General features: G+C 43.4%; 2 protein-coding genes across 2 annotated transcripts; both read right to left on the bottom strand.

The window, feature by feature from the left end:
- Positions 1-652: 652 nt before the first annotated feature.
- On the bottom strand, positions 653-78,416 carry RSBN1L (round spermatid basic protein 1 like). Its single transcript, XM_054988324.1, has 8 exons — positions 77,816-78,416; positions 60,147-60,266; positions 46,872-47,515; positions 10,416-10,553; positions 9,845-9,987; positions 6,277-6,444; positions 4,568-4,676; positions 653-4,483 (listed from the first exon to the last, which is right to left on the bottom strand). Exons 1-8 carry the CDS (start codon positions 78,414-78,416, stop codon positions 3,854-3,856), a joined length of 2,553 nt encoding a protein of 850 aa, XP_054844299.1. The 3' UTR covers positions 653-3,853.
- A 36,611-nt stretch (positions 78,417-115,027) lies between these two features.
- Positions 115,028-214,268, bottom strand: PTPN12 (protein tyrosine phosphatase non-receptor type 12). Its single transcript, XM_054988644.1, has 18 exons — positions 214,093-214,268; positions 166,325-166,433; positions 163,808-163,884; positions 162,479-162,574; positions 161,227-161,265; positions 160,676-160,747; positions 159,099-159,158; positions 155,500-155,642; positions 153,482-153,548; positions 153,087-153,164; positions 152,859-152,957; positions 140,348-140,436; positions 134,902-135,881; positions 133,313-133,396; positions 127,155-127,228; positions 119,008-119,038; positions 116,983-117,099; positions 115,028-115,906 (listed from the first exon to the last, which is right to left on the bottom strand). Exons 1-18 carry the CDS (start codon positions 214,189-214,191, stop codon positions 115,845-115,847), a joined length of 2,376 nt encoding a protein of 791 aa, XP_054844619.1. The 5' UTR covers positions 214,192-214,268; the 3' UTR covers positions 115,028-115,844.
- Between the last annotated feature and the right edge of the window lie 44,600 nt (positions 214,269-258,868).

Below are 258,868 nucleotides of genomic sequence, written 5' to 3'. Positions count from 1 at the left end.
ACAATTCATCCAAGAGGGAACCACTGGCATTTCTGGGAAATCCATAAATACAGATTTTTAAAATGTTATGGGGGCAGGGGGGACTAAGTGTCATAAGCAAATAATGAAATATGTCTTCTTACACCTTAAGGACAAATTTATTTTTTGGCATGAGTTTTATGAGCCAGAGCCTATTTCAGTAGATATATGGACTATCACATAAAAATTGGCAGAGACATATGTATCCAAATATTATGAACAGAAGAGCAGCAGGGGAATTAAAAAGAGCCCAGAAAATCCAGTTTACCAGGATAAAGCTGTGATAAGATTCAGCCAGAAGACTCACCAAATCCTACTCCCAACACATACTTCTGCTTTTGTAATTTAGGGTATAAATCTGCCAATTGAATATAACACTTTATACATCTGATGAAGAGGTCTCTGGCACACAAAAGCTTATGCCACAGTAAACTGGTAAAGGTTTTAGAATGTCACAAGATTTCACTATTTTGGCTGCAGCAGGATGACATGGCTACCCACTAGAATGTGTCTTTAAGAAAGAAAATAGAAGGTAGAAGAACAAGAAGCAAGAATCTGATTATAAGCAACTTGTACAGAAGTAAACAAAGCAAGCTGAGTTAGAGCATTTGCTATTTATTTTTATTTGCTCGGATGTACCAACTAGATTTACTAAATGTCCCTTGCTACAGCAGGCACTAAAGAAATATAAATGGGGAAAGTGAGTTAAATAATAATGCTCATATTAATAAGTACCCTCCCATGAAATGTACTGCTAGCTACTCATGTTTCTATCCTATCCTCGAACACAAGTAGCGTTTTCATTTTATGAAAAGCTTCCCATGTACAGAAACTTGTTTGAGTACAAGACCAGTGACCAACTTTCTTGAGATATACCCTGAATTACAGAGGCCTATGTTGATAAATTATTTGTTTAGAAAATTTTCTAGGGCCAGATGCAGAGGAATGACAACTATATACAGCTATCAAATATTCAGGTTTCAAGTGGAGGCAATACAAATGCTTACTGAAGGGTCACAGGCTTTGTTCAAGGCTGAGGTTAAACTGGATGCTGTAGATTTTTGCTGTTTAGAAGAACAAACAGGTTGCTTACCTGTAACTGGCATTCTTCAAGGGGTCATCTGTGCAGTCACACTGGTGGGATCTCACTCAGAATGAGCTTTTATAGGCTCTGAAGGTAGACTCTGGACACACTTGAGGTCCCATTAGTGTGATGCACCAAAATCATGAAGAAGAACCACTATGACAATTATAGCTTCACTACAGTGAAGTATGTGCAAGTTCTAGAAATACTCACTTGAATTTGGAATTTTAAAGTGTGGCAGAAACCACATGGTAGAGAATGCAGATGGCTAAGTGTAGTACTTGCTCTTCATTAAGCTGAGCAGATCAGAACTGGTTTCAACCGGAGGCATGGTGATTTGGCAGGGGTAAGTGGGAGTGTGTAGGAGCTCAAGCATCGGTCAGTGAAAAGCATTTTATACTCAACCACATGGTGATTACTTCTGCAGTACAGCTAACTGGAGAAGAACAGCCAACAGGGAACAATGGCAGAAGGTCAACTGAAGCTGGAAATGGCAGTATCCAGTGGCAGCACAGTTGGTGAAGATGACCTTAGAGGCCTGGAAAGCAGGGGATGTCCAGGCTTCAGGATGCCAACTCTTCAGCTAATTGTTTGGGGTTATCCTTTCAAACCCTGTAAGATTTTCGCACTCACTCTCCTCAGAATTTGAAATACGTACAAAGAAGCTGCTCAGGATACATTTATAAATCCTTACATAAACAACTCACAGCTACTGGTGTTGTGCAAGCTCTAGCACCTTTTACACAATGATTATCCCTTTTTGTCATTTCTCCCTCCCCACAATCATTTCTCCCTCCCCACAATCTTGTTGTATAGTAATAATAACAACAACTTTCTATTTATATACCACCCTTCAGGACAACTTAACACCCACTCAGAGCAGTTTAAAAAGTATGTTATTATTATCCTCACAACAATCACCCTGTGAGGTGGGTGGAGCTGAGAGAGCTCCTAGCACTTTAGGGCTATACCATTTCAAAATGTAAATAACAAGCTGCATGATTTAATGCTGCCCTTATGTCAAGAACTCCTTGCATATAGAAAACTAGCACTTCAAGGAAAATGTCAAAGCCAGACCTGATGATACAGAGTTTCTGATGTGGAGGCCCACTTCCCCAACAGATTCTGATGTGATTTCTTACATGGTTCCCCTGAATGAACACATCACCGTAAATTCTAGTTCATCTTGTTAAAGGGGCAATTTGTTGGAGTTTCTTCTTTTAGTCTTAGCAAACTAAATGACATAATGCCAGTATTCATTATGTGAAAGGACAGTCAACAACGCATTGTATGAGGTGGTGCCTATTTATATTTGGTTATGGACTAAGATGGGAGTATAAGCAAGAAGAGGCTGGATGAATAATTGTCAGAGATGCTTTAGGCTGATCCTGCACTGGGCAGGGGGTTGGACTAGATGGTCTGTATGGCCCTTTCCAACTCTGATTCTATGATTCTAAGCAGATTGTACCTTAAAAAAACCTATTCAGACTGCCACCAGTGCTGCCACATTATAATTTAACTGACTGTTCAATGTATGTTAACTCCTCCTCAAACTGCGACCCAGCTTAGCCAAAGTGGACATTATCTTCTCATAGGATAGGCAAACTAGACAAACATGCAACCACTTAAAAAACCCACACAAGCTATTCATGATTGAAAACAACATGCTAAACTCTCCAACATAGCCCCAACTCCCAATTGCACTTCAGTTCATAAGTAATGTTATGAAATTTTTGCATTCCATCTGTTTAGTTTTCGAGTTGTAAAACAAGGTGTCCCAGAACTACACCCACCCAGTGTTCAGAAGGAGTCCTGTACAGTATTCCAAAACATTCCAATTGTTGTAATTTTTTTCAGGTTTCCTTTGACCACCTACCAATGTTTCCTGCATGCAGAGGAGTAAGAACAAAGGAAGTTGGAAGCAAGGCAGTGTGCACTTTTAAGGATTAGCAGAACACCTAGGCTGATAGGTTTTCAAAAAGCTATTGTAATTAATTATTGTTTGGCTCAAAAACGTATCATGATTAAAATATTCTGCGTGTCAATGGAAGAGATGACAGAAGAATAGTTTCTCACATGCTTAACCACTACATGAACTATTCATCCAAATTACTATTCTGTGAAAATTCAACAGCAGGATTACTTGTGTGTAAAGAGTAACTTTATCCTTGCATCTAAGCACTTTGTTACTTCAAATAAGAACATTCACATTTGTGCAAGAATGGGCATTAAGCAAAAAGGAAAACCTGAGCTGATTTTTTTTTAGGGACCCCAAAATAAAACCATTATTGTTATTATGAACCTTTATTAAGTGGCTCACATTTCAATATAAATCACACTAAAAAGATTTTTTTAAAAAAAAAGCTATTTACACTACAGTGCTGACACATTAAAAAGAAAAAAAAATTGGTATAAATAAGCTCTATGGAAAAGCCTGGAATTGTCAAAAAGAATTCTGGCTCATCATACAAAAAATATATGTTAAATGTCAGCTCTACTCTAAAACCTACAACTCATTTTTAAAGTCTTCTTTCTGTTACACCTGCAGTGTTTACAGTGCATCTGGCCCTAAGTGCTTGGATATTTTCACAGTTATGGACAGGCACTGAGGAATGTTACAAAGCTACATAAACTATTTTCTGTAACAGATGTGAAGGCAAGTAACAAACTTACCTCACAGAATTTAAGTATCTTTACATTATTATGTCATTAGGGTTTCAAAGAAATTTAAAAATGTATATACAAACAACTTCAACACAAAAAGTCCTCTTCCTGCTTGCCATGCAGACTTGAGTACGCTGGACTGCTCTGCCTCGTGTCCTCCAGGCACAAACTGTCCTGCAGGTCTTTGTCATCAGGTTCAAATTCTGAGTCCGTTTCAAACTTAGATCCCACCCACTGAACATGATCCGGCTTTGCATTAACATTCTGAAATTCCGACGCACTTGATGCCACTGTCTTTTCAGGAAGATGGATGTTAACTGGATCCTCTTTAATCCGGTGAGATGCAGCAGGTTCGTGCTGTGTGCGTGAAAATTCCTGTTTTACATATTTAGTGTGCAGATTGCCTACAAATTTGGTTTCTTCGGAGGAGTCTCTGTTTGCTGGAAGGATTACATTGTCAGTCTGAAGTCCTATCATTGCAGATGTGGGCTCTGTCGGTGGGCCCTTTTCATGGATGGTTTTATGTTCTCCCTCCAAGTGGTATAACTTGAGCCGAACATGCCAAGCCAAACTGCACACAGCTGAAACTGTCTTAAACTGATGCACAACATTCCTTGGAATAAAATAAATATCATTATCATACAACTGAATTCGGGCATACCTAATGCCTTCCCTTCGTAACTGGTTAAGTTTTGCATCATCCACCCACTGGACGCACTAGGGAAAAAAGAAAAAGAAAATTAAGAACTATCGAAAATTAGAAAATAATTATAGTCACAGACAGTCTATCAGCAAAGATACCTGTGAGAGTGGAGGTTCGTGCAAGTCTAACTGCATTCGTTGAACTACCTCTAAGAAATCTTCCGCATGGAAACAAATTACATCTTTGGTTATTCGAGGTTGTTCTAGCCTGCTCAAGGGAAAAAACAGAGCCATCAGGGTTATGGTAAAAAATTCAGATTATTTGCAAATATTTTTAAACACAAATACTTTGAAAACAGAAGAAAGATGCTCTTCGGTTCACAGGAAGCCTCAAGCAGAGGCAGGGCTGAGACCAACTGCTCAAACAACTGTTCTTTCTATTCATGCAGTAGCAGCAGCAATGACCAACACGTATCAGTTTACCTCAGCCACGTCTGCCTGAGGAAGCGTAATAGTGCAACACCCCTCCCCCAATGAAGAACACCTGCCCTTTTTAAGTGTGCCTGAAAAAACAAGTGGTACAGTAAGGTGTCACTCTGATTCAACTCACAGCCAACTCAGATTTTAAAAATAGTCTACCTAAATAAATACACAATTTTTAAAAACTAAAGAGAAATCTTCATCTTTTTCTCAGGGCCGGATCGACGGGGGGGGGGGGGAGTGAGGGTAGTCTGCCCTTGGCGCTGTCAAAGAGGGGGCGCCGGGCACAGCTGCCAGTCCCCTGGAGCGCGCGGGTGGCTGAGCAGAGGGCAGTGGGAGCCCACCTGTGCCATTCGCCTGCCGCAAGAGCAGGGGGCGTGCGGTAAGCCTGCCGCCCCGTCAGTGTGCCACCTGCGCGGCAAGCTGGCTGCCCCCTTAGCAGGGCAGGCAAACCGCAAGGGCAGACTCCCAGCCACCCGTGCTGCTGCCACCAGCTCCGCGGTGCACCAGGGCAGCCGGCTTGCCGCACAGGGCGGCGCGTTCCGCAATGCGTGTTGACGTCACAGAAGTGCCGTCATCACACAGCGCCGGGAGCACACGCGCACACTGCGTGCGCATGCGAAGCCAGACTTGGGTTGCCCTGGGCGCCGGCAACCCTAGATCCGGCCCTGCTTTTTCTACACAATAGCTCATGATCCATTATAACTCCAAAGTAGCTTACACAACTGCTTTTTTAAAACAAAATAAAGAAAAATCAATATTAAAAGGCAGCATACATTATTGTATACACGTTTTAGTGAAAAATGCATAGCCTGAAAAGGTCTGAGTAAGACATTAATCAGGGAAAACTGGGTAACTGATTCCTGTCTGAGATGCTTCTGATCCTCAGGAACTGTGATCCTGAACTGTTACTGTGGTCTAGTGATTTTAACATAACACAGCACCTTAAACAAAATTCTGACAACAGAAGAAAAACTATGAAGGAGTTAAGTATGTATTTTTAGTATACAACACATGTACTAGCTTCTCAGCCATCACTGAAATGCTTCCATTCCATTATCCCAGCCTGATTACAAATCACATGAAACACCAATGTAAACCATTTATTTCCAAAAAATGGAGACATAATTGGAACTCACTTCACCACTACCAAAGATAGTACAGATAGGCTGCTGTCACATCAAGCATGTAAACATATATACTGAAATATATTTAAGACAGCAACATGGAGTCCACAGGTCAAATCTGATCTCTCCACTTGCCAATCTAGAAGCCGTACTCTACTACGTTCCACCCTGTCCCTGAAGTGGCCCTCTACCTCTAGTACAACTATTAGGAAATTCATGCAGGTTATGTCATATTTATCCTGAATGAGCTGGCAAACATACCATTCTCCACAATGCACTGCTTTTAGTACTCCTACAGCAGCTGTCGTCTGTCGTTCAAACCCTTGTCCTATGTGATCTGCATGGGCTCGTGTCCTGTCTTCAAAGAGCATTTCACGAGGCTCACTAGTCCGAGGTAGGTACTGCAGGTTTTTTATTTCATTGGTAGTTCTATTTTAAAAAAAGTACACACTTCAGTCCAGTTTCTCCTTACTGTTCAGTGTCCTTCATGAGCAATTCTGTTAAGTAAGCAATTACACTACATAAAAAAGCAACGTTATAAAAAGAAACACCAGTCTGAAGTTCTATGTAGTGATAAAAGGATATCATTATACAGCCTCATCTTTCAATTACTTTTGTTTAGATTTCTTCTAATATTTCTTGTTTTAGAGTTATACATTGGTGTGCGACAAAAAATATTAGAAGAACAAAGAAAGGTGTTCATTCCAAAAGAGAACCACCACATACATGAGAGAGAAAAATACATTGTTGTAGGTTTTATAAGTTAGATCTCTATCTTATGGTTATTATATAAACAAGGCAACAGGTTTCAAATTCTGTGATAACAAGTCTACCCCATCTTTAAAGAGAGAACAAAGATATACTGATAGCTTTATCATTCCAAATTCTGCTTGTGGATGATGTTTTAGATATGAAAAATGATAAAAGCTCAGATGTGCCCTAACAAACTTTTCCAAATATATCACAGGAATTTAAAAAGATACACAAAATACAAGGTAATCTTTGAGATCTCCCTAATAATTGGCTGAGCTGCCACCATATAATTAAATGTTCATAAACATTTTAATTATGTAGCTGTTCCCATCAATACAGAAGAACTATGGACAGGAAGGACTGCGTGCTGTTGATGAAAAAGGCTGAAGAATCTAAATTGCTAGACTGGAGAAAGGAAGAGAACAAACCTCTCCTTTCATCTGTTGGTAGGAAGAGAAGGAAAAAGATACCACCCAGATTCATCCCAGAGACATCTTTCAGGAAAGGCCAAAGGGGAATAACGCTAAACTTCCATGTTGCACAGGCTCTAACAGGATGAAAAATAGATGCTCCTCATCCCCTTTCAATAATGAAAGTAAGACTGCCTTTCACAAATCAGTTTGATGGAATATAAGCTGCGCTGTATTACAATCCTATTGTCTGTGACCTCTCTAGCTTTTTTGAATATCTAATTTCTTTTTAGATGTATGGCGCTTAAAATTCTCTTACTTTCTGGCATATAAACAAAGCCATTTTGTTTTCCACATCACATTTCTTCTCCACTTACTTTATTCACTGCATGCTAAGTTAGCCCCCCCATCCCTCCCCCCACAACTCATATGACTTGGCCTTTCCTCCAACCATTTATGGTGGACTAGCTGAAGGTATCTAAGCTTACTACTTCATTTTTCTTTCTGCGTAGTTATTTAGTGCATACAATCAGGCTATACAATTTCTTCTTCCCACCAGTGTTTAGATCCATGACTGCAGACATTAGCATTGGCTAAGCATACAGAAAAGTGCTCTGAAGAAGAGCAGGGAAGGTATTGCAGTTCAACCAGAAGGAAAACATGGCATGCCTGGTCAAAAAAGTATGCACTTAAGCTACATTCTTTTTTAAAAAGGCTTAAAAACAAAGATGTTTGAGTAATGTTCACTGCGAAAGAGAAAACAAAACACATAGCATAATTTTTTCTAAAGACAGTAGGGAAAAAAGAAACAAAGATTAGGACAGAGACAACAGCCAGACTTTTAACAAGCCAGACATTTCAATATAACTTTCCAGACTTTAAAGTCTTATCAAACTGTTCAAGCTACTCAAATTTCATTCTGAGAAAGGGCTGGCCATTTAAGATCTGTAATAGTTCAAATTCAGTATGGTGTTGAAATTCAATGCAGCTTATTTAAATGCTTTGAAAATTATTCAAAACTATTTTCTACACATTTTTACGCCTTTGTAGGGACACCCCCCTGCTTCATGCCAAAGCTGGTCTTCCCTCTATTAAGGCCCATATACCTACGGGACTGCCTCTCCCCCTCTGTTCCACCATGGCAGCTTCGTTCCTCTGAAGAGGGCCTTCCGCAAGTGTCACCTTGCCAAGGGCAAAATCAACAGCTGCCCATGCCAGTGCATCCTCTGTGGTGGCCCTCACTTTCTAGAACGGCCTACCTGAAGAAGTCAGGAAAGCTCCCACTCTCCCGGCTTTCCACAAACTATACAAAACTGAATTATTCAGGAGGGCTTTTTTACTCAGATAGGAAGGCTGTAATATAAGGACGCTGTCCCAAAAAGATGCATCAGTAAAGGGACAGGGAGTGACTATGGATTTTACAACTATTGCTGGAAGTATGATCCTACTGAGTAGATCCGATGTTGTCTAATATGTTAGAATTACTTATGCTCTGTTTCAGCATTCCTTCAGTTCTGTATTGGATTTCTGCTGGTTTTAAATTCCTGAAAATTTGCGTGTACACAGCCATTATATGTGTATTGAAATGTCTTTGAAACTGACAAAACTGACCCACCCTGTGTAATCCACCTTGAGTTTCAGTGAGAAAGGCAGACTAAATAACATAAATATATAAAATATAAACAGCGATCTACTTAATTAGCTAGATTATGTCTGATAGAGGCGCTGGCATTTTGTAATTATGATAACAAACGTGAATATGTTCTCATATTATGGTTTTCCTTGGATGTTCCCAGCATACCATCACTCAGGAGGAGTTGATTAAAAATTTCTCTCAAACAAGACTTTCACATTGATACAGGAATCATCTGTCACTCTCCTTCTTCATGGAATCCCTTTAGGGCTGACAGCGCCCGTCATCACATGCCTACTTTAAACCACTCTCTCTACTCAGGATGTCTTTTTTGGAGGAAACTTTTCTAGACTACGGAAACCACCTTTTCATATGACAAGTTTTTAAAAATCCCACTTGAATATCTTGTATGCATACACAGTCAGGCGAGGAGGGGAAAGGCTCTTCTACATTATTTACTATACTGCCCATTATGTGAGGGCCCAAGGATTGGATTCTTACCCAAGTTATCCGCCCTGAGCCTGCTTGCGGGGAGGGCGGAATATAAATACGATAAAATAAATAAATAAAATAAAGTTGTTAGAGCTCTTTTCCACCTTCCCAGATTTTCTCAAGGTTTGTTTTCTCATAGGTGACCATGAAAAGAAATGGCAGCATACTTGACAAATTCCAGGCACCAGGTTGCTGAGCAATTTCATTGTGGTATCAAGTATTTTTTGTGCTAGCAGTAATGAATAAATATAGTCATATGTAACCTTGATGGCTGAAGTATGAGTCTGGCTTCTAACATTTTGGGCTGGCTTCTAGTGGCAAAAAAAAATTATCAAAGCCTGGTTTACAAACCATCTTTATTTACTGCTACTGCTAATAAAATTCAATGTAAGTTCATCCAGATACTTCTTTAAGTGGGGATCATCTGATATTCCTGTGCAGTGACATGTAGAAATTTAATTTTTTCATCTGAATACCTTATCTGTATTTTGAAATCTATTCTAATAGATTGTTACAAACAATGAACTTGAATTGAACTTACCTTTTCCTTTTGAAAGGTGACTTTGGCATGTCTGCCACAGGTATCATCTGTTCTCCTGGGCGCACCCACATAATGGGACCATCATCACTATCTTTACGGCTCTCTAGTTTCAGACTAGAAAGTGTCCCCCATGGCAAAGTACACTAAAAATTTTTTTTAAAAAAAGCCTGAAGTTATTTTCAAGCACGATTTCCTTCCACATTTTAATTATCTACAAGCAAATTCCTAAGCCTAATAATGCCAATGTTTTTGTGCACTAGACTGCAATGTCATTCTGAAATTAGCAGCCTACAATAGGGAAGAATTTGATTCAATTCTTGAACAAGAAAATCAAAGGAAAAAATGAATGGGTGGGTGCTTCAATGATTCTGACTATTTGTTCACTGTCCAATTTTTGCTATGACAATATAAAATTGATATCTACAACCTTGAACATTAGAAATGTGTTTCTGTTTAAAATAAAACTCCGGCACCGCAATTTAATAACAGGCCATGGACCATGCAGAAGCAAATCAGGGCTTCTTGCCCACATGCCGACTTCAGAATAGCTTCTTTGCCCATTCTTTCTTACTTTTAAGAAAGGTGAATTTTCCAGCTTATCAAGGAACTCTGGAAAGTAGTCCCCTACTTCTTCATCCACTGCTCCAACTAAACTGATTTGTCTCATTGGGCCAGCTCTATAGGTACCGTGGGAATATGTCCTTTTTACCTGAAATAAAGCCATTGAAGTAAAATAAAAGTCAATTACTTTGTACTCAGAATTATTATCAAAACCATTTTCATTCAAATACTAGCATTTTCTGAAACAGCAACACAGGTCTGTCAACAAAGCAAATTCTTCTCATATTACATAAATATTTCTGGGAAATTATGGCCACTTGTGTAAGCAATGGTGAGTACAATCCTAACTTAGCATTAAAAAATATTCGAAATTATGTGCAAAACTGGCAGCAAGAATACAGAAGAAGGAAATTCAGTGAAAGGTAAAGGGAGGAGCAGGTTGCTTACCTGTAATTGGTTTTAAAGCAATGAAGTGTGCAGTCATATTAATGGGATTTTGCACCTCTGCAGAGCAACATCTAGAACCTTCCAGAACTAAACTAAACACTTTTTGAGACCAGAACTCCTCAGTTCTGTGTAGAGATTGCTAATGCAAATGCCTATCAGTCCTTGGCAGGTAGAATTCCTGAGTTCTCCACAGCAAACACGCAGGTGTATTTGGTTGAAGTAACTTTATTAGAGATCTATCAAGTAAAAGGTGCTCAGACAGCTGAATTGGCAGAAGTGACGTAAATGAGGTTGGTGATGTTAGTTATAGGGAAAGTTCCCACCATCAGGATAAGGACCGTTAAAGTTTTGGGCGTGAAAGAGCTGGGGGGTGGGGGATGCAAGGGAGAAGCTAGGCTTAAGCTAGACAGAACAAAGAATGAAATCATCTCAGTTCCTAACAAGGATACATTTCAAGCTGGCCGCAGCCAGGTTTCAAGGACACTTGCTGGAGGCACCGGGAAAGAGAAAGTAAATACTTGTGAGATAACCTACTGCCTTAACATCAATAAGAAACTTCTCATGCCCCCAGAGGACCAGTACATAACACAGAATACATTCATGGCAGATATGCAGACAGGCATATATGACATACTGCCCTCCCCAAGAAGGTGTCCCCCCTCAAATTGGCCCCGGTTTGTTAGGGTAAGCTTTGTGAAATTTGATTGCAAGTTTTGGGGCATTTACATCTGAAACTTTTACCCATTCCCTTTGACTTCCATCAAAATGCACCCAATGGATTAAATAGAATAGTTCTCCCAGTTTCCATTTTGAGTCTAGGATTTCTTTCACTTCATGATGTGGCTGTCCGTCCACTATGTGGGTGGGGGGGACTCCACAGTCCAGATGCCACTTATCAGGTTGGAAAGCTTTCTTCAGGAGGCTGAAATTAAATACTGGGTGGACATTTTTTAAGTTCTTGGGTAGATTTTCCTCTACAGTCACCTCATGGATTATTTTTTTGACCTGAAATGGACCTAAGAATTTCCACCGGTTTATTACTGGGTTGCTCCCCTCTGAGATGTTTAGTGGAGATGTACACAATCTCCCACTAGTAGTTTCCATGGGATAGACCATTTTTTGTCTGTTTTTTTGTAATCCTCTTTGGCTTTTTCCAGACTCTTTTTAATTATCCCCCATTGAGTTGTTAAGTTAGACCACCATTCTCTCAGATCCCCTGGTTTGTGGGTACCTAGGGTTTTCAGAAATGGCATTGCTGTGCCCTCATATCTATGGGCTATCATGAAGGGGGAGGCTCCAGTGGAACTATGTACCGAGTTATTGTAACAATACTCTGCAAAAATTAGGATATCAGCCCAGTTGTCTTGCTGGTAATTTATGTAGCATCGTAAGAACTATTCTAGCACTTGATTAACCCTTTCAGTTTGTTCGTTGGTCTCGGGATGATGAGCGGAGCTAAGGCCTTGTTCAATCCCTGCTACTTGCAGTAGCTCCCGCCAGAAGTTGGCAACGAACTGGACTCCTCGATCGGATATTACTTTATCCGGAAATGAGTGCAGTCTGACCACATGTTGCATAAAGAGGGTGGCTAGTTTCTTTGTGGTAGGAATTTTGGAGAATGGAATGAAATGAGCTTGCTTAGAAAACAAATCAACCAATGCTAAGATTACAGTTTTCTCCTTCGAGGTGGGGAGGTCAGTAATAAAGTCCATTGAGACCACAGCCCATGGGTGGGGGGGGGGAGTCTCTAAAGGTTGCAGAAGACCCGGCGGTTTACCCAGTCTGCTCTTCTCCATCAAACACACTTGGCAAGTAGATACATACTGAGAGATGTCTTTTCTAATGTTTGCCCACCAGAATTGTCTCTATGCCAGATGCAACATTTTTAAATACCCAAAGTGGCCAGCCAACTTGGAATCATGACATTATTTCAACGCCTCTCCCCTTAAAGTGGCTGGAACATACAATTTCCCCGGTTGATACCAGCCACCCCCTTCTCCCTGCTGTAGTTCATCTTTGGGTAGGGCGTCTCCTTCTTTCTCTGCTTCCTCTTTGACTCTGTTCTCCCAGTTTCTGGATGGAGCATTCTGCTTTAATTATTTAGCTTGGCTCTGGGTGGTCACTGCCCCCCAATTGGGCTGGTGAAAACAATGTGTCTATTACTTCCTCTCTCTGACTGTCATGTCGGGGCATGTGTGAGAGAGCATCTGCCAGGAAATTAGATTTTCCAGGGAGGTGTTTCAGTGTAAAATTAAATTTGGAGAAGAACTCTGCCCACCGTAGATGTTTGGCACCTAGTTTATGAGGGGTGCGCAGTGCCTCCAAATTTTTATGATCAGTCCAAACCTCGAATGGCACTTCAGTCCCCCCTCCAGCCAATGTCTCCATGTGCATAGCTAATTTAATGGCCAAAGTCTCTTTATCCCATACCGCCCAATGGTGTTCAGGTTCAGAGAATTTTTTTGATACATAAGCACAGGGGTGCAATTTCCCATCATCATCTGCTTGCAAAATAACCCTTTCCCCCATTGCCACATCGCTCACATCCACCTGCACAATAAATTTCCAGTTCTCATCTGGGTGCTGCAGGACCGGCTCGGAGGTGAATAGGGTTTTTAGGTGTTCAAAAGCCTCTTAGCATTCTTTAGTCCAACCCAATTTAGCCCTGGGCTTCACCCCTTGCAGCTCCTTCCCTTTGTTTAGTCAGTCAGTTAGTGGTAAAGAGATCTAGGCAAAGTTCTTTATGAATGGTTTGTAGAAGTTAGCAAAGCCGAGGTGATGTTAGTTATAGGGAAAGTTCCGGCCATCAGGATAAGACCGTTAAAGTTTTGGGTGTGAAAGAGCCAGGGAGGTGAAAGGGAGAAGCTAGGTTTAGGCTAGACAGAATAAAGAATGAAATCGTCTCAGTTACATTTCGAGCTGGCTGCAGCCAGCTTTCAAGGACACTTGCTGGAGGCACCAGGAAAGAGAAAGTAAATACTTGTGAGATAAAACAGGGTTAACATACCTGTAACTTATGTTCATCGAGTTCTTCTGTGCCGACACACATGGGTACTGCGCACGCGCAGGCCAGCCGCCGGAAGATTTTTTTATCGCTTTCCCAGCTCCGAAGGGGCCGTTTGGCGCGCGCCTCAGCGACCGTTTCCCGCCCAAACGGTCACATGCTCCTCAGCGGCCAACGGCCCCTTCCCTCAGTTCTCCCTTGCCGCCGCTCAACCAACACACAGAGCCATAGCCCCGATAAGACTACAGCCATAGCCCAGCCATAGTACAGCGATCTGTGTTGGAGTTCACAGCGGGGTAGGAGGGAGGGTTGTGTGTCGGCACAGAAGAACTCGATGAACATAAGTTACAGGTATGTTAACCCTGTTTTCATCTTCGTTCTTCTGTGCCTCCACACATGGGAGAGTACCAAGCTTCACACAATAAGGAAGGTGGGGTGAAATCCAACTCAATTTTATTATACAACAAGAAAAACACAAAAAAACAACATATATACACATAACAGAAAATATATCAACCCCACAACATCCAGCAAGTATAAATACATATCAATATATATATATATACACCATATACAGCGACTTCACCTCCCCATTGGAGTATATTAACCATAGCATACTCCTAGGGAAACAAGGAATGGAGGACAGCCCTTGCAACAGCTACATCCTCATTGGCATTTACATCCACAGCGTAATGCCGTACAAAGGTATCGGCGGACGACCAAGTTGCAGCCCTGCAAATATTAGCTAAAGGTATACCCTTGAGCAGTGCCGAAGATGTCGACTGGGACCGTGTGGAGTGAGCCCTGACACCCAAAGGACAGTCCACCTTAGCCGTGGCATAGGCCTTCACAATGGCTGTCACAATCCAACGTGACACCGTCTGTGCAGACGCCCTGCGGCCTTTGTCCTTCGCCCCGAAACACACAAAAAGGTAAGGACTGTTCCTGAACACCTTTGTCCTCTCCAAATAAAAAGCCAAAGCCCTCCGCAGATCCAAACTGTGGAGGGCCTTTTCCCCTTTAGTTGAAGCTTCAGGGAAAAATACAGGCAGAGAAATCTCTTGTGAAAGGTGGAAGGTTGACACCACCTTGGGCAGGAACGACAGACACGGTCGCAAGACCACCTTATTCGCATGAAAGCGAAGGAACGGGGGGTCTGCCCTAAGAGCAGCCAGCTCGCTAACCCGTCTGGCAGAAGTGATCGCCACGAGGAATGCCACCTTGTAGGAGAGCAAGTCCAGAGGGCACGTAGCCAAAGGCTCAAAAGGGGGCAACATCAACCTGGCCAGGACTAGGGAGAGAGACCACTGGGGCACAGGGGGTGACACAGGCGGGTAAAGATTAAGCATCCCCTTCAAAAACTGGCGAGACTTATGGTGAGAGAAAACCGTGCAGCCATCCACCCGATCATGGAACGCAGAGATGGCCGCAAGGTGCACCTTCAGAGATGCTACACTAAGGCCCTGGTCTTTCAGCTCGCAGAGATAGTCCAAGACCATCCCCAAGGGGCTATCCATAGGCGCCACCTTCCTAGAGGCAGCCCAAGCCTCAAACCTACTCCACTTTGCCTTGTAGGCACGCCGTGTGGAGGGCTTCCTAGCGTTCAGTAGGACCTTCCTGACGGGCTCAGAGAAACCTAGGGACGGGGCCGAATCCGCCAAGCGGTCAGGTGTAGTTTCCTGGGCTCGTGGTGAAAGAGCTCCCCGTGTAGGAGGAGATCCCTCCGGGGCGGAAGGGCCACGTAAGTTCGGCCGGACATCTCCAGCAGCTTTGGGAACCAGAGCTGCCGTGGCCAGAACGGAGCCACTAAGATGCAGTCCGTGTTGTCCCTCTCCACCTTGCACAGCACCCTGGGTATGAGAGGGACGGGCGGAAACATGTAATGTAGTCCCCGGGCCCAAGTAAATTGGAAGGCATCCCCAATAGAGAGGGGATCGCTCCCTGCCCGAGAACAAAAGACCTCGGCCTTGGTGTTTGACGACGTCGCAAACACGTCTATGCTCGGGCGACCCCACTTCCGAAAGATCGGCCCAGCGTACTTTGCGTTGAGCCCCCATTCGTGATTCAGCATGTGCACCCTGCTGAGAGTGTCCGCCTGCACATTGTCCGACCCAGCTACATGAATGGCGCGAAGCGTCACCCCATTCCTGATTGCCCATTCCCAAATGAGCGTGGCCTCCCTGCAGAGGATCATGGACACCGTGCCGCCCTGTTGGTTCAGGTAATACATAGCGGTAGTGTTGTCCGTCTGCACCAGCACCTGATGGTTCTGCAAGATTGCTGTGAACGACATAAGTGCAAAACGAACAGCCCTCAGTTCAAGCACATTAATATGGAGACCCCTTTCTCTCTCAGACCAAACATCCTGAACACACAGCTCCCCACAGAAAGCCCCCCACCCTTGCAGAGAGGCGTCCGTGGTTACGGAGAACTCGGGATGATGGAAACCAAATGGGGTCCCTTTAAACAAATTAACATCCGACAACCACCAGTTCAGAGAGGATATAACGGCTCTGGGAACAGAGAATTTAGCAGTCGGAGGATGCTGTAAAGCATTGTATCTCCTCACAAACCAATTCTGAAGCGGGCGCATCCGCAGCCTCGCAAAAGGGACCACCGGAGTCGCAGCAGCCATATGCCCTAACAAGCATTGAATCATGCGCACTGGCTGATAGCGATTCCGTCTAAACAGGGTTACCAGTCTCTTCAAAGAACGTGCCCGCTCTGGAGGCAATAAAGCCTTGGCCTCCCCTGAGTCGAACACTGCCCCAATATAAGGCACAACACGGCTAGGTGTCAGCTTAGATTTTTCAAAGTTAACCAGGAGGCCTAAGCGTTCGCAAGTGTCTAGCACCAATGCCACATCTTGCAGAAGCTTAGCCTCCGAGCTCGCCGTTATGAGCCAATCGTCGAGATAGGGATAGATGGTACAGCCCTGCTCTCGAAGAAAGGAAACCACAGGAGCCACGCACTTAGTAAACACACGTGGGGCTGTGGAAAGGCCGAAGGGGAGAACCTTGTAACGGAATACCCGCTGCTTGTAAACGAAGCACAGAAATTTCCTGTGCTCCTCCAAGATCCCCACGTGGAAATACGCGTCCTTTAAATCCAGGACAGCGAACCAATCCCCCTTCCTCAAAAGGGCAATTATAGCAGGCAGTGTGATCATTTTAAACTTGGTGACCCTTAGAAAGGCATTTAGGCCCCTAAGATCCAAAATTGGACGTAGACCCCCATCCTTCTTAGGGACTAGGAAGAACCGGGAAAAGAAACCCCTCACAGACTCCACAAAGGGCACCTCTTCCACAGCACCCTTAGCCAAGAGGGACCGAATTTCATCCTCCAGCTCAACCAAGGTATTATTCACCGCACTCAGCGGTGAAGTACACATCGGCAGTTCAGTGAATTCCAGCCCGTACCCCTTATCAACAATTGTTAAGACCCATGAGTCAGATGTTATTGACTCCCATTCAGACAAAAAAGGACTGAGTCTGTCCGAAAAGTTCAGGGCTGCCGCAGGGCCGGGTCTTCAGAACTGCCTTCCAGCCCCTTGCGGATCTTTCTGCTGGGGTGGAGGTTGAGACGAGCGGGGCTTGAACGGCCTACGCCTCCTGCCTTGGTGTTGAGCTGGGGTATACTGGCGCTGCGAAGTAGGATACTGCGGATAGTACGGACGGGGTTGGTATCTGCTGCGGTACTGGTAGGGATTATACCTCGACGAGTACCGAGACTTGAACGTGGACCTGTCCGCCGGAGTGACCCCCAGGGAGCGAGCTGTTTGCCGGTCCTCCTTCTTCTTCTTAAGCGCCTCGTCGGTGGTGGTAGAGAAGAGGGAGTCACCCTCGAAGGGCAGACGTTCAATCTTGGCCCTCACCTCCTGCGGGAGGGCAGTTGACCGCAACCACGAGTGTCTCCTCAGAAGCACTGCTGATGCCATACCCCGAGCCGCCGTGTCAGCTGCATGACTTCCAGCATTCATCTGTTGTTTTGATAATCGTACTGCCTCCGTCTGCAGCAACGACACCACCGCCTTCTTGTCAGCAGGGAGGTCAGTGACATAGTTGGCTAGCTTCTCCCATAGGTAGAGCTGATAGCCCGCCATAATTGTTTGATAGTTGGCTATCCGGAGGGCTAAAGCAGCGACTGAGTACTGACGCCTACCCAGTGCGTCCATTTTCTTTCCCTCCTTATCCGGTGGTACGGAGGAGGACCCCGACCTCTTGTGTTGAATCTCCTCGGCTATCAAGGATGATGGTGGAGGGTGCTTGATGAGAGACTGCCACGTCCCTTGTTTGATCTTATACATCTGTTCGATGCGTTTGGACGTGGCAGGCAGGTCAGATGGTGACTTCCAGACCTTGTCGATGATCTCCTCCAAGCCCTCCAACATAGGAAAACCTACTGTAGCCGGGTTCTCTCCATAGATTCTGCACAGCAACTTGTCTTTCGTCTTCGGGACCACGGAAGATACGTCAATCTCCAAGGCCTTGGACATGCGGGCCATTTGGTCTGCATAAATCCGCAGGTCCTCGAAGGGAGAGCTGGTGGATGGACCAACATTGTCGTCTGGGGATGGTTCAGAGAACGACTCAGAGCGGTAGCCGGACCCCACATCCTCGTCATCCTCATCAGACGGAAGAGCTGATACTTCGTCTCCTGGGAAGGGTGGGGGCAACCACTCACGACGGCTAGACGACGACGGCCCCGGATCCGACGATCTGAAGCCAGGCGGAGCCCCTTTCCACTGGCACCGAAAAGCCTCAGGTAGATCTGTAGCCTGTCGATGACGCGCAGCCACAGACCGTTCGGATCCAACTCGCTCGGATCCGACACTCCCCTCCGACCAGTACCGCTGACTACGGGCAGACTGTGCAGGCGAAGGATCCCTGGTCGCCTCTCGGATCCGACGACGCGGAGCCGGGCTCGATTCCGGTGTTGGCGAACGCCGCCCACTCGACAGGACCACATAGGCCCCGGGATCCGGCACCTCTTCTTCAAGGAGGGGACGGTCAGGGGAGTCTAGGTGAGGCGACGGCGTAGGTGGAGACACCAGGACCACCTCCTCTGCAGGCCGGCGCCGAGGGGACCGAGAACGATGTTTGGTCTTCTTAGCCTTCTTCTTCGGCACCGATTCGGAGGAAGCTTTCGGAACCGATGTCCTCTTGGTCGACGCCTTTCGCGCAGCCTCCGGTCCCGGGACTGACGCAGGCCTTTCGATCGACGCCGGGGCTGATCGTATCGGTTCCGACTCTCCCGGTTCCGGCCTCGGAGTCGACCTCCCCGGTTCCGACCTCACCGACGCCGACTTGTGCGGGGACTTCGCAGACCTCGCCACCGAGCTTGCCCTCGATGCAGGCTTGTCCGCCGGGCGGGATGTAGCCACCGATTTTGAAGAGGCTACAGAGCCCGCTCGCGACCGGCTCCCGACATGGGTGGAGGTTCGGCCAGCCTTCTCCGCGGCCCCAGGTTTCTCCGCCTCGGAGGGCCCAGGGGCGTCCAAGACCCGCTGCCACAGTGAAGCCTTGAGGCGGGCGGACCGCTCCTGCCTGGCTTTATGCGTAAAGCCCTGGCAGATCTTACAAGTGGGGACTACATGTTCCTCCCCCAGACAAAGCAGGCAAAGGCTATGCCCATCCGTTTGGGCCATTTTAGCACGGCACTGGGCACAGTGCTTAAACAGGGCTGTAGAAGCCATTCCGAGGGGCAAGCCAAAACGCGAAGTCAAATACAGTCCGGATCGATACACTACCAAGTCAGTCAGTCCAAATCACGAAGCAGAAGAAAGGTCAAGTTCAGAATCCAAGTCAAGCACGAGAAAGCAATCCAAAGGCACAGGAAAAAACACGGAGCTACAAGCGAACGTTCTCCTCAAGCGGCGGCAAGAAGAGAACTGAGGGAAGGGGCCGTTGGCCGCTGAGGAGCATGTGACCGTTTGGGCGGGAAACGGTCGCTGAGGCGCGCGCCAAACGGCCCCTTCGGAGCTGGGAAAGCGATAAAAAAATCTTCCGGCGGCTGGCCTGCGCGTGCGCAGTACCCATGTGTGGAGGCACAGAAGAACGAAGATGAACCTGTGTTAACATCAATAAGAAACTTCTCATGCCCTCAGAGGGCCAGTACATAACACAGAATACCACCGCTTGTATTTTAGCGGGATCCATTTTTAATCCATGTTCCGATATTCTTTATCCCCAAAAGTCCAACTCCTCTTTGTGAAACTCACACTTGGACAGTTTCACTGGCAGGTGGTTGTCCTTCAGGGTTTTTAATACCCGCCATACTAGTTTCACATGGGACTCATAATCTTGTAAATAAATCAACACGTCATCAAGGTAAACAACCCTGCTGTTGTACAGGTATTCATGTAATACCTCGTTAATTAAATTCATAAAAACCCCGGCACCCCCTGTAATCCAAATGGCATGACTCTGTATCCAAATTGTCCCAAAGGAGTGTTAAAAGTGGTTTTCCATTCATCTCCTTCCCTTATTCTTATTCAGAAGTACGCATCTCTTAAATCCAGTTTAAAGATTTTTCCTTGGAACACCACTCCCAGCAAATCTCAGATCACAGGGAGGGGGTAAACATTAGAATGGAAAAGGCATTAATCCCCTTATAATCAGTACACAGTCTCAAACCCCTGTCCTTTTCCCCCCGAAACAACACAAGCGCTGCATGAGGGGAACTAGCCGGGCGGATGAATCCTCGTGCCAAATTTTTATCAATGAACTTACGCAATTCCTCTCGTTCCCCTGGGCTCATTGAGTATAATTTTCCTTTTGGAAGCTTTTGCCCTGGGATCAGTTCTATAGCACAGTCAGTAGCCCTATTGGGGGTGGGGGGGAGTTCATCAGCTGATGTCACAAAGAAAAGCCTTATCCCAATCAAGGAAAGATTCAGGGTTCAGGCAAAGCTTGTGGAAATTATTGCAAAAAAGAACATCCATCTTTAAAGACAGAGCTATGATAACTGGCGTGATCCCATGAGGAAATCAAGAAGCAATATGAGTTTTTCTGAACAATCTTTTTGAGAACCTGCATGATGAAGGATAAAGAGGAAACACACAGAGAAACTCTTCTGACCAAGTGCTAAAAAGACATCCTTGATGGATTGTCAACGTCATCCTGCATTGCTGTAGTACCCAGGGCATCAGATTCTGGTGACCAAGGCAAAAGCATCTGTAGATGGCCAGTCCCATGCAATGAGGACCAAGTATGTGGTTGAAAGAGACCACCTGCATGCTACTCCTCCCTGCTTGCTGAGATTCTGCAAGGATGCTGCCTCATTCACATACCTGAATGGCTATTGGGGTGACATGATGTTTTGCACATATGGGTGGCCAGAGGAACAGCAGCCTCCCATTTATCTAGAATCTTGATAGTACTGTGGTGTAATATTGACAGAAAGTATCAAAAGGCCTTGTGGATTGTTGAAAGCTCCAGAAGGTTGGTGCAGATACCTGACCCATGACGAAATGACATCTTGTTGATTGTGTGACTCTTGCAATAGGCCCCCAGAGGGAGGCAACACTGTGAGTTAAGGACAAGAGTGCCTGAATAAACCCAAGCTGAACCTCATCTGGAACTTCATGAAAGATATTATGAAGGTGCTGCCAGCCACGAACATGAAGAACAGTGGGATGTGAATAATAAAAACAACAACATTTGATTTATATACCGCCCTTCAGGACAACTTAATGCCCACTCAGAGCAGTTTACAAGATATGTTATTATTATCCCCTGTGAGGTGGGTGGGGCTGACAGAGCTCCAGAGCTGTGACTAGCCCAAGGTCATCCACCTGGCTTCAAGAGGAGGAGTGGAGAATCAAGCCCAGCTCTCCAGATTAGAGTCCCACACTCTTAACCACTACACCAAACTGGCGGCACCAAACTAGATAGTGAAGAAATATTTATTGGGGTAATAAGATAAACATAACAGTCAAATGGTCCAAAGTGTCCACCCTTTAAAGAGGCAGGTATGTCTGGGCACAAGTTGATTTGAGGATAGCTCCTATTAATTGGATGTGCCTACGGAATAAAGGAGACCCTTTGTAGCACTGACCTAGAGATGCAAATAGACTAGCAGATATGGTGGTATGTACATCATGGAGAATAATTTATTGGGACTGTATCTGTAAACTAATCAACTATGTGGGGGGGTCCTTCAATGCAATGGAGCTGAAGATGTGCAGCATTATCAAAAAGCATTTGTCACCAGGGAATTTGTTGCCACATTGAAGAAACTGAGGAAAAAAGGAAAACTGGAGACCAAATAGATCCAAGAATAAACCTGGCTCAAAATGATCAAAAATAAAGTAGAGAACTCCCAAAGATGTAACTGCTGCAGCAGTTGAGAAGAAATGGAACAGAAAGAGGCAGTTCTGTCCTCTGAGGCACGCACATTAGTGTTCTCTCCTTTGAGTTTGGCAAGGCAAGCCTCCAAAATTCTTTCTAGCTTAGCTCTGGAAGGTACACAATTTTTCTTTGTGTAGGTACAAAATCTCATCTGCACAGAGACCACTTTAAAGAAAACTTTAGAAGCAACTTGTGTGCAGGAGGCAGCTATATTTTAACAATGCTACAACCCAGCTGGAAGATCATATCTTTAACCATCTCTTCAGGAAGATACATAAAAAGTAAAGCAAGAAGATAGAGTGCCCCTTCTATATTAGAAAAAGTTATTTATGAAAAAGTCACCATTTATTCAATACAATGTTTTAGTTGAGAAGCAAATCTGTTCAATAAATGCAGCAAGTAATTAAGAGAAACTGAACGATTTATATGCAACTAAAGCTTAATTTTCTTATTGGAGGGGAAAGCAGTGGATAATATTTACATGAGCTCTGTGTATATCATAGACTCTTTGATTTTTCAACCCAATCACTCAATGATAGTATCAGCTTCATACTACATGAACACACCCTAGTGGACATCTATTCAATGGTTCTTTCAATTTAATTTACCTATCAATACATGCACCACTTGTGCAAATAAAATCACAATGGAAACCGCAGCAACCATCTTTAAACTCATACACGACCAAAAATGATCACTTTGATGCATCACCCCTGCTTCCCTTTTAAAAAATGAACATCAAATGTCTAAGCAAAACTATTCAGTTGTCTAGAAGGTAGCATCATAATCTAGATGCCTGGAAGTTTTCCCTCATTACAGTTTTGATTACCTTATATTGCATGCACACATTCACTGCCCCCTCCCAAGTATCTATCACAGCCAGATAAAAGAGTGATTCTTAACCAGTAGCTGTACAAACACTGGCATCCCAACACAACATTGTCTCTCAGACACACAGCTACCAAAATTATGAACAGGAATCTAGACTTTAATTTTTTTTTCTGATGATCTAAATTGAGTATTCCCTGATTTAGGTTTTTATTTTGACTTACTAAACCAATCAGAAGTACACCATGATAATTTTAGGTCCCATCAAGAATATGAATGAATAGAAATCTTTGATCAGGAAAAAAAAGTTATAGTTGAAATGTTGTGTTTAAAAAAACTAAAGCTTTATGTGGAAACTATTTCTTGGAATACTACTTCTAATTGAAAGACAATATAGTATTTGCTTCCTTTACTTTGCTTAAACTTACAAAAATCTCAAAGGTACTGAAAACTGATGACACACTTATTTTAGCACACTGAAAGAACTGTGTATGATATGCTGGAGGTGTGATCATCTACTCATCTATTTCAACGGAAGTGAGCTCTCTTCCACAGAGACCACTGGGGCACCTCAGTTTCACTGTCATTCTCTGTAACATCTCTAGCATGACTTGTTAGTTCCACATTGGACTGGTGATTGCAGGATCCTTTCCACCATGTGAGAGGAGACATTTTAAACAGAACATTTAGTTTTGTTTTGATTTGACCATACAAGACATTAGGTGAATTCATAACTTGATTTTTTAAAAAAATTAGGATTATTACAGATCAATATGTATTCTCTCACACAATTTCTAGAAAGAATGGAAATCTGAAGAACATTATTGGCACATTGAAACTGTCCATTTTATTTGTTTCATGAAACTATAAATCTTTAGAAATGAACATTTTTCCTCAGAAAAGCAAAGCACTAAATTTTTTCAGGAAGTTCTCTTAAATCTTTTCTTGCAAAAATATGTTTTTATACGAATACTACCATTATCTATTTTCCTGTGCCAGGCCAAAACTTCATTTTCCAGGGATTTTAGAATTATGGTTTTATTCCTCCAAAGCCTTTTATTCTTTGTTGTTGGTGAGGCCTTTATATCACTGTCATTTTGGCCCAAGTTTTATCGAGTTACTATTTTAGTCTGTGCTTGAAGATATTTACGGCAGTTATGGCACTTCCTACTTTTGCTTTGTTTAATTGTATTTATTGTTCATGTTGGAAACTGCCTTAAGCAAACTGAAGGTCTTCCAGCACTTTATTTCCTTGGATGCAATAACTTTAAATTGGGAGTACTTTCTTGAATTATCCTTTTTAAATACTGAAGGACACCAGTTAGACTTGTGGCCGTTGTGCTGTCACCACTTTTATATTGTGGTGCAACAGGTATAGGATGGGGGAGGCGAAAAGAGACACAAGGGAGACTTCTGAGATAACTGCCCTCTGGACTTATGGTTGGCTTCTTTTATTTGTTTAAACCGCCTCAGCCACCCCCAATCAGTAAAAAGGGAAACATAAGCTTTATCTAACTAGCTGGTAGCATGTAAGCTTTGTGTTCCCTAAACAGTTCTTATTTGTGACACTAAAAGAATAGTATGGTACTTAACGGTAAGGTAAGTTTTAAAAAAACCTTTTATCAGCTATTTGATTTCACAGACCAGAGGCATATAGAACTGAATAACAAATATATATGTACAGAAAATACGGAGATAGTAAGTTACAGATGGAATAATCAGTATGGAACGTACAAACTCTCTCAACTAGGGTTGTACATTTAGAAAGTTTGCGTTTAAGTTTAGGTTCAGGAGGTTATGGAACAATCACAGCTCATTACCAGTTTGTTCCAGCTCAGAACTGATCCATCTGGGTTTTTTGTTTCATGAGTTTCGCCCGAGCCAGTGTATTAGCTGCACACGCGCAAATACGTGCTCTTCTTTTTAAGAGGGCAAGGCTCTGGGGCAGCTGTTTTTGCATGCAACACCATCAAAATTGCTCTGAAAACTAACAGACTCCAAAGGAGGCAAGTGTTGGCTGTGGCCAGGTGCACACAATGGCAGAGAAACGAGTGGCTGCCAACTGGTCCGACACAGCACAACCAATACATTTTACCTTTGAGTCTTGCTGTTATGTTAAGTTTCCCTGTACCTTCTACTTTTATTTCCACAATGAGAGGCCATTCAGGCAAATCCTCCTCACTAATCTGCTGCAAGAGCCTGGGCCGGGACTCCCAGCCACTGGCCTGTCCTTGCACTGTCCACAAAAACATACAGAAATGGAGGGCTAGGGTTTTTCCTAGTATTTTTTTACTAGGAAAAAGTGGGAGACTGGACAGGTTGACAGACTCCCTTTCCAATTAAAACTGTTAACTCAGAATTAAATGAAAAGGAAATATAAGAAAACGGGGACACAGAAGAAACTAAACGAGAGAGTTCTGTTGTTATGCCCAAAAATACGAAATCTGGCCAAACTGGTCCTTCCACATGGAATACTGATCTGAAAAGAGTGTGCTACAGACGCTTGCTAGTGCTACCTATAGACAGATAGACAATTTATTGTATATGGCCATAGGCCTTAACAATCCAAAAGCTTTCATTAAAAAGACAAAAAAAATACATGAATACAAATATAATTACATGCATATAAAAGTTAAAGGCAAAATCTAATGGATAGAAAGAAAGGGAGTTGTAACACTACCTCTCTATCATGCTCTATTATTCTCTATTATCACATATGCGTGCGCAAAGTGTGTGCACACTCCCTGAAATGCGTGATGACGTCACTTCCCGGAACCCAGCACAATGCATTAAGACAAATGTTAGTAAGCTTGGGAAATTATAATAGTATGAGAAAGGGTTTTTTTCGTTTCTGTATCCTCTACAAAAAATGAAATCTTCCATTCCCTTTCCCAAACATTTCATTTCTTTGGAATCATATTTTAAAATATGCAAGAAGGAGGGGGCCTCTAAAAATCCAAAATCCATCTCACAAATCTGAATTCTAACAGATCCCCTCTGCCAGTATAGAAAAAAAAATCCAAAATTCTTTCTCAAAATTCCACAGAGTCTGAAATTCTTAATCTAATGAATATAGAATTTTCAGGGAGGGTTTTGCTTTACTGGAGCAAATCAAAATTAGATACTCAACTTTAGTTTAAAATGTCTTTTGTTGCCTGCCAACTCTACCTTACCAATGGCTAAGGTGTTGTGACATCGTGAAATGCTCATAAACATTCCAATGTCCCAGACAAACAATATTCATAAAAACTTCCTTAATACCCATATGCCTACTGCAATTTCAGTGATGTTAATCAGCGGAGGGTGGGGAGAACGATTTGAGTTACAGCTATTAAGACATAATCTATTGATGAAAGCCTTCTGTGACTTGGACACAGCTATCCATTCCTAGCATAAAACTGGAATAACCATAACTGATATTTTAACTAATACAAATAACCATAACTGATATATTTATCTAACACAGAACCAATCAGCATTCAAAAGCTGTGGGAACCATAACAATGTCAACTTCAGTCAACAAAAGAATGAAAGCAACACACATACATGCACAGCCCCACCCACCCCTGAAAAGAAAGCAGAATGAACTCAAAGCAGCACACACATACACAGAAACCCCTGAATGAAATGAAAGCAGAATGAACTCAAAGCAGCACACACATACACAGAAACCCCTGAATGAAATGAAAGCAGAATGAACTCAAAGCAGCACACGTACACATACAGCCCCACCCACCCACTCCCCTAATGAAAATAAAACAAAATGAACTCAAAGCAGCACACACACAGAAACCTCTGAATAAAAAGAGAGCAGAATGAACTCAAAGCAGCTTAACCTCCTCTGGAGGGCTGGCCCCAGCAGCTCTGCTTGCACTCTCTCTCTCTCTCTCTCTCTCATAGAGGAATGAAAAGAAAGCAGAATGAACTCAAAGCAGCACACATACACACACAGCTCCACCCACCCACTCCCCCAATGAAAAAAACGCAGAATGAACTCAAAGCAGCTAAACCTCCTCTGCAGAGCCCGTGCTGGGCCCCAGCTCACTTACTCTCTCTCACTCACTCACAGAGGAATGAAAAGAAAGCAGAATGAACTCAAAGTAGCTTAACCTCCTCTGCAGAGCCTGCAAGGCCGAAGGAGGAAGGAATCACGTGGTCAGATTCTAGAACTGCCGGAACACTGTTCCGGAGCATTCCCCCTCAAAAAAAAGCCCTGCCTGGACCTAAAATAAGCTTTTCTATCTCTTCTCCTTAACAAACAAGGAGAACTCAAAAATAACACCCTTTTTCAGTCTCAGGGAAATACTGAACTGAATAGTTCAATTAATGGGCGGACAGACGACCTCCCCTGAGCCGAGAGATGGGGAAGACCTTGGGTCTTTTGAGTCCATAAAGCAACACAGATGTGAAAAAGAATTGTAGGAAAACTGAAAGTGGTGGACAATGCAGCAGACCACTGAATTTTTACTTTCTCTTCTAGAGTAAATCATCAATAAGGATAGAAAAATGAATTTAAAGGATTTGACAGCAAGCCTGTTCCTCCTTACAGAGTGTTGCCTATCTGGACTGAAGAATTCAGAATCTCTATGTGAAGCCACAGTAACAGCTACTGCTTTTTTTTAAGTCCTAGCATTTAGGCCAGTCCAGTTCCAGATTAAAGGAACAGACTCATCACATGCAACATACACCAGTTATAGGCTGTGAAACACAGATATCTGAAGGAGTAAGATAAATTCACAAAAGCTCATAGCAAATAAAAGACTTTAAGGAGTCACTGGACTTTAATCTTATTCTATAAAGATGCAATCTGCTATTGGAGATGTTCAACAGCTTCAATTTCTAACACTTTGGCCAATACTCTTGTCAGGTTCTACTGCAGGCGCCACAGTGCTGTATGCCAGCGCACCTGACTTCGACTCCCAGCAGCCACCACGGATATTGCAGGGCCTTGCTCTGTGGCAGGAGGGGGGGTGTATCTTACTCTCGCTCCCTCTCAACCCCCTTGCAGGCCTGCTCAACCTGGCCGACTCTTGGCTGCCTCCTCCTGCTTCCAGCTCGTTGAACTTTCCTTTCTTCAGCCCCTCTGCTCTTCCTCCTTCCATCTCTCTCCCTCTCCCTCTCCCTCTCTCTCCTCCTCTGCTCTTACACAACATGCCATCCTCCTTCTCTCACATCCTGCTCCTAACTCACCACACTCCTATACAACCCACCACACCCTGGGGGTGGATTCTCCTTATATCCTTTCCCCTATTCCCAGCTCCACCTGCCAGCCACGCCCCCCTCTGTACTCTAGCCATGGCCCTCGATGTCTCAGGCAGTCACACATGAGTTTTCTCTCCTGGCTGCCCTGATCAGCCACAGCTGTGCTTTCCTGGCTGCCTGCCAAGCTTCCCCTGCTGAGTGCTCCCAGCTGCTCCCAGCTTTTCCTGGTCCTGGCTAATCTCCTCTAGCTTGCCTGGAGGCTGGGGTGTGGTCCTGAGCTGTCTTTGCTGCTGCTTTTCCTCCCCTGCCAGTAAGGTTGCTGGCTGGCTTGTTGGCTGGCTGCCCCTGCTCCCTGTACCTTCTCCCTCAGGTCTATTTCCCTCCTGACGGTCCTCCTATCTCCCTGCCTGGGCTCCTAGCCTCCCACTGTAAGGTGGGGCTAGCTGGCTTCCACCTGCCCCTTCTAACCCTCTGAGGCTTGGGTGCTTCTTTCCCTCCCTCGGGTGCTGGCAGGTTCTGGCTCTGGGAGTCTGTTGGGGTGGCTGGGCAGCTGCCTCCCAGCTGTCTCCTGTCCCCTTCTCCCAGCAAGTTCGGGGGCTGAGCATCAGACCCCAGACAATTCTTCATGCCCCCTCCAAAGAATATGGTACAAGGATCATAATAACCTGTTGATTAGCAATTTAAAGGGAAATTCTACTTCCTGTTTAGGCTAACAGTTTACAGCATTCACACTCTATAGTGACTAAATTAGAGATGAAGTGCTATTTAACACGAAGGTCATCAACAACAATAAAGATGACCACTGGAATGAAGTATAAATTTGCTAAAGGACAGCAGCCAATTCAATGGAAGTTTGTGTGTTAAGGACATCCTGTCCTGAAGCACCATTTCTGAGTAGAAACATAAGACAACGTTTTAAAAAATGGGTGTGGAGTTTTACCTAAACTCCACCTTTCACCCCCAGTGTACTTACAGCTCAAAGTGGCTATAAGATTTTATATTTTTCCATTCCATCTGAGAGAATGTGATGGGCCCAAGACCACAGACAAGCCTTTCAGGCAGAATGGCATTCCCAGATCCTAGCTCAATTAACTGCTATACCAAATGAAACAGTGTCATACAGGAACAACCCCAGAAACAGGATAAACACAACTGCAACAAGAACTCTCTCCTAGCAGTAGCAAATTGTAAAACTGTGGAGTCTGCTTCATGTTTTATGTTAGCCCCAGGATACTAAAATCCCATCCAGGTTTTACTCATGTCTGTGTAAACTGGCTGAAGGACTGCTAGGGAAGGACTGTGTTTGGGTTTATGTTCTTTTCTGTTTCTGCTGGATAAAGTTACTCTGGGTTGACTAGAAGAGACCCTGTGCACAATCCCCAAATGACTGCTGAATCTTACAGCAATGAGATTGAGAACCATGGGAAAAGCCAGCACCATCTCCTAGTAGGAAAAAAGGAGTGTGGGTATGCATGGAACAAACAGGAACAAAACTGCCTTCAAAAAGCATTGGGCTTAGAGGTGCAGGTTTATCATCTCTATTAAAACAGAAGCAGCTGAGGAGTGCCAATCATTACATTGATGGTTACAGGCTGCAATTTCATTGTGTTAGCTGCATTAACCTCCAAGGAACAGCACCTTGAAATCAAGGACAGCCTAGGAGGAAGAGAGATGCCTTGGGTCAGGCAGGCACATTTCCAAAGGCCTTGGGGAAAAGTCTCTCAGCCTCAGATCCCAGGCCCCTGTTAAGTTACACCTCCAGGTGTCTCCCCTCAGAGCCAACACAGCCAAGGGAGTAGAGGGAGCATTTTTCAGGCTGGCAGACAGACAAAGCCTGCAAAAAAAATCTTCTCAGTCTCAAAACAGAGAGCTCTGCTAAGCTACCCATCCAGGTGTCTCCCTTTAGAGATGACATAGCCAAGGAAGGGAGGAGCCTTTATCCAGGCAGACATGGAGGCAAAATCTTTGGGAAAGAGCCTTGAAGGAAGAGCCATTGTAAGGAGCCTCTGAAGGGCCAGACTTCTAGATTTACCTTTAATCTGGACTTACCTTTAATCAGGCTGGCATAAAGCCACAGCCTTGGAGAAGAGCCACTGTGAGGAGGCTCTGACAGGCCACACTCTGGACTTAGCCCTTGGTTCTCAAGGGGGCCAGGGAGGGAGCAGTTGCCTTTATTCAGGCCAGCGTTTCCCAGCATCTTGAACAGGCCTCTCTTGAGCCATAACAATGAAGGGAAATCTATATCTATATCTATATCTATCTATATATCAAGATATTAATTTGGACTGGTGGTCAAGGGCACAGATTGAGTCCAGATACAATAAAGATAAAATGGGAGGCTTCTATCTAGAACAAAAATACTTTGAAAAACTGCTATGTGACTCAGATGAAAAACTGATTAAGAAAATGTTATGTTCCTCATGAAAATAAAAGAAAATGAAGGAGTGGAGAAATGTAAAACTTTATGGGTACGGAATTTAGGGAATAATATTGACCCAGAACAGTGAAATAAGATATGGAAAGTGAATATTAAAATAACTAAATCTGCTACATTTAAAGAGAACCTATATAAAATGTTCCATAGATCGTATCTTAACACCAGATAGATTGGCTAAAATGTTTAAAAATATGTCAAACAAGTGTTGGAAATGTAAAAAATGTACACGGACGTTTTTTTCATATGTGGTGGTCTTGTAAAGCGGAGCATAGATTCTGGATAATGGTGCACAAACTAATACAAACTATTTTGCAGATGGTTGTTGTGGGTTTTCCGGGCTGTATTGCCATGGTCTTGGCATTGTAGTTCCTGACGTTTCGCCAGCAGCTGTGGCTGGCATCTTCAGAGGTGTAGCACCAAAAGACAGAGATCTCTCAGTGTCACAGTGTGGAAAAGATGTTGGCAGGTCATTTATATCTACTCAGGAGGGGTGGGGTTGAGCTGAGTCATCCTGTAAGAGTTTCCCAGGGTGTGGAATGCTAATGGCGAGAGGCTTCACTGTATCCTGAGGAGGTTCTTTTGCATATGGATTGGTGCTTGATGTGCTAATCTTCTCTGCGGGGCTATTGTCGGGTATACAGTGTTTTGTTAGCCTGGTGTTTTTCAGAACTGGAAACCATGCTCTGTTCATTCTTTAAATATTTGAAAGGCTGTCATTTGGAGGAGGGCAGGGAGCTGTTCCAGTTGGCAGCAGAGGGTAGGACGCGAAACAATGGGCTAAAACTACATGCACAAAGGTACCGACTGGATATTAGGAAAAACTTTTTCACCGTCAGAGTAGTTCAAAAGTGGAATCAGCTGCCTAGGGAGGTGGTGAGCTCCCCCTCACTGGCAGTTTTCAAGAAGAGGCTGGATGAATACTTGTCAGAGATGCTTTAGGCTGATCCTGCACTGGGCAGGGGGTTGGACTAGATGGTCTGTATGGCCCCTTCCAACTCTATGATTCTATGATTCTATGATTCTAAGGTTTCTTCTTTCCTGTTGAAGTTTTGCTTATGCTTGTGAATTTCAATGGCTTCCCTGTGCAGTCTGACAACGTAGTTGGAAGTGTTGTCCAGTATTTTGGTGTCCTGGAATAAGATACTGTGCCCTGTTTGAGTTAGGCTATGTTCAGCCACTGCTGATTTTTCAGGTTGTCCAAGTCTGCAGTGTCTTTCGTGTTCTTTTATTCTTGTCTGGATGCTACGCTTTGTGGTCCCGATGTAAACTTGTCCACAGCTGCAGGGTATACGGTATACTCCTGCAGAGGTGAGGGGGTCTCTACTGTCTTTTGCTGATCGTAGCATCTGTTGTATTTTTCGGGTGGGTCAGAATACTGCTTGAAGGTTATGCTTTTTCATAAACTTTCCCATCTGATCAGTAATTCCTTTGATATATGGCAAAAACACTTTTCCTGTAGGAGACTGTTTTTCCTTGGTTGTTTGATTCATCCTGGGTTTGATTGCTCTTCGGATTTCATTTCTGGAGTAGCCATTTGCCTGAAGTACATGGTTTAGATGATTAATTTCCTCAATGAGAAAGTGCGGCTCACATATGCGTCTTGCACGTGCGGCTCACATATCCGTCAGGAACTACAATGCCAAGACCACGGCAATACAGCCCGGAAAACCCACAACAACCATCGTTCTCCGGCCGTGAAAGCCTTCGACAATACATATTTTGCAGATATCAATTCCTCTCAAACCAGAAACTTTTTTATTAAATTGTATGCTGGATATGAGCAAAGAACAGAAACATTTGATAATTCATATAGTAACAGCGGCCAGAATTTTATTAACGACATACTGGAAACAACAACAAAATCCACAGCAAGAAGAGTTAATAGTGAAAGTAATGGAAACCGCGGAAATGGACAAATTAACTTCGTTAATGAAAGGACAAATGGAAGAAGACTTTTCCGCACCATGGGATCCCTTCTACAAATGGATGAATAATAAGTATAATGATCAAATGTAATATTAATGGTAATAGTATATGATACAACAGAATCCACAGTTAAAGATGTATTAGGATGAAATATAGAAGGTGGAGAACTAGATAACGGATATAGGCAAGCATAATGTTCTTTTGATTTATATGTGAAAAACAAAAATATTTTTAAAAAAAATTAAGGAAAAGACAAACTTTTATTCTTTTTTTTAAAAAAAATTATTGGTGAGTACATACATTTTACATAAATTCTCCATATTACCTAAATTATAACAACCCCCCTTCCCCCCTCCTTATTGACTTCCAACAGCTTTCCGACCCTTAACCCATCTTATCGCTTAAATTATTTTTAACTATGTTCTTCTAGATCTTATATATATTGTATCCCTTATTCTAAGCATGTTCAAATTATTCTATATCTCAGATTCTCTAATATATGCATTCTATTCCTAACTGTTTAACCTATCTATTCTTAATACAATCTTCTTAATAATAGTGTTAGCTTAGATTAATTAATGACTAAATTTCCCCATTAATGGTAAAGTTACTTCTCTCTCCCCTTTATAAAATCACAAATTAATAATTCTCAAACTGCCACAGTCCTCCTTTCACATCCCATTTTTTTTCTAAATATTGTTTCAGTTTCCCCCAGTCTGCAAAATATTCTCCTAGATCCAGATCTTTCAGTTTTCTTGTCATTTTGTCCATTTCTGCCATGTACAACAATTTGTAAATCCAATCTTCTATAGTTGGTATTTCTTGCACTTTCCATTTCTGCGCATACAAAAGTCTTGCTGCTGTAGTCATGTAAAATAGCAATGTTCTATACTGCATTGGAACATCTTCCATTCCCAAGTTCAGTAGCAGCAATTCTGGGTTCTTATTTATATGGGTTTGCAAAACCTCATTAATTATTTCTATTATATCTCCCCAGTATTGCTTAGCTACCTCACAAGTCCACCACATATGATACAATGATCCTTCATGCTTTTTACATTTCCAGCATTTGTCTGACATATTTGTATTTCCAAGCGCAATCTTCTTAGGCGTTAAATACCACCTATACATCATTTTATATACATTCTCTTTAATATTGGTACAAGTTGAAAGCTTCAAAGTGTTTTTCCACAAGTGTTCCCATGATTCCATTGTTATTTCTTTATGAAAGTTTATTGCCCATTTCACCATCTGGACTTTGACTGTCTCGTCTTCCGTATAACATTTTTAAAGTATTTTGTATATTTTCGAAATGTCTTTTTTACCTTCTTGTCAAATCACTTCTTCTAACTCCGAGTTTTTCAGTCTTATTCCTCCCTTTAAACAGTCCAAGTTGTAAAGATCCCTGATTTGCCCGTATTGAAACCATCCATAGTGAGGAGATAACTCTTCTTGTGTCTTTATTTTTAGTATTCTATGTTCCATCGACATTATCTCTTTATAAGTTAAACACTGTTGTTCATTATAGACAGCTCTCGGATCTATTACTTCATATGGTAACACCCATGAGGGGATGCCACTTTCCATGTAATTCTTGTATTTCTTCCTGATTGTGAAAAGGCTTCTTCTAATATAGTGATGTAAAAACATAGAGTCCGCTTTAACTTTATCATACCACATGTAGGCATGCCATCCAATTTTTTGTGTCCCTCCAAGGCCAGCAGTTTACGGTCTTTTAGCGTTATCCAGTCTTTTAACCAAGTCAGACAAATTGCTTCGTAATATAATCTTATGTTTGGCAGTTGCAGTCCACCTCTTTCTTTCGAATCTTGTAATACTTTCATTTTCACCCGGGGTTTCCTGCCTGCCCACACGAAGTCTGAAATTTTTCTTTGCCATTTGTCAAATTGCTTGAAGTCTCGGATAATTGGAATAGTTTGCAGCAAAAACATCACACGTGGTAACACATTCATCTTCACTGCTGCTATTCTTCCCAACCATGACAAATTTAATTTATTCCATTTTATCAAATCTTTCTATTTGTTGCCACAGTTTCTCGTAATTATTTTTAAATAAACCTATGTTTTTCGCAGTCAGCTCAATTCCTAAATATTTCACTGTTAGTTACCTCGCAGTCTGTTATCTCCATTAATTCTTGCTGTTTTTGCTTCGTCATATTCTTACACAATATCTTCAACTTCTTTTTGTTCACATAAAATCCAGCCAAGTCTCTACATTCCTTTATTTTATCTATTATTTTTGGCATGTTATATATTGGATCTTCCACTATCAACATTACATCATCCGCAAATGCTCTGACTTTGTAGGAAAATTCCTTTATTTTTATGCCACGAATTGTATCATCCTCTCGTATTTGGGTCAACAAAATTTCCAAGATCAAAATAAACAACAATGGAGACAACGGGCAACCTTGTCTTGTACCTTTGCTTATTTTCAATTTTTTAGTCAAATCATCATTAACTACAATCGCTGCACACTGGTCTTTATAAATTCCTTTATCTGCTTGTATGAACTTTTCTCCCATTTGCAGCTTTTCCATAGTGGCAAACATAAAGTCCCAGTTCAAATTGTCAAATGCTGTTTCCACGTCCACAAAAAAGAAACCAACTTCCCTATCACAGTGCTTGTCGTAGTATTCAATAGCGTTTATTACTGTCCTTAAATGGTCCTTACTTTGTCTATTAGGTCCAGCCTGTTCTTCTGCAATAAATTCCAACATCCATCCCTTTAACCTTTCCGCCATAATTTTCGCATATATTTTATAATCATTATTCAGCAGCGAAATTGGCCAATAATTCTTAACATTAGTCAAATCTTGTCCATCTTTTGGAATCAGTGATATATTAGCTTCATTCCATGAGTCAGGAATCTTTTGGCCTTGCAAAATTCCATTCATTACCTCTCTTAGAAACGGTGTCAGGTCATTGGCCATCATTCTATAAAACTTTGCTGTTATTTCATCCGGTCCAGGCGCTTTCCCTAATTTTGTTGATTGTATGGCTTCTTTTATTTCTTCCTCTGTCACTTCCCTATTTAACTTCTCTTTCAATTTCTCTGAAATTGTTGGAAGCTTCATTTTCTCCAAATATTCCGCTATTGAATCTATTCCAGTTTGGGATTCATGAAGGTCTAACGCAGCTCAGGGAGCTGAGCTGTCTGTGCCGCTGTTTGTAGGGGCTGGAGGGGCGCAAACTGCCCATAGCCCCCTGTTCTCAGGTGGAGAACAGGCAAGTACGCTCAAGACCTCAAGGGTGCGTTGATCTCGGGTGTGAGGGGGGTTCTACGCAACGAGCCCCCATCCACCCTTGAGGTCCCACCCGAAGAAAGGTAGCCAAGAGCTCTGCAGCGGCTCTGGAGTCAATTTTTGGCATAAGACCTGCATGCCCAAGCTTCAGCAAACCAAGAAGGGAACCTGAATCGATTGGCTAATCGAAGTAGTGACTACAACCCAAGAGAAACATCTAAGAAGGTAAAGATTGCTATCTCTCAATACGGGACAGATTACAATAAGAAATAAAGTGACAAAGAGAATTAGGAAACTGTGAGAGACTTGATATATAATTGAGAAAACTCCGGCAAATAAATTAATAAAAAGTGACATTTTAAAGAGAAGTTTGCGCGGAACGGCCCCTTGGATACTCACCGAGAAGGGTCCTTCTCCTCTGAGGACAGGAGGACATCTTGGGTGTTTCCCACCATCCAATCGGGGAGGCAGGAAGTAGAATCTTTCTTCCTCTTCCTTTGGTGTGTGGGACCACCCTCTCTCTCCTCAGTTCGGGTGACTCCCCTCAGCAGTATCTTGTACTCTCTATTGTTATATAACTATCTCAAACTGTAATCTATAGAAAGAACACAGGAACACAGAACAAAGTGCAACACTGTTCAACACATGCACATAACAAGGACCGGCAGTAAAGGTCATCTCATAGCCAGAACATATAAAGAACAATCCAGGACTCAGACAAAAAGGGAAAAAACACAGACGAAGCTCACGGGAGGGCAAGATGTCCTCCTGTCCTCAGAGGAGAAGGACCCTTCTCGGTGAGTATCCAAGGGGCCGTTCTCCCTCTGAGGCGGAGGACATCTTGGGTGCTCCCAAAGCAGTGTACTAAGCCCTGGGTGGGACGGAGCCTTCGTCCTCTATCACATGCTGAAGAACTCTGCGTCCGAAGGCAGCGTCTGCAGAAGCGTAAGTGTGCATATTATAGTGTCTAATAAACGTAGACGACGAAGACCAGGTAGCCGCTTTACAAATGTCCTCTATGGAGGCATTCCTTCTGAGAGCAGCGTTCGTAGCTGCGCTCCTCGCCGAATGCGCTGTGATCCCTGATGGAACCTCCATCTTCATCGTTTTATAAGCTTCTTGTATACACGACTTGATGCTGTAAGCTATGGCAGTGGACGACATTCGCTGTCCCAGTTTAGGGCGAGAAACATTGACAAAAAGTGAATCTGAAAGGCGCATCGATTCAGTTCTTACCAAGTACGCCTTAAGAGCTCTCCTTACGTCGAGGTTATGCCATTCGCGTTCCTTTGGGTGGCTCGGCCTTGGACAGAATGAAGGAAGACATATTTCCTGCGATCTATGAAACATAGAGTATGCCTTAGGCATGAAGGATGGATCGGTCCTAAGGACAACCTTGTCTCTATGGAATATACATAGGTCTGGCCGAACGGACAGGGCACTCAACTCTGAAATACGACGAGCCGAAGTAATAGCCACGAGGAATATGGTTTTTAGCTTCAGCCATTTCAGTTGTATCTCCTTGATTGGTTCAAAAGGAGGTCGAGTGAGTGCCGAGAGAACCACGCTTAATCGCCAAGTTGGAAACCTATGCACCGTCGAAGGTTTTAGAAGGGTAGCCCCCCTCAGGAATCGCTTTATGTGATAATGGGACGCTAAAGGAACTCCCTCTATCGTTGGCAGCACCGTGCCTATAGCAGCTACCTGCTTTCTCAGCGTAGCTGGGCGTAACCCTCTATCTAATCCCTCTTGTAGGAATGAAAGTATAGAAGACTTAGTGGGTTTTGTAGGATCAAGTTGTTTTCGTCTACACCAGCGGTGGAATGCCTTCCAGGCTGCGTTGTAAATCCGGATTGTGGACTCCTTTCTTGACGCTAGAAGAGTAGCTATGATATTCGGAGGAAAACCCTCTAGTCGGAGATGGTCCCGCTCAATTTCCAGCCGGTCAGAGCCCACCACTCTGGACGGGGGGTGCCATATTGGACCCTGCTGTAGTAGGTCCGGGTGGTTCGGGAGCCTGAGAGGTGGAGCTACCGACATCCGCTGCAGTGTCGCAAACCACGGTCTTCTTGGCCACCAAGGGGCAACCAGGATCACTGTCGCAAGTTGCTCCTGTATTTTCCTTAGGAACCTGGGAATAGTCGGCAGGGGGGGGAACGCGTACAGAAGGCCCCGAGGCCACTGTGCATGAAGAGCGTCTGTCCCCTCTGCTCGTGGATGGAAATACCGCGACAGGAATCTTGGAAGTTGATTGTTCTTGTGAGATGCGAACAGATCTACCTCCGGATGCCCGAAGTGTTCCGACAGCATCTGGAAGATCTCTCTCTTCAGAGTCCACTCTCCGGGATGTAGGGATTCTCTGCTCAGCCAATCTGCCTGGATATTGAGAACTCCTCGAATGTGCTCTGCCTGTAGAGACTTGAGGTTGCGTTCTGCCCAGCTGATGATCTTGTTGGCTTCTCGCTGCAAGCGGGACGACTTGGTTCCCCCTTGTTTGTTGAGATAAGCTTTGGCTGCGATGTTGTCCGTCCTGATCAGCACGTGGTCGAGTGTCCCCTGACTGCCGAAGAACTTCAAGGCTAGCAGAATCGCCCTCATTTCCAAAACGTTGATTGGAAGTTCGCGTTCTCTCGGGGACCACTCTCCCTGTGTCGGCGAGCCCTCTAGAGTTGCTCCCCAACCTTTTAAGCTGGCATCGGTGAATATCTGAGTGAATCGAGGAGTGAGAAAACTCTTGCCCTGGAGCAGGTTGGACTCGACCGTCCACCAACGCAGGCTTTCCTTGACCGACAGAGGGACTTGGACTTTGAGGATCGCTTTGCGGGCTATCTGAAGCTGGAACGGACGTAACAAGCCCTGCAGCGGTCGGAGATGGAATTTTCCCCAGTAAATTGCCTCTGAGTGTGCCACCATCAGGCCCAGTAATTTTGATAGTTCCATTAGTAAGGATGACGATTGTTTGATGACCTCCGAAGTCAAACGAATGAGTTTTATCCTCTTTTCTCTGGGAAGGAACATGCAGCCCTCCCTGGTGTCTATGGTGAGGCCCAGGTGTTCCAGGCGCTGAGTCGGTTGAAGAGAACATTTGGATCTGTTGATAAGAAAACCATGGTCCTCCAGGACCCGAATGACCTCCGTTGTTTCTCTGATTGACGTTTCCCGGGAGGCGGATCTTATCAGGACATCGTCCAAGTACGGATGTAATTGGAATCCCCTCTCCCTGAGTCTGACCACTGGTATCACTAGCAGTTTGGTAAATACCCTGGGTGCCGTTGCCAGCCCGAAGGGCATTGCTCTGAATTGCAGGTGTGTGTCTTGTACGCAAAATCTCAGGAACTTCCAGTGAGCTGGGGCGATAGGTACATGGAGGTACGCTTCGGTAAGATCTATTGATGTCAAGAACTCGCCGTGTTGCAAGGCCTCCGCTATGGATCGGAGAGTCTCCATCCTGAACCGCTTCAGCTTGATGAATTTGTTTACATACTTTAGGTCCAGGATGGATCTCCAGTCCCCGTTCCTTTTGGGGACTATGAAGAATATCGAGTACACCCCTTGCCCCTTTTCGTCTGCAGGGACGTGTTCGACTGCTCCTATCCGTAGAAGATGTTGCATTGCTTGAAGAGTGATGTGACGCTTGTGTGGGTCTTTCTTGAGGGGTGAGATTATGAATCGCTCCGGTGGAAAGGAATGAAATTCTATCAGATAACCTTTTGATACAATCTCCAATGCCCAGGCATCCGCCTTGGACTCCGCCCACGTGGGATGGAACATGAGCAGTCTTCCCCCCACCGGAGCATCTTGAGAGTCAGGGCTTCTGGCTTTTGTCCTCCGAGTCGTGCCTGTTGCCGCGAAGACCTTGTTGTCTGTTGAATTTTGCCTGGAAAGTTCCCCTCCGAGACTGCGGTCTGGCCCCTGACCAATTGCGTTTGTGGTCCTGGCGATGTCTGGGTAAGGTGTGGTGTGATCTGAATGGTTGAAATCCGAAAGATCGTCTCTCCTGTTTTCTCAAGGATCGTGGAAGAGCCTTTTTCTTATCCTTGGTTTCCACTAGAATCTTCTCCAGTTGATCACCAAAGAGCTTGTCTCCCTGGAAAGGGTATGCCATCAAGATGAGTTTGGCCTGAAGGTCCGCTTGCCAGGCGCGAAGCCACAAGAGTCGTCTGGCCGATGAGGAGGATGCCAGTGCTCTGGAGGACATAGTCATTGCGTCTAAGGTGGCATCCGCGGTGAAGGTGCAAGCTTTCAGTATCCTGTTGGCTCCTTCCAGCAATCTCCTGTTGTTTTCTGGAAGAAGCTGGATTAACCTCCTGGTCCACACCACTGCGGCCCTGGACACCATGGAGGCTATGGAAGATGCCTTGATGGACGTAGCCAGTGCCTCGTGAGCCCTCTTTAGCACCGCTTCGCCTTTTTTGTCTAGGCCATCTTTTATCATCCCTTGCCCGTCTTCAGACAGGAGTCCCTGGGACTGGAGAGCGGCCACTGGTGCGTCAATCACGGGAACCTGTAGGAACTGAGCAGTATAGTTAGGCAACACATACAGCTTTTTCATCACATTGGGAATCTGCTTATTGGCAGCTGGATTGGACCATTCTGCTTTGAGTTGTCGCTCAAAGTATTCTGGAAAAGGAAATACTCTGGGATTGCTCTCTGATCTAGGGAAGAACTCCTTATTCCCTTTGGGTCTCCCCTTTGAACCCTGGGAGGGGATCTCTTCCTCCTCCCCCTTTTCAGACTCCTTCAGATCCAGGGCTGAAAGGGTTTTTGACAATAAATATGTATAGTCTTCCATTTGAAACAGCCTGTTGGACTGTTCTGGAGTGGCTAGGATCGCTTCCTGTTCCTCCTCTGAGAGGAACTCCCCCTCATCAGAAACCTCGCTAAGAGAGTGGTCCTCCTCCTCCCATCTTGGGGTCTTTCCGTGCTGCTTTCTAGCTGCTTTAGTTGGCCAGGAGGCAGGCACACCACTCTGAGTTTGGGACGTTCCTGGGAGCTCAGCTGAGAAGGAGGAACTGTTCCCTGGGCCTTCTGTTTGGCAGAGGGCTCTTAGTTCTTCTCTAAGAGACCTTCTAATAGCTGCAAGCATTTGGGGGGATACACTGGAAGCACTTACATTATCATCAGGAGCGCCGTGGAGAGAGCCCTGTGCCGGATCTGAGTAAATTTGCCTTGACTCCCCCGCCGGGAGGTTGGCAACCTCGGCGATGCGTTTTGGCGGGAGATCGGCCGCAGCGTCTTTTCCCGCCGAAAAAGGGTCTCTCGCAGCCGCGCTTTCTTCTGCGGCCCGTTGGCTGCATGCGGCTGTCCCCGGCTCCGTCTGCAACAGACGGGGCCGTTTCTTGTTGGGCTGCTCTGCGCCGGCGTGCGCTCTTCTGCCGGGGGGCCGATCAAGCCTCCTAGGCGAGTCGGACCCGGCCGGGCCTGTCCCCACCGTCGGGAGGACGGTTCCCGGGGAGCAGCCCTCAGCCCTCTCCAAAAAGGACTCGTCTGAGTCCGATGACTCCTCCGCTCTCCTTCGTTGCTCCATTGTTTTCTCTCTTCTTCTCGAGAGAAAAAACTCTCTCCTCTCACCCTCCTTTCCTCTCTCTCCCTCTTCTTTTTTTTTTTTTTTTTTTTTAAGGAGAAGTTATAAGAAAAGGAAGGAGACCAGTCAGGTAACAATAGGGTTGGGGAGAGAATGGGGCAGAAGAGGGATGTATAGGAATAAACAAACAAACAAGTAGAAAAGAAGACTGAAGATATAGTCCAAAAAAGGGTAGCCTAGCTAGCCTATTGAGAACTGCTCTCCCCTGAGGCAGGAAAAGAACTGAGGAGAGAGAGGGTGGTCCCACACACCAAAGGAAGAGGAAGAAAGATTCTACTTCCTGCCTCCCCGATTGGATGGTGGGAAACACCCAAGATGTCCTCCGCCTCAGAGGGAGAAAAACAATTATTGTTTACATACCTGCGGCTAGGAAGAGATAGCGGACTGTGAGAAAGTTTTAACATCGCGAGAACTGCTGTGAAATGGAGAGGAACAGGAAGTGCGTCAGAACCATAAAGAGACTGGTGAGAAGCGGCTTGTAAACAACGGAAGTGGAATGTCGCCATTTTGAAGGTCAAAGCTGCGACTTCAAGGAAAACGGAAGTAGGCCATCTTTGACAAGGGTAAGGGCGGTTGCCTCAAAATAAAACCATAGAGAAAAGACGCCCGACATTTTGGATTGCGTAAATACTAGCTTTTAGAAAAACAACCTAAATTTGGACTTTTAAAAATAAAAGAAAATAATAAAGTAGTGCCACGGAGTTAAGGAAAAGAGCAGACTCGTGGGAGTGAAGTAAAGCTAGCCCCACGATGTTGAAAAAGGAATGGCAAGCGGTGCTGGAAAATTTAGATAAAAAAGTTTCGGAAGGAAATAAAGAGCTTAAAGATATGATGCAAGAGATGGCGAAAAATTTGAAAGATTTTAAAGAGGCACTTAAATCAGAGATGGCAGAACTAGTTAAGAACATGGATCAAGTTCAAAAAGACTTGCAAGTCACACAGCAGAGAGTTAACGCAGTAGAAAATGCGGCTGACACCTTGGCAGATGTGCAGAGAATGGAGATGAGAGGAGTGAAGGGAAGAATGGCTGTAGCTGAATGTAAACAAATGGAAAAACAACTTAGATTTCGTGCAATTCCGGAAATTTTGGAAAAATCAGCCTAAGAGCAGATTACAGAAATCTTGGCGGGTTACCTGGGTAAAGAAGAAGGGGAAATAGCAGCGCTTCTGGACGTGGCATACAGAATTAATTCAAAATTTGCAGCTCAAAATAAGTTACCAAGAGATATGATTGTGCAATTTACAACTAGGAATACAAGAGAGTCAATCGTGAGTAAACAATTCCAGGATCCATTAGAAGTCGATGGGAAAGTGGTGAGAATCATGAAAGAACTGCCCAGATCGGTGTTGTTGGAGAGGAAAAAGTATAGAGAGTTGGTCCAGATGTTAAAAGATTTGAAAATCAGATACAGATGGGAAATACCTGAAGGACTGGCTTTCGAATTTGGTGGAGCTAGGAGAAACATCAGATCTGGCCAGGAGATGGAAACGTTTATTAAAGACAATGAAAAAGACTTACCAAAAGGAGCTAAAATTTGATCATGGAGTGTAAAATTGTATCTTGGAATGTAAACGGACTAAATTCACCTTTTAAACGTAAGGCTATTTTCCACTGGCTTTTAAAACAAAAATGTAATATAGTGTGTTTGCAAGAGACACATATCAAAAAGCAGGATTTAAAATATTTGAAACTTGCAAAACTCCCGATCCCAGCAGGCTGAAAGGGGGGCAAGCATTGCCTCCTATTCCATGCATGATTCCAGCCAGGTGAATAGGGGTGGGCACTGCTGCCTGCTTTGCGCCTGATCCCAGCCGTGTGAAGGGGGGCGGGCATTGCCACCTTCTCCACTCCTGATCCCAGCAGGGTGAAGCTGGAGCAGGCATTGCCACCTGCTCCACTCCCGATCCCAGATGGCTGAAGGGGGGGGGGGTAGGCATTGCCTCCTATTCCATGCATGATTCCGGCCAGGTGAATAGGGGTGGGCACTGCTGCCTGCTTTGCACCTGATCCCAGCTGGGTGAAGGGGGGAGCGGGCATTGCCACCTGCTACACTCCTGATCCCAGCTGGGTGAAGGCAGGGGGTGGGCATTGCCACCTGCTCTGCTCCTGATCCCAGCTGGGGGGAAAGCGGGGGGAAGGCATTGCCACCTGCTTTGCTCCTCATCCCAGCTGGGTAAAGGCAGGGGGCGGGTACTGCCACGTGCTCCACTCCTGATCCTATCTGGATGAAAGCAGGTGATGCACACATTACCACCTGCTCTGCTCCTGATCTCAGCTGGGTGAAGGGGGAGTGAGCATTGCCACCTGCTCTACTCTTGATCCCAGCTGGGTGATGGTGGGGGGCGGGCACTGCCTCCTACTCCACTCCTGATCCGAGCTGGGTGAAGGCAGAGGCTGAGTATTACCCCCTGCTTCGTGCCTGATCCCAGCTGGGTGAAGGCAGCAGGCAAGCATTGCCACCTGCTCCACTACTGATCCCAACTGAGTGAAGATCAGGCAGGCATTGCCACCTGCTCCACTCTGCTCCAGCTGGATGAAAGCGGGGGGCAGGCATTGCCGCCTGATCCGTGTCTGATTTCAGCCTGGGCTTCCTGCCATAGCATGCTCTCTGGATGTTTGGCTGCCTCATCTGTGCTTCCCTCCACAGCAGCGCCCTCTGGAGCACCAGGGTAGGAAGTGAGTTGTCTTGAATACGCTTAGGCTTTTATATAGTAAGATATTGCTGTTTCTAAATGACGTGATAGTATTTTTCTCTGTTATCTCTCTTTCTCTCTTAAATAAACACATTTATTCTGTTCCAGGGAGGTCTGCTTTTCCTGCTGGATGACCAATGGTCAACATTTTGCTTCCTACAGTAGCCCACCAGCTCCCCAGCTGCTGCTCCCCAGCAAAGGTATAGTATCTCCAAACACTCAAGTCCTATTCAGCCATCATGGCCAACAGTCTCCAAGGGATTTATGAGTCTATCTAATCCCCTTTAAAAGCCATCTAAGACAGCAGCCATCACTGCATCATACAGCAATGAGTACCACAAATTAACTTCAAATTGTATAAATTAGTACTTTCTTTTCTCTGACATGAATCAAGTGCTCACCAATTTCACAGAGTCCTTTTGAAAACTGGTATTAGACTTGCTGATTTCCAGTTCTGCTGTAGGGTGGGTGATTTTAGTGATAAGTTGTACATTATGGTTCAGAGAATAATAATTTCACATTTGAATTCCTTCCAGAATTCCCTTCCAAAATATGCCATCTACACCCAGTAACTTGTTATTCTTAAATTTGTCAATTGGCTCTAGAACTTCTTCTCTTATCTTCTCTATTTGGCTCAGTTCTTCAGACATTCTCCATGAAAAAAGCAGTTCTAATATGAGAAACCAGCCCACAGTGAGGACAGATGCAAAAATTCACTTGCCATCTTTGTAATCTCTGTGCCTTCTATTAGCAATCCCTTTACAAAAATCTAAGAGCCCAATCACCTCCCCAGCTGGTTACCTGCTTCTGTTATATCTGAAGAAATATTCTTGTTGTAATGATTTTTAGCAAAATGCTCTTCACAGTCTCATTTGGCTGTCAGCTTACATTTGGTTGCTGCAGCTTGCGCTGCCTTCTTGCTTTCCTTGTTTATACAAGATGGGTGTTTTGTAAAATTATCTATCCTTTTATGTTTTCCTTTACCCTGCTGGTTAACTAAAATCTGTGACCTCTTGGTTCGATTTACTTTGTCTAATCTGTGACATACCTTCAAATCTAAGCATTAAGAATTGTAGATTTAAACAGCTTCCTGAGCAGCTTGAAATAGTGATTAGAAAAGCAGAGCCCTGGCAAGAAGATGCTACTGCAGAGGAGCTAGTGCATATACTGGGGGATCTTCCTACCACCAAAAATTGAAGGAAGCTCCCAGCTCAAGCCCTGCCTTGAGAAGCAAGCAGAAAGACTAGCCTGCACAAGGATACCCTCCTCTGCTGATAGAAAACTGACCTTCTTTCCTTTCAGTTTTGACTAACCCTCTTATTTTTGAGATGTTGTTTCTTCAGAAATGTAGGGCCCAAGTGGAGTTCTTCTGTTTACATAATGTTTAAGTTTAATTGAACTGTAGTCCCACTTATTTCAACAATTAGCTCACTACCCGGTTCCAATGATCACCTGCCTTCTAGCCAGCTAGATAAAAGTTGCAATGCAAGAGAAATTCACTCTATTTTGTTATGACCAGAACTACTCAGTCAGTATGAAGGTAGCTGAAGCCTCTCATTATTTAATCCTTTTGCTTACTACAGTGTTGATGGCTTCCATTTTCAACTTATTTTTTCCCGTTTTACCCAACATACAGAAATTAGTTTATACTCAGTAACTTGCAGATCCATCTCTAAGATGGCATAATTTGCAATTTTAGTAATAAAATAAAACCAGTTTAAAATTTCAGAGAATAGTGCAATTTTCTATGCAGACAGCTTTACATAACATATTCTATGCATCTAAAGAAGTACCATTTAGGTTTGCCTGCCTCCCTGCATGGCTTCAAGATTTCCAAAAATGTTACACTCTACTGGGATATATACAAAAAAAATTCCTACAGTTTTGAAAACCAAGACAAGTCTCTTTTTCTGAATTAAAAATGGAAGCATATTTCACTCTTACTTTTAATTTACCTTTAGTGTGTGTAAAAACAAGTACTGCCCACCTAGTTTCTCTGAGAATTATTTTTCTCAGCGAGCCCTCAAGAGTAGATAATTCGGTTTCTTCTTTGAATGGCTAGAATGCTCAGTCACGGCCAAAGTATATCCTTGACCAAAGAACGGTACACTCCGTCTATCTGGAATGGTTATCCTCTTCCACCGAGCATTCAGCTTCAAAAGGGATGCACATGGAGCATGAGGGAGGAATCAGACACTTGCCTAGCCAGCTAGATTACCCGAGTCAACCCTGGCGATCAAGGGGGTAACAGATGTTGCAGCCAGATTGTCCTCATATCTGCCATGGCCAATGTAATAACCCAAAAAGAATTTCACAAAAACAGTGGAGGCTGACTGAGCTTTCGGGCCAACTCTTATGCAGTGTTTCTCCTGCTTAGACTGGAGTGACTCTGCATGGGACTGCCGTGCTTGTTTCCCTCTAGTCCCGAATCTTTCCAAACACTAAATCAGGCAGAGATTCTTCACACAACCCATGGGTGGCTTACAGGACCCTGCACTTACACACAAGTTGGGAATTATTACCACAAAACTATAAATCACTAAAGATACCTTCTGTTCCTCAACAGCATTACATGCAAATGCACAGAAACATTTGATATTTAAAAAAGCTGGTGTTCTTCTGTTTAAGAGACATCATTTATATATAAGAAATTTATGACAGCTGCACATTCTTTTTAGAGAGTAAAAATACTAAATACTTTGAGAGTAAAAGACGTAAAACTTCTTACCTGAGCATGAAAATTTGACATAGTTGTCGTCTCTATATCTTTCTTTCCCAAAATCTCCATTTTCACTGGTGAATTGGGAAAATTAAGTGAAAAGTAGTCTAAAAAGTCAGGTAAGTAAGTAGCTGCCCCGTGAACAATACCCATTACATAGTAAGCTGCGCAGTTTTCATTTTCGCTAAAAACCACACCCACAAACTCTTCTGCAAATCTCTCCATCTCCACAGGAGACAAGTGGGAGAGTTCATTACTGTAGGCATGGATAACAGAAGCACCTCCATTAGGCTGGTGCTCAACATGAATGAACTGTTTGAACTCCAACGTGTCCAACCTTTTGAGTGTATTCTGAACCCGTGGCTCCTTTAACGAGACAAATGGAAACTCACTGTTCTCTGGTATCTTGTACTCAGAGTCCTTCTTGGGATCCATATTCTTTCCACTGAAATCCTTAAGATCACTATCAACAATGCCTTTGGAATCTTGATCTTCGGCATCAGAAAGCAATCCTGAGCAGATAGTCTGAATAGATTTACTGTACATTTTTGGACGCTTCCTTTTCTCACACTCTTTGTGTTTCTTTTTCTTTTTCTTCTTCACTTTTTTAATCTGTAGATCTTCTGCATTACTTTTTGGTTTCTCCTTTAAACCTGTTAAAAAGGAAGAAAGTGGGTTTTTAATTTTTTCCCCCAAATCTACAAAGGCACTCCAAGAAAAAGGATACACCACTGATCTTCATACTCCTGGTGTGACAAGACCAACCAAGTACTGTAACACACTATACCCAAATTCCTAGTAGCAGCACCAAGCAACAATGCCAGCTGTTTTATATTTGATCATTTAGTAAGACTAACCATTTTCAGAGATATGTCTGTTATGAGCAAGAATGCAATTTGTTCTTGTGTACACGAAACCTCTTTACTACTCCCCTCCCATGCGTGGGGCATGATTGAAGGCCTTCCATGGTTTGGAAAGCCTTGATCAAGCTCCAATTTGTCGTGACATCCACATGCATGTCTAATCTCAGTTAAAAGTTCCAATTTCTGGGGGGAAAATAAGCTCCAATTTCTCCAGGGAACCATATTTTGGAAAGCATGATTCAAGGATTCCCAAACTGAGAAATGCACCATGCATGAGAGGAGGAGGGCACACTAACAGAAGCCTTGTCAGTCACCATCATAAACAGAGGTTAGCCATGATGTGTGAATGCAGAAAATGAAGCACAGCTAGAATTCAAATTCAGCTATAGTATTAGTCAATGAATTGTATATTTAATCATTACAACCTAATTGTCATATGATAGATACGACGTAAAAGCAAAGCAAAATTCATCTTGCACTTAATATTTAATTATCTTGGCAGTGATGGGTTAAAAAAGTGCACAGAAAAAATGAATATCCACCTTTCATTATATGCAACCAGCACAAATGAATTAAGTGAGAATAAGACACTTCTACTGGGACAAAGGAGAGTCTGCAATTTCCACTAAATCCCACCCCACTTCCTGCTCCAGTGGTCAGTGCCTCATTCCATACCATCCCGAAGGAGCACCTGACTTCTTAACCAAGTATACATAAAAGTTAACACAACTGGAGATTAAACATAAAACATTCTACATAATAGTCCAGGATTTTAAACTGAACAAATTAAAATGTAACTGAATTTGCAAAATATATCATCCTGGGCTGTTTTATATATTGTCCTTAATGGCAAACCAGGCTTTGCTGATATAGATGACACCTGCACATTTATATTTTTAGTTCTTAATTTATATTGTACTTGTATTATGTTTTCACTGCTATTGATGGTGTGCATTGCTATAGGTGCCATTATCTCAAAGAATCAAGGAATAAAATAAAATAAGTAAGCATGTTCAAGTTATATTTTTAAGCACATGTTGGGATATAATATGCAAAGTAGCCCTTTGAGGGACCTATTTCAAGAGGGAAATTATGCCACTGCACAATCTCTGCCTGTTCCATAAGAAATCCATTACCAAAACATACGTCTACAGCTAACTGTTTGAGAAGGGGTCTGTGAGATTTGTGAAACAATAAAAGAGTCAAAATGTCTCTTAAAAGACTAGCTTATCTTTAGCTATGCTTGTACATTGTTCAAAAGATGGGGAAATTAATGACAGAAGGAAACGCCTTTCAAGAAGGTAGATTCCTGTTCCAAGTTCTGATGTAAGGAAAGATAACCAATGCATGCATGAGTGGCTCCCACTCTTCTGAGAAGAGGAGACGGGATCAAATCCAACCCATCTGTACAGATTCTTATGAAAACATAGTAGCTGTTGAACACTCACATACAGCCAAGGGGGGAAGCCTAAGAAAGCAAGAAGCTTCAGAGAGGAATATTTCTTCCCAAATCTCAGGGAAACATCTAACAATATTTCAATGAAGGCTATGTCTAATGGTCAATCAGCTATGGTCTACTTTTTAACTAATTAACTATGAAGTGACCGATTAGCTATTTCTGGGAAACAAAAATCACTCAGAAGAATGATCTGATATTGACTAACCTTGTTAATATCAGGCTACACACCCCAAAGTAATCTTTTAGATTTCCTCAGCTGAAAAACCTCCAAGAGGTACACACACCAGTAACCCAAGTTCACAGAACTACTGAAAGAATTTTAAGCCCCTTAAGTTAACACTGACAAACCCACAAGAGAAACCAGGTCCTGCTCAACCAATCCAAGATCACTGAAATACACCCTTGAGCAAGTATTTTTATTGTATATCACTTTGAAAACCAAAGTTTATTAACAGCAGAAATGGTAATAAAGATCCAGGAGTATTTAAATAAAATACTCATTAAACTTCAGACTATGGAAGAACTTGCTAAAGCAACACATGAGAGTCAACACAGCAACTTGCTTCTGAAGGCCCCCCCTCCCAGTCACATGCCAGCCAGTGTGTGCTCAACCTGATAATAATCATCCAATAAGCTGAGTAGGAAGCAGGAGAGTGCTAATGACAAATAAGGTAGTTCTGAAAATAGCTAAAATCCCAATTAACTTTGCTAAATGGGAGACTTGGGCCACTATTAAATGATCCCTCGGCCTACTAATGAGATTGGATGTAGGTAGAGAGACGGAAACATGGTAAGGGCTCCAAGAAACTGATGTGGATGAACAGAGAGCTCCAGAATAAGCTAAGGGAGAAAAAGGAAATGTTCAGGAAATAGAGAGAAGGACAGACCTCTAAAGAGGGTTACTAGGTACTGCAGATCAGCCATCAGAGAAGCCAAAGCTCAGTATGAGCTGGGTCTGGCCAGGGGGGCTCGCTACAATAAGAAAAACTTTTACAGATATGTGAGAAGCAAATGCAAGGTGAAAGAGACAACTGGACTGCTGTTGAGAATGGAAGGAGAAACTCTGATGGACAGAGAAAAAGCAGATAGGCTTAATTACTTTTTTGCCTCTGTTTTCTCCCTGAAGAACTTGAGCCCATCTAGAGATGGTAGTAGACATGACAGGACACCGGGGGGGGGTGTAGTTGACATTGACAGAGAGGTTGTGGAGAGGCACCAGGCTGCACTAGATGAATACAAATCCCCTGGACCGGATGGTGTGCACCCAAGAGTGCTCAAAGAACTTCCTAGAGAACTTGCAGAGCCTCTGTCCATCATCTTCAAGGCCTCCTGGAGGACTAGGGGAGGACTGGGGATGTGCCACAGGATTGGAGAAGAGCCAAAATTATCCCAATCTTTAAGAAAGCGAAGAAGGATGACCCAGGAAACTACAGGCCGGTCAGACTGACTTCTGTTGTCGGGAAGATATTAGAGCAGATTTTAAAGGGATTGATCTGTAAGCATCTGAAGGACCGCTTAGTGATCTGAGGAAGTCAACATGGTTTTATCCCCAACAGATCTTGTCAGACCAACCTGGTTTCCTTCTTTGATCGAGTGATGATCTTACTGGATTGTGGGAACTCTGCCGATGTGATTTACCTGGATTTCAGTAAAGCTTTTGATAAGGCTCCCCATGACATTCTATTGGGTAAACTGGAAGACTGTGGACTGGACTATTGGACAGTTCGCTGGATAGGGAACTGGTTAGAGGATCGCACCCAAAGAGTGGTGGTCAATGGCGTTTCGTCAGATTGGAGGGAGGAGTTCAGTGGGGTGCCGCAGGGCTCGGTTTGTCAATGTTTTTATCAATGATCTGGAGGAAGGGGTAAATGGACTACTCATTAAATTTGCTGATGATACCAAATTGGGACGAACGCCAAACACCCAAGAAGATAAGAGTTAAAATTCAACAAGACCTGAATACTCTAGAGAAGTGGGTGGTTGTAAACAGGATGTAATTCAACATAGATAAGTGCACAGTATTGCATCTGGGCCACAAAAATGTGAAGCACAAATACAGGATGGGGGATACACTTCTGGGTAGTAGTGTATGCGAAAGAGATCTTGGCGTAAGAGTGGACTGTAAACTAAATATGAGCAGTAAGAGTGATGCGGTGGAAAAAAAGGCAAACCTGGGCTGCATCAAAAGGGCTGTTGCATCGAAATTGCGGGAGGTCACAGTCCCTCTCTATACTGCCTCGGTCAGACTGCTCCTGGAGTACTGTGTACAGAACGATCAGGTGTCCGGTGAGCCCTACAAGGAAAGGCTGAGGGCCTTGGGAATGTTTAGTTTGGAGAAAAGGAGATTGAGGGGGGACATGATTGCTCTCTTTAAATATTTGAAAGGCTGTCGTTTGGAGGAGGGCAAGGAGCTGTTCCAGTTGGAAGCAGAGGATAGGACTTGAAGCAACGGGCTTAAATTACATGCAGAAAGGTACCGGCTGGATATTAGGAAAAACTATTTCACAGTCTACTCAACTCTACTACTCTAAGGTGGAATCAGCTGCCTAGGGAGGTGGTGAGCTCCCCTTCACCGGCAGTTTTCAAGAAGAGGCTGGATGAATATTTGTCAGGGATGCTTTAGGCTCATCCTGCATTGGGCAGGGGGTTGGACTAGAAGGTCTGTATGGCCCCTTCGAACTCTGTGATTCTGGACAGTATTAACCTAATGCAATTTGAACCCCTTCTAGCTTCCACTAAGAATAGATTATTCTTAACATTTGAGAAGATGTTCATTCCACGCATGCTCCTCAGAATGAGAAAGTTTCTTTTCAAATTCTGCCAATTAGAGTTTTCTCTGATCCAATTCTAAGATTTTTCCTGTTCACTAAGAGAATTTCTCCTCACTAGGAAGCCAGTGTGAATGTTAACACGGAGGCTAACATGGAACTGACTCCCTTCTCCAGATGCTCTCTCTCAACATTTCAACCAGAGGCACAATATAATGTCCCAGTGCCAATGACAGAACCTCCTAGGACACTAGGACTGAGCCAACCTGCCCTTGACAAATCCCCTCCCAAGTAAAACATCAGCAACTCTCATCACTTTAAGAAATGAAGAGATGGGCCAGGAGCTGCCATCTTCCTCAGCACACAACGTGGCAAAGAACCAACCAATCTTATCCATTGCATCTAATCCTTTGCAACCCATCTGCAGTTGAGTTTCAGACTTTAATGAGCACATCAGCAATACCAGTGTTAAATCCACAGTGCTACAAGCGGATTAGGGTGTGCACCCAAAAAATATTCGGGTTTTGTCACAACCTAGCCAGAGGCAGCAGTCCCACTGAGGAACAGGCAGGCAAGTAGTCACAGCAAGCCGAGGGTCAGAGTCAATGTGTCAGTTCAGCAGAGGAGCAGACAGGCAGGAGTCCAACAAACAAGCCAGGGATCAGAGTCAAGGAGTACATCAGATGGAGGAGCAGGCAGCAGGGAGAGTCTAGGAGGCAGGCCAAGGTCAGAGTCCAGTAAGTCATTCAGCAGGGCAAGGTACAAGGAGCTTCCAGGCACAGGGCTCTGGTTGCAGGGAGTGGTGAGTGAACTTGCTTCCACTCTTGGCTTCTTCAGCTTCTCTCTCTTATACTGTCCTAACGAGGAGCAGGTGTTGTCTCTTTGCCTGATAGCTCCAGCCAGTGTTGAGCCTGCAAACAAGCACTCCTTCTCCGCTTCCACAGAGCTGCCTTCGCTTTATTCTTCCTCTTCTCTGCTGGCCCAGGGAGCTCAGGCCTCTCTTTTGCTCTGGGGGGGTCTTTGTTTCCACCAGCCTGTGCAGAGGTTTCTGGCTGCTCCTGTTGAGTTTCCTCTGGAGCAGCAGCTGGCTCTGGCTCCAGAGTAGACCCTGCTGTCTCTTCCATGGCTAGCTCTGGCTCTAGAGTAGCCTCTGCTGGCTCTTCCTGCTCGTCTTCTGAGGAGGACTCTGGGGCAAGAGGTCGAGGCTGAGGCTGACTCACGACAGGTTTCCTGCTTCGAGTAAACCCGAAGCGGGAAAACAATTCAGGGTAACCCAAATCCCGAAGTGGCAAGCCACTTCAGGATTTGTATGTTTAAATGCTTCAGTGTGTTCTGTAAAGATTCAGGAATCTCTACAGAGCACACTGAAGCTCAAAGCAGCACTTTTCTTGCCGTCTTCAAATGGCAATAAAAGTGTTGCTTTCAAATGCCGGCCACTTTACAGCTGATGAGAGAGGAATCACCGCCTATCAGCTGTAAAGCAGCCAGCATTTAAAAGGCATTTTTCAGCTGAGGGGAGGCTGACAGGAGGGGGATTCCCCTCTCCTCAGCTGAAAAAAGCCTTTTAAATGCCTGCAGCTTTACAGCTGATCGGAGGGGATTCCCCGCTTATCAGCTGTAAAGCAGCCTGCATTTGAAAACAATACTTTTCTTGTCACTTGCAAGCTGCAAGAAAAATATTTCTCTTTGCCCAAAACTTCCAGAATTGATACAAATCGCTTTGGGAAGCTTTGCTTCGGGATTCTTGAATCAGCTCAGCAATGCTGGGGCCAATTCAGGAACCCTGAATTTTTCCAAATCGAGTCCGATTTGGGTTAAAAACTCAAATCGGAAACCCAAAGCACACATCCCTAGATTTGATATCATTTGAAGCTGAAAGCCCTAGTGACTGCACTCTCTGCGGCAAGCGCACCCAAAATTGACTATCCCTGGGAGTCCCGCCAGACAGAAGAAATGATACTCTGCAAATCCTCTCCTGGAACATCGCGGGTTGGTTTTGCTGTTTATCCTCTGCTCCCGATATCCCATTCTACCACCAGAAGTTCAAAATCACAAGGTCTACAAGAGTCTTGGACTGATAAAGAGATTGTTTTACAAGGTTTCAATACCTTTCTGATGAAAGCAGTTCCAGGGAAAGGCTAGGGGAGGATGAAAGGGGGGTTAGCAATCCTAGTTTCTCATTACTTCAGAGCCTAGAAAAACTGCCCCTTGGCGAATTAGCAATGTCAGTGATGCTCCAAAGCAAAGAATACTCTTTAATTGTAATTAACGCTTATATTGCACCTGTAGCTAAAAAGCCTCTTATTGCTAACGCCTGGGGCTCCTTTGAAAGTTATCTTATAAATCTTATGGTGAATCACCCCAAGGCTAGAATCCTGCTGGTGGGTGATTTCAATGCTCGCCTTGGCCCTGACGACCCTAGTCTGGAGTCCAAATATAAGGAAACACTGAGTGACCCGGATTTTCCCCCTCCCCAGGATTTCCAAGGATCCATCCTCAAATTTGGTTTTCCCCCCCAAACTATTTTGACTATGATTTGGGACCAGGCCAAGTCTGTCCTGAAACAAAGATTATTCGATATAGAGTGACAGGCTGATCTGGCTAGATACGCGGTCTTTGTATCTCCTGAGCAAACTAGATTTCGCATGGCTCCCCTCGCCTATTTAACCCGTATTGAGGACCATAAGCTCAGAAGAGCTTTCACACTAGCTAAGTGCTCAACATTTCCCTCAGCAGTGCTAGAGGGTCGGTATAAGGGGATCCCATTGGCCCATTGTGATGCAGGGGAAGTCAAAACCATAGAATGCATGTTTTTGGGTGCCCCTGGTACCAGTTTGCTCGTGTCAAGTATATATCACCCCTAACAAAGACATGTTCAGAATCAAATCGTATTAATTACTTGTTATCTGATGAATCTCAGACTATTACCATTAATGTAACCAAATTCTGTGCTGCTTATTACATAACCCGAAAGGATCATGTAAATTCCCTCATGTCTGCTAATGGATGAGGCCTTGCTGCAAGTCTCTTCTGGATATTTTAACACATCTACATGTATGAACCTAGTCTTTTATCTGTATATAGTTCACCAAATAATTTTAATCTATGTTTATCTATTTTATTAATATTATTGTCTTTCAACTTTAAGATGTATGTTATACTGGCACAGACGTAATAATAAACTTATGATTTATAATAACTAGAAATTTAATAAGGAGCAATGAACATACTTGAAATAAAATAAATAAAAGTTCAGCTCTAGAACACAGGGATAGAAGTGGACCTTTCTTTTGATTAATCTTGGCTGGCTCCCAAGTATTAACCTCTATGCTTCTGCTGGGAGTAATTTAAGCTGTATCTAAACCTAGCAATGTCCGTAAAGATGTGAGTATGGATTTAACGCCAGACATTAACACCTTCATGTCTTTTGGCTCTACAAAATACTGCTGGACTGTCCTGGCTATAACTTTGTAAATTGAGAACATATGTTTCCAGGATCTTGGTCTGCAGCTCTAAATCACTGGGAACTGATTAATGATAGAAAGATCCACTCAATTTTTTAAAGAAACCTCCAGCATTTTCCACAGAGGTCCACATATTTATGTGCCACCCTGAGCCTTTTTTCCCCTCTACAAGTATGATAAGACACACCCTTCTCCCAAACTTGAGAGAGAGCATCACCCCTGTAGTCACTCAGCTCTTTGCAGGGATTTCAAGCACCTCTGAAGCACAGCACAAAACAAACCTCTTGTCCTCCCATGCTAAGACTGATTACAGAGACATTGCACTGTTCTTCAGAAGCCTAGAGTACTTCTAAACCCCAGTATGAACAATACAAGAGCTACTGTTAGCAGTCAGATCCTTCTTCACTGCTAAGAGGGCAGTTTATGAATAGAATATCATAAAAACCCCGTCCTCATGTATCGTAAGTCCAAGGCACTGCCTGGCCCAGAGTGGATGCCAATGAGGCAGGAGCCTGAACAATTACGAGTGTGAGTCAGAGCAGCTGACTGACGCTCCTCTTCCTGAAAAGGGATGCATAACTTAGGACAATTAGGACAAGAAACTCCTGACTTATCTCATAGGGTAGCAGGTGGCTTTTCCCATTCAGTTTTCAAAGGGTTATCAAGCATGTTTTCACCTATAGTCCACCTCAGATAGGACCCATCAAACCTCTCCCAACTTATTGTCCAACCTCTGGACAACCCATTAAACTATTGTTTTTGGAAAAGACATCACCTTGCCTTGAGGAGCATTTTGCCCTGTAACTGCCTTCGTAGTCGAGTGAGTGAGTGAGTGAGTGAGTGAGTGAGTGAGTGAGTGAGTGAGTGAGTGAGTGAGTGAGTGAGTGAGGCTGTCTGTTCTGGATCTGTTCCCACACACCCAAATCCATTGGGCTTCTCTTCTTCTCGTGAAATGCTGGTCATTTTGCTGCCACCTCTGTGAACCTGTATCTTTGAAACTGATAACTATCACCCTCCCAAAACTGCTTTCTCTCCCTTCTTAGTTAGACTTGTATGTGTGCTGTGTGTGATTTCTGTACACGTGCCCTTTTATTTCTCTTTAATAAAAAAAAACCTTTCCAGTTGAACATCCACCTAACTTATTTAAGAGTTCTCTAAGGGACAAAGCCCCGTGGCGCAGAGTGGTAAGCTGAAGTCCTGCAGTCCAAGCTCTGCTCACGACGTGAGTTCAATCCTGGCAGAAGCCAGGTTCAGGTAGCCAGCTCAAGGTTGACTCAGCCTTCCATCCTTCTGAGGTCGGTAAAATTAGTACCAGTTTCCTGGGGGTAAAGTGTAGATGACTGGGGAAGGCAATGGCAAACCACCCCATTAAAAGTCTGCCAAGAAAACATCGTGATGCGACATCCCCATGGGTCAGTAATGACTCGGTGCTTGCACAGGGGGACTACCTTTACCTTTTACCTAAAAAGACTAATCCCCTTAAACGTAGGTGGAGAATCCTAGTTACCCCCATCACCTGTCTCTTTTAAGCTAATTCCCCCAACTAATTAGGAGACTGTGTATTTGGGTAACACTACCCCCTTCACCCAAGAAGAGTTATGGCCATGGCAACCACAGTTTCTGATAAATGAAAAATTGTGAACACTAGTTCTCTGAAGTGGAAAATTTAGGAGGAAGAAAAAACTGGTGGATAATCAGTGAATTCATACTGCGAATCTTGAAGTAAAAACAGATGAAGGGGAGAGCGGAGCAAAACAAAAAAAAATCTCTGTTGTACCTATATAAACAAAATGGGAATTTTCTTAACTCTGCTAGAGTTTACAATTAAAAATACAAAAGCAATCTTTTACTATAGCCATCTCAGCCTCAGGAAAAATGACAAGATCTGGTTTTTGAGCTAGCTAGGTGAGAACTTGGGTACTAACTGCTCAGTTCCTACTCTTAAACACCCCTCCAGTCTCTCAATCCTTTGGTCCAACCACTGCACTTAAAAGAGACACTAACATAGTAATGTTAACTAATGATCATTAGTAACATGAGCAGCATTCCAATATCATGAACAAACAAAGGTTTGTTAATTAAAAGAACAGACCAGCAAGTCCTTGGGTTTACATTAGAGATGGGCATGACCTGAATTACGATTTGAAAAAAACCCCAATAATGGCGTTTGCGCCATCGGGACCGGGCTGATCGGTTCCATCCACGACAACCGATCCAGCAGTCGGGTGGGGCGCTTGATCAGGTCTTGATCGGATCGATCAGTTTCTGTTTGGGATTGCAGACACTCTTGCGCCAGCCATCTATTCCCAGGGAAACAGAGCCCTGGGGAAATGGAGCCAGGGGAATGCCTGAGCTGTTTCCCCTCCTTCTGTCACCCTGGAAACACGAATGGAAGGCCAACTTTCCTTGATCAGCAGGGCTTTCTTCCTACCATGGAACAGCCAGCAACGTGCCCGTCTCGTCACCATTTGGGAGAAGAGAGGGGAGGGCGGGGGAAGGGGGAAGGGGTCTTCTTCTGTAGCCATGGGCACTCGAATCTCATCCCTGCAAAGCCTGAGAGGCAGCTCTTACAGCCCTCCTGCGTTGCAGACCCAGGCTTAAATTGTGAGTGAAAAGGTGGCTTCCTGAGAAAAATATAAGCAAAGTGATTGGGAGAGGAATGGGTTAAGAGAGAGAGAAGCAGAAGCTGTTTTGCGCTCCTTCTGAGTTAATTCAGTGCCGTTGAAAGAGTTAAGAAGAGATCTCTTCTCAGTGTTAACTCTTTCAAAAAACCCTTGCTTTGAGAGCAGCTATCAAGATGTTTTGTGCTCCTCTCCTAGTTCGTTCAGTGCTGAAAGAGTTAACTGAAAAGAGATATCTCTCTCCTCCTCCTCCTGGCTTCTCAGCCCAGTGCCTGCTTTTTGCAAGAAGTTGGTATGAGATTTGATGTTTCATTTGTGTTTTTCCTATTTAAAAAACCATAGGATCCACGAGGATCTGTGTGGATCCTGGTTTTACTTTCTTCCTATTTAAAATATGCTTTTGGAACACTGGCTGCTTGCTTTTAAAATCGGGTGGGGAGGAATGTATTCTATCCCTGTTTTTTTTTAAAAGCTGGCTGAAACTTGTTGACGGGGTGTCTCTCTCTCTCTCTCTCTATTTGGAGAGGCAGGGATGGGTTAAAAACGTTTTCCCCCTCTGCTCTAAGTGTGTGTGTGTGTGAGAGAGAGAGAGAACGTTCCCTCCCTGAGGGGAGGCAGCTCGTCACTGGGTTAAAAACTTTTCCCCCCCTCTGCTCTAAGTGCGTGGATGTGTGTGTGTGAGAAAACATCCCCTCTCTGAGGGGACACGGCTCGTCACTGGGTTAAAACCTTTTCCCCCCATCTGCTCTAAGTGTGTGGGGGGGGGCGCCCCTCCGATCCTAGATCAGAAACGGGACTTGATCGGACTGAATCGGAGATCTGGGGTCGTCACCAGCGTGGATCCACAAACAGCTTGATCGGTATTTTTTTTGGGATCGTGCCCATGTCTAGTTTACATGCTCTTTCCCCGTCATGCAAAGGTAAGAAAATTGCAGTTAATTCTAAATGCTGAACTCTTCCATTTGTTCTGATATTCAAATCAAGCAAGATGACACACTGTGGTTTGTTCCCTAGCCTGCAAACAAGGATTCTGAGCCACATTCTGGTTTAGAATCCATCCCAGTAAGCAAAGGAACAAACCACAGTATGGACATCACAATGCAGCAGGTTTTACTTACAGAGTTCCATTTCCATAAGTATTCACACAGAAATAAAGTCTGTTCAACACAAGCCAGAATTTAACTAACGGATTCAAGATTGCAACTAGAATGAGACAGAATATTTTTTAAAAGGTGTTCCATGATCAAATGGTAACATGAAGATTTCAAGGTCAGCTTTGGTTCTCTAGGGTATTATTGATTTGACATTCATGAACTTTGCTGCTGATCTAGATTTATATCCCAAAATAGAGATTACTCAAGCATAGTGGTTAGACTAGGATCTGAAAGAACATTTCTGGATGTCCCTGGGTCAGTCACAAAGCCTCTGGCTAACTTACCTAGCAGGACTGTTGTGAAGACTAAATGGAGGACAGAATGATGTAAGCCAGTCTGGGTCCCCATTGGGGAGAAAGGTGGAATATAAAAGAAGTAAAACAGTAAAACAAACTTTTTTTAAAAAAAAAGACAGACTTTGTTTTTAAGAAATCAGGCATCATTTTTGTTGAGTAATGTAATCAAATGCCCTACATTCTGGCATATGGAAACAGGTGGAATAAGATGAGACATGGAAGCAAGGAGAAGTATAGAAGGGATAAAAGAAGAGGCATTTAAGAGAGTGCTGCAGTGGCAGCTGAAAGGAGGATGGAATGGAGAGTTGAAAGGATGCAAGACAGAATGTGGGTAAAGTAGTCAAGCAGGCTGAAAGAGAATGGACAGTTCTGAAGTAAAGGGAATAAGGAAAGCATCAGAAAAGATGCTGTGGAAGGGGATGTGGCAGTATGAGTAGTGAAATCACCATCAGGAGGCAGAATTAAGGATGGGGAAGGTGAAGGAAGTTAAGGGGATTCAATCGGAGTAGAAATCTAAAACAAGGACAAATGATTATTTTTAACTTGCTTCCCTGTCAGCTCCATTCCACAATTTACCGATAGGGCTGGATTTAAAGGATACATAAAGAACAACCTAAAAACAATCCACAACATTTTATTGTGGGTTCATGAAACATTACCTTTCTGAAATAATTTCATCTCTCCATTCTCTTTCTTGATTTCAGACATCAATCTGTGTTTCTTCTTTTCTTTCTGTTTTTCCTTGTCCCGGTCTGTAATTTTATCTCTGGCAATTTGATCTAAAAAGGAAACATTTTCATACTGAACTAGAACAGGAAAATTAAAGTAGTTATGTTTTATATATTATTTAAATACAGGTTCTACATAGTTCTTAGGCCAAAATAGTAAGATGTCAAGAGAACAAATTTTACTGACAATTACTTGATGTATTGTTTACCCAGCAAATACATACTACCACACTAGATCTACGGAGCAATCCTAAGCAGGTCCAGTTTTATTCAGTCGGGCTTACATCCAGGAAAGAATTCTTACGACTGCAGTTCAAATACACGATCAAAAATCATACTGATTGGTTCAACCTGAGCTTGAACATGCATGACAAAGCTTGCTTTCCTTCTGAAAACAGGAAATGATCTACAAGTTGTTTACCATATAACTGGATGCTGGCTCACAGTAATCTAGTGTATTCAGGTTACTTACATTAACCATATAACATATCAGTTTTTAGCAAATGTTCAAAAATGTCTGAATGGCTTTATCTTTGTATGAAAATGCCAGTCACAGTATGAAGTGGGGAGGAGTCAACTGATCAGATCAATTTACTTCAGAAACTGACTTGATGAATCATGATTAAACTTAGTTTTTCTTATGGCACTGGAATATAAGCAAAAAGGGATTTTAAAGTTTGCTGTGCTTGAATATCATTGCTAGTTTTACAAACTCATTTATCTCCCCCACATCTCAGGGCAGATAAAAAAATAAGACAAATACTCTATATAATACTATTTTAACTCCACACGATGCAGTTTATTACAACTACTTACTAACTACTAATAATTTAGTTAAGTTGAAGTTAATTAAGTTAGTTTATTTAAAAGCTAAGCTAAATTAAGCTATTAGACCACTATCATTTCCTCTTTATAGCTTACTAACTAAATCTATGAGCAACTTGCCAAGAATAAAGAACAAGTCCATGCTACAGACTGGACTCTGATCTTGGAAATATGTACCAGGAGTAGTGGTCTAGTGGTTAGTGTTGAACTATGATCTGGAAGAACTAGGTTCGAATCTCTCCTCTGCCATGGAAGCTTGCTGGGTGACCTTAGGCCCAACCTATTTCAAAGGGCTTTGTGAGAACAAACTAGAGGAGAGGAGACTGATGTAGACTTCTTTGAATCCTTGCTAGGAAGAAAGGTGGAGTATAAATAAACAATCCAAAGAAAAACTGCAGGCATGCCCCAAGCACTTGGATTTACGTAAAGGGACTTTTGATTTTTTTTCTCTCTGAACAAGTGCATACATTATTGTAAAATTACAAATGTGTTCACGGCCGTTAGAAAATCTATTCCTAACTAAGCCTTTATATCTATCAGTTTTAATGGCTTTCTAAAGCATACTGTCAGAAAACAAAAAACTTATTGAGGAAGTCAATCAACAAACAGCTCCAAGTTACAAAGAGAACTGACCAAGTGTATAGCATTTCATATCCTACAAGAGTGTTAGCGTTTCTGTTTGTAACAGAAGCTACAAACTTCAGAAGGATGCTGGATGCCAAAATCCACAGCTGCTTTGCATCAGCTTCCAGAGGGCAGCTCACATCAGCAGTCAATCACAGCTTATGCAAGAAACACATGGAGATCGAAAGGCAGCTAAGGCAAAAATTCACACTATAAGCACTGACATCTCAGAGAGAGGATGCAATTACAGCATTACTGCAGTAGTTCCTACTCTGTCTAATAACGAACCATGATACTAGGAGCTCTGAAAATAATCCCCACAATTCCAAAATGCAAAACACTCAGAATACAAAAACATAAGTATAAGACAGCAACAATACTAAGAAACAGGAAAATTAATCACTTTACTAAATTCACCAGAGATAACATTGTGTTTTCTACACAGGGCTTTTTTGTAGGTTCTGGCCCTGTACTACATTCTACACGCACAGTCAAAATACCGCGATTCAGTCTCCAGACTACTTCCCAGACTTTTTTGCATTCTGCACAGAGAAAGGCTGCGTACAATGCAGAAATGGCCTTTCTCCTGCTTTTCTCCCTGCACACACACACACACACACTTCAATGAAGTCAAACCATAGTTTTTTAAAGTGCAGAAAGTTTTCTTTGGCGTAAGGCCCTGCCTTTTGCCCTGTCCTTTATTCCCCCGCATCCTGATTGGCTGAACAGTAACCAATCAAAATTTAAACAACACTGTCATAATGTTTATAAAATTGTTGTTTACAAAACTGATGGGGGGGAGGGGACGCTGTAATATGGCTAATATAAAAACTCTGCAGAGAGACCTGAATCCCTAATATTTTAAAGTTTCCCTCCAGGACACCTCAGCCAACCAACACACAAAAATGTTGTCAGTTTGTTGTGTGTGCAACACTAACCTCAGCAGTAAGAAGTAAATTGTTTTCTGACCAGCACAAGATATGTAGGATGACATCTTGTACAAGAATCTCTTGTGCTTCCTGTACTTTTTAGTCCATTCTTTTTTGCCTTTTAAAAAAAAAAACCCTTGCAATGCTGATGCTTTAAAAAAAAAAACACCAAAAATCCCCTTACAAGTTTCCTTACCCGATCAACTGACAAAACTGATGAGTTCTTTCCTCAGAAAACCCACAGCAGAAACAGGGTATTTTTCTAGCACAGAAAAAATAAAGAAAACCGTTCCATTTGATTCCCTCGAATGTGGAATTACAGAGGGCAAAAGCAGATCCAATCCTCATGGATCAAATGCCTAGTAAACCCGGTCTAAGTGTGCATGTGGAAAACACCCATGACAAGGTAAGGCCTGAAAGCCAGTAAGCAACAAAACACATTTGGAATAAAACTTTGTCTTTTGTTTCAGTCTTTCCCAAGGGGGGAAAAATTGTAGGAGTTTCCCCCATGTTGCCCCACATTTCCCATTGGAAAAGTCCTTAGACTTCTTCCAAAGTCCTCATACTTTTCATATTATACGTTCTGAATGGAAAAAAACCTTGGCTTAAGCAGCATTTCACTCATACAAAAAAAGAAAAGATTTCATAAGAATTTTTTTCAGTGCTTCCCAATTTTTCTCTCAGAACAATAATGCAAAGGCATATACGCATATAAACTGCATATATAGTTCTAGGTTTTTCTCCAGGTGTTCACATCTCCACAAAAGGAGTGCAAAAGTCTTTCATTCAGTTATTGCCCTTGTTTCTTTCCCTTGTTGTTTTGTGAATAGGGCAAGACATGATGATATCATGGAGGTACATGCCTCAGTATGCATTGGCTGGCTCCTGTCATAGATAAACACACATAGGTGTCATCAACCATGCTGCTTCATGACTGGTGGCTGTCTGGGATACTACTATGAACTCCAATGCTATCAACATGCTCTCAGCCCTTATAAGTTCAGATTTTTTATTCTATCATTTCCCTAACGAGAAAACAGAGAACATCATCAAGCTACATCAGCACTCTGCTGGTGTCAACGTCACACTGGCATCATCAACCTCAAGACTGGGCTGCTGGAGATGCGGCAACAAACCATTTTTGTACCTCCTTTCTGCGCTCACAGGGCCACCAAAACAGCTAACAAATTAAAACAAACATACAAATTAAAATCTCATCTTAAAAGCCATTAAAAACAACACATAAATACATTAGTAAAACAATATAAAAATATATACAAAAAACAGTTGGGAAAAGGAGGAAGGATCACAGAGGGAATGAGCAAAACAAAAAAAGTATTCACTGGCTAGCAAAAGATGGCAACAGAACAGTACAGGTGAATCTCTCTGGGGAGAGAGATCCAGAGTTTTGGTGCTTCTACTGAGAAGGCCTTCCTCCAGGTTGCTACCTGCCTAATCTTGGAAAGTACAATATTTCATGCAAAACAAAACAAACGTGAAAATTTCTAGAGGTTTTAATCTTTACTCTTGAAACGTGTATATTTTGAGCACATGGATGCCTTCAAAATGTAAAGGTAAACAGCTTTTCAACTTTTTAGTTCATCATCAGGCATAAGTAATACAGCACATGCATTGGTGCAATCTTGGCCTTTTACATTCTCTATTCCTTAGCTACAAAGTATGACATGTGGGAGAATTCTGCAAGCAAAAACGTAGAAGAACATTTGCTTTAAAATTAGTTTCCTTCTAACTCTACATTAACACAGCATAACCACAGCAGTCACCTCATTATTTTCCTGAACTGCACAGCTGATATGATCATAGAAATATGCAACCATTTGTTTTCCATTCAGAAAAAGAATGCTAAAAAAAATCATGGCAGATTTCTAAGGGAATACTTTCTAAAATAATTTCAAACACTGCAGACATTCATAGAGCTGATTAACTGATGCATATTCCTCAGGACATCCAGAAATTGCATTGTGGCACCTAGTATTTTCAACAAACGCAACCCTCTCCCCCGCCCCCTGTTTTTTCAGCCTAATTGCTGCTGCTTCCAAGAGCTTGAGTTTACTCTTTCCCCTGCCCAGCCATAATCTGATAGGAACTTGACAACAGAAAGGAAGAACCACTAATTTACTGACAAGAAAAGTGACTGGCCAATGGCCAAAGAAAAAAAACGGACATTTTTTACAAAATTAAAAATGCAATTATATAGTGTTTTTAAAGACAGCCTGGCTTCAAATGAAATCAAAATAATATGTGTAATTCTCAACATTGCCAAATCTGTGGATTCTGAAGTCTAGATTTTGGACCCATGAACAGAGATCCTTCTATAAACCTGAAAAAACCCGTTTTTGCAACAACAACAAAATACATGGAGGTGTTAGAAAACCTCAAAACAGAACCAGCACCTGTAGCTTTAGGAAGCAAATGCTCCCTGTGGCAGTTGCTAGGCAACTATAACAGCAAGCCTCGGTTTCTGTCAGTAAACAGCAGGGAGAGAGCCAGGGCCCATTCCAGGGGTGTTTGGCCTTTGAGGATGAACTCGGTCAGGACCAGGACCAGCAGCCACCATGAGACTTGACACCACATGATTTGTATGACTCACCCAGTCCCAGCTGCTCTCTTCAACAGTAGCCACTCCATGAAAACAAGGATAATGCAGTGGTTAGGGTTTCAGACTAGCATCTGGGAGTCCCAGGTTCAAATCCCCACTCCGCTATGGAAGCTCACTAAGGGACCTTGTGCCAACCATATGCTCTCAGCTTAACCTACCTTACAGGGTTGTTGTGGGGTAAAATGGAACAGAGGAGAATGATGTAAGGTGCTTTGGACAGAAGGAGGTAGGGAAGGAGGAGAGGCTATGAGGCTTTCAGGGAAGGAAAAAGTGAGGGAGGAAAAAATGAGATGCCCCCTGCAAGTCCCCTGCCTGTGTAGCATTACTATGATAAAGCCTAGCAGAGTCAAAAACAGACTTGATGCAAAAGATTGTTAGTATATCTTCCATGATTTTTAAAAAGCTAATTAGCAGCCCTACACAGATGCTATAAAAATCACAGGAAGTTCACTGGGGAAGATGGTGTGCAACCCATGCCTGTCCTTTGATTTAAATTGCTTTTCCAAAGCAGCACAGTGTGTGTGGGGCGGGGGGGGGGGGGAGAACAGGTATTAAATAAATGACATGGAAGATTTTTTTTTTTTTTTGTAAAATTTTTATTGGGTTAGAACATTAATATTTTTACATTACATTGCATTCAATTATCCCCTAATTTTTCGTTTCTAACCCCCTCCCTTTCCCCCCCTTTTGTTGACTTCCAACAGCTTTCCCACCCTCTGTCCCTTTTCCCTTACTTCTATTAATTTCCTCTATCTAAAACAAATATATATTCTCCATTATATTAAGCAGTACATCTTTAACTCTTTTACTTACTAAACATCCAAACTATACTTCTTTAGATAAACAATTTATCCCATTTTCCAGTTTTGAATATTTCTGTATGTCATAAACCATAAAAATTTCCCACATTTAAATCAAACAATTTGATTTGTTCTCTCTATATTAATCATTTCTTCTTTTTATAGTATTTCTATATAACTCATCACATAGTCAGTCATTTTAACTCTTCTATACATTCAGTTTGGTGCATATAAGTCTTATCAAGTAAAAAAAAAATATTGTTAATTACTCAATCCTCATGTTTAAACCGTTAATTATTCTCTATCAATATTCTATCAATTAACCTTTACATATCTATATATATCTCAATCAATTAATTAATCTAACTGCTTATAAATTCACATTTCTCTTCCTCCCCCGGTAAAGTCACCCCTCTCTTTTATACTTTTATTGTACTTCAGTAGTTCTCAAACTGCCACAGTTTTCCTCCCACCTCCCACTTCTTCTCCAGATATTGTTTCAGCTTCTCCCAGTCTGTGTTAAACTGCCCTGAGTCCAGATCTCTCAGTTTTCTTGTCATCTTGTCCATTTCAGCCATATACAGCAATTTGTAGATCCAATCTTCAATAGTTGGCACTTCTTGTACTTTCCATTTCTGCGCATACAAAAGTCTAGCTGCTGCAGTCATATAAAATATCAACGTCCTATGGTGGGCTGGGATTCCCTCCATTCCCAAGTTTAGCAGCAGGAGTTCTGGGTTCTTATTTATTTGAAACTGTAAAATTTCACTCATTTCTCTTATTATTTCCCCCCAGAACTGCCTAGCTACCTCACACGACCACCACATATGATAGAGGGAGCCCTCATGCTTTCTACATTTCCAGCATTTATTAGAAGTGTTCAAGTTTCCTAGCGCAATCTTCTTTGGTGTCATGTACCAACGATAGATCATTTTGAAAATGTTCTCTTTAATATTAATACATGTCGTTGTCTTCATTGTAGTTTTCCACAAGTATTCCCATGCCTCCATTGTTATTTCTTTATTAAAATTTATAGCCCATTTCACCATTTGTGTTTTAACTGTCTCATCCTCGGTATACCATTTCAACAGTACTTGGTATACCTTGGATATTCTTTTCTTGTCCTCTTTAAAAAGGGTCTGCTCTAGTTCCGAATTCTCTGTTCGTATACCTCCCTTTACAGAGTCCGAGTTATACAAATCTCTGATCTGTCTATACTGGAACCAATCGTAGTTCGGTGACATGGAAGATTTTAATCATCAATACTTTGGCCTCAATCTCAAATCTGAGTAATTAACATTGAGCACAACAAGTTGCTTTTATATGTGGAGAGCGCATCCCTCTGGTTCTAAGAGCATCCATGCATGCAAGACCAACACCATTCAATAACCTGAAAAACAGCATCACCAGAGGAAAGCAATGCATTTTGAAGGATCATCTCAGCAACAGATAAAGGGGGTCACTATCCGGTAATCTTGTACTATTTTATGGCACCCAGCAATCAAAGCTTACCAAATACAGTTATGCAGTACACAAGATTGTGGCCTAAATGACCACAGATATTGGACTCTGCTAACAGGCTGTCGATGTGGCTGCAAATTAATATATTTGCAATGTTGTAGTAAACAGTATGCATGTTTATTTCAGAAATATATGGATTTCAAAATGGGAAATCATTTAAAAATCAATCCAAGTTGCTCAAATCTACCAACACAATACCAATGTTCTGAATCTCACATCCAGTATCTAGGAACTCTTGTTCCTAGTAACCTAGACAAAATAATTAAAATCAATCATCTACAAAAAATTAAAGAGCTGAAATTAGATATCAATAAACGGAACAAACTAAATTTCATGTTGATTGAGAAGTATAATTCAATTAAATCATTTATATTACTTAAATTCATCTTTTCAGAACTCTCCCTATCCAAATTCCAGTAAACCTACCAAGGCAACGGCAAAGCATTTTAAACAGCTTTTCATGGCAATATAAACAGCCGCAAATTGCGTTTCCCAAGATCAAAAGGAAGAAACAGCACGGAGGGTGTAATTACCCTGATCCTGAATTATACAATGCAGCAATAAGGATCTTTAATCTGGCCCAGGTATTACAGGCCACAACGAACTCAGACTGCATAAATATATCGCAATCTCTCAGTAATTCACTGACACTACAAGAAGCAATTTGGTCTAAAAATAAAGACCGGCCTATATTTTGTAGAAATGACATCATTATTAGGAGCATTATCAAGATCTGGGATAGATACAGAACGAAACTAACCCCGCGCCTATCTTGTTGCTCTCCACTGACAGGGCATGATAAATAAATTGCCGGTAAACCTAAAATTAAGTTTTAGGTTTCCTATTAAATGGTTTAACAGGAAAAAAAAAGAATTAGAAAACAAAATAGGAAAAATAATCCCATGGTACACTTACCTTCAGTTAGCGAACTTTACCAATAAAATTAAATTGAAAGATATAATGAAGCATTCCAAAACGAATTTTGAATACTCAATACAATTAACTTAGTACATAAAGGCCTTACAGCCAAAATATATAATATACTTTTACTACTCAATAAAACAAATAATTTATCATTATATCAAAATTGGCAACAAGAATTCAATATCAATATTAATTTATTAGCAACAGATTGGGAAAAAATCTGGGTGTCAAGGCTAAATAAATCTCAAGTCCTAAATACTAGTTTACAAACATTCAAAATTACATCATTGTTATCTCACATCATTAAAGCCGTCTAGAATATCAGCAAATAGCTCTCCACTTTGCTGGAAGAACTGTGGAGAAATAGGTTCCTATGCCCACTGCTGGTGGCAATGTTCACAAATCAAGGAATTTTGGGGAAAGGTGTTACAACAAATCACAATTATAACAAATTATGATATTCCATTACAACCTGAATTTATATTTTTGGATATGTGGCAAAACATTACAATACCGCAAATAAGACTCGATTACATCACTTGTAGTTGCAGCTAAAACTACCACAGCATCTTGCTGGAAATCAGTACACCTTCCTAACTTATCCATGTGGTTCAACAAAGTATGGCAACATATGGCAATGGAGAAAGTTACAGCCAGGATTCAGCAATCATCATCATATTATTCAAAAGCAACATACTTTGCAGGAAAATGGCAACCTTTTATGGATTACCTCGCTAACAAGGATCCACAATTTGTCACGTCACCTTACCAAAAGTGTCTAATCCTGTACTCCTAAAATTGGAATGATGAAATCTGCATTAAACTAAAAGCGAAATTATTTTATAGATTATTTTTTGCTCTTGGCTTGCAGCAATAACTAAAAAGCAAGAATGTTAGCACATAATAGCACATATATGTTTATATTATGTTATGGTTTTGGAAATAATCGTAATTACAATCTCATATCGGATTTACACACAGATGTATATTACTGTATATAGTTGGAACTTTATTTTTTTTAAAAAACCTGCCAACACTACTACTTGACTCTTCCACTTTTTCCTTCAGCCTTGGACTTGAATCTCGATCTCAAGCAACAATAAACAAAAGAAATAATCTCTACTTGAGTATTCATCTACAGAACTAAAATAAATGAACTCCAGTTTTTGTAAAATTTATACAAGCCCTATCATAGCCCTGAAATACAGATTCAACTTACTTGTTCAACCAAATTTGAAGAGGCTGCTATGCAAGACTATCACCTGCTCTGTGGCAAGTAGCAATTCTTTCTGTCCAATAAGTAGGTCTCCTTCCTCGTTTGCACCTTCTTTGAGTCTCAGCAGTGAGAATTTTGCTCATCAAACTCTATCTTGCTTTGCGTTATCTTGTATCTACTCTGTCTCCTTTTCATAATCATAACCAATCATTACAACATACAATGTGCATTCTTGAGCAAAGTATGTATAAAACATAGCAAAGAAATGCACTACTTTACCAGTTCATGTTTTTTTTCCCTGATGTGCTAGATTACCACATAAAGAAATATTTTTATGCTGGAGATCATTCTAACATGTAATTCGCTTACAACTACACTACTCCTTGTTCAATGACGTGCAAAGACTCTTGTTCATTCTTAATGAGCCTAAATAATTCAAAACATGGTAGAAATTAAGATGATGCCATCTGTTGGTATAGACAATGTGAGCAGTTCTGAGTAGCTAGAAGGCAGAATCAACATTTTCAACCTTTTAAAGAGTTTATTACAAAAACTAGTAATGACTAGACTGCCTAAATAAAAGACAGACAGCAATGCAATTTTGTCTCTATCTCTGCAGACAATTAATCACCAACTTGCTACCCAGAACTACGGGTGTGCATAGAAAAAAAAATCCAGGTCCAGGATTCAGAGATTTTAAAAAATCTGGTATCCTTGAAATCCAGGTCATATTCTGGGATTTAACCAGCCGTTATTCCCTATGGAGGAAACTGACAAGAGGCCTGGGGAGGAGGCATTTTTAAAGCATGCTCCACCAAATTTGCAGAGTGCCTACTCCTGACAGTCCACTGAAGTCCCCCTAAATTTCAGAAGGATTGGACCCTGGGACCCAATTCTATGGGCCCCTGAACAAGCTGCCCCCAGCCACTCTCCATTGTTTCCTATGGAGGAAACATTTCCAAGGCTTTTAAACTTGCCCCCACCCCCGCCCACTGCTTGGGATTCTCTGGTTAGACATTAACTCCCTTGCAAGCTTAACCAACAAAGCCCAACAGACCCAAACTGTGGCAAGGGAACCAATATCAAAGCTGAGAATCCCAATATCAAATCAGAGAATCCCGAGACTCTCTTTACTGAAGCGGGGGGGGGGGGGAGACTTGTCAAACCACAGAGTTTAAAAGGCAGGCAAGGGCAGCTGGACTCATTTGGAACTGGGGGGGGGCAGAGTGCCACTAGAATCCACTTTGCCTGCTGCCTCCCCCCCCCATTCCACTAGTCTCACGCTGCTTTCCTGCAACAACTTGTAGCTTGGCTCCACTGAAAGGAGCTTAGCTTCATGTACACCACTGCCTTCTTGCTCCAAGCTGTTCAGCTCTGCTATGACAACAACAACAACAACATTCAATTTATATACTGCCCTTCAGGACAACTTAGAGTCCACTCAGAGCAGTTTACAAAGAATGTTATTATTATCCCCACAACAAAACACCCTGTGAAGTGGGAGGGACTGAGAGAGCTCCTACAAACTGTGACTGACCCAAGGTCACCCAGCTGGCTTTTTTTAGGAAAAAAAGCACTGCATCTAACTAATACTAATCAAATCAATATGAAAAATATGTCTGAGAATGCTGCATTAGTCATAAATTTTAATCTTGCTTAGGGCACCACATTTCCTAATCAGCACAACTTGTAATTTTATTTACTTAAAATATTCATGTCCCACCTTTCAACAGAAATATCTAGACAGCTTGTAACAATTCTAAAAATAGTGAAACAACAGAGTAAGGATGAAAACAAGCAAAACAGAGAAAAATAAGAGAGATTTAGATTTAGGAAGCTCTTAAGATTCTAAAACAGCCAATGTAAAACCAGAAAAAGCCTATTAAGGAGAGCCATGATTCCAAGGCAGTGCAGTCGGATAAAATTCCACAAGTGAAGAGGATCTAAAAAATCTGGGAGAATAAAAACATCTTTATCTGGCAATTAACAGCCTACAAATTTGGCATTAGATTAACTTCCTTGAGGACAGGAAGGAGTTCCAGAACTTGGGTGCCATTATGGGTAAGACTGGTGCGCACCAAGCCGGTGAAAGTCGGGCACAGAGAGCAGAGCCTGTGCAAGATCTTACTTTTTGGGAAGGTTCATTCTTTTCTTCTGGTCCCAGAATCTATGCACTTTATCCAGAACGACCAGTGCCGTGAGCTATGTTTAGAACTGAACCAGCTACTAAAGTAGAACTTCTAAAACTGACACAATATGGTCCTGTAAGTTATGCCAAGTAGCAACCTAGTCGGCCTGCATTTTGAGTCAAATGAATCTTCCAAACATTTGTCAAATTAATCTTTTACTAGACTGAATAACCACATGAGTAATATTTGCACTCTGACACTCTTGGAGGGAGAGGGAGAACGTAATATAAAACCAAGCTGCTTCAGTACAAAAATTTTCCTTTGAATAGAGATTAAGGGAGTAGGTGCGTGGTTACAATAATAGAAGATTCAGGTTTGAATGTGTACTCTGCAGCAAAAGCTTGCAGCATGATATTAAGCCACTCACTTTTCCTCAGACCTACCTACCTAACAGGGTTGTTATTCTGAGGATGAAATGGAGGTGGGAGAAACAATGCTATAGGTTGCCTTGGGTTCCATGCTGGAGAGTAAAGCAGGTTATAAATATTTAAATAAATATTTAACACACAATTCTTCAAGCCTATAGCAAACACCTTAAATGCCCTAATTCAGGTGTTATGTAAAGAGGAGAAATTCTGTTTCATGTTCTCGGTTCTTTTAATATTTTAATCATCTTTAAGTTTATATAAAGCCAATACTACTGAAAGATTTCTGAACACTAGCAAGAGAAACACCACAGACTCAGAGGCAACAATTTATGCAAGATTCACATGTGGCATATGGTATTTTACAGACACCCAAATATAAATACACAAGCATTTCAGATAGCTTGGGGGATGATGCATTTGCTGCATTTGTATGCTGTGTGTGCATAAACAAAATGTGAAGTCAATAAATATTAAATCAAGTAGTAGTAGAAAAACAACAAGTACTACCATTCCTTCTAACAGTGAATTTGGACCTGTGCTCATCAGGTGAGCTACTGTCATGTCTGCACCTCATCCATGACATTATTTTAAGCTGAGCTGTTACAATGACTCATTGCTGTTACTGCGAACCATTATGGATGCTGTACTTTGATGTCACATTGCCAATGCTATAAATTGCCTTGCTTTCACAGGCCTACTAAAGCCACAGGTGCCTTATCTAACTGCTTTGAGGCTCCCAGGGCTTCTGACCTTGTAAACTGTTCGTTCTCATGAATCACTGTGTTTCAACTTTAATCTTATGCCTTCCTAGAGTCTAGACTTGATATGTAAACTATGCGAGGAGTACTCAAGACTGCTTCGCACCAAAAGTTACGTTTTACTGTTGGGAGGGGGATGAGTAACTGTGCTCTATAAGAGGAATGATTTTCACACATTTAAGTATTCCTGTCAACTTGCTTGTTTGCTTACTTTCCTTCTGAACAATCCTATGGACGTATCTGTGGATTTGATGTGCTTCCTGAATTAAGCCTTTCAACCAAGACCGTGGATTTCTTGCTGTGAGGGTACAGGGGTCTCTCTGCCACAGCCTGTCATCCATAGACTGACAGCTACAAAATAAGACCATCATCAGACAAAGTCAAAGCTCTTCTAAAACCAGGAGATATTCCACATATGCATTAAAAATTATCTTGTAAATTAAAAAGAAACTCCAAACTATTCTGGAGATGGGAACCTGGGTTGGAGGATATATAATATAGTAAGGCATGCTAAATATATAATTCCAAAGATGTTCTATGCTTTTAAGGGCTCTGATCAAAACAAAGACAGGAAATCATCCTGAAGCGATTGAAGGATTTGTACTAATTTGTTGCCATCAGCTCAGGGCTCTTTCTGATGCGATGGGGGAAGAACCACCAGCAGTATTGGAAAATTTCCTTTGGCTCCATGAGCAAGCCCCAAAATTTAGAAGCCAGACTCATTTTTCAGTCTTCAGATTCTGTATTTTAATGACCATATTTTCTAGTTCTTGCTACAACAAATCCCAATACTAAACTCTTCGCAGTTTCTCATAATTTTATTAAAAGCTTGGACAAAAGTGTTGTAGCATATCCAATATTTATATATTGGATAATCCTGGTATTCATCACCGCAGTAAAAAGCTAACTTCTAACCCTAACAACTTCTTCCCTATTTATCATAATTTGGTTACTGCTTTGAAAAGCTCCTTTTAATTGAATATTGGAGCAACTAGTTAAGAAACCCATCTACTACCATGGAATGGTATAAAGTGAGTATATAAATATGCAATAACAAGGATTTCATGCATTTTTATGAAAATTGATAAATAAACTTTGTACTTCTACTGAGGATCACCAACATACTGGACTAAATTCATTACTGAAAATACTAGGCACTACAATGAAATTTCTGGGTGCCATGGCTACCTAGCACCTGGGACTCGTCAAGCCCTGCCTTAATGTATCTTGGAATGGGTGTGTGTGTGTGCATGTAAGTAGGTTTGAGAATGATCATCATGAAATGTGTGTTGCTCAGTCCCCTCTCCCAAATTCTGCCATACCTCCACTCCATACTGTATTGCTGAGGTCCTGCTCACAGCTTCAGCTGTCAACACTAGAGGTCAAGTGCATTAAACCACTAAGTTTCAGGAGTATTCACCCAGCTCCAGACACCATCAGTACTGCATTATGTGTGTATTTCCCTACTGCTCCCTCACTGCAGCCAATTCCTCATAAACGCTCATCTCATCTATGTGATTTTACAGCTGAAGACACCATTGCTCCATTGGTGAAGTGGAATCACTTATTCATATGTTCTTTCGTTGTCCTTTCCATCAAGTCTATAGGGACAAGTTTATTTCCCCACTCTTAGACACACCAATCGCAGAGGCAAATAAGGCATGCCTGGAGAAACTCCTAATTGATGAAAATCCAACTATCTTAGCCAAATTCTGTCTCTATTTGGTTAAATTCCATAATAAAGAGAATAGCCATACATAGTCTCCTGCTCTTTTTATGATTTTAACTATTGTAACGTCAATGTTTTAAATATTAGAATTCCTGCGGTTCCCAGAGAACTACATACATTTTAAGATAAGATTTTAAATGCTAAATGTATTTTTATGTCCTTTACATTTTTACACTGGATTTAATTAATTATTTTATTGATTGATAAGGATGTATTGTCATCGTTATGGTCTCTGACCGCAAATAAACTCATTCACCCCAGCTGAAGATACAAACTCCAGTCTTTATCTGTGATGAAGGGTTTTTCCTCCCAAAGAACAGGGTCCGCTGTTAAGGAGCTAACAAAAAGATAAAAGGATATTTAAAGTAAGACCTAAGTATAGAAGCGTCTCACTTGGTATTACTTTCCTCGGAGTCTTATCTAAAGGCGTATACAAACATCAGAAATTTGAAAGTAGGTATCACTTCATCATTAATTTTCAGTGAAGTATCTGTCTCCTTTCAACAAAGTTCACAGCCCAATGTGGTTCCTCTGAACCACTGGGCTGCACTGGTTTGAATCCAACACTGAAACATTAAGGACTACAACTTATTCAGCTCTGAAACTATCCCATATTAACTAACACTGTTCTCGAACAACATTCACAGATTCCTTAAAATACCCTCATAAAGACTAACATGTTGAGGCATCTGCTGCTTGTACTTTTGAAACAGGAAGCCTAAGCCCATTGTGCTACGGTTTACACCAATGTAAATCTGTCAGTACTGAAGAACCAACCTACCATCCTGTTCAACTACAACTGTGTATGCCTTCTCTGCATCCAATGCTGAACTAGTGTTCTGTTTGTGCTTCCCTCAAGGAGTGAGTTTGTGGTACCTAAAACCATGATCTGGATAGTAAAGGTTTCTGGAAGGCAATGTGGGAGGCTCTATCTGTACGTCTGAGAGGAATGGCCTGCGAGATGCATTTGGCTTTCTTGGGGACGCTGCCACCCATGTGCACGGACAGGAGTGTGCCAGCTTCCCTACCACCACGACTGGACTCTGCATTAGCAATCCTGTCCGAGTAATTCTTCTCATTTTTAAATGCTTCCAAATAAACTCTACTCCCACCAATTTCACACTGCCACTACCATGTCCCATCAATGATCACTTAAGATCAATGCACTGGTAAAGACGGGGGGGCCAAAACTGCTAGCGCTAGCGTAAAGAGGAAAGAAATCCTGGCAGCACTACTGCCAAATGAAGGCTAGCGCTATCTTTCCATAGCAAGGATACTTAGGTTGCAATCTTGGACACAATTTCTTGGAAATAAGATTTTCTGTGTTCAATGGGACTTAATTTATAAAACTGGGCCACTGTTAATTATCCCGTCCAGTTCATACGATGTTAGAAAGAACTGTATCCTAATGCTTATATTAAATCACTTTCAGATAATTGTCCTATTATGATTTTGAGCACACTTTTGATAGCAGTCATGTATACAAAGCACTTTCATAAACCATTTCCATAACCATTATGCAACTACAAGCAGGTTTGAAGTGAATAAAATAGGAAGTACAGGTCTGTTATCTTCGGTGTAGTGGTTAAGAGTGTCAGAGTAGAATCTGGGAAACCCAGGTTCAAATCCCCACTCTGCTATGGAAACTTGCTGGGTGACCTTGGGACAGTCACACACTCTACCTCACAAGGTTATTGTGAGGATAATTTGGAGAAGAGGAGAATGATATATGCTTCCCACTGGGGAGAAAGACAGGGGGTATAAATGAAGTAGATCAATGGTTCACAAGGCCAATGTATGGAATTTAAATACATCCTTTACTGTTCAACTAGTTTATATTACTGTACGTGTGTTTAGATCAAGATGGTGTTTGTCTGTAGCAGTAGAAAAGAGCAAGAGTCCAGTAGCACCTATAAGACTAACAAAATTAGTGGTAGGGTATGAGCTTTTGTGGTATCTGAAGAAGTGAGCTGTGGCTGACGAAAGCTCATACCCTACCACTAATTTTGTTAGTCTTATAAGTGCTACTGGACTCTTGTACATGTGCTTGGAATGCCCACTTATACAAGCATGTTCTCTTCCACCATGACCTATAAAACACATCACCTCCCTTCTCTCTTCCCCCACCCCCTCCCCAACGTTTATAATTTGTGCCTTCCCGAAGTTTCCTTTCCACTCTAAGAGAAGGACTGGTTCCCTCCAGATCCTCTCCCGTTTACCCAAGTCAGCTCTATTCCCCTAATAGGTCCGAAAGCCTCTGCCCAGCGGCTGCTTCCCCCTAAGGCAATCCAGGACCGTTTCCACACCCCCTTCTTTTGACAGCAACCACCAGGGTCTGCGCTGCCGCTGCTGCCTCCCCTGTCCTAAATCGTGTCATGCTCGCAGGAACACCCATCCTCACCAGGTGTTCCCTTTTCCAGATTAGTGGTAGGGAAGGCAGATATTCTTCAGATATCTGAAGAAGGGAGCTGTGGCTCACAAAAGCTCATCCCCTACCACAAATTTTGTCAGTCTTCTAGGTGCTGCTGGACTCTTGCTCTTTTCTACTGGTAAGTGAAGAACTGAGCTGTGGTTCGCGAAAGCTCATACTCTAGCACAAATTTTGTTAGTCTTCTAGGTGCTACTGGACTCTGGTTCTTTTCTACTGGTATCTGAAGAACAGTGGCTCAGGAAAGCTCATCCCCTACTACTAATTTTGTTAGTCTTTTAGGTGCTACTGGACTCGTGCTCTTTTCCACTGCTACAGACAGACGAACACGGCTGCCCATCTTGACCCTTTTCCAGATGACAGCCAGCAGCCGGGTGCGTGCAGGGGGAGCGGAGAGCCGGGCGATCTCCAGCCCCGACAGAGCAGCTGCCGCACAGGCCAACGTGTCTCTCCCATGTGCGGGCACGGGCAGAGGCAGAGAGGCAGAGGCAGCCATTCCAGGCCGGCGCGAGAGGGGCCGCTTCCTGCTGGCTGCTCCCTTGCCCGCGGAGCCCCCGCCCGGGGCCCACCCCCTTCCCTGCCTCAGCCTCTCGTGATCTCCCCCCACCGCGCGGCCCTTCCACCCGCGGCGAGCCCCCCGCGGCCCCCGGCCCGGCCCAAGAGGCTCACCTTCCTGGTGCTGGTGATGGTGGTGCTGAAGCAGCCGCTTCACCTCGCCGTTCTCCTCCCGCCCGGCCGCGCTCAGGCCGCTGCCTCCTGCCGCCGCCGCCCCCGAGCCGGGCAGCCCCGCCGGCTTCCTCTTCTCCCTTTTCTCCTTGGGCCGCCTGCTCTTGCCGCCTCCCCCGTCCCCGCCCGCGGCCAAGCAGCGGTGGGAGTGGGCAGAGGGCGGCGGCAAGAGCAACTTGTGGGGCAGCTGAGGCGGGAAAACGAAGGAGCCGCCGCCGCCGCCGGAGCCACCGGCGGCGGCCGCCGCTGAGGAGAACGCCGCGAAGCTCCAGACGGCCGGGCTGCCGTGCGCGGCGGCGGTTGGCGCCACCGGGATGTGAGGCGGCGGCGGCGGCGGCGGCGGCAACTGCCGCCGAGCGCCGCCTTCGCCGTTGACGCGTTTCGGGCCCTTGAGGCCCCGCTCCTCTGCTCCCTTCAGGCGCTTGGCGGCCGGCTGGAAGCCGCGCGAGGAGGCCCGCGCCTCGGCCGCCAGGTTGGACGCGAAGGGCTCGGGCGGCGGCGGCGCCACCAGCGCGCCTCGCAAGGGGCTCGGCGGCTCCGCCATTTTGAGATCCTGCTTGTATTTACCTCGCAGCGCGAGTCGCCGGAGAGAGCCGGGATGGGCGAGGGGGTGGGACCAGCGCCGCTTTCTTTCCCCTCCTTCCCTCCCAATAGGAACGGCGACAGGGACGGAGTGACAGCCCCAGCCGCCAATGGCTGAAGGAAGGCCGGGGAAGGGCACTGGCTCGCCACCGCCTGCTCGCGAGTGGCGCAGCCGAGAGGGGAGGTGGCCGCGGCCGCCTGTCACGAACGCCTCTGAGGCGCTCCGGGGCCCGCGAGGGAAGGAGAGCCCCGCGAGGGGGTGGCTGGAGGCCGGAGGAGAAAGGACGGAGCGGCCGGCGGAGGGGAGGGGGAGGCGAAGAGGCGGCTCGTCTCTGCGGCCTTCCCAGTGAGAGGACCGTGCCTCAGGATCGGGTCCGGGCGACGCGTTGGCCGGCGGAGAGAGAGCTGGAGCACAGAGCAGCGCTCTTCCCAGCAAAAGTTTTAAATGTGCTAAGTTCATCAAGTACTTTTTAATTTACTCTTTTAAAAGAAGGTGGTAGCAGACTGGTTAAAAAGTAGTTGTTTTTAATTACAAGGAGTCAAGTGGTTGGCAGCCATCTTACTAGAGGCATTCCTTCAAACATGCAGATGTTGAGGGGAAACATCCTTTTTAAAACAGTGTCTTAAAAGAGGCCTTTTGATTTACTTTTTAAAAAGGCATCACAGTACTTAAAAGGTACGTGTGTTTTATATAGAAACCTGGGTGGTAGCCATCTTAAAAAGTCCTCCACACAGATGGGAATGCCTCTTCTAATTCCTTTTCTAAGACAGTGTCATAAAAGAGGCCTTTTGATTTACTCAAAAAAGGCACCACAGTGGTTAAAAGTTACGTGTATTTTATATTTCAAATAAAAACCTGGGTGGCAGCCATCTTAAAAGTCATCCCGCCACACAGATGGGAATGCCTCTTCTAAGATACTCTCTTGATTTTAGAAAAAAAATTAAAGCCTTTTGCTTTGCTAAAAAAGGATGGCTGCAGACTCTTAAAAACTAGTTATGTTAAATACAACTATTTACAAACCTGGGCGACAGCCATCTTAAAGGAAGCATTACTCCCTTCTCCCCCCCCCCCACGCAAATAGGAATGCCACTTCTGATATAATGTCTGCTCAGATACATGTACTCAGGCATCATCTGACAACAAAGTATTCCTAGGGAAATGTAACAAGGTTTAATCCATGATAGTAATAGAGCAAGACTTTTAAAAATCTGGTATGATTCAAACTCGGGTCACACACTCGAGTCACTGAAAATGAATTACGTATTGCCTTTTATGTTTCCAGTTACGATTCCTCCCCTTTGAAGCAGAAAATCTAATTCTAAATTTGTTCTTCCGTACATTCTCATATATGGTAAAAGTTGTGATCTTTGGCATTATTGTGACTGGATGAACATCTGTATTGGCCCCCTGTGAGGGAAGGTATTCTGGGCTGTAGAGTTTCAAGGCTGCAGTTTTTCTATCTTCCCATAGTACTTTATACAGTTCCCAATGCAGTGTTTATGTACTTTGAAATATTTAAAGAACATTTTTGTTAGGTGGTGTTAATATTTTTATTCATACATTGATGTTGTAGAGTATCTTACTTTCTTAAGAGATCATAGCTGTTTACATGTGGGGTTTTCTGCATGTAGTGTATGTGTATGCATTAAAGACAAAATAGTGTACAATGTAAACCCTTTAGGAGAATATTTTTATTATATTTAATTCACAGATGGTGCACAGTGGATGCAGTGTTTAAATATCTGTCTGCATAAACAGTACATGTAGAGACTATAGGAGGATGACTTTAATTACACATACTGTGGCCTTGTTTAAAACCTCCCATCTACATCTGGAAGTAAGGAACCAAGAATTACTGACAAAAACGTAGCAGTGAGTAAAGGGATAGAGAGAACTGTCTTCATTCTATAGCAGAAGAGTCTGTTTATAGCCTGAAGAGGATGTGGTAGAGAGAGGACCCAAGCACTTCCTATGTAAAATTCACCCAAACACAGGCTTGGTACATCAAGTTAGATTGTGCAAAACCTCCGTTCCTGTGATGATATGGCTTTCTGAATGTTCTCAGAGGACTGGAACCTGTGTGCATAGAGTTCATAGATACATAGGCACGGTACTTGCATACAGTGAATTTGCTTAGGTGGAGTTGTGTGTGGTCACATGGTGTGGTAGGGCACCATGCTGTATTCATACCACCCCATCATACATTGGCCATGTACACAGAAATGCCATGTGTATTGAGCTAATAATTTTAGAACAGCAGCAACCGTGGAATATTGCAGTCTTTCATGGGCATCTGCCTTGCAGCATCTCAGCAAGTAAACTTCTCTACATCAGCCATCTGGTTAACTGGGTGCCTTAATTTTCCTGAATGCAGAATAGGGGGGCTATAATTATTTTGGATTTTTTAACATGGAAAGTTTGCAGCTCAATAGTGGAGCCTCTGGTTTGCATGCTGCAGCGCGGCTTTTGGTTTAATCCCTGTACTCTCCAGTTAAAGGATCTTCAGCAGGTGGTGTTCTTGCCTGAATTACAGTTACACAGTATCAAGCTAGCTGAACCAATCATCAGACTTAAGACAGGACAACCTCCTTCCATATGGTCTTTCTCAGCAGTTGAGATCCTCTTTCTGAAGCCATGCCCCATCTGCAGAAGGCTGGTGGTGAACAGACACAGCTTTTTCAGTGGCGGTTCCTTGTCTTTGGAATGCCCCTTGAGACTCATCTGGCTTTACAGCTCGTTTAGGTGCCAGGCAATGGCAAACCACCTCTTTTAGTCTCTTGCCTTGAAAACCCCATAAGTCAGCTATGACTTGACAGTACTCTCTACCAGGTGCGAGACCAAAATATTCTTTACCAATACTTTCAACGAAGTTGTTTTTTGGTCGGCTCCTAGCCTGAGAATTGTTTTTATCAGTATCTTTAAGACTGCTCTATTTCATGTTATGCTGTTATGCCCTGGATGGCTTTTATTGGATGTTCTTACTGGCATTTTTTATTGATTTGGATTGTTTTATGTATGTTTTATTGCCATGTTTGGGTTTAATTGTTGTGAGTTGCCTTAAGCAGGGTTGAAGAGGCAGCATACAAATTCTCTAAAGGAAAATGCATGATGTATAACAATATTGACAGTAGGATGCCTCCGTCCCTTGAAGAGAATTCCAGGAGCCTGTTCACAAAGCAGGAGTATGAGTAGTAGAGTGGGTGTGGATCTGCCAGAGTATGTTGTAGTAAAGAAACACTTTTGTCCTTCTTTTCTTTCTCTTGGTAAGAGGAAGAAACATCTACTGGAGAGGCAATCATTGCTAAGCTTGGTAACAGTAAAATAGGATTTAGGATTTAAGATTTTTTTATAGCCATAGGCAGTAGGTAACAAGGACTAAATGGAATAGAGAGATTGAAGTCCATTTGCACCTTCCAGGGTATGAGTTTTTGAGAGTCAAAACTCCCTTCATCAGATACAAGGAGTGGGAAAAGGAGGCTTTATAATCCAGGCAGAGGGTAGGAGGGGTATTGTGAATTAGACTGTCCAGAAGCTAACTGTAATACATGTTGTAATGTCCTTGATGGAGGAGGGGTGCAAAGTGCAGAAAATTAGCACCTGTAGTCCAAGAAGCATCCTATGTCCCAGTTCACCCTGGGGGAGAGGGGGTCCATTGTTCCAAACTTGCAAATAAAACTCAATTTCAACAATCTCATGCGGTATGAAAATGTTGGCATGTTGTGGTGCCATGTGGGTTCCCATGGCTGTGGCATTGATCTGAAGGAATAAATCTTTACCAAATCTGAAGTAATTGCAAGTGAGGGCAAACTGGTAGAGCTTGGTAGCACAGTCAGCTGTGGCATTGTCGGAGATGGTATTCCTGAGGGCTTGTAGTCCATCTTTGTGGAAGATTTTGGTGTATAGAGATTCCTGGTGTACAGTAAGATTGGACATAACACAACATTTAAAAACCAGCCGGATAGCATTCCATTGCTGACCTAAAAATTGCAGTTCTCAAACAGAGAAACTTCAAAGGGAAATTACTGTGCAAGATTGCTGAAATCAAGTTTATTCACACATTCAGAACAATAGACCCCACCACCACCACCATCACCATTCAGGGTTGAAGCAAGATAAAGGATTTTTTTTGTTCCATCAAGTTAATTACAATATATATTATAGTTAGCTTAGCTTCCTGACAGTCTAATTTACAATACCCCTCTGCCTGGATTATAAAGACCCCTTTTACACTCCTTGTATCTGACAAAAGGAACTTTGACTCTCAAAAGCTCATACCATGAAAATGTAGGTGGTCTCTAAGGTGCACCTGAACTTGAATCTTGCTCTTCTACTGCAGACCAACACAGCCACCTACCCAAAACTATCTTCAAGGACTAAATAATATTTAAATTCTTGAAATAGTGTTGCATGGTATGTAGTTTGCTCTTGTGTATGCAGTCAGCCTGGCCTCCGCCATCTTTAATGGCTATTTAACATAGCTACCTGTGATATAATATCACGACCCTGGATTAATATGGCAGTTTGGATTGCAGCCAGGGGGATTCCAGCTAACAGTTGCTGAGTTCAGCCTAGGAGACCCAGGCATGAATGGAATGCCACATGTAAATGCGGAGAGACTAGCGGTGATTAGTTTTGCAGTCTCCCCAGCTCCTAAAGGAATCCAAAGCAACAAAGGTCTCGCAGAATCATCCAACTTAACGCATTCCTCTCTCTCTGTCCGTGATTGAGGAGAAAATCAACTGTTATTCATAAGTATTTATAATTCATTCCTGGGAAGGTACATTCCCCAACTAAATTCATCATCTTAGCTCCAGTGGACTCCATTAACAAAGTGCCCCTTTTGTGCAGACGCAAAAGAGACTGTATTTTCTTTCACACACCCCAGCAGCTAGCAACCAAGGTAATCAACCCTTTTGTTACTCCCAGGAACTGACTGTTGGGAGTCTTTGTTCTAACAACTAGGTGGGCTATCCCACCTCAGGGCACGTTTTATCCTATAAGAGTAGTGCCCTGGCCCCATTCAAATTGTGCACACTTATGATTCGGTTTCGTTTTCGCGGCCATGTCGGACGCTCCTCTTCACAGGTCCGAGAGGAAACGTCCGAGCAGCCTGACCGGGCGGCTGATCTGCAAAGATTAGCCCCCAGGACTCCCAGGGAGGGAGTCAGGGTCCGGGACGCTGCGGGAAGAGCCCTCTGGCAAATCGAGGCAGGGGGTAAATTGCCCGTTTGTCCCCATGGAGGCCGGCAGACGTGCGTGGCACCTTGCGTGCTGCCGGGCCACGGAAAACGGCAAAGAACAGGACTAGGCGGAAGCCTGTAAGTAAGCGAATCCCTTCTGTTATTACAAGCGTATGCGAAGGAGTGGTGGGATCTGAAGTTAAGAAGACTTGGATTTCTTCCCCCTCGCTGAGTTTCAGAAGGTTGGCGGTCCCCCCCCCCCCAAATGGCAGCGAGAAAGCAGAGTCCTGCTTTGGGCAAGTCAATTTCGGCTGCCCTGCAGGGAAAAGCGGAGTCGCTCGAGGAATTGGTGAAAAGATCGGTCATCGAAGCCATAAAACCCTTTGTTGACAAGCTGAATGAAACAGATCAAAGGGTGGGCTTAATTGAGAGCGATGTGAAAGCCATTAAGGAAGCAGTGGGGGGGGGCAGAGAAGTCTGCTCGGGAAAATGCGTCACTCATGAGAGCAACGAACAAGGAGCTAAAGCTGGTCGAAAACCAGCTGATCGGGCTGCAAGTGGAACGAACACAGACTGTTTTGTGTCTCCAGAATGTTAAAGAGGAGGAAAACGAGGATCTAAGGGAGCTTGCCTCGGAATTATTGGCGTCACCCGCGAGGGCAACTAAGGAAGAGGTGAAAAGCACCATTTTGGAAGTCCGCCGGGCTTCTTCAAAATATGCAATGAAGCGGCAGCTGCCTCGCGAGATTTTTATTGAGTTTTCATCCAGGAAGGTCCGAGACACTATCCTATTTAACTCATATAATGCGGACTTGGACTTTCTGGGAAATACAGTCAAGATACTGAAGGACGTTCCATTTCTAGTTCGGAAGAGAAGATTTAAGTACAAAAAGCTCGCAGCTCTCCTGAGGGAACGAGGAATAAAGTATAAATGGCTATTTCCGGAAGGAATTTGGTTTAATTATAAAGATCAAGCCTACAAGATAAACTCAGAGGATCAGCTAAGGGATTTTGTGGACAAAAATCAAGAATTCGGGCAAGATACCATGCAAAATGAAGAAGACTCGAAGCCTGAAGGGAGGGGGGAGGCAGTGAGCGCAGTGGCTGTAGCTGCTCAGAGAGAACTGCGTCGGAGGCCCGGGGGGGGGGGGGAGAAAATCTAATATGGGTTGTATTTTGTATTTTGCAAGGTCAACCACTCCATCATTACTTTATGAAGGCTTAAATTTTTAACCATGGCAGTATGAAGGGAAAACATTGTAGTGTAGTGTTTATTGTTTGTATGTAACCCCCCCTTTTTTCCAGCCCTCCTTCCCTTTTTCTTTCTTCTTTCCCTTTTCCCCTTTCCTAGTACTTTTGTAGTTTTTTTGTAGTAAAAAAAAAAATTGTGCACACTTATTGGATCTGAAGTGCTGCTCCCTTGAGGTTATTTGAAGCCTATTGCTCTCCTGGATGAGAACGCTGGCTTTTGAAGTTACTCTCTTCCCCCATGGACTGGACTACTCTTCAGGATAGGTAGATATACTTTGCCCTCTCTCACTCTATTCCAACTTCTTCCTAGCTTTCTAGGACTCTATGCATGTGTAACCAGTTTTACTATTTACTCGGTGTGTATGTGCATGCATTTTCCTCTTTCAACAAAATATTGCCCTTTGAATTTAAAGCACCAGTCTCGTTTGCTATAATTGGAAGGGACCCCATAGACATTGATGAAAAGATCCCGTAGTTACCGGCCTCTTGCATAGCCATCTTCCTTGCTTGCTAATCCCCCCCCCCCCACAATTCTCTTACTCGCAAGGAGACCAATTCAGGTAACACTTGGTATTAAATATTTTTCCAGGGCTGGACCTAAATAACTAGTACCTTCTAAAAGAAGGAGGCCCTGTCCCTTACCCGTAACTTATTTTTCATCTGCCTCCCCAGTTCCAGATGACTGAGGAATCAGCTTGGCTGAGCAACTTTTCCTGTGTTACATCCAAAGCATATTTCCAGAAATTTAAGCATGTTATCATAAACGAGAAGAAGCACATACTTTGGATGTGCCCTACATACAAGAAAACTCTTGCGATACTGACTGCACAGAAAAGCTGCTTTGGGTTTGTGCACAAATCAGATTGGCTCCACTGTATCTGTAACAGAAATGAAGGACTGCAGACATACTGTGTTGTATCACCTGCAAAGCTGGTGATTCCTATGGCATGGAATCAGGTAAGCATCTTCCTTCATCTATAAACTACCAAAATGGAAATGCTGGTCATCTCTGAACAGGGTTCTCATCTCAGTTATTGCTGAGATGAGAAACCTGGATTTTCTAAAATGTAAAGATTGACTAAAAAGCCAAATAACTCAGTGGCACGTTAACACTACTGTGCCTGTTACGCTGATATGCTACCATTATTTATCTTGATTTACAATGCAATTGTATTTATTAAAGCTGCCATTAAACTTTCTCATAGAACTGAAAAATCAGCATCATAACTAGATTTAGAGTATAATTACTAAAACAGTAAAACAATTACAATGTTTACAATGATGAATGATGTACAACTGATATAAGTTTGTGTTTAACAATTAGAATAGTTAGAAGCCCTTACTGAAACAGCCGTAAAAGAATGAAGGTGAGCTGAATTTGACTATCAGTTTTCCCGCTTGGCAGACAGACTTCCATATGGGCAAAACAATTTTTAGTAGGTTTCACACTGACATGCCAAAGCTAAGCTGATGGATAGGTGAGTTCTCCCAGCTAGCTATTGCACCTATATCAGGAAGGATTGAACAGGGTGGAATTAAAACTGCATTTTCAGTTCTGATCAAAATAACCAGAGAAGCAAACTGATACAGATGTATAGCCAAGGACACAGCAGCTTTCAGCTGCAAGCTGTCTATTGTTAGCTGCCTTAGGCAGGGTCTCTGAAGAAGCAATATAAAAATTTACTAAATGAAGTTTTTGAGAACTTCTGCTATTCTTGTATAAAATGGAGACTTCAATAAGCATTCTTAGTTGATCTTTGATTCTGATTGAATCTGTTCTTACATGTTCTGTTGATTCTGTTCTTACATTATTTGATTCTGTTCTTACATGTGTATTGACGATTGTAGCATATATTAATAAATCTTCAGTCTTAATTTCTGTATTGCCTGATAAATCAAATACTATACTATTCAGTGAAAACTGTCCACGCATTTAGCTGAGAATAATAAAAACATACCAGCCCTATATAATCAAGGTGTTGATACTCTGGTTGGAATGTACCATGTATCTTTAAAGATAACTCTGGGTTATTTTACCCTTACCTTACCCTTACCTGGGTAAGGGAGGGCGAAACAGTCGCCTTGAAAGAACTGATCCCTCCTGGGTTTTCGGTCCTCCATCAGTCCCAAATGGGTGGCCAGGAGGGGAGGGGTGGTGATCCTTGTCCAAGAGTCTTTCTCCTTAGGACCATTCCCCACCCCGGAGATCTCCGGCATTGATTGTGTGGGACTAGTGTAGGGTGCCAAGGAGAGATTGGCTATAGTTGTGAGTGTACCGACCGCCTAGCGCACCAGCAGATACCCTGTTGTGCCTTTTGGAGGCGGTAGTGGGGTGGGCCTTGGAGTATCCAAGTGCTGGGGGACTTCCAACGTCCACACCGATGGTGCCGCCTCTACTCGGGCTGCGGACCTGGTATCCTCCATGGCTGCACTGGGACTCTCCCAGATTGTTTCAACCCCCACGCATCAAGCAGGCCACACGCTGGATCTGATCTTCGGGATGGGGATACATGTGGATTTGGAAGCAGTTGAACTGGTGCCATGGTCAGACCACTTGGTTCTGAAGGCTCGGCTGGATATGCCACCCCTCCCCTTTGCAAGGACGGTGAGCTTATTTATGCTCGCACACGGAAACTTATGGATCCAGTTGGTTTCCAGAATGCTCTGCGGGATCCGATACTCCCTGGCGGTTCATTGGATGAGCTGGTGGAAGACTGGCAAGTCCATCTTTCCGAAGCCATTGACAAAATCACCCCCCCCCCCTCGCCCTCTTCTCTCCCGCACCAGATTGGCTCCCTGGTATACAGAGGAGCTACAATGGATGAAGCAGGAGCTGAGATGGCTTGAGCAAGTGTGGTGGTGATCTCACGACGAAGCAGCAAAATCATCTTACAGGATGTTTATAAAAGCCTATGAGATGGTGGTGAAGGCTGCAAAGAGGTTTCTACTCAGCTTCCATTGAATCAGCTAGATCACTCCAAGCAAAATTGTTTAATGTGGTTCGGTTGCTGGTCTCCCTATTGGGGAGACCGCCAAATTCTGAATTCGGGTATCAGTTGTGAGTTTTTGGGGAGCTTTTTTTGCTGACAAAATCTTGTCTCTCCACCATGACTTGCCGGCCACAAATGACACAGTACGTGAACTAGAGGCCCCTTGGCCGTCTACTGGGGATGATATTAGATCATTTCAACCCACTCTCCGGGGATGAGATTGACAGGACCGTGCAAGCAGTGTGCTCCTTGGACACACTGCGTAGATGGGCTACGGACTGCCTTAGAGGCCATTGTCAACACGTCCTTGAGCTCCGGAAGTTTTCCCGAAGCCTTGAAGGGAGCCATGGTTAGGTCTCTCCTGAAAAAGCCATCTTTGGACCCCACTGACCCGGTCAGTTACTGCCCAATTTCGAACCTCCCGTTTCTGGGTAAGGTAATCACCTTACCCAGAAATGGGAGATTCGAAATTGAGCAGTAACTGACCAGGTCAGTGATGGGCGGTGATGGAACAGCTTCAGGGTTTCCTGAATGATTCCTCATCCCTAGATCCCTTTCAGTCTGGCTTCCACCCAGAACATGGGGCAGAGATGTTGCTGGTCGCCCACATGGACAATCTCCACAGGCAGCTGGATCGCAGTGGATCGGCACTGCTGATACTACTGGATTTGTCAGCAGCATTCGATATGGTCGACTGCGATCTATTGACCCACTGCCTCGCCAATGTGGGGATACGAGGGACTGCCTTACAGTGGCTTGTCTCTTATCTCAACGGTCGGGGACAGAGGGTGGCGCTTGGGGAGAAATTGTCATCCCACCACCCATTGGTGTGTGGTGTCCCTCAGGGGGCAATACTCTCCCCATTAATGTTTATATGCGCCCCCTTGCCCAGCTAGTGTGGAGTTTCAGTCTTGGGTGTCATCAATATGCTGATGACACCCAACTATATCTGATGATGGACGGACGGCCTGATGTCTTGGAGCATGCCTTCGAAGCTGTGACTGGGTGGTTGAGTCGGTTGAAATTAAATCCCTGCATGTGGGTCTAGGAGCCATGGGCACAGGACTCCGGCTCCCCGCTCTTGATGGAGCACCACTTGCACCAGTTTCAAGAGTTAGGAGCCTGGAGGTGATCCTGGATGCCTCCCTGACTATGGAGGCACAGGTCGCAGTGGTTGCCTGGTCTTCATTTTTCTTTCTAAGACAGGCCGAGCAGCTTGTCCCCTACCTATCGACCCATGACTTAACTGCAGTGATCCAAGCAACGGTCACCTCTAGACTAGACTGTTGCAACTCGCTCTACGCAGGGCTTCCTCTGAGCCTGATCCGGAGGCTAATGCTGGTTCAAAATGTAGCTGCGTCATTGCAAGGGTCCCGGTTAGGGAACATAAAACACCTATACGACGCCAGCTGCATTGGTTGCCAGTTGAGTACTGGGTCCATTTTAAGGTTTTGGTGTTGACCTATAAAGCCCTATGCAGACTGGGCCCAGCATATCTGCAGGACCGCCTCTCCCCATATGTACCCCAGAGGATGCTTTGTTCAACTGTTGGTGGTCCCTGGTGCAAGGTCTTGGGTTAGGGAGAAAAGGTGGAAACTGCCTTGTGCCATTTGAAACAGAGTGACAAACCAGACCTGCCTTGGCCAGTAAGGGGCTATTCTGATTGTGAAGGAACTTTCCATGTGCATTTCATTTCCTGTGAATGTAAGAATTTATTTTGTTAAATGGCAGTTTGTGGAATGTGACTCTGATGAAGTGGTTGAAACACATGGAATACTGCATGTGCATAAGTTGTACTTCCCTCCACACAAGGATTGAAAATTAGGCTCTATAACGATGTGGAAAGAATATCTTTTGTAATACAACAATTTTGTCATCACATATCTGCCTGTATATGTATATTGATGTATATACAAGTGTTGGTATAAGTAAACCTCATGTTTTCACTTTAAATATCCATTACACTGTGTTTTTTGTTGTATTCTTCAACGGTTACACCATGGTCCAGCTGTATTGTATTGGTTAAAATACTGTCCTTGCCTGCTATGTCTGTGGTGGAGAGACTGACTCGATGTTGGATAGCCCACTCCCATATTAGTGAGGATTCCCTGGAATGAGTTTGGGAAGCTGTACTTCCTCTCTATGCAATGCAATGCATGGAAGTTGTATAGTTCATGCGTATCTGAATATTTTTGCCTTCTACTAGGTGTACAAAAGCTTTCAGAACATACTTTATTGCTCTGAGTTTGCGGGGGTTGATTCCTGAGGGGACCATGCTCCCTTTACTCAGTTGGTCCCAGAACAAGCCCCTCCAACCAATTCAATTCAGATGCCTTTAATGGCATGCAAAGATCTTTAAATCTTTGTATGCCCCTCCAACCCAACAGAGAGGCGTCTGTGTTGATCCAGATTTATATTGGGGAAAAACCAAAGGGGAATCCCCCTAAGAGTTTCCAGCCGTTGCTTCACCGTTTCAGGGACTTACGGATGAGCCTTGGGATAGACGCTTGCATGGGTTCTGGCTCTGTCAGTGGAACACTCTGGAGAAGTCGAAGTCTGGAAAATGAAACTAGAAGGGGGCCATAAAACCTAATAGTCTTTGTATTTGCTTTGTGCTTTGGTGCCTGTATGAAAGGACCTTGTTCAAGGTGAAAGAATTTTATCTTTCCTGGAGTGGGGAAGGCAAGGGCTTGGGAAGAGTCTAGGACTGCCCCCATGGAAACCAACTTCTATTTAAATGTTTGATGAAATGTTATGTTGAAAGGACATAGATAAGTAGAATTGTAACTCGAGCAGACTCTATGATATATATTTGATATTCCCTCCCTACTTTTTCCCTTGTCCTCCCCTATTCTTATATGAGAAAACTAATAAAAAGCTATTATAAAAAAAAGAAAAAAGAAACCCAACTTCTGTTGGGGGACCAGGGAAGATTTTTCCAGATTGACCCTGAGGCCCAATTGGTCCAGCATGTTCATAACCAGAGATATATGTTGACACAGTGATTCCCTGGTTTGGTCCACTAGAAGCCATTCATCGAGATAGGGGGAAGTGGTACAACCCTTTTCTCCCTCTGAGGCGGAGGACATCTTGAAGAGTGATTCCCACCCTCTAGTCAGGGAGGCAGGAACAAGTTTTCTACTTCCTGTCTTCCTAGGGGGAGTCACCTTTTCAGTTTCATTCCTGCCTCAACAGGGAGAGCAGCTTCATCCGTGCGCTGCCTTGCCTTTCAACTGTTTTTTCTCCTTTCCTTAGCTTCTACTTTCCAGAACCTGATTCTTGCCTTGTTTACTCCTTTCTACTCTACCTCCTTGCTATTCTCTTTCTCCCTGCGCGCCTGCTAGAAGGCTTGCGGGGGAAGCTTTCTCCTTCCTTCCTTCAGCTGTGGCGGTCATTTTATGGCAAGACAGAATCATGGACCAGCAGAACATGCTCTTCCATCACAATAAGATTCCTCTCCGAAGGAGAGTTGGAAGCCCCCCTCACCGCTGCTTCCTGGCAACAACCCCAGAGACTGTGGGGCAAACCGCAAAGAAGCCGCAGCTGCGGCCACTAAGATTGTGAAGAGACCAGAAATGCAAAAGGCGCTATTCTTCCTGGGCAAAGGAAACACAGCAGCCATTTCTTGCCTTGCAAATGAGCGCAACATTGCCAACCAGCTGGGAGGCGGCTATGGAGTGGATTTCTCCACATCCTTAAGCCAGTCTAATGGCGTAAGACCCAGTGCGGGGCAGCCAAGCCGGTCTGAGATTCAACAATTATTCGTGCCTCCAGAGCCCATGGCGAACATAGAGCTACTTGTGAGTAATGCGATGGGATCAGGACCCGTGGTAGTACCTCAGGAATTCCTAAATGTCATTAGATTATTTTTTAAAAAAAAGATAGCTTATCTTACCTCAGAAAGCCACGGCAGCCATTTCTGGCCTTGCCAATGCTGGCAACCTTGCCAACACACCAGGAGGTGGCTGCAGTTGTTTTCCACACCCAAAGCAATCAATAGGCACAGGACCCAGCAAGAGCACCAAATAGCAATGGCCCTAGTGCTGCTGATGGTCTACTTGTGACTAAAGCAATTGAGTCAGGCAATGCTATTCCCAGATTTCCTAAACTTGATTACATAAACTGAGACTGCCAATTTTTGTCATAGTGCTGACGGAAGAGACAGGCCTTCCTCTGGTCCTTCATCCAGGCCTCCCACCCCCCAAGCAGGGAACTGTGGAAGAGACCATTTCTTACAAAGGGAATCCTAGCAGGCCCTCTGAGGCAGCTAGAAAGGAAACCTATACTAGAAAAAGAAAGGGAAACTGAAATTTATGCAGATAGTGAAGTTTCTCTCCCTGTTGGTTCCAGATATACCTACACGCCCTTTTTTTCCTCCAGGGAATGGGGCCTGCTCTCCCCAGGGTTCTCAAATCTCAATCTCTTTTAATCAGCACAGAGTAACTTTATTCTGTAGAAACAAAAGAGCACAAGGCCTAGCAGGCCTTCAGCCAGCTCATGCAGACATGAGTAAACCCTGGACTGGAGTGGAACTGCTCCAGTTTTTAGTGTCCTGGGACCAACATAAAACATGAAACAGATTCCACAGCCATGTATTGTCGAAGGCTTTCACGGCCGGAGAACGATGGTTGTTGTGGGTTTTCCAGGCTGTATTGCCGTGGTCTTGGCATTGGATTCCACAGCATTACAATTTCCTGTGCTGAGAGAGTTCTTGCTGCAATTGTGTTCATCCTACCTCTGGAATCTTTAATGTATGACACCATTTTTAACAAGAGACAGTTTGGTGTTGTGGCTGGAGTGTTGGGCTGGGATCTAAGAGATCCAGATTCTCATGCCATTCTCCTTTGGAGACCTGGTTGTGGCCTTGGGCCTGTTGTATTCTCTAGGACTGGCTTACCTTTGGGTTTGTTGTATGACTAGAATGGAAAGATATGAAATGTTGTATACACCTTGGAGCCTCCACTGGGGCTGAAAGCTGGAGTTTAGATAAACACAGCCATCTTTATACGTAGAAAAGTGCTCTAGGACAAGAAGTCCTTGATGAACAAACTTTCATTGAATTGGCTACTGGCAGGGCCTGTGCTATGTAACCCTTAACAAATATATTCTTAGTTCCAGTGGTCGTTATTGTTGTTGTTGAGGATCTACAGATTAAATCACACTTCATCTCTATTTCACTCTCTGTAGACAGCAAATACTATAAACCATTAGTCTATGGGAGAACCAGAATTCTCTGTTGCAATTTTTTCCTTAAAGCTACTGATGAACAGGTCATTATGATCTCTCTGCCATCACCTTGAAGGGAGCATGAAACGTGTTTAACCCTATCCTAGGGCATAAAGGGTATGGGCCAAAGTGCTATGAATTGAGGCCTTTGATCATCTCTAATAGCAGATTGCATCCTTGTAGGAAAAGATAAAAGCACAGTGGCTCCCTAAGAACTAACGTTTATTTGCTATGTGTTTTTGTGAGTTCACTTTATTTTTTCAGGTAAGTGACTGTTGCTGTGACTTTACAGAGACTCTGAATTCTTCAGTCCAAATAGACAGCGCTCTTGTTACAGGTAAGTGCATCCCTCCTTTCTCATGCCTCTATACCTCCAGGACAAGAGGAAAAGGAATGTACACCATATTCTTCACAGTGTCAAAAGAACGGAGATTGGAGGGTGATACTAGACTTAAAATATTCAATAAGTTCATAAAACTTAGGCATCTCAGATGGGAGATATCACAGAATCCCTACTAATGGAGGGCCCATAGCACAGTAGCAGATCACCTGCCTTGCATACAGAAGGGGACAGGTTCAGACCCTGGCATCAGTAGTTCATGGATCTCAGGGCTGACCTACACCAAAGGAGTACCTTACTGTACTAGATCTAATGGAAGCATATCTCCACATTCTGATCTTGTCTAGGCACCGAAGACTCCTCCATTTCTGCACAATAGAGCTCCATCTACACTTCAGAGTACTTCCATTTGGCCTCTCTAGGGCACCGAGGGCTTTCACAAAGAATTTTATCAATGCAGTGTAAAGCTAAGGGAGGAAAAGCATTAATCTACACACTTACCTGGATGACTTGCTGATCAGATTAAGCTCTGCATGCCTACAAGTTTACAGTTCCTGATCAAATTACAGAGAAGTTCATTATAATCCAAACAGTGACTAGAACATTGGAAGCCCTATTAGAACAATACACAATTGTTCGTTCCTAATTGAAGCAGTGGCAAAGAAGAGAAAGGAGATGTCACAAGGGATCATCAAGGCCAGGTATTTATTGATATAACATTGGCGAAACTGATGGGTCTACTGATTCTGAGTATCGACGCCATCCAGTGAAGCTGACTACATACAAGACCTTTACAGACTTCTGAGACCCTTCCAACTACAAATTATGAACAAGTAAGGTCTTTCCGTTCGGTTCCCCCTCACAGTAAAAATAAATAAATAAAATAATATTTTTTTTAAAAGCCTCATATGGTGGACAACTATGACCAGCCTTCTGCAAGGAAAGCAACACTGCATTCAAGTAATGGAACAGGTTCCACGGACACCGGTCTCTCCGGATGGAGAGCTGCACTAGAAGATCCACCAGTGCAAGGTCAATAGGCCAGCAGTGAAATGAGACCCCCTGTCAACCTGCTGGAGCTTTGGGCAGTTTATCAAGCCCAACTACACTTCAGCCCACAAATACTAGATGAACATGTTCTAATCAGAACAGACAGCATGTCGACCAATTTCACCAGGTGCTTCCATCCCGAGGACAAAGTAACCGATGCGTTGACATCACAGTGGCCAAGCATTCTGCTGTTTGCCTTCCAACCACTCTGATTCTCCTGAAGCGAATCAGGAAGACAAGAGAACAAAAACAAACAAAGCAGAAATCATATTGGTAGCACCCTACTGCCCTTAGCTCCCACAGCTCTCTGATCTTCAACAGCTGTTAACACTTCCACCACTGACTTCTCCAATATCTCTGGATATGCTCCAGTGATGCCAAGTTCCGCATCTACACCTGGAATAGCTACATTTAACTGCATGAAGAGTGAGCGAGACTCTCTTGGCTAGGTTATTCTCAAGTAGTAACCAACATGCGACTGGCCTCTAGGAGACAGTCCACTAACAGGATATAGAATTCATCATAAAAAGCCTTCACAAGAGATGCAAAAGAAAAAGGGGTTAATGTCATGAAACCCCAAACCAGATCCATTCTATACTTCCTAGAGGTCCGTCATGCAAGCAGTCTCAGAGCCTCAATCTTAAAATGTTAGGCCACAGTCTTAACACTACTGCCATGGTACTAGGGTCTGAGTCTGTCCAGACACCTCACGTGTGTAGCTCTCCCTAGTGTGATACTCCGGATCCGCTACAGGTTCACGAATTTCTGACTTGGAAAATGCATACAGTTGTGTATGCTGTTACCTTCGAGAGCCTGTCAAGGAAATTCCTCTGATGTGCAAGAAGGGTATCGGAACCGGAAACCCTGTTAATTAGCTTGAGCTACGTATCTAACACAAGGACAAAGTGGTCCTCAGAACAGATCCTACCTTCATACCAAAAGTGATCTCTCCCACAGATCACTGGAATTATGTCTACTATCAGTTGACCAAATACTTTTCATCCCAAAGAAGAAATGTGGCATGCTCTGAACATAAGACTTATTCTAAAAGCATTTCTTTATAGAACAGAGCCAATGTGGAAAACAGCTTCCTTATTTATCTCTATATCCTCACTGAATAAAGGGGTGAGGATGTCTAAATCTGCCATTAGCAGTGACTTTCAAGGCATGCATTATCAAAGCACACAAAATTAAAAAACTAGACATACCAGCTAGGATTACTACTCACTCAATATGAAGTGCTGCACCAGTGCAGCATTTGCCAGACATGCTACAGTTAAGAGATTTGCAAGGCAGCTACTTGGTCGTCTGTATCTACCTTTATTAAACACTATAAGCTGAACACTTACGACTCAGCTGATGCAGCGTTTGGCAGAAGAGTATTACAACATATTTTATGACCAGATGACAATGACCCACCCAGAAAATAGGGACACTGCTCTGGGAGGTCCCATCAAGATGTCCTCCGCCTCAGAGGGAGAATGGACCATTGAATACTCACCATGAAGGGTCCTTCTCCTCTGAGGAAAGGAGGACATCTTGCCCCTCACGAAGTCATTGTCTTTTCACTCTCTTCTGCCTGACAAATTTACTTCCGGTCCTCATGTTTATCACCTTTTTTCCTTATTCAATTCTAGAATGTCGTATTCATAATTATGACCCTACAACTGCTTTTGAAGTTGCCAAAACTGAAAGAAAGGGTGACTCCCACTAGGAAGGCAGGAAGTAGAAAATTTGTTCCTGCCTCCCTGACTAGAGGGTGGGAATCACCCATCAAGATGTCCTCCTTCAGAGAAGGACCCTTCACAGTGAGTATCCAATGGTCCATTCTCTGCAGTGGCTTACTACTACTGCCTTGACCTTTGTAAAGATACGAGGGGCAGAGGAGATACTGAAAGGGGAGAACCTTGTATTGGTATTTTTTAGAGCCACATTGGAAGCGAAGGAACTTTCTGCACTGAACATTTATTGGAATGTGAAAATATGCATGTTTTATATCCACAGTAGTGAACCAAACTTGAACTTTCAACAGAGGTAAAACTCATGTAACAACATTCAAAATTTCTTGAACTCTATGAACTTGTTTAGAGAACGGGATCTAAAATGGGATGGGGGATCTAAAATGTTTAGGAATCTAAAATAGGGTGGGAGTCCCCTGACTTTTTGTCCACAGTGAAATATCAGGAACACACTCCATCCATGCAAATAGAGTCCCGGGCCTGCAGAGGAAAAGATGGGTTGTTTGACAGAGTGAGAGGGGAGTCTGGCATCAAAAGCTCTGCTTATTTGAACCAGATTGATCTTTTGGGGAATGGGAACCATCTTTTGACTTGTTTCTAAAGTACTTCCTATGGGGTTGAATAAAGGCAGCGGAGGAAGGCTTTTTAGAGTCTCTGAACATTAGGTGCATCAGCTTGGAATTGAACCAGTGGGACTTGTTACAAGGAAGATAAGGTCAAGGGTGATATCTTGGTCTGAACACATTTAGATAGAGAGGTGTGATACTGAGGGATCTAGCTGTGACCTTGTCATCTTTTATATTCAGTGCATTGCCTGTAGTAGAGGAGCTCAGGTATGAGTTTTCAAAGGGAAGATCTTCTACCCTCATCCTATGGTGAGGGGGCTAGCGCTGTGGTTCTAAGCCACACATGTCTACAGATGACTATAGCTCTGGATAAGTAATCATCAACGTTCCTGGCTGTGTTGATTTGTTGTTTTGAAAGCTTTATTGGCTTCTCCCAGTAATATCTTAGCTAGCCTTTGTTTGTCATTAAGGATTAGATTTAAGTATGAGCCTATTTTCCCCCATAAAAATAACCAGTAGTGGGCCATAATTCATAATTTCCAGTCTGAAAGACTAGTTCTGCAGAGGCATACATTTCCTGCCTGGTATGTCAAGCTTCTTCCCCTCTTTATCAGTCGGAGCTGAGTGGCCTATACTTTTCTGGAGGCCTTTCTGTTGGAGGCACTCTGCAACAATAGAATTAGCCAGGGGTGAGTAAAAAGGAAACCTGACCATTCTTGCTTGGTTTTATACATATCATCCAGCTTTTTAGTTGTTGCTGGAGTTGAAGCTGGTTTGGCCCAAACATTTTTTGTCACATCAAGCATTCCCTTGCATGATAGGAAACACTACAGGACCAGTTGCCTCCGAGTGCAGCACCTTGAAAACCGGATCCTAGTAAATTGGAGCGGAACAGCTCACTTCAGTTTCCAAGGACCTCGCCATGTGAACCAACTGTTCATTGTATAATCAAACATCTTCACTCAGGAAAACTGTGTCTTCAGTAAGGAATTCTGGTTGGGATGGATCCAACACAAAATCAGAACCAACATCAGAGCTGTCATCTGATTGGGTGGAAGGGTTCAATGTCAGTTCCAGTGCTGCATTACTTTCTGGAACCATATTGGGAACTGATGAGGATTATGATTTTCACTTCACTACCAAGTGAACATGGATATATGGATCTTCCTTGTGGAAGAAAAAGTGGGGCAGGTACCTTCCCAGTCAACCTTCAGACCCATAAAAATAATGATGATGATAGGGTGAACTGTACGGTAAGTAATGGAACTGATGGGGACTTCGGTAGTGAGCCAGTTCCAGTTGTTTATTATTGTCAGAGAGGACTGAGGAATCTACGGATCTCAGCTGGACGTGCAGGAGATGGAGGTAGCAGGAAAATTGCTGTGGATTGGGCCTTTGAGAATGTCGCAGAGTGGTGTCTCTGTGTCAGGGGAGGTTTTCTTGGAACCCTGGATGGACTTAGGGTGTCAAAGTGTCAGTTTTCTAGTCAGTTCTCAAGCCAAAGCTACGCCATGTTCTTATGTTATAATCTGTAGTTGTTTCGTTCTCTCCCTCCAGGCCCAGGTGCTGCCCAAGCTGCATATATCCATGGGAGCGAAGAATTCTTATCAAACCGTTCCGGCCAACCTTGACGTTCTCGCCTTCCCAGGCCTTCTAGACAGGACTAAGGGGGGAGGCTGGGAATGGGTGTTTGAAGTATTGCTACTTTCATTTTGTATGTCATTCTCAACAAAGCTTTCGTTCAGCCAAGGCTTTCCTAGTCCTTGGAATATGGCTACTTGTATCCTGAGCATTGTCTTTCAATAAACCTTTTGGAATCAAGAAACCTTGGGCTTCTTGCAGAAGGGGGGAGACGAACTCTAGATAACTGGGATTCCATAGTCTGACACGGGATCTAACATAGCTGGGTTCAATGACAACAATTTCTTCTTGTGGCCCTTTAAAGTTAAAGGCTTGTCCACGTGTTTGGCCTTCAGTTTCGCATTCTTAGCAAGCGGCTCCAACTGGCATCAAGGTGGAACCCATGCAGCTGCATCAGGGACCAACAAGACCTTAGCTGTCAAGCCAGGACCCAAAGAGGCAGGAGGAACTGAGGAGGCTCATTCTGAGCACTGCAGTTTTTTATCTGCAGCAGTGGGATTGGAGTCCATGGAGCCCTTCAGAGCCGACTTTCAGCTGCAATGCCTTTTCATGATCACTTTGAGTGTAAATTGTTTACAGACGGCCCATTGCAAGATGTCAAATCCTTCTACAAGACAGAATAACCATTAGTTGTGCCCATCCAATTGAGCCATCTTCTTCTCACAATAGGAACATTTCTTGAAGAGGGCCTTCGACACCGTGGCACCAGTGTCACATTCAGCACAATGGATGGATCCGATGAGCAGAGAAAGAAGACATCCTTCAGTGATGGCAAAAATAGAACTGACGGAGATTGCCACTCGCTTCACCTTTTATAGCCATGCTGGGGTGGAAAAGTGCACAAATACGCTAAGCGAGCATCTCACACCTCTAGGAGCTTCAGAATGCCTGCACAGATTCCATGAGGGAGTGCACAGAAGACATGACAGTGAATAAGCGGCTGTATATATTTAACAATGTATCACAGTTGTAAATATATACAGCTGCTTATTCGCTGTCACATACAATTATGCTGAACACTGTTTTTGTAGGTAATACTTTCCCCTTGTGAATAAATACTGATTTTCAAAGATCCTAAAACTTAGCTGCAATTTGAAAGTGCATCCACTTAAAAAAAAATAGCTATATACAAGAGAATTCTGTTGCCCAGCTACTGTAATTCTCCCAATGAATAGAATCTAATTCCATAAGCCTAGTGTCTAACATCTTCCAGCATATGCACTCAAATTGCCTGTTGTTCCTTTCTCAGCTGTATAAAATTTTTGGAGCTGCAATGTGTTTAGCAGAAATAATTTGCCACAAGTTCTTTGTAAAAAAAAAGAGATAACAAAATTAACATACCTAAAATGCAACTCATACAAGTTAATGGCCTCCTTGCAATAGTTATCTTTGAAATTGCTGGGCGGGGGAGGGGTGCATTTCAATTCCTTTCAGAAGTAGACATGTTTCACTGCAAGGCAGTCGATACAGAAGTTTGGCATCCAAGGACATTCAGTTTTGAAAATGGATTCTAAATTACGAAAGAATATCTGGGAATGTTATTGATCTCATATACTTTTTACTTCTTGTTGTTGCTTGTGTGAATTAAAAGCACATACTACAGTTGGTATCAAAATGATACTATTAGCTATGGTATCAAGATGATACTGTTAGCAATAGTATCAGTCCATTTCTGCACCTTCAGCAAGTCCTTGCAATATATTACATCTTATATAATAGAGTAGCCTTCTAGTAGAAACATAGAGGAAGGATTGCCAAATTGGATGAGTTGGCACCAATCTAAATTAATTTATTTTTATTTTATTTATGTCATTTATAGTCTGCCTTTCTCACTGAGACTCGAGGCAGATTACATAGTGTGCGATCAGTACAATCAGTACCAAGGACAAGGGTAGCATGGATCCAGGTGGCCAGGTTGGCTATGTCAAGATAAGAAGCCATCTTCCAGGCTAGAGTGAGATTATAGAAAGCATTTTTTGCAGCTGCCTTAACTTGTTTTTCTAGTAGTAGTGCTGGATCCAGTATAACCCCTAGGCTCTTAATTGAGTCAGTGAGGGTCAAATAAACTCTATCAAAAGTGGGGAGTACAATATCTTTCAGAATATCTGACTTCCCAACAAGTATCACTTCGGTCTTGTCTAGGTGTAATTTCAGTTTGTTATTTTTCAGCCATTTCACCACAGCTGTCAGGCAGCGATCTAAGATTTCTACTGCATCCTGCCGGGACCTAGATAGCAAGATATAGAGTTGGGTGACATCCGCATATTGATGATACTCAACTCCATAGCTGCGAATGAGTTCTCCTAAAGGTTTTATGTAGAGGTTGAATAACATGCAAGATAGGAGTGCGCCCTGTGGAACCCCACAAGATAGTTCCCATTCTGGAGATAGCTGATCTCCAACAGCAACCCTTTGAGTCCGTTCCATGAGAAATTATTTAAACCAGTCCAGGGCACATCCTTTGATGCCCACTTCTGTTTCTCGACGCCTCAACAGGATGACATGGTCTACTGTGTCAAAGGCTGCAGACAGCTCCAGGAGGAGCCATAAGGAGGCATGGCCTTTGTCTATATTCAGACGGAGATCATCCACTAATGCTACTAGTGCTGTCTCTGTCCCATACCCTGGTCTGAAACCTGACTGGAAAGGATCCAGAGTGCTAGAGTTATCCAAGTACTAAAGAAACAATAAGGGAGGGATTAGAGGTCCCAACTTTTTTTTAAAAGGCTAAGCTAAACCCTTAATGTCTTATTTTCCATTTGGCTAACTGAAATGGTCTGCATTTCCACAAGCAAAGTACTATATTTTTATGTGGACACAGCTGGCAAATTTCCTATGTATCTTCCCATACAGGTTAAATATAATGTGATAAACATTTATCCTGTTCTTTTAAACCAAATGCTGCAAGGCCAAGAAATGCAAAACAAGCTGGCAAAATTTCTCCGTGATCAATCATAAGAGCCAAATTAAAGGAGAGGTATCCCAGTGGCTACTATAGATGCCAACATGCAGATTTTAACTTTCTCCCTATATACAAGTGAAGCCAAACCACCCCTCCTGGGATCAGACATATGCTGCACACAAAGCTTTGTAGGCAGTTTAGAAATGGAAACACAGAGAGGAAACAGTCATTAGAAATGATGGCTGGCAGAATGAAGTTTCTGACCAAGCTCAGTGACCAACATATGCCCGTTGCATGGTGCTGGAAGAAAACTCAAAGGACTGGCTTCCACCTTCATAGCTGAGGAGAGGGATGAAACCACTTCCAAGCCTCTGGAAAGTTCTTGTAGATGACCAACCTGATGCAACATCTCTGATTCTGTATTCTAACCCCACTGCTCAAGTCCGCTATGTGTTAAACGATCAACTTTCCAATGTAATCTCCCTCTAGCAGGGAGTGTGGGGGGAGGGGGTATAGGCCCCTTTATTGTTTAATTTGGATATGACTTCTGCTGTCATATACCCAGGATTGCTATTCTCCATCTATTGCTGATGTGAACGTTCCTATTTTACTTTTTTGCGAATGATGCAGTTCTTCTATCAAGAACAACTTCAGGATTATCCTCTCTGATAAAGGCTTCTGTCTCTTATTGTCTAGAATAAAGCCTGGTGGTCAACTATCAAAAATCCAAGGTGGTTGTCTTCAGTAAAAAAAAATCTAAGGTGCACTATTAAGTGGCAATTTCATGGTAATCACATCTAAGAGGTTTGATCAAAGAGTTCAAGATCCTCATGTTAAAAGATCGGCTATTGCAGTGAGAAATATCATCTGTCACTTCTTTTATTCATCTGAGGCTCAAAATATTCCACCTGCCATTAAACTCTTCAATGCAAAGTGGCTGCGCAAAGTTTATATGGGGTGGGTATTTGGATTAATAAAATAGGGGAGTCCTTTAATTCCTATATTCCATTTCCGGAATTCCAAATTGTGTAGTGGAGATGGCCCCCCGAGCAGAATTGGGGCAATTATCTCTTGAAGTTTAGGCTTGGATGAAAGGTTTTTCTCTTAAAGTTAAAATTATACACTCAGACATCCAAGAGGGCTACCTTGATTTGATTAGAGAGGACTCTCTTGTTTCCCATTGGGGTAAACTTGTAGAGCAGTGACTTCAGCTCCTTAATCTTCCCTTAGACACCATTCAGTCACCAGACAGGAAGCTATGAGCATGATTAAATGTTTATTTAAGTATGATTACAACAGCATGATTTGCAGAGCATGACATGTTTGCTCTACTCAGTTGGTATTCTTCCATGTGGCTGACTTCTGGGCTACTGTTCGTATTTTACTGTTCTCTGTATAGGCGTGCCTTTATGTTGGTGTGCCTAAATGCCTTACCATCTAGAGTCCTGCAAGGGAGATATTGTAGGGTACCATATTCTGAGAGAGTCTGTGATTGGTATAGGTAGCGTGGACACTCTATATCATGCAACTTTTGAATGCAGCTATTTTTCTGAGGCTATTACCATGACTGATGAATGGCAATTGCAACATTTGTACTCCAGCAGTCTGAGCAGTTATTCTGTTCACATTCCACTGTGCAATAGGAAGCACCAAGACTCAAGTCTGAGGCTGGTCACCTACGGAGATGCTTGTGCACTATAGTACATGGAATGAAAGAATAGGTCTTTCTGGAATGAGCTTTTTTTCAGGTTCATTATTAAAAATGGTAAGAGAGACCAGGTTTTGGATCAAATACTTCATAGCAATTGCAGATTTACCATACTTAGATTTTCTGATTTACCATACTAAATGACTTGCAGACTCAAGTGTATGTGTGTGATAAACTGTGTGGAGACTTCCCACAGCTAAGACATTTGGGGGATGGACAGTCCCATATCATCTCCCCCAACACTGGCATAATTGTAGTGCCTAAGCCACTCATCTGAGAGGCCTGTTGACTCCCATCTGATCTTAAACCCTCAGGAGGGAGATCTGCTCAGTAAGAAATGGCTTGAGACTCATGCATTGCATCAAGCCTGGTGTAGACTAGCTATAACCCACAAAATGCCATTGCTAAAGTAGTCATATCTACTCTCCTTTCTTAAAATGTCAAAGTATTCCAAGGTACTCTCTCCAGGAATAGGCACACATTCTAGTCTGCTCTAGTATGGTTCTTGCCTTAAACAGAGAAAACAGTGTTTCACTTGCCTGTAACTGTTGTTCGTCTAGGTCTTCATGCAGGCACACACTGGGGACTGCGCAGCCGCAGGCCAGCCACCGGAAAGGTTTTTCAAGCTCTCAGACACTAGAGGGAGCTCTCGCCCCGCAACACGCATGCGCGTAGCTTTCCGCCTCGTGCCGTGTTGCTGGGCGGAGCCATCCCTCTTCCCTCAGTTCCTTTTTCGCCGCCGCCGTGAAAGGTTCTTCGCTTATCACTCTCCATCTACAACTTCGTCGTAGCTCAAAAAACCCTCTTCAAAAAGTGCTCGCAGTGCGATACTAAGATGACACACTGATGGCCACAAGCTATGCTTACTGTGCTTAGGTGAGGGGCATAACGTGGGAGCTTGTCAAATATGTAAGAGCTTTACCCCTAAGGCCAGAAGCGATCGTGCCGCGCGCCTAAAAGCCGCTCTCTGGGAACAGGCCCTCATAGGTTCCACTAAGCCGGCTGCTAAACTGTCCGCCGAGCAGGAGCCCAAACCACTTTCCGACAAGACCCCCTCCATTCCAAGGGTGAGTACGCCGGAACCGACTCGGAACCCGATACCAGTACCCACAAACACTCTTACCGAGGCTGCGGTTCCGCCCACACCATCGGTATCAGGCTCGGAACCTAGGAAGGCAGATTCCGAGAAGCGTCATTCTACTGATAAGGGGGATAAAGGTGACTCCCCAGTTAAAAAGTCCTAAGACTAAGCATTCTAAACAATCTTCTAATAATCATCATAAGCCGTCTCCACCGGCCACTCCGACCTTGCAACAGGACTGGGAGGACTGTAGCCCCTCGGGGGACTTCCAACACTTCTCTCCGGAACCGATGCAGGACCTGCTCCCAGTCCCAGTTCCCATCTTTTCCACACTGTGACACTGAGAGATCTCTGTCTTTTGGTGCTACACCTCTGAAGATGCCAGCCACAGCTGCTGGCGAAACGTCAGGAACTACAATGCCAAGACCACAGCAATACAGCTCGGAAAACCCACAACAACCATCGTTCTCCGGCCGTGAAAGCCTTCGACAATACAGAGGACTGTTTGTTTGGAGTTTATTCAAGATACTCTGGTGTTTTACAATACCTGGAATCAAACAGCTGGTTCGCTGTTCTTGATTTAAAGGATGCTTATTTCCACATAGCAATCCATCCTGACCACAGGAAGCATCTCAGGTTCTCCTTCAAGGGGGAGGTTTTCCAATACGCTGTCCTTCCTTTTGGGTTACGTTCCACACCCCATACTTCCACGAAGCGCATGGCCGTAGTGGTAGCACACCTACGGACCCAGGGCTGTAACATATACCCTTATTTAGATGATTGGCTCCTGGTAGCACGATCTCGAGAGGTCCTTGGTAACCACATCACACTTAGAGTTCAGACACTGTCCACCTTGGGTCTTATAATAAATTGGAAAAAATCCTCCCTTATTCCTACACAAGTAATCCCATTTATCGGGGTCACTTTAGATGTGATTAGAGGCAAAGCCTTTTTACCCCTATCTCGGGTTAAGTTGCTTCAATCCTTGCTATCCACAGTTCGCAACAACAGGTTTCAGTCTGCTCATTCGATTCAGGGGCTTTTAGGGTATATGGCATCCACCACAAGTGTAACTCCCTTCGCTCGTCTGTTTATGAGGCCCCTACAAAACTGGTTCCTCAGAGTCTTTAACCCAACCAAGGATCCTCAATACAAGAAATTTTCTATTCCAAGGACCATTCTTAGATCCCTCACGTGGTGGCAGTCTGAGGCGAATCTGCTCCAGGGCGTACAATTTGGGGTACAGACCCCTGATGTTACTGTGACCACCGATGCCTCCCTGTCTGGCTGGGGCGCACACTGTGGTGATTTCTTTGCACAGGGAGAATGGTCCCCCGTTGAGGAAAGAATGCATATCAATGTTTTAGAGCTAAGAGTGATTCGTTTTTCCCTTATCTCTTTCGCAGATCTCCTCCGAAACAAGATGGTCCAGGTCCAAACGGACAACACTACCGCCCTCTGTTATCTAAACAGACAGGGAGGAACGGCTTCTTTGACGCTCTGTTCAGAGGCATCACTGCTATGGCATTGGGCTATAGAGCACAATGTCTCGCTACAAGCAGTCCACATACAGGGAGTCAAGAACAACAGGGCAGACTACCTAAGCAGGACATTTCAGCCTCATCACAAATCCTCTCTATCTACACAGGATATTCCAGTGTTGGGGAACCCCATCTATAGACCTCTTCGCAACCTCGCACAATGCCAAGGCCAGAGCCTTCTGTTCCATAGCGGGTTCAGACCCCCTTTCCCTAGGGGACGCTTTCCAAATTCCGTGGGAGGGGGCGCTGTTCTATGCTTTCCCACCGATTCCTCTGATTCCCAGGGTATTGGGAAAAATCAAACGGTATCCTGATCGCCCCCTTCTGGCCAAGCAGGGATTGGTTCCCAACCCCATGGGACATGTCCAGGGGCAAGTACATATACCTGCCAGTGGTACCGGACCTCCTCCACAGGGAGTCGGTACTTCATCACAACGTTGCTTCCTTACGGCTTACAGCATGGCTCCTGTTTCCCTAGGCTACCCTCTCTCTCAGGAGGTACAGGATATCATCTTAAATGCCCGCAAACCGTCCACCCGCTTGTCCTACTCGCAGAAGTGGTCTAGATTTTCTGCCTGGGCAACAGACAAGGGATGTTCCCCCTTCTCATGCCCACTGCCGTTAGTACTTGATTATTTAGTGTCCCTCCTGAAGACAGGGTTATCCGCCTCATCCATTAAAGTTCATCTTGCGGCCATCTCTGCTTTTCACGAACCTGTAGATGGTGGAACTCTATTCTCCCACCAGGCTTCTAAACAATTTTTGAAAGGTGTTAAAAACACCTTCCCTCCGAGGACTCTCCTGGTACCTAAATGGAGTCTTTCCCTTATTTTGAGTCGCCTTACGTTGCCGCCCTTTGAACCTCTGGCTAGTTGTGACCTTAGCTTCCTGTCGTGGAAGGTAGCACTTTTGGTGGCCGTCACCTCTTTAAGACGGGTGGGCGAACTTACTGCACTTCGAATGGATCCCCCCTTCCTACAGTTTTTTGAGGAGAAGGTTCTCCTTTACCCAAGTATTGAATTCCTTCCTAAGGTGGTCTCTAAATTCCATTTTTGCAACAGAAGGTCACTCTCCCTGTCTTGTTTCCTAAACCGACCTGTGAATCAGAACGCACTCTACATAAGTTAGATGTCAAGAGAGCATTATTATACTACTTAGACAGGACAAAATCCTTTAGAAAGACCAAAGCTTTATTTGTCTGCTATTCAGGTCCTCGTAAGGGTCAGGGGGTTTCCAGCCAGTCCATTTCCAGGTGGATTGTGGCAGCTATCAGACGCAGTTACGTAGCAGCTAAGATCCCGTGTCCTGTATCCATCAGGGCACACTCTACCAGGGCACAGTTTTCCTCTACAGCTTTCGTCAGAGGAACTCCCCTTCAGGACATTTGTCAGGCCGCGATGTGGTCGTCCGCAGACACTTTCATCCGCCATTGTTCAATGGATGTAAACGCTAGAAGAGAGACAGCTGTGGGGACCACTGTTCTGCATTAATTGTTCTCCTAGGAGACTCACACCCTCCCCCATTGGTGAGTAGCTTGTTATACTCCCAATGTGGGACTGCATTGAAGACCGAAGACAAAAACAGTGTTTCACTTGCCTGTAACTGTTGTTCGTCTAGGTCTTCATGCAGGCACACATTCCCTCCCTCCTACCCCACTGTGAGTCTTGGCAATTAGTTAAATTATGGCAGCCTTGGAGGAACTGAGGGATGGCTCCGCCCAGCAACACGGCACAAGGCGGGAAGCTACGCACGTGCGTGTTGCAGGGCGAGAGCTCCCTCTAGTGACTGAGAGCTTGAAAAATCTTTCCTGACTGCGGCTGCGCAGTCCCCAGTGTGGGACTGCATTGAAGACCGAAGACGAACAATAAAACAGGGTTAACATACCTGTAACTTATGTTCATCGAGTTCTTCTGTGCTGACACACATGGGGACTGCGCAGGCGCAGGCCAGCCGCCGGAGAATTTTCTAGAGCTTCCATGGCTCCGAAGGGGCCGTTTGTCGCGCGCCTCAGCGACCGTTTTCCCGCCCAAACGGTCACGTGATCCTCCAGCGACCAACGGCCCCTTCCCTCAGTTCTCCCTTGCCGCCGCTTGACCAACACACTTCAGCCGTAACACCTTAAAAACACCAATTTCCGTTACAGCCATCACATTATTGTGCATTGGAGTTCACAGCGGGGTAGGAGGGAGGGTTGTGTGTCAGCACAGAAGAACTCGATGAACATAAGTTACAGGTATGTTAACCCTGTTTTCATCTTCGTTCTTCTGTGCCTCCACACATGGGAGTGTACCAAGCTTCACACAATAAGGAAGGCGGGGGTGAAGTCCAACACAATTTTATTAAGCAAACAAGATCAACAATAAATAGATATGCATATATACATCTATGTAAAAATACTGTGTAAGGACACATAAATATTCAATATTTACATATATACACACCCCCAGGTACATATATACACACTTTCTCTCAAGGGTACCCAACAGGTACGTCAAGGAAGTGAAACCAAAACTCCCTCAGGAAAAAAGGGAGTGTAAGACAGCCTTGGCCACAGATACATCCTGCTCCGCATTGACATCAACGGCGTAATGCCTGACAAAGGTGTCTGCAGAGGACCATGTGGCTGCTTTACAAATGTTAACCAGGGGCACCCCCCTGAGGAGTGCCGAAGAGGATGCTTGGGACCGCGTGGAGTGGGCTCTGACATGAAGCGGGCAAGCCACCCCTGCCAGGGAATAGGCCTTGCTAATGGCCGACACAATCCACCTAGACAGGGTCTGCGAGGAAGCCCTGTTACCCTTGTCCTTGGCCCCAAAACATACAAACAGGTGAGGACTGGAGCGGAATCCCTTCGTCCTATCCAGGTAATAGGCTAGGGCCCTCTTCAAGTCTAGGGTATGGAGGGCCTTTTCCCCCTTAGAGGAGGGTTGAGGAAAGAAAGCAGGCAGTGAGATATCCTGCGAGAGGTGGAAGGCGGACACCACCTTGGGCAGGAACTCAAGGCAGGGACGCAGGACCACCTTGTTGGGATGAAACACAAGAAAGGGAGGGTCAGACCGCAGTGCAGACAGTTCACTGACCCTTCTGGCCGATGTGACGGCCACCAAGAATGCTACCTTGTAGGATAGCATATCCAAGGGGCATGTAGCCATCGGTTCAAATGGAGGCAACATGAGACGTGAGAGCACCAAGGACAGCGACCACTGAGGCACTGGCGCTGACACAGGTGGGTAAAGATTGTACATGCCCTTAAGGAATTGGCGGGATTGTGGGTGAGAAAACACTGTAGCACCCTCAACTCGGGTGTGAGCAGCTGATATCGCTGCCAGGTGGACCTTGAGGGAGGAAGCCTTCAAGCCCAGGCCACGCAAGTGGCACAAATACTCGAACACAACCCCCAAGGGACTGTTGTCAGGCACCACCCCTCTGGCAAGTGCCCAGAGCTCAAACCTGCGCCACTTGGCCGCATAAGCGCGCCTAGTGGATGGCCGACGAGCATTCAGGAGGACCCTCTGCACCTCGTCAGTAAAGCCTATCGGGGAGGAACGATCCGCCAAGCCGTTAGATGCAGCTTCCTGGGATCGTGGTGGACTAGGCTCCCGTTCAGGAGAAGGTCTTGCCGAGGGGGCAGACTCACATACGTCCGTTGGGACATCCGCAGGAGCTTCGGGAACCAAACCTGCCGTGGCCAGAAGGGGGCCACTAGGATGCAGTCCGTCCCGTCCTCCTCTATCTTGCACAGGACCCTGGGAATCAAGGGGAACGGAGGAAACATGTAGTGCAAGCCCTGCGTCCACGTAAACTGGAAGGCATCCCCAATAGAGAGGGGGTCGCTCCCTGCCCTGGAACAGAACGTGTGGGCCTTGGTGGTCGCCGCAGTGGCGAACACATCTATCACTGGATGACCCCACATCTGGAAGATCGGCCCAACGCACTCTACGTTCAGTTCCCACTCGTGTTCCAGTAAAGGGACCCTGCTGAGGGCATCTGCCCGGGCATTGTCCGACCCAGCCACGTGTATAGCACGGAGCGACACGCCGTTCTTGATAGCCCACTGCCAAGTGAGTGTGGCTTCCCGGCACAGGGCCATGGACACTGTGCCCCCCTGCTGATTCACGTAGTACATGGCAGTCGTGTTGTCCGTCTGCACCAAGACATGACGATTTCTCAGCAGTGCTGTAAGAGACACAAGTGCGAAACGAATGGCCCTTAGTTCAAGCACATTGATATGGAGGGTCTTTTCCCTGTCAGACCAGACATCTTGCACCGACACATCACCACAGTAAGCCCCCCATCCCAACAGAGAGGCATCAGTGGTAACCGTGATGTCATGGTGTTGATACCCGAAAGGGGTCCCCCTAAACAAGTTGTCGTCAGACAGCCACCAATCCAAGGAGGAGAGGATGACCCTCGGGATAGAGAATTTGAGGGACGGAGGGTGCAGTAGAGCATCATACCTCCGCACAAACCAGTTCTGTAGAGGGCGCATACGCAGCCTAGCGAAAGGCACCACAGAGGTGGCCGCTGCCATATGCCCTAGTAAGCACTGGATAGTGCGCACAGACTGGAACCGGTTCCTTTTAAACACGGCCACTAGACCCTTTAGGGACCGAGCCCTCTCCAAGGGGAGCAGGGCCTTACCCTCCACAGAGTCTAACAGTGCACCAATGTAGGACACCTTGCAGTTGGGCACCAGTTTGGATTTCTCCAAGTTCACCAGGAGCCCCAGGCGTTGGCAAGTGCTAAGTACCAAGCCAATGTCCTGCACCAGCCTAGACTCTGATTCAGCCACGACGAGCCAGTCATCGAGGTACGGAAAGATGGTACAGCCTTCTTCCCGTAGGAAGGAAACCACAGGGGCTACACATTTAGTGAACACTCGTGGGGCAGTGGACAGGCCAAAGGGGAGCACCTTATACCGGAAAACCCTTTGCCGGTAAACAAAGCTCAGGTACTTCCTGTGCTCCTTCCGTATGCCCACGTGAAAGTATGCGTCTTTTAAGTCAAGAACCGCAAACCAATCCCCTTGCTTCAGTAAGGCGATCACCGCCGCCAACGTAACCATTTTGAACTTGGTCACCTTGAGGAAGGCATTAAGGCCCCTCAGATCTAAAATGGGACGTAAACCCCCATCCTTCTTAGGGACCAGGAAGAACCTAGAGAAGAAACCCTTTACAGAGTCCTCATAGGGCAATTCTTCCACAGCACCCTTGGCCAAGAGCGACACGATCTCCGCATCCAGCTCGGCCATAGTGTTATTGACAGCTGTCAGGGGTGAACTGCATCTAGGCAGCTCCACGAACTCCAGCCCGTATCCCAGTTCAACAATAGTTAAGACCCATGAGTCAGATGTTATTGACTCCCACTCAGAGAGGAGTGGACTAAGTCTGTCCGAAAAGTTCGGGGATACGGCTGGCGTGACCCGTCAGTACTGCCTCCCGGTGCCCTGCTGATCCTTCTGCTGGGCCGGTTGTTGTGCCGGACGAGGCTTGAAGGGCCGACGCCTCCTCTGCTGTTGTGCGGGAGGGTAAGGCCGCTGTTGGTAGGCAGGATACTGCTGGTAGCCTGGCCGCTGTTGATGGTATCTGCCCTGGTAATGGTAAGGACCAGATCGGGGAGCGTACCGTGACCTGGAGGAGGGCTTGTCCGCTGGAGCCAGGCCCAAAGACCGCGCCGTCTGCCGGTCCTCTTTCTTTTTCTTCAGGGTCTCGTCGGTCGCTTTGGAAAAGAGCGAGTCCCCCTCAAATGGCATGCTCTCCACTCTGGAACGCACCTCTTGGGACAGGGCCGTAGACCGCAACCAGGAGTGGCGCCTGAGGACCACCGCCGAAGCCATTCCTCTAGCAGCAGTGTCAGCAGCGTGGCTTCCAGCGTTCATCTGCTGCTTAGACAGCCTCACAGCCTCTGTCTGCAGCAGGGACACCACAGCCTTCTGCTCAGGAGGGAGGTCTCGCGTATAGGATGCCAACTTCTCCCAGAGGTACAGCTGGTACCCTGCCATGATGGTCTGATAGTTGGCAATCCTCAGACCTAGGGAAGAGACAATATATTGGCGCCTGCCCATGGCATCCAGTTTCTTGCCCTCCTTATCAGCAGGTACCGAGGAGTGACCCGATCGCCTGGGGTTGAACTCCTCTGTGACCAAGGAGGAAGGTGGAGGGTGTTTCACCAGCGCCGGCCAGGTACCCTGCTTGATCTTGTAGAGCTGCTCAATCCTCTTGGATGTTGGAGGTTGATCGCAGGGCACCTGCCACACCTTCTCCACGATTTCCTCAAGACCCTCGAGCATGGGGAAGCCAACATATGCCGGGTTGTCTCCATAAATGCGCTTGAGGAGCTTGTCCTTGGTCTGGGGAACCGCCGAGGAGATGTCCATCTCGAGAGCCTTGGCCATCCTCGCCATCTGGTCGGCGTAGATGCGGAGGTCCTCGAATGGCGAGTCCGCAGATGGTACAAGCTCTTCAGCTGGCGATGGTTCGGACCAGGACTCCGACTGGTAGCCGCCAAAGCTCTCCACATCCTCCTCATCGGAACCGAGCTGGGATTCCGGAACCTGGAGCGGAGGGGGAGCCCACGCCGACCTCGATGTCGATGGCCTCGGTTCCGACACGGAGAAACCTGCAGGTGCCCCTTCCCACTGGCAATGGTATGGCGAGGGGAGGTAGGAGGCCTGTCGATGTCGGGACGCAGTGGACCGGACCGATCGGACACTGTCCCCAGACCGACGTCGTTCACGACCGGCAGCTGGTGGAGACGGACGGGCAGGCGACGGACGGCTCCGACGAGGAGACGGGCTCGGTTCCAGCCTCGGCGACCGAAGAGCAGGCGATGCTCGGATCCGACGGCGCGGGCTCGGCTCCGGTCCCGAAGAGAATTCTGCGGGCACCGTTTCGAAGGCCATCGGATCCGGCACCGGCACGGAGATGTCCTCTGGCTCCGGGGAATCCAGATGAGGGGAAGGCGTGTGAGGAAGCACGATGACCTCTTCCTGGGGAGCGGGATGCGGCGACCGGTGATGTTTGGTCTTCTTCTTCTTCTTCGCCGGTTCCGAAGAAGACCTCGGAACCGACGCGCTCCTCGCCTTCGAAGGGGACCTCGGCCTCGATCTCTTAGATTTTACCGGAATCGACCCGGTCGTCGGTTCCGATCGGGGACTCGGTGGACGGATCCTCGGTTCCGATGTCGGTCTCGGATCCGACCTTGTGGAAGATGCGCTACGGGGCGGCCGCACCGGTCCCTGCGCTGGAGAGGCCGCTCTCGACGCCGAGGCACTCGGGGGACGCGATTTCGACCCCGACCTCGCGGAGGCCACTGAGCCAGCTCCGGAATGCCGTTCGGCAGAGGGGCTAGGGCCGGCCTTGGAGGAGGGCAACGGGGCGCCTCCGGACATGACCTTCTGCCACAGGGAGGAGTTAAGACGGGCCTTGCGCTCCTGTCGGGCCTTGCTGGTGAAGCCCTGGCAAATCTTACAGGCCGTTACATTATGGGTCTCCCCCAAACAGAACAGGCACAGTTCATGGCCATCGGTCTTGGCCATTTTAGTGTGGCATTGGAGGCAATGCTTGAAGAGAGCCTTTGAGGCCATCTTCAGGGGCACGCAAAAGGAAGGTCAAAAACAGTCCGAGTCAAATTACCGAGTCCACAACAAAGTCCAAACGAGATCCGAAGAATAGTCGAGGTCACGAAGTCCGAAGTCAAAAGCCAAGCAATCAGTCAGAACAAAGCACGAAGCACAAAAGCACAGAGCAACGAAGCTCACGTTCTCTCCAAGCGGCGGCAAGAAGAGAACTGAGGGAAGGGGCCGTTGGTCGCTGGAGGATCACGTGACCGTTTGGGCGGGAAAACGGTCGCTGAGGCGCGCGACAAACGGCCCCTTCGGAGCCATGGAAGCTCTAGAAAATTCTCCGGCGGCTGGCCTGCGCCTGCGCAGTCCCCATGTGTGGAGGCACAGAAGAACGAAGATGAACTCTGGAATTTCTGCAGATTTCTAGAATCTCATACTAGCATAAATTATGCATGGAATGGAAATAAAAATTTGCACAAGCAGAACATATGCTTTCATATGTGAGGGGAAATGTCTACATTCACAACTCCCACTTTCTGTTTCTGCTCTCCAGTGCTCTATAGCGTACCCTTACCTTTAGGAGCAGTTTTTCAGAAGCTGCACAAGGCAAGGGAAACAGGAAAGCCACATTCTGCAAACGGAACTCTTGCAGATTTCTAGAGCTAAGCCATCAACTTGGAACAATGTAATCACTATTTGTGTCTATTAGGGCCACTAGTGTAATCTGTGACAAAACCAAGGCTTCCAAAGTCACGGTCTAGGTAAGAGTAAAGCCAGTGGATCTATAACAAGGACCTGCTTTCCCAAATGACAATTAACTTGATTAGATCACTTTGACAGAACCTAAATCCAAGAGTACAGCTCAAAGTTTTAAGATTGAAATTAGACCATCTAGACAAGGTAACTTGTTCCTATAACATGAATTAGGTCAAATTTGAAGCTCAGAAGTGGCTATTTTTTTTGCAGTTCAAGGTAGTTGTGAACAATAATTAAATAGAGATTGAGATTCAAAGTAAGATATGTATTGTACTTTAAAGTGCAGGTCCTTGTATATTGCTGTAAGCAACAAGCAAATTGATAGCTACAACAATTATTTCTTCTACCCCCTTTGGAAATATATTGGGATAGGAAAGGGTATCAGTGTACAAGTGAAAATGAAACATCTTAATCTCTAAAACACGCCATGAACTTTTGCCCTTTACTATCCTCTCAAATAATCTTTTCCTTATGATACTATGAGGGACAAGGTGGCCACAGTTATCCATGATCCAACTATTGTTTTAGGTTTTGCATACTAGTTACACAGGATTTTAAACTAGACAGCAAAAAATATTTCATTTCTGTATGTGGTCTGGTTTTTTAATACTCTGTGCAACATTGTCTCGTCTCCACTATGTTATCTTCTGTGTGCTATACATGAAACGGTATTAAAGATGCAGAGTTTGCTCTTTAATATAAAGATTCTCTTAAAAAAACAAAAGCAAAAATGTAGCGGAGCCTCACGAGACTTAAGCTTGACACTATATATGGCCAAGACACAGTGCTGCCATAAGGGTTCTATAAGAACCTTTAGTTTTACAGACAGCCAGTGAATGAGTAAACAGTTATTTTTCACTAGTGCAATGGAGTAGACCTCAGTGGTGGCCTCTTTGAGCCGTGTGGCCTCAAAGAGTTTGCACAAATACATGCCATTACTATACTGTAAGAATAAATCTGGTGTCAGTAAGAACTGCTCTTTTCTAGAAAGTTCTACAGACTATAGTTGAAATATACTACGAACAATAATTAAAGAGTGAATTTAAGTGTTCTCTTTTACTGGCATTTTGAATATCTGATGATACGCTGTCTCAGTTCATTGAACATATTTAGGCTAAAAATCTGGTATTTCAAGGCACTTACGGACTCTCCATAACAAGATGAAAACCAGGACAAATCAGAAGTGACAGTTAAACAGCATATAATATAAAAATAACCTTTCGTTTACAATTTACAAAATGGATTACAATCATCATCTCTGCTATCATAGTTCTGGATGCACGCCCAACATTTTTTTAACCAAGCTATTTACTAACAGTAGGGCAAATAATTTACAAATAAAAGTACACAAAAATTTAGGTCATGCAGAGACTTCTTACACCTTCTGTTAATACTTTATGATTGCAGCTTTATCAAATTATATACCTGTTTGCCCTGTACATATACAAAATACAGTGTACATGGTAATCAAACATTGGCAAAAAAGTTGTCCATAAACTCAATTTGTCAAAAGTTTCACTATATTAACAGGTCTATAAACAGTGTGTAACAGGATTAAAAGGACATTAAGGCAGTAATACTTGAAGTAACAAAATAAACCGTATGTAATACTTGCTACTAAGTGTAATAAGGCAGGTTGATAGCCCCAGCAAAGTTAGAATTTAATACTAGAATCCATTTTTATGAATGTTTAAGATTTGTGTGGATGTACACCTACCGTTTACCATTGTGTAGTTGTATCTACACTGTTAGTCCCTCCCCCCCAAATAATAAAGAATGGGATACTACCAATCTAGTTCAGTGGCACTTGAACATTCCAGTATAAAACTTAGTAAGTGTCCGTTAATTCTTGCATCATGTCCATTCTGAAGGTGGCTCTCTTGGTCCTTTTGGTTTTCCACAGCGGTTCCCAAAACCTAAAAAGGTTTGTTTTTAAAAAGTATGTGATATTTTAAAGCAGCATATTAAGAGAAGAATTCAAAATACTGGTTTAAAGGCACTCTAATAAGGTCATTAAACATAAACTTTGGGGCCAGCAGCTGAGGTGCCACGGAATCAAGTATCTTGTGAGAGGCAGTGCTACACCGTACTGATCTCAAAACAGAAAAGTAGAAGCTGTGATCTTGGGCCCATGATGCTTCAACTACAAACGAAAGAATCAAGAACGTGCCTGAGAGAAGTACGTGCAGGAACTCCCACACCTCTCTCTCACAGCCATGGAAACAGTAAATCTGCCTCCTTTAAATTTCATTTATCCTTTATAAGTAGGATAATTTTGTACTTCAGAAAAATGACAAATTTTGCCTGCTAAAAATGTTTATTAGGGTTCTTTCAGTTCTTCAGAGTGTATACGTATTGTTAGTTGTCCTGCTAAACCATAATTGTCCCACTATGTCTATGCATCTGGGCAAAGTTTTGGCAACACTTATGCTAAAAAAGTTTTACCCCAAAGTAATGTCATTGATCTCAATTCTGTGCTGCAATTACCACCAGTATATTTCTTGCTCATGCCTGGCTATTGCAAGAGGCAGATTTTGTAGCTACCTGGAAGTAAAATTGTAGTTTCTTCCTGGTGCATAAATAATATGTTTAATATCACACTACAGATATACATGCTGGATGCTTTATACGGCGGGATTTATTATCTTTCCACCGGGCCTGTAAGACAGAGATGTTCCGCCAGGCATGTGGTGGAGGCTAGATTGGGCCCACACTGGCCACACTAAAGATCGCCCACCACCCCACATATGAGCCAGGGCTTAAAAAGCGGCATTTTATCATCGCCATATGAAGAGAAGCTGTATTGTATACAGTTGTTTTTAATGTTATTTGTATACTGTTTTATCTGTTTTTAACTGTATTTATGTAATTTGAAATGTTGTACTCCACCCTGAGTCCGCCTGGCAAGGAGGGCGGACTAAAAATCTAATATAAATAAATAAATACTAAGTTTATCAAATGATCGAATACAGGCATACGGATGATAGTTTACCAATAGCTGTAGTTTCAACTGGAACTTCTGAAGCAGGATCTCTTCTAGTTACGGGACTGCAGAGGTGAGGCAGAGGTATTTTATCAATCTGTGATGAGTCTCCCACTTCACGGTGATCTAAAAAAAGGACTCGTTGATGCAAAAAAAAATCAAGAGCTTGCAATTCTTTGGATTGGGTCCAGACTAAATTTTCCATTACTTGAACTGACCTTTTCTGCCTCTTCCCACTCCTCCACTGTAGCCCACTGATCTCCACAAAGTCCTGGGATAGGGGACTTTGAGGAATGACATGAGGGGGAGTCTGCAGCAGGAAGTGGGAATCCATGGAAATTGCAGATTTAGTATGGATCCAAGCCTTTGCCTCCAGTAGTCAAAACATTTCGTAAAACCCAGATTTATTTTTAATTGCTTCCATTAGTAAAGAAAAATGCACTCCAACAGAAGAACAACACAACGGACTTACTCTACTGCAAACGAAAAGCAACTACTTTTTTCACTAACAAATTTGTTGTCAAATCATGATGCGTGTCTTAAAATACGGTGTTACTTAACATATAAATCTCTGCTGTGAAGTCTCATGTTAGAAAATAATACAACGCATCCCAGTGTGACGCACAGCTGGCAACCAAGGCCATCATGCTTTACACCAAGGGTCCCCCAACATGGTGCCCATTGACACCTTTCCTGGTGCCCACCAGGTGCATTTAGAAATGGGCGGGGGCAGGTGGAGCTAACTGGGTATCTGATGTTCACAGTATAATGCTGATAGCTGCTTAATGAAAAGTATGTTACCTGTGCAAATAGTGGAGTATTACTCTAAAACACAGTGCTTCTAACGGGAACCTCTACTAAAGTCAGCAGATATTCCCAACTTGAATGCGTTTTTATAAATCAGGTACACGTTACTACGTCAAATATGGGCCATGTTTCAAAATTCATTTTGAACAGCTCTCACCAGCCCTTCAGCACCAACTTTCATTGTTACATATAATAGTAGCTGGGCTCATGACAGAAGGGCTCACATAAAGGGTATAATCTAAGAGAAGCAGCATTTTTTCCTTTTTGCATAAGTGTGTTAGATGCCTGCAAAATGAAGGCAAATACTGCCAGACGATGGTTTCTTTGCTAGCTTAACATCTATTCTTATTTTGTGTGTATGGAAGAAAACATCTTTAAACACTATGTTAGTTTTACAAGGCACTCTTATCAGAGCGTCTGCTTGAAATGTTGAAAAACTACGATCACAGTTATGCAGAGCCCCGTTCCCTTAAATGTTGGTTGGCTGTGCCTCCTGTAGCAACCGCTGTGGTTGCTGCCACTACCCTCTCAGAAGTCCAAAGATGCCCACACGCTCAAAAAGATTGAGGGACCCCTCAATCTGACGAGAACTGTGATTCTCGAAAGCTTATGCTACAGTAAAGTTGGTTAGTCTTAAAGGTGCTACTGGACTCTTTTCTATTTTGCTACTACAGATTAACACGGCTAACTCCTCTGGACTTGTGAGATGAGTATGCACAAACGCCATGCTGACACTCTAGTGTGCACAAGAAGTTTCTGGCTCCAGGCATCCAACTTAGAAGCCTCAACATTCAGCTCTGATTTCAGTACATGGGCATCCTAGTTCTGCAGCTCTTGGGTTTGGTAACCAAACACCAGGGCCAAAAGCTGCTCATTCCCACTGTCTGATTCTACAATGGGCTAATTTACCACCTCTACACACTGAACCACAGCCAACTTGTTAAAAAGCATGGGTGTGTAATTGCCATATTTTAAGCACCATGGCATCCTATTTTACTAATTAAAGCACTTAAGTTTCTTTTTTAAAAATTTGGATCTGGTAGCACTGTAAAGACCAACTAGATTTCCAGGAAGTGAGTTTTCAAGAGTCAGAATTCTGTTCGTCAGATGAAGCAAGCTTAGACTCTGGTCTTTAAGGTGTTACTGGCCCTGAGTCTTGCTCTTGTACTACAGACCAATATAACTACCCATCTGAAACTATCTTTTAAAAAAAGATGAATCACTTACCAAGCTCTGCAGGTGCAGCCATTTTCATTGCCTATTAATACAAAATATTGAAGAGGTTGGCTCAAGCTAAGTTACTTATTACAAACTATAAGAATTGTCATCTAAGGATGTTTTGTTTTAATATTTATTGTTCCAGATTTTATTTCGTAATTGTATTGTTTTGTTCAAGACCTCTGGTCAGAGCAGCATAATAGTAAAGGAAAGGAAGTACTGAAACAAATGTCGATATGCTTTCCAGCCAATACCCTGCCCTTGACACTCTAGTCCAGGGGTCCTCAATGTGGTGCCCATGAGCACCATGGTGACTTCTTTCCTGTTACCCACCAAGTGTTTTTAGGAAATGGGTGAGGCCAGATGGACTTTTCCACAAGATGGCTTCTAATTGGCTGCGTGTTGTTTAGCAGCAGCTGATACCATAGCACAAGGATCTTCTCCATATGACTAAAAGTCAGCTCTGCATACACAAATATGTTCATTTTAAAAGGCATCCCGTTAAATAGAATGTCTGATTGAGTATCTGAAGAGATACTATTACAGTTATGCATAACCTCACTGCCTGACATTTCGTGGTTAGCTGTGCCTCCTGTGGCAGCCATTTTGTGGTTGACTCCGCCTCCTGCATCAGCCATTTTATGGTTGCATACTCCACCGAGTCATAATTCCAAAGGTGCCTGCAGGCTCAAAAATAGTTGGGGACCCCTGCTCTAGTCCAAAGGAGGAGAATGTGCTATGCACATGGTGAACCTGGGCAGATCGTGACGCGGAGGGCAGAAGTGGTTGTGTCAGTGCTTGGTTTTCATGGTCCTTCTTACCTGCCCAGGATGATGCCGATTGCCACCATGGGGTTGGGTGGCAGTTTTCCACAGGCTGGCATGGCTAGGGGTCCTCGAAGTGTTTTGCCATCTTGTGGGCACGGAGCAGGGGTCATTGGGGCAGTCAGGACGGTATTTGTGAATTCTCTGCATTGTCCGTGGGTAGGACTAGATGACCCTAGAGGTCCCTTCCAACCCTATGATTCTATGACCCACACCAAATGGCTTTTACACTCATTTGTTTTCATCTACACAGCGGATGCAAAATTGCATCTGACAATAATGTTACATACAATCTTTATTTTCAAATGAAAATAAAACAATTCAGCTTTTCAGAAACCATTGTCTACTACTATCCAATCATACAGATACATTGTGGCTCAGGGCTATTTTTCTGGGGAAAGAGGTGGGGGAACTCTCACCCAGGACAACTCCCGGGAGGAGGTGCTGCCTCTATCAGTACGTGCGTGCGCACTCCTGGGACTGCATGATGATGTCACTTCCTGAAAGTGATGTTATCACGCAGGCCGGAGGCTGCCCAAATTTGGCCCAGATCGGGCCTGAAACAGCAATGAATGGGCTGCTGCAGCACAGGGGTCCAGTCCCCCGCCTGGAAACAGCCAGATCCGAGCCATATTGGGCCCAATCCTGGCCATTTTGGAGCAAATTGTCTAGGATTGGACTGCTGCCAGGTGAGGGAGTGTTCCCCCACCCAGCAGATGCCCGATCTTGGCTGTTTCAGGCTGGATCCTGGCCATTTTGGGCCTGAATTGGGCCCCAAATGGGTGGGAAAGGCCTGATCCTGGCGGTTACAGGCCATAACTGGGCCCAAAATGACCAAAACAGTCCTGAAATGGCCCGAATCGGGCCCAAATCAGTCTGATACGGGCCACTGCCTGGCAGGGGAGCCCTCCCCTGCCCAGCAGCAGCTCGATCTGGGCCCAAAATGGCCAGGGCGTTTTAAAAATACCCATGTGATATGGGTATTTTTAGAAGTGCCAGAACACCGTTCTGGGGCATTCCGTCTCTGCCTAGGCAATTTTGGGCCCAGATCGAACTGTATGCCTGGGAATTTTTAAGCCGTAATTTTTTCAGAGCTGGTAGCTTGGGCAGATAGAGTAAGCTAAAGGGTGGTGGATGAAGGATTGGACACTATGTAGTCAGGCATCCCAGTCCTCTGGGGGCGAGGGAGGTATGGCGGTGGGACTCAGGCCAAGATGAGGAGGACATGGAGATATGGTAGGTCTCCATGTCCTTCCAACCTGCGTCCCATCCTGGGAAATGCTGGGTGTGGAGTTAGGAAATGTAGCGCCCCTTCGATACTGATGTTGTGCAATACCAGGTCCATAAGTAATAAAACTAGAATGCTGCGTGATTATTTTGCTGCGAATGGACCTGGTGTGTGTGACCAAGACCTGGGTAAGGGAGGGCAAAACAGCCGCCTTCAAAGAACTGATCCCTCCCCCGGGTTTTCGGTCCTCCATCAGTCCCGAATGGGTGGCCGGGGGGGAGGGGTGGCAATCCATGGTTGAGAGTCTTTCTCCTTCAGACCGCTCCCTGCCCCGGAGATCTCCAGTATTTATTGTGTGGGCCTAGTGTGGGGTGCCAAGGAGAGTTTGGCTAGCTGTGTGATGTACCCATCGCCTAGTGCACCAGCAGATACCCTGTTGTGCCTTTTGGAGGCGGTAGCGGGCTGGACCTTGGAGCATCTGAGACTGATAGTGCTGGGAGACTTCAGAGTCCACGCCGATGATGCCGCCTCTACTCAGGCTGTGGATCTGGTATCCTCCATGGCTGCACTGGGACTCTCCCAGATTGTTTCGACCCCCACGCATCAAGCAGGCCACACACTGGATCTGATCTTTGGGGTGGGGATAAATGTGGATCTGGAAGCAGTTGAACTGGTGCCATGGTCAGACCACTTGATTCTGAAGGCTCGTCTGGATATGCCACCCCCACCCTGCAAGGGCAGTGAGCTTATTTATGCTCGTCCGTGGAGACTTATGGATCCAATTGGTTTCCAGAATGCTCTGCGGGATCCGATACTCCCTGGTGGTTCATTGGATGAGCTGGTGGAAGACTGGCAAGTCTGTCTTTACGAAGCCATTGACAAAATCGCCCCCCTTCGCCCCTGCACCAGATTGACTCCCTGGTATACAGAGGAGCTACGATGGATGAAGCAGGAGCTGAGACAGCTTGAGCGAGGGTGGTAGCAATCTCGCAGTGAAGAAGCAAGATCATCTTATAGGACATTTATGAAAGCCTATGAGATGGCAGTGAAGGCTGCAAAGAAGATTTCTACGCAGCTTCCATTGCATCAGCTAGCTCATGCCCAGCAAAATTGTTTAATGTGGTTCGGTCACTGGTCTCCCTATCAGGGGGAGACCATCAAATTTTGAATTTAGGTATTAGCTGTGAGGCTTTTGGGGGCTTTTTTGCTGATAAAATCTTGTCTCTCCGCCATGACTTGCCGGCCACAATTGACACAGTACATGAACTACAGGCCCCTTGGCCACCTACTGGATTGATATTAGATCATTTCAACTCACTCTCTGGGTATGAGATTGAAAGGACCCTGTGAGCAGTGAGACCTACCATGTGCTCCTTGGACCCGTGCCCATTATGGCTGGTGAAGGCCAGCGTAGATGGGCTATGGACTACTCTGGAGGCCATCGTCAACATGTCCTTGAGCTTCAGGATTTTTCCCAAAGCCTGGAAGGAAGCCGTTGTTAGGCCTCTCTTGAAGAAGCCATCTTTGGACCCCACCGACCCGGTCAGTTACTGTCCAGTTTCAAACCTCTCATTTCTGGGTAAGGTGATTGAGTGGGCGGTGGTGGAGCAGCTACAGGGTTTCCTGAATGATTCCTCATCCCTAGATCCCTTCCAGTCTGGCTTTTGCCCGGGACATGAGGTGGAGACGTTGCTGGTTGCCCTCACGGATGATCTCCACAGGCAGCTGGATCGCAGCAGATTGGCGCTGCTGATACTACTGGATTTGTCAGCAGCATTCGATACGGTCGATTACGATCTACTGACCGACCGCCTTGCCAATGTGAGGATACAAGGGACTGCCTTACAGTGGCTTGTCTCTTCTCCATGGTTGGGGACAGAGGGTGGCACTTGGGGAGAAATTGTCATCCCACCACCCATTGGTGTGCGGTTGTCCCTCAGGGGGCAATACTCTCCCCATTACTGTTTAATGTTTATATGCGCCCCCTTGCCCAGCTGGTGCAGAGTTTTGGACTTGGATATCATCAATATGCTGATGATACCCAACTATATCTGATGATATAGAGGCCCGAGTCTGCCCCAGATGTCTTGGAGCGTGCCTTCGAAGCTGTGACTGGATGGTTGAAGCAGAATCAGTTGAAATTAAATCCCACAAAGATGGAGGTCCTTCATGTGGGTCTGGGGGCCATGGGCACGGGACTCCGGCTCCCCATTCTTGATGGAGCGCTACTTGCGCCAGTTTTGAGTTAGGAGCCTAGGGGTGATCCTGGATGCCTCCCTGACTATGGAGGCACAGGTCGCAGTGGTTGCCCGGTCTTCATTTTTCTATCTAAGACAGGCTCGGTAGCTTGTCCCCTACCTATCAACCCACGACTTAACTGCAGTGATCCAAGCAACAGTCACCTCTAGATTAGACTACTGCAACTCGCTCTACGCAGGGCTTCCCCTTGGCTTGATCCGGAGGCTACAGCTGGTCTAAAATGCAGCTGCGTGAGTAATTGCAAGGGTCTCAATTAGGGAACATATAACACCTATACTACGCCAAATGCACTGGCTACCAGTTGAGTACCGGGTCCAGTTCAAGGTTTTGGTGTTGACCTATAAAGCCCTACACGGACTGGGCCCAGCATATCTGCAGGACCACCTCTCCCCATATGTACCCCAGAGGATGCTTCGTTCAACAAATAAACAACTGTTGGTGGTCCCCAGCCCAAGGGAGGCCCGCCTGGCTTTTACCAGAGCCAGGGCCTTTTCGGTCCTGGCACCGACCTGGTGGAACTCTCTGTCTGAGGAAACCAGGGCCCAGCAGCACTGATTATCTTTCTGCCGGGCCTGTAAGACAGATTTTCCACCAGGCATATGGTGGAGGCTAGGTTTGGCCCCCACTGGCCACACTAAAGATTTGTCCACCACCCCACATACGAGCCAGGGCTTGAAAAGCAGTATTTTATCATCGCCATCTGAAGATAAGCTGTATTGTATAAAGTTGTTTTAATGTTATTTGACTGTTTTATCTGTTTTTAACTGTATTTATGTAAACTGAAATGCTGTAGTCCGCCCTGAGCCCGCCTGGTGGGGAGGGCGGACTAGAAATCTAATTTAAAAAAAAAGCCCTGCTTTTGACATTTCTACCAACACACTTTCAAGCTTCCTTGCAACCATAATGTCTACAATAGCAGGGTTGCAATTACCTGTAACTTTTGTTCATTGAGTAGTCTTCTGTGCAGGCACACATTGGGATTGCGCAGGTGTAGGCCAGCCACCTACAATATTTCCAGAGCTTTCTAGAAAATTAGGAATGCCCTTTCTCTTTTTGGAACCTTCCCATCAAAAACATCACATGACAAGGAGAGGGTTGCTATTCCCTCAGGTCTCTCCAGAAACTAAGGTTCCACAGAGTTCACAGCAGGGCAGGAGGGTGATGTCAGACTGAGGTTTGAATAAAAGTTGCAATCCAGACTACCCCTTGCAATGAGACAAGAGTTCATTGATTCCAAAAGGCTTTTACTGAAAATAAACAACTAATATAAGTCCACATTCCCAGATCCAAGGATCAGGGCTGAGCTTAGAAACTATTACGAATGACAGGCAAAGGTACAGAATAGCAGTTCCCTGTGGGCCCCATCCTCCCCCTTAGTTCTCAAAACAATCGGCCCGAGGGTGAGAAAGCAAAAGTTTCCCAAGGGCGTCGGAAAGGCAGATATATGTAGACATAACATTCCTCTTCTCTCTGTGAGCTTCCAGTGGAAGGCTTGCCACCTGCAAAGAAAACACTTAATATACAGACAGGATCAAAATGGAGTTTCTTTGGTTTGAATACAGTCAGAACCTGACAGGTGAGATGTGTACCTGCACAGAAGACCAGTCGATGAAAGCACAACCCTGTTTTCATCGTGGCTTCCACACACTCCCACAGTGGAAGAGTAGCGAGCTCACTTACTGAAGGAGGTGTGTATGAAGCTCTCAAACTAAGAGATCACAGAGGACCAGCTTCCCAACAGATGCTTAAAGTCTCGGTGATACTAAATCCTAGTAAGAACTTGGGCAGTCCAGTTTCAGATTAAAGGAATAGATTGCTCACATACACTACAGTGTGAAAGACACATATCTGAAGGCATAAACTGAAATCACAAAAGCGCGTATCAAATAAATGTAAGTTGTTAGAGAGTCACTTGGTTTGTATGTTATTCTACATATGTTCTTTCGCTGTCCTTTCCATCAAGTCTATAGGGACAAGTTTATTTCCCCACTCTTGGACAGACCAATTGCAGAGGCAAATAAGGCCTGCCTGGAGAAACTCCTAATTGATGAAAATCCATCTATCTCCAGGCAAATAGCCAAATTCTGTCTCTATTTGGTTAAAGCCCATAATAAAAAGCATAGCCATACTTAGTCTGTCCTGCTCTTTTTACGATTTTAACTTCAGTGTTTTAAATATTAGAATTCCTGCGGTTCCCAGAGAACTATATACATTTTAAGATAAGATTTTAAATGCTAAATGTATTTTTCTATGTCCTTTACATTTTTACACGGGATTTAACTGTTCTATTGATTGCTAAGGATGTATTGCCATTGTTATGGTCTCTGACCGCAAATAAATTCATTCATTCATTCATTCATTCACATACACTACAGTGTGAAAGAGACATATCTGAAGGCATAAACTGAGATCACAAACGCTCATATCAAATAAATGTTAGTTGTTAAGAGAGTCACTGGGTTTTCATCTTATTCTACAAAGAGGCAATCTGCTGTAGGTTATGTTCACTTTGGCCAATATCTCAGGTCCCAAGATGGGGTTAAAATGTGTGTCATGCCCCCTGCAAAGTGTAAAAGGGTCATATTGACCTGTTGATTAGCAGCTTAAGGGAAAATTGCAGCAGGAGGATTACAATGACCGAATTAAAAATAATAAAGTACTATTTAATCTGTAGGCCATCATCAATGATGACCACTGAGATGAAGTAGACATTTATAAAGGATTGCATGCACAGTTCACGTAAGTCCCTTCACAGAAGACACAACAATGAACTGAGGGAATAGCGCCCCTCCTGGTCATCTGATGTTTCTGGCAGGAAAGTGCCAAGTGGGGGGGGGGCATTCCTCATCTTCTAGAGCAGGGGTGGGCAAATTGCGGCCCGCGGGCCACATGCGGCCTGCTACAGAGTTTTTTGTGGCCTGCCAAGACAGTCAGAAAAATCCGCCTTGAACCGAGATTTCCTTCCCGTGCGCGATATGAAATTAGCACAATAAATAAATTGAATAAAACTACCACTATTTTATTTAATTTATATTTATTGATTTTTATGATACAATTTATACCTTTTCTGAAATGCAAAGTTAACTAATGAATGCAATCATTTTAAAAGGTGCGGCCCTCCGCTAACCTCCGCTCCCACAAAGTGGCCCCCGAGCCAAAACAATTGCCCACCCCTATTCTAGAGAGCTCTGGTAATTTTTTTCCATGGCTGGCTTGTGCATACACAGTCCCAATGTGTGGCTGCACAGAAGCCATGAAGATGAGCCTACAGAATCCGGGATTCTCCAGATGCCAAACACACAAAACTAACCCAGCAACACATTTTGCTCACCAATGGTATGATCAAAGTATGGCATTAAGGTTTATTATCAGACCTATAATAAAGCTGTGATTCTGTATTCTCTATCCGTAACACATCTAATTTTGTCAAGAGATAGTACTTTCCTAAATTTCAGGTAGAAAACCAGGATAGCAGCTCATGTATCCCAGTGTAGGCTTCAGTACCAGACCTACCAGTCTGACTCTCCCTTTCCCTTCCAAGGACAGCAGCCAGGTTGATATTTAACAACACACAATAGGATAATTACTATTATGAAGACTTTATCAACAACAAGCACTATGGGCTGGATGTGGAAACCAACAAAGAGCCACCAGGGCAGCTGCCAGCAAAATCACGAGTGGCAAATATGCTTGGCCCCTTAATCACAGAATACAGCCATGCCAGATATGTTTCCTCACAGAAAATGTTATGTTTTCTCCCTTTAAATAGTGCCTATTAATGAACTATATTTTTAACTAGTATATTCTGACCATCGTGCTCCCTCCACTACTTGCCCCACACTTACTGTACACTGTGCTTGTTCAGAAGTTTTCTGATCTTGTACTGGACTCCATTCAGCAGGTCGTGGAAAGATACCAGCTATGAAAAACCATTTACAAATATTTTCATTAAATATGCTGTTGAATCTAACATAATATAAATACAGGAAACATTTTTGGAAGACCTTTAACATTAGCAGTTGCTACTTTTAAAAATTGTATGTCCATATATAGACACTGGGCTTTTCATTTTCCCATCTAAGCATTAAGAAGCTGCTAAGCTCAGACTGGAAGGGAGAAATGGACAATTCTGCATCATCTAAAACATAACCTCAAGAAGGGCAGACCTACGGTGGCTACACTGATTCTACAGGGACTCAGCTTGGAGTCTGCCTCTGGTAACCAGGATAATTACAAAGCTGCTTTTTAAAAAAATTATTTAAAGTATTTACAGGCTGCTTGTAATGATTTCAAGTAAATGTGTGCATGTATCTTTAAATGCTTGCTGAGATAGGTGAAGAGTGGGGGTGAAAGGGATGAGTGAGGGATATGATTGGTTGATGACTGAGAGTGTGGGCGGAGTGAAGGCAGTTTGAGACTGGGAGTGGAGAGCAAAGTTTCAGTCAGAAGAAAGCAGGCTAGCTGTGCGCTGCCTGAGTATGTTGGAGTGTTTATGAGAGAAATATGACCTGTGTGGAACCTGAACTGAGCATGCTCGTGAAAGGACACTCAGTCAGGGAAAGGGAGGCCAGCTGTGTGCTGCCTGAGCAGGTTTCATATTTCTGTGAATAAGAGTCAGGGAAAGAGAGGCTGGCTGTGTGCTGCCTGAGGAGTTTTAAGCATTTCTGTGAGGGAAATATTGAGTTAGAGAAAGAGGCTAACTGTGTGTGAAGCCTTGGAAGAAATCTGTATGAATGAGTTTAAATGAAGTAACTTTAAGAACCGAGAACTACGTTTATGAAACCAATACGCTTCTTGACTAAATAAAAGTTTATTTTGTTTTGTTATATCCCAGAGTAGCTGTCATTGCTATATCCCATTCCTATCCTCAGGGCCACACAGAACCAACCACGAAGGAGCCTGACACTTAGGAACGTTACAAAGGGAAAACTTAAATAAGATATACTAGAATATAATATTCCTGGTGGCAGCAAACTACCCAGAGGGTGTTAAGGGAAAGATTAAAAGAAATATCTACTCAAAGAAAGTAAAGGTCATAACAAGTGGTGGCAGAGGTGGGATCTCAAACATCCTGAGGAGAAGAAAATATTTTAAGTGGGATATAATAGCCTGGGAGGAAGGAACATTCTGAGAGAAAGGCATTTTGAAGGGACAGATAGCCAAGGAGACAGAGAGTGTTCAATTAAATCCTATGAGGAATATAGAACTGTTATAAAGTTCTATAACAGTGGGGGCCCAAGGTGGGTAAAAAAGTGTTTCACTTACCTGTAACTGTTGTTCATTGAGGTCTTCTGTGCAGGAACACCTAGGGCAGCACATGTCCAGGCCTGCCAAATGTTGTGGTTATACAGCTTTAAAATCTATTAATGGGCACCTGTCTCCCCAGAGCACATGCACAAGTGTTTCCCGCCCCAAACGCCCACCCTCTGCAGAGATGGCACCCATTACCTTCAGTTTCTCCTAAGCTGCCGATCTCCCTTCAGAAGAGAGAACCTAGTGGGGTAGGAGGGAGGGTATATGTTCCTGCACACAAGACCTCAATGAACAACAGTTACAAGTAAGTGCAACACTGTTTTCATTGTTGGTCTTTTTGTGCAGTCCCACATGGGAGATTACCAAGCCACTTACCATGGAGGAGGGCAGGTTCTCACTGGAACAATGTCGCTTCTTTCCCGTTATCCACGTCCAAAGCATAATGTTTGATGAACGTGTCCACAGATGCCCATGTGGCTGCCCGGCAAATGTCCTGGATAGGTATCCCTCTCAGGAGTGCAGCTGATGACGCTTGTGACCTAGGGGAATTATCATGAATGTCATGTATGCCAGCATACCTGCCATTATTGTATTCTGCATTTTGTACTGGTCATTATTGTTTGCCAAACTTATATTCTGTATACTGTATAGGTCATCTGAGAGTGTCTTAACTGCTAACATAAAATGCAGGAGAGCCAGTGGGGCCTCTCTGTTATCTGTTGAAAATATGTACTTTCACTTTTCCAGCAAGTGTCTTTGAAGGCGAGCTGCTAGTAGCGAACGTTGTATCTTTTCCCCAGAGACTGGGATATTTTCGCTTTGTACTTCATTTAGTCTAAACTAATCAGTTCCCATGTAACTTCTTTGGGGTTTCGTGCCAGAATGTCAACGGACCCCAAAGGGCGGGAAATTTCCTTATAATTAGTAATGCCTTTGTTTGAATTGTCACTTCTGCCAATTGCTACCTTTGTGTGAACACCCTGAACTGTATGGATCTCTAATAAAGTTGCTTCAGCTATATGTTAACTGCGGAGAACTTGAAGGGACCTAACTGCCAGGGACTGATAATTAATCTTTAATGGCCAAAGTATGTTAGTCTTTCTATAACATGCTCTAATTGACTGAATGACCCATCTAGCAATTGTTTGTGATGTGGCCTTTTTTCCTTTCTTAGGTCCTGCGTAACAAAGGAACAACTGATCATCTTTCCAGAATTGTTTTGACCAGTCCAAGTAAAACTCTGTGAACATCTAGGGAGTGTAGCTTCCTTTCTGCCTCTGATGTTGGTGATGGGAAGAACACCAGCAATACTATTTCTTGTGAGGTGTGGAATTTTGGGATAACCTTAGGTAGAAATTCTATGCTAGGCCTCAATACCTCCTTTTATTTATGTACTTTCAGGAAGGGGGTATCAGCACGAAGGGCTGCCAACTCGTTCACTCACCTCACAGAGGTGATAGCTACTAAGAAGACCACCTTCATAGTTAAATATCTCAGGTGGCAAGCAGCCAGTGGTTCAAAAGGTGGGTACATCAGATTGGCTAAAACCAACTGTAAAGCCATTGTAGTACAATTTTTGTCACTAGTGGGTACATGTTCTGTAATTCCTTAAGAAAAAGTTTGGCTGTGTAAGGAGAAAATATGGTCCCTTTGTCTATAGGGGCATGAAAGGACGATATGGCTGCCAAATAAACCTTGATAGGTGAATTAGAGAGTCCCTAAGTTTGCATTTAAAATGCAAGTTTTAAATGCAACAAGAATTCTAAAACAGAGGATACCGGGCATTCATACGGGTCAACCCCCTTAGTTATAGCCCATTCAGTAAACTTCCCCCACTTGTACGAATAGGATCTCCTAGTGGTGAGTTTCCTTGCATTCAGTAACAGCTCTGCCACCCCATCAGTGAATTCTACTGCAGAATTCACCAAGCCGTAAGCTTATACAGACTCAAGCTTGGTGAATAGACAATGTCGTGGTGCCAAACTTCTCGGAAGCAGAGGAGATCTGGAGCCAGTGGCAGGTGTAGAAACGTGTTGTTGGAGAGTTCTGTGAGCTGGTGGAACCACGGCTGACACGGCCAAAAGAAGGTTACTACTATCATGTTGGTCCTGTCCATTTGTAATTTGCTGACCACTCTCACTATGAGAGGAATGGGGGGGAAAGCATAGAAGAGATTTCCTGACCACTTGATCTGGAATGCATCCCCTACAGATTCTGGGTCTAGACCTCCCCTGGAGCAGAATATGGAGGCTTTCCTGTTCTCTGCGATGGCAAAAAGGTCTACTTCTGGAAACCTCACAGGTGCTCTACGTATCCTTCCTTTACGGACTATTCACATTGAGATTGTTGTCTCTCTTGACTTGGTTACGTCTCTTAGAGGTGCAAATTTCCTCATAAGCAGAAGAGGTTGATTCTATTCTGTACGGTTCCCCCAGGTCAACTCCATGGAATGATGAGTTATCCTGCTGAAACCACGGTGAGCACCTATGAAAGCAGCAAGAACGAGAATGACCTCTCTCCCGTTCCCAGCTGAGTCTGTCAGATGAGGCTTTGGGGGGCTTGCCCTCTTCTTTTGAAGAGGAACCCAAATGGTATCTGGAATGTATAGACAGCCTTGGGGGTCTCTACCACTTGCACCTTCGGTTTCATCTCGATGTAAAAGGGATGTTTAGTTCTTCCCTTCTTCCTAAGTCCATTCTTCAACTTTGACCATGCCTTTTTCTTAGGCAGTTCGGTTGGGTCTTTTGCCTGCGAGCTCCTCTCACTATCATGTTTAGTAAATAGCATTGTCCAGATGCGCCCTTGGGGGCGATAGCGAGTGATGCCTTGATTTTGATCTGACCAGCTCCAACTGGCTGGGCGAAAGTAGAGTCGGGTGGGAATGCCGACTCCAATGCCCCTCCAACAAGCTCTGCATCTCTGGCGTTGGGTGCCAGGTCTGAGACGGAGCCAGGTCTGCAGGGCTCGCTGACCCCGCCATCAGAGTCAGGTGATGTTTTTTACTCCAAGAGGACCTCGTCGGATCCAGAGGAGCATCTATCCCCAACATCGCTGATTCCAACAGGTTCGGATCCGAGTGCACGGCCAACAGAGCGGAAGATTTTGCCGCCTTAGTAGGGTCAACTACAAAATACTCGGGTAAATCCAGTTCTCAAAGTCCCAAATTATCAAAATATATTTGGATATACTTAAAGTGCTAGGAAGTACAATAAACTTGCTAAATATATCAATGAATCACTATATACAACAATTTAAATGTCCATCATAAGAAGTGAACACAGCAGACAATGTATGTCAACTTTATAAGACCAAACCTCCAAAAAGTCGTTCAGCACTGGATATAGTCTCTTTTGTAAACGTCCGTTTATTCTCTGCTCTTCCTATAATCCAGGCATCCAAGGCTTTCGCATAACCGTCAGTTCATTTCCTCTATTTGTTCTTTTTGCTGGTGGATGAAGACAGATGGAACCGGGGACCACCAGGAGCCCCGGGCTGGCCCAACAAGCGGCAGGCAATATTAATTAAATAGCTTGTTTCATCTCGCCAAGGTTTCCTCAGGGGGCACAGAAGACTCCACCACAACTTTTCAGCCAGTGATGGCAACGAAACTCTTACGTGCAGTACATTCACAGCACAGCGAGGTCAGTCAAAACGGCCGCTTGTCGGGCCAGCCCGGGGCTCTTGGTGGTCACCAGTTCCATCTGTCTTCATCCACCTGCAAAAAGAACAAACAGAGGAAATTATATTCATCATATCTATACTTACCTTCTTCAATATTTGCCTTTTCTAATGAACTGACGGTCCATTCACTCATTCACTGATACGTTTAGCCAATTTATTGTACTTCCTAGCACTTTTAAGTATATCCAAATATATTTTGATAATTTGGGACTTTGAGAATTGGATTTACCCCTATTTTGTAGTTGATTCTCCGGTTTGGTCACGTGGGGGATGCCTCTTGTTTGTTATCGTCTTAGTAGGATGGCTGGTAGAAGGAAAAAGTGCCTGCTCCCACAATAGGGCTTTAAGTTTGGTAGCCCTCTCTGTTTGTGCATTAGGGGTAAACTTCTAGTATAGTTTACAAGCCTAGGCCTTCGCCCACACAAGTGAGGCATAAATCGTGCCCATCAGTGCGGGTCGTTTTAGAGGAACACTTAGTGCACCTTTTAAATAATGCTTTTTCTGCCATTTTAGAATCGTTGGAACTCCATTCGCTGTAAAAGAAGAAATGCTGATCTCCAAGCTATGACGCACGCTGTAAAACCTCTTTGTCTGGCAGCAAAGGAGGAACTGAGGATAATGGGTGCCGTCTCCGCAGAGGGCGGGCATTTTGGGCTCGCGCATTTGCTCTGGGGAGACAGGCGCCCATTAATAATTTTAAAGCTGTATAACCACACCACTCGACAGGCCTGCACACGCTCAGTCCCATCAGGGACCACACAAGAAGACCAACAATGAATAATGGCTTATGAATCAATTAATATCTAAACAAGTCTTGTTGCATGAGCAACACAAATTACAAAATACTGGTCAGCACTACATTGTACACATTAAAGATTTAAATATATTTAATGAAATTCTCAAAAACAAAATGTGCATGATATATATTTTACACAAGTAAGTATTTACATATATGCTATCTAAAAAATATACTGTTTACACATCTATACAAATCCATTATACAACAGAACAACCAAGAGGAATCCCATGTTGTATCTTGTTTTTAGATTAACAAAAATATTAAACTCACTCTGCTCACTTGCAAGTGCAAGTACAAGAGACTCTGGAGTTCTTTCTGGCAGAGGAGGAGAGGAGTCTTCACTAGCACCAGCATCTAAAGTCAAATAAAATCATTGGTGGTGTTAAATCACTTTTAAAACACCCAAACACAACAAAATGATAAAGCACTGGAACAAAATCATGATAACAATTTATAATAAACCTGTAATTAAATATTCTTTTCACAGTACAATGCAAACACTTATATATTTATTTTATTCTTGTTTTCAATTGGGTTTTATTATAGTTTTAAAATACGCTTTTAACAGTAGGCCGGCCACCTTGGCTCTGATTGGGCAAAAAGGTGGCATATCAATTCTGAAAATAAATTAATAAACATTTTGACTTTATACAATGGTGTTTTGCACAGCAACAGTATGACAGACTGCCTACAAAAATGTACATATAAAAAACAGGTATTTCTAGAACACCTTCATATGTACAGTTAGAGATTAATAGTAAGTGATGGTTTAGAGAAAACTAGGGAACCTCCATTTTTATATTAAAACTTTTAGACTGTCTTCTGTGTCTTCCACAAGCACATTTCCACTGATGGGAGAGAGAAGAGAGGTGACTTTTAGGGGTGTGCAATTCGGGTTTCCGATTCAGGAAAAACGCCCAAATCAGACCTGATTCACAAAGATTTGGGATTTCCTAATTGGCCCCAGCATGCTAAGTCCATTTCAGAAACCTGGATTCAAAGATTCCCGAAACAATTTGTATCGCTTCGGGAAGCTTCGGGTCAAGGGGTTTAAATGCCCCTTTCCATACCCTGCGCAGCAGCACAGAAAGAGGCATTTTAATCGCCGAATCAGCTGCTTGGCGGGGAGTTTCCCACCAGGAACCTGAGTCAAGCCGGCGGGGTTAGTGACTTTATCACCGTAATTTCTTCCTTACAGTGCCCTAACCCACAGAGCTATTCATCTATGTGTGTCCCATGACTCTAGAATGATCCTTCCAGGGATGGAAAAGACTGCAGGAGTTGGGAAGAATGTGGAGAAACTCTGTACACCTTCCATGAATGCACAGCTTGATATAGGCCAACACATCTTTGGAGAACAGTCATTACAATACAGTTGCCAGCAAATCAATACACATCATCCATAACAAAGGCATTCATACTAGCTAACAGCTGGACTTTCTTATTCGAGATTTATAGATAGAGATTTGATGGAAGAAATGAGACTTCTGCAAATGCACCTGGGAGGCCCAGGTTCAAATCCCCACTCTGCCATGGAAGCTTGCTGGGTGACCTTGGGCCAATTGCACAATCAACCTAACCTACTTCACAGAGCTGTTGTGAGGATAAAATGGTGCAGAGAAGAATGATGTAAGCTGTTTTGGGTACCCACTGGGGAGAAAGGTAAAGTGCAAATAAAAGTAAATAAATTAATTAAATGATGCAATGGTAGCCAACCAATCAAAATGAGGCCGCCTTGCAGTAATTCAACATTTTATCCACAAAGCTATGTTGGCCTTTGTTATAATATACACAGCTCTACATATTTTATTTTTCCTAATAAATAAATAACACAATACATAAAATCTAGAACAGCTTACCTTTTTCAGCTTTAGAATGCATTATAATTACAGCATCTTGTCTTGCAATGGACATCGGCAGTACTTTTCTAGCCAAAATGTTTTCCGTACTAACTGCTGCAGTAACTGTGGCACTTGCAGTTGAAATATTAGAGATTTTTGGGGTGCTGGCTCCATCAGAGTTCCTTTCATCTGTATCAGAATCATCTGAATGCAAAGGATTTGTAAAACAAAGGGGGGCTCTAACTGAAATCACTGCAGCATGATGGGAATCTGGCAATTCATTGGAAGAGGAATCCATTTGAGAAGGTGAGTTGGGTACCTCAGACAGATTTTTAACACCATAACATAAAGCAGCTGACTGCGTGTCTTCTGGCGTTGATGTGGACTGAACACTTTCAGCCCCTTGCAGTGACCTCCTAGCATGTCCCTTCTCTTTGAGAGGCAAACAGTCTGGTCTCTGCACAGCATCAGAACCTACGAGACAATGATGGCCTTCCAATGCAGGTCTTACAGCGGTATTAAGTGACTGCATGTTACATTCTATACAAGTATTCTGCAAAGTATCAACAGATGCATCTCCTGAGCCTTGCTCTTGCGGTTTAAATGTTTTATCCAGTGCACAAGATGAGCCACTTTTAATTTTAATTGCATGCCCCCTATTCAAGAGCGAGTTCCCATCAAAGCTCCTCGGCCCCTCCTGAAGAGGAACCTTTTTAATTTCAAAACTCAAGGTGCGTTCCAGCTTTTTCTCAACATATTCAGACAGTTCATTGTTCCCTGAATGGTCGGTTGCTTTATTGTAGTTTTCATTCAGATCTGCCGGATGTTCTGAAGAAACTATGTGCAAAACAGGCTTTGGATGGTATCGATCATTGTCCTGCCATACGGTTGTGACTGTCGGGTAGGCAGAAGGAGGTGATGGAGTTAAAATGGGAGGTACTGGATGAGGTTCAGGAGGCTGCAGAATTTCTTCTTTAGCATCTCCTTCTACAAGGCAGCTAAAGCAAATCATTGTGTAAGTTTCCTTATAATCAGTGTTTACACATCCTTATTATGTATTACGTTACTTTGACAGAATCAAAAGGAGCTAACAAAGCATTTCTACACATTACAATAGCCATTAAAAAAAGAGTCACCCAGAGAACAGTGGCAATGTTCTAGAAGATTCATAATGCAATAAATATTAAGCAAAGGCCAGATACACCAGGAACTCCTATCTCACATAAATATTTAAACAAGTAATTTAATCTGTAACACTTTAAGGACCTAAAAGGTGTTTCATACATGAAGAAAACAAAAGAGAGAGAGAGGGGAAGTTATTCAGAGGCTAAACAAAAAATGGAATGCAACTGCCACAATAATCTTGCAATTTATATTCTACAGTGAAACCTATGGAAATTTCAGTTTTAGAAACACTCAAGAGAAATATTGTACCCTCTTGTGGCAGAGTGTGGAAAAATGTGTTGGACAGATGTAAGTTTTAGATGAGTCAGTTACTAGAAGGCCGGAGAGGGGAGAAAAGACAGTTAATGGAAAACTGATTGCTAGCAGATAAAATTTACATAGAGATGACTAACATATTTAAAATATACATAATAAACATATTAAAGCCAAACAAAAATAATTATTAAAACCAAAGCTAAAATATACTTATAAAAACATAAAAACAAAACACAGTGAGGGAAGGGGGGGATCACTGAAGGAACAGCACATGAAACAAAAATCTTCACTCACTGGAGGTAGATGGCAACAGAAGGGAACAGGCAAGTCTTTCTGGGGAGAGAGTTACATAGTTTACAAGCCAAAAACCGAGGAGGACTTCTCCTAGGTTGCTAGAAGGCAGAGGTAGGTTTGTAAGTGAACAGACGGTCCTTCAGGTATGCTGGTCCCAAGCCATACAGCATTTTAATGGTCAACACCAGCGCCTTAAGTTGTGCCAGTAGGAGTCGGTGTAAATGGGCCAAAACGGGAATGATATGGTCGCTACAAATCATTCCATTCAGCATTATGGCAGTAGCATTTTGCACCAATTGAAGTTTCTGAACACTTCTCCTAGGCAGCCCCACATAGAGCACATTGCAGTAAGCTAATCTAGATGCAGCCAGCAGATGCACTACAACAGCAAGACCTTTTCTGTCTAGGAAAGGCTGCAGCCAATGCTGGTTGAAGGACACTCCTGTCACCTGCTAATCCAGCAATAGATTTGCATCCAAGAGCACCTCCAAGTTCCTTCAAGAGGAGTTTAACCCCATCCAGAACAGGTGACACCTTAAATCCCGAGTCAGACTTTCCACTCACTAGTAGCATTGTTGGGATTAAGCTTCACTTTTATTAACCCACATCTCCAGAACTGCTTCCAGGATTCAGGGTTTTCTACAGACTTCACTGTGTTTTCTCAGGATGGTACTTTTATGACTTCTGCCACAGGGCTGAATCCTGTGATCCATCACTGGAAGTCAATGATTGTTACAGATCTTCCCCATCCCTCTCCCACCCGCACAGCTCTGCTGACAGAAGAAGGGAACAGCGTTACCCACTTCCCCATCCCCACTGCAACCTCCCAACATGCATGGCTTTCAGACCCTGTGCAACCTGTGACCCCCTTGAATAAACTTTCCTGGTGTCGGAAAGGGCTGCTGGGAAAAGGGAAACCCAGGAATGATCTACAATTTCTGTTTCCATGTATCACAAAATCCAGCCCATTTTCAGTGAGTTATAACTGATAAATGCTTTCAACAAATCAGGGACTACTAAAGAATGAGAGCTACCAAAACAACACTCACATAACTGAGCAAACTACCAGCCAAAGGGCTGTATCCTGCCAGATTTTCCACAGGTGCAAGAGGGTCCCTTTTGACCCCTGGATGGTACCAAGACTGTGGAACCAAGATGGACCAAAAAGCTATGCAGAGTAGGGGCTGCTGTGGAGAAGGGAAATTGGACCAAAAAAAACCCCTTCATCTTGCAGAAGTTAAAATGTTAATCAGATTCAACCCAAACAGACCTTTGTATATAAAAGTTCTATATATTCAGAACTTCATAATCATTAACCAAATGGTTAAAGGTATAATGTACATGCTGTACATGACTAACAGATGGTTGTCAAACTGTTAGCACAGAATTAGAATTACTTAGATGACTCTGAAATTAATCCATGCAAGGCAAACCACAGTCATTAGGCCCAGGTCTTGATGCCTCATGACTTGCCTAAGGTCATCATGCACCTTCATGGTAAGGCAGAGGTCCAGTTTTCTGTCACATCTCTCAGTTCCAAGCACCACGCAATTCACTAGGAACAGCAACCAGAAGGACTGATGCAAGGCAACAAAGAGCTAACTTATTTTCCACTAAAACCATCTTGGAAGATTAAATTTTCTGTACTTAGTAGGTTAGTACAAGAATCAAACACTTTAGCTTTGAGAGGATTACTAGTAACCAAGTCAAGAGAGACAACAATCTATGGCCATTCTATAAGACATTGCGTCAGATTCAGTCTCTCTCCAAACTCTAAGAATCCAAGATAACTTGAAAATGGATTGAAGTTTAGCAACCACATTATTCTTTTATACCTCAATATCAGACTTTATCTAGTCATTTACAGGAAAAAACAGCTTTAATTTGGTAAATTCATCAGCTGTGAAAGTATACAAATAAGTTATTTGTAAAGTTATTTGTAAATAAGTTATTTGTAAATAAACTTAAATTTGTAATTACAAATTTGTTTGTTTTGTATTTTTAGTTTTACAACTGTATGCCTTGGCAGTGGGATATCTATTTTAAAAAAATGTTAGGAATCTCCCCAACTATGCTCATTAACTCTTACAGTGCAGTCCTAAACAGGTCCACCCAGAATCCTATTTAGGTCTACTCAATACGACTTACTCCCAAGACAGTATTCTTAGGATGACACCAAGTCAATTTGCTTCGGATCTGGGTATCAGTATAAAAAGGGATCCCAGAAGAATATTCTACAGTATTCACAACTGATAAAGAGTTTGGATAAAACATCTGAGTCAAACATTTACATGGATGACAACAGTCTTTACATGATGGAACAGCAAACTACAGTTGTTAAGATATTTAAAGAATATCATAAATATGTAATGTAACCTTTAATCTATCAGGTGATAGTGTTAATTTGGTTGTCCAAATACCTGGAAAAACAGAGTCTGGAAACACTATCCTAACCAAAAAAAACCCAAATCCAGACTTTTAGAAATGAAAAACTTGTCTAGAAATCTAAAGGATACAATCCTAAACATTTGTCAGCAGATCAAACCAAAGTCTAGTAAATAGTACTGCATGTGTGTATGTGTTATGTATCGTCAGGTCACCTCCAACGTATTGTAACCCTATTAATGAAAGACCTTCAAGACGTCCTAACATTAACAGACTTGCTCAAATCTTGCAAACTGGAGGACGTGGCTTCTTTTATTGAGTCAAGCCATCTCAATTTAGGTCTTCCTCTTTTCCTACTGCCTTCCACTTTTCCTAGCATTATTGATTTTTCCAGAGAATCTCATATTCTCATGATGTGACCAAAGTACAATAGCCTCAGTTTTGTCATCTTAGCTTCTAGGGAGAATTCAGGCTTGATATGCTCTAGAAACCACTTATTTGTCTTTTTGGCCATCCATGGTATCTACAAAACTCTCCTCCAGCACATTTCAAATGAATCAATTTTATTCCTCATTGGTGAACTTTCACATTCATACATAGTAATGGAGAATACCATAGTACTAGCCCTTTATAAAAGTAGTATTAAGGTTCAACATTCTATGAAATTTTGCCATGAGGAAAATGAAAATACCAGTTTTAGTATCTTTTACCAATACATTTAGTATCTCTTACCAATAAATTTAGTTTGCCACATGTGGGTAGAAATTAGGTAAATGCCTAAAATGCTTTCTGTAGGTGACAAAACAGGACCCTCAGGTACCTCCTTCTGCCTTGGGGGATGTGAAATTTACCCAGCTGGACCCAAGCCACTAGACCTCTCCAGCTTTATTCTAGTCATCCCCCCTTTTCCCCATCTGAGTCTCAGTTGTTCCTAAAACTCCCTTTTCAAAAGTCAGATCTGTTCTTCCCAGACTCTTTCTCCAAACAAAGTACAGAGTCCTCCTTTAAAACTCTGCAAGACCCTTCTCATCCTATCTGAAGGCTAGTCTCCCTGAAGGTTGCCTGAGATTATGACAAGGAAATGCTGGTGCCACAGAAAAAGTTCCTTTGTTCTGTTAGTTACCCACTATTAACATATGAAAGGCCATCATCCACAACCAGGCAGACTAGCTGGCAGAATGTGACTTGCAACCTTTTGCCCACCCGAGAAAGTGATTTCAGTTTAATCTGTGATAGTCAACTGAGACTCACACACATTTACCTCTAAAAGTTGTAATTCTTTACATAGATACCTGGGTGAAGCATCATTTCACCACACCTTGCTCCAACTAAATTCCAATAATACCTGCTGCGTGTCCGTGGCGGCTTCGGTGGAGGAGAATCCTGTTTCTCGACATATCCAGAACTAACAGTGTTCTCTGTGCTAACTTCATTCTGCCAAGAAAATTAAATCCCCAAACTGTTATTCAAAGATGGAGAGTCGTATCTACTGAAAAACACTAACAAAACCAAAGCTCTAGGAACAAAACAAGAACAAAAAAAATTGCAAAAATAAAGCCTTTTCACAAGTAACAGAATAAATAGCGAGCTTTAGTTTTGATCTACAGCTAAGCGAAACAATCATTGTAATACAAATAAAATTCATTTCAGTACAGACCTTTTTCCTTAGCTTGATTATATGTAGAAATCCACATTACTGCAGAAGTTAGACTGTAACCTACTCTGAGTATTTTTCCAGTGTCAGATTAAAGCCAACTGCCTTTTTCATAAGTCCATAATGAAATATTCAGTCAGGCATTGCCAGACCCATTGGAGGCTCAGATGGCATATATAAGGTTCACATACTCATGTGAAATTGTTAATTTCCTAAAATATTGCAGGACTACTCATTAAAATCGCGACTGGAAAGTGGCAGACTCCACACCAATTTTTATAAAGGGATCTAGAGTAGATCAAAGAAATTACAAACTAATTACGCTGACACAGAATCATAGAATTGGAAGGGGCCATACAGACCATCTAGTCCAATCCCCTGCCCAGTGCAGGATCAGCCTAAAGCATCTCTGACAAGTATTCATCCAGCCTCTTCTTAAAAACTGCCAGTGAGGGGGAGCTCACCACCTCCCTAGGCAGCTGATTCCACTTTTGAACTACTCTGACCGTGAAAACGTTTTTCCTAATATCCAGCCGGTACCTTTGTGCATGTAATTTAAGCCCATTGCTTTGGGTCCTACCCTCTGCTGCCAACTGGAACAGCTCTTTGTCCTCCTCCAAATGACAGCCTTTCAAATATTTAAAGAGAGCAATCATGTCCCCCCTCAACCTCCTCTTCTCCAAACTAAACATTCTCAAGGCCCTCAGCCTTTCCTCGTAGGGCTCAGTCTCCAGACCCCTGATCATCCTCGTCTCTCTCCTCTGCACCCTCTCGATTTTGTCCACATCCTTTTTGAAGTCAGGCCTCCAGAACTGCACACAATACTCCAGGTGTGGCCTGACCAAGGCAGTATAGAGAGGGGCTATGACCTCCTGCAATTTCGACGCTATGGCCCCTTTGATACAACCCAAGATTGAATTAGCCTTTTTTGCCACCGCATCACACTGATTGCTCATATTCAGTTTACAGTCCACTCTTACCCCAAGATCCCTATCACATATACTACTGCCCAGAAGTGTATCCCCCATCCAGTATTTGTGCTTCTCATTTTTGTGGCCCAGATGTAATACTGTGCACTTGTCTTTGTTGAATTGCATCCTATTCACAGCTGCCCACTTCTCCAGAGTATTCAGGTCTTGTTGAATTTTAATTCTATCTTCTTGGGTGTTTGCTACCCCTCCCAATTTGGTATCATCAGCTAATTTAATGAGCAGCCCCTTCCACTCCTTCATCCAGATCATTGATCAAAATATTGAAAAGTACCGGGCCCAAAACAGAGCCCTGCGGCACCCCACTGGACACCTCCCTCCAATCTGATGAAACGCCATTGACCACCACTCTTTGAGTGCGGTCCTCCAACAAGTTCCCTATCCACCGAACTGTCCTATTGTCTACTCCACAGTCTTCCAGTTTGCCCATCAGAATGTCATGGGGGACCTTATCAAAAGCTTTACTGAAATCCAGAAAAATCACGTCAACAGAGTTCCCCCGATCCAGTAAGCTGGTCACTCGATCAAAGTAGGAAACCAGGTTGGTCTGGCAAGATCTGTTAGGAACAAAACCATGCTGACTTCCCCGGATCACTGAGCGGTCCTTCAGATGCTTACCGACTGATCCCTTTAAAATCTGCTCTAATATCTTCCCAGCAACAGAAGTCAGACTGACCGGCCTTTAGTTTCTCGGGTCATCCTTCCTCCCTTTCTTAAAGACTGGGATAACATTCGCTCTTCTCCAATCTTGTGGCACATCCCCAGTCCTCCAGGAGGCCTTGAAGATGATGGACAGGGGTTCTGCAAGTTCTCTAGAAAGTTCTTTCAGCACTCTTGGGTGCACCCCATCCGGCCCTGGGGATTTGTATTCATCCAGTGCAGCCAGATGCCTCTCCACTACCTCTCTGTCAATGTCAATTAGCCACTCCGGTGTCCTGCCACATTTTCTACTATCTCTAGATGTGCCTGAGTTCTTCAGGGAGAAAACAGAGGCAAAAAAGTCATTAAGCCTGTCTGCTTTTTCTCTGTCCTGCATCAGAGTTTCTCCATCTACTCCCAACAGCGGTCCAATTGCCTCTTTTACCTTACGTTTGCTTATCACATATCTGTAGAAGTTTTTCTTACTGTAGCGAGCCCTCCTGGCCAGACCCAGCTCGTACTGAGCTTTGGCCTCTCTGATGGCTGATCTGCAGTACCTAGTAACCTTCATATACGCCTCTTTCGAGGTCTGTCCTTCTCTCCATTTCCTGAACATTTCCTTTTTCTCCCTTAGCTTATTCTGGAGCTCTCTGTACATCCACATCAGTTTCTCGGAGCCCTTACCATGTTTCCATCTTGCTGGGATAGTGAGGGCTTGAGCTTACAGAGCTTACAGAGTAAACAGAAAGAAACATTAAAGACAGAATTTGTAAGTATGTGAAATAAGTCGTACTGAGGAATAGTCTGAATAGCTTTTTAAAAGTAAAGTCCTATCTTCTCAACCTCTGTGGAGTTCTTTGTGAGAGTTCTCAAGTCTGTGGATATGGATGAACTAGTAGATGTTACTTTTTTAAAAATCCCTTTTGCTAAAGTCCTTCAGGCAAAAAAAGACCTTTCTAAAAATAGGAAGCAAAGGATAGACATAAATAGATAGGTCTCACAAGTGAAGGAAGAAAACAGCGAGGTCCTCCAAAAGTGTATTAGGACTAGCACTATTTAATTTGTTCATATATTATCTGGATTGCTGAAATGGCCAAGTTTGCAGATAACAGAAGACCTGAATAGTTTACAGTGGACTATGAACACTTCCAAAAGGATCTCTCCAAATTGAATGAACGGTTGACATGCCAAATTAAGTTCAGTGTAAGGGGATGCACATTTGGGCAAAAATCAAAACTCTACATATATACTGATGCAATCTGAACCAGCAGTGATTTGCAACGGAAGATCTTGGGGTATTTCATTCCGTGAAACTGAATTAATGAAATTGTTCAATGAAATTGTTGCTTCACTGTGTAACTGCATGAAAAAGAAGGCAAATTCTATACTAGAGGGTATTAGGAAAGAGACAAAGTAAAATGAACAATATTATAATGCCCTTGTACAGGGCCGGTGCCAGGGTTTCTGGCACCTGAGGCGATACCTACTTGTGCTCCCTCCCACCCCCAGCTAACCAATTTAAAAAAACAGAAGAAATGTAGGGAAAATGAAAGCACAAAACTTGAAACTTTTTACATTTTAAATTAAATTTCTTAATTTTAATTTTTTAAATAAGTGTGAGAATGAATAACAACAATCTTTGTTTTTCTTATTGTGAGCCAAAAATCTATTTTGTGAACAGAAACAACAACTTGCATTAAAGTTTTGAGCACACCTCGAGTGCGTGTGTATGTGTTTAAAGTTTCCCTCTCTCTTTCTTCCCACCTCTCTCTGAACCCAGAGACTCTTGGTAGTAGGAAGGCTTCTCTTACAGGGCCTGCTTGATCACCTTTGTCAGAGATCCCTTTCGGGAACTACCCTCCATGCTCATCCTTCTCTTCCCCCTGCCCTTGGGTATGAAGCAAGCAGCAACTGACAGCTAAGCATGTGGTCTATAAATACTGAAATAAACTCTTGGAGGAGAGGGGGAAGGTGGGGTAATATATGGAAACTAGGGGATGAGAGAAGGGAGGTGATAAAGAGGGGGTGCAGTGCAGGGCACTGCTCTGCTGGAGTGAAGGGGGAGCAGCATTGAGATCAGAGAATAGGAAGGGGGAGGGAGAACGAAAGGGAGAAGGGGGAAGGAAATTAATAGAATTTAAAACAACAATTTTAAACCCAAAAACAGTGATTTGCTCCTACCCGTCGCACAGGGACTGAAAGGGAATTGTGTGTGTGTCTCACCTCACTTCCTCCTTCCTCTGTGGTGGTGCACACACAACCAGCCACTCTTTCCACCAAAAACAGCCCCCCCCCCAAAAAAAAGCCTGAGCAAAGGTGAGAAGTAGAATTGATGCCAGCCGGGGAGGGGGAAAGGGATGTACTAAAAAGAATGACAGGATTGCCCATTGGAAATAATGGGAGAGGCTTGAAGGCCCAGTGGAGAAAATGGGAGCCAGGAATGCCAATTTACTTGCATGGGGTCCATTGAAATGCATTACAACACAAAAGAAGGGCAAGAGTCCAGTAGTGAAGGAGCTGTGGAGCATGAAAGCTCATACCCTACCACAAATTTTGTTAGTCTTATAGGTGCAACTGGACTCTTGCTTTTTTCTACTGCTACAGACAAACACACCTACCCATCTTGATCTATCAACACAGGCCCCAAAGTGGAATGACAGTCCCTGAGAGAAGAATCAGTGGTCTGAGACTAGAATGGCAGTGGGTGTGGAATGACAGGGGGTGTCATTCCAGTCCCAGAGCCCTGACCCTATTCCCAGGAACAGTCGTTCCACTCTTCGACCTGTCATTCCAGTCCCTGAGCACAGGTTCTATTCCTAGGGGCTGTCATTCAAGTCCAAGAATACTTCTGCTACTCCCAGGGGCTGTCATTCCATTGTGGTGCCTGTAATTCCACTCCAAGAATGCTTCTACTACTACCAGGGGCTGTCATTCTACTGTGCAACCTGTCATTCCTTCTCAGTGCACAGATTCTGCTCTGAGGGGCTGTCATTGCACTCTGGGAGTTGTCATTCCAGTCCCAGAACACTTCTGCTCCTCCCAGGGTCTGTCATTCCAGTCTGGCGCCCGTCATTCCAGTCCCAGAATGCTTCTTCTACTCCCAGGGGCTGTCACTGCACTGCACTGCACTTTGGGGGCTGTCCTTCCCGTCCCAGAGCACTGAACCTATTCCAAGGACTGTCGTTCTGGTCCCAGAGCACAAACTCTATAGCTAGGGACCGTCATTGCACTCTGGGGGCTGTCATTCCACTCCCAGAGTATTCTATCTGAAATCCTTATTCCGCATTTTCTTTGCATCTTTTTTTGTGTTGTGATGCATTTCAATGGAGCCCAGGCAAGTAAACTGGCATCCCTGGCTTCCATTATCTCCAATGGGCCTTCAAGCCTCTCCTATTATTTCCAATGGCCAATCCTCCTGTCATTCCTTTTAGTACATGGTGGGGGGGATGGGGCGGAAGCAAGAAAGAAAGGAGGGAGCAAGGGGGAGAAAAGGTCAGACGGGAGCTCGCTGCTCCCCAGCCAGCTAGAGTGTCTCTTGCTTGCTCCAGCACAGAAGCTTCACCCAAGGATTAAATTGAGAGAGAGAGAGAGAGAGAGAGAGAGGAGGAGGAGGAGGAGGAGGAGGAGGAGGAAAAAAGGGCAGAGAGAGAAATGTCCCTACTGATGGGGCTGAACTCGAAGCTCCGCTTTGGGCAGTTCACTACCCTCGTGTCTGGTGGGAGGGCTGAAGAGGCAGGCAGGCACTGCCTTCTATCGTCTTCCTCCTCTCCTCAGGCGCCAGCTGAGCAGGAAGGTAGGGCTGCCCTTCTGCGCTCCAGAAGAAATGCTCTGCACCAAGAAAGGAGAATTCCTGCGCAAGTGCACAGGAGCACACAGGGAACGCTGGTCGTTTGGGGCCAGCACGGTGCCTCCTTCAGAGTTCAACACTCAAGGCAGCTGCTGGCACCGCCTCAATGGACGCGCCAGCCCTGCCCTTGTATAGATCTTAAGATGCGAACACATTGGAAATACCATGTACAGTTTTGGATGCTGCATCTCAAAAGGATATCATAGATCTGGAAAAAGTACTAAGAAAGGCAACCAAAATCAAGCAGATGGATCTGAAAAACAGCTACAGATTTATGGCTTTTTACTTTAGAAAAATGATATAAGGTGGAAGACCTCGTAGAAGTTTAAAATTATGCACAGCGTAGAGAAAGTAAACAGAGAACCTTTCTCCATTTCCCAAAATATTAGAAACACTTAGGGACCTCCAATGAAATCGATGGGCAATAGAGTCAGCACAGACAAAAGTACTTCTTCATACAATGCATGGTTTAGAATCTTGATTTGTGGGCTGGAAACAACCCTAATTTGCCAAGGTGCCATCAGACATCCCAACAAACTGGACCTTGACTGAAGGCTTTCCAAACCTTTCAGTCATGCCATAAAAGTGAGGCAAAAGGATTGCACAAGAACAAGCCATATTAATGTCCATCACAGACATTTGTCATGACATCTGAAGATAGGTATTAAAAATCAAGACTGAAGTAGAATATGTTGCGAAGTTACACTTTGCAAGGCTCTAGAAATCAAAATAATTTTCAGGGGTAGAAACTTTTCACTGCAGCTCAGCATTTCATGTAAAGTTTTATTAACATTTGTGACAAAACTTCATATTCTAGATCAGGTATTAATTTCTACAATCCTCTCTGAACACCACCTTTTAAAATTCCTCACTTTAGTTTAACAATAGAAGAGGCCCAATCAGATAACTACTGTACTTCTAAATAATTTCTGTTTTACATTTCCTCCACAGTTGAAAGTGATGCTCACATCTACAAGTGATGCCTAGACTGTCCATTCTGCACCAAGCTTGGAAACCAAACAATGCCTGAATAATTTCAAATAATGATAGGATCAAGAAGCTAAAAGTGACCACAGAAAGCACCATTTAAGTAGGGATATACACATTTTGGTTTGACTTATTAGCAGCCATAGTTAGTGACTGCTTCTGTCTCTTGCTCCTCAAATTCTCAGAAAATGAAAATGAATCCAGGATGTCTACATTCCATTATAGAAGGCTAATGTAGAACAAGAGAGTCATGCTGCTGCTACCTTCTCACAGCCCCCAACTGTGGAAAGGAAGAAGACCAAGTCCCTTCACCCTCCCTCTCAACATCCAGAAACGTACCGTACATAGAAGATTTGGGAAAGTCGATAGGTTTTGCTTTATAGATACAATAATATGATGCAAGTCTCTTCTTCTTTCCCAACACCTCTAAAGCATAAGGAAAAGGGAGGAAAAACTGCAACACTTTTTCTTGCATTTTTCAAAGCCTTGCTTGTGAAACAAGACCCTGTCCCTTTCTATAGATATTTTGCCCATGCCAGTGGGTGCAGTTCTGTTGTGTTTCCAGGAAGAAAGACTAAAGCAGCACAACCCTCTTGCACTGTTGCTACACGTTCAGATTCTTCCTCAGAGTTTTTTACAATTCATAGATACAACAGAGGGAAGAGGTATTTGCCAGAAGGCATGGGACACTAACCACTGACAAGCTGGTAATAGGATGCAATTTAGAATCAAATTGCCAATCAAAGATTTAGAATCAAAAGCCAAAAGCCAAGTCCAGAGGTCCGTAGGTGAATTACCGGTAAGTTTGGGGCTATACAAAAGCAGAGTCAAGGTCCAGTTCGAAAGTCACAGAGCAAGGTGCAAGGCAAGGTTCAGTGGAGTGGTCGCAGCAGTAGCAGGAACAGATTGTTGCTTCCACGCCTCCAGGTCTTCTGTGGCTGGGTTTTATAGATAGGCTGGCTTGCAGCCAGCTGCTCTGGGAGTTATCCTGTGGTTACTCCTTATCGCTCTCAACCAGCAGCTGACATCTGGCAAGGAGGCGTGCGCTTTGCCATCTCTCCTGTAGTTCTACACATTGCCTCTGTCTGCGGTGCTCTTTGGGTGAAACTGGAGGTTTGGACGTCCTGGGCTGAGCATCACCAGTGATGTAGGAGCAGGAGGGTGTTGGTGCCTCTGGCTTGGCTGCTGACTGTGGGCATTGGTCAACCAGTGGCTGAGCTTCACTGGTCGTGTTGGAACTGGAGGATGTCGGTGCCTCTGGCTCGGCTGCTGGCCGTGGACTCTGATCCTCCAGCAGCTGTTCCTCCTGATCATTGGCTTCTGCTGAGTCAGGGCTAGCTAGGCTGGTTACACGAGGCTCCTCTCCCCGTATGTGCCAAGGAGAGTGCTTTGTTCAGTGGGTAAGAACTTACTGGTGATCCTTAGCCCTAGGGAGGCTCGTTTGGCCTCGACCAGGGCCAGGGCCTTTTCGGTCCTGGCCCCAACCTGGTGGAACTCTCTGTCTGAGGACACTCGGGCCTGCCAGGATCTTGTATCATTTCGGCAGGCCTGCAAGACAGAGATGTTCCACCAGGCCTACAGCTGAGGCCAGCGTTAGGAGCATCATTGAGCCTCCCACCTGTCTCCAGTATTCGAGTACAGCTCGTTTGTCTGTCTACCTCCTCTTTGTATGCTGGGGGCAGGAATGTGTAGCTAACTATATCAAGTTTTTGTATATATATAATTTTAATTGCTGGATTTTATTGTAGAATCTGCTATGTAATTGTATTTTATGACTGTTGTACCCCGTCCTGAGCCCACTTGTGGGGAGGGCAGGTTAAACACTGAATAAACTAAACTAAACTAAACTCTCCTCCAGAGGAGTCCTCATTATCACCGAGCCCCATGACACCATCCCCCCTCTCAGGGCCCCCACTCAGCAGGCGAGGGTACATATGGTGGAACCGGTGGGTGAGGTCCAGAGCATGTAGATCGCTTGCAGGTCCCCAGGACCGGTCCACCAAGCTGTAACCCTTCCAATCAACAAGGTATTGGAGCTGGCCCCAGCACTGATGGAAATCCAGGATCTGGGAAACCTCATATTCCTCCTGCCCGTCAATGGTGATCGGTGGAGGTGGTGGTAGCTGAGGCCAGTGCAAATCCGGGGGTGAAGCAGGGACCAGAAGGGACTGGTGGAAGACTGGGTGGATTTTCAGTGTTGGCGGTAGCTGGAGGCGATATACCACCAGGTTGATGCATTCAGTGATCAGGAAGGAACCTGGCCTCCAGCTTGCGTGTGGGCCTATGGCTGCAGATGTGGCATGTGGAAAGCCACACAAGATCCTCCACATCCAGAGGCTTGCCTGGCTGGCGTTTCCAATCGGCATCTGCCTTGTATGCATCTCTGGCTTCCTGTAGGCATTCTTGAACAAGATGTGTGTGGCCTGGAGTTCCTGCATATAGACAGACATTGGCCACTGGGACAATGGAGCAAGGTGTGGTGCAGGACAAGAACTGAGGGTGGTAGCCATAGTTCACTAAAAACGGCATTTGTTGGGTCAAGGAATGCGCTGCATTGTTGTAGACTAACTCGGCAAGAGTTAGGTAGGGTTATCCAGTCATCTTGCTGGTGGTTGACAAAACACCGTAGATATTGTTCCAGGGTTGCGTTGGCATGTTCAGTGTGACCATCAGATTGTGGGTGGTATGCAGAAGACAGGTGGAGTTGGGTGCCAAGGAGAGTGTACAGAGCCTACCAAAACCGGGAGGTGCACGGGGTGCCGTGATTGGCGATGAGGTATTCAGGTGTTCCATGGAGTCTGAAGATGTGTTGGATATACAGTTGTGCAGTTTGCAGTGCGGTGGTGAGACCGTGACAGGGAATGAAGTGTGCCATTTTTGTAAACAGGTCCACTACCACAAGGATGCATGTGTGGCCCTGCGATGTGGGCAGGTCAGCAATGAAGTCCATCAATATGGTCTTCCAGGGTCCTGGAGGAGTAGGTAGATGTTGCAGCAGTCCTGAGCCTTGGAGGTCTTTGGCTCTTTGGCAGATGTCACAAAAGCCTACGTACCAAGCGACGTCGAGGTGAACACAGGGCCACCAGAATTCGGGGGTCAGCAGATGAGTGGTCTTGTGCCGGCCAAAGTGTCCAGCAGGTCTGGAGTCATGCATGAGGTTTAATATTTCCAGTCGCAATGGTCCTGACAGTACATACACCCAGCCCCGGTGGGTGAGCCAGCCATGCTCTTCCCGCAAACCCTGCCAATCAGGCTGGTGTGCGTTTTGGGGGTTCTGGAGGTGCTTCTGTGTGAATGGGTCCCAAAGTTGCTGTGCATGGAGCTGGTCAGAGAGCCCCTGTGCAGGTTGGGTGGCGGCGAAAGTTTCAGGGTGCAAAATGGTAGACAATGGCTGACAGGAGTAGTAGGCACATGGACGTGGGGTACTCAAGGAGTTGTCTCGTTGCAAGAGCACCGCTCCTATCGCGGTGCTGGAGACATCAGTCTCAACAATGAATGGTAGCTGGGGATCAGGGTACCAGAGCAGGGGTTCTGAGGTGAACTGTAAGGTGTGAAACGCATGGCCGAGGAAGCGTTGTACATCCTTCTGAGAAAGTGGGGGTTGCCGGGCTTGCACCTTCTTGATGAACCAGGGCGGTTCATGGTTCGTGAGCCAGTGGTTCATCTGATCCCATTTCTGACGAACCACCACAAACTTTAGGCTGGCTTGTTTTTCAGTTCATCACTACAGACAGCCTTTCGTCGATCAATCAGTTTCCTAGGCAACAGGGGATGGACTTCCTGCAGACCTTCTGCTGACCCAGAAGTGACATTTTCACAAACCAAAATGAACAGATCTGTGAACTGGGGCAGGTTCATGAAAGTTCATGGTTCATGAAACGTGATGAACCACAAACGGTATGGTTTGTTTTTTTTCTGGTTCGTGCCCACCTCTACTCCCCAGGGTTGCTGCTGCCGCGTCCATACTGTGAAAGTTTGCCGTGGTGGAAGCAAACTGTTATAGGCTGGGTCTGCCCAAGCAGAATAGTCAAAGTCCGGTCTAAAGTCAAAGCACAAGGCCAAAGCCAGGAGAGAGTCCAAAAGCCAAGCCCAGAGGTCTGCAGGTCAATTACCGGTAAGTTGGGGCTATACAAAAGCAAAGTCAAGGTCCAGTTCAAAAGTCACAGAGCAAGGCGCAAGGCAAGGCAAGGTTCAGTGGAGTGGTCACAGCAGTAGCAGGAACTGACGTGTTGTTTCCACGCCCCCTGGTCTTCTGTGGCTGGGTTTTATAGAGAGGCTGGCTTGCAGCCAGCTGATCTGGGAGTTATCCTGTGGTTACTCCTTATCGCTCTCAGCCAGCAGCTGGCGTCTGGCCAGGAGGCATACACTTTGCCGTCTCTCCTGTAGCTCTAAATGTTACCTATGTCTGCGGTGCTCTTTGGGTGAAGCTGGAGGTTTGGACATCCTAGGCTGAGCGTCACTGGTGGTGTAGGAGCAGGAAGGTGTTGGTGCCTCTGGCTCAGCTGCTGCCTGTGGACTCTTATCCTCCAGCAGCTGTTCCTCCTGATCACTGGCTTATGCTGAGTCAGGGCTGGCTAGGCTGGTTACACGAGGCTCCCCTCCTCACTGTCACTGAGCCCCACAACAGCCATGGAGTCAACATGCCCACGACTAAAGCACAAGCAGATTCCTTAGCCAAGAGAAAAACATGTCCGCAGCTGGAAACTCAGAGAACCCTCTTGAAGCTCTTTAATGTGGCGATTATGTTTCATATACTTTCAGAGGGAAGATTACAGCTTTGTCTGCTTGCGGTTAGTTTGCCTGGATTAGTCAGCCCCTTAAACGGGGTCCTGGGCAACTTTTTTCTTAGTTGCTATTGTCTAGCAATGAAATTTGAGGAAGCACTTAGTAGAACAGAACAGACAAGCATCCAGGCATCTGACAGGATCACTCTCATTCAGTTACATTTAGATAACTGCAACTTGTTAAACAGTTTATTGGTTTCTATTTGAGAAGCAGCCTCAGGATAATCACATTTATAAAAATGAAGTATTAAACATTGCTGTTATCCAGTCAATGGTAAACTAAAAACAGAAAACCTCCTTTCTAGGAAGTCCAAACTTTATAAAGAAGTGTATATACCCAGGTCTATACATTATGCAACCAAAAGTCAGCTAGCTTCAGAGCAAATCCGCTAAAAAGAGCTAGGTCTGAACATTTCATCTACTGATATCGTGATACTGTTACACATACCAATATCAAAGTTCTATAATGTCAGAAAAGTTCATTTTACAGCAGACGAATTGACCCAAATCAGGATCTGAAGGCCCATTTCTAGAACAATAATAACTGCTCTTATACACCGCTCTTCGTCCTACTTACCCCCCTCCCACAACAGTGCTTCATGAGGTCAGAAAGAGATGCTCCTGAGGCGCAAAGAGGCATGTGGACAAACACCACACTCTCTGTCCTCCCTGATGCATATGTGGAAATATCTACTCATATACCTGGGAAGAACAGAGGGTTTAGATTCTGGCCCTGATCATTGTTGTTAAGCTGTAGTCAGTAACCAAGTCTCTAAATTCTTTGCTTCAAAGATTCCCCCAAATGGGTAGAAGTTAATTAATCCTGCTGAGTAACAGAGCCTAAGTAGGAACATGCTCACTTGTACCTCCTTTTCACAGCAAAAGAAAAGCTGATACAAACAGAGCAAAGGAAATTTACAACTTCAATCTGCTTTAAAGAAAATAAAGCAACATACCAGCCCATCTGCAATTTCCCGGCTGGAACAACTCTCGTATTTTTGTAGTTGCTTTTCAAACAACTGTGCTATGGCTCGATGAACAAGTTCATACTGCTCCTGTATGTGTGTGATAAAGACTAAGATTAACATAAAAGATATACATGTATTGTTTTAAAGACACTTTTGCCACTAACAGCCAAGCGTAACCACATAAGTGGAACTCTATAGTGAAGGCAGTAATAATACCTTAGTCTGTACTGCAGAATGTCTTTGTGTCCTCATTTCTTGTATTAAGTTAAACACATTGAACTCCTCTGGTATTTTCTGTAATGGAGAAGGAGAAAAGGGCTTTTCTAGAAGGATTCAATTTCAAATGCCATCTAAAAAGCCGCAAGAATACTTTAATTTTTAATTGTAGCAGGTGCTCAAAGTTTAGTATTGCAACTGTGAGGTAGCCATCCAAAGACTCACTATATAGTCATCAATGAATATTTAAAAAGTAGTGCTTAGCTTAAAGTTCATTTCCAAATTATTTTCTGCACATCATGCACCTTCATTATTCCGTTGTAAAATTCTCCTTTAATCGCAGGCATGAGATGACCTAGTTTCGCAGCATTTAGATTATCATAAGTCCTCCTTACCCCAGCTTTCAACAAATTCCACGTGTAATCTATGGCACAGATGGCTCCTGTTCTTCCACACCCTGCACTATGGGGGGGGAGGGGGGGAGAGAGGCGAGAACACAGTTCAGCGAAGTTTCAAATCTACCTTTCGGTGTTCGTCATACATACTGAATATGCTTGAATGCATTTACTCTTTAGAAGATGTTATAGCTCTAACAACATTTAACTACTTAACCAAAGGGTACAGGTAAACAAAGTTCATGTGTTCATAGCAAAGGAGCATATGTTTCTATTCAACAAAAATTTTTGACACGGTTAAGCTTCTGTCTATTGTACGTACATTACAGGAAACAATGGAACATTAACCAATCCCCAATGAGTCCATTTAACTGGCAGCTTGCAACTGCGTGCCATTTATTTCACCAACTCTGAAAACCCATAAGTTTTTAAGTCATTACTCAAATAAGCTTGGTTTTGATTACATTTATATTTACAATTTAACATGCTTCACCCCCAATTTCACTATTAACGTCTCTCTCCTACCTGCCCCCCACAACAGTGGGAGGGAAAATGAACTAAGTTTATAATAAGATGTACTGTACTGTAAGAAGTACAAAGAGGTATATCTTACAGTATGAGATATGTCTTACAGTACAAAAGGTCAACAGCTCCACTAAAATCAGTGGTGCTATTCTTGACTAGTTAAGACTACATAGCCTTCTTTGGAGGTTTTTAACCAGAGGCTAGATGACCATATGATAGCAATGCTGATTCACAGAATCACAGATTTGGAAGGGGCCATATAGACCTTTTAGTCCAACCCCCTGCCCAATGCAGGATGAGCCTAAAGCATCCCTGTAATTCTGTGAGGGGAAGGGCAGAAGGGGTTGAACATCAGTGCTTGGTTTTCGTGGCCCTTCTCACATGCTTAGGGTAATGCCAATCACTAACTTGGGGTCGGGTAGCAATTTTCCATAGGCCAGTTTGGCTAGGGATCCAGGAGGTGTTTTGCCATCATCTGGGCATGGGCATTGGGGCAATTGGGGGGGAGGGGTAGTTGAGAAGTTCCTGCATTGTGCAGGGGTTGGACTAGATGACCCTAGAGGTCTCTTCCAATCCTATGAATCTATGATTCTATAGTGACAATGTTTGGATTTGTATCCCATAACAGTATCATGAACTCCAAGAACTCAGAGGGGACAGCAGTATATATTATTTTATACTCTCTGGACCAGAAGAGGAGTTTTTCATTGTTTTATAATAAAGTTGCAGCTGCATTTTGCTTGTCCCTCATTAGTACCCTCTCTGTTCACACACATTTCCTTCTCCCAAGTTTCTGTTCTCTCCTCCCCCCCTCAACTGCAAATTTGTGTAACTGCACTCATACAGCTTAGGAGCTTCCACAGCAATGTACAAAAGAAAACGGAAGAAACAAGTACCAGAGAGGGAACCATGAAGTCATAAAGCTTAGTTGTGGTACAAAAAATCAGCACAGTCTATCAAGAATATGCAAAGATTAATGATTAATGCATCACTGTTAAGGATAAATGACATCTAATACTGGAGGCGTTAGAGTAGAACAATAGGCCAGGAAGATGGACAGATAAAACCAAATCACAGGAAGCTTTTCCTTGTTTATGAGGTTCTGGCTTTTGTGCTAAAAATCTCAAGTGCAGCATAAATTACATGAAAGGCTGCTGCATGGATATTCTGGATCACAACAGTGTACAGATGATTCACATAGTATTCTGATACTATGCAGAGTATAGCATTGCAGTAACTACAGTCAAAACCACTGATTTTTTACACATGCATGCATAGTTCATCTTATAAGATACACGGCTGCTTTATTATTCTCTGTTCTTCATGCATGACCTAGGTATAGGACTTCCTGAACTATAGCAGGTGCTTGAATGTGAAGTTCTAAGATGATGTATGCAAAGAAGCCTCATAAAGCTATCAAGTCAAAGGAGAATGGGAATAGGGTCCCATCTGAATTTCCACCATAACTCTGACATGAAAAATTTACTTTGTACCTGCAGTGTATACAAATAGGTACATCCTCATGCTCCTGGTATTCTCTCATTAAGCTGATCATGTCCAGAATAGAATCAAAAGATGAAGGAACATCATGGTCAGGCCAGTTCACGTAATGAAACTGATATACCCTACGTGTTTCCTAAAGGAAAAGAAATAGGATATAATATTACATATTTAAAGATATATATTAAAAACTGTCACTTTTTGTGACCAGACAAGACTAAAGAAATATTCAGAAGGACAAAGGAAATCACAGCAGTCATACAAATGGCATGCTACATGGAACCATGTCCACACGATATTTCAAGTGCCCACTACCACTAATAGTATAACAACAACATTTGATTTATATACCACCCTTCAGGGCACTTAACACCCACTCAGAGTGGTACACAAAGTATGTTATTATTATCCCCACAACAATCACCCTGTGAGGTGGGTGGGGCTGAGAGAGCTCCTAGAAGCTGTGAGTGACCCAAGGGCACCCAGCTGGCTTCAAGCAGAGGAGTAAGGAATCAAATCTGGTTCTCCAGATGAGAATCCCGCTGCTCTTAACCACTACACTAAACTGGCACTACTAATAATACGTATGAAATAGGCCTGTGTGTCTCTTTCTTGTTGTAGGATTTTAAATAATTTCATAACAGAGTGAGCACCAACTGAAAGTTACTTCTGAATACCAAGGTAGCCAAATTTGCCTCAACACTTAAGGCACAGTGGGTCAATAACAGAGTCCTCCTGGCATTTAAGTCAATAAGAAAGAAACGCATATGCTACTTTGCATCTCCACAAATATGTATCAGCTCATGCACACCAATTCATAATTTTAATCAACACAATACTAAGACAGTAGTAGTAGTGTAAATCTCAGCCTAAAAGCACTGATTATGCACATGTGGCATTTTCTACCAGGTTCAAACAAAATGAAAGCTTTAATTTTAAAAGAGCTAGACGTTTGCTTGCTAAATCATGCAATATGAAACAACTAAATCATGTTAATGAAAGCAGTTAAAGTTCATCCCAGACCCTAAAGTACAAATAACTCGTTTTTAGAAAAAGCTGAAACCTGAGGAAAACTGAATGCAGCATAACTGAGCATTAGAGCAACACTAGCCAACGAAGTGTCATTTAAAAACCAAGATTAGTTAACAGCCAGATGGCAATCCAAATGATAGGAATGGAGTCCCTCAGTCAAATTTCTGTGAGGGTTATGTATTGTTATATTGTCGAAGGCTTTCACAGCCACAGAACATTAGTTGTTGTAGATTTTCCGAGCTGTATGGCCATGGACTTGGCAATGTAGTTCCTGACGTTTCGCCAGCAACTGTGACTGGCATCTTCAGAGGTGTAGCACCAGAAGACAGGGATCTCTCAGTGTCAATGTGTGGAGAAGATGTTAGCAGGTAATTTATATCTACTCAGGAAGGTGGGTTTGGGCTGAGTCATCCCGTGAAAGTTTCCCAGGGTGTGGAGAGCTAATGGGGGGAAGCTTCACTGTATCCTGAGGAGGTTCTTTTGCATATGGATTGGTGGTTGATATGCTAATCTTCTCTGCAGGGCTATTGTAAAATGTAGGGTATTTTGTTAGTCTGGTGTTTTTTAGGACTGGAAACCATGCCCTATTCATTCTTAAAGTCTCTTCTTTCCTTTTGAAATTGTGCTTATGTTTATGAATTTCAATGCCTTCCCTGTGCAATCTGACAAAGTAGTTGGATGTGTTGTCCAGTATTTTAGTGTCCTAGAATAAGATACTGTGTCCTGTTTGAGTTAGGCTATGATCAGCCACTGCTGATTTTTCAGGTTGGCCAAGTCTGCAATGTCTTTCATTTTCTTTTATTCTTGTCTGGATGCTACGCTTTGTGGTCCCGATGTAAACTTGTCCACAGCTGCAGGTTATGCGGTAGACTCCTGCAGAGGTGAGGGGGTCTCTACTGTCTTTTGCTGATCGTAGCATCTGTTGTATTTTTCTGGTGGGTCTGAATACTGTTTGTAGGTTGTGCAGACAAGAATAAAAGAACATGAAAGGCATTGCAGGAACTACAATGCAAAGACCACGGCCATACAGGCTGGAAAATCTACAACAACTAATGTTATGTATTGTCTTGCAAAAAAGTAATTTCCTGCCTTATACAGCTTACTCACTAGTTCCTGCAGTATGACAATGCTTCATCCTCTGCTGTACTAGTGGATGCACTACTATACTGCCCTTTATGCTGCTTCTAAAGCCTATTCAGAAATTTCTGTTTGTCCAAAATGCAGACTGCTGGCAAGAATAACAATGCTATGCCATTTTACATTGGCTGCTGGTTTGGTCCAGTCACAATTCAAAGTGCTGGTTAATTATAAAGTTTTACATGGCCTAGGATGAGAGTATCTGAAGAAGTGCCTTCTGTCTATTGGGCCTACCACACAGTTAAGATCCTGTTCTGTGCCCCCTTAGCCCAAGAAACAAAGCCTTTTAAATTAGAGCACCAAGACTATGCCCACCCCACACAAGCTCACCTTGCACAATGTGTATACCATCTTTTAGGTGCCAGGCAAAAATGTTTGTATTCTCCGAAGTTTTACAGATTAATAGTCTCCACATTGGTTCTTACTGTTACTTCACGGGATTGGGGGGGGGGGCGGTCATTGTGTGCTTTTAAAACTGCTGGTTTTGCTATTGATCCTGCTTATAATAGTTTTTACCTGCTTGTTTTATTATTACTTTAACAATTTTCAGGGATTTTCATCAATTTCTGTGCTGCTGTCTCTTGTTCTTACCACTGCTCTTTTAAGTTTTGTGGTTCTATGGAAGCCCGCCAATCATCACAGGCGCAAAATGTAACAGACAAATGTTTTAAAGAAACACTCCCTCTGTCAGTCCCTGGCAGTTAGGTCCCCAAGTTCTCCATAGTTAACAAACAGGTGTTCCAGTTGAAGTAACTTTATTAGGGATCCATTCAGTACAAGGTGCTCAGACAGTGGAATTGGCAGAAGTGATGTAGGTGGGGCTAGCAATGTTAGTTATAGGGAATATTCCCGCCTTTGGGATAAGGACCGTTAACAGGGGGGTTGGGGGTGAGACAATATTTTAGAGCAGGCAGTGAGTAAGATGAATTTATCTTTGGTTCTCAAGAAGAGCACATCATGAGCCAGCTTTGGCTAGCAGTCAAGGACACTGGCTCAGTAGAGCGAGAAAGAGAAAGTAAACATTTGCAAGATACCCTACTAGCATTGAGCAATAAAGAACTTCCCACACTCTCAGAAGCCAGAGGCAGAACCCATATACATTCATGGCAGATATGCAGGAAGCACATATGACACCCTCCTCTCCATGGTTCCCACATAGTTATTCTGGCTTCCTGACCCAAGGCTATAACTGCTACCAAACTCTGCAGTCAGCCACTTGCCACAATGCAGCTGCACCTGTGCATTATCATAAATTAAACCATTTACTCTATTTTAATGCAGGTAGCTGAAAATTTGCAAAAGGTAAAAATTCTGCTGTACATCATTCAATAGGCTGCCCAAAATTATAGTACGCAGGAGAAATCGCTAACACAAATCAATCATTGTTCCTTTGGCTCAGAATGCAGAGCTTAGACATACTCACATTTTGAAATTCAAGTAGCAGAGTTCTAATATAATAGTCTGTTCTTGCTTGCTCAGCTTCCTAAACAAACAAGGAAATAGCTGAGTAAATGGAATTTAACAAGACACTCGTAGAATGCCAATAGTAGTATTAAATTCATTTATTTAAATACATTTCAAAGCAGAAATCAAAAACACTCTGGACACAGAAATGTAGAGAAATGTGCTTAGATACCCTCAAGTTGCTGTACAGGTCAAAAAATAAACGAAACCGTTTTATGCCATACCTTATGCAACATAACATTAACCACAGATGAGAGATCAAGAAACATTATGTCTGAAACAAGCTAGAGTAGTTTGCCCCACAGTATACAGTTGCTTAAAACAATACCTTATGAGATCACGCTATTATCACATTTTTTTAGTGTGCTCTCCTTGCATAGATAAGTACATGAATTTCTGATGTTTCCAGTTTACTTCCTTATTTCTCTGTCAGTATTCCTATTTCTGCAGTTTCTTATAACACACTAACCAGGATCAGTCTTTCATTATATAAAGGTCCAGCTTTGTTCTATGTACAATCCCAGCCCACCCCAGCCCAATTCATTCAAGTCTGTCAGGACTCTCTTAAATTCTTTACCCTCTCCTGATCTTCCTTTACTTCTTTTTTAAAAAACCCAACACAGGGACCAACTGCTAGCACATTTCTTTAATTTGTCTGATCAGAATCAACTATCACCAAATATTTGCTATCATATTAATCATTTAATACATTCTTGGCTAGCTTTGAAATGTTTAGCGTCTTAAAGAAAAGCTAATCTGATCAGCTGGCACATACTGTAAAATTGTCTCATCTAGAAAAAGAACATCAGTGTCCTATCTTTAAACTCCTTCAGCCAATTTCCACGTCTAGACTTTTGAGAATTGGTTCAACCTACCATTTACACCAGTAAACCAGAAAATGGCACAGACTGAAATGTAGGTCTCCAAAACACACACACACAAATACAAACTCTGGAAACAGTGACTTGGCCTGGAAGTGTTGTTATCTGGAATAGTTCTGAAGTAGCTGTGTATACAGTACACAATCTGGCTATGGGCTCCAATTGTAGACTAAATGCTATTATCAAATGAATTGCAAGTACTTGCAGAACAGTTCTTCATGAAACAGGCTGAAGTTTGGCAGAAGCAGAGCGATTTCCACTTATTTCCACTTACCAAAGGACTCAAACACACTCCAATTTCCTCTCAAAGCACAAAGGGATGTCTGGAGAAGTCAACAGTAGGAGTGTGCACCCCCCCAAAATTAGGAAACCCAGATCCGGTGAGCCCGAAAACATCTGGGAAAAATCCTCTGATCTGGCTCAGACAGATCAAAGAAATTTTGGTTTATTATGTCATTACTCCCTATGGGGAAAACTACCTGGGGGCTACCCATGTATATGTGTGTGTGTGTGTGTGTGTGTGTGTGTGTCATTTTTCAAGTTTTCAGGGAACCTACTCCTTACTGTCCTCAACTTGTAGGAAGATTGGACCTCAATTTTTAATGCAACTGCAAACAATGTTTATAAAGTATCACAAACTTCATAAAATACTTACACAAGAAATATGAAATGGTCCAAAAGAAACACCTTCCTCCCCATACAGAGGCCAATAACGCTCACATTTTTTCTGTTACCAAAAAATATACAATTTTAATCAACGTAACTGCATGTATAATTATGAATATATTATATATACAATTGGATCGAAATGCGAGCAAGACCAACTCTTCTAATATATTTTAACTTTCAGATATGTAGTTTTTAATCTACTTCTGAAGGTCTCCAATTCCTCTCTGAATCTTTGTTTTTAATTTTACATCCACAAGGCTGTGTTGCATACACTGCATTTAGCCTGGCTGCCATCTCTTTTCATGTACATTCACAACTTTATTATACTGTTCTCAAACCATTAGTATGTTTTGTAACACCTGCTAGGCTGCATTTTACAAAATCTGGTATAAGAGAACTTTTAATTTTGAAATTTCTGATTAAGTGTAACATGAAAATACTTTATTGGTTATCTACAGTGATGAGCCAATACAGAAAACTGCTTTAGTAGCATGTTTGCTAAAGGCTACATACATACCCTAAACCATGTATACATACCCTTCCCATTTCAAATTCTCGACAGGCCATTACAATAATCTGGAAAATAAAAATATAAACATATATAAACCTTCCAAAATGCTATTAAATCTTGCACTCTCCAGTATAACAGGTAATTTGGTTTGCATGGTCCTGATGTCTGACCAGGATACAAAAGACCCCGGCTCAAATCCCCATTCAGCCATAACGTTCACTAGGTGAACTTAGTCTAAGCTCACCTTTCACAGGACTGTTGTGAGGATAAAATGGAAGATGAGAAAAAAAAGTATGCCAAACTCCTTGAGGAAAGGATGGGGGGAAATTTAATTTTAATTTATTATTATTACATTTATATTCCGCCATCCCCGCATCAGCGGGCTCAGGGCGGATAACAAGAATTCAACATATTAAATATCACTAAAAACTTTAAAAACTCTACATCTATATGTAGATACAGCAAATGTACAGATACAGCAATTAGCGTAAAATACTCTAAAACTTCAATACAAAACTTCAATTTTGCCAATACCTAACATTTAAATATGGTTCTTTAAACCCATATATATATACACACCCCATGCATAACAGCAGCAAAAATTACAATATTTGTACTGCCAGAGTCATAAGATTTCAAATTCAACAGCCTGCAATCTGTTCAATCCTCTGGGCAGGCTAGCACTTTCCCTTGCAATTGTCTTGCATGCAGGGTGGGGCTTACTGCTGAGTTTATAGTTAGCAGTACAAGAGGCTTGCCAAAGAGAGGCAAGAATGTATCAAAAGCCACTGAAGGCACGTCTCCCATTACAATACACTGCAAGGGGAGCTTGAAAACAATAATCATGTTGGCTCCTCCTTCTCATTCTCTCCTTGACCATTTAGGTAGACTGCTCATGCTGTCACAAAAGGAGAACTTGCATCCATACAGTAAAACATCAGGCCTTGCATAAGTTCAAACAGCCTTCAGGATGCTCAAGGCAAAGATGCGAGACTGTGGCTCGTAGGACACATAAAACACACACACATGCTGCCAATACCACCATTTTGAGAAGTATCAACTAATGATTTATTCTTGAAAGGTAATCCGCTTGGATGGAAAACTTTAATAGCAGAGATAATACAAGCCAAGTTCTGAGCAACTGTAACATCTGTCAGGAAATAGCCAGATATATCAAGTGAGGCTGTCTTAAAGATGATCGGTAAGTGTGTTTGTTTCAAGGCACCTGTTTCAAAAATGTTCATATAACAGAATTAAGCAGACAGGCAGGATACTTACCGCAACATTGTATTCCCATATCATCCTCCAAAAATCTATCACTGTATTTGCTAGCGGTCCCTGTGTGGCTACATATGCTTTTGGCCCATGGACTCCCTGAAATTTCAACACACACTTGAGTATAGCAACAGCTCTAGATAAACCATGAATATAAACATTCTTATAACCAGGGCTATTTTTCAGGGGGAACGCGAGGGAACGGAGTTCCGGAACCTCTTGAAAATGGTCACATGGCTGGTGGCCCCACCCCCTGATCTCCAGACAGAGGGGAGTTGAGATTGCCCTCCGTGCCATGGCGCCCTCCGTGCCATGTGACCATTTTCTCCTAGGGCAACCCACTGAGTTCCACCACCTCTTTCCCCAGAAAAAAGGCCCTGCTTATAACATAAATCAATCAACCTCAGAAACGACAATTCAATGGCTGGTTCTACTTAAGGATGCACTTCTCAAATGTCAACACGTTCAAATTTTCAAACCAAAGAGGAACAAAATAGAAGAGTTAATGTTCCATTCATACCGATAACAAAAGAAAAATCACCCAGGTTGTATATGCAAGGAAAATAGTGAGTGAGATATAATTTTACCCTGTGCTACTTTTTAATGTAGAAGGGCAGGATATAAATCTCATGAAAATAAAATGAGCAAAGTCAAACTCCTATTAAAGTCCTCACTACAGCTGAAGTAACTGAATGACCTGTCAAAAAATCTTAGCTCTCTAACCCAATGGCATGCAAGTTTTTCCTGACCCTTCATGTTCCTTACATCTTCCTACAATCAGTAGGACAGATTGTTCCAGTTTTCCCAAATCCAAATTACCAACACTTTAAAAAAATTAATTTGAAACATTGAAGTCACTGTACCCATCTCAGGGGTTTTTGTTTGTTTATTGGTAAGTGGTATTTGGCAGTGTCATATAGAGAACATTACATATAGTCACGACTAGAGCATCAACTTCTGAGAAAATATTTATGAGATATTTCCAGTCAATATATTGCAAGTACCGAAGGAAGTGTGTCTAAACTGTGACCCTTACCTACTGGGACACAGACAATCTCCCTCTTATTTATTTTTAATGTAACAGTGTGTTGATATTTACATTATTGTTGTACATTACTGTTATTTGATATATTATCCCCAAGGCACCATGTTCAGTGACTTAGGGACCTAGTGATTTCTTATTCATGCACCAGTTTTGAGGATCCCCTTTCCTCCTTTTCCATTCAAGTTTAACACACCACAGCATTCTGTTATCAGTTCTGGTTCTAAATCAAGGAAAGTGTGGTAAGATTTTAAAACTGCATTATGGGATAAAGTTACATAAATACATACCTTAATAAAATTTGCATTGATGTAGTCTGAATCTTGTGGGGGAGTTTTTAAAGTCAGTTTAACTCTGCTGTGGTCAACTAAAAGATAGTAATTTTATGAAGAATTATTTTGCATGTTATATTTTGCATGTGCTCTCCATAACACTGCACAACCAGTCAAATGCAATCCAGATCAGAAATGCTTTAGAGAGCCATTTTAAAAGTAAACATTCTTAACTGTGATAGGAAACACTTGCAGCTACACTAAACTCAAGCCATGCACAGATGTGGTTCATGAACAGGATTTGGATCTATTATAGCGATAGGACTAATGCCATGTTTCTAGAGATTATTTTTTATTATAAACAGCAAATTTAAAGACAGCTGTTCATTAAATTCCTGAGAAGCACACACATTACTCATATAAAACTTTCTATTTTAAAACATTTATATCCAGCTCTTCCATAAGCTCAGACCAGCTCATTTTATAGGTAAAATCCAAATCCTGTGTTTGTGTGTTCTGAGCTAACTGGTTGCTGTCATTGACAACCTTGCTCAGATCTTTCAAACTAAAGGCAATATATTGGCAAGACAAAACCCTACTAATCCAAAATTCCTACAGCTAGTCCACAACAAGGCAAGTCTCAATGTGCATGTTTTTAAAGAGTCGAGTCCAGGTTCCCCAGATACAACTCGGGTTCAGCTGCAGGGAATGGCAGTTAAAAATAATGGACAGCCCAAATGGGGCTCAGAACATCTCTGTGGGGAGAGGAAGGGCTTCTGCCTCCCCTCTCAAGCCATTTCCCCATACCAAAATAGCATGGGGGGAGGGTATTTTCCTGTTTTTACTGCTCCATGTGAACAGACTACTTCCGCCTCGCTATTTAGGAAAACAGCTAGAAGAGGGAGGCACGAGCCTTTCCTACCCCCATGGTGGCATTCTGAAGTCATTCAGGTTCATGAGTCAGCTAGTTCTAAAGCAAGGTCAATGTCTCAGGCTGGCAGAGGAACACACCCACAGTCAAGGGGGGGCTTCTGAATACAGCAGCAGAATGAGTTCTAGGGAAAGCCAGATTTATCTTTTACACAAGGCCTCTTTGCAAAAGATTAATTTGTATGTACGGAGATAACTCAGAAATTGCAGAGCATTCATCTTTTTTACCTGCGTATTTTAAGGCTGCATAAGCATTTTAAGGCTACCATTGTATTCTGAGGTAAGATCTCTGAATCATGCAGATAGCAGGATCCAGTTTTCCTAGAAGTCTTCCATAAGTAGTTGATACTTGCAAAAGACAACCTACAATTCTGTTGCCAATGATTCAGTTCAGTAATCATTTGATAATCATCTGACCAACTCTGCTTAAAACGTATGCAAGTTAGTCTTCCATAGTTTGAAATTGGAGGTTGTCTCAGCAGTCACTGAACATTCTTGGTCCAGGTCACCTTTCAACCTTATGTGACCTATAACCTTAGTAAAGTAACATTTGGTTATTACTGCAATTATAGCTATTGAAAAAAGCTTTTTCCAGAAGGCAAATTTTCCATAAAGACTCATCTTCAAAGAGACAAACTATGCCAAGTCAACCTAAACCGCAAAGGATTTACTGAGCATAGCTATTCAGTTCCAAAAGAAAACTATGAAACACAATTGAGACAAATAGTTTAGACATGTTTGGTAAGATAGGATATCACTGTTCTCATCATGTGATAAAGTGCCAGCATTACAGACTAATTAAATAATTTTGCTTTCGTTGTTTCTCTGGCCCCAGGCAGGGAGCAGCAGCTAGCTTTTGGTTCTATAGTTCCAATTACTCAGGTGATCAGTTTCACTTCTGGGTAAGCTAACCTTAACATCATCCAGAAGTACATCCAGAGTAGAAGCAGGTGTAAAAAAAATAAAATAAATAATAATAATTTTAAAAAAACAGAGTAGAAGCAGGTGTAGAAGTTCTTATCTTCCAAGCAGAAGATTAATTTTTCACTATTAAAAAGAACTAAGTCCAATATCTGCACAAATGGTAAATCTCACTTTTCACACTAAAACATTAACTTGAAACATAGGGTACCAGTCAGATCATACATTCAGAAATCCAGTATCTATAAAGATGGATATTTAGTGGTACAATTGAATTAATCAAACAATGTAGAAGCGTTGGTTATTAAGAATGCACAATTATCTCTCTCCATTCCAGGATGCCCTTTTCCTAGTAAGATTCACATCACATATCCTTTAAGAAAATTGTATTTTGAATAATTTTGTATCAGATGAGTCATAAAGGTTTCTGCTGCATTTGTTCAGAGATCAAAGTCATTACCAGATTTTTAGCCTTGAAAATGGTTTTTAAATAGAAACTGGGAGACCGACACTTATACAAAGAAACATTCACTTAAGCAGATGAACCATCTTTTAAAAAAAAATACTACTTTCAGCAAATAATTACCATCTAATTTACTTATTCAAGAGACTGTAAATGTTAACTGGCAAGATACCTTATTAAATGTTATTAAAGCGTCTATTTAAAAGAAGAGTTGGGCTTACATGGCAGTATATCCTTGTATCTGTTCTTTTTCACATTTTCTTCTTTTTCTCCTGTGACTGTTGGGTAGATCTTTTCTGTTCTATACTTGGTCGATAGCCTCCTTAGCCTCTGTAATTAAAATGTTCTGGTTTGAGTTACGTTTTTTCCAGCTGTTTCAAAATACTTTTTCAACAAAGAAGTTGCTGCATAGTTCTTTTCAACCACCACGACCCTGCTCAGCTCTCTTAACCTGAAGCTAATACTGAATCATATAATGGAACCGTCTCCCACAGTGTGGAATATTTTGCCATTGTGCAGAGTTGGATTTATATGCTGATGGTTAAGAGTAGAGATGGGCATGAACCACAAAAAAACAAAGCATGCCGTTTGTGGTTCGTGGGTTTCCACGAACCAGGAACTCCCACGAACTGGGGCAAGTTCCTGACCAGTTCGTGGTTCGTGGGGTTTAAATGCCCCTTTCCAGCTGCTTAGCAGCAGGGAAAGGGGCATTTAATCCTTTAAAGGGCCCTTTCCCGCCGTTTGCAAACAGCAGAACCCTTTAAACTCTCAGCTGGCAGGTGGGACCTGCCGCTTGCAAGCGGCAGGGCCCTTTAAATGGCCCAAACCCCACAAACCCCAGCTCCACACTTACTTTGTCTTCTCCGTGGCCACGGCCTCCTCTCCCTCCTCCCGCAAGGGGCGGGAAGGCCATTTTCAGCCTCCTCTGCCACCATGTGAGCCTGTAGGGCAGTGCAGGAGGCCGAAAACAGCCTTCCCGCCCCTCAAATGGCCACCGTGGGTAGTGGAGGAGGCCAAAAACGGCCTTCCCACCCCTCAAACGGCTGTGGGGGCCATTTGAGGAGTCGAAAGGCCATTTTTGGCCTCCTCTGCCACTCTGTGCATCTGCAGAGGAGGCCGAAAACAGCCTTCCTGCCTCTCATGGGAGGAGGGGGAGGAGACCATGGCCTGGGGATCCCCCCTGCCGCCTGCCAGCTGATAAAGGGACCTGCTGCTTGCAAGTGGCAGGAAAAGTTTAAATGGCCATTTCCCCGGGGAAATGGCCATTTAAACTGCCCTTTAATATGAACCAAATGAACCAGTAGACCAGTTCATGGAAGTTCGTGGGAACGAGCTGCCACGAACCACGGGTTCACAAACCACGAACCAGGCTGTTTCATGGGTTTTTTTGGTTTGTATTCAGGTTCATGCCCATCTCTAGTTAAGATCACACTTCAACAGAGTAATTATCACCAAAACTGCTTTGAGGACATCAAGAAAAATGAGTTGCATCTAAAGCAGCGTGGACTGTCCCACTTCTGAGTTCTTGAGAACTCTCAGAGATGTGTGTGAAGTGCCATCTTATGCTTCTCACTCATGGCAACCCTTTGAATTAGCAACCGTGTATCACTGACATCCTTACTCAGATCTTTGCAAACTGAAGGCCAAATGGAGTCAAAAACAGCAATATAGATAGTACAAGAGGCTGCAGCTACTTCTTTAAAAATATATGCCCTCACAGTCTTAAAAAGGGCTCCCAAGAAAACATACTATCTTAATTTAAAAGGAAACATCCATTATATATAGCACAATAAAACAATTGTTATAATCAAATATTACAGCAAAACTGCAGCATTCCCATACCAAGGGGGGTGGGGGTGGGGAGAGATGGGGAGATAAAACTACAAATATAAAAATATAAGAAGGTCAACATTCATAGAATGGTAAAAAGAATCCAAACCATATCAACTCAAAAATCATACAGAATTTGTTGAAGGCTGGCACCTAAACCTCAGCAGTCTAGACGCAAGGCTGATAATAACGCTATAATAAAATTTAAAAGTAAACTGCTACTGTGATAGTATCTGACTGCCTCTCTGCCCATAGCCAATGGATCAGTACACCGACCCAAAAACACATTTTCATTTTTCCACAGAGAAGAGACTAATGGTGCTGGGAAAGTTCAAACAAACAGCAACAGAAGCTACTGTATATTTTTAAAGAACAAAGCTAAAGAAAACGACTTTCCAAAATAAACTAATCTGCTCTGCAAATATTCACAAAATAAAAATGGAATCCTTCCTAAGAGTATGGAAAAATGTGAGACAGTTTTCCACAACAGCTAGTATAAGAGGCAGCATGAAGTTTAGACAAAATACTTCAGTCTACATTTAGTCCAAGATGAAAACTCATACTGCCACGTCTTACTCAGTTTTATCACTTGCCCTACTCAAGCACATTTACTCAGGATACCGTTTTCCATAAAGAAGTCAATACTTCAAGTTCTGCTTATTCACTATTGTAGAGAAGTGGTCTGAAAGATAGTGACTGTTGCTACATAAGACAGAAGAGATATTTTTAACAGGAACAATATATTTCCTGTTTCAAAGTGGCAAGACAATAACAGAAATAACATTACACTGCATAATACAAAAGGCATCAAAAGCAAGACTTTATTTTATAGGTCATTATGGAGTAACTTTTACAGAGATACATTTCCACCAATTCCTTGATTCCTCATTAACTGCAAATAATATGTTTTATAGATTACATGTTTTATAGATTATAGATTACAGCAAAGCTTTTGATTGTGAGGATCATGAAAAGCTATGGAGAGTCTTAAAAGAAATGGGGATGTCACAATATCTCATTGTTTTGATCCGCAACCTGTACTCTGGACAAGCGGCTACTGTTAGGACAGAATATGGGGAAACAGAATGGTTTCCAATTGGCAAAGGTGTCACACAAGGATGTATATTATTTCCCCACCTGTTCAAACCTCCATGCAGATCATATAAGGAAAGCTGGATTCGATCTAAAAGAAGCTGGAGTAAAAATCGGTGGAAGGAAAATTAACAATTTGAGATACGCAGAGGGTTCGGATAAGTTCCCCTTCATTGAGTTTTGGAACTTAATTGGCGATCCCCCCCCCAAGATGGCGACGAAAAAGCAGAGTCCCGCTGTGGGAAAGTCGGTTTTGGCTGTGCTGCAGGGGAAGGGAGAAAATCTTGAAGAGGCTGTCAAACGGTCTGTTGCTGAAGCTATGAAGCCCTTTATTGATATGTTTTTTTTTTTTTTGTAAAATTTTTATTGGGTTAGAACATTAATATTTTTACATTACATTGCATTCAATTATCCCCTAATTTTTCGTTTCTAACCCCCTCCCTTTCCCCCCCTTTTGTTGACTTCCAACAGCTTTCCCACCCTCTGTCCCTTTTCCCTTACTTCTATTAATTTCCTCTATCTAAAACAAATATATATTCTCCATTATATTAAGCAGTACATCTTTAACTCTTTTACTTACTAAACATCCAAACTATACTTCTTTAGATAAACAATTTATCCCATTTTCCAGTTTTGAATATTTCTGTATGTCATAAACCATAAAAATTTCCCACATTTAAATCAAACAATTTGATTTGTTCTCTCTATATTAATCATTTCTTCTTTTTATAGTATTTCTATATAACTCATCACATAGTCAGTCATTTTAACTCTTCTATACATTCAGTTTGGTGCATATAAGTCTTATCAAGTAAAAAAAAATACTGTTAATTACTCAATCCTCATGTTTAAACCGTTAATTATTCTCTATCAATATTCTATCAATTAACCTTTACATATCTATATATATCTCAATCAATTAATTAATCTAACTGCTTATAAATTCACATTTCTCTTCCTCCCCCGGTAAAGTCACCCCTCTCTTTTATACTTTTATTGTACTTCAGTAGTTCTCAAACTGCCACAGTTTTCCTCCCACCTCCCACTTCTTCTCCAGATATTGTTTCAGCTTCTCCCAGTCTGTGTTAAACTGCCCTGAGTCCAGATCTCTCAGTTTTCTTGTCATCTTGTCCATTTCAGCCATATACAGCAATTTGTAGATCCAATCTTCAATAGTTGGCACTTCTTGTACTTTCCATTTCTGCGCATACAAAAGTCTAGCTGCTGCAGTCATATAAAATATCAACGTCCTATGGTGGGCTGGGATTCCCTCCATTCCCAAGTTTAGCAGCAGGAGTTCTGGGTTCTTATTTATTTGAAACTGTAAAATTTCACTCATTTCTCTTATTATTTCCCCCCAGAACTGCCTAGCTACCTCACACGACCACCACATATGATAGAGGGAGCCCTCATGCTTTCTACATTTCCAGCATTTATTAGAAGTGTTCAAGTTTCCTAGCGCAATCTTCTTTGGTGTCATGTACCAACGATAGATCATTTTGAAAATGTTCTCTTTAATATTAATACATGTCGTTGTCTTCATTGTAGTTTTCCACAAGTATTCCCATGCCTCCATTGTTATTTCTTTATTAAAATTTATAGCCCATTTCACCATTTGTGTTTTAACTGTCTCATCCTCGGTATACCATTTCAACAGTACTTGGTATACCTTGGATATTCTTTTCTTGTCCTCTTTAAAAAGGGTCTGCTCTAGTTCCGAATTCTCTGTTCGTATACCTCCCTTTACAGAGTCCGAGTTATACAAATCTCTGATCTGTCTATACTGGAACCAATCGTAGTTCGGTGATAGTTCCTCTTGCGTCTTTATTCTAAGTTTAGACACTTCAGTTTTAGTTATTTCTTTGTACGTTAAACATTGTTGTTCATTATCAACAGCTCTCGGATCTATCACCTCGTATGGAACCACCCACAAAGGGGTTCCTTCTTGTAGGTAAATTCTGTACTTCTTCCAGATTGTATATAAACTTCTCCTTACAAAATGATGCAGGAACATCGAGTTGACCTTTACTTTGTCATGCCATAGGTATGCGTGCCATCCAAAAATTTTTTTATATCCCTCTAGGGCTAATAGTTTCTTAGTCTTTAATGTCATCCACTCTTTTAACCAAACTAGGCAGATTGCATCATGGTAAAGTCTCAGGTTGGGCAGTTGCATTCCGCCTCTTTCCTTTGCATCTTGTAGAACTTTTACTTTCACTCGAGGCTTCTTGCCTGCCCAAACAAAATCTGATATTTTCCTCTGCCATTTTTCAAATTGTTTAGAGTCTCTGATGATTGGTATTGTCTGTAGCAAAAACATTACTCTTGGTAACACATTCATCTTAACTGCTGCAATCCTGCCCAACCATGACAAATTCAGTCTATTCCATTTGATCAAGTCTCTCTCTATCTGAGTCCATAATTTTTCATAATTATTCTTGAACAAATCTATATTTTTTGCAGTCAGCTCAACTCCCAAATATTTCACCTTACTAGTTACTTCACAGTCCGTTGTTTCCATTAACAATTGTTGTTTCTGCTTAGTCATGTTTTTACATAATATCTTTGACTTCTTTTTGTTAATGAAGAAACCTGCCAAGTCACCAAACTCCTTGATCTTGTCTATCACTTTTGGCATGTTCTCCAATGGATCTTCTACAATTAACATTATGTCATCTGCAAATGCTCTAACCTTGTATGAATAGTCCTTTATTTTTATTCCTCGTATTTCCTCGTCTTGTCGTATTTGTATCATCAGAATCTCCAATACTAAAATGAACAACAATGGAGATAACGGGCAACCTTGTCTTGTTCCTTTACTAATCGTCAATTTCTTGGTCAGTTCATCATTCACTACAATTGCTGCAGTCTGGTCTCTATAAATTTCTTTAATTGCTCTGATGAATCTTTCTCCCAATTGTAGCTTTTCCATAGTGGCAAACAAAAAATCCCAGTTTAAATTGTCAAACGCTTTTTCAGCGTCTACAAAGAAGAAACCAACCTCTTTGTCACAACGCTTATCCCTTTATTGATATGTTAAGTGAAATCGGAAAAAGGGTTGGCTCAGCTGAAAGCGAGGTGAAAACCATTAAAGACGCAGCGCTCGAGGCGGAGGAATCGGCTCGGGAGAATGCAACGCTCATGAGAACCGCAACTAAAGAAATTTGTTCCCTTTTTCCTTGTTTTAATGTAGTGTCCTTTAGTAATTAAAAAATAAAACAATTATAAAAAAAAAATACTGCTAAGAAAAGTAGAAGGCAGTAAGAAAAGCGGAAGACCTAAAATGAGATGGCTTGACTCAATAAAATAAGCGATGTCCTCCAGTTTGCAAGATCTGAGCAAGTCTGTTAATGATAGGATGTTTGGGAGATCTTTCCTTCATAGGGTCACCATAAGTCGGAGGTGACTTGACGGCACATAACATACACGCAATATGTACCAGGGGGGACCAGCATCCCATAATAGCTTCTGGATCGGCAAGACTGATTCCTTTCCCACCACAGTGGCCATGTAAGACTAACAGTCTTGCAGCATAGAGACATGAAAAGGTTGAAGGAGTATAAAGAGTGTAAAGACACCTACTTCTTGTTTAGCTCAGTTAATTGTTCTCCTGTTCTTCTCTCCTGTGTTCAAAGGAAATAGATGTGATCTTCTGGCATAAATTTTCGAAGTCCTTAATTTTTTTGCTGAAAATTTTCCATTTCTGAAGATTTACTATTAAACAAGCTTGGTTTATTTTACAGCTGTAATGAACGTCTTTCAAGTAATTACTCCTAGGAATTGAGAGTGCAGATTTCATGACTCTCTCTGACTAGCCCTGGAGGGCTCAGAAGAAGAGCTGGAGGACCAGCAGGGTCAAGATAGACCTGGTGCCCCAGAAGCATCATCTGACCACACGCCAACCGTACAAGACCACTCTGGCAGAGCCTGTGTCAGGTTCCGGCAATTAGATCCTCATAGTGCTCCACTGCACACATTCCAGGGTATGAGTTAAAGTTACTTTATTAGAGATCCATCAACATCAGTATACACGGACACGGGTATTGGCAGAAGTGATGTGTAGAAGTTTGAAAGGGTTAGTTATAGGGAAAGTTCCCACCTTTAGGATATGGACGGTTAGGATTCTGGCGCAGAGGAGCTGGGGGGGAGGGGTTTGAGACAGGGGGAGAGATGAACTGGAGGAGAGAAGCAAAAAAGAAGTCATTTTCAGTTCCCAGGCTCAAGCCGGCACTCAAGGACACATTCTCAAGCGGCTGTGAAAACTAAAGAAGACACCACAGTAGGCACCTGTAAGAAACAACTCCCAGCCAAACAGGCCACCGATATGCAACTTCACGTACTATCAGAGGATCAGTACAAAGCACAGAATACAGAAAATACTCATGGCAGATATGTAGGCAGACATATATGACAGCCTGTGAGTCTCTGCCTCCTGCTTCAGAGACCACCATTAGTCCCTGCTAGGCAGGGCATGAACCTGGGCCTGCAGATTCTCAAGGATCACCTCCAATGCCACAAAAACAGCCCTTGCAGAGGTGGTGTAAAAGAAGCAAAGTGCAAGGTAGCCTCAGAACAGAACACTAAGTGGGATACTTCCTTGCAAGATCACAGCCAGAGCAGAGCATGGCTTCCTGACCTCTAATGCCTGCCAGCAAATGCAGGTGAGCCAGGTTTGAAAGAGTTGCACTGCTGGACTGACCAGTCACTAGGCACAAGCCCTGCACTCCAGCTCCAGCACCAGGGCCAGCTGCTCTTGCCTCAGAGGTCAGCCGGCCAAATGATTGACCCCTAAAGAGGCCAGGTGCGGGACAGCATATTCTACTGATCTGTAAGTGGGGGGTGGGAAAATAAAGCCACAAATGCATTAAACAAAACAGATTTTAAAAAAAGCAATTTATGAATTCATCTGATTAGGTGGGAAATGTCCAAACTAAAATTTTTACTCGTAAAGCTCCTCTCAGATGGTGGAAGGGATACTGTAATCCACACCCTGAAATGGAACAAACAGGTAATGTAAGTGATAGTGACATGAAAAATCAGGTTCCACAATGACATCTGGGGAACACTTAAATTCTATGAAAAAGGAAGATATGCCAGCCACATCAGATCAAGCGCTGTTTTTAAGTATGCTAAAATTTGTCAGTTTTCAGTGCCTTCAGTGTTTTTACCTCTTAAATTTAAATTTTGTAAGATATGTAGAAGCTATGTTGTTTTTACATCTTTACAGCTGCTATTCCAATAAAAACAATTTCTATACAAAGCTTCAACAAAGCTTTAAATGTGTTTCAGTATAAAATATAAAATCACACAGTATTATTTCCCGAAATAAGAAATTTCAGTTCAAGGATTTATTGCTATTAGGATGGAATACTAAGACAGGGCACTTTTTAAATTGTCTTTAGTAAATACAAGTAAAAACAAATATGCTAAATCAGATCACACTCTATTTAGGGCACTGGAAATTTTCCAATTCAAATCTTTCCAGATAACCCACATCACTGCCTCTAGCATGTTGAGGTCAGCAAGTTCCAAACTTCAGTACTATGATTTTTGCAAAAGACATTCCTCACTACTAACTTACCTCCATTCCAAATTTGAACAGTTCTATTTAGAACTGCATTTGATTGATAATTTCAAATTGTGACTTTAAAATAAACTTTCAATGTATTTTAGGTCTGTTGTAAGCAGCCTTGACTGCTGTAAACTAGAAATGTGGCTAATAAATGTTTTAAATAAAAATAAAACAAAATTCAGAATTGCCTGTGCTGCCCTAGTGCTTAGCAACCTCTTTGCCCTTCTAAAAATTTACTTTTTTTAAAAAAAATGCAGCCCTAGATTTTTTATTCACTTGTTCAATATCTCAGCAATTTAGCAACTATTTGTGAACTCCAGAGCATTTCTCATATACCTGTTCGTATTTCCTGTCTCCCGGAAGCCCCATTTCACCCACAAAGCTGCTTTGTTCATAGAACTCACACCGTTTATGCAAGTGTATTTTTCCTATTTCCCTTCCCCTAGCAGCCCCCTGTCTCCCTTCTAAAGTTGCTGCAGAGAGTTGGAAGGTCCTCTTGAATGGTATGGTGTGTGTGTGATGGTGGGGAAATGACACACTGTTCCAGAGGACCTTCCACAGCAACTTTACAAGGGACAAGGGGGCTGCTGGCGGAAGGGAAAGATCTACTTCCATTAACTCTCTCCATTTGCAGAAGTTTGGATCCATAGAAATTAAAAATCAATGGGAACAATAAGCATTCCTATTCTTATCCTATGCCATAGGCACCCACCTGCTTATGTCAGACATTTATCTACCAAATCAAAGACTGCAATACAGGCCCACACATTTGTTTCTAGGTAAAATGTTCTTTAAAAATAAAAGTATGCAGCTCAATAATATCTTAGCCTTTTCAGAAGCCTACTTGCAGTTCAGTAATAATTTGCTGCTCTTCTACGTAAATTCTACGTAACTTTTATACATCTAGCAATGTCCAATAAATTAAAGGCCCAATAAGCTAATGACTTTCTGCAAGTTCTCAATGTATTGGAACTAGAACACAGAGCTTCCACAGAGCTACTGAAAATCTGCTGTTGTTATTTAGATAGAGCTCTGTACCTGCTCTGAGTTTTGGTTAAAAAATGCCGCACAAACTAAAAAAGGCACCTATTCAGAATTAACATTTTTCTTCACCCATTGTTTTATCTTCTTCCGCTACCGAGGGAGAGTCAGGAAGCACACAGTAGATGCTAGTACAAACAACACGGACCGTTTACTCCAACAGCCTAATCCACAGTACAAGTTTACAGGAAGCCTCCCTACTACTCTGCCAAAAAGTGCCTTTCTTTGAACCACAACAACATATTTTTACATTGAGCTGGTGCTGCAAACTCTTTTCCAAAGTCCTTGCATCAGTTTCACACTTCTAGGCCTAGGTTCCAGAAGAGATCCCCAATGATAATTTCATACAATGTAACATTTTAATCCTAAAACTTCCTCCAAATAATTCACGATAAAATAAGAAGAGGGGGAGAAGAACACACACATACAAGGCAAGTTGGGCAACAGTTCAATTTTGTCTGTGATGGGAACAAACCTGCGATGGGAACAAACCACGCAGGCACATACTCTGCATTCCTCCCCTACTTGTGCAAAGCACCAAACTGAAGACATCCCAGCTTCAATCAATCATTGTCCAAAAGCAAACATCTTCACTAACCAAGGGTTCTTTCTATCCCAGTTAACGGGGATCCTTAAACTACTGGGATCAAAAGAAATCTCATGTAGTGATCACACTTGCTTCTCAATACAACTTACTGGATCTGGATGCACTCTGCACTGGGGGAGGGGTGTCACACAAGCCTGGCAACTTACCAGGTTTGTGAGGGCCGAACTGAACCTAGAAATGGCCCAAATTACTCAGTGAACTTTAAGGCTGACAGGTATCCCCAGCCCAATTGCTTAAAAAGAGTTGAAGAGCTGTAGATTTGCATATGCAGAAAAATGGAAGACAGAATTTTGTCCAGATGTGATTAAATGAATGAATAAATTGTATGTGTTACGACCCCTTTTCTGTCTTTCAGTTAGATTTTGCCTTTAACTCCTTTCTTCTTGCCCCTCTGGGTAGATTGCTGCCACTAGGAAATATATTCCAAAATAACTTAAATTTCCCCTTTAATAACACGCCCAAGCATCAGGCTTCTTCGTGAGACTATGTGGCCCTGAGGATAGGAATGGGATATGGGAATAACACATACTCTGGTTTTAAAAAAAACAAAAACAAAATAAACTTTTATTGTTACAATAAGCGTATCTGTTTCATATTATTTCTTAAGCCTGATGGTTTCAAAAGAGTGTTATTTGTTCATAAAGTTACTTTTCACAGACACAGTCACTCAGATCTTCTCTCAGGCTACACACACAGTTTGCCTGCTTCTGATATCAATTTCTCACTCAAATACACACATAAGACTTTCTCTCAGGCTACACACACAGTTTGCCTCTTTTGCCCTGACCAAATGTTCTTTCACAAACATACACAGTTCAGGTTTCCACACAGGTTATATTTCTCTCAGAAATACTTAAACATGCTCAGGCTGCACACAGCTTGCCTGCTTTCCCCAGACTGACTCTTTTCTCTCCACTCAGTAACTGATGGCAGAACTACAAGTGACAAAAGGCACAGACTGGACACTTGTTAGCTTCCCTCAAGTTTTGATGGGAAATGTAGGCATCCTAGTCTTGCAGCTTGGCTCTCCGACTGCTGTCCAACGGACTTTTCAACTGTCACTTGTCCAACGTTCCGCCAAGCTGCCTACATTTCCCGCCAAAACTTGAGGGAAACTGACAAGTGTCCAATCTGTGCCTTTTGTCACTTGTAGTTCCACTCTGAAACAGCAGTTCACTCCGCCCACACTCTCAGTCATCGGCCAATCATCTCACTCATCCATCTCTTCCACCCCCCCACTCTTCATCTGTATCACACCAAACAAGACACACACACACACACACACACACACACTTAAAATCATTACAATATGAATATGCCTCTCTGACTAAATTAACTTCTTATACATATAATAGACCAACACAGGAATTCCAGGAAAAACTGAGAGATTTCTTTGAATACATAGCTCAAAATTAAGTAATATTAAGAACAGTTAACGTGGATATAGATCAATTATAAAACTAAGATTTTTAAAATGTGATGTATATGATTGAAAATAGACTGTTGAGTATAAAACTTTGGGTATAAGTAATTGAGGAGAGGGAGAGGAGTAATGCTATGAAATTTAACTGTATATCTTGCTTATTTTTTGTTGTAGTTTAAATCTATTATTCTATATTCTGTTCAAGACCCTTTATGCACTTACAAATGTCTCTTTTTTCTCTTTTAAATAAAGTTGATTTAAATATTTTTAAAAGAGCTGTAGATCTGAACACAGTGTAGTTGAATAATGCTGAATATGTGAATAACAACAACACTAACTTTGTTTACAACTCTGAGAGGGGCATTAAACTGTCTAGAGGAGAGGCATACAAGTGCAGATATTATTTATTTATTTATTTCAGCACATCGGAAGTTTAAAGCATTCATTTTCACCAGTGACACATTGACTGTGTTTGATGCACTACTTAAGCGCTTGTCAAAATACTACTTCACCATTTTTAAATATGGCATCTTACACCCTCTGACACAGTAGCTTTCCTGAAGCATTTTTAGTTACAAAATCTCTTCATTTCTCAGACTAGAACTACACTTCTCTGCAACAATACATGATAATACGTAACTATGCAGCAAGTCATTTAAAACATGGTGGTAAATTGCCCAACACACAAACATCTGCTGAAAACATGTAGTGTTGGCACAATTTATTTGCTCTTAATATTCTATATTACAAAAATATGGAAATATTACCAACGATGAATATAATCAAATAACTGGTGCTTTCAGGAAGTGGGTTATAAAGCTTAAACTTCAGTATGAGCTTAGGCTAACAAGAGATACTAAACACAGTAAAGGGCTCTTTGGTTATGTTCATATCAAGAAAACGAACAAGGAAGTGGTAGGCCCTGTGCACGGAGAGGAAATTGGAATTTTAACAGGTGACAGAGGGCAGAACCACTTAACTCCTACTTTGCTCTGGTCTTCTCTTTCAAGGGAAACTGTGCTCAACCTGGCAAAAATAGAATACATGATAAAGGAAAGGAGCTGCAGCTTAGGATATGTTAGCCACAGGTTACTGTATTTAAATCAAAACAGGTCCTCAGAGCCAGATGAATTGCATCCTATGTGTGAGGATCCTCCCTCACTGGCACCCTCTCCTGATGGCCTGCCATCCTACCAGCTCTCCAGGCAGGTGTCCTCCGGCCACAGATGGGCAGGGAAGGGGGTTGCACCACCTTGTTTCTTCTCCTGCCCTGGGAGTAGCAGCGTGCTCCAGCTGTCTCTCCCTCCAAAATCCTCCTCGGCCTTCACAGGAACCTGAATTTAAAGGCCTCCCCTGGCCCCACCTCCCTGGCTCTGGCCCCAATCGTCACCCCATCTCCCTGACTGGCCCTGCTCCCAGCCTATCTGATAGGAGGGCTGGGTAGACTCTGTAGTCTCCTGGCCCCACCCCCTCCATCCCCACCTAGGGTGTGGCATTTGGTCTGCTCTCTGCCTGGCTGGCCCCTGCTGCTTCTGAACCTTCCCCAGTGGCTCCCTTGGCGTCTTGGGGCGTGCGCCTGCCTGACTTGTGCTGATGGCAACCTCCTGTGAGCCTGGATGAAGTGGAGCCATCTGGGCAACTGCAGGAGGCAGGTGAGTCTGCCGAGTGGCTGCAGGCTGTTCCCCAGAGTGGTGCCTGGGCGTCAGCTGCAACTGGCCTAAGGGTGGGAGAGGCCTGGAGGCCTGGAGGGGACCCTGCAACTGAGGTACTGCCAGAGGCCTTGCTGCAGGGCCTAAAGGGGGCGCCTGCTGCTGCAGGGCTGGTGGTGGGGGTGGACAAAAGGCCGGCGTCGCTGGACACTATGGTACTAAAGGAACTTTCTGATGGAATTCCAGGGCCTCTGTATATCATCTTTGAGAATTCTTAGAGAACAGGCAAGGTGATGGAAGACTGGAGGTGGACAAACATCATCCCCATCGTCAAGGAGGAAAAGGAGGATCCTTTCTGCTTGATGTCCATACCTGGAAAGGTTTTAGAACAAATCACCAAGCAGTCAGTTCTTGAGCATTCAGAAAAGAAGGCTGTGATTACTAAGAGCCAGCAGGGGCTTCTCATGAACAAATCATTTCAGACTAACCTTTCTCCCTTCTTTGATAGAGGTACTACAGAAGCACTTCCTGACAGTCAGGGTGTTTCTGCAGTGGAACAAGGTTTCCTCGGGAGGTCGTGGGCTCTTCTTCTTGGAGGGTTTTTCAAACAGAGGCTAGATGGCCATCTGTCAGCAATGATTCTATGACTCAGCATGAACTTAGGTGGATTGTGAGAGGGAAGGCAGGAAAGGAGAGTAGCAACATTCAATTTATATACTACCCTTCAGGACAACTTAACACCCACTCAAAGCAGTTTACAAAGTATGTGATTATTATCCCCACAACAATCACCCTGTGAGGTGGGTAGTGCAGAGAGAGCTCCAAGACCCAAGGTCACCCAGCTGGCTTCAAGCAGAGGAGTGGGGAATCAAACCTGGTTCTCCAGATTTGAGTCCTGCTGCTCTTAACCACTATACCAAACTGGCTCTCATAGCCCTTTCTTATATGCCCAGAATAATGCTGATCGTCACTCTGGGGTCAGGGAGTTATTTTCCACCAAACCAGATTGGCCAGGGATCCTACAGGACTTTTGCCTTCATCTGGGCATTGGCCAGGAGTTACTGGGGGAGTAACTGTGAATTTGCTGCATTGTGCAGTACGTTCTATGACTGTATAAATTATCTACCAACTCAGCATTACAGAAGACAATAAGAAGCCTGGATTAAATTCTAGTATTAGTTTTGTCAACTATTATAAGGGGGGAAAGCTTCCCTCTGGATTACTAACTGTAAACATTAGCTGACAAAATACACAAACATGACTGAAGAGTTTATTTCACATAATTCCCTGCAATTTGTTTGAGCAGACAGACTAAAGAGGAGCTTTAAACCTCTAGTACTCAGGCAGACAAGTGTGGATCGTTCTAAAGGCAGCAGATGCCTCACAGAAAAATCCATATATTTGTTTATAAACCTTCAGATAGATTTTCCTCATCTTTCTATTTTTGTTGATCTGCAAGTTTCTAATGCATCTAGAACTAAATTCAAAGATTAAATATTCTGGTTAATGAGGGGTGTTGAAAAGCTGAATCAAGATGGAAGCTTTTTCTACTGGGAGTTGCCTAGAAAACAAGTAAATGGATCCTACTATAGCTGCTTCATCTCTAAAATTTAGCAATTCTGAATTTGAGATTGAGGTCCTTGGAGAAACAGAACATAAAAACACAGTTCCGGATGAAGCGCTTGGATCACCTGTAGGACTTCTACATAGAATTTTTTATATCAGAAATTCCTAATGTTTAGTCTACTACCATCTTCCAAGTGCTTAACATCATCACAGAATGCATCAAAATCACAGGAGGTAATAGTCCCTCTCTATACTGCCTTGGTCAGGCCACACCTGGAGTACTGTGTGCAGTTCTGGAGGCCTCACTTCATAAAGGATGTGGACAAAATCGAGAGGGTGCAGAAGAGAGCGACGAGGATGATCAGGGGTCTGGAGACCGAGCCCTATGAGGAAAGGCTGAGGGCCTTGGGAATGTTTAGTTTGGAGAAGAGGAGATTGAGAGGGGACATGATTGCTCTCTTTAAATATTTGAAAGGCTGTCATTTGGAGGAGGGCAAGAAGCTGTTCCAGTTGGCAGCAGAGGACAGGACTCAAAGCAACAGGCTTAAATTACATGCAGAAAGGTACCAGATGGATATTAGGAAAAACGTTTTCACGGTCAGAATAGTTCAAAGGTGGAATCAGCTGCCTAGGGAGGTGGTGAGCTCCCAGGTGAGTATGTATGTAACTGAAAATGTCTGATAAAAGTGGAAATGGAGGGCCAGGTGGTTGCTTTACAGATGTCCTCCACTGAAGCATGTCTTCTTAAGGCCGCATTAGCTGCCGCACTTCTAGCCGAGTGAGCTGTAATTCCAGCTGGAATCTCTAACTTGGAGAGTTTTGTATGCCTCTCTGATGCAGGTCTTGATATAGTATGTGATGGCAGTTGGAGACATGTGCTGTCCTAATTTTGGAGAAGAGACGTTGACGAACAGAAAGTCCGTTCTACGTATATGTTCTGTCCTGATTATGTACGTTTTTAACATTCTTCCCACATCTAGATTGTGCCAATCCCGTTCCCTTGGATGTTTCGGGTCTGGACAGAACGAAGGAAGATTAATCTCCTGTGTCCAATGGAATCTTGAGTATGCCTTGGGTAGAAAGGTTGGATCCGTTCTCAAGACTACTTTATCCTTGTGGAACACACATAAGTCTGGTCTGATGGAAAAGGCGCTCAACTCAGAGATTCTCCGTGCCGAGGTAATGACAATGAGGAAAACAGTCTTTAATAAACAGTCTTTAATAAAATGTCCCGTACCGATTCAAATGGCATCCTGGTGAGCGCTGACAGGACCACGTTCAGGAGCCAAGTAGGAAAACGATGTATCGTTGGTGGGTTCAATAAGGTAACTTCCCTAAGAAAATTTTTAACGTGTGGGTGTGCTGCAAGAGGTGTCTTTCCCATCCTAAGGACTATCGTGCTGATCACTGCAATTTGCTTCTTCAGGGTAGCAGGTTTCTGTCCTTTTTCAAGACTTTCTTGTAGAATACCCAGTAAGTCGCTTAGAGATGGTGAAAGTGGATCAGTTTTCTTACGTCTATTCCAGCGTACAAAGGCTTTCCATGTGGAATTATATATTTTGTCCGCAAACTTCTTCCGTGATGCCAGAATAGTGTCTATGATCTGTGATGGATATCCTACTTGAAGGAGAAATCTCCATTCAATTTCCATCCTGTCAAGGACCACCACTCTGGGTGAGGGTGCCATATTGGGCCCTTTTGTAGGAGATCTGGTCGCACCGGTAGCCTCAGCGGAGGGAATTCCGAGAGCATGAGAAGAGTCGAGAACCAGGGTCTCCTGGGCCAGTAGGGAGCTATCAGGATCACCCTTGCTCTTTGTTCTTGTATTTTCCACATAAGTCTCAGGAGCACTGGGAGAGGAGGGAACGCATAAAGGAGACCCTTGGGCCAGGCTGAAGTCATGGCGTCCGTGCCCTCCACCGTCAGATAGAAGTATCTGGTGAAATACCTTGGTTCTTGGTGATTTTGAGGAGATGCGAAGAGATCTACTGTTGGTTTGCCAAAGTGGGCTAATATGAGTCTGAATGTCTCCCGATTGAGAGACCATTCTCCCGGGTGTAGAGACTCCCGACTCAGCCAGTCTGCTTGCACATTGTGAGCTCCCTTGATGTGCTCCACTTGGAGAGAGAGGTTGTTCTCTGCCCAAATGACAATTTAGTTTGCTTCCTTCTGGGGATGGGAGGATTTGAAACCCCCCTGTCTGTTGATATAGGTGTTGGCCTATATCTCCAGTCTGCGCAAATGAGAACATGAGAGGAGGTCACTTGTTTGCTGAATTGCAATAGTGCCAGATAGATCGCTCTCATTTCCAACACGTTGATAGGTAGTGTCCGCTCGGTCTGGGACCAGAGGCCCTGTGGGGGAAGACCTTCCATCGTTGTGCCCCAGCCAGCCAGGCTGGCATCTGTAAAAATCTGAATGTACTGGGGAGTGAAGAAGCTCTTGCCTTGCCTGAGGTTGGTCTCAACGGTCCACCATCTGAGACTGTCCTTCACAGATTGAGGTACTTGTACCCTGATGGCTGTCTTCTGGGCTATCTGAAACTGGTAAGGCCTCAGCAATGCTTGAAGTGGTTTGGTGTGAAAGTGGCCCCAGTAAATAGCCTCCAAGTTGGATACAAGGAGCCCCAGAAGCTTGGTCAGTTCCATGATGAGGGGCCATCATTTTTTTATGACAATCAATGTTAGCGATTTGGTTTTTCTGATCTTTTGCAATGGTAGGGTAAAAGTACCATTTTGCGTGTTTATTATCAGTCCCAGATGTTCTAGCTTCTGAGACGGTTGTAATGAGCATTTGGCCCTGTTTATCAGGAAGCCGTGTCCTTCCAGAAATTGGATAGTGGAGTCCTGTGATTCTGAACGTATTAAATTATCGTACAAGTAGGGGTGCAGGTGCAAGCCCCTCTTTCGCAGCTTGACAATCGGTACCACCAGAATTTTGGTGAAAACCCTTGATGCCATCGCCAGTTCGAAGGGCATAGCTCGAAACCGAAAGTGCATGTTTCCGGCACAGAATCTGAGGAACTGTCTGTGAGGTGGAGCTATAGGAACGTGGAGGTATGCTTCTGTCAGGTCTATGGACGTAAGATACTCTCCTTGGTGTAGAGCCTCTGAAATAGATCGCAGGGTTTCCATTCTGAAGTGTCGAAGCTTGATGAATCGGTTTACGTACTTCAGGTCCAGGATGGATCTCCAGTCTCCATTCCTCTTGGGAACGGTGAAGAATATTGAGTATACTCCGGTTCCTTTCTCATGTGGGGGGACTGGTTCCACTACTTTTATGTCGACCAGATGGAGAATTGCTTTGATCGTGACTGCACGCCTGCTCGGATCTTTCTTGAGTGGTGAAGTTAGGAATCATTCCAGAGGAAGAGAGGTAAATTCTATTAAGTAGCTGGAGGATACCACTTCCATGGCCCATGCATCCGCTTGGGAGTCCGCCCAGGCCTGGCAAAAGAGAAGCAGCCCCGCCCCCCACTGGAGGCTCCCTCGAGTCAGGGTTTCTGACCCTTGTCCTCCGCGTCTGGCCTGTAGTTGTGACTGTTCAGGCTTTTGTGAGGTCTGTTGTTGAAGGGACCCTTGCGAGACTGTGATTTCGGGAAGTTCCAGGATTGCTTAGTATCTTGTCGATGTCTGGGCAACGTATGACTTGTCCTGAAGGGTTGGAACTGAAAGGTACATCTCTCATTTCTCCTCAAAGAAAGAGGCAGGGCCTTCTTCTTGTCTTTCGTCTCCACCAATATCTTGTCAAGCTGTTCACCAAACAGTTTTCTCCCCTGATAAAGGTAGGAGGTCAGAATCACCTTGGATTGAACATCGGCCGGCCAGGCTCTAAACCATAAGAATCGTCGCGTGACTGTGGCCAACGCCATTGCTCTGGAACAAAAGGACATTGCGTCGAGGGTAGCATCAGCAGTGAACGTGCTAGCTTTCAGAAACCTATTGACCCCCTCTAGAAGGTGCTTGTTTTCTGGTAAAAGTTTAATCATTCTCCTAATCCAAACCACAGATGCTCTCGACACCGCGGAGACTATGGTGAATGCTTTAATAGCCATAGCTAGCGCTTCATGTGCTCTTTTTAGCGCTATTTCTCCCTTTTTATCAAGACTGTACTTTATTGTGCCTTGACCATCCTCCGAAAGGAGGCCTTGGGATTGCAGAGCTGCTACCGGGGTGTCGATGGCTAGTACCCGTAAGACCTCAGTAGCAAAGTTAGGCAGAGTGTACAGCTTATTTACATTATTAGAGAAGTGTTTGCAAGCCGCTGGTATGGCCCACTCAGCTTTGAGCTGTCACTCATAATACTCAGGAAAAGGAAAAACATTGGCCTTTTCTTCTGCTCTAGGAAAAAATTCCTTGTTTCCCCTGGGCCTGACCTTGGGATCCCTGGGGGTTGGGTCTTCCTCCCCGCTGTAGGACTCTTGTAATTCTAGAGCAGACAGGGTTTTTGTCAGAAAATATTGATAATCTTCTGCTTGAAAAAGTCTATTTGATTGATCTGGGTTAGGAGGAGGCACGTCCTCCTCCTCTTCCTCTGGAAGGAAGTCCCTAACATCTGAGTCCTCACTAGGAGAGAGCTCTTCCTCCAGCCAGTCTGTCGCCCTATCTACGACTTTGCTGGATGGGGTCTTTCTTGCTGCCTTGGTGGGCCATGGTTTACTATAGCCTTGAGCCCCCTGTAATTCCTTGAGACCTGTAGAACAAGAGCTCTGAGTGGGCTGGGGCATCTCTGCATTACACAAGGAAAGTATTTCTTCTCTCATAGTCTGTCTGAGTATTGACACTGGGGGGCATAGCGTAAGAAGCAGCACTTACTTGACTCTCTTGATTAAATCTGAGATAGTCTGAGAGCTGTTTTTGCCCCTTTTCTCCCACCGGGAGGTTGGGAAGCGCGTCTTTTTGCTTAGGCGGGAAATTGCTAGCTGCGCCGGGTTTTGCCGCCAAAATGGAGCTTCTTTGATCGGCACTGCACTGAGCCTGCTGGCTTTGGCGCGCAGAGCTCCAAGGCTCTCCCTGTAGCAGACGGGCATTTCTTTGAGGGCTGGTTTTCTTCTGCCACCTGGTTCTTGCCGGGGAGCCACGCAGCCTCAGAAGGCACGCAGGCACCGGCTGAGCTCATTCCCGCCATCGGTAAGCCGGCTCCTTGGGAATGGCCCACCCTCTCCAAAAAACTGTCGTCCAAGTCTGCCGATTCGGCAGAAGCCATTCAATTTTTTATCTTCCCCTTGAGCCTCTCCGCAGGAGAAGGAAGGAAGAAGAGAGAAAACAGGGAGGATATAATAAGGAAGTATAAAGAGGAAGAAGTAAAGTAAGTTAACTAGGAGTTAGCAGTAGAAAAAGTACAGAAGGCAGTAGAGCTAGCCTATAGTAGAACTGCTCTCCCCTGAGGCAGGAAAGGAACTGAGCAGAGAGGGGGTTTTCCCACACAGACTACAGAGGAAGAGGAAGAAAGATTAACTTCCTGCCTTCCCGATTGGACGGTGGGAAACACCCCCAGGATGTCCTCCGCCACAGTGGGAGAAAGACACAGAAAGAAAAAACAAAAGGAGGAAAGGAAGAGAGGGAGGGAAAGAGATAAAAAAAGGAGGAAAGGGAGAGAGGGAAATAAACTAAACTAAACTGTATGGCCATGCCAATACTCAAGAGACCACCAGGAGCCACGCAATATGTCTAAAAGAGCCACATGTGGCTCCCGAGCCGCAGTTTGGCCACCCCGTACTAGAAGGTCTGTATGGCCCAACTCTGTGATGGCCCAGCATCAAGTAAAAAGAAAAACGATGTTAAAAAACAGCACTACAGAGAAGGCAACTTTATTTATACGGATATATTTTTTTAAAAAAATATATTGGATGAGTATAATATAAATGTTTACATTTCCCAAATCTGCCCATTCTTAATCTATTCCCCACCCTTTCCCTCCCCCCTTTCTACTACAGACTTCCAACAGCTTTCCAACCCAATATCTAACTACTCTGCTTAATATTATTTGGCTATTTAGCAAATAAATTGTTCTCTTAACTCCGTTACTATTTCACATCATTCTCCATATTTCCCCCTTGTAATGATCACTAACTCCTCCCTTAATCAAAAACTAAAAATTATCTAATGCCCACATCTCCCCTTTTACGTCCCACTTTTTTTCTATATACTGTTTCCCCCAGTCTGTAAAAAATTCTTCTGGATTTTGTTCTCTTAGCTTCCTTGTTAATTTGTCCATTTCAGCCATATGTAGTAATTTTTGTATCCAATTCTCTACAGATGGCAGTTCTTTTGTCTTCCACACTTGAGCATACAATATTCTTGCTGCTGTTGTCATGTAAAATACTAATGTTCTGTCTTGTGGAATAATTCCGTCTAAGTTCAAGTCCAGCAAAAGCAGTTCTGGATTTTTATTTATTTGGATTTCTAGAATTTGAGACATAGCTTCTATAATATTCTTCCAGAACTGCCTTGCAACATCACAAGTCCACCACATATGATAAAATGAACCTTCATGTTTCTTACATTTCCAACATTTATCAGACATTTGATTATTTCCGTATGCTATTTTCTTCGGTGTTAAGTACCATCTGTACATCATCTTATATACATTTTCTTTAATATTGGTGCATGTTGATATCTTTAAGGTGTTCTTCCACAAGTGTTCCCACGCCTCCATTGTTATGTCTCTGTTACAATGTATGGCCCATTTCACCATTTGCACTGTAACTGTTTCATCTTCTGTGTACCATCTTAACAGGACCTTATAAACTTTAGATATCTTTTTCCCCCATCTTGCAGTATGCTTTCTTCCAATTCAGAGTTTTTCAGTTTAAATCCAAATTTCAAACGATCCAAATCATATAAGTCTTTGATCTGTCTATATTGAAACCAATCATATTCAACTGGCAGCTCATCACATGTTTTCAACTTAGCCATATTTTGCTCCTTTTTCCAAATTTCGTCATAGATCAAACATTGTTCTCTGTTGTAAATTATATTTGGTTCAACAACTTCTAGTGGCACCACCCACATCGGGATACCATCATCTAAATATTTTTTATATTTGGACCAAACCGTAAAAAGGCTTCTTCTTATATAATGATGCAAGAACATAGAGTCTGCTTTAAGTTTTTCATACCATAAGTAGGTGTGCCAACCAAAAAGCTTTTTGTATCCTTCAAGTATAAGTAGTTTTTGATTTTTAATAGCATCCAATCTCTAAGCCACACTAAACATACTGCGTCATGATATAATCTTATATTAGGCAATTGTAGTCCTCCTCTTTCTTTTGCATCACATAACACTTTCATTTTTACTCTGAGTTTCTTCCCAGCCCACACAAAATCTGATAACTTCCTTTGCCATTTGTCAAATTGTTATCTCTTATTATTGGTATTGTTTGCAGTAAAAACATTATTCTCGGTAACACATTCATTTTAATTGCTGCTATTCTTCCTAGCCATGACAAATTCAGTTTATTCCATTTAATCATATCTCTGTCTATTTGTTGCCACAGCTTCTCATAGTTGTTCTTAAATATATCTATGTTCTTTGCAGTGAGTTCAATTCCTAAATATTTCACTTTTTGTGTTACCTCACAAGTTGTAATTTCCATTAATTCTTGTTGTTTTTACTTGGTCATATTTTTACATAATATCTTAGACTTTCTTTTATTTACATAAATCCCGCCAGATCACCAAATTCTTTAATCTTAGTCAACAGTTTTGGCATATTTTGAATTGGATCTTCTGTTATAACCATTACGTCATTTGCAAATGCTCTTACTTTATATGTAAATCCTTTTATCTTCGTACCTCTTATATCATCATCCTCTTGTATCTGTGTCTATAGAATTTCCAGTACCATAACGAACAGTAATGGAGACAGTGGGCAACCTTGTCTTGTTCCTTTTCTTATCGCTAATCTCTTAGTAAATTCATCGTTTACTACAATCGCTGCACATTGGTCTTTATAAATTGTTTTGACAGCTTGAATAAATTTCTTTCCCAGTTGCAATTTCTCCATTGTGGCGAACATAAAGTCCCAATTTAAATTGTCAAACGCTTTCTCTGCGTCTACAAAGAAGAGAGCAACTTCTTTTTCAGGATGTTTTTCATAGTATTCAATTACATTTATTGCAGTCCTCAAGTTGTCTTTAATCTGTCTATCAGGCAAAAATCCAGCTTGTTCCTCCGCTATGAATTCTGTCAACCACTCTTTTAATCTTTCCGCCAGTACCTTGGCAAAAATTTTATAATAGTTGTTTATCAAGGATATGGGATGATAATTTTTCACATTTAACAAATCTTGATCTTCTTTTGGAATCAATGTTATATTTGCCTCATTCCAAGTTTCTGGCAAGTTTCGCCCTTCCAAAATTCCATTCATCACTTTTTTCAAAAATGGTACAAGCTCTTCTGCCATGACCTTATAAAATTTAGCTGATATTCCATTTGGCCCTGGCGCTTTCCCCAACTTTGTCGTTTGTATAGCTTCTTTAATCTCAGCTTCTGTGATTTCTGCATTCAGTTTTTCTCTTAACCTCCCTGGTACCGCTGGCAAATTCATTCTCTCCAAATATCGGTTAATACAGTTCACCTCTATCGCCTCCTTCTGATACAGTTTTGCGTGAAATTTATAAAATGCTCTACTAATTGCAGATTGGTCAGTCAATATTTTTCCCTCATCCAAAATTTTGGTTATCATTTTTTTCTCTCTCCTTTTTTTCAATTGCCATGCCACGTATTTTCCAGGTTTGTTGGCACCTTCAAAAGTCTTCTGCTTCATTCTCTTCAGTTCCCATTCCAATTCTTTATTTTCCATTGCCTTTATTTGTTCTTGTAACATCTCTTGTCGCGATGTTTCCACGGTTCGCACAGCTCACTATCTCTCCTGACCACAAGTATGTAAATCTTCTTTTTTCTTCTCTAATTCTTTTAAAAAGTCTTATTTTAATCTAGTTTTCTTTCCGGAGCGAACTTAAATAGTTTCTACAGAGTCTCAATTAATGATTTCCACTTTGATCTTATTCTTCTAGCCGAATTTAAGTCAGTGAAAGAGATAGTGATCTTTACCTTGTCGGTTCTTTTCTGGGTTGTAATCGCTGTTTCAGTTGTCAAAATTAGTCCAATTTTGCTACTGAGGCTTGGGTACGACGGCCCTATGCCTACTCGATGACTCCAATGTTGTTGCAGAGATAACAGCTGCCCTTCTTAGAGCGGGACCTCAAGGCTGGGAGAGGATCCTTTATTCAGAACCCCCCCCCCTCAGCCGAGATCACACACCCTCTGGGTCTTGAGCATACCTGCCTGCTCTCCGCCTGAAAGCAGGGGGCTGTGGGCGATCTAGCACCCCACCAGCCCAACAAACAACAACTTGGATGGTTCAGCTCCCTGAACCGCGTCAACCCGCCATAAATCCCAACCGCAAGTTCCATTTATACGGATATATTTGTGATAAGCATACAACAGACAACATACAACACTTAGGACAAACAGATTCTTTTCCAGCAAAGAACAATAGCCTGTAGTAGCACCAAATGGTACCTTCCTCTTTAATCTTCTCTTTATGCTTCTGGTTGAAAGGAACAATGTAAGTCTCTAAGGGGTAAGAGGATGAAAGCCACTGGGGAAAACACAAAACTGCAGAATACTGCCAACAGTAAAAAAAGATCTGCTGTGGCAGAATGGACCCAACTTACCATTATTTGTCTCTTTATATCTAAAAAAATCAAGAAACAGCCCTAAGTGGATAAAAACACACACAATGGGTCCAGGTAATATACAGATTTATGCAAACCTCAGGGAACCCCCAGATTTGCTGAAAAGTTTCAGGAAAATAAAAAATGAGGTTTAAAAAATTCCAAAGGCAGAAAACAAGGAGAGCTGCTGAAAAAAAAGTGGGGGGACAAATGCCAGCTAGCAAAGAGTGGAACCTGGGAGAAAGCAGAAGCCAGCACAAGGAGTGGAGCCTGGGATTTCCCCTTGGAGGACCCCACTTATTCAAATATAAATTCATAAATTTTGATTGATCGCTGTCCACAACATTTGTATGTCAGTAAAGATTGTAAAATCTTGCTCTGGATTAACAGGAAAGGGCCTCCCCCTCCTTCTTCCTCCAACTTTCCTCCTCCTAAGCCCCTAAAGACTACGAAGACCAATGAAGGACACTCAGCCTTCAGCTTCTGTAGCAGAGCAGTAAGAACATCTGATCTTCTAACACAGGAAGCTTCATTCTTCAGTAACCAACTAAAAACATCAGTGCAATAATATGGCCATATTGTTATACTAGCTCAACCTCAGTAGCATGAGTAATTAGAGAAAACCTTTGCCAAAACCCACAATCCCCTTCTAACTGGACAAAACATGATAAAAATGTTCACCCATCCTGTTTAGCCTATTACAAGGAGCCAAGGAATGTACTTTCTACAAGAAGGCTTTTTGTGATAGAGCTCAATAGTATTTGAGCAAGTTACCAGAAAATACTTTTACTAATAGCCATCACATCTGGTTTAACACTACACTATAATGGCTCACATTTGGAATGTCTAATTACAGCCAGAGGAGCCTTTCTCTACTGGGTTCTGCTGGCCTTCCCCACCCACCCCCAATCAGGCTCTTTCCTAGCTTCATGTGCAGCTTCAAAATGAGGCTAATAATCCCCTTCCCCGGCTGTTTCGGCACAGAAAAATGGTGTGGATGATGCAGAAGCCCCTCCTACACACACATTGTAGACCCAAGCTGCATCAGGCTACAGTGGGCTTCTGACACACACATTGTAGACCCAAGCTGCATCAGGCTACAGTGGGCTTCTGAAATACTGTTACCCCCGGCTACTCTATGCTGAAGAAAAAGTGAATGGAGTCCAGGAAATTGTACTCTCAGTAATCTACTGTTTCCAGAAACACAGCATCCACTAACAGTCTGCAAGACTGTCACATTACATATACAACCATAATGAAAAGAATTCTGGTCTTTACACAAGGCAGCATGCAATACATTAAGCAGCAAGTTTTGCTCATCAATGTATTCCAAATACATTGGAATACATTGTATTCCAATGTATTTGGAAAACTTGTCATGACAAGCAATTTTATTTATTTACTAAATGTATATGCTGCCTCTCCAGAGACCTTCTCTTCAATTATAAGTATACAGCCAAAACATATACAGGCCAAAAAAGAGCTATCGTGGCTAAAATCTCACAAGGTTATGTTGTATTAACCACTATAATCTTACTGAATTTCCCTTTCAGCTCCTCCTCCAGTTCCTTTTTCTTAAATTCAGAATTGACAAAGGCAGTTTAGTATGGGTTAGGGGAAGCTGCTAGAAGAGTCAAAGGAATGTGGTGGCTGGAATGTCAGACCAGGATGTGGGAGAACAGGTTCAAAACCCCACTCCGCCATGGAACTGTGGCATGGAACCTGCCACACATACGCCGTTTAACCTACCTCACAGGGTTGCTGCAACTATAAAATGGAGAAGGATGTAAGTTGCTATGGGTTCCCATTGGGGAGGAAAACAGAATATAACTGAAGTAAATTATATATAAAATTTGAAAAATCATTTGTTTTCCCACAAATGATGTACACAACGCATAAATAAATAATTTCCAACAGCTGGTATAAGGATCCCTATAAATTGCACTTGTTTGCTGTGTGAATAGACTCCTGGATTATCACACTTAAACCTGGGTCCCCTTTAATTTTTCTACTGGAATACACATTCAGTGTAGTCAATTCTGAATGGTGCATGCATATACATTTCAATGGCCAAGTTTCCTAAAATAAACATAGCAGTAGGGGGGAAATCCTTCCGATTGCAGACTCCACATTTATTGTAGGTACCTTACCATTTAAATGGATGTTATTTACATACCTGGATGGCCCAGATGAGACCAATCTAAAAAGCTAAGCGGGGTCAGCTCTGATTAGTACTTGGATGGAAGACCACGAAGGAAGACTAGATTTGCTATGCACAGGCAGGAAATGGCAAACCACCTCTGAATGTCTCTTGCCTTGAAAACACCAGTGGGGATCGCCATAAGTCATCTGCGACTTGACGGCACTTTACACACATAAACAAGTTATTTACAACTGTCCCACTTTTATGTTACCAATTAATCAGATATTTTGTACTGGACTTTAAAAACAAAGTCAGTTCTAGGATGTAAAACTCAAGAAAGGCTTCAATAGCGTGAACATTTAATCTTCTGAAGATTAGTGCTACTTCTGTGTCCTTTCAGCATCCTATTTTTAGCACCAAGCACTGGTAACTTCCACTGATATTGACTACTACAATGCACTTTACATGAGGCTACCTCTGAAGGCTGTCCAGAAACAGCAACTAGTGAACATAACAGTTCATTTATTAAGATAGCCTGGCTGCAGTGAACTTAACAGACCTGTCACAAGATGTATCTATGTGCTCCTGAATATAAGCCAAAGGTTGAGTAAAACAAAGAACAGCTTGTACCCAGCATGTCAGTGGGACCATCTGCTGCCATACAGTCCTCCCTGCTCTTTAGAGTATCTGAAACTCACAGGTTCTCACTCTCTCTGTGTGCAGAGAAGTCTACTGAATTGGAAACAGAGCATTCTCCACTGTGGCATCCCAGATCCCCAGAGAAACACATCAGGTTCCTATATTACTAGCATTTAGACACTAAGTTTTTATTCTCCTGTACCTTTAAAATGGCCTGTTTGTTCTGTCCCTTTGTCATCTTTTTTCTATTGATTTCCTGTAAGTCGCCTAGAGTGTTTAACAGAAGGACTTTTAAAAAATCAAGTTTAGATACAGATATGTTTCTAACTCAGCTCCAGACTTTCGGATAAAAGTGGAATTCAAATTCCGCGTCGAAGGAATGTGTCATCGCCATGGAATTCTGCTTAGTACATTTAGTACACTGAAGCTGGAAAAAAACTGGCTGCTTTCTCACCCCAAAGTTTAACAGTGGTGTCATAAATAGTCATGTGGAGCAATCACTGGGAGGCAGCAATAGAAAGAACAGAGGTGGTTCCCTGAAATTCCTTCCTTTTTTTAACTGTTCCTCCTTAGTACTGTTTTAATCAGAAACAATATTGTAAATACAAGTTAGGGGCTGGGAGCCTGCACAGAATCACACGAGACACAGAAAACTGGGAAATTCTCCTCCAACACAAATATTTCCCTCGAGGTTACTATAAGGTCTTAGGGGCTTAAGCAGGCCAATTCCCTTACATTTTTGTTCCCTTAAAGTGACACTCAACTGCCATCGAAATTCTATGCATCTGGGCACTGCAGTTCTTTATCTGTGGCAGCATAATCAGAGTTGGCGAAGCCCTTCAGGGCTGCCTCCCAAAGAGTCACTTTAACCGCAATGCCCTTTCATGACACGCTTTGGGTGTGAATTGCTTGCAGACTGCACAACACAAGGTGTCATAGCATTCGAATAATAATAACATCGAATTTATATACTGCCCTTCAGGGTAACTTAACATCCACTCAGAGCGGTTTGCAGAGTATGTGATTATTATCCCCGTAAGAGTCATCCTGTGAGGTGGGTAGGGCTGAGAGAGCTCCAAGAAGCTGTGACTGACCCAAGGTCACCCAGCTGGCTTCAAGCAGAGGAGTGGGCAATCAAACCCGGCTCTCCAGATTAGAGTCCCAGCACTCTTAATCACTACACCAAACTGGCTCTCAACAGAAGAGGCATTTTTTGTACTTATCCGACTGGTTCATCTTTGTCCCACAATAGGAACACTACTTGAAGAGGGCCTTTGATGCCACAGAACTGAAGGCCTTGACTCACATACAGCTCGATGGATCCAAGAACAGAGAAAGGAAACATCCTTCAGCGACACCAAAAGAAGAACTGAAAGAGCCTCTCACCCTGCCTTTCAGAGCCACACCTGGCGGGGGGGGGGGGGGGAGAGTGCTTGAAAAGACTAAATAAGCATCCTGCGCCTCTATGAGCTTTAGCATGTCCATGGCTGGCCTGCACATACAGAGATCCCATGTGGACTGCACAGAAGACACAACAATGAAAATAGAATTGAAAAAATTGGGAATTTGGGCATGAGAAAACCCTCTTATACTGTAGAGTAGACACATACTATATTTACTGGATTTTTTTGTTTAAAAGTAAATACTTTTACATTTAATAAAAATACATTAATAATTTTCAATGTTACAAAGTTCAGGTTAATATCCAAACATGTAGGCAGTTCTACTTACTATGACTAAGAGTCATACATGGGGTACACGTGCAATTTTTCTTACAATAAATGAAGTTATGATGAGAAGTTGTATCACACTTGTGATGCTACAACTGAAAACACTTGCTCTCACTTGTGTCAAACATATATCCTGGTGACAAGATTACATAACAGTGGCCTAAATATCTTAGTTGCAGTTTTCAACTTTCATTATCAATACTGCAGTAAACAAAGGGAAGGTTTTATTATTTTTGCTTAGATCCAGAAATCTAATACTACATCTGACAAAGACAGCTGCAGTTCTTGAAAACTTATAAAGTTGGTTGGTCTTAAAGGTGCTACTGGACTCTTTATTATTTTTGCTTAAAAATGTAATTTGTTTTGAGCTTTCTGAATATCAAAAAATGCAATGTCTACACGGTTCAAAAACAGTTTAACTCTCACGCATTAGTTTGTTCTTTGATTGTTCATGGGCATTCACTAATTTCACTCTGAAGCTGGAAGAATCTGAGCCAAACAAGGAGTCAGAGGAGTCAGAGGCTGTGCTGAATATAGGGCTCATCATTCTGCCCCATGGCGCAGAGTGGTAAGCGGCAGTACTGCAGCCCAAGCTCTGCTCACGACCCGAGTTCGATCCTGGCAGAAGCCGGGTTCAGGTAGCCGGCTCAAGGTTGACTCAGCCATCCTTCCGAGGTCGGTAAAATGAGTACCCAGTAAGTGTAGATGACTGGGGAAGGCAATGGCAAACCACCCTGTAAAAAGTCTGCCAAGAAAATGTTGTGATGCGACATCCCTCATAAACCTGTGCATAAACCAAAGCAAAACTATTAATTCCTCCATTTTACGCTGTCAACTTTATGTTGTAGATTTATATGGTCAGATCAATCTTTGCAATGAATAGCCCAAACACAGACATTCCACATTTTATTACAGGCTTGCAAATAAGCACTCACCTGGTTGCTTAAGTATAAATTATCCTCAGGCAACCAGGAGCTCCTTTTCAAAACATCAATCTCCAGCACAGATCTAGCCATGGCAAAATGTCTTTTGTGTATCCTCCATTCAATATTGACAGAGCGTTGTGTCTACGCATGAGTGCTTGAGCCAGTACTTTGCACAGAAGCCTCATACCATGTTCTACATATCCTGAAATTGCTGTTGTATCTTCACTCCCAATACAAGTTCCTTACAGTGCTCTTTACTGCTGCAGCCAATTTTACATTCCTGTACCAATTAAAGGAGACCTAGTAGTTTTCAAGCATCAGCATAAACTGTGAGATTACTAGGTATGGGCTTACCCTGCTTTTCCCCCACATGCCTTACGTAGTAATTTGGAATTCATGTGAACTATGACTTCTTCATGGGTCTGAATAAGATGCAGCTGTTTTACAAATGGAAACAGCATGAAAAGTGCTTTATTCCAAGGCTATTAGTACAGTATGTGAGTTGTTATGATGACCCAGCCCCAGCACTGAAAATAGGTTCTGAGCCTGAGCCTTACCATACTGGGCCACCTTAAGGGTAGGAACATTAGCAAAATTGCCCACCACGCTCTGATGAGCCCTGCAGTGATTAAAGCAGAATGTAAGTAAGTGCTGGTTTCAACCAAAGCAGAACTCTTTGGACTTTTCAAGGAAACGGAGAATTGAATTCTCTTGTTTATGAATTCACCAATCCCAGAACAGCTATTTTATCTACACTGTATATGAGATTAAACGTTTTTTTATTATTTCTGGTATATTTATTGGCAACAGCCAAAGGCTGTCCATGATCTTCACAACAATTAAACTGATCTATCAGTTCACTGAAAATAATGGCCACTTCAATCTCTATTCCAGAATAACCAACATGACCTTTAATTCCAGGGAATTTTCTTCACTGCCATTACCCATGCCACAAGGAATTTACGTAATTCTTTAAACAGGAATAAATTATAACATTTGTAACATTTTGCCTTGGTTGCTCATTGTACAAGTACTTTGAATTGATTGCTGCTAGTTCTGGCAATTTTTCACATTCAAATAAAAAGTATAGAAACATCCTGCTTTGTTATGATTCTTCCCTAAAGCTATGAGGTCAACAGAGGTGTGCATTTTTTTCAGGGCCCTCTCACAAGAGTATCATTTTCCTTACGTCAGTTCCTGTGGCAACCATTTTTCCCCACCGTTGGCTGCACATTTCTCCTTAAAATTCTACAACCAAAAGGGCTATAGATTTACCTTTTTAACAAATGAAAGCTGAGAACTAGTACATTGCTTTAGACTGTTTGCTGATTCCATTGCCTTTTAGTTCTGTACTACTGCAATGTTAATTAGATGTCTTCTTCTGTGTGAGTACACAGTTTTTATTCTGTAACCTACCTCAAGTCTTGTGGAGAAAGGCAAGCTATAAAGTAAATAAACAAACAAAAATTGCTGGAATATACTGTTATAACATTATAGTGATGCAGCTACTGCTTTTTAAATTCAGAAAAAGCTCTCTGGTGCCCGAGTGGGAATGGCAGCCACAGAGGGCTGAGGGCAAGGAAAACGCAAGGGGGGCTTCCTCCTCGCAGATGCTCTGTTGCCTCCACAAATATTGCTGCATGTGCCACAGCAGCAACAGCTACACACAAAATAGTCTCTGCACGGAAGCAGCCTGAGAGGGAACGCAAAGATTGTCAAAAATGGCAAGCCAGGGCCAGCTGCATGCCATGACTTAAAAGGTTTGGTCATACAGCAAAGGTTGGAGAGAAATGTATTGTCGAAGGCTTTCACGGCCGGAGAACGATGGTTGTTGGGGGTTTTCCGGGCTGTATTGCCGTGGTCTTGGCAATATATGGATTCAGAGGTGCTACACCTCTGAAGATGCCAGCCACAGCTGCTGGCGAAACGTCAGGAACTACAATGCCAAGACCACGGCAATACAGCCCGGAAAACCCCCAACAACCATCGTTGGAGAGAAAGTTAATTCAACATGACACAAACGCAGAATTTCTAAGGCAGCACATATTTGCTGTTCTCATTAACCCAAACAACTCTGAGCTAAGAACAACACATACAACGAAACCTAAAAGGAAAAAAATGCAAGTCAACACCACATTTACAGCAACAAGATTTTGAACAGCTGCTAAAACAAAGAGCTACGTTTTCTATCAATAGCCTAACTCCCTGCCTTGCATGCAAACTCCTCTACGTCACCCCACACCTTTACCCTGGTTCAGAATAATGTCTCACTATTCTTAACAACATAAAGTGAGGTGCCCACAAGGCTACCCTGTAGCCCCACCACTAAGGTGCAGGGAACGGAATTTGCAATGAATTTAGCAGCAGACTGCAGACTCAAACATCTTGGGGCTATTCCTCAGGAGTAACCGAGATAGAAAAGAATGCCACAGGAGCTGTCAACTGTTGTCAGAAATCCCGAGGAATAACACACAAAAATAAAAGCATCAATTTCACTCTCACTGTGACATAACCTATGAAGGCCAGAAGCAAAACTGTCATGAGTACAGTGCAGGAGATTTCAATAATTATGTTGTCATTTAAAAGTGCTTTTAGGCCTGGTGGAGTACTAAAAGTCAAGAACTTGCATGACAGAGATGGCTTATTATCTGCATGGATGACCACATTGACTGTAGTTTAGGAGATATCCATATAACAATAAGGCTAGCGATTAAAGAAACCAGTCTTCAATCTCCACAAAGGAAATCACACTGGATTCCAACAGGAACTCTGACAGGGTAGATTCTAAGAGAAAGACAGAGTACCAGAACCAGATGCAAGACTCAGGGATGTTCCTCCTCTCAGACTGACCAGCCTCCTTTGTTATATACCTTTGGGAAGCCTCCCCCTTTCCCCCAAGTCTATACGGCTGTCTGTATCATCACCTGTTCCTTCCGCTCCTTGTACAGAGCATGAGAGCGAGGCTACACAAGGCATAAAAAACGGAGCTTGGCTGAACTCAAGCTTATTTGGAACTGAGAGCCAGTGTGGCACAGTGGCTAGAATGACGGACCAGGACCTGGGCGATCCAGGTCCAAATCCCCGCTCCACTATAGAAGCTTACTGGGTGACCTCTGGCTGGCCAGCCACACCCTCTCAGGGTTTGCTGTGAGGAAAACATGGAGGAGAGGAGAATGAAGTGAGCTGCTTTGGATCCCCACTGGGGAGAAAGGTGAGGTATAAATGAAGTTAAATGAAAGAACACTGTCAAGAAAAGCTTAAACAGGAAGCCTGGCGAAACCCTCTTTCAGTCAAATGAGCAACTCCTACGGTCGTGCTGGACAGTTCTCTCATCACTGCAGATGGACGCCCATTAATGAACATTTGGAGAACCTAAAGGGTCAGCCAGCAGACACTATTCCAGCCCAGAGTTGGAAGCCTCTCCCCCAAATTCAACTTCCTCCTTTTTATTACCACTATCAAGCACTTCAGCATACAAAATTAAAAGGGGGGAAAGCAAGCACATCAAGGCCTGTGACAATAATGCTCCTTGCAACAAATATGCATTGCAAATTAAGGATTCTAGTTCAGTCATATAATTAGCAACATGTGAACTAGGCATGTATTATGCATAAATTATTGAAGCAGGTAGCCAACAGACTCAGTATTTTTTTTAAAAAGGCAGTATCGAGCTGATTCTTCATTCAAATGCAAGCTTAGTGTTTGCCAGGAACCAGATGTAGAAACTAAACCAAAGAAACGTTTTCAAGCACACCTAGCATAACGACCAAGTAACTACCCCACTTCTGGGAAGTCCTGCCTGTTAACTCAAATTCAAAGCGTGCAACTTCCAAGCCAGAACACTACAGGGACTGATGGAATCCAACATCCTAGACAAACATACATACATATCAATCCACCAAATATCCTTACAATATTTCTGTTGCTAGACAGCAATGCAAAGAAATATAAAAAGGTTTGGACATTAAGTGCAGGAAGGCACAAGACACACCACACATTCCATACCAGCTCTATTCAGTTTTCATTACTATGGCTCGATCACCTTCATTTTAAAAAACAAACGATAAGAGAAAGGGGTAGGAGGAATTTCTTTGGGGTGGCAGACTTTATTGAGTATTAAGGTTCCAGACCACAGTGGTTGGGAGGAAATGTTTTTTATTTGTTGGGGGGGGGGGGTTAAAAGAACATAAATCAGATCTTGTTGATCTCTTGGCCAGATCTGAAGTGAAAAGGGGGAGAGCAAAAGAAAAGGTTTATAATAGCTTGAACCAGGGAGTCAGGTTATTATAATCCCTCTCAGAGGTTTACAGTCTATATCGCTCTTCTGCCCAGTTTAGAAAATTTGTTGGGAGATGTGTAGGATGATGGCTCTTTCTCCAATGCAGCTGTAAAGTAGATGGGACATTATCAGAAGCAGTTCTGTGCGGGGAGCGGCCAAAGGGCAGCAGACCCCAGGCCAAAGGAAATCAAATCAGTCAATCTTTATTGCATTGGAAAAAAGCCATAGGAACAATCCAAAAAGAAAATTAAATGTCCATCGAGATAAAATTTAAAAATAAAATTTCTAGACATTTTCATAGGATTATTTTAATCAAGATTAAGATACAAAATCATCATTTAAATATCTAATGATAAAAACTAATATCTGATATTAAAAGCACCACACAATCCAAAGGCGAGTGACCCAGATTAGAGCAGTTATGGGTCAACCATGCTTGGGTCAGCACACTTCATTGTCTTTTTTACCTTTATGTTGGTGGCAGCGAACCTTGCGATTTGGAGAGTAATGAGTTTGTTCTTATCTGCCAATAATAAAACTAATTTCACCTGGTCTGACCTTTCTGGGAGATGCAATATTACTCAGCCTCAGATCCTGGACATGGAATGTGACATGGGATGAATCCTCAATGGACCTATAATTACAGGAACACACTCTTTCACTATACAGAATCCCACTGAAGTGGCCTTCCAAGATTATGAGCAGTAGAATATTTAGGAGTGCCTTTACGTGCTCATAATCCATTATATTAGTAAAGTACATGGGAAGGGAAAAGGAAATAACTGCCTATAAAGTAGGGTTGTTCTCAAGGTGCCCAATAGTCCAACATAAGTTTAAGTGCTCTGGTCTAACATTCTTTGCTTTACCAAAAGTTTGGCTGCATAGAATCCAAGGGTCCTCAAATATTTTTTTTGAGAACCCAAAGCTAACCATTAATCTTAATACAAAGCCATGAATTGTCCTTCATCTCTCCATGTGCCAAAGACAAAAGGCCTGAAGATGAGCTAAAGATGATTTTCAGCCAATAGTTCATGGCTGCTTTATGGACTAAGGTAGACATTGAGGGTAGACATAATTCTGTTCAAACCATAGCTGAAGATGTTGAAGAAGGAACAGCTAACAGCTGGCAGGCATATTTGTTCTGAGACTGGAGATTTCCAGAGTCCCAATTTGGTCCTCCATATAGAAGCTGGGGTAGCAATTTCATTTTATAAATTTCCAAGGTTGGAAAAATCAGACAACCTCCCCCCTATAAAATGTTAAAATACCAAGGACAGCTTTTTCAAGGTCAATATGGGCAGTCCAAGAGCCTGACAAAACATCATCCCTAAATATTTAAAGCTAGATACCTGTTCAAATGGTTTCTCATCCACCGTCCATTTATAATGATGTGCTCTTCCACTAAAAACCTTAACCTTGGTTTTATCGTAATTTACATTAAATAGGTTTGTTTTACAGTAGAAGCTGAACTGTCTCAGCAACCTTCTAAGGCCAATTTGAGTATGGGAAATTAGCAGCGAGTCATCTGCATGAAGCAAAGTATTCTCTCATAATTCTGGTTCCCGCTAAGCACATATCAAACATGCAAAGCAGAATTTTGAAAAGGTCATGTTTGGTATTCTTAGATTTTACATTCTTGCATTCTCCCCTTTAATCCTTCCGTCTTATTTTACTGATCTGTTACATTTCAAGCATAGGAAATCATTCACCAAAGCACATTTGGATATTTTACAACTGGCAATGTTAAAGAAGCTGTTATAATGGAATCCCACATAATGAACATTGATGAGTCCATTTGGTTGGATCCACCAACGTCCATCTCCTGTTGCAGACCTGCCTCCAACTTGACACTGTTTATGGATGTCCTATAGCCCCCGAGCAGCATTTCAGGTGGTGGAAATCTCTTGCTGACAGAAATCTCTTCTATTGGGACAGACGTTTCTTACTCTATACTCTTATACTGTCATGTAAGAACAATGATATTTTACTGGAAATGGAGATCAACTACACAAAGTTGAATTACTAGCTTTCCCCATGCCAATAAGATTCAAACGGGCAATTACAGCTGTAGATTAATGGTTCATTCAAAATAATGAAATATGTGCACGCAAGATTCAAGTGTAATTTACATTTTTTTAAAAGTAACTGAAAGCAGGGTAGTCTGGTTCAGATCCAATGCTAAATCATGATTTGTTGCTATGTGGACAATCCTGCGAGACTGCTCACGCATCTGTCTACCACCACCACCCTTCAGGCCCAACTCAATTAAAAGATTCTGTATCCAACCATAGTTTGCCACTACAATTAAACCACAACTATGATTTGATCTCCTTCCACAAATCCAAGGTTCCAAATCAGAGATTAATCATGCTTCAGAAGGAAGAGGCCAAAATACAGATCACGCAGGCTGGTCCACGACAGCAATTCATAGTTTACCCTTACCACTCTAAATCATGCTAATAACTAGTTTGTTTTCTGCGGTCACACATTATCATGCATTTTGAAGGTGCATGCCTAAAGGATCAAAATAGTAAGAAGAGGGAGAGAACTGGGTAAGAATTTATACTTTAAATGCTTCATTTGGTAGCACTGAATGATTGTGTTAAGTTTAATATGCCATATACAATCCTTCAGCATAGCTAAAGAAACGGCAGTCAACAACACTCAAAGACATGAGCTTGTACAACAAAGCAGCATCAGTACAGTCAAAAGCCAAGGAGGGTTAGCAGGTTAATACAAGGGGTTGCATATTATGACTCCATTCTGATCACGGCACTGTCAGCCACGGCCACCATCAGTGGAAGAGCTACCTGTACTAGAGCTACCTGTACTACCTGTACTCCTGTTAGGAGAAGAGATCCAAAGAATCCACCCCAGTACAGAAATATGTACAAGTATGGCTTACAACCAGAGAATTAAAAGAACACCTAAGACAAACTTAGTAAAGGAGAATTTGGCTTGCAGTAGAAGGGGTGAGAAAAACAGATTAGCAATACTAGTCCAGTGAATTAATGTATGACACAAATTCCAAACAAAATGAAAATCAGAGTGTAGCTCTTTTGATACGAGTTATACTGAGTCCTTTAAAAAAATTAAGTTGCAAAACAGTCACAATATCAGAAAAACAATTTCAGTGTTTAACTAAAAGCAAACACATCTGAAAGTAACTAAACTTTGAAATATGAAAAATACACGTACCGAGAAAGATTCTGATTTTTTGCAGAGTCAGTTGCATGTGGTATAGCGGAGAAGGACAGTTTAGTATGTATCAGTCAAGTCATTAGAGTCCCTCTAATGAGGAAATTCAGTCAGTCCAGAACAGATGTTGTTTTGAACTAGCCCAGGAATTCCTCAGATCTTGAACCAGATTGGAGTTGTTAGCACTCGAGAGGATCTGAACAACAGTACTGCAAGAGCAAGCTGGGTGATGAGGTGGGCACACTGCAGTCCAGTATAGGCAGTAAGATCCATACCATTTTGCAAATATATTGTTTCACACATGTCCTCCAGTACACTTCCAGCCATAATGCTCCATAATTGACCCATGAAAGGCGTAAGGAGGCAAACTCCTCCAAAGAGTACAGATCATATGGCAAATTATATTAAGAGCTTTGGCATAAACTGGTTTGCTGAAGGTTCTCAAACAGGAAGACTAATGGTTCCTTCTGACAGATCTGCTGCAAAAAGGAAGCAAGAGTATACAACAGAAAGAATGCTTGGGCTGATCTTTACAAAAGGTACTGTTAGGACTGTATGCCTCAAAGCACTGCAGACTCACAGAGGGTGATGCTTTCTTAAGAACCAGAAACTCTGACCCCCAACATTCACAATCCATTAAGACTGAGCTGCTTAACCATTTTCAGGTTTCAGATTTAGTACATTCACAGCCTCCATCTTGATGTTATTTAGAAAAAAATTGGCATGTGGGTATGCATCTTAGCTTTGGGGACCAGAAATTTTCCTCATCCATAGCTGAGATTGCAACAACAATCCTAGGAATTGAATTTGTGCGTACTGATATAAAATTCAGTGTTATACAATATATGCCATTCATACATGGAAAGTCCTGTGCCCACACAGTTTATGGAAAAGACAAGCTGCCAGAATGCTTCCTCATCAGTGGTAGCTGACAGATAGTACATAGGAGCACATACTTAAAGTAACGGAGACTGATGATTTCCTCAGTTTGTAGTCCACTTTTAATAATTCTTGCCAAGTTGCCACTTTTAAAAAAGCATTCCTCCACCCTCCAAAAGGAACACACAGTAGGGATTCCATGATGACTGGTGATTAGATCAATATTTAGCTGAACATCTCCACTCTACCATGACCTGCTCTTTATAAACAAACAGAACCAACACTGGTGCCTGGTACATAGCATTCTAAATAAACCTGTATTTCACACTTTTTAGTTTAGTTACTTTTTGAGATATGGTACCCTCAAAGAGAAATAAATTCACAATTTTTCAAAATGGTGGCTCCACCATTTGATTATTTTCAGGACCTTCAGTCCCCAACAATAAAAATGAACATAGCTCGCAATAGTCAGCTTTTTGTCTGATATGTTTGGCTTGGACCTAAAATTTTGCTAATTGCACTGGACTATGTGGAAGAGAACATCTGCATATTAATTTACAAGCTGGTAAAACAATCACTACAAATAAATCTCTGAGCCTGGCAGTTTGTTGCCTTTAACTCCAACGGGAAAGGCAAGGGTCGACAGGACAGGTGGTAGGCCTCACCTCTGCAAGAAACTTGTCCACATCATCAGGCTCCACAAGCTGAAAGTTATCCATATAAATTGGACAAGTGGGTGCCAAAGGTACATCATCTTCAACTCATGTTCACAATGGGAAGGCACGTTTCTCGTCATGTTAGTTGATATAAGAACTCTTAATTCCTGATCAGGATACAGACCCTGTTTAAAGGGAAACTGCAGGGTGATGGTATGAGGGCACCACAATCACCAGTACATATTATTATTGCTTGTCACAGGTATCTTGCAACATATACAGACTCAAAAGAGACCATGGATAGCTGAAACAATGCTTATGGGATATATTGATCTTTTCAGAAAATGGTCTCAAATTCTCTTGGCCAAAGTAGAATCGGTGTGCAGTCTGTGCTATACTTCATAGAAGTTGGAAAGCTTTTCTTCAGTGTAGAGGATGCCATATTTCCAGTATATAAATAGGCCCTATTGAGACATCTCAAATTGAGAGCTCATGATAGCTACAAACCTGGCTTGTCCATTCCTTCTCTCCTCCTTCATGAGATGCAAAATTCTTATTTCACTTAACTCTAATTAGCTGAACTATCTTAATGTGGGTGCTTGGGTTCATTGGGAGTTTTTAGAATCCCTGCTTGGGGGAAAGAAACAAACTCAAATTTTCTCAGATGCCCATATTTAAGACACCATGGAAAACTTGACCTTGATTGAGTGCCTAAAACCTGTAAGCTATCAAACCACACACCACCCAGATGGAAGGCAAATACACGCCAGGTTCGCAAGCAGAGGTTTGTTGTTACCTATGAAACCAAACATGACATCTGGGTTGAACATCTGTACTAGAGCTTCTTTTCTTAGGAAGTTTAAATGTGAAGATGTCCCAACATATCAAGTAATCATCACCCATGGAAACCATAAGCAGTATTAATCATATTTAGGAGTAGTTTTCCAATTATCTGATTCATAGACAGCTCAGCTTTCCCATGTAATTGAAAATGCCCAACTTTTTTTTGTTCCAAAAGGGGGTTCTCATATACCATACAATAAAACTCTTTCAGGATAAAGTGATAACCCATGTCATGTACGGTTCACAGATATGCTTATACAAAGATTTCCGTAAACTAGAAGCAATGCCATCCAAATTCATCAGTTCCTTATTTGGGGTGCCTCATGTACCCAACACCCTTCTCAGAGTAGAGGTGGGGTTAGTTCCACTTGAAGCACATGGCTGGTTCCAAGCTTTTGGCTTAAGTTCAACTTCTCGCTCCCTAGACTGATTTCATTAATTCTCGTAGACAACGATCACTCAGGGTGGATGAGAGCAGTTGAGGAGAAATCACAACTACTTGGTTTCTCCTGCCTAGCCATACTGCATCTTGGGTACTCAGGACAGGAGCCAGAGCATTAAACAAACAGAGAATAAGGGATACAGCTTGTCAAGTCAATAGAACACGGGTAGATGGGCACAAACAAAACATGAACCAAAATTTAGCAGGAACCAGGCCCGGTTCATGGTTCACGAACGAGCAGTTCGTCAGAGTCCATTTCTGATGAACTACCATGAACTTTAGGCTGGTTCATTTGGTTCGTTTTTTGGTTCGTCACTGCAGACAGTCTGGCGCCGATCAATCAGTTTCCTAGGGAACAGGGGATAGACTTCCTGAAGATGGACAGGGCAACAGGGAATAGACTTCCTGACCTGGAAGTGGCCTTCTGCTGGCCTGGAAGTGACCTGCTGACTTGGAAGTGATGATTTGCTGGCTCGGAAGTCACATTTTCACGAACCAAAACAAACCAATTAGTGAACTGGGACAGGTTCGTGAAAGCCCATGGTTCGTGAAATGTGATGAACCACGAACCACATGGTTCGATTTTTTTTCCGGTTCGTGCCCATCTCTAATCACGGGCCCATTCTGGTCTGGCAGTTGGGAACTGCGACAAAAATTTTGTCCCATCAAATTACCTTATGCACTAGAATTTACTAAACACCGTAGAGCTTTTACTCTGGCCAGTTTCAATATGCTACCATCTGCCCTTCTTGAAGGGATGTACGCATGTATCCCATACTCCTAGCTTCTCAGCCCTTGTCAGTCTAGTACAATAGAAACAATCGAACATGTCCTTTTACATTGTTCATTCTATAAGAACATTCAGAAAATTTACATTATCCCAATTATATCCAAATATCTAGGCAGACCTAATGACTTTTTAACTAGTCTAGTATTTTAATAATCTTAATGATTTCTACATAGAATAATTTTATGCATTATTTTATATATTACGTACTACTGTTTTTTTATTTTGTTTAGCTGATTGTAGATCATAATAAATTATGACTGACTACTGGAAGCATTAATCAATACCATATTATAGGCATACACCTCTGGAAAGCTGCTACAGTGTTTCTTCCATATGTTTTTGGACAAAAGAGCATTCATCTGAGGCCAACACAGAAAACCAAACTTGCAGGTTCAGGCCAGCACCTGTACAATACCCTCTGCCACAGTCAGAGGTAATAATGCACTTGCCATTTCAAATCTTTCAGAGTAAGGTGATATCCCATCTCATCTATGGCTAGAGCTATTTTTCAGAGGAGAGCAAGTAGGGGCCCATTCCCTACTGGGGGAGAGGCCGTGGCTCAGTGATAAGAGAATACAGAAGGTCCAAGGTTGAACCCCTGGCATCTCTAGTTAAAAGGATCAGGTAGCAGGTGATCTGAAAGACCTCTACCTAAAATCCCACAAAGCTGCTGCCAGTCTGAGTAGACAATACTGACCGTGATGGACCAACAGTCTGATTCAGTATAAGGCAACATCATGAGATGTTCATGACAATAATTCTGGCAGAAACTCCTACAATCTCAGATAGTAAAATGGGGCTCTCGTGTGTAGACTATGAAACAGATATTTAAAGGGCCAGATTAGAATAATATCAACAAGGGATTCTGGAAGTCTGCAAACATGTACTTTAATTCTTGCTTTGCAGGAGAAAAGTGGGATAAAAATATTTAAATAAAATGAGCTGTGCTGGATCTCAAGAAGTGAACTCAAGTATCTCCAATGACATTCATATTGCCACAGATCAGCCAATCTTGCACCATTTTGGGCAAAACACATAGCACCCAGTGTGTTTACAAACTACTACAATTCCCCGTAGCAATTCACAACCAGTTACTCCCATGCTTCTTCAAACCTAGGGGGAGTTTTTGCGTAGAATATGATACATATCAAGCACACTTTACTTCACACTGCATTCTATCACAAGATGGATTTTAGAAAGTTTTAGAAAAATACTGATCGCATACCAGGATGGCTTACACTCATCAAAATGTGTAGCATGGGTGCTGATGTCTTATTTAAAAGTGGCCCCTATGGAAACTAATAGCTGTGGTGGAACACTGGTCAGCTGAAGTACTTTGACAAAAATTGACTTTATGTGTTCCATAAAATCAAGAATGCCCCTTTATAGGTGGTCATTTATCTTTAATTATATCACGGTGTCAACAGATAGAAACATCTGTTCCACAGTGTCAACAGATAGGAGGCATCCATAACTTGTATCTGCCAATTGAAGTCTGTATCAGCAGAAGTTGCCAAGAACAGCAACCAAAGCAACCGCACAGATATGCCAGTTGTACTGTACTGATATTCGCTTGGCTGTATAAAAATGAAAAGATGAATAATTAAGTCAGGCTATCTGAAGACTATCTGAAAATACAGTTAATGAAATAAATGGGAGCCCTTCATTGCCAAAGTAAAATGGCTATATTAACAGAAGTAAAACCCTCAGTAACACTCTTTTTTATGCAAGAATATTTGATCTGACTGAGTTCTGGAGATCTGTGTCTTGAGAACATGTGGTAACGATTTCATACCTAGGTAAAATCAAACAATAAAACTGTTATGGTCTCTAAATTTTACCAATTGCACTCTTATATTTAAATTAAACAATGCTTTAAGACAATGCCTGATTTTTAACAGCAAGAAGTTGTCTTCAAATTCTGTTTTCATGCAAATACCACACAATTTGAGAACAGCTTTATATATAATAATTGTGTCTCGGTTGCATTCATCAGCCTGCTTGATCTGCCTATACTTAGCTCTGGGCATGAACTACTCAATCTATGGATTTCTATGCAAGCGAAAAAAATGCCTCCAGGAAGAAACTGCCACAAGATCAAGAAAAATATTTACTTACTTGTTATTCTCTTTAATATACACTGTACTTTCAAAAAATTCCTTCCAACATCTAAATGAATCACTGGTGTTCAGTAAGAAATTGCCAGTAGCATTTCGCACTGCACACATCCTTCACAACTAGGAAAAAAGCAAGCAGCCAACGCCAACTCAATGCTCAGAGTTCCCAGTGTATTTACCAAAGTACGTCTGTCTTTTAAAATGCCTACAGGAAAGTTTAAGAATATACTTCCAAACTGCATATATTGTAGGGAAAAAAGCAGACATCCTTCAGAAATGGTTACCACTGTGCCAGCACGATATCGAGTGGCTGCCATTGTGTGCAAAAAATCAAAATGCACATCCCGATAAGGAACTGCAACAGGGAATATTTATCTATTTTGCCATTACAAGTGTTAACTGCCTGGTTATGCGTGATTTCTTACTCCATCCTGCGTATGCTTTAATAGCTATGCCCTGAAAATCCAACAAATTAAACCGATTAACTTTCACAGGCACTTTAAGTTCAGTAACTACCAAGAATTACAGTACAAGATAATTTCATGGCTTGCTTTATTTTACTGATACATATCAGCATCTGTTAATGCTGAATACGAGCTATTGAGACAAGAATGAAACGTACATGAAGGTGGACAGATTTCCACTCAAGGAACACTCTCAAAGTACAGTAGAACAAGCAATATACTCTATACACACGAAGAGTTCTAGGTACTTTGGTATACCATGGCAATAGTCCAGAGAGAACCAAATCACTCACTCCACATGTGTAGCTGGACATTTAGCTTTTCAGAATGCACGAACATGTCACTGCAAGCTGCTTTTTAAACTCAAGGGAGCTCTTGTACTTTGGTCAAACAAAAAACACCAGTTTCTCTGTTAAAGGATGTGGGAAAAATATTTCAGTAACATCACCTCCCCCCCTTCCCCCGAAATCCAGAATAGAATCCTTCTTCTATTATTAGGCTACATTCTGGCTAAAACTAGAATTATGGGAGAGAGCAATTCTCTTTTCCATTCAAGATGCCTCAGGCTTAGTTGTAGCAGAATATAGAGCCTATATAAAAATCACTACTGCTCAACATTTATGTAAGGGCACTGATGCGTCAGGTAATGTACAGAATCATAAAAACAGCCACTTTCTGCCAAGATAAACTCACAATTTATATTAGATGGACAAGACATTTCTATCAAAAGGTTGGAGGGGCAGAAAATACAGGCTAAAGTTCAAATTAAAAGCACAGAAGTATGTTTTCAGTAAAAACTTAAGAGTCAGAGGAAGCAGCATGGTAGGAGGCACGGGCATTGTCACATAAGGCTTTCAGTAACTGTTACTTCAATCAGGTTTGAATATCCACACTGGATAGAATGCCCACCCACATAAAACAACTCTCTGTTGCATAAACAACAATCAGACTGACATGTGAACAGGCCCGCTAAGACCAGAGTCGATGTTTTGATTGTAATTTCGGAAACAGGCACAAAACAGGTGAGTTTCCACCAAGCAGAAGACATGAAGGGAGGAACACGAGAAATTAAGTGACAAAAGCGTAGCGGCAAAAGCTTATGCAAGCCCTTAAACTCACTGAAGCCAGAAGAAAAGCCAAAGGGGGGGGGTGCATCAGTGCACAAGGGACTTCTGCCCAAGGAATGTAACTCTTTGGCTCTCCCTTTCTAAGAAAGGCTAACATGCACCCCTCCAAAATTCTGCTCCTAGGGCAGGAGGACCTGAGAAAGATGTTCTGTACAGAGAGGTCCTTGCAGCCACAGAAACGCAGTGCCGCATCCAAGCCAAGACACCAGTGAGGCACCTTTCCATTATGCCAAGACTGGTGTAATAAAAATGATTTTTTATAATTTGTGTACCAATTTTATGTAAACCAGTAAACTAAGTAATCAAAGCCAGCCCAAAATCAAGAGGCAAGTGATACAACCGTCTGAACCACCAAAGTTCCAGGGACATTTGCCTCAGCTGCAAAGGACTTGGGAGCAGGAGGAATCCACTGCCTACATTTTAGGAAGAGTTACAGAGGCAGCTTAATCGCACACTGAATGGGTGACCCCTGCCTTCCCACCCACCCCCACCCCACAGGAGCTTCCTTATCACTCACCCAGGACAATGAAGTAAAGAACTGTCATTAGCAGTGAAACTGAGAGAATATCCCAGCCAACTCTGGACTAAAATTCAGCTTGGACTGGTCCTGCAGGTAAGGCAAAGATGTGGAGAAGAACAATGCCAAGTGCAGTACAAGGACAAGGGTAGAGTAATCGAAACAAGTACATGAACAAGAGTCTCAGCCAGGAGTGCAAAGAGGAACAGGTTGATTCTGGAGATGCTGAAAAGGAAACCTGAGCAAAATTTAGCAGCTGCGTAGAAATGAGGCAGGAAAATGCACAAAGCAAAAAATAATAGTAAGCTTTCATGTCTCAGACCGGGAAGATGTCAGCTTCTCCAAGTAGAATAGTGAATTGATGTAAATGTTAATGAAGGAAGAGTTCTACCTTTAGCATGTTCAACTTGAAATGGCTTTGTGACAACCAGGAAGACAAGTTAGAGAAAAAAGGATGCAAGATACTTGGCATACAAAAGTAGGTTTGGAATGTAACAGTGCAAAAGTGTAAGGATTTGAGAGAAGTCCATGAGATTAGAGAAACAGGAAACTAAGAATTATCCCTGTGGGGCCCTCACAGAGAGTTGGGAAGATGATGAAACAGGACACAGAAGGAGGGATCAAAAGACAGGAAGTCAGTTAGAAGAGAACCGCGTCTTATATACAGCAAGAGATTTAATAAGAAATGTTTGATCAAAGAGAACCAACAGGTCAAAGAAAAGGTCTCCAGACTTAGAAATGGCCAGAAATTCACAAGAAACCTACAATGGCTCTAAAACACACTTTACTTCCATATCTCAAGATAAAGCAAATGATCTCTTCCCCTTTACCATCATCACACCTCACAACCCCAAATAAGCTTTGCTGTACTCAGACAGGCATGGCACAAACATGTTTTTATAAAACCTTGCCATTCACTTAAAGATGATTTAGTCTTTTGCAGCCACCAACCCCTAATCCCTAGTAAGATATGCAATATATAATATTTTGAGCGCTTAAAAACTACAGAAGTGGAATAAATGTTAGGTGCTGAAAATGAGTTCTTTGTCCCACACATGCATTTTTAGTGATTCATTTCTTGTTCTTAGGATTCCAGAAAACAATCCACCTTGGGAATATTAATGGAAAGGCAAGATATTTATCCAATAAATAAATTAAAGTGTAATAGAACTCAAATCAAGCCTTTAAGAAATTTTTGATGTTTAAATTATAATGCTAACTAGTAATGTCAAAACTACAGATACCTCTGCATTTCAATTAGCAGATTCAGTATTATCTTAATAGAACTGTAACAATGTTATGATGTATATAAATTGGTTGCAATGCACAAATTCATCTGTTTGAGAAGATGCATGATTGTACTTTCTGTATGTAAAGCAGTATCTACGGCTCATGTCAGCAGGACAGAAAGATAATTAAACCCATTAGCTGAATCTGATCTCTAGCATTCTCAGCTTGAAGCAGCAGCCTTGACAAATGTGTTATCAAGATGACCACTTGGAGGTAACTGAAACATGCTAAGTGTCCACCACCACGTTCTTTTCCTCAGTCCAAATGTTTTTCTATTTTCCTCAGAAACAATAAAATCCTTTCAGCCAGAAGAGCCATTCCTCTTTCCCATGTCTCCTCATCCGGGATGAGGAAACTGTTTCCTGAAGCATACTTCCTCTTCCATGCCTCAGACCTGAAACAATTTTCAACACCTCCCTTGGTATCTTATGCAATATCCTGCAGCCACGTCCCTATACTTCTGGCAACCCCCAACTGCATTAGAGTTTGTGTTTCCAGCCCATGGTCAACAACTTGCAAGATCTTTAGAAGAGCACAAGCTAGAGGAGCATGGCTAGATTTCCAGTTGGTTGACCTCAAATCCCTTATCTGCTGCAACCTCCCCCCCCCAATGTTTCCATATGAACAGCATCAAAACTATTACTAGTCTGTCTAATCACAGCCAAGAAAGGATGGGAAAAGCTGTTCTTCCCAAAGAGGGAACTACTATGAGCTATTTGGATAAACAATGTTACAGACCATTTCTCTGTCCATTTAGCTAATTTACAGCTGTTTTTTTGGAAGGTGAAAGGATGAGCAAACACAGCTGGACATTCGGGATGGAGGAAAGAGGAGATGCTGGGAGCACTGGAAACAGAAAGGCAAGCAAAGGTCTTCAGGGAGGAGGGGAATGAGCTGAAAAGGGAGGCGGCAGCAACCAAGTAGCCGCTCTGCAGACAGGAAGATCAAGCAGATACCTAAGATTATTATTGTCATTATTATATTTCTAATCTGCTCCCTGGTAACGGGCTCAGAGCGGAATACAACATAAAAAAATACATAAACGTATTAATTGTAAACCAGCCAAACACATCAATAATTTCTAAAAGACAGGCCAAAGTTGGGGGGGGGGAGGAAAGACGCCCCCCACCCTCCCCTCTGTTCTTTTCACTTCCTGGGGAATGGGAATGCCCCAGATTTTATTTCACAATTTCTAGAGAAGAAACACGTGCACAACGACTTATGCCTTGCAAGGAGGGCGGCTGACCCCCCCCCCATAAGAAAAAAAATGAGAGGAAGAGATTCCCGACCAGAGAGGAGACCAGGATGCCGCCCTCCGCCCCCCCCCCCACGCCCCTCCAGGAGGAGCAAAGACCCGCCGAGAGGCGTCCAGGGCCCGGCGGCGGAGGCGCGCCTGACACGCGCAGCCCCTCGCCCGAGAAGCGGGCAGGATCTGGCCGCGCTGCGGAGAATCCCCTCCCAGGGCGAAGACGACCCGCCCGCCCCTACCATGAAGTCGGAGGCGAAGTTGTCCTCCCCGCTGGGGTCGCCGTCCTTCATGGCCCGGACGCGCTGGATGAATTTCCTCAGGATCTCCTCCTGCTCCATCCTGCCTCCCCTCCGTGCAGCGGGGCAGACCCAGCCGGAGGAGCCGCCCCGCCGACCGGCTTTCTGGCCGCCGCCGCCGCCGCCGCCGCTTCTTCTTCCGCCGCCGCCGCCGCCGCCCCGGCCGCCCTCTTCCGCCGCCCCCACGCGGCCGCCCTGCTCGGCGGGCTCCCCTCAGCGCCGCGCGGCCGCCCGAGCCATCCTGCCTCCCGCCCCACAGCCGCCGCCGCCCCGCCCGCCTTCCCTTCCCTCACGCAGCCGCCGCCAACACCGAACACTGGGCAGGCGACCCTCCCCTCTTCCGCGCAGGCGCGAGCACATCCGCTCCTGCCCCTCTCCCTCCCAACCGCGCGTGGTTCTGCCACGCCCGTGCATGCCGCGCCGCCATTGGCGGCTCCGGCCTCAACTTCGTGACGATTGGCTGCTCGACTTGTCCCTCCGTTTTCTCTCCTCATCCCCACCTCGGGAGAAACTTCCTTCCCCCCACTTCTCCCCCCTCCGCTCTTATTCCCGAGTGGATTGGACCTTCCCTGAGGCTGATAAAAGAGGACTCTGGGATGCTCCATTTCCTTATAATAGGGGGAGAAGGAGTGGACCCGGATGGAAATCAGAGAGAGAGAGAGAGAGAGAGGAGGGGCGACCCCGATTTCAGGGGCTTTGAGGGATGGTGGGGCCTCCTCCTCTCACGCGCACGCACACACAGACACACACACACACACACACAGAAGCTGTTGGCCGAAGGTTTCAGAAAGATGAGGGCTAATTAGAGAATCCAGTTTGCAGGATCTGAGTAGGTCTGTTAGAGACAGAACGTTTTGGAGGTCTTTCATTCATAGGGTCGCCATAGGTCGGAAACGACTTGAGGGCACATCACACATACACGCACAAGCCATGTTTCCAGCAAAAATGGAAAGCCTTATTGGTTTCCACAGACCTCCCTTTCAAGGGAGAAACCTACCCCTCGCGTCCAGGAATATGGTCCCTTTCGTTTACGATGTACAAACACATGTATAGGATCTCCCGTAGTTAATGGTTTTTTTTTCCTGAAGTTTACAATGCATCCATAAAAATTAGGGTTGCCAACTTCCAGATGGCTGCTGGAGATCTCCCAGAATTACAAGTGATCTCCAGGCTATATAGATTAGTTATAACATTATAACAGGCATTATAATAATAAAATAATAATAATAGCATTTTATATATTGCCCTTCAGGACAACTTAACAGCCACTCAGAGCAGTTTACAAAGTGTGTTGTTGTTATCCTCACAACAATCACCCTGTGAGGTAGGTGATGTTGAGAGAGCTCTGAGAGAGCTGTGACTGACCCAAGGTCACCCAGCCAGCTTCAAGCAGATGAGTGAGGAATCAAACCCAGTCCTCCAGATTAGAGTCCTGCCAGTCTTAACCACTACACCAAACTGGCTCCCAGTTACATCTCTGATGAGCTCCCTCCCTCTCCCCAACTCTACCTGCCCCAGCAGCCACCCTACCATTGTCAGATCCCTATACCCTCCCTGTGGGACTCAGGATCCAGCACTTTGCATGCACGTTCCCAGCGCTTACACGATGATGTCACTTCCCGGAAGTGATATCATCACGCCTGCCACAGGTGTGGCAAATTCAAATGATGGCAAGTAAATCACTTGTTTTTAAGTTATGCTGGTCAAATGACCATAAATTATTATTATATTATTATTATTATTATTATTATTACTACTACTACTACTACTACTACTACTACTACTACTACTACTACTATTTAAAAATCAGCTAGTTTGAGGCAGATTCTGCCTGTTTGGGGTCAAATTTGTCCTCAACAAAGTATGGGAGCACGCCCATGGCTGGCTTGATGACATCACTTCAAAAAGTGATGTTGTAGCACCCCACTGGGAACCCACCCAGTACACGCTTTCCCAGGTTGAATGCCGCTTGCCACCTGCCACCAATCACCAGCGATTGGCAGACAAAGGGGGAAACCACTGGGAGATTGCCCACCCCCTGCGGGCAGCTGGGGTACCTACTTCACCCTGAAATCTCCAGGAATTCCCCAAACTGGAGTTTGCAATCTTATCAGAGTGGATTGGGAGACCAAAAAAAGTACACACATCCTCTCAGAAAAGGAGAGTGAAAGAACCTACCTCAATAGTCCCACACAGCTTGGCCAGGCATTTCGTCTGCTGTGGGGGGGGGGGGCTCGATGGGCCCTGTGCATGCATGGGGCTTTGCAGGGCTGCCCCCCTGACTACTCATTTCCTCAGGCGGGGGAAACCCTGTTCAGGAGGGGTGGCTCCTCAGGCCATCAGCCCACCAGTAAAGTTCCAGTAGCCTTAACAACCAATCCCCCTCTGGTTGGTTGTTGTGGGTTTTCCGGGCTGTATTGCCGTGGTCCCCCTCTGGTTGCTTTTATTACATAAATGAGAGTTAGCACAGTATGGTCATGAGAATACTGAACTGGGACCTCAGGGACCTGAGTTCCAGTTCCCACTGAGCCATGAAATTCTCTGGGTGACTTTAGGCTAGTCACTCTTTTTCTAACCTGCCTCACAGGTTAACAGAAGATGCATTTAAACTATCCTGAGTTTCCTGTGAGAAAGGCAGGATTAAAATGTAATGGCTCTATTTGTTATCAATAGGATTGGAATCCAACAGTTTTAAGCAACTCTAGAGACCAGTTCTCGATACATTAGAGTTGTATGGAGCACACACTCCAAATGTTGTGTCTACTGGCTTGTGTTGTGCAGTTTTTAAAGTGGATACATAGATTTATTTCATCCTGACTCTATGAGAAGCCAATGGCCATTACAGCAAAACACATATTTTATTGATACGCTTTTCGACTTATTATTGATACACTTTTCTGATTATATAGTGCAAGTGAATACATGGAATGCTCACCATGCACCTATGAAAAGCTATAATGTGAAGACTTAAAGGTTTCTTCAAGGCTGCAGACCTATGTACATGCAGTTGGGAGTAAAGTCTTTTTTGCACATGTGTTGTACAGGCATGTGTGAACAAGGCCTTCATCGAACTGAACTTGGAGAATCTTACTTCCTAACGAAATGTGAATAGCATCAGACACCACGTCATCTTTTGAATGTTTAAAAGCTGATAGTTATGGGCAGGGCTTTTTTTCTGGGAAAAGAGGTGGTGGAACTCAGTGGGTTGCCCTCGGAGAAAATGGTCACATGGCTGGTGGACACGCCCCCTGATCTCCAGACAGAGGGGGGGTTAGATTGCCCTCCATGCCATGGCGCGGAGGGCAATCTCAACTCCCCTCTGTCTGGAGATCAGGGGGTGGGGCCACCAGCCATGTGACCATTTTCAAGAGTTTCCAGAACTCCATTCCACCGTGTTCCAGCTGAAAAAAGCCCTGGTTATGGGCTAATGTAGCCCTGACGTGGATGACCCAGGCTAGCCAGTCTCGTGAGATCTCAGAAACTAAGCTAAGTCCTAGGGTTGCCAGCAATAGGTTGAGAAATTCCTGGAGATTTGAGGGGAGGAGCCTGGAGAGGGTGAAGTTTAGGGAGGGGAGGGACCTCAGCTGTGTATAATGTCATGCCTCCAAAACGGTCGTTTTCTCCAGGGGAACTGATGTCTGTCAGCTGGAGATCAGTTGTGATTCCGGAATATATCCAGCTACCACCTGGAGGCTGGCAACCCTAGCAGTCCTCATCAGTACTTGGATGGAGACTACCAAGGACGCCCAGGCTGGGGTAGGCAATGGCAAACCACCACTGAACATCTCTTGCCTCAAAAACCCTACAGGGCCACCACAAGTCAGCTGCAGCCTAATAGCATTTTAAACATATCGTCTAACGTACCAACTGGATCATCAAACAACAACATTTTGTCTTGCTTCAGTTTTCTCCCAAGAAAAGTGGAGGACATTTCACCATTCTGGCTGTATATTCTGAGCATATGCACCAGAAAGCACCTAACAGGCCACAAAAGTTGGCTTCCCCTTTCACCCAAGCATGTACTACTTTTTTCAAAGTTACTAGCTCCCATGATTGCAAAGCATAATTCTAACATGGGTGAAGAGTCAGAAAAATGTCATTGGGCCAGTTTTCTGGGGCCAGGTGACAGAGGTTATATTTCAGCACAGATTCATCAGGAACCACCCACACCATCCAAACTCTGCCCTGGAGGCTCTGCCTCACCTCCTCCCTATATCCCTGTCGGTTGCAAAACATTCAGAGGCAGGGCAGCTGCTCTCTTGTGGGATGAAGGACTCTCTCTGCCAAACATGACAACAACAACAACGAAATAAATGTAAAAGGCGACTGTCAGTGTCTCCCCTAACTGATCATTTGTCTCTCACAGAGAAGAAGATGGAAGGAAAATCTTGCAGAGAAAGCCATGTAAAGATTTGAACACATGAAACTGCCTTATACTGAGTGAGACCAACCACACTGGCCAAGCCCCCAAGTGCAAACAGGACAAGCAAAGCCCAACAAAACTCATATCAAACTAGAGAATCCCAGCAGAACCAAATTGGAGCAAGAGACACTGTTACAAGCCCAACAGGACCAGAGAAACGCACAGATGCCAGACAGAACCCAAGGCCAATGCAAACGCAACAGAATCAATATCAAACCAGATAATCCCAGCATCCAAACTGGCTAGCTAGTAGAACCAGTCAGAAGGCAGCCAGTCAGATCTGGCAATAGCATGTGGCAAACAAACAACATTAACACAGACACACACAGTAACACTGCTTCTGGCCCCCCTCCTCCTCCTGTAGCCTGGGAAACCTGCAAAGTAGGAGTGGGGGCGGGGAGAGAAGGACAAGGTGCCGTGACCCTTAAAATACAGTTTCTGGATATTCCCAAATATATCCTGATAATTCCGTGAAGTAAATTCCGGTTTATCTGAATATACCCGAATAAGACACATATCCAAATATATATGAATAAAACCAAATAGGTGTTTTTCAAGCATATTTTTAAACTGGATATACCAAATTGCACATCCTTAAGGCTGAGTCATTTATGCCTTTGAAAAGGATTTATTTATAGTCAAAGTTGGAACACGGAGCACTCTGTACATGATCAATGGCTTTCTTAGAAGCAATCAGACTTCCAGATGAGGACTAGATGCTGTCTTTCTCAAGCAAAAAGACTAAATGGGAAACTACAGACTGTGAGAATCAAGATCTTCAAAATCTGGCCTATCATTGTAATGTTTACTCCCCAGCTGCAGCTTGCATTTTCATGCTAGTTGCTCGCACTTTTTGCAAGTCTGTGAATTGTTTTGACAGATTCATGGTGCACCAATCTGAGTTTTGTTGGACTCAATATTAAGACGACTCTTCGAGAAGGCTGGAGGCTGTGTATCCATATCTTCCCATCATCTGTGAGTTATGAAGCATTCCACTGCTTTGGGGAGATACATGTGTCCTCTTGGGGAGCAGGAGGGAGCTTCGTCCTTGAACAATATGTTCAGCTTATACAATAAGAACAACAGCATCTAGCATTACCATAGTACTATAAAGAGCAATCCTACTCAGGTCTATTCAATATAATTTACTCCCATACAGGACTTTTTTTCTGGGAAAAGAGGTGGTAGAACTCAGTGGGTTGCCCTCGGAGAAAATGGTCACATGACTGGTGGCCCCGCCCCCTGATCTCCAGACAGAGGGGAGTTTAGATTGCCCTCCATGCCATGGCATGGAGGGCAATCTAAACTTCCCTCTGTCTGGAGATCAGGGGGCGGGGCCACCAGCCATGTGACCATTTTCAAGAGGTTCCAGAACTCCGTTCCACCGCATTCCTGCTGAAAAAAAGCCCTGCTCCCATAAAAGAGTTCTTAGGACTGCACTGATTGAGCATTCAAAGCACCACACATACATTATCTCACGAGCAATCACAAAAAACCCTGTAAAGTGTCAGTGTTGTTATCTTCCCATACTGCAGACAGGAGATGAGGTTAAGATGTGGTGGAGTTGTCTAAAACTCTTCAGTGGGTTCCCCAGTGAGATAATATTTAAACCAGGGACAACACATAACAATCTTTCTAACCCTTTTCTCCTTTGCTGTTCTTTCCTATATTTGAAATATGACAACACCTTACTAACCACAGCCCAAAAGGTATGGAGTTTTAACATGAGCTTTCTCTCTAACCCAAAAATACAGATTTCTTGGTTCATCTCTCAAACTTTTAGCTACCACTTTTCACCAGTCTTCACCAGCTACGTTCCAGTTGGGGTTATTTACAATGAAATCCAAAGAAGAGTTTTGCCCTCCTAAGCCCCTTCAAGTCAACATGCACAGAAAGGTGTAACTCTGCATGGGACCACACAGTAAGAGAAAGTGTTTTTGAAAAAATCCATATATCTACACCAAATGCATAATACAACATCCATCACTGTTCACCTGTATCTGTTAAACATTATATTACAAAAAGTGTTATGTGCTGTTTCATATTGGTTGTATTCTGTATCCTGAGTGCAGGTTGTAGGACTCCTTTGAAAGTTAAGTTTCACTGTTTGGGACATTTATGAAAGGAGGAGAGATAATGAGATAAGCCACTTTGGGTCCTATCTTTAATAGACTTGCTGAGATCCTGCAAACTGGAGGACGTGGCTTCTTTTATTGAGTCAAGCGATCTTGTTTTAGGTTTTTCCTACTGCCTCCCACTTTTCCTAGCGTTATTGACTTTTCTAGAGAATGTTGTCTTCTCATGATGTGACCAAAGTACAATAGCCTTAGTATTGTCATTTTAGTTTCTAGGGAGAATTCAGGCTTGATTTGATCAAGTACCCACTTATTTGTCTTTTTGGCTGTCCATGGTATCCACAAAACTCTCCTCCAGCACCACATTTCAAATGAATTAATTTTCTTCCTGTCAGCTTTCTTCACTGTCCAACTTTCACATCCATACATTGTAATGGGGAATACCATTGTTTGAATTATCTTGATCTTGGTTCCCAGAAAGACATCTTTATCTTTAAGGATCTTCTCTAGCTCCCTCACAGCTGCTCTTCCAAGTCTCAATCTTCTTCTGATTTCTTCATTGCAGTCTCCCTGTTGGGTGATGATTGAGCCAAGAAATAGAAAATCTTGAACAACTTCAATTTCCTCATTGTCAACTTTAAAATTATGTAATTCCTCGGTATTCATTACTTTTGTCCTGCTTTCTCCTTTAACCTTCATCAGTAGTCATTTCAAGTCTTCATTATTTTCTGCTAGTAATGTGGTGTAATCTGCATATCTCAAATTGTTAATGTTCTTCCCACCAATTTTCACTCCACCTTCTTCTAGTTCTAATTGAGCTTTCCTTATGATATACTCTGCATAGAGGTTGAACAGGTAGGGAGATAATATGTATCCTTGTCTGAAACCTCTGCCAATTGGAAACCATTCTGTTCCCCCATATTCTGTCCTGACAGTAGCCTCTTGTCCAGAGTACAGGTTCCACATCAGAACAATCAGATGTTGTGGCACCCCCATTACTTTTAAGACTCTCCATAGTTTTTCATGATCCACACAGTCAAAAGCTTTGCTGTAATCTATAAAACACAGGCTGATTTTCTTCTGAAATTCCCTGGTATGTTCCTTTAGCCATCGTAAATTTGCAATGTGATCTCTGGTGCCTCTTCCTTTTCTGAATCCAGCTTGAACATCTGGCATTTCTCGTTCCATATATGGTAAGAGTCTTTGCTGTATAATTTTGAGCATCACTTTGCTTGCATGGGAAGTTAACGCGACTGTCCGATAGTTACTGCACTCCTTGGCATCCCCTTTTTTGGGGATTGGAACATAGACTGACCGTTTCCAGTCTGTGGGCCATTGTTTTTTTTTCCAAATTTGTTGACAGATTCTTGTTAAGATTCTGATGGACTCAATTTCTGTAGCTTGAAATAGCTCTATTGGTATTCCATCTACTTCAGGTACTTTGTTTCTCCCAGTTGCTGTGAGTGCAGCTTTTATTTCACTTTCTAGGATTTCTGGTTCTTCATCAAAAGATTCTTTGTCAAAAGTATCTGTCATCCTTCCATCTCTCTTGTATAGTTCTTCAGTGTATTGTTTCCATCTTTCCTTTATTTTGTCCAGATCAGATACTATATTTCCATGTTGATCTTTCAGTATCCCAAGCCGTGGCTTGAATTTCCCTTTGATTTCTCAAATCTTTTGGAACAGATCTCTTGTTCTTCCTTTTTTGTTGCTCTCTTTTATTTCTTTGCACTGGTTATTATAATAGATTTCTTTGTCTCTGCGTGCAAGCCACTGAAAAGCTGCATTTAGAATTTTGACCTTCTTTCTGTTGCCTTTTGCTTTTGCTTCTCGTCTATCTTTAGCAATTTTAAGAGTTGCCTCAGTCATTCATTTAGGCTTCTCCTTTCTTTTGGCTACAATAGTCTTTGCACATTCTTCCTTGATAATATTTCTGGGTTCAGCCCATAGTTCTTCTGGCTCACGATCAATTAAACTTAGTATTGCAAATCTGTTCCTTACCTGGTCTTTACATTCTTCAGGAATATTATTTAGATTGTATTTTGGCACTATGATTCTTTTAGTGTTTCTCTTCAGCTTTATGCTAATTTTTGATATTAGCAACTCATGATCTGTATCGCAATCAGCTCCTGGTCATCTTTTAGCTGAGAAAATAGAACTTCTCCATTTTCTGCTTCCAGTTATGTAATCTATTTGGTTCCTGCATTGGTCACCCAGTGATTTCCATGTATACAATCATCTTTTTGGTTGCCTGAAGCATGTATTAGCAATGAACAGGTTGTTGGCTTCCCAAAATTCTATGAGCCACTCTCCTGCTTCATTTCGTGATCCTAGTTTTCCAACTATGTTTGATTCTGCTTTATCGCCTACTTTTGCATTCCAGTTGCCTATGATTATCAGCATATCTTGTTTTAGTGTATGATCAATTTCTTCTTGGACACTTGCGTAAAAGATTTCTATTTCACCCTCCTCAGCAACTGCAGTTGGAGCATAAATGTCATGTCTGAACCACATATCAGCCATGCCAATGTCAATGCTGTTGCAGACAATGTTCATTCTAATGCAGACCTGTTGTCCTGAACCAATGCTTCATGCTGTAACTTGCTATAACTTGATATCATATTGCCAGTGCCATAACTGTTTCTCTCACAGGCTTAGTGCAGGTGCTTATCTAACAGATGGTAGAATCTTTCAGTGTTCATGACCTTGTATAATACTCACTCCCATGTATTGCTATGTCTTGCTTTCCCAGTGACTCAACTTGATAGTACAAAGATGTGAGATGTTCTCACGCCAGGTTAGCACCAAAAATCCTATTTACTGTTGGGAGGGGGGAAGGAGCAAATGTGTGTGTTAAGAAGAAGAATTTTTCCACATATCACTATTCCTGTCAATCTTGCTCTTACTGCTTAGATGCTTACCTTGCTTCTGAGTAATCCTATGGACATATATATGGAAGTGATTTTATTTCTGAATAAAAACCATTTAACCAAGAGCCTGGACTTCTTGTTGCAATGGTACAGGGATCTGTCTGCCATATCCTGTCATCCATAGCCTGACAATAAACTTGAATGATGGTTATGTTAACAGACTTTCCCTGAAGTCTGATTAATATTACTCGCTCAGACTTTGCCTTGTAGCTCTTGACTGCTTGTGCTATGTCTCGCCTCACTATTAGAGCAGCACTGTTTCTTTTGAGTTCATTTCCACGGTAAAACACTGTGATTTTCTGACTGAAAATGTCCTGAGTCGGTCCACATTAGTTCACTCACACCCAGGACTGCAACGTTTAAACTTTCCATTTCTTGTTTTACAATTTCTAACTTCCCTGTTTTCATACTTCTCACATTCCATGTTCCAGTTATGTGTGTCACACAGCTTTGGATGTTCCTTTTGCATCTATTCACGTCTGCAACTGGATGTTCTTTTGGCTTTAATCTAGTCCCATCATTAAGAATAATACTATTCGTACTTGTTCTCGGCTCTTCCCCGGTAGCCAATTGAGTGCCCTCCAACCTGAGAGTCCTGTCTTCCAGCACTATTTTTTTTTTCATTTTGGATTGTCTCATCAAGGTAAGAGATTAGAACTGGATTACCATTGCCATCTTCCACTCCGCAGTACTAACCAGGGTTAGTTGAAGTGACACTGCCATTGTCTGTGAAAGATCCTCCACCAGTGTCACCTCCCACTACTGCTGCTGCCCAGTAGCTAACCTTCAAGAATTCCTCCACTCCCATCGCCATTGGAACATTCAGTTCTCGTCTGCTAATGTGACCACTGATTCCTGAGGGGGGTGGATGCATCTCCATCTGGTGTCTCATCTTTGATCATTCCTCTTTGGGTGAATCTTCCAGAAGTTTAGACTCTTGACCAAGCCTGTGCACCTGACGGTGTTGCTCTCAGCTTCACTGACACACTCAAACCCTCTTACCACATTAAGGTGTGTGTCTAACAGGGAGTAAGTAAATAAATAAGTAAGTAAGTAAACAAACAAATGTAAGTAAGTAAATAAATGAATAAAATCTGGAACACTTATACCATGCCTTACTGTCAACATCAGCACCCAAGGTGGTTTATAATACTCTACAGAGGTTAAAACAAGAGATTTGCATTTTAAAAAGAGAGAGAGCAAGAGAACCCAAGCTGCTCTTCATAAACCTTGCAACATTGCTTCAGAACTGGGAGGGGGAGGGAGGGGGACAAGGCAGCAGAAATCCTCTCTCCAGCCCTCAGAGGGTCTGTATCTATGTAGGGTTATCAACTTTGCATTGAGAAATTCCTGGAGATTTGAGGGTGGAGCCTTGGGAGGGACTTTAGCAGATTATAATACCATAGAGTCTACCCTCCAAACCAGCTATTTTCTCCAGGAGGACTGATCTCTATCACCTGGAGATCAGTTGTAATTCTGGGAGATCTCCAGCCACCACCTGGAAGCTGGTAACCCTAACAGATAGTCTCTCCTTTGTGCACTCCTGCTTCAGTCTAGTCTTATGCATGTTCACTTGGAAATATGTTCAACTGAACCAAGTGGGGCGTACTTCCAGGTTAAGCCTGCATCCAACCACACAGTTCTTCCAGTTGGAATGACACGCTCATTTACGGAACAGGGTGTGGTGATTTCTACTGATTCCGTCCTCCTACTGCACACCCCCACTTGGCTTCCCTGTGCCGTTCCTAAGGGTTTACTAAACCCCCCTTGGGACAAAATGGGGGAAGGACAGTGGACTGTGAGAGGAAGGGAAAGCAATAATGTCCCTTTTCCATGGTGGCCACTAAAAGGAGAGTATATGGGATTGCCGAGGTAATCAGTCTTGTTGTACAAGTCATGTTGTCACCTTTAAAAAGTATTTTGGTGTCCAGATTTCTTTGTCTGAAAATACAATAGCTCAGCTGTCTCACAATATCCGTTTGCAAACTGGAAGGAAATATACCCTGAATTCCAAAGCAGCTGGGTGACACGAAGGTTGTGATGCAAAAATTGTTTCACATAAACAGGAAATGGAACCAGGATGTCAACTGTACAGTTTCCCTGTCTAGAAACTTCAATTAAAAATAAATATGTTAACTAAAAGGTGGAAAAAGATTTTTTTTCCTGTATGAAAAGAAGAACAACATATGATAATAAAGACTTATTGGTTACAACATAAGCTATAAAATAATTCTAAAGAATTTGGTTATGGGGGCTAAATGAAGTCCATTTAGAGTAAGATTAAATTTTAATTGCATAAAAGGGATGCTGTTCAATTAAAATGAACCACAAAAGTAAGACAAAATAAATGCACAAACACACATCAACATTATAGATATTAACTGAATGCCTTCCCTAGTAGCTGTGTACCAATCTTGATATATCCTGGAGCTCCTCTGAGTACTTAACCACGAGCAGGAAAGCAACATCATGACCCAAACAAACAAAATTGTGATTGACACATGAAAAAAATCATAAAAAAGAAAGTATTGTCTGACTCAAATTCACAAACTGTAGATATAATGGACTCATTTCAATTTGGCTTTAGGCTCGGGGTTTGGAACAGAGACTTCACTGGTCACCTGGGCTAATGACCTCCACCAAGGACTAAACAGGAGGAGCAGGATTCTGCTAGTCCTGCTGGGTCTTTCAGCAGCCTTCGATACTATCAGCCAGGGCTCATTTTGAGGGGGAACGTGCAGGAACGTAGTTCTCCCAAGAGGTCAAGTGTTGGGGGGCCCTGCCCACCTGATTTTTGACCATTTTGGGCCTGTTTCGGCCTGGATTGTGGCCGAAACGGCCCAGATCCCAGATCAGATTGGTGCTGGGTGGCCACTTTCAGCCATTTTGAGGCCATTTCCACCAGGATCAAGGCCGAAACAGCCGGGATCTGGCCGCTGCTGGGTGGGGGAACACTCCCCCATCTGGCAGCAGCTGAATCCCGGCCATTTTGGGCCCAATCAAATCAATTATGCTAATGACAAACTTCTGGCGATAGCAAGGGGTGTGGTATATGCTAATGAGTTATGCTAATGAGTTCCTGCAGCTCTTTTTCTACAAAATGACCCCTGCTATCAGCTCTAATATCCTGCTGAACTGCTTTTTGGTACTGGGACTAATGGGCACCATGTTGCGGTGGTTTGACTTCTGTCTGGGAGATCAGTCTCAGAAGCTTGTGCTGGGGAATTCCTGCTCTGCCCCTTGGCCATTGGCCTGTGGGGTTCTGCAAGGCTCGACCTTATCCCCCATGCTATGTAATACTTTACATGAAGACACTGGGAGAGGTCATCCGAAGGTTACACTGATTATCAGGGCTTTTTTTCAGCTGGAACGTGGTGGAACAGAGTTCCAGCACCTCTTGAAAATGGTCACATGGCCGGTGGCCCCACCGGCGCAGAGGGCAATCTAAACTCCCCTCTGTCTGGAGATCAGGGGGTGGGGACACCAGCCATGTGACCATTTTCACCGAGGGTGATTTAAACTTTAAAAAACTCCCCCCTTGTTCCAGCTGACCCAAAGTGATGTCATTGAGCGGTCCTGAGTTCCACCACTGAGTTCCACCACCTCTTTTCCCAGAAAAAAAGCCCTGCTGGTTATACAGCTCTGCACCTTTGACTGCCCCTATAGCAACAGCTGTCCCTGCTCAGAAATCAAGTGCATTGCAGAGGGGACTGATATGTAGAGCTGCCAATCGCCTGGTGAAATCTGGAGGTCCCCCCAGAATTATAACTCAACTCTAGACGACAGAGATCAGTTCCCCAGGAGAAAGTGGCTGCTTTGGAGGATGCTATATAGCATTATGTCTTGCTGAGGCCCCTCCCCTCCTCAAACCACGCCCTGCCCAGGCTCCACCCCTAAACCTCCAGGAATTTCCCAACCCAGAGGTGGCAACCATACGTGATGTATCCTGTTTCCTTCTCACCTGTTACAAAAGACAGGATAGCTAAGTGCAGGGCAGCGTTCCCAGCAACTTGGTACACAGGCAGGATCTGCACTGCATCCTCAGGGTTTCTCCCAATCTTCCACAGCTGCCCACAATGCTGGCTTTCCAGGTTCACTAGATAGGTGGGTTGGATTCAGTGGAGTATTTCTCTGAGAACAAGGACTCCCCCCACCATGAAATATTATGTGACTGTCTCAGCTCTCACCTCCAGTGGCAGCCTGAAATGCCCCCCAAATACTATTGCTGGCAGTCCCCACTTCCCCTGGGAGCAGAATTTGGAGGACCATTTCTGTCAGTCCTTGGCAGGTAGGCCTACAAGTCTCTCACAGCAAGCACTCAGGTGCATTGGCTGAAGTAACTTTTATGAGAGATCTATACTGTCCAAGTGATCTATACAAATGCATTGGCAGAAATGACTATTAAAAAATGGACAGTGTTAATTATAGGGGAACTTCCCACCCTTTGAGTCCGTTAACATTCTGACGCGAAAACCCCAAAGAGTTACGTGGGAACTGATTAATTTAGGCTAGACATAGTACAGAATGAAATCATCCCAGTCTCTGAGAAAAGATACATTGCTCACTGCCCGCAGCTTGCATCCAAGGACACTTGCTACAGAAGTGAAAGTAAATACCTTCAACAGATAACAGACAACCCCCACCAGCTCAGTACATTTTATGTTAGCGGTTTACACACTCTCAGATGATCAACACAATGTACAGAACACAACCTCAGCAAACATCTGTGATCAGCATAAAATGCAAAACACATTAATGACAGGTACGCAGGCAGGCATACATGACATACTGCCTCCCTCAAGAATGGCACCCCCTCACATCAAGCCAGGTTTGTTAGGGTAGAGCCTGTGAAATGTATTGTCGAAGGCTTTCACGGCCGGAGAACGATGGCTGTTGTGGGTTTTCCGGGCTGTATTGCCGTGGTCTTGGCATTGTAGTTCCTGACGTTTCGCCAGCAGCTGTGGCTGGCATCTTCAGAGGTGTAGCACCAAAAGACAGAGATCTCTCAGTGTCACAGTGTGGAAAAGATGTAGGTCATTTGTATCTACTCAGGAGGGGTGGGGTTGAGCTGAGTCATCCTGTAAGAGTTTCCCAGGGTGTGGAATGCTAATGGCGGGAGGCTTCACTGTATCCTGAGGAGGTTCTTTTGCATATGGATTGGTACTTGATGTGCTAATCTTCTCTGCAGGGCTATTGTCGGGGATAGAATGTTTTGTTAGCCTGGTGTTTTTCAGAACTGGAAACCATGCTCTGTTCATTCTTAAGGTTTCTTCTTTCCTGTTGAAGTTTTGCTTATGCTTGTGAATTTCAATGGCTTCCCTGTGCAGTCTGACAAAGTAGTTGGAAGTGTTGTCCAGTATTTTGGTGTCCTGGAATAAGATACTGTGCCCTGTTTGAGTTAGGCTATGTTCAGCCACTGCTGATTTTTCAGGTTGTCCAAGTCTGCAGTGTCTTTCATGTTCTTTTATTCTTGTCTGGATGCTACGCTTTGTGGTCCCGATGTAAACTTGTCCACAGCTGCAGGGTATACGGTATACTCCTGCAGAGGTGAGGGGGTCTCTACTGTCTTTTGCTGATCGTAGCATCTGTTGTATTTTTCGGGTGGGTCTGAATACTGCTTGAAGGTTATGCTTTTTCATAAGCTTTCCCATCTGATCAGTAATTCCTTTGATATATGGCAAAAACACTTTTCCTGTAGGAGACTGTTTTTCCTTGGTTGTTTGATTCATCCTGGGTTTGATTGCTCTTCGGATTTCATTTCTGGAGTAGCCATTTGCCTGAAGTGCGTGGTTTAGATTATTAATTTCCTCATTGAGAAAGTGTGGCTCACATATCCGTCTTGCACGATCCACTAATGTTTTCATTATGCCTCTTTTCTGTCAGGGGTGGTGACAGAAAAGAGGCATAATGAGGCACCACCCCCGACAGAAAACAAATCAACCACCACTAGAATTACAGTTTTCCCTTTCGAGTGGGGGAAGTTCAGTGATAAAGTCCATTGAGACTACAGCCCATGGTCGAGAGGGGGTTTCTAGTGGTTGTAACAGTCCGGGGGGGGGGCGGGTTCGCGCCTCTGGGTTTCCCCATTACACACACTTGACAAGAAGATACATACTGAGAAATGTCTTTTTTCATACAGTAGTTGGCCACCAAAATTGTCTCTGCACTAGATGCAATGTTTTCAAGTACCCAAAATGACCAGCCAATTTAGAATCATGACATTGTTTCAACATTTCCCCTCTTAGGCTGGCTGGAACATACAATTTATCGTTTCTGTATCAGTTACCATTTTCCGCTTCTTGCAGTTTAATTTTCGGTACAGCGTCCCCCTCCTTTTCCACCTCCTCTTTAACTCTTTCCTCCCAGTCGCGGAGAGTCAGGCGCCACCTTCACATTTGTAGCTTGACTATGGGTAAGCACTGCCCCTCCCAATTGAGCTGGTGAGAACATTGTGTCTTTTACTTCCTCCCTCTGGCTTTCATGTTGGGGCATGTGAGAGAGCGTGTCTGCCAGGAAGTTAGATTTGCCGGGCAAGTGCTTCAGGGTGAAAGTAAACTTGGAGAAGAATTCCACCCACCGCAAGTGTTTGGCACCCAATTTGCGGGGGGTACACAGGGCTTTTAGAGTCTTATGATCAGTCCATACCTCAAATGGCACCTTAGCCCCTTCCTTCTAGCCAGTGTCTCCAAGTAGTTAGTGCTAATTTAACAGCCGAAACTTCTTTGTTCCATATCGCCCAATGGCTTTCAGACTCAGAACATTTTTTGACTCATACGCACAGGGGTGCAATTTCCCCTCATTATCTGCTTGCAGGAGTATACCCCCCATCGCAACATTGCTAGCATCCACCTGCACAATAAATTTCTGGTTCTCATTCAGGTGCTGCAGGACTGGCTCTGAGGTATACAGTCTTTTTAAATGGTCGAATGCCTCTTGGCATTCTTTGGTCCAGTTTAACTTAGCACTCTTAGCTCAAATGCTCTATCGTATACCTATATGGATTTCGGCTTTTAACAGAAAGATGGAGGATATCCAAGCTACATTCTTTAGACAAATTTTGGGTGTCCCAAATTGTGTTTCCTATTTTGCTTTGTGTGCTGAATTGGGTCAATCTTTGATTGAGACAAGGGCTTGGATCACTACCTTTAAATTTTGGCTCAAAATTTATTTTAGAGCCAAGGGATCAGTACTCCTGGGTGTGGTCAGCGGGAATACTGAGTAAACTTAAGTATATGAGACTAGCAGTAGAGGACTTATTTATGTCTGATGAGGCCTATATCCTTAATTGTGTTAAGCAGCGTCTACTAGATTGGGAGCAACAGAAGTTATTTCCAGCCCAACCTTTTGTTTGCTCCTCAGCTGCATTAGGATTGACTACATACATTGGCAGAATTCCACAGTACTTTTATGATCTTGAGACCTCGGGTTGTTGTAGGGCCTTTATGTTGGCCAGACTAAATGCCTTTCCCTCCAATGTCCTTCAGGGGAGATACCAGCAAGTCACCTTTTCAGAAAGACATTGTTTGTGTGGAGCCAACTGCCCAGATACCATCCAGCATATAATTTCGAAATGCCATTTATATGATAAGTTGCGAAGAATGCTGTTTGAGAGGTTGCCAATACATATTGAACACCAGAACAATCTATCTTTTTGTCGTTTTCTGTTAAAGGATAACGATACAGCGATTTCTAAAGTGGTTGCGGAGTTTTTAGTGGGTATGCTTAAGATTCATACAAGTTTTGTATAAATATATTGTCTTCTGATATTTTATGTAATTTTATAGTGACTTGTTTGCTCTCTTAGATCTTTGTAGGCCATTAAAGGTATTTGAATGAATGAATGAATGAACGAACGAACGAACGAACGAATGAACGAACGAATGAACTTAGCACTAGGCTTCACCACTTGTGGTTTCTTTCCTTTTGTTTTTAGCAAGTCAGTTAATGGCAACAAGATTTGGGCGAAGTTCTTTATGAAGGGTTTGTAAAAGTTAGTGAACCCCAGGAAAGATTGCAATTGCCTTCTAGTTTTGGGGGGATCCCACCCCACCACGGCTTGTATTTTAGCTGGATTCATTTTTAGACCTTGCTCTGACACATGGTACCCTAAAAAGTCCAATTCTTTCTTGTGAAATTCACATTTAGACAGTTTTACTGGCAAGTGGTTGTCTTTTAAGGCTTTCAGTACTTTCCTGACCAGTTTCACATGCAATTCATAATCTTGAGACTAGATCAAAACGTCATCAAGATAAACTACCACACTTCCACAGTCAAAGAAAGGTTCAGAGTTAGGATATCTTGGTTTAGATATCTTCTGCTGAAACATCTGTTCACCAAGCTGATCAGGTCCAAGGATTTGCTTCGGCCACTAACTTCTTTCCCTACGGAGTTGTTCTTGGTACTGCTTAATCATTTGCACCTCGGGTGTCTCCTTGTCCATTGGTGCAGCGGCTGTTGCACCAAGCCCACGGGTCTCCGCAGAGTCTTTATCATCAGTTACATCCACCAGCAAGTCTTTGTACTCTGGAGATTCTCTAGTGTCGCTGGAGGTTTCCTCTTCTCCAGTCGCCTCCAGCCTGAAAATCTCTTCTAGTTTCACCATACAATGACAGAAAGTCATGCCACACCGCCTTAACTTTTCCTCCCTCATTCTCTGGGTCAACTGTCTGTGTGGGGCCCACTCTGGGGGAGAGGCTAACACCCAACTTAGAGGGTGAGCACCCCTTTTGGGGATTGCCCCAAGCTCGTTCCCTGGGTAGTGAGCCTCGGATACCCGTGCGTGTAAACATACCTCAGCTGCTTCATCCCTCTGGTCTGGATTCAGCAAGGGCTCTTGCATATTTTGGAGCTCCTCTGGCACCAACATCCCCTGGTCAGACTCGTACAGCATGGCATCGGTAGTCCAGTGTCAAGGGTCTTGGGTTCAGAGACTAAAAAGGGACTTCAGCCAAAATGTCATTCCTTGGCAGGTAGACCCCCAAGTCCCTTATAGCAAGCACTCAGGTGCATTGGTTGAAGTAACTTTTATTAGAGATCTATACAGTCCAAGTGATCTGTACAAATGCATTGCCAGAAGTGACTATTCAAAAAAGGACAGTGATAATTATAGGGGAACTTCCCACCCTTTGGGTCCATTAACATTCTGGTGCGAAAACCTCAAAGACTTACATGGGAACTGATTAGTTTAGGCTAGACATAGTACAGAATGAAATCATCCCAGTCTCTGAGAAAAGATACATCGCTCGCTGCCCACATCTTGCATCCAAGGACACTTACTGCAGAAATGAAATTAAATACCTTCAACAGATAACAGACAACCCCCACCAGCTCAGTACATTTTATGTTAGCGGTTTACACACTCTCAGATGATCAACACAATGTACAGAACACAACCTCAGCAAACATCTGTGATCAGCATAAAATGCAAAACACATTAATGGCAGGTACGCAGGCAGGCATACATGACAATTTCAGGCTGCCACAGAAGGGAAGAGCTGAGAACGTCAAATTGTGTGTGTGTAAGTCCTTGCACTTACAGAAACACTATTCAGGATCCAGTCCAGTATCTTTCATCAAACTTGCCATACATCCCAAAGACCTGCCAATTTCATGTACAAGGCATGGACCACATCACAGAGTGCAGCAGAAGACAGTTATTGGCCTAGGCACAGATGATGTCCCCTGCATATACCAATGATGCAAAGCAAAGTGCACCCCTGTACTCAATATAGCACAGAGATGGCTTTTTATGCCTTAAGTGCATTCGGCTTGTAGTTAGACAAGGCACCCAATATCTCCATATTGTTCTCAGCATGGTGGTGCACGCTTATGGTCAGGAGCAAGTAAATTGGACAGATGGCATTTGGCTGGCATAAACAACAGCTGTTGCTTTATCATAGCTCTTCACAATGTTACACCACCATTGAATGTTAGGGCATTTACGTACAAATAGCAATGGGAGTTAAAAATTCTGGCATTTATTTGCCTCTGAGTCAGAAAGGTTCTGCTTGAACCTTCATTGCTAAAAATATAGCCCTTAACTGGGGTTCAGGACTTCAGCGGGTCTGCCAGTGCAGTGATTTCAGAATAATGACCCTTATCTTGTATGTATAATACCTGTATTTCTCAGATTAATTGAGAGGCCATACTTGCTACCAGTTCAACCTAGGGGTGCCAGCTCCAGGTTGGAAAATTCCTGGAGATTTGGGGGTGGAACCTAGAGAGGGTGGGGTTTGGGGAGGGGAGGGACCTCAGCAGGGTATCATGCCATAGAGTCCACCCTCCAAAGCAGTCATTTTCTCCAGGGAAACTGATCTCTGTGGCTTGGAGACCAGTTGTAATTCCGGGAGATCTCCAACCACCACCTGAAGGCTGGCAACCCTAGCAACCCTCTGTACTCTGACTGAGGAGTCAGTCTTGCAGAATCAAAGGGGTTTCTTCCAAGTAAGTACGTATGTATTTGGATCCTAAAAATAACAAACGTTTCTGATATTTTGGCTTATATTTCAGGGCAGTGGTCTTCAATCCATGGATCAGGACCCTCAGGTGGGTCACGTAGTCCCTTCTCCTGGGTCATGAGCCCCTATAAAGCTGCCTACATCTTGCTGCCTTTTGGAAGAAGCTGTTGTGCTCCTGCGTTTTATTGTAGGCATGCTAAGATGACCAGTGGGTGTCATGGGCTCAGTGATAGTGAGGACTCCTCAGGAGGAGAGGAGCCTCGTGTAGCCAGCCTAGCCAGCCCTGACTCAGTAAAAGCTGATGATCAGGAGGAACAGCTGCTGGTGGATCAGGGTCAACAGCCAGCAGCCGGGCCAGAGGCGCCAACACCCTCCAGCTCCAACACCACTGGTGAAGCGCAGCCAAGGACGTCCAAACCTCCAGCTTCACCCAGAGAGCGCCATAGACAAAGGCAGCACGTGGAGCTGCAGGAGAGGTGGCAAAGTGCACGCCTCCTGGCCAGATGCCAGCTGCTTGTTGAGAGCAATGGATAGCTCCCAAGCAGCTGGCTGCAAGCCCAGCCTGTCTATGAAACCCAGCCACAGAAGACCAGGAGGCATGGAAGCAACATATCGGAATCCTGTTCTTGCTGCGACCACCCCACAGAACCTTGCCTTGCTTTGTGACTTTCAGACCATGCCTTGACTCTGCTCTTGTGTAGCCCTTGAACTTACCGGTAACTGACCTATGGAACTCCTGAAGTTGGCTTTTGGATTTTGGACTCACCCCTGGCTTTGAACTCATGCTTTGACTTTGGACTGGACTTTGATCCACATGGTTGGGCTTGGGCTTGGCCTAGCCCACAACAGCAGGACAGCAACGTCAGATCACTCATCTGTGGAGAGAACTGCTCTGTGGCTGCAATAGTTGGCTTAATCTGCTTTGGGTCTGTTGCCCAAGGTACAGGTTTTGACATTGGGCCCCATCTTCCTCTCATGAGCTTGCATTTCTGTGGCTGCGAGGTCTAGAAAGTTTGCAAACCACTGTTTTAAGGAAGTTTACACAGTTCATAATATACTAACTTCCCTTTGTCACCCCTTCTGTCCTATCAAATGCTGAGAATATTGGCTCCTATTGTCTGATTATAGATTTGTTAGAGCTGTGGCCAGGAATGCTGTGTAATAGGACTACAGAGTTCCTCACTTTGCAGGATTTAGCCCCCTGTTAATGAGGGATATAATTAGAATGCAGCTCTGAGTCTCAATTATTTCACTTCTGGGGCCAGGAGAAAACAGGTTGAAGATTACATGGAAGAACTGTTATGCTGGAACAGCTTGTCTCAAGGTCAGTTTTGACATCTTAAGTGTGGCGCATCCCTGTGAAATCTGGAAGCATGAACAGAATGTAAAATAATGATACTTCAAAATATATCTGAATGTGCATCTGATCAAGTTGTTGAGTTGAATTCTCCCATAGGCATGTATCCGGAGAGTTTTTTCAGTAGGGAAACCATACATAGAACTGTACTCTTAATAATATGGGGATTTTTCATAACTGAAATGATCCCCTAGAGCGTTTGTGACACAGCATGTATATGGCACAGTTCTGATTAAATTTGCTCCCTTTCAGTGAGATGCCCTTTCCCAAAGGCATTCCCTGCTTTCAAAGGGCTAGAGCTCATAGAACCAGGGTGATACACTGGTTGGACTAGCATCTGAAAGTCTCTCTACACAAGACATCTTATACAGGGACGTTCAAGTGTAGGGAGACACAATGTTAGCTGGGAAGTGTAGTTTAAACAGACAGAGCCTACAGAGATTGCTCCTCAGAGGGTTTGTCAATTTCATCTTCACCTCCTCAGAGGTGAAATCCACAGCCTTTGGGAAAGCGAAGATGAAATTAGCAAACTGTCTAAGGAGCAATCTCCACCAGCTGTCTTTTAAAACTAATGCTAACCTTGATGGGCTCCACTGGGAATAATAGCCTGTTAGCTCAACCAAAAAATACCCGGGGATAGAAAGACAAAAATCACTAAATATAAAACTAATTTATAATATTTTTACTAATCTATTAAAGTGCAAAGTGCTAATAGGTGCAATAAACACATATAAATAGAGCATTCACATACTTAATAAATAAGACATTCATATACTTAGTAATCAAGCTACTCTCTAAAGGAGAATAAATAGTAATACATTATTGTTAGAAAATACAATCACAATCCAACTGGTGAGAAGTTCATAAATCAATGAGTATCCATCACAGCATTGTTCCGTCAATCTGAACCGACTTAGTGATGAGCTAGTGTACTATGTGTGACCTTTAAGATTACAGCCTATGAAGAAGTGAGGATACGAAATGGGAATTGGGAAATATGCTGGCAAAAACCCGTCGGCTGGCTTGTTGATGCAACGTTCGGCTTTGGTGCTCTCCTGTTTGATAGTGGATTGTGAAGGTCTCTTACAACAGGAACTATTTCCTATTAAAGAAAAAACAGATACTCATTGATTTATGAACTTCTCACCAGTTGGACTGTGATTGTATTTTCTAACAACTATTTATTACTATTTATTCTCCTTTATAGAGTGGCTTGATGTCTATTAAGTATGTGAATAATAGGGGGTGACGCGCCGACGATGCTGGTCGCTTAAAACAGGAGCTCTGACTACCCTCCTCCCAACGACCGGTTTTACAGCACTATAGAGGCTCAACTTTTCTATCAAGGTAATGGGGAAGTCCGGGGGAGGCAAGAGCAAAACTGCTGACCCCACTCCCCCCTCTTTTAAAGCCTTTTTCCCAGCGGGATCAGTAAAAAACGGAGCAGGCACTAACTCGCCCAAAAGTACCAAAATGGCCGCCACATGCTCAGAAGAGGGAAAGGAAGCAGAGATCCAAGCCCTAGAATGTGACATCGCTGCAAAAATAGATTTGCTCGAAGATAAACTGGGTAGAAGAATGGAAGCCCTGATTAAGCCCCTAACAGAGCAGCTCCAGGAGCTTAACAATAGCGTCCAGCAAGTAGCAAAAACTGCAGAAACAGCATTGCAGTTAGGACTAACACTTCAAGATGAAACTAGGGTATTGCAGGAGGAAAATACCTGGATGAAAGCTAAACTTCTTGATTTGGAAAACAAAATCAATTTCAACAACCTTAAATTTCGTGGTTTTGGAGAAGAGGCTGAAGGTTCATCTGACCTGGCTTCCTTCATAGCTAACTGGCTGGCAACAGCACTGGGCCTAGAGGATGGTATTGTGCCTCTGATCGACTATGCCTATCGTCAGGGCTCTCAGCGTAATCCGCGAAATAAAAGTGGCAGAGACGTTGTGGTCAGATTCTCAAGCGCTTGCACCAGAGGAAAAATACTCTGTGAAGCGAGGACACAAGGCTTTTTCTCATTTCAGGAAGATAAGATCCAAATATATCAAGATCTCACAGCTGAGACTTTGGCTCACCGCAGGGAATTGAAAGCTACCACAGCCAGGCTCCATGAAAAAAACATTAAATATAGATGGATTTCGTCCACTAAACTTCAGGTCTTCCATCAAGGAAAATCCTTTCATGCACATGATTCTAACAGAGCAATCCTAAGAAGAGTTACTCCAGTCTAAGCCCATAGATTTCAATGGGCTTAGACTGGAGTAACTCTGCTTAGGATTGCACTGTAAGTCTGGCAAGAGGCTTCTGAGAGACTTGAGCTTAAATCAGGGAAAGACTTTCCCTGAAGATTCGGATTCTGAAACGGAGCAGGCAACAGGATCAAAGAAGATGAGAAGCAAGATCCCTACTAGAGCTTCACAGAATTTCTAAAAGGACCTCTCATACTATGCAATTTGCTCACTTACAAGAAGCATGCTGCAAGCTCTCTGTCTAACTTACTATCCTATAGGTTGACTTACGAGCATGCTTACCAACATATAGTGTCTTACATGAAGCATGCTGCAAGTTTTCAATCTGATCACATACGCCCAACTACTATCTATTTTAAGCTTAATATAGATAGACTAAACCAGTCGGGGAGGGGTGGGGGAATTCCCTTTTTCTTTTACGCCCAAGTAGTGCTAGGGACCTCCAATTTGAGGGTACACTGCTCTCATTGCACTGAGTTACTTCAGTGCCGTTGGAGTACAACCTCTGATTTAGGTTTTAGCATTGTTTTTGTTATGATTCCAGTTGTTTTTGGGTTGTGGGTGGCGAGAGAAACGGGAAACGGGAAAGTTGGGGTTAGGGTGGGTATGGGGAGGGAGGGAGGGAAACAAGGTGAGTGGCAACTCTAATATGCATTGGTTCCTCTGGCATGAACCTGTCATAAGAACCACACTACTCAATGTTACATGTCACACCATTAGTTATGTTGAACGTTTTTTCTTGTTTAATATACCTGTACTTGTTTATGGTTTACCTCTTTACCTTTATTATGCTAGATATATTGGCCAATGCAGTATGTTATGCTGAGTTTTAAAGAAGGCTTACCTCTTCGGTAAACTACGCTATAAATTGCAAGCACTTAACAAACGACAACATGCTTGACGGTCTCAAGGTAATTTCATTTAATTGTAGGGGGCTTAATAATATCATCAAGCTCAAGAGGGTGATGTCTAGCATAGTAAAACAACGCCCCAATATTGTACTACTGCAAGAAACCCACTTGAAAGGCAAATTGCCTCAAGTACTCCAATCCAACTGGTTCCAGTACCACTTTAAAGCCCCGGGCTCCTCTAAGGCCAGGGGAGTAGCTGTCCTAATTTCCAAAAATACTATGTTCCAGTTATTGGCAGTTAAAGCAGACCCAATGGGTCAAGGGCATAGTAAATGGACTTAAACTAACAATTGCATCACTATACACCCACAATAGCAAGCAATTGGACTTTACCCATGAAATACTTGCACAACTAACCAATTTTGCAGGAGATCTCCTTATAGGGGCAGATCTTAACCATGTTGCAGACAGCTACTTAGACAGATCTCACCCACCTAATCATAAAAATAAACAGCCCAATACTAGTAAACCTTCAGGGCTAAATGATTTATTTCGCAATTTCTCTCTTATAGATATTTGGCGGCTTCAACATCAAAACAAGAGAGATTATACATATTTCTCACCCCGCCATAATGTTCATACATGTATAGATTACATCCTAACCTCCCCTAATCTCAGCTGCCTAATCACCTCAACCATGATTGGGCCAAAGGCATGGTCAGACCATGCTTGGGTAGAATGTGACATTTACCAAAAATCAACTAACAAACAAGGATTTCAATGGAGACTGAATAAATTTCTTTTATTAGATCAATCATTTACAGAAGAAATTGACAAAGAGTTGAAAGAATACTTTAAAATCAATTCCAATGAAGAAACTCCTCAGCCTCTAACATGGGATGCTATGAAGGCAGTGATAAGAGGCAAATTCATTTCACTGGCCACATTCTATAAAAAGAAAAAAGAACAGTATAAATTAGAATTGCTAGATAAAATATGTTCCCTTGAGGCCAAACATAAAAAAATCTTGTAGTACCAAAGTCTACAAGAAACTAACCAACGAATGGAAAAAATTGGAAGCCCTTGAAACACACGACATACGTAAAAATCTATTATATGTGAAACAGAGGTACTGTCATGTTCTATATTTCATGTGTGGTCTAACCAAAGAGACTCCATTTTAATCCTGTCATTGTTTTAAGTGCTTCTTTTGCAGGTGACAAGCAGCTCAGTAGAAGATATCTTAAAGAAGAGGAATGTTGTGACTACAACCTCTCCAGTCTTGGGAAGCTTTCATTTTCTCAGCCTCGGGCCGTTTGTTTTGAGAACTGTGGGGGAGGATGGGGCCTGCAGGAGTTTGCTATTCTGTACCTCAGCTTTTGCCTGTCATTTGTAACAATACTCGTGTATCAGCCAAGATCCTAATATCTTGGATAGTGGACTATAATGGTTGTTTATATTCAGTAAATCTTTTGAAATCAATGGATCCTGGTCTCATTGCAAGAGGTAGTCTGAATTGCAACTTTTAGCAAGCCACTGTCTGACATTTTGTTACGAATCACAGGCAAAAGCTGAGGTACAGAATAGCTACTCACCATGGACGTCCAGTCACTATATACATCTATCCCCCATCAGGAGGATGCCCGGATGGTGATAGAGAAAGTGCTCAACCAACACCCTGAAAAATTTCCCCCTACTAGTTTCCTCCTGGATCTGTTGGACCTTATTATGGAAAGAAACTATTTTAGGTTTGATTCCCAATTTTTCTATCAGATTAAGGGAGTCGCGATGGGGTGTCCAGCGGCTCCCAGCATTGCGGTTCTATATATGGCAAACCTAGAAGAACAGTTTATTTATAATAAAACATCTAATCCTTTTTACAGGGAGGTTATATGCTTTAGGAGATATATTGACGACATTTTTTGCATTCTTCGTCATATGGATCAGGTAGAGGGGTTTATGAGATGGATTAATGGGATCGACTCTAATATTAAATTTACATATCAAAGTAGTTCAGAACATCTTCCTTTTTTAGATGTGGTTGTGTTTAAACAGTCAGCCTGTTCACTTGGGGTCAAACCCTATAGAAAATCTACAGATAGAGCTGCATACCTAGAATACACGTCCCACCATAGATCAGTTTTGAAGAAAAACATACCAGTGGGACAGTTTCTTCGTATTAAAAGGAACGCAACTGCCCAACAAGATTTCTTAAAGGAAGCAGCGCGGATGGGTGCAGCGTTCAGGGCACGCAATTACCCTAGTTGGGTTATGAATCGGGCCATCAAAAAGGCTGAACTAACCCCTCGATCTCGTCTACTCACCTATAGAACCCGGGATAATAGTCATAACAGGATCACCTGGGCCATTGATTTTTCTCCCGTATCAGGAGCCATCACTAATGTCATCAGGAGAAACTGGAACATACTTATTAACCTACCAGGGTGCAATGACCCAAATCGGCTACCGTAGAACAAAGAGCCTGAGGGACCTGTTGGTATATTCAGACTTTAGGGAAGTGACTGAGGAAAATGACCTCCCAACAGGCCATTTTCCTTGCGGTCACTGCAGTGTATGTAATCTTTGCATTGATTTGAGACACATCCTTCATCCGTCCACTGGCAAACCACTTTACTCTAGGTCATTCTCTACGTGTAGTACTTCCAACGTCATTTACCTCCTTAAATGCAATTGTGGTCTCCTGTATGTAGGGTGTACCACTCGTCCGGTCCGCCATCGTATTCAGGAGCATATCTCCAGAATTAAAAATCACAACCTGGACACACCCCTCTACCAACACTTCCACTCACTACATCCAAATGATAGAACCTTTAAATTTTCGGTCTTGGAGACTATATTAAAACCAGGTTACCATCATAAGTCTCTTTTTCAAGCCGAAATCAGATGGATCTTCCGATTAGATACTACGATCCCCCATGGTCTCAACCATGATATTGACTTTTCATCTTTCTTATGAAGTTTGTGAAATATATCTTCTCCAAGCATCTCACTCAATTCCCCCTTTAAAATAACTCCTTCTCGCTCCCCCGTTTCCCCCTTCTCCCCCCCTCCCTTTTTCCACCTTTTGTCCTCCCTGCTTAGGATAAAAAGACATTGTAATTTTATGGAAATTAATTATTATGAAATTGTATGTATTGGGCTGTTGATGTAGTTGGTTCTAATAATGTGACAGTAATGTAATTGATAAGTTTTAAACAGAGATAAGTGTAATAGGACTCTAATTGGTATGCTTTGGGCGTGTTCCATTTAATTAATTGGGTGGAACATTTAAACGAATAGGGAGGGACCGAGATTTTACTTGTAAACCAATGGAGCTATTGATGCGGAATGGTGATTGAATTGAATCAATTTACTTCTTGATGTAAGTAACTGAACGGCTTGTGGTTGTGTAATAATTTTGTGCTTTTGGCGTGATATCAGCAGTACTACTGTGAATTGTCAATTTCAGACATTGTGGCCTGAAGAAAGACACTTTGGTCTGAAACGAGCGAAGAGAAACTGCCGGCTCGTACTCGTTGCCACCTACCTGCTTTTGGCGCTGTCGTCCCCGACAACGCGTTCTGCCACGGCTTGAATTTCTTAGAACTGCGTATTTACCCATTGTGTTAGTGAAAGATCGAATCCGGCTGGATCTTGAATGCCATCATTGTATTGACTTTGGACCTTGTACTTATGTCTTATGAATATATGTAATTTATAAGTACTCCTACGGCTGTGCCTTTTTCACTTCTTTTTCTTTTGTTGTACACCCTATACCCTACCAGCAGAAGGAGGCATGCTGGTACCTACCTTGTGCCTGCTGCATGTTGTGCCTCCTGGCGCTTGCGTGATGATGTCACTTCCAGAAGTTACATCGTCATGCTGGCTTGTGGAGAATTGGCCCATTTGGGCCCAAAATACACTCGGATTTCTATTCAAATCACATAAATCTTTCGCCCAAAATCAGTCCCAAATAAGCACAGGAGCACTCCTATGGCCATCGTTGTAATGTTGTTGTATCAGCTGAGATCACACAAGATACTCATGATGTCACTCAGACATCCCACGTAGTAGATATGTCAGTTTAGTGGCATAATACAAAAAGGTTCCAAAACAAACTACCACTCCCAAACTCCAAGAACGCCAACAACTGAGAGACAGGAAAACACTAAAACCCTGAATACCTTTCAGCTGTGCTGGGGAAACTGTTTCACTTAAAGAGACCTTACAGCACATCCCTCGTTTATATATATAAATCAGATAAAAACAGTTAAAAACATGTATAACCATACCATTCATGGTATATATCTTTCTAGTATATACCACACCAGATTGTGTATATACCATGTACACAATCGTGACAACATCACTTCCAGAAGTGACATGGTCACATCCACTGAGAGCGTGCATGTAAACGTGTTCCTGGGGTGCCTGCCAGTGGCAAGTAATCTCTGAGAGGCTTGCCACGTCCCACCAATCACTAGCAATCAATGGGCGACTGGGTAAAACCTCAGGAGATTGCCCACCACCAGCAGGCAACTGGGAACCCTGGCCAAACTGCATGAAACACGTGGCCATTAATTAGGCAGTTGTTTGTCCTTGGGCCTGTCAGGCAGGCTGGAAGCAAGGGGAGGGGGAGGTGGTGTAGGAGGCTGGGTGGGCGGTCTGGATACAGGGGGGAGGAGGAGGAGGAAAGCCAGCACAGGAAGGCCTTCTGGCACTGCTGCCAGCGTGTGGACACCAGCAGCCACTGCCCCTCCTGCCCTCACTCAAACATACCAGACATTTACATGTCCAGTATTTTAACCCTGACCTGGATAGCCCAGGTGAGCCTGATCTCGTCAGATCTCAGAAGCTAAGCAGAGTCAGCCTTGGTTAGTAATTGGATGGGAGACTCCAAGGAAGACCCGGGCTGCAGAGGCAGGCCATTGCAAACTACCTCTGTTAGTCTCTGGCCATGAAAACCCCGCCAGGGGTTGCCATAAGTCAGCTATGACTTGAGGGCACTGTCCACCACCAACCACTAGGCTACATCTGCTCAATGCAGTCTACACCTCTGCTGAAACAAAGCCTCCTTTACGCTTTGTATAGCAGTTACTGAAATACTAATAGGAGGTAGTCATCATTATTATTTGATACTGAGAAAGTGATCTTTAGCAGGTTTTTTCAGCTGATGTATCTCACAAAACTACCAGGGTCAGCTTTGGTTACTAATCAGATGGGAGGCCTCCAAGGAAGACCAGGGTTGCAGAGACAAGCAATGGGAAACCATCTCTGTTAGTCTCTTGCCATGAAAACCCCACCAAGGGTCGCCATAAGTCAGCTATGACTTGAGGGCACTCTCCACCACCACATCCCCCTGACAGTCCCAGAAAAACCAGACATCTGGCAACCTCAGCTGGAACCTTTCAGTGGCTGTTGTCCAAACCAACCACACAGGCCAGGGCAAGGAAGAGGCCTGAGGTTCCTAGTTCAAGCTTGGTACTTTCTCTAAGTAAATGATGCATCTATTTTTTGTTATCAGCCCATGCATCTAGGATGATATTTCATGGATCTCTTTCTGTGCAGTTTACTGGGGGTGTGGGTGGGAAATCACTGGCTGCACTTCCAGATACATGATTAAGAAGGATCCTTTGCCCTTCATGTGACTTTTTGCCCATCTTCTCATTCAGTTCAAAAACCAGCCTGGAAATTCCACCAGTCAATATAGTCTTGAAATCTGATGTTTTCCAGAGAGTGTTCTGCTTACACATCAATGAATCAATTATTCTCATTCATAAACACTGCTGGGGCACCCATGGCAGAGAATACAGATCATATTTAATTTCATACATAAGCGTAGCACAATTCACAGAAGGCACAGTAGAACATTCACTGTATTTAACTGTTTCAGCAGACCATTCCAACAACGATCTAGTTGACAGGAAATAATTCATGCAAAAGGAGTCAGAGGTAGCCCAAAGTGTATTGGTACAAGTTAAATCTCTCAAGGGTGTTGGAAAGTATACAGCATACTCTTCAGTTGTGTGCGTGTGTGTTTTACAAAGTCATGTGACATGAGTTGTTTTTTTTTTTTTGCTAGACTCCAAATCACACCACATGACACAAAATGTTGCTTCCTTAGTAGGGGCGCCAGGTCCCCCAGGGCTGAAAGTGGGAGATGGGGGGCGCACCATGCGAATACTTAACCTTGTGCATTCAGTGCGCACACATGCTCCAGAACACTTCTGCTTTGTGCCAGGAATGACACCATTCCCAGTGCAACATGGAAGCGATGGGTCACACCAGGGGCTGATTTGGTAAAAATCTAGCATCTGGGGGCTAATTTTTATTAAATTGGCTCCTAGTGCAACCCTGCACATTCACATTGCGCAGAGAACGATATCATTCCTGGAGTAATGTAGAAGTGTTCCAGAGCACTTGGGGGGGGGGGAACGCTCAACCTAATCCTGTGCCTTTCCCCCTGCCAGCAGGTGAGAGGTGATGGAGGGGTAGAGGTTCAGAACAGAAGATCCCCAGCCCCCACTGAGGAAATGTGAGCCCTATTCCTTAACTGGAAAGAAATACTCAAACATGCATGAACAAATCATATAGCTGGGCTGGCTTCAATCTATATTTATACTGTCTGAGATACACTATTAATAGTTACCAAAACAAGGGAACTGGAAAAGGGAGTAAGCAAAAATCACCTACTCAGAGACGGGATCACTTTTGTTCAAGCCAAAGAATGAATACAACTAGGTATGATTCTGAGCAATATCTCACCTATATCTGATCACTAATCTCAAATAGGAGAAATGTTTACCATCACAGAGGTTATATATGGTGTAGCAGAACAGCCCCATCCTGCCCTCCAAGGGGGCTGGTCACCAGTAGACATGGGCACGAACAGAAAAACCCAAACATGGTGTTTGTTGTTCGTTGTCATCCACGAACAATGAACATTAACGAACATGACCTGTTCATGAACATGTTCGTTGTTCGTGGGTCCAGCAGGTCCTCCTCCAGTCATCAAGATCCCTACCACACCACTCCCAGAAACCTTACCTGAGCAGGCAGCAGGAAAGGTACCAGTAATAAATAATAGCTTGGCCCAGAGCCTGGCAGCAGCCCTGGAACTTGAAGAGGTAGATCCCTATCCCACCACACACAAAGAAAATTCAAGCTCCAATGCACTCTCCCTGTCTCTCTCTCAAAATGCCAACAGCAACTGTCTCTCCCTCACTGTCTGCGAAACCAGAGCTGGGAGCACCTCCTTCCCCCTGCTCTTTGCTTCCTTGTAACAAATTTGGAGCTCCACACTTGAAAGGAAGACCTGCCTATCAAGCTAAATTGGGCTTAGATTGGGGTTTCCAGGGCAACAGCAGGAGTTCAGACAGAATTCAGGTAGTCCCTGCCTCCAGTTGCCAAGGGAATTGATTGCAGGTGCCAGACTGTCTGGCTTGACGAACAGCAACGACCGCTTGCAATGACCACCCATTTGTTTAGAATGGGGCCTCACGTACAGCTTGTTCGTGAACAGCTGATTGGGCTGTTCGTGGCTTTTTTTAGTTTGTATTGCTGTTCGTGCCCATCTCTAGTCACCAGCAGCAACTCAGGTATCTGCCTGACAACCAGGCAACCAGCTTCCTCCAACCCTCAGAGGAGCTTTCACTCCTTCTCCTTGGCACTCACCACCATCACTTGGCTTTTGTAGGAATGGTCCAGGGGGAGGGACAAGCCTACATGTTCCCCTGAGCAGGTTTGCCACTCGAAGGCTCTGCTTCATGCACCAGTCTCCTGCTGTCCAGCACATGATAACCACAGGGACTGCTTGCTGCACTTGTGCATTAAAGTGGTGTTACCAATTTACTAACAGACCACCCCTTCCTCCTGGTTTTAAAGTAATGCATCCAAGCTGTGGAAGTCTGTGGGGCACAAAGAACAGCTACCAGCACTTCAGAGTTGAAAAGCATTTATTTTTAACAAAAGAAAATGTTCATACTCATACTTTCAAGCACAGCAACAGACTGAGCAAGAGATTCCAAAAGGAAGATGTAAACACACAGTTCCTTTGCCACTGACTCTACATGTACCCTAGGCAATGAAATTTCAAGGCAGGCTTTTTCATTTAGGAGTTGAGAGTTTACTGATAAGATCACACACCTTGCAGTCCTGGTTCAGACTGCCAGCCTCCACATGGCCAATGGCCACCACCTGTAAGGAGGCCAGATGTTCTCCCTCTGCCTCCAGCTGAAACAGCTTGCTCACCAGATTGGAGGCAACAACAGGTCTCACCGCAGGCATTCTCAGCTTACAGTCCAAAGTCAAAATGCAGGCTCAGATAACATAATCCAACAACACAGTCCAAAGCCAGTTTAAGGTCACACTCTAGGATCAGGCAAGGTATTCCAAAACCAAAGTCCAGAATAGTTTTCACTCTAGATAGAAGTTTAGCAACAGAACAAGGGCAGAGGCAAGAGATCACTTTTGGGCTATTTCCACATGTCCTTAAGTGGCTAGATGTTCAGTCTGTGCTTGCCTCTAGAAAGCCAGCATGGTGCTGTGGATAGAGGGTTGGTTTAGGATCTGGGAGACCCAGGTTTGAATCCCCACTCTGCCATAGAAGCTCAGTAGGTGACATGCTCAGCCTAATCTGTTAGCAGTCAGACCCCCCCCCCCCGCACACACTAAAAAGGCAGTTAATGGATATGGCATATCATAAACCCTTTGCAATACATTCTAGATACTGCCTGGCCCCAGGCAGAGAGGATGCCAGCTGGCCTGGAGACTGGAAAGTTACCAAGCCATGAGTCATAGGGAGAATGACTGATTGATGGCCCTCCATACCTCAGAGAGCAGCAGAGATAATGAGGCTTCCTGAGAGAAAATCCCTCCTTAATCTCATCAATGCCATCCTCCACCTTCCCTCTCCCACTTACCTCATCTGAGCTATTCAGCACATCTGATAGCCTTCCCGTCTGATACTTACCAGGTCATCAAGCAATATTTTTACCTATAGTCCGTCCCAGATAGCCATATCAAATCCTTCCCAACTTATTGTCCTACATCTGGACAAGCCATTGTTTTGACGCAAAGATGTCAGCTTTGCTCCAGTGTACATTTTGCCCTATAATTGGGCCGCCCAGCCATGTGCTCAGTGTGTGTGTGCCTTGGTACCCATCCACATACCCCCAGTCCATTTGGGCTGCTTCTCTCCATGAAACACTGTCCACTTTGCTGCTCTTCCGCAGACCTCCTCTTCTCTTCGAGCTCTCTGCGACTCGCCAAAGCTCATACCCTACCACAAATTTTGTTAGTCTTATAGGTGCTACTGGACTCTGGCTCTTTTCTACTGCTACAGACAGACTAACATGGCTACCCATCTTGATTTATCTCCACGACTGGTAATTGTTGCCCTTCCCCCAAAACTGCTTTCCCATTTCCTCATTGTCTTCTTAGTTAGTTTTGTGTGCTTTCTGTATGCTTGCTTTTTATTCCTCCGCTATTAAAGAAACCTTTCTGGTAGAACATCTGCCTGTTTATTTGAGAGTCCTCTAAGGGAACAATCCTGGTATACATAGGTGAAGATTCCTAGTTACCCCCCCCCCTCACTGTGTCTCCTTTAATGCTAATTGCCCTGCAAATTAGGGAGACCTCCTATTAAGGTAACAAATCTACTTTAGAGGCATGTGAGGATAAAATGGAGGAGAGGTGAAAGATATAACCCACTTTGGGTAGCTATGGGGGTACAAGTGAAGTAAATAAATAACCATGGATAAGTCTAACCAAGGCCTCCATCTTAAACCAAAGTCTGAAGTAGGTTTGTAATCCTCTATTAAAAAGATAATCTAACCTTTACCATGATTAAGGGGATAGGAGAAATTCACACATGGGGCGGAGAACTAGGGAAAGATAATCTCATGTTGCCAACTCTGTGTCAGGAAATTCATGGAGATTTGGGGCGGAGCCTGAAGAGGATGGAGTTTGGAGAGGGGAGGGATCTCGGTGTGGTAAAATGCTCCCTCAAAGTCCTCCTTCTGACACAGCCATTTTCTCTGGGGGAACTGATCTCTGGAGTCTGGAGGCGAATTAAAAGATCTCTTTTTAAAGAGATCTGTTGAATTATTTTATGATTTTAACTGTTATTTATTGAGTTTTAAATTGTGGCTTTTATGATGTCGTGACCCACCCTGAGCCTGTTGGTGGGGAGGGTGGGATATAAATCCAATAAAATAAATAAATAATAATTAAATTATAATGTCAGGAGATTCTAGGAAGTTGTCAGCCCTATGATGGTCCTATGGACTGCTCCCAGTCTCTTGACCGTTGCTATTAAAGGAGGGTATAATATCTGCTCAAGCAGAAATGTGTGCAAAGGTGGACAAATGAGAAACTGCTGTCTAGCTTGTTATGCTATATGAGCCCTAATAATTGATTCAGAATAGTGCCACTACATCCTGTAATCTGGCCTTGAAATAGGATTGTTAGGGTGTTTTTTAATATGAAAGAACCCCGTGGTGCAGAGTGGCAAGCTACAGTACTGCAGCCCAAGCTCTGCTCATGACCTGAGTTCAATCCCGGCAGAAGCCAGGTTCAGGTAGCTGGCTCAAGGTCGACTCAGCCTTCCATTCTTGCGAGGTCAGTAAACTGAGTACCCAGTTTCCTGGGGGTAAAGTGTAGATGACTGGGGAAGGCAATGGCAACCCACCCCATAACAAAAGTCTGCCAAGAAAACGTCGTGGGTCAGTAATGACTTGGTGCTTCCAGAGGGGACTACCTTTACCCTTTTTAAAAAATATTTACACATTAATCTTAGTTACAATGTTGCTGCATTACTAGGTGCAAACCACAATATTAATGGCTCATTTCATGTTTAATTCTGTCTGGTTATATGCAAAGTCAGTTTTAAAATGTACTATACACATGCTCTATACTAACCTGGACTTTATGCTGACCTCTTGGTGACCTTACAGGGACCACCCTTTGAAGGCTGAGAAGTAATTCATTGCCTCTGCTAGTCTTTCCCAAGGGTCTCTGGAGAATAAACCATCAGTCATTACAAATAGCAGCAGCTCTTGGTTGCTGGCTAAATTGCTGGATGTACATTTCTGCCCATTACCAGCCAATCTATCCTGTTCTCTTCTGAATTTGCATTGCATATGAAATAAGCCTGATCCTGGCTTTTAAAGGTCACAGCATCTGTTGAGATCTATTTGACATGTTTTTCATCAATCTGTTTTAGAAGGGAAATTCTTCAGATCCATTTTTATTACACCCAGTGCAGCTGATAATCAAATTTTCTAGGACCACCAGCAATGTAATCTGAGATTAGAAAAATCAATTCTCTTTTTGAGTCAATGCATACAAATAGCATTGTTTGACCTCAAAAATGCAGAATAGCATAGAATCATAGGGTTGGAAGGGATCTCTAGAGTCATCTAGTCCAACCCCCTGCACAATGCAGGAAATCCACAAATTCGCATACTACTAGTTACTACTTAACACACATAAGCATTTCTGGTTATATATACATATAATTCTAATTATATACACTCAAAGCAGTGTACAAACTAATCTCCACATGATCAGAGTATTAATTTTTATCATTTTTGCAACATTTTGTTGATTTCAGTTCTTTGTACTGAAGCCGTTTATCTAAAAATGTGCAGCCTGATCCTGTCAATGTTGACCTGGAAATAAATCATACTAAAATCAATAAGATTTACTTCCAGGTAGGACAGGATTGGGGTCTTTGGTTGATCTTCTCAAGAGGAAAAGTAATATGCAAACTGCCCCTTTTCTCCTCCTTTCCGCTATGACAATTACTATCTAGGCAACACAATGAGCTATTATTAGATGATTCCTAATACTAGGTGAGCAGAATTTCTGTTATTATGCCATTCACAGAAAAGATTAGCATATCCAGTGCTGACTTTTCTCCCGGGGAAGTTCAAGACATTTTGCTGGTAGAGGCCATTCATACCACCAATACAGTCACTACCTCTGACTTCCTTCCCCCACTGTTCTCCTCCACCTGGAAGCCACAGCAGCTGATCTTCCCTTCTGTCATTTCCCAGCCCTCTTTACAAACTGCATGACACACGCAGGCACTATAGGGAGGGTTCCCAGGTCCGTATACCCTCCTGGCAGGAGTTCTGGGGGACCCAGTACTTACTGAGAAGCTCCTGTTAGCAAGCGCAAAGTGCGCACACCCTTCCAGCGCTGACGTGATGACATCACTTCCAGAAGTGATGCTGTCATGCCGGCCATGGGAGTGCTCCTGTGCTTCACTTCGGGCCGATTTTAGGCCCAAAGAAAGTATGGGAGCACTCTCACAGTGGGTGCAATGACATAACTTCCGGAAGTAACGTCATCATCGCATCTCACAGGAGCATGCATGCCACACGTGTTCCTAGGGTACCTGCCAGTGGCGGGTGATTGCTGAGTGGTCTAAAACCACCCACTGATCGCCAGCGACTGGCAGGCAAGCAGGTAAACTGGTGAGCACCTGAGATCCCTAACTGTAGGACTCTCCAGACTCTTGCAAGTTCCCTTCCTTTCCCTGACCCACACCTCAGAGGGCTGGAGACCACTTCAGCAGATGAGGAGAGTGATATCGTCAGTTTGTATCGGTGTGCATGCACGCACTTATGTGCACCACACACACACTGACACACCCAGGTATACTCTCCGCAATCCTCCTTTCATGTTCTTATTCACCACAGAAATATTAACAAACAGAAAAAAATGATATTATCTATAATATAGTGTATGAGGTTGGGGTTAACTCTGACTCCCAGTAGGGGCACAGCGTGGCCGCTGGAGGCCTTCACTAGATCGCAGCATTCTCACCATGGCAGGAACCCTATTGGCCACTCAGCCAGAGGGCCACCAACACAGACATGGCCCAGCAGAGAGAGAGAGAGAGAGAGAGAGATCAAGATGGAAATTATGGGGTTGAAACATGGAATGAAGAAGTATGAAGCAGGACCTGACAGCCAATCAGCTGCTCAGCTCTTGGCGGAAGGTCCACCATCCTGCACGAGCTAGGAAGCTCCTCTTCAAGCTGACCCGTAAAGTCAGAGAGAGTGAGAGGGCAATCAAGACAAACCAATCTTGGTCATGGAAGAGTCAGCTGGGGCAAGGCAGGATAATAGGGGTGAACCTCAGCAGCAGCACCAATCAATTTATATACTGTCCTTCAGGACAACTTAATGCCCACTCAGAGCAGTTTACCAAGTGTGTTATTATTATCCCTGCAACAATCACCCTGTGAGGTGGGTGGGGCTGAGAGAGCTCTGAGAGAGCTGTGACTGACCCAAGGTCACCCAGCTGGCTTCAAGTGGAGGAGTGGGGAATCAAACCTGGTTCTCCCAATTAGAGTCCTGCCGCTCTTAATTACACCAAACTAGCCCTCACACATTCCCCTGAGCGGTCACAGGAGAAGCGAGAAGACTGACTGATTGCTGGATGGGCCATTGGATTGTGGAAGGAAGCCTGAGCATGGAGCCTGATAGGTGAACATGTAGGCAATGTATGTTGTTTTCAGATTATTAAGGATATTCTGAGTATTCAGGAGAAATCTACTGAAATCCTTTGATGTACTTGCCTCATAATTTAAATTTACTATACTGATAGGTTTTTCCACCCTACAGATATCTTTTCGCTTGCTTTTGTTGAAACTTGTTGACATTCTGTTGCCTTCCATGTATTCTGAAAGCTCTTCTCATAGGTTTTTATCACACACCCAACGTGACGTGTCGCCATCCTTAGGTTTTTTCCCTCCCTTCTGCTGTGGTTTCAGTGTGGGTGTGGAGTACAAAAAAGCTATGTTTAAAACCTGATTACAGTGTTCAAAATGAGCACCCCGAATATAATTCTCAGCAGCTTTGACCATGTCCTGATGGCATGGCAAAATTTTAAATATATTCCTAGCATCTGGTACAATGCAACAGCTCGAAACCAACATTATTACTGTAATGTTAGTTGTCATTGGTGCAAGACAAATCTAAACTGATGATCTATCATCATGTGGTAACCTCCAAGGCCTGGTGTGTGGGAATAGCTTTTTTTTTTTCATAGTGCTTCAAGGGCAATCTATTTTAAGAAAGAAAAAACAAAACATGCATAACTCACCCTATGTTTATGCAGTGACACTAATGGCTACAGATTTAGCTCTTATTCCCTGTAGCAATTTCTAGTTTCTTCATCTTTGCTGTTTCCCCTCTCATCTACCTTCGCTTTTAGCTTCTGAGAAAGACTGCAGGCTCATGCAACCTGTCAAGATTCCATGGTTCGTGCCCATGCAACTGTTTCCAGCCAATGTGTGCCAATAGGTATACTGATTAGAATGTCAGATGAGACAGGGGGAGATTCAGGATCAAGTAGAGTTGCAAACCTCCAGGTGGTGGCAGGAGTTCTCCTGAAATTAAAACTGATCTCCAGGCCACAGATCTAGGATTGCCGTCCCCCAGAGGGGGCAGGGGACCCTCTGCTCCGACCCGCCTCCCCTCGCCACCACTCACCTGGCCAGCAGAGGTGCAAGGGTGGTGGGGGAACAGACCTCAAGGGCGTACTCTCAATTTGGTGCAATGACATCCCTCCCGCATTGGGAGTGCTCCTGCACTTCTCACAGAGCCAATGTGGGCCCCAAATGGAAGTGACATCATCATGCAGGCCCAGGAGTGTGTGGCACAAAGCAAACAGGAAAACAAAGGTGAGTGCTGGCCCCCCACCAGCACTGGGAGGGTAAGGGGACCTGGCAACCCTACACTGGAGGAAATGGCTGCTTTGGAGGGTGGGCTCCATGGCATTATACACTGTTGAGGTGTCTGTACCTCTTTCCAAACCCCTCTCCAGGCTCCACCCCCCAAATCTTTAGGAATTTCCCAATTTGGAACTGGCAACCCAAGGCCCCAAGTCTCCCATGGAACTAGGAGTGCCAGTTTCAGGTTGGGAAATTCATGGAGTTTTGAGGGCTGGAGCCTGGAGAGGGCAGGATTTGGGGACCTCAGCAGGGTATAATACCATAGAATCCACCCTCCAAAGCAACCATTTGCTCCAGAGGTACTCTGGAGATCAGTTGTAATTCTAGGAGATCTCCAGCTACCACTTAAAGGTTGGCAACCGTACATGGAATTCCCTTGGTGACCTTGGGCCAGTCACTCTCATTCACTGTAACCTACCGTACCAGCTTGCTGTGAGGAAAAAATGGGGGAAGGGAGAGCCACATATCTTGCCATGGGGGAAGAAGAGAGATGATAGATGGTGGCAGCTAGGTTAGTTTAGAAGTATACATCAAGACTGCAATCCAGTCTATGACGAATTTTACTGGTAACATCACTTTCCCATCCTGTGAAACTATTAACCAGAGAGGTCACGAATTTAATTTGTGGTTTCAGTTAGCTGTGCATTTCTTATGTTTTTATGTTTTATGTTTCTGTCTGGGGTCTGAGGCTCTGCCCCCAGACTTAACAGGAGAAGGGGAGGTGAGACAGCAAGATGACCACCGCTCAGCTGCAGCTGCCCAGAGAGACACCAAGACCCTGCCACGCCCAGCAACAGAGGAAAGGAAAGAAACACCCAAGCCCCAGAGAGTCAAATGGGAAGCCAACCAGCCCCACCCTCTGGTGGGAGAATAGGAGCCCAAGCCAGGAGGGAAAGGGCACAGACATCAGAGATGACCAGACAGCAAGATCACCAGCAGTAGCTGAAGGACAGCAAAGACAGCACCAGGCCACACCTCAACCAGCAGGCAGGCTAGAGAAGGCTGGAAAGGAGAGGCTGGGCACAGAGCAACCTCAGGTGGGGCTGCCTGAGGCAATCAGCAAAGGAAGCCTGGCAGCCAGCGAAGAAGGCACAGGTGCGGCTGCCCAGAGCAGCCAGCAGTGTAACCCCAGGTGTGGCTGCCTAAGACAGCCAGGGCTGAGGCTAGAGTGCGGGGGGGGGGGGGCGTGGCTGGCAGGTGGAGCTGGGAATGGGTGAAAAGATATAAGGGAAGTCCATCCACAGAGGTGGGTGGGTTGTTTAGGAGCAGAGGAGTACAGAGAGGGAGACAGAGAGAGATGGAAGGAGGAAGAGTGGAGGGGCAGAAGAAGTGAAGGAACAATGAGCTGGAAGCAGGAGGAGGCAGCCAGGAGTCAGCCAGGTTGAGCAGGCCTGCAAGTGGGTTGAGAGGGAGCGAGGGTGAGGTATACCCCCCTCCTGCCATGGAGCAAGGCACTGCAATATCCCCGGTGGCTGCCTGGAGTCGAAGTCAGGTGTGCTGGCATACATCACTGTGGCGCCTGCGATAGAACCTGACAGTTTCAAAAAACTTTCAATAAACTTGTCCTGTGTTGCAGGAAAATGCAAAATCTAAGTTACTGTGACTATCATTATCTAGGATTACCCACTGACTAAGAAATAAGCAGCCCAGCTTGCGCCCACACATTTCACAGCGGCTGGATCTACAGATATCAGTTGGTGAAGCTTTTCGTGGCAGTTGAGCTGTTCCTAAAGGCCCAGAGGCAGGGGCTGATATATATAATAGCCTTGTAAGAGCCATGACCAGTTCTAATGTATATTTTGCAATAAAAGCACTGCAGATGAGAACTGCCTACATAAAAAAGACTACTGGCAGTCTAAGGGCACAATCCTAAGTTGACTTGGAGAAAGCAACTCTGAACATAGTGGGCAGTGCTTATGAGTAGAGATCTATAGCACTGTGCTGGGTTGCCAACTCTGGGTTGGGAAATCCCTGGGGATTTTGGGAGTGGAGCCTGGGAAGGATGAGGTTTGTGGAGGGAGGTACCTCAGCAAGGCATCATGCCATGAAGTCCATCGTCCCAAGTAGCCATTTTCTCTGGGGTGACTGATCTCTGTAGTCTGAAGATCAGTTGGAATTCTGGGAGATCTCTAAGTCCTATGGAGGTTGGCAACCCAAGATTGTGCCGTTAGGCACGCTTAGATGAGAAATGGGGGGATCTGTGAATCGATCTCTTGATTGGTAATTACTGGTCCTCAGAAGTACAAAGGTTGTTTAGATAACAGATAGAGGTTAGCTTTTAGCAGTTACCCCATATTTATTTATATGCTATATCACTTTTGTTATTGTTTTTTTAAAAAATGACAAGAAACTAGGAAAGGTTTGGGATTAGGTTTTGTAGTAATAATAATTTTATAGTATGGTCATTTTCATCCAGAAGGCTAGAAAAATAACTATGTTTCCTAAATGTTGGGGCTGAGTTGTAAAACTAAAGAAAATTTGCCAAGGCCTGATTTACCAACAAGAAATGTGTGTGTGTGTTTGTGTGTGTGTGTGTAGTCCCTCCTCCGCTCTTCCAACATCTCCTCTAGTTTGGCTCTTGCTTTACAGACGACCAGAGTCTCTCTTCTCACTGTAAATCCAATAAACTACCTTCACTGCCAGGCTATGTCTTGGGTGAATATAAATATGTTAAAACTAAGTAAGAGGAAAGCAGACCACAGTTTGTGTTTTGGATGGAACCAGAACTACATTTTGCTGCGACTGAGGAATTAGGTTGCTGTGAGCAAGAAAGGAGGGGAAATGAGGGACCGCACGGATCCTCCAGGATTGGTCATGTAACAAACCACTGCTTGTCCTTACATCTTGACCGAGACTGCTGTTAATACAGTAGCTGCAGGGCTACTGCATCCCACCATTGATAGGCACCATTTCTCCAAACGGGATTGCATTGTTAAAACTGTTTACTTTGCAGAATGTATTGTGCTGGCTGTGCATTCCAGCAGCACGTCTCAGCCTAGTCCTCACTGCCATGATAAAGCATGCTTAGTGGGCTGGAATGGTGGTTTCGCAGGCCACGGCTTGCCTTTCGATCTCAGGACCAGGATGCCTGAATCACATTATCAGACTGTTTGATGGAGATGACTGAACTGCACCTGAAATAAAGATTGCTGTTCAGTAACTAATTGAGGATGGGTTTCTTCCAAACGCTATGTCATCCTTGACCTGCCTAGACTTGATCCTTCCTGAGCATCAGAAGTAAGTCCTCTTGCTTTACTGACCGTATCCCAATTAGAGTACGGAGAGAATCACAGGGTTTGCCCTGGAATTACATTCTCTCCCAATGTTGTTAAGCTGTACTGAAGGAAATGGTATTTGCAATTATAAACAATTGATTTGATTGCTGTTAATATCTGCTTATGCCTCTCAATAGAGCCGATATTATCTGCTTCTTGTTAGAGAAGCATGATAGATACACAATCTGTGGGACGTTTCATGATTGGTGAAAGCAATAATTAAGAGTCTAGTATGGGACCCATGTATGTGGGCTCTCATAGAACTGTTTAACAATGAACCATCCAACTGTCAGTCTCTGCCAGCTAGATCCCCAGTTACTTCACTGCAGACACTTCCAGAGTCCAGTTAAAGTTTCTTTATTAGAGATCCATCAGTATCAGTGCACTCAGACAGCAGCATTGGCAGAAGTGACGTAAAGGAGGAAAGCAATGTTAGTTATAGGGCAAGGTTCCCAACTTGGGATAAGGACTGTTAGAATTTAGGAGCACAGGGCCTAGAAGGTTGGATGGGGTAGGGAGGAGAAGGCAAGGATGAGCTCATTTCACGTCTCAGGGAGATACGGCTCCGACCGGCACTTCAAGGACACTTTCCCATGCCAGTTGAGAAAGTGAAAGTAGCCACCTGCAAGATAAACGATTCTCAGCTACACAGTTAGACAGCTACACAGATATTTCTTTACACATTCTCAGAGGCCCAGAATACAATACAGAGTATAATAGGCATACATGGAAGATAAGCAGGGCGCATCTGACACAACTATATACACATATATAGGAGATTGTATATATATTTATAACACAGCACAAACAGCTGTCAATTAAGTGGCATAAGTATTAATATGGAATTACCAGTGGAGGAGGGGTTGTTTGGAAATTTCAAATAATGTTTTAACAACAACAACAACAACAACAAGGTTCTATTTATATACTGCCCTTCGGGACTACTTAACACCCACTCAGAACAGTTTACAAAGTGTGTTGTTATCCTCATGACCATCACTAGGGCTTTTTTTCTGGGAAAAGAGGTGGTGGAACTCAGGACCACACAATGACATCACTTTGGGTCAGCTGGAACAAGGAGGAGTTTTTTAAAGTTTAAATCGCCCTCGGCAAAAATGCTCACATGGCCGGTGGCCCCGCCCCCTGATCTCCAGACAGAGGGGAGTTGAGATTGCCCTCCATGCCACAGCACGGAGGACAATCTAAACTCCCCTCTGTCTGGAGATCAGGGGGCAGGGCCACCGGCCATGTGAGCATTTTCAAGAGGTGCCAGAACTCCGTTCCACCGCATTCCCGCTGAAAAAAAGCCCCGACAATCACCCTGTGAGGTGGGTGGGGCTGAGAGAGCTCTGAGAAGCTGTGGCTGACCCAAGGTCACTGAGCTGGCTTAAAGCAGAGGAGCGGGGAATCAAACCTGGCTCTCCAGATTAGAGTTCTGCCACTCCTAACCACTACACAAAACTGGCTCTCAGAAGCGTTTTTCTTTAAATAAATAAACTTCATTTAAGTAAACCCCAACTTATAAAGTAAGTTGTTTTGTAGTTGTTTTTATAAAGTAAGTTGTTTTGTAGTTGTTTTTTGTATTGTGTTGCTATTTTGTTTATATCATCCACCGCATAAGCTTAAAGTTCTATGTAAAATAATAATGGCCTATAATGACCATTAGATATTAGTGACCTGTTTTCCAGCTTCATGTTTAGTAATTAAAATTATGTCCTTAGTTTTTGATACAAGTACTATTGTCACAAGAAAACCTTCAGTGCTGTTAAGTTTTGCATGTTTTTTGTGAGAGGAAGGTCCAGGGCAATTTTCTTCTATGTAAAGAGGACTGCCTATCTATGGTGTTTTTATACCAAATTGAGTCAAGGGAAACAAATAGGTACCCTTTTGGACAATGCTATGCAGTGTACATTTCCCCCAAGGCAACAATATCCTATGCATTCCTCCAAAGATTAATTCTTTTCAGCTCCAGAATTAATTATGTGAAAATAAGTCCGGTGGACTTCAGTTGGGCTTACTAGTTTGGTACACATAGCATCAGGTTGCAATCTTTGTTCCTGTTCAGCCTTTTTAATGCAGCCAGTGAATCTGTTTCCTTTATTTCTCATCCAAGCAGAAAGAGCCTTGAGCAGCAGCTAGTTGCCAATAGCCAGCATGTGCTATTATGCAACCACTGTCAGCAGCCAATTAGTTAAATCATCTTGAGTGGTGGCAACTTTTACATTGTCAAGAAGGAGAACAGCAGCCCTTGGAGTTAGTGCTGAAGTGGTGAGCAGCAAGACCAGGCCAGGTGAAACCACTGTTATGGTTCTGTAAAATTAAACTTAATTTTATATTTTACTACCTTGATAC

This window comes from Eublepharis macularius, chromosome 9, assembly GCF_028583425.1.
Source record: "Eublepharis macularius isolate TG4126 chromosome 9, MPM_Emac_v1.0, whole genome shotgun sequence".
Taxonomy (NCBI): Eukaryota; Metazoa; Chordata; class Lepidosauria; order Squamata; family Eublepharidae; genus Eublepharis; species Eublepharis macularius.
The sequence above is the reverse complement of the archived record's forward strand: the minus strand, read 5'-3'. Positions and strand labels throughout refer to the sequence as shown.

Coding starts and splice junctions, on each gene's coding strand:
- RSBN1L (XM_054988324.1), bottom strand. CDS start 78,416: ATGGCGGAGCCGCCGAGCCCCTTGCGAGGCGCGCTGGTGGCGCCGCCG. Junction 10,554..46,871: donor TGTCAAATTTTCATGCTCAG/GTAAGAAGTTTT, acceptor GCTTTATTTCAG/GTAAAAAGGACATATTCCCA. Junction 4,677..6,276: donor GCAGTGCATTGTGGAGAATG/GTATGTTTGCCA, acceptor TCCCTTGAGCAG/GCTAGAACAACCTCGAATAA.
- PTPN12 (XM_054988644.1), bottom strand. CDS start 214,191: ATGGAGCAGGAGGAGATCCTGAGGAAATTCATCCAGCGCGTCCGGGCC. Junction 163,885..166,324: donor ATACAAGGATATACTGCCAT/GTAAGCCCAACT, acceptor ACTATCTTTTAG/TTGACCACAGCAGAGTTAAA. Junction 153,549..155,499: donor CCTATTTGTATACACTGCAG/GTACAAAGTAAA, acceptor CCCCCCCCATAG/TGCAGGGTGTGGAAGAACAG.